This window comes from Megascapheus bottae, chromosome X (assembly GCF_031878675.1).
Source record: "Megascapheus bottae isolate mThoBot1 chromosome X, mThoBot2.hap1, whole genome shotgun sequence".
NCBI lineage: Eukaryota > Metazoa > Chordata > Mammalia > Rodentia > Geomyidae > Megascapheus > Megascapheus bottae.
In genome coordinates this window covers 38,222,898-38,441,153 of record NC_143547.1, presented here as the reverse complement: position 1 = coordinate 38,441,153, position 218,256 = coordinate 38,222,898, and the positions used below count along the sequence as shown (strand labels likewise).

General features: G+C 41.8%; 6 protein-coding genes, 2 non-coding genes and 2 pseudogenes across 14 annotated transcripts; 5 read left to right on the top strand and 5 right to left on the bottom strand.

The window, feature by feature from the left end:
* Positions 1-12,314: 12,314 nt before the first annotated feature.
* Gspt2 (G1 to S phase transition 2) lies at positions 12,315-14,800 on the bottom strand. Its single transcript, XM_090326631.1, has one exon. It carries the CDS (start codon positions 14,583-14,585, stop codon positions 12,696-12,698), a length of 1,890 nt encoding a protein of 629 aa, XP_090182757.1. The 5' UTR covers positions 14,586-14,800; the 3' UTR covers positions 12,315-12,695.
* A 2,190-nt stretch (positions 14,801-16,990) lies between these two features.
* Positions 16,991-80,247, top strand: LOC150040895 (F-box only protein 17-like). The gene is given in 6 exon segments (XM_090327101.1): positions 16,991-17,025; positions 17,395-17,458; positions 18,379-18,472; positions 79,428-79,896; positions 79,898-80,005; positions 80,007-80,247. Coding segments are annotated over 6 exon segments (1,011 nt in total).
* Maged1 (MAGE family member D1) lies at positions 42,654-135,957 on the top strand. Of its 3 annotated transcripts, none has more exons than XM_090326621.1 (13): positions 42,654-42,716; positions 127,971-128,042; positions 128,717-129,439; positions 130,356-131,021; positions 131,137-131,200; positions 131,658-131,737; positions 131,900-131,991; positions 132,207-132,286; positions 132,378-132,420; positions 132,684-132,746; positions 133,301-133,415; positions 135,151-135,536; positions 135,740-135,957. In XM_090326621.1, the coding sequence occupies exons 2-12, from the start codon at positions 127,998-128,000 to the stop codon at positions 135,526-135,528; spliced, it is 2,349 nt and encodes a 782-aa protein (XP_090182747.1). In that variant the 5' UTR covers positions 42,654-42,716; positions 127,971-127,997; the 3' UTR covers positions 135,529-135,536; positions 135,740-135,957. The 3 variants fall into 3 exon arrangements, with proteins under 3 accessions (XP_090182747.1, XP_090182748.1, XP_090182746.1); XM_090326622.1 differs by lacking the exon at positions 42,654-42,716 and adding an exon at positions 108,377-108,399; XM_090326620.1 differs by lacking the exon at positions 42,654-42,716 and adding an exon at positions 127,295-127,456.
* Positions 135,958-162,370: 26,413 nt separating this feature from the next.
* Positions 162,371-163,605, bottom strand: LOC150040893 (acidic leucine-rich nuclear phosphoprotein 32 family member D-like). The gene has a single exon (XM_090326634.1). It carries the CDS (start codon positions 163,493-163,495, stop codon positions 162,710-162,712), a length of 786 nt encoding a protein of 261 aa, XP_090182760.1. The 5' UTR covers positions 163,496-163,605; the 3' UTR covers positions 162,371-162,709.
* Positions 163,606-170,107: 6,502 nt separating this feature from the next.
* LOC150040892 (cAMP-regulated phosphoprotein 19 pseudogene) lies at positions 170,108-170,455 on the bottom strand (annotated as a pseudogene).
* Positions 170,456-202,104: 31,649 nt separating this feature from the next.
* On the bottom strand, positions 202,105-209,210 carry LOC150040890 (melanoma-associated antigen D4-like). Of its 3 annotated transcripts, none has more exons than XM_090326623.1 (13): positions 209,091-209,210; positions 207,885-208,200; positions 206,807-207,613; positions 206,186-206,392; positions 205,996-206,059; positions 205,714-205,793; positions 205,229-205,320; positions 204,529-204,608; positions 204,403-204,445; positions 203,944-204,006; positions 203,198-203,312; positions 202,572-203,002; positions 202,105-202,311 (listed from the first exon to the last, which is right to left on the bottom strand). In XM_090326623.1, exons 2-13 carry the CDS (start codon positions 208,092-208,094, stop codon positions 202,302-202,304), a joined length of 2,202 nt encoding a protein of 733 aa, XP_090182749.1. In that variant the 5' UTR covers positions 208,095-208,200; positions 209,091-209,210; the 3' UTR covers positions 202,105-202,301. The 3 variants fall into 3 exon arrangements, with proteins under 3 accessions (XP_090182749.1, XP_090182750.1, XP_090182751.1); XM_090326624.1 differs by having other exon boundaries at positions 207,885-208,125; XM_090326625.1 differs by lacking the exon at positions 202,105-202,311 and having other exon boundaries at positions 202,568-203,002.
* LOC150040891 (small nucleolar RNA SNORA11) lies at positions 203,529-203,657 on the bottom strand. Its single transcript, XR_016533914.1, has one exon. It is a non-coding gene; the product is annotated as a small nucleolar RNA SNORA11 (small nucleolar RNA).
* A 1,137-nt stretch (positions 209,211-210,347) lies between the features above and the next one.
* Positions 210,348-217,446, top strand: LOC150040888 (melanoma-associated antigen D4-like). Of its 3 annotated transcripts, none has more exons than XM_090326627.1 (13): positions 210,348-210,467; positions 211,434-211,674; positions 211,947-212,753; positions 213,168-213,374; positions 213,501-213,564; positions 213,767-213,846; positions 214,240-214,331; positions 214,952-215,031; positions 215,115-215,157; positions 215,554-215,616; positions 216,248-216,362; positions 216,558-216,988; positions 217,240-217,446. In XM_090326627.1, exons 2-13 carry the CDS (start codon positions 211,465-211,467, stop codon positions 217,247-217,249), a joined length of 2,202 nt encoding a protein of 733 aa, XP_090182753.1. In that variant the 5' UTR covers positions 210,348-210,467; positions 211,434-211,464; the 3' UTR covers positions 217,250-217,446. The 3 variants fall into 3 exon arrangements, with proteins under 3 accessions (XP_090182753.1, XP_090182752.1, XP_090182754.1); XM_090326626.1 differs by having other exon boundaries at positions 211,359-211,674; XM_090326628.1 differs by lacking the exon at positions 217,240-217,446 and having other exon boundaries at positions 211,359-211,674; positions 216,558-216,992.
* Positions 215,903-216,031, top strand: LOC150040889 (small nucleolar RNA SNORA11). The gene has a single exon (XR_016533913.1). It is a non-coding gene; the product is annotated as a small nucleolar RNA SNORA11 (small nucleolar RNA).
* Positions 217,447-217,602: 156 nt separating the features above from the next.
* LOC150040887 (putative PWWP domain-containing DNA repair factor 4) overlaps positions 217,603-218,256 on the top strand; it is a 3,022-nt pseudogene continuing 2,368 nt past the window's right edge.

The window sequence follows — 218,256 nt, the reverse complement described above, 5'->3', positions numbered from 1 at the left end:
TAGATTACAGGCATGAAACACCATGTCTAACTTAGAACTTTCTTTTGTTCTTTCTTTTCTTTCTTTCTTTCTTTCTTTCTTTCTTTCTTTCTTTCTTTCTTGTATTGGGCTTGAGCTCAGGGCCTGAGCACTGTCCTTGGGTTTTTTTTTCCCAAGGCTACAACCCTACAATTTGAGGCACAGCACCACTTCCAGCTTTTTCTATGTATGTGCTATAGAAGAACAGAACCCAGGTCTTTGTGCAGTCTAGGCAAGCATTCTACTATTATGCCAAACTTTCAGCCCCTAGAACACTTTCTTATGGAGCAAGCTCTATTGTTTTTGTGTGTGTGTATTTGTGTGTGTGTGTGTGTGTGTGTGTGTGTGTGTGTGTGTGTGTGTGTGTGTGTATACCTGTCATAGGGCTTGAAATAAGGGCTAGATACTGTGCCTACGCTTTTGTGCTCATGGATGGTGTTCTTGGGCTTTCTCAAGGCCAGTACTCTACCACTTGAGCCACAGCAACACTTCTGGCTTTTTCTGTGTATGTGGTACAGAGGAATCAAACCCAGGGTTACGTGCATGCTAGGCAAGCACTCTACCACTAGGCCACACTCCTCTCCTGATGTGCTACCTCTTAAGCCACAGCATCACTTCTAGCTTTCTGATGGTTAATTGGAGATAAGAGTTTCATGAACTTTCCTGTTCAAACTGCAATCCTCATATCTCAGTCTACTGAGTAGGTAGGATTACAGGTTTGAGTAAATGGCATCTGGAATACTACTGGAATACACACACACACACACACACACACACACACACACACTCATTAGCTTTTTATTTGGTGTAAAATAAAAGTTAAACAAAGCATGATTAAATAATGGTAAATAAAATTTAAAAATAGAAACAGAATAGAAAACAAAGTGTAGGTGAGAAATATTACTTCAAAGGAGAATTTTATTTTCTTTCTTCTTCTGGTCCTGGGGATTGAAGTCAGAGCTTGAGCACTGTCTCTTAATATTTCACACAAGGATGATGTTCTACCACTTGAGATGTAACTCAATCTGCCAACATTTTGCTGGTTAATCAGAGATAAGAGTTTCATAGTATTTCCTGCCTGGCATGCATTTCAACTGTGATCCTCAGATCTCAGTCTCCCAAGTAGCTAGATTTACCATCCTGAGCCACAGGCCCCTGGCTAGCAACTGTAATTTAATTTTTACATTTGTTCTTGTGTTTATACTTTTTTGGTGAGTCATGGGGCTTAAACTAGGTCTGGGCACTGTCCCTGAGCTCTTCAGCTCAAGGCTACTGCCCTACCCTTGAGCCTAGCCCCACTTCCCATTTTCTAGGTGTTAATTGGAGATAAGAGTCTCAGGTCCCTTTGTGGCCTGGCTAGTTTTGAACCTTGATCCTCAGATCTCAGCCTCCTAAGTAGCTAGGATTACAGGCCTGAGCCACCGTGCCTGCCCATCCCCTTGTGTTTATACTCTTTTGTCAGTCCCAGGGCTTGATACGATGTTTAGGATTGCTTCAAAATAATCTACAGATGGGAGCTGGGAATTTGGCTTAGTGGTAGAGTGCTAGCCTAGCATGCACGAAGGCCGAGGTTCAATTCCTCGGTACCACATACATAGAAAAAAGCCAGAAGTGGTGCTGAGGCTCAAGTGGTAGAGCTCTAGCCTTGAGAAAGTCCAAGGACAGTGCTCAGGCCCTGAGCTCAAGCCCAGGAGTGGCAAAAAAGTAAGCTATAGATGAAGAGAAGTTGGGGCTTGGATGCAAAGTGCTTTAGTGTTATCATATGTTAGTGTTTCTAAAAAGCTACCTTCAAATAAATTGCCTATGTAGCTAAAGATTAGAACAAATAGTATTTAAAAAACAGGATAGTATTCATCTCCTCCTCATAAGAACTCTGGAAGAATACTTTTATTAACCCTCAGCTTAATTTTAATTATGTTCTAAAAACTAAGTGCCAATGATTTTATATAGAGATTCCCTTCTTGGATATTTGGTTGTTAAACATGACATTTGAAATATGATGTAAAAATCAATGTTAATAAATTATTTAATAAAATAAATAAACCCACAAAAAAGAATACTTGTATTTACTCATCTGCTCAAAGATGCCTCAAGAACACCATGAACCTGCTTCACCATTTTTAGTGAGTTAACTCTAAGATCTATGTTGTCAAAATATAGTTGTTACAGATTCAGCTATTTCTACCACATTTCAGGTAACACCATCCTCTTCACTCACATTTATCTTAAAAGAAAACAGATAAACCTTGTATAGTGGCTCATACCTGTAATCCTAGCTACTGAGGAGGCTGAGATCTGAGGATCGAAGTTCAAAGTCAGCCTGGGCTCTAAAGACTAAGAGACTTATCTCCAATTAACCACTAGAAAACTGGAAGTAGCACTGTGGCTCAAGGGGTAGGGAGATAGACTTGAGCTGAGGAGCTCAGGGACAGTGTCCAGACCCAGAGTCCAAGCCCCAGGACCGACAAAAACAAAACAAAACAAAAAAACAGGGCTCGGAGTTTGGCCTAGTGGTTATGTGCTTGCCTCACGAGCACAAAGACAGGATTTGATTCCTTGGTACCACATACACAGAAAAAGCCAGAAGTAATACTGTGGCTCAAGTGGTAGAGCTCTACCCTTGAGAAAACCCAAGGACAATGCCTAGGGCCTGGGTTCAAGCCCTAGGATTGGCAAAAAGAAGAAAAAAAGAAAACAGACGGTTTCTTGGTTCATGCCTTTAATCCTAGTTAATCAGAAACCTGATATTTGAGAATAATGGTTCAAAGCCTATCCGGTCAAGACCCCACCTGGGCAGGTGGGAAAGAAAGCCTGTGAGACTCTAATTAAGCACCCAACAAGCCAGAATTGGAGTTGTTGCTCAAGGAATAGAGCACTAGCTTTGAGGAGCATAGCTCAAGGTTAGCACCCAGGCCCTGAGTTCAAACTGCAGGACTGGCACACACACACACACACAAACACACACACACACACACACACACACACACACACACACACACACACCAACTTGCTGCACAGAATCTCCAACACATTGCTTATATGTATTCTTTGCCAGAACAGGGTCACATGTTCATCCCTATCTGTAGACAAGGTTTGAAAAGCTGTCATCTACCAAAGAAGAATGGGAATAATAGCCATAGAGATTTCTTTGAATAACATCTGTTTTTACTCCCATGGGGCAAGGCTGTTGGATCAGCATCAAAATATCTGGTGAGAATCAGGCGAGGTGGCTCCCGCCTGTAATCCTAGCTACTCAGGAAGCTGAGATCTGTGGATCAAAGTTCAAAGCCAGCCCAGGCATAAAAAAACCTGAGACTCATCTCCAAATTAACCTCTAGAAAACAGGAAGTGGGACTCGGCTCAAGGGTAGGGAGGTAGCCTAGAGCTGTAGAGCTCAGGGACAGCGCCCAGGCCAATTTCAAGCCCCGTGATCGATCAATTGATCTATCAATCTATCAATCTGTCTGTCTGTCTGTCTGTCTGTCTATATATCTATATAGTGAGAAAGGACAACCAGAGTTTCTAGGTTCAAAAGCACAAGGATGAGATTGAATATGAACGGAAAGAAATACACTCAAAATAACTGATCCACACACCATGCCTAGGTACTGTTTGTACCTGAAACTTGTTTTGTCCTCAGTCTATCCCTACAAAGCAAATGACTTTATATTGTCTCCACGTCATGTATGAGGGAGCAGGAGCTCTCAGAGGGCCTGGTGCCTTGCACAAGGTTCTGATTGGGGCTCTCCGGGGCAATACTTTTTTCTTTCTACCATGAGTTATAGCCACTTGGGGAGCAGGGAAGGGGAAAGAAATTCACTAATTGCTCAACACAGTGCTACATATATTCCCTGTCATAAGGAAAATATAATTTTTATTTTGACTACTTCTTTGACATTGGGACCTCCTGCCAGAGCTGGCATTCCAATAACAGCCCAGAGCAGAATTGGTCCCTCATGGTAGCTGTCTACTTAGTTACAGGTAGTATTTTCTGTGCCACTCAGTCAGACATTGGTAGATAGTGTGGAATCTAACATTTATATTTGAGAATCTAAAAGGCTTGGCAATCTTTCTGATCCTCAAAGTTGGTTAAAATACTGCTGGTATTTCAGATCTCAATTCTTTGTCATACAGAATGAGTCTGAGGTGTATTCATTCCCTAGCCACCCGTGAGCACAGCTGGTTCTACTAAGAAATTATTTTTTTATGCCACCCATAGAATGCTGGGTCATCTATGGAAACCAACAGTTTTTCTTGAATTGTTAACTTTTTTGTGTGAGGGTCATGGGGCTTGAACTCTGGGCCTGAGCACTGTCCTAGAGCTCTTCAGCTCAAGGCTACTGCCCTGAGCTACAGCCCCACTTCTCCTTTTCCAGTGATTAATTGGAGTTAAGAGTCACACAGTCTTTAGTTCCTGGGCTGGTTTTGAACCTCAATCCTCAGATCTAAGCCTCCAGAGTAGCTAGGATTACAGGCATGAGCCACCATGCCCAGCTTGCATTGTTAACTTTTAAATCATTATGTTTTATTTATAATTAGGGTCTTGGGATATCAACTCTTACCTGTGTTCAGTCACTGTCTTTTAAGATAGAGGCTTCCTTATATTTATATATTTCTTGCCCTTCAAGTACTCTATATTCTTTCCTTCAGTGTGTGAAATTCATGGTTGTGAGTCATCTGCCCTTTCATATTAAGGGGTGAGTTTTTATGAAAGACCATGAATGGAAATGGAGGATTTTGGCATTAGTACCACTCAAGGTCTAAGCCTTTAGATATTTAAAAAATGTAATGAGAGAGGCTGATACCGACCCCAAGAATGTGCAAGACCTCATCTCAGTGGTGCAGTCACTCTTGCAGCAGAGGCTTGATAAGTTTCAGACCATGTTGGACCAGACCTTTGGGAGAATCCATGACATGAGCAGTCGCACTGACGACCTGGAGAAGAACATCCTAATTATTAAACACTGAAACTTTGGTGGTTCCTGAATAAAGTTTAAAAAAGTAATAATTCCTTTTGTTTTTTGTCGGTTGTAGAGCTTGAACTCTGGACTTGGGCACTGTCCCTGAGCTCTTCAACTCAAGGCTACCCTGCCCTACCCCTTGAACCTCAACGCTACTTTCGGTTTTCTAGTGGTTAATTGAAGATGAGTTTCACAGACTGTAATGCCCAGGTTGGCTTTGAACCTCGATCCTCAGATCTCAGCCTCCTGAGTAACTAGGATTATAGGCATGAGCCACCATGCCCAGCAATGAATTTAATTTTACCTACTCATTTACATACAATTTAAAATGTTTAGGCAGTTAATAAAGCTAAATTGATTATTTAGCACCAATTTAAAATGAGTGAAAAATAAATATAATGGAGCTCAAGCATTAACATTTAATCCACGGATTGCCAGGGAAACCTGGAAAGGCCTTTGGGGATAATTCTTGGTCACTTGGCTTGTTACAATATGTCCTTTTCTGTGAATTTATTGATGTAGCAAAAGGTCACTGTTAGATTGCAGTAGAACAAGTCAAAGCAGTCTTGGGAGATCATTAATCTAAGCTTCTGTAGGGCATAGAAGAAGCCTTTTACTCAGTGCTTCAATGCGAAAGAAAAGCTATAATATATCATCTCAAGTGAGAGATGCAGTGACATGATTGTGTACAATAACCTGACTGTGAACAAATATTTGTCTTGTCATGCTAAAAATAAGGCCAGTTTTCAATTCTGTCTGCCTGGACTATTTTTTCTTTTGTACCCATACTGAGGCTTGAACTCAGGATCTCTCACTCTTTCTTAGCTTTTGTTTTCTGATGCTCTACTACTTGAGCCACATCTCTACTTCCAGCTTTCTGCTGTGAAATTAGACATGAGAGTCTCACAGACTTGTTGGATTGAGATGGCATCTGTGATCCTTCTGTGATCCTTATAGCTCAGTCTCCTGAGTAAGATTACAGGTGCTAACACCAGTGCCTGATTACTTGGAATTTCAGAATTCAGCAAGGGCAAAATTATCTTCATTAGAGAATTGATAAGGGCCAGCACATTACCTGTATTTTGCAGTTTCGAGTTGTTTGAATATAAAATAAGGGGCTTTGCTGAAACTCTGTTTTTAGTACTTGAACTGCTTATCAACACTGACTCATAGAAATAAATTATACAATTCTTGTGGTACTAGAAGTTTTAAACTTAGGACCTATGAACTTCCTAGGCAGCTGAAATACCACTGAGTCATGCCTCCAGCTCTATTCTTTCGTTATTCTTAAAACAGGGTCTACCTTCCTCCTGGCATACTCCTAAATCACGATCTTCTAATTCTAGTATTCCTGTAGTTGCTGGAATCACAAGCACACACAACCAACACCACAGGATCTAGCTACTTTTCCATGGAGACAAAGTATAATAGACTTTTCTGTCCAGAGCCAACTTAGCACTTTGATGCTTCCGTAATTATTCTCAAGTGGCTAGGATAATAGACATGAACCACAGGCATTCAGCTTAAATTATAATACAATTTTTATGGGTAAGTGCAGGAAAAAGTACCTCAAGAACTTATACAAATTTCCTATTTAAAAAAAATCGAACACATCTCAGTGCAATCTAGGACTGTGTGGGAGGCTGACATTCAATATTCTATACTATAAAATTGTAAGCTGTACCCTCTGGTATGTATAAGCATTTCTCCGTCTTTTGGTTATTTTGTTGCGTGGCATATTAATTTAGTATGTTTTTCTTTTTCTTCTGCCTTTCCTTTCTTGGCTGGTAGAATATGAACTAGACACTTTGAAAAAAAAAGAAGTCTCTAAATTTTAAGACAAGTTCAGTTTTCCCCATTTCTTGGAAGTGATGAGTGGGGACCTGAAAAGATTGGAATCAAATTCTTCTTCCTCTCAATGGCCATGTACAAGTAGATGTGTTCAAATGCTCAAGCTTTGACAGAATTTCTGTAGTTGTTGGATATTTTAATCGGCATGACATGACATGATAACTAGTAATGTCATTATTTTGCACTCTATCATAGAGAGCTGGTCACTGGTGGCTCAAGCCTGTCATCCTAGCTGCTCAGGAGGCTGAGATCTGAAGATGATGCTTTGAAGCCAACCTCAGGCAAGAAAGTCCAGAGGATTCTTATCTCCAATTGAGTATCCTCCCAAAATAAAAAGGATGGAAGGGGTGCTGTGACTCAAGGGCTAGCCTTGAGCACAAAACCTCAGGGACACAACCATAGCCAAGTTCAAGCCTCAGGACTGGCACCACAATAAATAAATGTTATTTGTGCTGTTAAATATGTTAAGTGAATAAAAAAAAACAAGGCATTGGTAGTTCTTACCTATAATCCTGGATACTCAGGAGGCTGAGATCTGAGCATTGCAGTTCAAAGCCAGGCTGGGCAGGAAAGTCTGTGAGATTCTTATCTCCAATTAACTATTAGAGATGCCACAAATTGTATTGTGGCTCAACGTGGTAGAGCATTGCTCTTGAGCACAAAATCTCATGGCTTGTGCCCAGGCCCTGAGTTCAAGCCCCAGTAATAGGAAAAACACTAAATAATAAAAAAAATATAGGCAGGAAAACACATGCTGGGAATGTGGCTTAGTGGTACAGTGCTTGCCTGGCATGCATGAAGCCATGGGTTCAATTCCTCAGTACCACATAAACAGAAAAATCTGGAAGTGGTAGAATGCTAGCCTTGACCAAAAGAAGTTCAGAGACAGTGCCTGGGCTGAGTTCAAGCCCCCGGACTGGCAAAACAAACAAACACAAACAACAACAACAAAAAAGGAGAGGGGCAGGAGTGTGGCTTAGTGGTAGAGTGCTTGCCTAGCATGCAGAATGCCCTGAGTTCAATTCCTTGGTACTATATATACAATAAAAGCCAAAAGTGGTACTGTTGCTCAAGTGGTAGAGCATTAGCCTTGAGAAAGCCCAAGAACAGTGCTCAGGCCCTGAGTTCAAGCCCCAGGACTGGCAAAAACAACAAGAACAAAAAATGGAGAGTCTCTTCTGAGAGGTTTTATCTTTTCAGAAAAGGAATTATGATCTAGAGAGTAGTATGAGTACTAGAAAATTTTCTCCAGTTCCAAACAAAGATACTTAAAAGAAGCACTATTGTGTGCTAGTCTCTACTTAGCTCAAACTTGCACCTTCTTTCTTAGGTCCTAACTGAAAAATAGTAAAAATTAATCCTTTCCCTTATATGTCCTCAGATTTGTCCCACAGTGAGTAGAGAAATAAAGTAGGAGACTTGGGACAAAAATTGCTAAGAGTTGATGAGTAGAATTACTGAGAAAGCTAGAAGTGGGCAGTTCAAAATGTACTTAACATGCAATCAGATTCTGGGAGTCTACATTTTCTTGACTGCAAGAATTTTAGATGATGTTTTCAAAACAGTTAAGTTAAATTAGTCTGAACTGAAGGCAGTAAGAAACTTCCAAAGGGACACTGCCCTAACTATGCTTTATAAGCGGTTGGATGACTTATAAAATCTGGTATTGTTTGTGAATTGCCATAATATGAAATGTTGAAGAATACCAGATATTAAAAACTGGAGAATCCAGAAAGCTAGAAATAAGTATTATGTGGGCCAGGAGTTTGGCCTAGTGGTAGAGTGCTTGCCTAGCATGCACAAAGACCCAGGCTCGATTCCTCGGTACCACATATATACAAAAAAGCCAGAAGTGGTGCTGATGCTCAATGATAGAGCTCTAGCCTTGAGAAAGTCCAAGAACAGTGTGCAGGCCCTGAGTTCAAGCCCAGGACTGGCAAAAAGAAAGGTATTATGTGATTATTTTTATTATATTTTTGTTTTGAGAAAGAATTTCAGTTTTTAGCCCAGGATAGCCTGGAACTCATGATCTTCTGCCTCAGCAGTCAATTTGCCAATGCTAGGATTTCAAGCATACATCACCATGCTAAGCCTGTATCTATAGTTTTCCAAAACAGAGTCTGGTATTTCAATAACCTGGATTATCTGATTCTCAGTAAATTGCAAATAAAGGGTTTTCAAAATCTAAATATTTTTCTGTGAAGATTGTGTGTGTGCGCACACACCTGCGCGTTCACACACAAATGCCCACATGAGCAAATGAGTATGTGTACCAGTTTTTGACAGGAAATTACCCGAATTGGGTAGGTACTGTTCTGTCCTGCTATGTGTTTTAGCATATCAATAGATGATATACACAATCATACCAACAATAAATTTCCAAAATTACAGAACATTGACACTGATACAGGATCCAAACAACCCTGGCTGCCAGACTCAAAGTAAGCACTAAGTACTCAAGCACTACCCTGTATTTTATACAGAATTCAAAACACAGAACTAACAGAAGGTACTCTTTTTTTTTGCCGGTCCTGGGCTTGGGCTCAGGGCCTGAGCACTGTCCCTGGATTTTCTCAAGGCTAATGCTCTACCACTTGAGCCACAGCACCACTTCTGGCTTTTGTCTATGTATGTGGTACCGAGGAATCAAACCTGGGTGTTCGTGCATGCTAGGCAAGCACTCTACCACTAGGCCAAACTCCCGGCCCAGAAGGCACTCTTATCATTCTTGTCATTGACTTTCATGATTATAGGATTAGATCCATGACAATATGAAACACAACTTTATGGATTAGGTTAGTTTATGCATGTCAAACTAAAAAATCCCTATTTTCCTTATGGATTCCTTGATGATCTGTGATGGGTGGAGCACAGGAAAGCCATGCTATTGATGATCTGACAAGCCCAGAGATTCTCTGTGTTAAGACATCCAGGAGGCACCTGAGAATACAAAGAAAATGACATGCAAAAGTAGACTCTGCATTTTTACTTGAATAGAGACCCAGATTATTATGGCAACAGTCTGTATACCTTACCTGTGCAAACAGCCCATAAGCAGGAAACTTGCCAAAAAAAAGTTTCTTGCTCCAGGAATATTGTTGTGCCTAAGAGAATCTATCTTGCCTCCCAATATGAAGATGTTTACCCTGGGGCACTACTCACTTACCAGGACCAAAAATTTCTTGAGCTATTGAAAGTTACAGGAACCATGTTTGGTGGCTCATGCTTGTAATCCTAGCTATTCAGGAGGCTGAGATCTGAGAATCACGATTCAAAGCCAACCCAGGCACTAAAGTCTGTGAAACTCTTAGAATCTACCCAGGCACTAAAGTCTGTGAAACTCTTAGAATCTATAATTGAAAGTTTCACAAAGTAGTTGTCCAGATGGTCTGGGAGTGTACCCTAGTGGTAGAGTGCTCGCCTAGCATGCATGAAACCCCTAGGTTCAACTCCTTGGTACCAAATACACAGAAAAACCAGAAGTGGTGCTGTAGCTCAAGTGGCAAAGTGCTAACCTTGAGCAAAAGTGTTCAAGGACATTGTCCAGACTCTGAGTTCAAGCCCCAGGGCTGGAAAAAAAAGTTGTCCAGAGAAATATCTACTTGAGTAGTGGCGGTAGGGAAAGTGGGAGAAAAAAAATGGGAGGGGGTACCAATGTTCAACAAGAAATGTACTCATTACCTTATGTATGTAAGTATAACCCCTCTCTACATTACCCTGACAATAAAATTAAATTTAAAAAAAGGAAGAAATGTCTATTGCATGTGTTAAGATGGTGTATAGAGCTGGGTGCTGGTGGCTCTAACCTGTAATCCTAGCTACTGAGGAGGCTGATATCTGAGGTTCATGGTTCAAAGCCAGTCCAAGCACTAAAAATCTGAGAAACTTTTATCTCCTATTAACCACCAGAAAATGGGATGTGGTACTGTGGTTTAAGTGGTTCAGCCTTGAGCTAAAGAGGTCAGGGATAGCACCCAAGCCCAGAGTTCAAGCCCCACAACCGACAAAACAAAAAAAAAGACCTTATTCAACTTATAGTCTGAATTCCACATCTATATAGAATTTGGCCATGTTCAATATTATGAGACCTGATAGAATACAAATAAGATAGCCTAGCCTTTCCATTTCAAATTCAAGCTGGGGAGTAGAGAACTCCTTAACCGACCAGATTTAGATGCAAAAAAAAAAAACAACTGTTGGGAAAAATCCTAACATATTTTTTCAAAACTGAAAATTTTCCTTCAGTATGAACTTACTTTTTTTAAATCCCCATTAAAAAGTTAATGGAGGAGGCTGGGAGTTTGGCCTAGTGGTTAAAGTGCTTGCCTAGCATGCACGAAGACCTGGGTTCGATTCCTTGGTACCACATACATAGAAAAAAGCCAGAAGTGGTGCTGAGGCTCAAGTGGTAGAGCTCTAGCCTTGAGAAAGTCCAAGGACAATGCTCATGCCCTGAGTTCAAGCCCAGGACTGGCCAAAAAAAAATTACATGAATGTAACTGTAAACCCTCTGTAAATCATCCTGACAATAAAATGCTTAAAAAAGGGGGGGAAAAGTTAATGGAGCCCTGGCACAAAAGGACCTGAGACTCTTATCTCCAATTAACCTCTAGAAAACAGGAAGTGGTGCTTGGATCAAAGGTAGGGCGGTAACCTTGAGCTGAAGAACTCAGCAACACCACTCAGGACAAGGTCAAGCCCCAACACCCACACACACACACAGAAAAAGTTAATGGTTGGGCCAGGAGTTTGGCCTATTTGTAGAGTGTTTGCCTAGCATGCACGAAGACTTGGGTTCAATTCTTGGGTACCACATGCGTAGAAAAAGGCAGAAGTGGTGCTGTAGCTCAAGTGCTAGAGCTGTAGCTTTGAAAAAGCCCAAAGACATCACTCAGGCCCTGAGTTTAAGACCCAGGACTGGCAAAAAAAAGGTTAATGGTTATCAGGACACCAGTAAATCACATCTATAAGCCTAGTATTCAGGAAGCTGAGATCTAAGAATCTTAGTTCAAAGCCAGGCTGGGCAGGAAAATGCCATGAGATTCTCATCTTCAATTACCCACCAAAAAGCCGGAAGTGGGGCTGTAGCTCCAGTGGCAGAGCATTAGCTAACCTTGAGTAAAACAGCTCATGCATAACACTCAGACCCTGAGTCCAAGCCCCAGGACCAGCACACACACACACATACACACACAAAAAGTGTGCTAAATTCCTTAAGACCCTTAACTTCTAAATTTTGACATGGAGGTGTGGCTTAAGTGGCAGAGTGCCAGCCTTGACCAAAAAAAGCCAAGCAGAGCATCTTGAGTTCAAGACTCAGTACCGCATGAAAAAGTAAATAGAGGACAAATACTAAATGCATTTCATTAAGAAAGCAGAAAAACTAATGGAGCAGTATTACATAAAAAATTAAACATTATTCAAAAGCATTTCCAATACCAAAGAGTTTCAAATGGAAGTTTATTCATATGTAGTTGTCTTCTTTTAACATGTACAGACACACATACGCACTGACACACTGATTTGATCTTCATGGAACAAGGCATGTCTAGATATCCTAAAGGAAAATGAAAAATTAAAAATATATTAATTTTTCATTATTATAGGCAATTACATCCACATCACTTTCGAAGTATTACTGATCTGTCCAAGAGAGCAGAGTAGTATAGGGGGAAGAAATTTGAGGGTATATTCCAACAGTGACATAATTGAGATCTCAACATGAGAAAGCTGACAAAACATGGATGTTTGCTGTGAAATTTCTCTTTGCAAAATATGGAAAAATGTCTGTTAATGAACAGCAAGTAAGAAGGTGAACTTTTCTGTTAATTCTCAAAGTTTCGTGCAGAGGCATCAAGAAATTGCTTAGTCCTTCTCTGGGATCAGTTTTAGAACCTTTCCAATAGCAATGGTCTTACCCTCATCTCTTAAAGTAAAACGCCCCATCTGAGGAAAATCTTTAAATGTTTCAAGGCAGATAGTTCCTGCTGTCCTTAGACGGGCAATGCACACTTGATCTTGTTTTACAAAGCGGGGGCGTGTCTTACTTTTTTCTCCAGATTTTTTGTCTACCAAAGAGATTAAGGCTGTTATCTCAACTTCCTCGATACAAGTATGAATGTGTAGCACCGCATTATATCCTGGGCATATGATAGATTTGTGCTCAATAATCACTATCTGAACATCAAACGTGCGTCCAGAATGGCAAAGATTACCAGGGTCACAAAGGATGAAGCCTGGAAGAATCTCTTCTTCTTCAATTCCCTTCAGTCTGATTTTGAGGTTTTCACCTGGGGCTACAAAATCAGTTTCAGCATCATCAGAAAGTATTCCAAGAACTTCCACATTGTGCTTGTTTGGCATCATCACCAACTGCTGGCCTTTAAAAATGGATCCCGACTCCAGCTTTCCCAGGACCACAATACCCATATCCTTGTATTTATCCACAATAGGCAGTCTAATTGGTCCATCAATTGACCTGTTGAAGTTTGGCAAATTATCTAAGTAGGGAATAAATGGTAATCCAGTGTACCAAGGGCAGAAATCAGATTGATCTTTAATATTTGCTCCAGTCAGACCGGAGCAGGGCATAAAGTGAATGTCCTTCTTTGGACTGAAGCCAACTTTTTTCAAAAAGGGCACCAGTTTTTCTTTACATTCTTCATATCGCTCATGGCTCCAATTCACTGTGGGATCATCCATCTTATTAATAAGCACTATTAAGTGTTTTACCCCTGCTGTTTTGGCCAACATTGCATGTTCTCTTGTCTGTCCACCTTTTTCAAATCCAGTTTCAAACTCTCCTTTCCTGGCAGAAATGACCAGTACAGCCAAATCAGCTTGAGAAGCACCACCAATCATATTTGGTACAAAACTCTTATGGCCAGGGGCATCTAAAATTGTGAAGTGTTTCTTTTCTGTTTCAAAATAGGCACGACCCACTTCTACGGTTTTACCCTTGTCTCGTTCTTCCTGATTTGTGTCTAAGGCCCAGGACAAATACCAAGTTTCTCGGTTCTTTTCCTTAGCTTCTCTTTCATATTTCTCAAGTGTTCTTTTATCAACCATACCAGTCAAAAACATTATCTGTCCTCCAATGGTTGACTTTCCGGCATCTACATGCCCAATGAACACCACATTTACGTGTTCTTTCTTAGGAGCACCTGAGGGCACGACCAGAGATTTTGATTTGCTCATCTCCTCTTTCTCCTCCATCATTTCCTGGCCACTTTCTTCTGGCGGTCCTGAATCTCCCAAGGAATAACCCCCAGGTTCTGCTTCACTTACTTCTTTCCTGTGCTCCCATGACTCTTCTAGGACCATATCCACCTCTCCATTTTCTACAACAGCTTCTGAAAGTTCCATGCTACCAGCCGAATTAGAACCTTCACACATTATGAGTTCATCTTGGGAAGGTTCCACAGGTGCCCCCCGTCCCAGCCTTTTACCTTGAAGATCTGCCGTGCCGGTGCAGGTTTCCTCATCGCTGGCCGAGCCAGAGTGCGAGGTGGGCGGCTTCTCGGAGCCCCTCAGGAAGGATGGCATGAACTCCGCAGCGTGAACATTAGGCACGAAGGGTTTGGCATTGACATTGAGCCGACTGCTGAAGGCCGAGCTGAGGTGCTCAAGCTGAGCCTCAGCCACAGCAGGGGGCATCCCATCCCCGCTTAGGGCTGGACCCGGGGACTCCATGTCCACCTGGTCCCAGCATTCGGGAGGCGAGTCGCTGCTGCTGCTGCTGCTCCCGGGATCCATGGCTCCTGTGGGCACCTAATGTGTGGCAGGGAGGGAGCAGAGTCAGCGGGCCAGGAGAGCAGAGCGGAGGAGAGGAATGTGCTGGTGGGAGAGAAGCAGAAACTGCCAGGGGCCACTGGGAAGCGAAGCCGCCGAACCTTAGCTGCACCTCCTCCGAGGCGGCTGAGGGGTAATGCTGCTTTCGCAAGTGCGGCAGCAGCGGCAGATATGGCGGCTCAACCCTCGCCTCTTGGATGAGAGCGGATCTCCTCCCCCCCCAACCCCAACCACTTCCGACTCCTCCACCCCCGACCCACTGCTGCTCGTGGATTGACCCCTCACTGCCATCCGTAGACTGGGACTCCATGGTTCTCAGCCAGGAGTTAAATCCAAAAGGCTAGTTTTGTTTTTTCAATGAAGACATCCATTTGTGTTTCAAACGACCTCAGAGAATAATGTAATCTAATGATTAAACACACCTGACTTAACATTGTACCAAAAAAGAGTCAAGTACAAACAACAGCTATTGCAGAAATGGGAGCAAGGCTTAATTATCCAGAAACCAGTCATCAAAGGGGGACATAAGGTGTATGAAACCCACGAAATAAACTGTGCACCGGTGGCTCACACCTGTAATCCTAGCTACACAGGAGGCTGAGATTTGAGGATCATGGTTCAAAGCCAGCCCAAGCAGGAAAGTCTGTGAGAGTATGACTTCCAACTAAACACTAAAAAGCCAGAAGTGGCACTGTGGCTAAAGGCTGTACAGCGCTAGCCTTGAGCAAAAGAGCTAAGCGACAGTCAGAGTCCGAGCCCAGAGTTCAAGTCCCATAACTGACAGAAAAGAAAAGGGAGGGAGGAAGGAAGGCAAACAGAGAGGAAAAAAGAAAGAAAGAAACAGAGAGAGAGAGAGAGAGAGAGAGAGAGAGAGAGAGAGAGAGAGAGAGAGAGAGAGAGAGAGAGAGAGAGAGAGAGAGAGAGAGAAAGAAAGGATAGAAAGTAAAGAAAGGTGAGAAGGATGGAGGGCTGGTGGTTGGGTTGTGGGCCAGCCAGTAGGCAGGCAAGACAAACCTGCAAATTGTATATACTCAGGGCCTAGGTACTGTCCTTGAGCTTTGTCACTACCACTTGAACCAGCTCAATTTCTGGCATTCTTTCGGTGTATAATTTGACACAAGGGTCTTCCAGGTTTGAAGCCTGTGCTGGCTTTGAGCTTCTTGTCCTTATATTTCAGCCCTCTGAGTAACTAGAAATATAGGTATGAGCCATCAGCACCTGACTTATTTAATCCAATGCTGCTTATTTCAGAGCCTGAATCTAAGTACTGTCATTTGAATGCTTGTGTTCTCTCCAACATTCGATTAAAATATAATGTCACATGCAAGAATGTCAAAGAGTTGGATCTGTAAGACATGATTACAGCCAGGTGCTAGGCATGCCTGTAAGCCTAGCTACTCAGGAGGCTAAGATCTGAGGATTGAAGTTTGAAGTCAGATAGGGTTGGTAAAATTCCTGAGACTCTTATCAATTAAACAAAAGCTGGAAGTGGAGCTGAGACTCAAATAATAGAGTACTAGCCTTGAGCACACAAGCTCAGGGAAAGCACTCAGGGCCTGCATTCAATCCCTAGGACCAACACACACACACACACACACACACACACACACACACACGCTTACAAACAGGTGCGTGCATAAACATACAAAGCAATCAGGTTATTTCTGATTCTAGAAATGCTAGAAATATGTTTCTGTTCTCTGTAATTACCTACTTGAAGTATTTTATAGCAGTACTAAAGGACTCTGCCACAAAGTAAATATTGGCAAAAAAGATTTATAATATCCTGGAATTTGCATGGTTTATAATGCACTGTTTGATATCTACCTTTTTTCAGAATGAAACAGGAGAACATGTAGTCTAATAACAGAAAATATGAAAGCTAAAGTTTGGGAGAAAGACACTAGTCACCAAAGAGTGTTTTTTTGTTTGTTTTTTGTTTTTGTGAGTCATGGGGCTTGAACTCTGGGCGTGAGCATTGACCCTGAGCTCTTCAGCTCAATGCTAACACTGTACCACTTAAGCCACAGTGCCACTTCCACCAAAGAATGTTTAATGTGGTCAAGTGCCCCATATTGAGTAAAAAAAATTGTCTGTCTATCCATACATAGAGAGGGAGAGAGACAGAGACAGAGACAGAGAATGAGAGAATGCCAGGAACCAGTGGTTCATACATGTATTACTAGATATTCAGGAGTCTGAGACATAGAGGATCAGGACAAAAAAGTCTGCTAGGCATAATTTCCACTTAGCAAAAAGCCAGATTAGAACAAGACTCAAAATCCAAGAGCCTAGTTGAGTTCCACAATGAAGGGAGCCAATAAAGAAGAATGAGATTTACATTTTCTTCCTCCTGAAATGTAGTCCTCATGGAGATTGGTGCAGAAGATGGCAACATCAATAGGTAAGTGTGTATGTAGCATGCACAAGGCCCTGAGTTGTTCTTCAGAATGGGCAAAAAATAAAACTCCAAAGCCAGACACTTTGGCTCATGCCTATAATCCTATCTACTCAAAAGGCTGAGCTCTCAGGATGAAAATTTGAAGGCAGCTCAGGCAGCAAAGTCCATGAGATTCTTATCTCCAATTAACCAACAAAGAGAAGTAAGGATGTGGCACAAGTGTTAGAGAGCCATTCTTGCACAAAACACGAAGAGGCCAGAACCCAGGCCCCGATTTCAAGCTTCAGTCCTGGCACAAAAGAAAAGATACAACCCAAAACAAATTGTCACAGGATAGAAGTGAAGTTTAGTGAGCTTTCTCTTTAAATATAGGGACTCTCCAGTTAAGGTCCTTCTCTTCGAACACAGAGTAAGAATTTCTGGACAAGTCACGATGGTAAGGAAACTTGGCAGAGCTTTATTGAGTTAGTAAGCAAGCAGGAAAGCAGGCAAACAAACAGACACAAATGGGCATGGGCACAATCTGAGTATGGGTGCTCTCCTGTGCAGGGGAGGCACACTACTCCTTCAGCTGTTGAGGTATTTTTATGATAAAATCCAAGGACTGGGACCAGGAGTGGTAGAGTGCGTGCCTAGCATGCAGGAAGACCCAGGTTCAATTCCTTGGTGCCACATACATAGAAATAGCCGGAAATGGTGCTGTGGCTCAAGTGGTAGAGTCTTGAGAAAGCCCAAAGACGACTTGTGCTCAGGCCCTGAGTTCAAGCCCCAGGACAAAAGAAGAAGAAGAAGAAGAAGAAGAAGAAGAAGAAGAAGAAGAAGAAGAAGAAGAAGAAGAAGAAGAAGAAGAAGAAGAAGAGGAGGAGGAGGAGGAGGAGGAGGAGGAGGAGGAGGAGGAGGAGGAGGAGGAGGAGGAGGAGGAGGAGGAGGAGGAAGATCATGTCCTCTCTCTCTCTCTCTCTTTGGAGCAAAAATAGCACTTTTGTGTTCCTAAATACCATATTTTAAAGTTGTCTTTACCAGGCTTCAGTTTCCTTAGGTTATCCTGTTTCATTTTCCCCTAAAATGACTTTGTTCCCTTAATCTTAAGGAAACTGATGGACAAGCTTTAAGCTTCTCAGAATCCGTGGCAACCATTTCCTATGTCTCATTTTTCCCTAGGCTATCCTGCCCCATTTTTCCCTAAAATGACTTTGGTCCCTTAATCTTAAGGGAAGTGGGTGAGTGAAGATCCATCTTCCATAATTGCTTCAAGATAAACCTTTTGCACTATATGTTACGGAAAGGAAGGGAGTATTAACACCAAAACTGGGTGTTAGCATACTTCTCCAAGCAACTGGATACTGTGTCTTCTAGGTGGTCAATCTGCTTCAGAGTAGTGGCAGCTATATCACATCTAGTGGGAGAAACAGCCAAATTGGCCTTGGGAAGACTCTTAGAATACAGCCAGGTACAGTGGCTTACGCCTGTTATCCTGTAATCCTAGCTATTCAGGAGGCTGAGATCTGAGGATCATGGTTCAAAGCCAGCCGGGGCACTAAAGTCCCAGACACTTTTATTGCCAATTAACCACCAGAAAATGGGAAGTGGGACTGTGGCTCAAGGGTTAGGGTGGTAGCCTTGAGCTGAGCTCAGGGACAATGCCCAGGCCCAGAGTTCAAGTCCCATGATGGAAAGAAAAATAGTATAGACTCCACATCAGGTACAAAATGTACTAGGGTGTAAGAGCCATCAATGGTTGAAGTCTGGGAAGCTAACAAAATATCAAACCTTCCTACTAGACACCCCTGAAATCACTCTAAAAAACTGTAATACCCTAAATCCTGCTACTCTTTTACCCTCCACAAATGAGGAATTGTCTCAATCCTACATAGAGACAATAGATCAGGTTCATTCTAGCAGACCAGATCTAAGAGACTAGCCTTTAGAAAATCCCTATGAGGAATGGCTCACTGATGGAAGCAGCTTTATCTGAGAAGGAAGACTAGCAGCATATGCAGTGGTCACCATTTATTTTTATTTATTTTTTATTGTTTTGTCAGTCTTGGGACTTGAACTCTAGGCTTGGGCATTGTCCCTGAGCTCTTCAGCTCAAGCTTACCCCTTGAGCCACAGCACCACTTTCAGTTCTCTGGTGGTTAATTGGAGATAAGAATCTTACAAACTTTAGTGCCTGGGCTGGCTTTGAACCATGATCCTCAGATTTCATTCTCCTGAGTAGCTAGGACTATGGGTGTAAGCCACTACGCCCGGGTAGCTGTCCACATTTATGTCACCATAAGGAGGTGAGGTTTAGTGAAGCTTCTTTTTAAATGTAGGAACTCTTCACTTAGGGTCTCTGACTTCAATTACAGAATAAGAATTTCTGGCCAGGCACGGTTGCTCATGCCTATAATCCTAGCTACTCAGGAAGCTCAGATCTGAGCATCAAGATTCAAAGCCAGCCCAGGCACAAAAGAACCTGAGACTCTTATCTTCAATTGACCTCTAGCAAATGGAAAGTGGGGCTTGGCTCAAGGGTAGGGTAGTAGGCTTGAGTTGAAGAGCTCACAGACAGATCCCAGGCCCAGGGGTAGGGTGGACAGCGCTCAGGCCGATTTCAAGCTCCATACGCCCCCCCTCCCCCCCAAAAAAAAGAAAAGAAAAAGGAATAAGAATTTCTGGACAAGTGACTATGGTAAGAAAACTTGGCAGAGCTTTATTGAGTAAACAAACAGACAATCAGTGAAATTGACAGGAAGCAGACAAAAGGGCAGGAGCTACTCTTACAGAGCATGGGTGCTCTCATAAAGAAAAGCACACAACTACTTGGCCTGCTGGGGTGTATCTAGGGTAACCAGCAGGGAGTCTGGCTTCAGTATTATGCAAAGATAGGTGCTTTGTCTTTGCTGTAATTTGTTTCCAATTAAGCAAGCATCCTGCCATCAAACAGAAGCTTATTCTTGAGACAAGGAGATACTCTTTTATCTGTATTTTGAGCAGGTAGCTTAAGTTTTCTCAGGAAGGCATTACAGTTGGCTGTTAAGTTGGGTAAAATATACATCCCTCAGGAAGAATGCATTCTGGTTTTGGTTTTTTTTTTTGCCAGTCCTGGGCTTAAGCTCAGGGTCTGAGCCCCATCTGTTGTTTCTTTTTGAAATAAAGATAGAACTTCTAAATACCATATTTTGAGTTGTCTTTACCAGGCCTCAGTTTCCTTATCATGCTTCAAAATGGTAATAATGATGATGATTATGAAAACGCATTTATGAAACAACAAATATGATTCTTTCCTATGCCCATAATAACTCTCTAAAGATAGACTTAATTTTTGGCATTTTAAAATCCTAGATTCTGAAAATTATTAAAAGCCGTACATTGTAAGTGTCCTAAGTAGAAAGGTGCTGCCGACTCATGTCAGTAATCCTAGCTATTCAGAAAGCTGAAATCTGGGAATGAAGCAGGCTCCTGCAGAAAAGTCCACGAGGATCTTATCTACAATTAACAAAGATGCAAGTAAAAGTGTGGCTCCACTGATAGAGCATTAGCCTTGAGAGAAAATGCTAAGCAAAAGTATGAGGCCCAGAGTTTCAAGTCCCAGTATTGGTATAAAAATGTGTTCTATTAAAAACTTTAGGTATGCATGATAATGTATATGCTAGTTAGCTTGCTTTAAGCATTCCAAAATATATACTTATTTCAAAATTTATTGTATACTATACATATAAAAACGTTACTTTTCTTTTTTTTTTGGCAGTCCTGGGGCTTGAACTCAGAGCCTGTGCACTGTACTTGGACATGTTTTGCTCAAGGCTAGTGCTCTGCCACTTGAGGCACAGCACACTTCCAGATTTTTCTGTTTTTTTTTTTTTTTTGCCTGTCCTGGGCTTAGGCTCAGGGCCTGAGCACTGTCCTTGAGTTTTCTCAAGGGTAGCACTCTACCACTTGAGCCACAGCACCACTTCTGGCTTTTTTCTATATATGTAGTATCAAGGAATTGAACCCAGGTCTTTGTGCATGCTAGGCAAGCACTCTACCATTAGGCCACACTCCTGACCCCTGTTTGTTCATTATTTGTCAGTTATGGAACTTGAACTCTGGGCCTGGGCGCTGTCCCTGAGTTCTTCAGCTCAAGGCTACTGCCACAGTGCCAATTCTGAGATAAAGTCCCTGTGCTGGCTTTGAACCTCAATCCTCAGATCTCAGCCTCCTGAGTACCTAGGATTACAGGAGCAAGTCACTTTGCCAAGCTCAAAGATAGGAATCTATTTATTTTTGCCAGTCCTGGGGCTTGAACCCCACAGCACCACTTCTGGCTTTTTCTGTGTATGTGGTACCAAGGAATCAAACCTGGGTCTTTGTGCATGCTAGCCAAACAACTACCACTAGGCCAAACTCCTGCTCCATCCCCCTCGGCTTTTTCTGTACATGAGGAATCGAACCCTGTGTTCATACATGTTAGGCAAGCATTCTACCACTAGGCTATGCTCATGGCCTGAAAAAATCTTTAAAAGCTGGACTTGGTTGTTGTTTCTTGTCATCTCAGCACTCCGAAGATAGGTGCGGGGATATTGCAAATTCAAGGCCAGCTTGGGCTGCATAAGAGGGAAATACTGTCTTAGAACATCAAGGATAATGTAGACATTAAAATTGGAAGTGTCTAGAAGTTGTAATTGCTAGACAATATTTTTTTTGCCAGTTCTGGGCTTGAGCTCAGGGCCTGAGCACTGTCCTTGGACTTTCTCAAGGCTAGAGCTCTACCACTTGAGCCTCAGCACCACTTCCGGCTTTTTTTCTATGTATGTGGTACTGAGGAATCGAACCCGGGTCTTCATGCATGCTAGGCAAGCACTTTAACCACTAGGCCAAACTCCCAGCCCGACAATATGTTTTTTTATATTAGCATTGGGAAAACTTGAAAAAAGGACACGATTATCCTGTTCTGGGCATATAAACTGAAACATATCAGTTGGCTGCCACAGAGAAGAAAAGTGGAATTTCTTAGCAGAAGAAAGCAGCATTTAGCAAATGAAGACTTCTCTGTACAGTGAAAGCATCACCATGTTCTAGAGTAAACTCATCTCCTTAAATTATTCAAGTGAGTGGCTGAGAATTTGGCCTAGTGGTGGAGTGCTTGCCTATCGTATACGAAGTCCCCAGTTCAATTCCTTGGTACCACATATATAGAAAAGTCAGAAATGGTGCTGTGGCTTAAGTGGTAAAGCGCTAGCGTTGAGGAAAGCCCAAAGACAGTGCTCATATCCTGACTTCAAACCCAGGACTGGCAAAAAAAAAATGATCCAAGGGATCTACAAAGTAACCACCAATCTATACTGGTAATACACACTACAGACAACTGTACAGTATGTTCGCTTGCTCATTCATGCAACACTGATTCTAAAGACTTTGCACTGAAATGGCAAGTTGTCTGGAATGAAATGAGAATTCTCCATGCAACTTCCAGTTCACCTCAAAGGCAAGAAACATAGGAATGTGTTCAATACGGCCAATGAGTCAAAATCAGCAAATTACATCAACTGACAGAATGCTCCGAACAAAGTACTCCTTTCTTACAAGAAATAAAGGAGAATGATGTAGAGTTTCACAGAAGATCCACAGACAACCAACTGCAATGTAGGAGATTACAAGGAGTTAGCAAAAATCACCAGTATTTATGTGATCACAGGAGAGTTTTTTCTGTGGATGAATATTGACTATATTAAGTTATATTAATTATTGTTGAAGCGCTGTAATGGCATATAATTGTTATTTGGGTATGCCAGTCCTGGGGTCTGAACTCAGGGTGATACTCAGGGTCTGAGCACTGGCACTGAACTTATACATTCAAGACAAGTGTGCTACCACTTGAGCCACAGCGTCATTTCTGGCTTTTTTCAATAGTTAATTGGAGTTATGAATCTCTTGGAGCTAGGCAAGGTAGTTCATGCCTGCAATCCTAGCTACCAGGAGGCTGAGATCTAGGTATCTTGGTTCAAAGTCAGCCTGGGCACTAAAGTCCATGAGCCTCTTATCTCCAAATAATCAGTAGAAAACAGGAAGTAGTGCTGTGGCTCCAGGGGTAGGGTGGTAGCCTTGAGCTGAAGAGTTTAGGGACAATGCCCATGTTCAAGCCCCACGATCGGGAAAAAAAAAAGAGTCTCATGGAGTTTCTTGACCAAGCTAGCTTCAAAATATAAGCCTCACATCTCACCCTCATGAGTAGAATTACAAGTGTGAGCCACCAATACCAGGCAATATACTTATTTTATTTAACTTTAATTTTTCTTATTAGTGATGGGGCTTGAACTCGGGGCCTGGGCACTTTTTCACTCAAGACTAGTGCTCTACCACTTTTGTCCACATCTCTACTTCTCATTTTCTGGTGGTTGATTGGAGTTGAGCCTCACAGACTTTCCTGCCCGGGTTAGCTTCGAACAGCAATCCTTAAATCTCAGCCTCTTGCTTAGCTAGGATTACAGAAGTGAGCCACGAACACTCAGTCTAATATAGTTATTTTTATTGTTATTTTTAGTTACAGATACATAAGTCAGGTAATGGGTACATTTCTTTTTTTAAACATTTTTTTGAACAGTGTCACCTTTTCCCTAGCTTTCTCACAGGTTTTCCCACGGGACTCCCACCTCCCCCACCCACACACAAAGTTGAGTAGTTCATTTTCAAGGCCTTGACAGAGGTAATTAAGGTAACATGAGGGGCCGGGAGTTTGGCCTAGTGGTTAAAGTGCTTGCCTAGCAAGCACTTTAAGACCCGGGTTCGATTCTCGGTACCACATACATAGGAAAAAAAAAAGCCAGAAGTGGTGCTGAGGCTCAAGTGGTAGAGCTCTAGCCTTGAGAAAGTCCAAGGACAGTGCTCAGGCCCTGAGCTCAAGCCCAGGACTGGCAAAAAAAAAAAAGACGGCCGGGAGTTTGGCCTAGTGGTTAAAGTGCTTGCCTAGCATGCACGAAGACCCAGGTTCGATTCCTTGGTACCACATATATGGAAAAAGCCAGAAGTGGTGCTGAGGCTCAAATGGTAGAGCTCTAGCCTTGAGAAAGTCCACGGACAGTGCTCAGGCCCTGAGCTCAAGCCCAGGACTGGCAAAAAAAAAAGGTAACATGAACCGACAGAGCAGGCGCTAACCCTGTGTGGTTAGTGCCATAATAAAGAGATTGGGATTCAGGAAGACAGAGGAAGGGAATGCATCTCATAATAAGGCAGCAATTGAAGCACCATCTGCAAGTCAAGAAGGGATGCCTCACAGCAAACTAACCAGGCTGCACATTGATCTATGTTCTAACCTTCAGCATTTTGAGTAAACACCTCTTAGTGGACAGAGAAAAGTAAGCCTGTCCCCAGGCGCTGGTAGGTCACTCCTGTAATCCTAGCTACTCAGGAGGCTGAGAGCTGAAGATCATGGTTCAAAGCCAGCCCAGGCACAAAAGTTTGTGAGTCTCTCATCTCCAATTAACTACCAGAAAATGGGAGGTGGTGCTATGGCTCAAGTGGTACAGCACTAGCCTTGAGCTGAAGAGCTCAGGGATAGTGCTCACACCTAGAGTTCAAGCCCCACAACAGACAACAGAAAGATGGAGAGGGGGGCAGGAACTTGGCCTAGTGGTAGAATGCTTGCCTAGCAAGACCCAGGTTCGATTCCTCGATATCATGTACACAGAAAAAGCTGGAAGTGCTGCTGATGCTCAAGTGGTAGATCTCTAGCCTTGAGAAAGCCCAAGGACAGTACTCAGGTCCTGAATTCAAGCCCCAGGACTGGCTAAAAAGGAGAGGAGGGGGAAGAGAGAGGTAGGAAGGAAGGCAGAAAGGAAGGAAAAAGGAGAAAAAGAGAAAAAGAAAGAAAGAAAGAAAGAAAGAAAGAAAGAAAGAAAGAAAGAAAGAAAGAAAGAAAGAAAAAGAAAGGGAGGAAGGAAGGAAGGAAGGAAGAAAGGGAAAGTAAGCCTTTGAAAATCTCCTTTGAGTAGCCCAGCCAGTCTGTAGTATTTTGTTCCGGCATGCTATGTAAATGGATCCTCCACTATTCCTATTGTCCACTCTGCACTTTACCCAGGATACTGAGGACTACAGAAATTCAGTTATAGACTGACACCAGAGCTGAAGACTCTACACTGTATATGGAAAGTGTGAGGCCTGGTGATCTTACCATGTTCAAACATGTTCTCAAGCTGCTTGTGTTGACAGCAGGTCTGATGAATGTCACAAGGAAGGAATTTGATGTGCATGTGTTTTCATAAGCCCTTGCTCAGGTCTTGCCAGAACATCCTGGAAAGTTCCTAGAAAGGCTTTCCTATGCCCAGCAACTCCACCTTATGCCAAAAACAGCATGCCTTTTATGGAGGCAAGTATCTGTTCCTTACTATGTAGACAACTCAGGACCCAGTGAATGCAAGGAAAGTAAGTAGCCTGTCTCTGAGCAACATGTGTTCTCCCCTCTGCACCAAAGCCCTCTATCATGTTTTATATAATGTCATGGCATTCTATCAGTTTTCACCTGTCCCTTGTGTGTATACTTTCAGACACGAATCTAAGAAGGTGTGGATCCTGTCAAGGGAATTCCCCTAGTCTCCTCATTAAATAGATGTAATAAACAGACACAGCTCACCAGCATTTGTAGACTGAGAATGTTTGGTTTTGATTGTGTTTTGAAGGTCATTGGAAAAATGAGAATTTGCACCACGGAAACAATTCAATATTATCAGATTATAATACTTAAATTATTCTCAATATTGAACGTGAATTGTTTTTCACATTTTATGAGATCACTAATGGATTCACTGTAACTCTGTAGACTCATTAATGTATATGCTTCCAACGTGCTCTGACATATAAACTGTAACCTTAACAAACTCTCTAGAAATCAAAGCATAGCAAGGTGATGATCTCAGTCTCCTAAGTATCTAGGATTAAAGATGTGAGCCACCACGCCCAGCTTGTCCCTAAACTGTTTCACTCAAGGCTACCACTCTTTCATTTTGAACCACAGTACCACTTTTGATTTTTGAGTGGCTAATTAGAGATAAAAGTCTCATAGGGACTTTTTTGCCTGGGCTGGTGTTGAAATGCAATCCTCAGATCTTAGCCTCCTGAGTACCTAGGATTGTAGCTATGAGCCACCGGCACACAACTATTTTTTTCTTTTTGATGAATCTGTCTTCTTTACCTTACATATGGTATAGTCAAGTGTTTTTTGTTGTTTTTTTCCCCCCAATCCCAGGGCTTGAGCTCAGAGCCTGAGCATTGTCCTTGGGCTCTACCACTTGAGCTACAGCACCATTTCTGGCTTTTTCGATGTATGTGCTATTGGGGACTCGAACCCAGGTCTTCATGCATGCTAGGCAAGCATTCTACCACTAGGCCAAACGTCCAGCCCCCCAAGTATATGTTTAAGGGTTGTTTGTGGTGAGGGTACAGAACTTGAGGGATAGAAGGGGCAAACAAGCAACAATGGAGCTCACTAGACACTGAAGGAATTGAAATGTCATGAGTGTGTAAAGATCCCTTAGAATAAAAAGCCCCCCACCATGGGGCGAGGAGTTTGGCCTAGTGGTAGAGTGCTTGCCTAGCATGCACGAAGACCTGGGTTCAATTCCTCGGTACCACACACATAGAAAAAAGCTGGAAGTGGTGCTGTGGCTCAAGTAGTAGAACTCTAGTCTTAAGAAAAAGTCCAAGGACAGTGCTCAGGCCCTGAGTTCAAGCACCATGACTGGCAAAAAGAAAAAAAAAGTCCCTTGACCAAGTGGGGAGACTGAGCCAGGAATTTTACCCTGTCCTGGGAACTAAGGAATGCTATACAACTGCAGGGTTTTTGTTTGTTTGTTTGTTTGTTTGTTGTTTTTGTTTTTGTGGGTCATGGGGCTTGAACTGGGCCTGGGCACTGTCCCTGAGCTCTTCAGCTCAAGGCTACCACCTTATCCTGGGCCTGGTCCGTGTCCCTGAACTCTTGAGCTCAAGGCTGCCACCCTTCCCTTGAGCCAAACCCCACTTTCCGTTTTCTAAAGGTTAATTGGAGATCAGAGTCTCCTTTTGTGCCCAGGCTGGCTTTGAACCTTGATCCTCAGATCTCAGCCTCCTGGGTAGCTAGGATTACAGGCCTGAGCCACTCCACACAGGCCTGACTGCAGTTTTTCATTAACTCATCCCCAGACCCTGTTTTGGGAAAAAATGTCCCCTTGACCTCTTATCCAGTTCAAAAGAGCCAATGTTTTGCTGACTAAGGTGTGATTACCACAGTAAAAAGTCCTTTAGTTCAAAAAAGCTGATGTTATCATGTCAATGGAACCCTGCAATTCCGCACCTCTTTGAGGTTTTTACCCTTATAAGCCCAACCTGCATCCCTGTTCAGAGTCACAGTTAGCTCCTGAGTCTGCACTATTTCCTTTGCCCGCGAGCTTCTGCAACACATTAATAAACTTCTTCAAGCCCTAAATTCTCGTTGGTGGGCTCATTCTCAGACCCACAATGGATGGAGAAACAGGAGAGACTGGGTAGAATGAAGGGAAAGAAGACACTGTACAAAAGGAAATGTACTCATTATGTGACTCAAGCAATTTTCATCCCTCCATACATCACCTCAATAATAATAAAGAAAAAAATTTTAAAAAATATTGGAGGGGCCTGGTGTCTATGTTGAGAATTATGCTAGTCATAATCACAAGGAAAAACACTGATGCGTATTTATTGTCATAATTTCTCATAGCAAATGGCTTAGTATAGAGTGCATGCAGAATATGGGCAGAGCTTCTGGGTTCAATCATGAGCACAATGAAGTATAGCTTTAAAAGTTAAAACAAGGAGCCAGGAGTTAGGTCTAGTGGTAGAGTGCTTGTGTAGCATGCATGAAGACCCAGGTTCGGTTCCTCGGTACCACATACATAGAAAAAGCCAGAAGTGGTGCTGTGGTTCAAGTGGTAGAACTCTAGCCTTGAGAAAGCCAAAGAACATTGTTTAGGCTCTGAGTTCAAGCCCTGGGACTAGCAAAAAATGTTTTTGATTATAGAGAAATAGTACAAATCTTTTTAAGTGCTTCAGAGCCAGATTCAGTCATCTCTAGGGTGTCAGGTGCATGTTAATGATTTCAGAGTCCAGACAGAGTGTTGCTGTATTGATAATAGAAGGCAATTAGCCCATGCTATCTCCTGCCTCCATGTATGTATGCAACCAACATCATGCTTTTCTCTTTTTTTCTTTTTTTTTTGCCAGTCCTGGGCTTGAGCTCAGGGCCTGAGCACTGTGCTTGGACTTTCTCAAGACTAGAGCTCTACCACTTGAGCCTCAGCACCACTTCCAGCTTTTTTCTATATATGTGGTACCGAGGAATTGAACCTGGGTCTTCATGCATGCTAGGCAAGCACTTTAACCACTAGGCCAAACTCCCGGCCCATCATCACGCTTTTCATATTATAAAAAATAAACTGTAGATATGTGTGGGCTTTCTATTTGAACTTTGCCTGGCTGTTAATTCCAAATCTGCTTTAAACTCAAATAATGGATGTTCTTCTTTTGTCTTTGGATTTTTCAATTTTATATTTCAATGGAAAATTTCACTACTCTATAATAAACTACCATTTTAGGATGACAGTTTTTTATTCATATTTTCAATATGTTACAAATAATTATTTGGCTGCTGGTTTGGCCTAGTGGAAGAGTGCGTACATAAAACAAAAAAAGACCCAGGTTCAATTCCTAGGTACCACATACATAGAAAAAGCCAAAAGTAGTGCTGTTACTCAAGTGGTAGAGCCTTGAGAAAGCCCAAGGACAGAGTTTGAGCCCAGGACCAGCAAAAAATTATTTTACCACCCAAGTGTAATAGTTCCAATATCAGGATGCTATGTGTACATTTCTGTATTTTGGAAGTGTTTTTCTGTTTTCTTGATATCCCTGGAAATGAATCATCCATCAAAGGTTGAGTTTAGGGAAGGTTGTGGAAAAACAATTATGTTTACCCTCACTAGGATTTAGCTAATTCAATCAATTATTTTTCAGATTAACTTTCTTTTTCTTTTTCTTTTTTTTTTGCCAGTCCTGTGCTTGAGCTCAGGGCCTGAGCACTGTCCTTAGGTTTTCTCAAGGCTAGAATCCTACCACTTGAACCACAGTACCACTTCCAGCATTTTTTGTCTTTGTATGTGTCACCAAGGAATCCAATCCGGGTCTTCTCACATGCTTGGCAAGTACTCTACCTTTAGGCCAAACTCCCAGCTCTTTAGATTACCTTTCTAAGGTTTCTATGTACTTCTGGTTTTCTCTACCTAAGTTGAACCACCCCAGAAGCTCTCATTGAGAATCTGTTTTGTTTGCTGGAAGTCCTGTTTTGGAAGTGCTTTGAACTCAGGCATTAATCATAACAGTACTTGAGAAATGTTCAGAACTGTTTGAGACTTTGTTTTCTTATGAGCTTTTTGGTCTCCTCTCTACAGTTTAAGTGTGGACACATGCCTCTAATGGGACCACACCACACAGGTATTGCTTCTTTGTATGTATTTTTTCCTCAAATATTGATTGTTTTGGAAGGCTAAACTCCATTTCTCCTTTCCCTAGCCCTGTGAGTTTTCTTTTTTGCCAGTTCTGGAGCTTGAACTCAATACCTGAATACCATCATTGGTGCTAGAGCTCTACTACCTGAGCCACAGCATTTTTGGCTTTTCTACATATGTGATACCAAGGAATCAAATCCAGGTCTTCTTACATGCTAGGCAAGCACTCTACCATTAGGCCAAACTCCCAGCCCCATCCTGTGAATATTCCAACCAACAGATGGATGTCTTTCTAGTCTCTACTGGCTGTTTGCCCCACTGAATGACAACTTCTCATGTAGGGCCCATTAGGATCCAGAAAATTATCAGAGGGAAAATGCCTCACAGGACTAATGGATTTTGCCAAAATTCCTCATGTAAATTTACTCAAATTCGAAACCTCTAAATTTCAATTGCAATAAGCTGGGTTATAGGGTACAATGTTTATGACATTGAAAAATACTCTACCACATTTTATCACAGAAAATATACATTTTTAAATGAAAAAATATTGGGGCCGAGAGCGAAGCCTAGTGGTAGAGTGCTCGCCTAGCATGCACAAAGCCCGGGGTTTGATTCCTCAGTACCATATACACAGAAAAAAAAATGGAAATGGTGCTATGGCCCAAGTGGCAAAGCACTAGCCTTGAGCAAAAAGTATCCAAGGATAGGCCCAGGCCCTGAGTTCAAAGTCCAGGACTGGCAAAAAAAAGAAAGAAAAGAAAGAAGAAAGGAAGAAAGAAAGAAAGAAAGAAAGAAAGAAAGAAAGAAAGAAAGAGAAAAAGAAATGCAGTACAGCTGTGTGTGTGGTGAAAAACAGTAAGTAGAATAAAAGTTTATTAACATAATACATAATTATATATTAACATAAATATATAATTAACATAAATACATATGATTGTATATGTGTGATGTGAATTCCAGAAGATTGGCACCCTCTTTGAAGAATTTTAAATGGATCAGCAACAGGCCTGAGTCAATTTCTCTGCATAGATTTTTAACTTTGAATTTTATATCGAGTGTGCATGTATCACTATTTGATTGTTGTGCAGTTTTTGTATGTGTCAGTACTAGGGGTTGAACTCATGGCCTTATACTCTCACTTGGCTTTTGGGCTCAATGCTACCTTTCTACCATAAGAGCCACAGCAATTCTTCCAGCTTTTAATGATTAATTGGAAATAAGACTCATACAGAGTTTTCTGCCTGCACTGATTTTAAACTGTTCATCAGATATCAGCATCCAGAGTAGCTAGGATTATAGATAGGAGTGTGCTACTAGCACCCAGCTTTATTTTGCAAAGTAAAATGTAAAAGAAAGCTGGAAGCTACTCAGGAGGCTGAGATATGAGGATCATGGTTTAAAGCCTGCAAGGGCACTAAAGAGTCTGTGAGACTCGTATCTCCAATTAATCATTAGAAAACCAGAAGTGACACTGTGTCTCAAGGAGTAGGGTAATAGCCATGAGGTGAAGAGGTCAGGGACACTGCCCAGGCCCAGAGTTAAAGTCCTACGACTGACAAAAGAAATGTAAAAGAAAATGATATGGGATACGTTTGTATTGGGGCTGGGATGGCTTTGGGGACATGCATTCTTGACTTTACCAGGTAGATGAAGTGTTATAACAAGTAGCACTTTTTACTATGAAAACAAGGAGTTCCATGTTAAAAGGCGAGTTTGAAACAACAACAAAAACAATCCATTGCTGGGCACTAGTGGCTCTTGCCTATCATCCTATCTACTCAGGAGGCTGAGTTCTGAGGATTTCAGTTCAATCTAGCCTGGGCAGGAAATTCCATGTGACACTTATCTCTAATTAACTACCAGGAAACTGGAAGTGGAACTGTGTAGTCCAAAGTGGATATAGTCATAGCCTTGAGCAAAAAAGCTCAATGATTCTGCCTAGGCCCAGAGTTCAAGCTCCATGACCATCAAAAGCAACAACAACAACAAAACACATTTTACCACGGGGTGGAGGTGAATGAAGCTTAGTGAAGCTTCCCTTTAAATATAGGAACTCTTCATTTATGATCCTTGACTTTCATCCATCACAGAATAAGAATTTCTTGACAAGTCACTACAGTAAGAAAACTTGGCAGAGGTTTATTGAGTAAATAAACATCAGACAAATGGACAAAAACAGATAGAGAAGCACATAGCTCCTTGGTCTGCTGGTGTGTTTATAGGGCAAAGGCAGGGGATCTGGCTTAAATGTTATAAAAAGATAGGTGCTTTGAAAGTTTGATTAGACTTCAGTGAAAATTATCATCCAGAATAGGTTCCTCCCACCCCAAGATTGGGGTTAAATAACTTTACTACAATTAGTATATATGGTGCAAAATTGCATGCAAATAAAGTGTGCCAGCAGTGTGATAATATAAACATATATAAACAAAAACAAAAAAACAAAAAAAGGATAAATGCACAAACTTGCTGCTGCTTAGATCACTGCAGCTTCTTGGGCCCAGTTTCTTTCACTGATTTAAAAACAAAACGGAAAAAAAATTAAAAAGTTGTGCATGAAAAAAAAAGATAGGTGTTTTGTCTTTGCTCTAATCACACCTGGTGTTACTTTGAGTTTCCAAGTAAGAATGTGTCCTGCCATCAAGCAGACTTATCCTTGAGACAAGGAGGAACCCTGTTATCTGTATTTTGGGCTGGTAGCTTGGGTTTTCTCAGGAAGGCATACATTCTGTCAGTGAGCTGTTAAGTTGGGTGAGATATTCATCCCTCAGGAAGAAATGCATTCTGTTGACTCTCTTTGAAGCAAAGATAGCACTTCTAAATACCATGAGTTGCCTTCATGGGCCTCAGTTTCCTTATCTTACTCCATTTGCCCCCAAATGTTCCCTTAATCTTAAGGGAAGTACATGAAGGAATATCTCCTGTACTTGCTATAAACTGATTGTACCTCATTTTCCCTGTTCCATCTGGCTTCACTTTGGCCACAGTAATACTTTTATCCTAACTACTGTTTTTTTTGTTGTTCTTGTTGTTTGATTTTTGTCCGTCTTGGGGCTTGAACTCAGGGCCTGTGCACTGTCCTTGGGCATTCTCAAGTCTAGTAGTCTGCCACTTGAGCCACACTTCTGCTTTTTTCTATGTATGTGGTACCGAGGAATCGAATCTGGGACTTCATGTACTCTACCATTAGGCCAAACTCCTGGCCCCTCAAACTACTGTTACACCCTAAATCTGATATGTATCTAGCCACCAGAAAAATAGAGAAGCCACATTTTGAGAGGTCAACGTTTGGAGTCTTTATTGGAGCATTAGCAATCTACAGGCAGCCAGTTGTTAGAAAGACCTGCAGCCTGGAATAGAGCTTGAACCAAGTTTCTAAAGACTACAGACATTTGTCTGGGTGGAGGCCAAGCCTTGGCAAAGCACACACAAACACAGCACAAGGAGCAGGGCTCCCACAGGGCTAAGTAGCACATTGTATCTGCATATTCCCCCAAACAGTGTTCTGAAACAGTAGAGGTGGTCAAACTGAAGATTCTTATTTTCAATTAACTAGAAAAAGCCAGAAGTGGAAGTGTGATTCATGGTAGATGGCCAGGTGTGAGAGACTAAAGCCTCGGGAGACTGAGTTCAAGCCTGAGTTCTGCCAAAGGTTTTAGGGTTAGAAAATAAGGAAACCCATTGCCCTTTTCTTAATCTGTCTTTATACTTTCTCTTTGAACTTATCATATCAATTCTCTTTGCTATTCAAGGTTGTGTTGGAAAAATAGACCGTAAAATTAACATTATAATGGAACAATCATGTGCAGTTGTGCATGGTGGTACATTCCTATAATCCTAGCCTGAAATCCGAGCCTTCCTGAGTACTGGTCAGGGGGTTGGTCAGATCAAAGCCAGCCTGGGCTATGTAAAGGGAGACACTGTCTTAGAACACCAAAAGACATCATAGAGATTAAAATGAAAGGAATCTAGAAATTGTAATTGCTAGACAATAAGTTTATTGTTTTAGTATTGGGAAAACAGGAAAAAAGTACACAATTATTCTGAACTAAAACATAAATCAGTTGATTGGCAAAGAGAAGACAATGGAAGCTTCTCATCAGAATAATACATCTAGAAAACAGAGAAGGGTCTGTAGAGGGTAATTTTATCATAAACTCCAGCTTTCTGATTACATCTCAATTTTTTCATAATAATCTTGAATATTCTAATCACAATTATTTCACAACTCAAGTCTACTGACTCTAATTTTGGGGTGCTATGTATATTTTGAGTGGGTTATTTTATTCTTTTGACTTGTTTCATCAGGCTTTGTATGGAAAAGTCTCTGTGCTTTGGGTGCTGCTATCTTTACAGAGATTCTCCTTCTCTGCAGGCAAGCTGCTAGTGTAGAAGTTAATGTAACTCAAGCATGTTTCACACTATATTTCTAAGGATTTTATGAACCGCTGAACTTTTCTGTCCAGGTTGTAGTTTCCCAGGAGCTTCTACTGGGTGTCTAAGTTGTTCACTGGAAGCCCTTTTGGGAGAGGGGGGAGTTATGAACTCAACCATAGATGGTGCAACTATCTAAGACTGCTGATAAATCTTTAATAGATTTGTGTCCTGAGTTTCTTGGTCATCCCTCCCCTGTAGTGTTAAGTGTGAAAAAATATCTTAAGACTGAAACCACACCGTATAGGTGTTCTTTCTGCGACCCCCTTTCTTCCTTTCTTTCTTTTTCTTTCTTTCTTTCTTTCTTCTTTCTTTCTTTCTTTCTTTCTTTCTTTCTTTCTTTCTTTCTTTTTTCTTTTCTTTTCTTTTCTTTTTTGCCAGTCCTGAGGCTTGAAATCATGCCCTTGGCACTGCCTTTGGGTTTTCTCAAGGCTAGCACTCCACCATTAAAGCCACTGCACCACTTCTGGCTTTTTCCATGTATGTGCTACTGAGGAATGGAACCCAGGTCTTGGTGCAAGCTAGGCAAGTACTACCACTAGGCCAAATTCCCTGTCTGCATATTGTAATCCTAACTACTCAGGAAACTAGGATGTGAGGACTGTGGTTTGAGGACTGTACTGGAAAGTGTGTGCGGGATTTATCTCCATTTAACCACCAAAAACCCCTAAGTGGAGCTGTGGATCAAGTAGTAGAGTTCAAGGACAGCTCCCAGGCTATGAGTTCAAGCTTCAGAACTGGCACAAAACAAACAAATGCAAAAATAGAAAAGTGAACAATGCTCAACTATGTTTGTTATATGAGTATTTCATAAAACCAGAGTGATTACAAGATAAGCATACTTGTGTATATGTGTGATGTACTTTGTGGATGTTTGGTAGTTTCAACTGAAAAGTTTTGAATGGTTTAGCAAATGGATTGAACAACAAAGCCAAAAGTTGAGCTCTGACTCAAATGATAGAGCTCTAGTCTGTGCAAAAGAAGCTCAGTGATTTGACCCAGGTCCTGAGTTCAAGCTACAGGACCAGCAGGTGTGCATTCACCCCCCCACACACACCTATGCAAAGGACTTTGCTAAAATCAGTTGCTCTTTACACACACACACACACACACACACACACACACACACACACACACACACTCACCTATGCAAAGGACTTTGCTAAAATCAGTACCTTTTTTTTTTAACTTCATCTTTGAAGTTTCTTCTGATTTCTTATGGAATCTTGCTAGTTTCTCTTCTCTGATCCTCTCTGGAAAAGTAGCTAGTTTGTGGTTCATTCTGTTGCTTTCATAGATTTACCACACTGTTTCTAATTCTCTAATTCTTACTGTCAAAAAGTCCATATTTTTGAGATATGCTTTAAGCTAAAATTTACCACATTCTGTTTCAAATAAAGTCAGTTACCCCACTTTTTTCCCAATCCTGGGCCTTGAACTCAAGATATGAGCGCTGTCCTTGGGCTTTCTCAAGGCTAGAACTGTACCACTTGAGCCACAGCACCACTTCCGGCTTTTTCTATGTATGTGGTACCGAGAACTGGGATCTTCGTGCATGCTAGGAAAGCACTCTACCACTTGGACAAACTCCCGGCCCCAATACGCATCTTGTGAACGAAGGCAAATTGCTTCTCAGAGAGGCGCTGCCCACTTGCCTCTTAATTATCATCTAAAAGAGAGAACAATTAAAGCTTTGAGGGACCATTCACTGGGCAGTATTTTTCTGCTCCTTCTCACCAGTAGGAGAGTGTTAACAACTTCACCACAGAAGGATGTTTTGGAAGACAATCACATAACAATCAAACATATCTGTGATTCTGGACTATTTTAATTATTCAGACCTTTCTCGCCTTCTAATCCCAAATGTCTTTGTGACAATTGGCCACCTGCAGACTGCTAGAAACTCCAAAATTCAACATCCCAGAATGTGGCTTCTCCATTTTCTCACACCTGGATTTATATCGGATTTAAGGTACAACATTAATTTTGTAATTGAGTTACCTGGCTTTAACAAAAATGTAAATTTCTTTAGGATTTAGGATTTATTTCTCTCCACTGTTAAATTTGGGACTAAGTATCATAAAATTAAATGTTAAGGTTTTTTAAATCACTGTCAAAGACACTGACCATTCTTTCTAAAACACTCTCATTTGGGAATCAAGAAGTCCTCTGGGGAGGGAAATGGGGACAAAAACATGAGAAGGGGTATCAATGTTTGTGAAATAATGCACCTTCTATCTGGCGAATATAATGTAATCCTACTGTCAATTGCAATAAAAAATAACAAAATAACAAAAATGAAATGAAAACAGAAAAACTCAAAAAAATAAAGTCCTCTGGGGATGACCAAGGAGAAGCTTGATTCACCTAAAGAAGAAGAATCAAGAAAAAAAGCATAGTTTATCTAGCCCTAGGATCAGCATGAATGTGTGGTCCATCCCATCGGATGGGTGTCTATGCTCATTCCAAAAAGTGTTCTTATTTCTTTCTTCTTTTTCTGTTGCAGACTGAAAAATTATGGGATATATAAAATACATTTGAAAAAAAATTAAAAGGAGGATTTTAAAAAGTTAATCTCTTTATTCAATTCAATTTGGTTTCAATATGTCAGTAAAATAAAATTTTATTACAAGTTTGCAATTAGATACATTTTATATATAAAAGGTAATCTGAGATTCCTCAAGTTTGTTAAGTTTGGACTCCCAGTTAAGTGCCAGTCTGCATTTAATGTTCCTGTTCACCCTGTAAGCACCATCCCAGAAAATCACATGGACACAAGTCACAAAGAAGAAAGTAAGATTTAATGCCCACCAACAGGTTGATGTCCCAAGTGATAGAGAAGAGTGAATTGTTCTCAGGAAGGAGGAGGTAACTATAGGGTGTAAGGGGGAGGGGAGGCTGGAGACCAGAGAAGGGACTGGGAGCAAGAAATCTTTGAAATTGCAGCAGGACCCTGGAGATTATCAGCCCGCCAGGGCCACACATCCTATAGCTGGCTTATGTCAGGAAAACATCCTGTATCTGGTGCATAGTTGAGACAATACGTTCTGTAGCCAATGCCAAACATCCTACAGATGTCTTATCACCAGAAAGCATTCTATAGCGGGGCACATAGTGAGGCCCAGGAACCTTGCATCTGGCAGACACTAGATATATCATGTGGCTGGGAATGGCACCTGTACCAGGTGGGAATGGGCAACTGTGCCTAGGCCTAGCCTGTGGATGCCCAAGATGAAGGCTGTCACCCTAAAATGGGACAAATATTCTTACACTCCTTAATTTTAAACCCAAATGGGAAATATTGGCTTGTAAAATAAACTATGTCATTTGAATTCAAAATTTTGTTTTTTTGTTTTTTTGTTTTTTTTGGCCTAGTGGTTAAAGTGCTTGCCTAGCATGCGCGAAGACCCGGGTTCGATTCCTTGGTACCACATACATACAAAAAAAAAGCTAGAAGTGGTACTGAGGCTCAAGTGGTAGAGCTCTAGCCTTGAGAAAGTCCAAGGACAGTGCTCAGGCCCTGAGCTCAAGCCCAGGACTGGCAAAAAAAAAAAAGTTTTTTTTTTTTTTGCTTGGTTGTGGGACTTGAACTCTGGACCTGACACTGTCCCTGAGCTCTTCAGCTCAAGACTACCTACCGTCCTATTCCTTGAGCCATAGCACAAATTCTAGTTTTCTTGTGGTTAACTGGAGATAATAGTCTCATAGACTTTAGTCCCCATGCTGGCTTTGAACCCGGATCCTCAGATCTCAGCCTCCTGAGTAGCTAGGATTTCAGGCATGAGCCACAGCGCCCCACCAAAAGTTTTCTAAGAGTTAAAAAATCTCAGGAAGAATGGCCGGGAGTTTGGCCTATTGATCGAGTGCTTGCGTATCATGCATGAAGATCCAGGTTCGAGTCCTCAGTAACATATACGTAGAATATCAGAAGTGGTGCTGTGGCTCAAGTGGTAGAGCATTAGTCATGAGGAAGAAAGCCCAAGGACAAGGTCAATATACACACTACTGTAAAATCACTATTTCCTGTTTTGTGTCCATCTATTAAAACTGTGTTATTAAATTTGTCGAGTTTTTTTGTTTGTTTGTTTTTTGCCAGTCCCAGGCTTGAGCACTAGGACTTGGACTTTCTTAAGGCTAGAGCTCTACCACTTTAACTATAGCACCACTTCTAGACTTTTTTATGTATGTGGTGCAGAGGAATAGAACCCAGGTTTTCATGCATGCTAGGTAAGCACTCTACCAGGTGGCCAAACTCCTGGCCTGTTTGTCAACTTTTTAATGACATAAAACTTAGGTAACTAAACCAAAGCTCGCTTAAATGTTTGCTTGTATCAAGGTTCTTATATGCCTCTTTCTTAAGGAAGTGAGCTGCCTTGGGATAAAGCACTATCATTTTCCTACACTCTTTGTTGTAATCACAAGGTTTGGCTTGGTAACAATGGTGTCCTAAAGTGCTATATCTAGTTAACAATTAAATATATGACTTTTTAAATCAATTGCTGTTTCAAAACTCTCATTGTGTTTACTCTAGAGTTTTGTTTTTATAGATCTTCTTAACAGTTTCCAGCAGGTCCAGAAAAGGGTAAATTATTCTTACAAGTATTTCAGACAAATATTGGTTCTTAATAAGTTCCAGTTAAGATCATGCTTACAGACTACTTCTAATGACTAACTTATTGCTTTAATTGGAGTAAAGCAGCTTTTGTAAATGACTGATCTGAGAGCAGTGTTCAAAGCCAGTCCAGGCAGAAAAGGTCCCTGTGAGACTGCCATCTCTAATCTGCCAGCAGAGTGCTGAAGAAAGCAGGAGGTGCAGTGCTGGGGCTCTAAGTGGCTGAACGCTAGTTTTGAGCTGGAGAACTGAGGGACAGCACTCAGGCCCTAAGTTCAAGTCCAATGACTGACCAAGGGAAATGCCAATGGTGCATTTATCCCAGTGTAGAAAAGTCAGTCCTGGGACAAAATAAAGGAGTATTCAGAGGCAGTAAAAGGTACTGCTTCCAGGTGCCAGTGGCTCACACCAAGCCAGCCCAGGCATGAGAGCCCCTGAAACTCTTCAATTAACCACCAGAAAACCTGAAGTGATGCTGTGGCTCAAGGGGTAGGGCAGTAGCCTTGAGATGAAGAACTCAGGGACAGTGCACAGGCCCAGAGTTCAAGTCCCATGACCAACCAAAAAAAAAAGGGTACTGCTGAGATAGCAGAGATGGTGTCAGATGCTGGAGTCACTTGACCCTTCAAAATTAATCAGAGCCAGGAGGTCACAGAAAAATAGTTTGTAAGCATCCTTTCTAATGCCCATCCTACCTACTTTGTAATTGGGCAGGAACTTACTCCCTTGTGTAACAGTTATCTCTTATAGTGGGTAGTAAAGAAGCTAAGGTTGTCAAAAGAGGGATAATCTGAAATTAAAACCCTAGACCTGGGGGTGGGAGTTTGGCCTAGTGGTAGAGTGCTTGTCTAGCATGCATGAATACCCAGGTTCGATTCCTCGGCACCACATATGTAGAAAAGCCAGAAGTGGTGCTGTGGCTCAGGTGGTAGAGTGCTAGCCTTGAGGAAAAAGCCAAAGGACAGTGATTAGGCCCTGAGTTTAAGCCCCAGGACTGGCAAAAAACTAAAATAAATCCTGGACCCCTATATCTATAGGCTTAAGACCCTAATTGGTTATAAATATTGATCTGGCACTGGCCACATAAATTCATCTGGTCAGGATAAACATGGGATGTTAGTAAGTCAAAAAACTTCTGGAGTCATTTGGGCTTAATAGATCTCACAGATTCATGTAGAGAGATCTTAATATGTATCTGTACAAACTCTAAATTTGCTTTCTTGTCATTGTAACTAAAAAAGCATAGACCTGAGATCTTGCCCGTTAAAAGCTGTCTGGAGACCTGCATAGGTAGCTGTTAAACATTGTAAGGGTCACCAAAGGTCAGGTTCCCTGGTAAGCTAGGAAAATGCCTTCACAGACTCCAGTGCTAAACAAGCTTCACTGGTCTACAAAAATTGCTATAATCCATTCTGAGCCCAAATTTCTTCATATAAACTTTTTTTTAATTTGCCAGTCCTAGGGCTTGGACTCAGGGCTTGAGTACATTCCTTGGGCATTCCTCAAGGCTAGCGCTCTACCTCTTCATGCATGGACTTCGTGCATGGTAGGCAAGCACTCTACCACTAGCCCATGCTCCTGGCCCCTGGATAAACTTCTACCTAGGTGGAAGGAACCTTATATTGTTCTTCTCAACACATCTGTAAAATTGTCTGACATTTCTACTTGGATAGCTCTTCAATCCTAAATTCCAGGTTTCAGATTCATCTAGACCCACAGACCCACAGGACTGCTATACCTGTGAAGCTCTAAAAGAATTGAGATTTCTGGGTGGGTGGTGGGTGGGGGGAGGATAATGGGTACCAAGACATGTGAAAGGGTATCAATGTATGTGAATTAATGCACCTTCTATCTAGCAAATATCATGTAACACTTTTATTAATTACAATAAAAATATATTAAAAAAGAATTGAGACTTCTGTGCAAGATCAAAGGACTTAAGCCAATGACCTGGATGGTTTAATACAGTTTCAAATTTTAATTGGCATTTCTTCATATTTCTCTATATTTATAAAAGCTTCTGTTGTGGTAAGAAGTTATTCTTTTCTGATTAATATTTCCTGGGGTTAAATGAAAAACTCATTTTTGCAATTTGCCCCAGCATTCTTCAAGTAGCCCAATACTGGGCAAGTGAGCAAAAAGGCCCTCTCTGCTAGGAACAGCAGAATCATATTACAGTAAGTTGGAAAATAGTACTAAAAGACTAGGTTAGATTTGTCTCACTGATTATAAAACTGTAATTGACACAGGATATCCTAGAGAAAATGAGGTATGCTAACTGGCTGCCAGGGATTCAAATATCCAAGTGCCACGTTTAAAGCTTGTCCATCCACTTCCCTTAAAATTAAGGGAACAAAGTCATTTTCAGGGAAATGAACCTGAATAAGCTAGGGAAATGAGGTACAGTCAGCTTACAACAAATACAGGAGATATTCCTTCATATACCTTCCTTAAGATTAAGGGAACAAAAGTCCTTTTAGGGGAAATGAAGCAGGAAATCTTAAGGAAACAGAGGCATGTGAAGGCAACTCAAGATTATGGTATTTAGAAGTGCTATGTTTGCTCCAAAAAGAGACAACAGAATGCATTGCTTGCTGAGGGTTGTACCTATCTTTGCATAACAGTGAAGCCAGACCCCCTGCCTTTACCCTATAAATTCCCCAGCAGCCCAAGAAACTGAGTGCTTCTCTATCTCCCTATACTCATTTAGAGTGTGCCCCTGCCCTTCTGTAAGTCTGCTTTTTCTCTCTTTGCCTGGTTGCCTGTTTGTTTATTTACTCAATAAAGCCCTGCCAACTTTTCTTACCATAGTGACTTGTCCAGAAATTCTTATTCTGCTTTCAAAGTCAAGGACCCTAAGTGAAGAGTTCCTAAACCTTGCCTCAGTGCAGTGATAGTAGGATTTGAAATCAGGTCCTGGGCTTTATCCCTGCGCATCCCGCACCCCCAACCCAAGGCTAGTCAGAACTACATTTCCAGGTTTCTGTGGGTTAATTGTAGATAAGGATCTCACTGAACTTCCATAGGATTATAGCCTGCACCCTGCTAAGATTTTTTTTAAAGATTGAAATAAAAGAGTATGTAAGCAAACTATTGCTCAAGACCACGAAGAGGCAGGCCAGGAGGAGAATAAAGGAGATAATTAGGAGAGCTGTGACACGCGGGAGAGGGAGAGAGAATAGACAGGGATGGCAGTCATGCAGTGGAGGGGGAGGAAGAAAGAGGGGGGAAGAAGGTAGAGAGAGAGGGAGGGAGAGAGGGAGGGAGGGAGGGAGGGAGGGAGGGAGAGAGAGAGAGAGAGAGAGAGAGAGAGAGAGAGAGAGAGAGAGAGAGAGAGAGAGAGAGAGAGAGAGAGAGAGAGAGAGAGAGAGAGAGAGAGAGAGAGCCGTGAAGAAAGTGAGGTCAGGAGAGACCAGGTGAATGGAGCGAGCAGGTGGGAATGTTAGTTATATTCACTCACTTGGGGTCCTCAGCCAGGGCCTTTGTATTTCCCCTGGGGATGCTTGTAACTCAGCCCTGCCCTGCAGCAGATGGACCCACCCCTCCTCCACCCACCCAGTCTCCCCTCCCACCTGACCGTACATTCTGCCTGGCTTCCTTCCCCCTTCCCCATCCACTTCTCCTCCCCCCCACTCTTTCCTCCTATCCCATCCCCCTCTCTCCTAGCTACTGTATTGCACGACTGCCCATCCCTCTCTATGCCCTCTCCCTCTTCCAGGTAACATGCCCCCCCCAATAAATTCCCCTCCTGGACCTCCTCTTTTTTTAATTCAACTTTCTTGTCAGGGTGATGTACAAGAGGGGTTACAGTTATATGCTTAAGGTAGTAAATACATTTCTTCTCAAACATCATTACCCCCTCCTGCGTTTTTTCTCCCGATGGGAGATATTTCTAAGGCTAATTAAGGTTAGGTTGCAAATTGTACATATGTTTGGACTAGATACTGCAGTACCTGAATTGACTACAACTAGAATTCCCTTTCCCAAGCTGTTCACATTGCTAAGCCGTTTTGGATCCGGTAAGGCAACCAATGAGATTAAAGCATCCGCAGATCTGGCCCACGAGGCACAGGAAGTTGTTCGGAGGGTGGGAGCTGCAGAAGCTGAAGCTTCCGCCTAACAAAAGAGCAGTGATCACTGGCCACGCCGCAGTCTCTACTTTCTTCGCCAAGGTGAGTGCAAACAGGGAACAGGTAATTTTCATCAGACAATCTCAGTACACTCCAGGGAGGTTTTCCTTCTTGCCTTAACCTGGGAGTGTACAGGATAAGAATTCGTCGTTGTCTTGTCACACATTTTAAGATGTTCCCGGCGACCATGACTGCGGTCCTTTAGACATGGACGACCATAGACGTGGACGACCACACCCACTCCCCCCTCCTCTTCCCTCCTGCTGTCCTTTTAACCCCTACACGCGTGATTATGCGTCTTCTCTCTTGAGCCTGCATTTTTCCTTTCAGATTGCTCATTCCCTCTTTTCACTGGGCACATTTTTGCCCTGCAGACTTAGCAAGCGCCGTCCACAACTCGTTCTTCCTTCCCCCTCCCTTCTCCAAGCACTAATACTTTACTCCCTAGCTGCTTTCACTCCTCTCCCAGCCAGAGAATCATGCATTTTCTCCCAAAGCTTGAGCAACTTCAAAGCCATGATTATGATTTGTTTTTGTTTGCCTTTTCTTATTTTAATGAACAAAGAAGCTTCTGTAACAGTGAACTAAGAAGGTCATTTTAGGAGCATAGATGTTATAGGGGTTTATCGCATTCGTTACTTTAAACAAAATCCTTTAGCAATCATTGCAACGGTTTCTGCCTTCTAGTTGTTTCATTTCTTTTCTTATGCTGGCCTAGAACCAGATTTCCAAATTTCTGGCATATGCTGGGATGATGGTGGATGGAGGCAGGGAGGGAAGGCAAAGCAAACTGGATTTTCTCCTAATCTGGTTTCTGCTTCAGAGTGTAGAGCCTTTTCCATCCAGCGTAAAATCTTTTCAGGGGAGAAATGTTCTGCTCAAATGGCATCTGATCATAAATGAATTACTTCATATGGGTTAATTTATTGTGTAAATTCTTTTATGGTCGCCTTTAATGCCAGCAAGTATTTTTTCAGATATTTTCAAGTATTTAAATGTTAACTATTGTTCTTATGCTCCATATGTTATCATGTGCTTTACTTTTGAGAGTATGTTTGTGATCACAATTTATTTAATTACCAATTTAGGCTTTAGGGTTTTTCACGCCCAAAGAGGGCTTAATGTTCAAGTTAAATCTGAACTAAGACCTGAAGGACGTGCAGGCATTAGTTATGCAGATATTAATGGGAAAATCAGACATAAATGTGTTATGGTCTTGGCATTTCTTGTTCAGACTGTTTCCTACATTCCTTCTATACTCTAACCCCCTTGTCCTCTAACTGCTGTTCTGTGTGGCATTCATTAAGCATTGTAATCAAGTTAAATTCCTCAGTATTAATTCCTCATTTTCTTTCTCCTGGAGGGCTTCTTACAACCATTTCAATGAAATTCTAGTTTCCAGTCACCTCTCTAAGAACGTTACCTATTCCAATCTCCTTGTCCCATTTGTTGCTGCTGCATTGTATGCTATTCTGTATTTATATATTGGCTTATATTCTTACCGCTGCTGTATGTCTTATCACCGACTGTTCATAAATTTTGTTCATAATTATTTGGTATAGTAAGTAAATTTGAAAATATTTAATGCTTTCTCTAAGAGATAAGCTCTATTTTTTTTGGTTGGTCATGAGGTTTGAACTATGGGCCTGGGTGCTGTCCCTAAGCTCTTCAGCTCAAAGCTACCACTCTACCACTTGAGCCACAACACCACTTCCAAGCTGTAAATGTTTTTAAAAAATCTCTTTTCCTCTACTAGTGTTTGAACTCTGGGCCTTCCACTTGATAGGAAAGCACTGTCCTGTCCCTACTCCATAGATAAGCTTTAAAAAAATCTTAATTTTTAAAAATTATATTAGTTGCTTGAATAATTCCTAGTTATTAACCACTAAAGGCATGATGAATCTTTTGTTACTATTTTATTTTATATTTGCCAGTCTTGGGCTTGAGCTCAGGAACTGAACACTGTCGTTGGACTTTCTCAAGGCTAAAGCTCTACCACTTGAGTCTCAGCATCACTTCCTGCTTTTTTCTAGGTATGTGGTACTGAGAAATCAAACCCTGGTCTTCGTGCATGCTAGGCAAGCACTCTACCACTAGGTCAAACTCCTGGCCCTTTTGTTACTGTTTTTGAGGAGTCTGGGAGGCTAGGTTTGCTATGTAGCCCAGGTTGGCTTCCAATTTGCTTCAAAGTGTAGAATTATATCCACCAATACAACTGGATATGATGACTTTCATTTTTGTTGGTCATGGGGCTTGAACTCTGGGCCTGGGAATTCTCCCTGAGCTCTTCAGCTCAAGGTTAGCACTCTACCACGTGAGCCACAGTGCCTTTTCTGATAGTTAATTGGAGAAAAGAGTCTCACAGACTCAGATCCTCACAGACTGAGATCCTCAGATCTCAGCCTCCTGAGTAGCTAGGATTACAGGCATGAGCCACCAGCACCCAGATGCAAACATTGTTTTAAGTAAAATACCTTGCAGAAATGTGTATATATTCTAAGTGTACTGTTCACTTTAGCTAAATAAACACATTATTGTAAGTAATATAGAGATTAAGAATTGGAACATTCCAGTCAATGATTACACATACCTATTATCCTAGCTACTCATGAGATTAGATATGAAGATTGTGGCTTGGAGTCAACCTAGCAGGAAAGTCCATGAGATTCTTGAAATCAAGAATCTTTTTTCAGTCAAGTGAAAAAATATGTGATAGTGCCTAGGCCCTGAGTTCAAGCTCAAGTAATCCTTCTCTGTGTCTCTCTGTCTCTTTCTCTCTCTCTGTTTCTGTCTCTTACACACAAACATATTTGTACACGCGCGCGCACGCGCGCACACACACACACACACACACACACACACACAGATACAGAAAGAAATGGAACTCAGTCAACATCTGAAAGGCCTTGAGTGTATTCCTAACCTCTTAACAATGTAACTGGGAATTATCCCAGTATGTGCATGAGCCAATACTTGGGATTGAGTTTAGGGCCTGCGCACCATCCCTAAGCCATAGCTCCACTTCCAGATTTTTTGGGGGGTGGGGTGGTTAATTGGAGATAAGAGTCTCACAGGATTTCTTGTGGTGTGCATTATTGTGGTCTCAGATCTTAGCCTTCTGAGTAGCAAAGATTACAGATGTGAGGCACCAGCACCTGAGTAATTTGCCATTGTTTACCTTATAAAAATATGAGCATACTTCTTATAGTCTTTGTTCTTTGACTTAAGAGTTTTTTGGAATTCATGATATTTGGCCTGGTAATAATTCCTTTATTTTCATTATATATAGTATTTCATATCAGTATGCAACAGAATATCCTATTTATTGTAGATGAGCAATATGATTTCCTTTATTTTGATTTTGAAAATTGTACTGTGAAGATTCTTTTGTATGTTGTTTGGTGATAGGTGCTGACTCATAGGCTATGTACATAATTAGGTTAAATCTTGTCAGCTGTTCTTTTTCTGGGTCTGTACTACGTACTAGGGCTGGAACTCAGGAATAATGCTCAATCACTTGAGACACAGGTCCACTTCTGGCTTTGGCTGGTTAATTGGACATAAGAATTTTATGAATTTTACTGTCTGGGCTCAGGACGTGGGTACTGTCTCTGAGCTTATGCTAACATTCTACCACTTGAGCCACAACTCATTTTTCTGGCTTTTTTGGAATAGCTTATTGGAGATAAGAATCTTATGACTTTCCTGATTGAGCTGACTTCCAGTTCTCAACCTCATGAGTAGCTGGGGTTATAGGAGTGAGCCACCAGTGCCCAGCTGTAGGAGCTCTTTTTGTTATTGTTGTTTTCTGAGTCATAGGATTTGAAATCTGGGTCTGGGTGTTGTCCCTGAGCTCTTCAGCTCAAGGCTATGGCTCTGCCACTTTGAGCCACAGTGCCACTAACTGTTTTCTGGTGTTTAATTGGAGATAAGAGTCTCATGGACTTTAGTGTTCCAGCTGACTTTGAACCATGATCCTCAGATATCAGTCTCGTGAGTAGCTAGGTTTACAAGTATGAGCCACCAGCACCTGGACTTGAAATATTACTCAATGATTTTTTATTGAAATTAATAGAAGGGTTACATTATATTCGCTCGATAGACGGTGCATTACTTCACAAACATTGTTACCTTTTCTCATGTTTTTGTACCCATGTCTTTCCTCACACCCCCCATCTTGTTTTACCCCCTTCCCTATCCTATTTCCAATAAACAAATAAACATATATACAATATTGAATGATTTTTTTGCCAGTTCTGGGGCTTGAATTCAGTGGCCTGGGTGCTGTCCCCAAGCTTCTTTTGCTCAAGGCTAGCACTCTACCATTTGAGCAACAGGGCCATTTCCTTGACATTACTTTTTTACACTGTTTCCTACATTCGTTCTGCCCTCCAACCTTCTTGTCCCCTAATTGCTTACTTTTCTGTGTGGCATTCATTAAGCACAATCAACTTAAATTCCATAGCGTATGGCTGAGTATTAATCTTTTATCCATAGGTTTTATGCATACATAGATGTCAAGGATTTTCTTCCATTTTGCTAGTTGTTTCTTGATTCTGATAATTGTTTATTTTGATATGTAGAACTATTTTGGGCCAGTACCAAGCCCTTGTTTGGGCTTTTCTGCTCAAGGTTAGTGCTCTATCACTTGAACCATCACTTGATTAATCACTTGATTAATTGGATATAAGATATCACTGGATTTGTCTGCCAAGGCTGGCTTTGTACATTTAGCCTTGAATCTCAGCCTCCTGTATATCTAGGATTACAGATATGAGCATTGTCTTCCAAGGAAAAAAATAACTTTTTTTTGCCAGTCCGGGGGCATGAACTCAGAGCCTGAACACTGTCCTTGGGCTTTCTCAAGGCTAGAGCTCTCTACCCCTTGAGCCACAGCACCACATCTGGCCTTTTCTGTGTATGTGGTACAAAGGAATTGAACCCGGGTCTCCATGCATGCTAGTCAAGCACTCTACCACTAGGCCAAATGTTTAAATTTTATGCAGCCACGTACATCTATGCCTGCTCTTATTTGCTGAATTATTGGAAAATAATTATGTAGCTATATCTTCTAGGGTTTTTCTTATTTTCTTGCAATAGTTCTAAAATTTCAGATCTTTCTTGCATTAAGGTTTTTGATTCACTTGGAGTTGGTATTTGTACACAGTAAGAGAGATGAGTCTAATTTCAGTCATTGGCATGCAATTAGCCAGTTTTCCAATGCTACTTGTTTGAGACAGTCTTTTTTGTTTTTAGTATATTAGGCTTTTTTTCCTTAAAGTTCAAATGGTTGTAGTTGTGTGGTTTTATTTCTTAGTAGAAGATTCAGTATTTTAATGTTTTTTTAAGGAACAATGTTGACAATTTAACAATTATCAATGCTTAAATAATGGACATTTGTCAGTTTTTAAAACTATCAGTTCTGCCAGGCACTGGTGGCTCAATCCTGTAATCCTAGCTACTCAGGAGTCTAAGATGGAAGGGTTGTGGTTTCAAGCCAGCCCCAGCAGGAAAGACCCTGAGAGTCTTATCTCCATTTAATCACTAAAAGTGTTAGAAGTGAAGTTGTGGCTCAAGTGGTAGAGTCTCTGCCTTCAGTGAAAAAGCTAAGGGAGATTGAGAGGTCCTAAGTTCAAGCCTAGTACCAGTATAAAAATAGATATCTTTTTATAGTAGCTTTGTTAGCTCATTGTACTAACAAGGGATGATTATTGCCTGGGTTGCTTTACTTTTCCTATAATACCCTACATAGCCTTTTCTTTTGCCAGTCTTTGGGCTTGAACTGGGCATATGCAATGTCCTTGTGTTTTCTCAAGGCTACTGCTCTACCACTGAGCCACAGCACCTATTCCATTTTTTTCCATGTATGTGGTACCAGGGAATCTAACCTAGGGCTTGGTGTATGCTAGGCAATCACTCTACCACTAGGCCACACTCTTGGCCCCCTACAGAGTCTTTAAAAGGACTCTCTCTCTATAACTCAAAGCAGCCCTGGGACTTGATGATGTAAGCCGAAGCTGGCCCCAAAGTCACCATCCTCCTGCCTCAGCCTGTCCAGAGCTGGGATTGCAAGCATCCATCACCTTCCTAGCTCTGAACTGATTACTTAGAGAAAGTAAGCCATTAGTCCTAACTCATACTCTAGATTTTTTTTTTGCATTTTTTAATTGTAATTAGTAAAAGGGTTACATGATATTTGCCAGATAGAAGGTGCATTAATTCACATACATTGATACCCTTTCACATGTCTTGGTACCGATTTCCCTCCCCCGCCACACTCCCCTCATACTCTAGATTTGAGTGACTGTTTCCTCAAGATCACATATTTTCTATCCCTTGGCATTTACAGCTAGAAGTTGCCTTAGATTTAGTTTCAGTTATTTTCAAGGAAAATACTTTTCAGGCAGTGCAATGTATTTCTTCTTGCCTTTGTTTTTTTTCCAATCCTGGGCTTGAGCTCAGGGCCTGAGCACTGTCCTTGGATTTTCTCAAGGCCATAGCTCTACCACTTGAGCCTCAGCACCACTTCCAGCTTTTTTTCTATGTATGTGGTACTAAGGAATCAAACCCGGGTCTTTGTGCATGGTAGGCAAGAACTCTACCAACTAGGCCAAATTCCCAGCCCCATCTTGCTCTTGTTTTAGAATTAGGTGTCCTTTCTGTTTGGCTTTTGTATTCTTTTACATATTCTGGTTAGTCCTTGTTGGCTTCCTTGCATTCTGGCATGAGAAATTTTAGTCTCCTCATTTTCTTTCCCTAACTTAGTCCAGGAATTAGCCCCTTTTCAAGGAACTATTTCTTTCCTCAGTGAATATTTGAAAAATGAAATTCAGATGGAAGTGCTCTGGGAATTGTTAGTTTTTAGCCTTTTCATTTGTTTATAACTGGGATTTGAATTTGGGGCCCATGCTTGCTAGGCAGGAATGCTATCACTTGAGTTACCTTTACAGTTTTATCTCCAGTTGTTTGTTTGGATATAGTGTTAATTTTTTGTCTGAGGTAGACTTTGGATGACCATCCTCTCACAAGGCAACCTATATACAAGTATGCACTGCCATATCTGTTTATTGGTTGAGATGAGGTTTTAACTTTTTTTTTTCCCAGATTGGTCTCAGACCACAATCTTCCTGATTTGTCTTCCAAGTTAAGTATATGCCAGCACATCTAGTTTACTCAGCCCGTTTTTCTTCACTTTTCTATGCTACATTTAATACAGTTGAATGATTCCACAACTTTGTCATTGAAAACCAACTAAAAGTAGTCTTCATTTCTTTATTTAACTATGAATTCAGCAAAAATTTATGTAAGACTTATTAATAGGGGAGTAGCTCAAATGGTAGAGCACTTGCCTGGCACAAATGGGGTCCTGTGTTTGATCACTAGTACTGGAAAAATTTACATATAATATACTTCATATACCTAACTGTATTTTTAGTTATTTTATTAAAACTAAAACACATTTAAAATCAGGAGCTGGTTAATCTTGCCTGTAATCCTAGCTACTCAGGAAGCTAAGATCTGAGGATTGTGGTTCAAAGCTAGCTCATGCAGGAAAGTCCATTAGACTCTTATCTCCAGTGTATTTCAAAAAAACTGAAAGTGGAGCTATATTAACTGGTAGAACACTAGTTTTGTGCATAAAAAGCCCAGGGGGCAATGCCCAGGTATTGAATTCAGGGCTCAAGACCAGCACAACCTCTGCTTCCTCACTCCCCCAAAATATTTAAAATAAGGAGTGCTCAAGTTTTAGCTCACTGCTTTTTTTTTACTACTTTGTAATATGTTTTGTAATCTCTGCAAGTATTGAGTGTAAAATATCTCCATGTATTCATAACTCAAAGGCATTCCAGGAATCATGATTTTTCTCTCTCTTCTTTGCTTCCTTTCATTCTTTCCTCTCCTTCTTTCATTTCTCCCTTTCTTTTTCCCCCTTGCTTTCTCTTATTTTCTTTCCTTTTTTCTTTCTCTCTCTTTCCACCTTCCTTCCCTTTCCCTTTATCTCTCTCTCTCTCTCTCTCTCTCTCTCTCTCTCTCTCTCTCTCTCTCTCTCTCTCTCTCTCTCTCATCTGTCTTCCTTTTTGTCGCTGTCTCTCTGTCCGTCTCTCTTTTTTTTGCCAGTCCTGGGCTTGAGCTGAGGGCCTGAGCACTGTCCTTGGACTTTCTCAAGGCTAGAGCTCTATCATTTGAGCCTCATCACCACTTCCGGCATTTTTCTATGTATGTGGTACCAAAGGACTCGAACCCTGGTCTTCGTGCATGCTAGGCAAGCACTCTATCACTAGGCTAAACTCCCAGTCCTCTCTTTCCTCTCTCTGTCCATGTCTCTCTCTTTGTCTCTGTTTCTCTGTCTCTGCCTCTCTTTCTGTCTGTCTGTCTCTGTCTCTCCCTCTCTTTCTGTCTCTCTGTTTCCCTGTCTGTCTCTGTCTCTGTCTCTCTGTCTCTGTCTCTGTCTCTCTATCTCTCTTTCTCTCTCTCTAGTACTGGGGCTTGAACTCAGAGCCTGACACTGTCCATCTGTCCATGAGCTTTATTTGCTCAAGCCAGGCACTCTATAACTAGAGCCAAAGTTTGATTTTTTGCATGGTTAATTGGAGATAAGAATGGGAACAGACTTTTTGCCCAGATTGACTTCAAACCGTGATACTCACATCTCAGACTCTTTTTTTCCCATATATTTTTTATTGTAGTTAATAGAAGGGTTACATTATATTTGCCAGATAGAAGGTACATTACTTCACATACATTGATACCCTTTCTCATGTCTTGGTCCCCATTTCCCTACCCCCACCATAGCCACTCATCTTGTTTTCCTCCCTTCCCTAACAGACTTCATATAACCAAATATACGTATTACAATATATCAGATAACCAGGTGAAATACTGTAACAATATGAGATAACCAAGAGACAGCAAAGGAGATGAGAGATAACATAGTACATTAAGGACAACAATCACTCATTATATGGATTGTGTTTCTATATCCTGGAGGTCCTTTCATTTAGCATCATAATATATGGCCTTATGTATCTAGGTTTTGTTCTATTGTAAATCTCTACTAGGAGAGCCCATGGTTTCTACTGATTATCACAAATGAGGGAAACCGTTGAGCCTATGTTCCTTTGAGTATGGCTTACGTCACTTAATATGATTTTTTTCTAAGGCTTCCATTTCCTTACAAATGGGGCAATGTTGTTCATTCTGAAAGCAGCACAGAATTCCATTGTGTATAAATACCACATCTTATTGATCCACTCATCAACTGAGGGGCATCTGGGTTGGTTCCATATCTTTGCTGTGGTAAATAGTGCTGCAATGAACATCATTGTGCTGGTGGATTTAGTATGTCCTTGTTTCTGGATGATTAGGTAAATGCCAAGTAGTGGAATTGCTGGGTCATAGGGGAGTTTTATGTTTAGTCTTTTGAGGAAATGCCATACTGCTTTCCATAGTGGTTGAACGAGTTTGCACTCCCACCAACAGTGTAGTAGTGATCCCTCCTGGCCACATCCCCTCCAGCATCTATTGTTATTAGATTTTTTGATCCTGGCCATTCTAACTGAAGTGAGGGGGAATCTTAGAGTTGTTTTGATTTGCATTTATTTTATGGCCAGAGTTGTTGAGCATTTCTTCATGTATCTATAGGCCATTCTTATTTCTTCTTCACATTTCAGACTCTTGACTAGCTAAGATTATAGGTATGAGCCACCAGTATCTGGCTGTCTTATTTCTGTACTAGCATTTGGACATTACAATAATACTGTTGGCTTTTACATCATATTGTAATGTTCTCTGTGTTGTGAACCAAACTATCTGAAGCTGTCCATCTAGCATATTGCCTAAAAAGAAAGTTACACACAGGTTTGGGGGTATACCAGTATTGTGGCGTAGCAGGTTAGGTATTTGGGGGTTTCGGATTATGGGAGAATAATTAAACTTAGGACATAACCATATATCTTTGTGGGCAGGAGGTGAAAATATATCAATTAATGAAAAGTGTAGGCAGGTTTATTTGTGTTCTAGAGAACACAAAGGAGATATTCCAGATGGGAAGAATGGCCAGGGGGAAGTGGGATAGTTTGTGCTATGCTTTTTTTTCAGTCTGGAGGCTTGAACTAAGGGTCTGAACACTCTCCTTGGCTTTTTCAAAGCTAGAACTCTATCCCTTAAGCCACAGCACCACTTCTGGCTTTTTCTATGTATGTAATACCAAGGAATCATACCCTGGTCTTTATGCATGCTAGGCAAGCACTCTACCACTAAGCCAAACTCCTCCCATGCTATGCTCTTGTATGGTGGTTTGTTTTCCTAAGGATCCTGTGTTGGAAGACTAATCTGAAGATGATGGGAGTTGGAGGGGCCCGGTGAATAGTGATTAGTCACTGGGGGCACTGCTCTTGAAAGGGAGAGACTAACATTTTTCTTAAGGCTATGTGTGAAATTTAGTTTATAAAACCAGAGTGCTAGCCCTCCTGCTTTCTGGCTTACTGTTTTGCTAGTAATCATTTCTCTCTTAAGTGTCTCACTATGATGCTGCCTGCCTTGTGATGTAGTTAATAGAGTCTTTATAAGTTGCTGAATTTGTATAACCTCTTGATGTTGTATTCTCAGCTTCTATAAATGTGAGCTATGGGCCGGGAGTTTGACCCAGTGGTTAAAGTGCTTGCCTAGCATGCACGAAGACCCGGGTTCGATTCCTCGGTACCACATACATAGAAAAAAGCAGGAAGTGGTGCTGAGGCTCAAGTGGTAGAGCTCTAACCTTGAGAAAGTCCAATGACAGTGCTCAGGCCCTGAGCTGGAGCCCAGGACTGGCAAAAAAAATGTGAGCTATATACTTTTTCTGAGTGGGTGTGTATGCGTGCGTGTGGGCATGCATGATTTATGTGCATGGCATGTGCAAACCAGTACTGGGGCTTGATCTCACAGCCTTATATCTCTCTTAGCTTTTTCACTGAATATTGACATTGACATTTTACCACTTCAGGTAGAGCTCCACTTCAGGCTTTATTTTTCTGACTATTTGGAAATAAGACTCTTATGGTCTTTTTTTTTTTGGTTATGGGTCTTGAACTCTGGGCCTGGGCATTGTCCCTAAGCTCTTCAGCTCAAGACTACCACCCTACTCCTTGAGCCACAGTACCACTTCCAGTTTTCTAGTGATTAATTGAAGAGTCTCATGGACTTTAGAGGCTGGGCTGGCTTTGAACCATGATCTTCAGATCTCAGCCTCTTGAGTAGCTAGGATATGAGATGTGAGCCGCCGTGTCTGGCTCTTATGGTCTTTTTTGCCCAGGCTTCCTTTGAACTTCAGTCCTGAGATCTCAGCTTTCTGAGTAGCCATCAGTGCCTGGCACAATTTTTTTCAATTTATGACATATACAGCCTCTAGTATTTAGTATTACTAGGAGAAAACAATACAATATGTCCTACTATATTTTTGATTATCAGAAGAATATTTACCTAGAGCCCTAGCAGAAAACAATTTGAGTGAACAAAGGAAGAAGTCAGAGAAGGTGAGAAAAGGAAATGTGTACAGGCTTAAAATTAAAATGTCCATGGTAGAAGACCAATAGGGGAGAGATAGATTTATTAGAAGCCTTAGACAGACCATTAATTAATAATTAATGGATAATTAAGATGCTATTTTCCACTGAGGCTGGGATGACATTGATGGAAGGGTACAGTGGTAGTAACAGAAACGTGTGGTGTCCTCAAAATCAAGCTAGGATCTTAGAGAAGGCTTTCTTGAAAGTATCTGTTCACCTGGTAATGGATTAAAATCCTCTTCAAGGGACCAGAGAACATATGGTCATTTAGACTATGTCTAGGACCTGACTAGATGTGTATGCCACCTAGCTTTGAGCTAGAGAAGTATTGAAACAAATGGACTACTGAGAGGCCACTACATGGTCTATAATAAAGCTAGAGAAAGAGTACTAGTGGAGCCAGGTGTGGTGGCTCACGCCTGTAATCCTAGCTATTCAGGAGGCTGAGATCTGAGGATCAAGTTTCAAAGAAGGAGACTTCTTATCTCCAATTAACCTCTAGCAAATGGGAAGTGGGGCTTGGCTCAAGGGTAGGGAGGTATCCTTGAGCTGAAGAGCTCAGGGACAGTGCCCAGGCTGTTTAAGCCTCATGACCCCCCCCAAAAAAAGAGTACAAATGGAAAGGAATAGTTTCATAACTGGCTAAATTGATACTCTTCATAGAAGAGTAGCTTCTTCAGTTTTATCTAGCAGACCATGAAATTTTCATTTTCTACTTACAATATGAAAAAAACATAAGAAAACACTTGGATATTGAAGATACATTTTGTGCCTTGTACCTGAAGATTTTTACAAGTTCTCTTGGTCATGTCAACAACCCTACGAAGTAGGTAAACTGAACTCACAGTGAAGTCACAGCAGTCTGCTAGATGCTGAACTTGGATTCAAATCCAGGTTTCTAGCTTCAGTATTTACAGCAGTTTTATTCTTGTAAGGAAACTTTAAAGTAAAATTATATATTTTTTGTGCTGGTGGTAAGGAGCCTTGTGCTCTCTCTTAGCTTTTTTTTGCTGATGGATGGTGCTCTTACACAGATTAAATACCATTCTTTTTGAATATATGGGCTCTATATCCTTGAGTTCTATACCCACAGATTCAACTACAGAAAGGTTGTATATGAGGGAGAAAACCATCTTTGTACTGAACATGTGCAGACTTTCTCCATTGCAAAATAATAGTTATACCTATTTACAAAGCATGTATATTATGTTAGTATTACACATCATCTAGAACAATTTGAACTACAGATTGGAGGATGTGTGTAGTGATGGGCAAATGAGATGCAAAGGACTTGAACATCTTCAGATTTTATTATCAACAGAAGTCCTGGAGCTAGAGTCTGGGGATGCTGATGGAAAATGTGAGGAGGGGTACTGTGGAAAATCAAAGGAAGAAAAGGGCTTTCAAATTGCAGTGTTCAGGTAGTAAGGAATTCTTTTGCCTGGAGATGCCATTAATAATAGGTATAAGTTAATAGATAAAGAAACAAGTAAGAGATAAATAGTAGGCAAAGTTGTAGAGGACATTTGTTATATTAACAGACTGGAATTTAATAAGGACAGGCTTGAATAGGTGAATGTAGTGAGCTAATTATTATTTTATTTTATTATTCTTTTTGAAAGGTCACTGTTACCTGAAATTGAAAATGGTCATTGACCAAGATAGCATACTCCATATAATACAGTTTCCGAAGGGTGTTTTCAACACTGTTACCTTTGAAAATTCTGACTTTGGTTCTCAAATAAGTCTGTATGTTAGATAATGCCATTACCATTTCAAAAATGAGTAAATCAAATTTTAGAAAAAATTTGGAGTAACATACTTTCATGCTCGGGCTGTCTTTGAACTATGATCCTCAGATCTCAGCCTCTTGAGTAGCTAGGATTATAGGCGTGAGCCACTGGCACCTGGATGATCAAGAGTTTTCTTTTTTGGTGCTGATACTGGTGCTTGAATTCATGTCTTTGTACTTGCTTAGCTATTTTGCTCATCTAGTTCTCTACTAGTTGAGCCACAACTCTACTTCCTGCTTCTTGGTTTTGAATTAGAATAAACCTCAGATTTGACTGCCAGAACTGGTTTTGAATTGCAGTGGTATCAGTTAACAGCACCTGTCTCACATCCAGCTTTCTTATTGTTGGGCATGGGGCTGGAACTCTGGGCAGTGAGCTCTTTAGCTTAAGACAAGGGCTCTACCCTTGAACCACAGCACCACTTGGTATCCAAATTTTATTGACTGGGAATGGGGTCTTCTGAACTTTTTGCCAGAGTTGGATTTGAATTGTGATTCTCCTGTACCTTCTGAGTAGGTAGGATTTTAAAGGTGTGAGCCACCATGCCTGGTTATCTTTTTTTTTTGCCAGTTGTGGGGATTGAACTCAGGGCCAGGGCCCTGTCTCTGAGCTTCTACTCTGCTCAACGCTAATACTCTACCACTTGGGTCACAGCGCCATTTCTGGCTTTTTCTGTGTATGTGGTACTGAGGAATCAAACCCAGGGCTAGGTCCATGCTAGGCAAGCACTCTACCTCTAGGCCATGCTCCTGGCTTTGGTTATCTGTTTTTCAAATGGAATGTTTGTGTAATCCTGGCTAATCTGGTAGCCAACCCAAGCTGGCTTTGAACTTGGGATCCTCCTGCTTCAGCCTCCTGTGTTCTGGGATTACAGTCTATTTAATGTAGACAGTCTATTCAATATAGACCTTTGGATAACATTTTGTCTAGGGAAAAAGATACTGCATTTAAAAAAATGGATTAGAATGAAAAGAAACTATACTTCAAGACCTTAGGGATAATGTTATGGAGATAAAATCATTAACTTGAATGATTGAGTCATTTAGCTAAATATGGAATTGGGGGTTGATTGTAGCGTATTGCTGTGTTTGTTTCCAGCTTGAGTGACTCAGTATATGTGCTGTTTACTGAGTTTAAACCGAGTAGTAGAAATTAATATGGCAGTGGGGTAAGATTCACTTTCAAACATTGTGGGATAATAATAGTGTGTCTGGTTGGCAGTTTAAGTTTGGAGTTAACATCTGAGGTAAAAATAAAAATTGCAGATTTAAAGCTGGTTGCCAGTGGCTTGAGATTTGAGGATTGGGTTTCTATAAAATATAGTTAAAACCATAGAATGAATGAGATTCCTTATAGCAGTATGGTCCTACTGTAAAATAAAGGACATAGATGTACATACATGCTGAGGAAACTTTTTTTTTTATCATTGAGCTGTATCTTCAGTCCCCACATATATGAAATGATTTTAAAATAACCTCTACTTTTGTGTGCTGATACTATAGTTTGATCTCAGGACCTCACGCCTGATTCTTCATGCTTAGCTGGCATACTAAATTTAGCTCTAGTTTATTTTTTTATTTTTATTTTTTGTCAATCATGGGGCTTGAACACTGGGCCTGGGTGCTGTCCCTGGGCTCTTCAGCTCAAAACTACCACTGAGCCACAGTGCCACTTAAAGATCTACTTTATTTTTTATTTATTTTTTGTTGGTAGTGGGGCTTGAACTCTGGGCCTGAGCACTGTCCCTGATGTCTTCAGCTCAAGGCTACTGCTCTACCATGTTGAGCCACAGTGCCACTTCTAGTTTTCTAGTGGTTAATTAACATGAATCTAAGACTTTAGAGCCTGGGCTGGCTTTGAACCCTGATCCTCAGATCTCAGCCTCCTGAGTAGGATTACAGGCATGAGCCACTGGTGCTTAGCATTTTTTAAAAAAATTACATTTTATTGTAAAGGTGATATGGGGGGTTACAGTTGCATAAGTAAGGTAAATGAGTCCACTTTTTTATTGTAATTAATAGAAAGGTTACATTATATTCGTCAGATAAAAGGTGCATTACTTCACATACATTGATGCCCCTTCTTATGTTTTTGTCCCCATTTCCCTAACCCCACCCCTCCCCTCATCTTGTTTTCTTCCTTCCCTATCCTATTTCAAATAAACATATATACAATATACTAGATAACAAGGTAAGATACTGTAACAATATGAGATAACCAAGGGACAACAAAGGAGATGAGAAATAACATAGTACATTAAGAACAACAATCACATATTATATAGCTCTTGCTTCCATATCCTGGAGGTCCTTTCATTTGTCCTTGTCCTGTATGGCCTTATGTATCTAGGTTTTGCCATATTGTAAACCTGCTAGGTGAGTCCAAGGTTTATACTGACTATGACAAATGAGGGAAACCATTAAGCCTGTGTTCCTTTGAGTCTGGCTTACTTCACTTAGTATGATTTTTTTTCCAAGTCCTTCCATTTCCTTACAAATGAGACAATGTCGTTCTTTGTGATGGCAGCATAGAATTCCATTGTGTATAAATACCACATTTTGTTGATCCAACCATCAACTGAGGGGCATCTGGGTTGGTTCCATATCTTTGATATGGTAAATAGTTCTGCAATGAACATCGTTGTTCTAGTGGGTTTAGTATGTTCTTCTTTCTGGACATTTGGGTAAATGCCAAGGAGGGGGGTTGCTGGGTCATACGGGAGCTCTTTTTTTATGAATTGTGTTACCCTCTCCCTCATTTCCACCCACCTCCCGCCCAGCTCCACTTTTTGCTAGTGATGGGGAATCCAAAATACTTTTTTGCTCAGGCTAGGTAGAAACTTTGATCTTCCAGGTCTTAGCCTACCCAGTATTATAGACATGAGCCACTGGAACTTAGATTAAGTGCCTCTCTCTCTCTCTCTCTCTCCTCTCTCTCTCTCTCTCTCTCTCTCTCTCTCTCTCCCTCCCTCCCTCCCTCCCTCCCTCCCTCCCTCCCTCCCCTCCTTCCCTCCCTCTCTCTCTCTCTCTCTCTCTCTCTCTCTCTCTCTCTCTCTCTCTCTCATCTCTCTCTCTCTCTCTCTCTCTCTCTCTTCTCTCTCTCTCGTCTGTCTTTGTGCTTGAACTCAGCCTGAGTGCTGTTCCTGAGCTCTTCAGCTCAAGGCTACTGCCCTACCCCTGGGTCTGGGCATTGCCCTGAGTTCTTCAGCTCAAGGCTACCAACCTACCCTTGAGCCATTTCCCATTTTCTGGGGGTTAAGTGGAGATAAGTGTCTCAGGTCCTTTTGTGCCCAGGCTGGCTTTGAACCTTTATCCTCAGATCTCAGCCTCCTGAGATCTGGATTACAGACAGGTGTGAGCCACTGCGCCCAGCTCCTTTTTTCTTTTAGAATAAATTTATATGTAAAAAATTATATATGTGTATGTGTGTATATGTGTTAGTATCACATGCTCATTTTCTGCTATTTGCTAATATCTTACATAACCAATATACATTTATCAACTATTGAAAGAGTGTTGGTACATTATTTTAATACAAAGTCCATATTTGTTATATTTTCTTTCTTTTTTTCCTAGTCCTGGGGCTTGAACTCAGAGCCTAGGCACTCTCCCTGTGGTTCTTTTGCTTAAGCCTAGCACTCCTACCATTTGAGCCACAACTCTATTTCCAGCAGTTTCTGCTTATGTGGTACTGAGGAATTGAACCCACGTCTTCATACATGCTAGGCAGGCACTCTACCACTAAACCACATTCCCAGCCCTTTCTTAGGTTTTTTTTTTGTATTCTAGCAATATCACATTTTACGTATTCATTATATCTCCTATTCTTTTGTTTATGACAGTTTCTTAGACTTTTCTCATTTTTGATCATCTCAACAATCATGAGGAGTATTGTTTAGGTGTTTTGTAAAAATATTCCTCAGTTTAAGCTTATCTGTTTTTTTTTTGCCATCCCAGTGCTTGAACTCAGGGCTTGCACACTGTCCTTGGGCTTTCCTCAAGGCTAGCTCTCTACTACTTGAACCACAGCACCACTTCCAGCTTTTCTATGTGTGGGTCTTCCTGCATGCTAGGCAAGCACTCTACTACTAGGCCAAACTCCCGGCCAAGTTCACTCTTTTTTTTTTTGCCAGTCCTGAACTCAGAGCCTGGGCACTGTCCTTGGATACATTTTGCTCAAGGCTAGCATTCTGCCACTTGAGCCACAGTGCCACTTCTAGCTTTTTTTTTTGAGTATGTGGTACTGAGGAATTGAACCCAGGGTTTTGTGCATGTTAGGCAAGCACTGTACCACTAGGCTATGCTCCCAACCCCGATTTTTTTCTTTGCCAGTCGTGGGGCTTGAACTCAGGACCTGAGTACTGTCCTTGGATTATTCCTTAAGGCTAGTGCTCTACCACTTGAGCCACAGCACCATTTCTGGCTTTTCTATGTATGTGGTACCGAGTAATGAAACCAGGATTTTCATGCATGCTAGGCAAGCACTCTACCATTAGGCCAAACTCCTGACCCCTTTTCTGATATTTTTAACCTGCTTGGATTAGAGCATGGGCTTTTTAAGAGGACTTGCACAAGATACAGTGCCAGTCAAGTCATTAAAATGTTAGATATAGTGTATTCATGTATGGAATACTGTGGTGAGCCCCCTTCCTTTTTTATTTTTTGTCAGTCATGGGGCTTGAACTCTGGGCCCCTGTCCTTGATTTCTTCAGCTCAGGGCTAGTGATCTACCACTTTGAGCCACAGTGCCACTTCTGGTTTTCTGGTGCTTAATTGCCTTCACTGGCATTGAACCCTGATCCTCAGAGCACAGCCTCCTGAGTAGCTAGAATTACAGGCATGAGCTATCAGCACTGGGGGGATTGCCCTCTTCCTGTTTTGTGTCAGTCCTGACATCTGAATTCTGGGCTTGGGTGGTATCTCTGAGCTTTTTTGCTCATGACTAGCATTAGAGCACTTGAACCACAGCTTCCTTTCTGGCTTCTTTTTGATGATTAATTGGAGATAACCAAGTGTCTCATGGTCTTTTTTCCCTAGTTGACTTCAGACCTTGATCTTCAGATCTCAGCCTCTTAAGTGGCTGGTATTACAGGTATGAGCCACCAGCACCCAGCTGAAACTCTTTTCGTGCAATTAATATACACTAAAAATCAGTGACAGTAATGGAGAGGGATGGCTACTACAGGGAGGGGTGCATGGTGAATGAAGAGAGTGCAATCTAACGTGTGTGTGTGTGTGTGTGTGTTTGTGTGTTTGTGTGATTGTACTAGGACTTGATCATGTGATCTCAGGGCCTGCGCCTTGTCCTTTTTTTTTTTTTTGTTCAGGGCTGGCACTGCAACTCTACTTCTAGCATTCCAGTCGTTAGTTGGAGATGAGTTTCACTGACTTTTTTGCCCAAGCTGGCTTTGAACCTCAGTCTTCAGAACTCAGTCTCCTGAGTAGCTATGATTGTAAGTGTTGAGACATTGGTAACCAGTTCTTGAAATTGTCTTTAAAAGGGGAGAGGAGAAGCGGACACTGTTGGCTCATGCTTATAGTTCTAGTTAGTTGGGAAGCTGAGATTTGAGGGTCAAGGTTTGATGTTAGCAGGGACAGGAAAGTCCATTAGACTCATCTCCAGTTAACCACTAAAACTCCAGAAATGGTATAGCTCTGTCCTTGAACACAAAAGCTCAGGGACAGTGCCTAGGCACTAAGTTCAAGCCCCAGGACTGTAACAAAAAAGGGGTCAGGGGGCTGGGAGTTTGGCCTACTGGTAGAGTGTCTGGCATGCATGAAGACCTGGCTTCGATTCCTCAGTACCATATACATAGAAAAAAGCCAGAAGTGATGGTGCTGTGGTTCAAGTGGTAGAGTTCTAGTCTTGGGAAAACCCAAGGACATTGCTCAGACTCTGAGCCTAAGCCCAGGACTGGCAAAAAGGTGGGGAGGTGGGTATCAGGGTAATTAGGAGGAGTAATAAAAGGTGATGAATTTTTTTAAAGTACATGTTATGTATGTATGGTAATATCACATTGAAATCTCCTTGGACAACTAATATATACTAAAAAGGAAGACAACTATATGCTGTGTGCTGGTTGCTTATACCTATAATCTTTGCTACACAGAGGTCTGTGATCCAGAGCTTTGTGATTTGAAGCAAACTCAAAGTTTGCTAGATGCCATCTCCAAAATAACAACAACAAAAGCTGTGCTGGAGAATGCTCAACAAGCATGAAGAGACCCTAAGCTCAAGTTAAATACTGATATCAAAAAACGAGAATATGTGGGTCGGGAGCGTGGCCTATTAGGTAGAGTGCATGCCTCAAAGCCCTGGGTTCTATCCTAGGTACCACATACACAGAAAAAAAAAGCTGGAAGTGGTGCTGTGGCTGAAGTAGTATAAAGCTCAGGCCCTGGCTGTAAGCCCCAGGACTAACCAAAAAAAAAAAAAAGAGCGAGAATTGTTTTTATATTTATTCCCAAAATGCCTTTGTGGTTGCCGTGTGTGTGTGTGTGTGTGTGTGTGTGTGTGTGTGTGTGTGTGTGTGTGTGTGAGAATTTACTATCTGGAGTCTTTTTCAGCTTTAAGAGGTTTTTTAAAAGTATTTCTTGCAGGGTACATCTGATAGCAAGCAGTTCTTCCAAGTTTTGTTTACCTGGGAATATTTTAAAAAATTTTTCTGTTAGTATTTTTTTTTTGTCTATCATGGGACATGAACTCTGGGCCTGAGCATTGTCCCTGAGCTCTTCAGCTCAAGGCTGCAGCCCCATTCCTCGAGTCACATGCCGCTTGTGGTTTTCTGGTGGTTAATTGGGGATAAGAGTCTTGGGGACTTTAGTGCATGGGCTGGCTTTGAACCTAGATCCTCAGGTCTGAGCCTCCTGAGTAGCTAGGATTACAGCTGTGAGTCACTGTGCCTGGCATAATTCTTCTTTTTAATTGAGATCTAGTGCATGTAAAATAAAGCTTGATATTAAATATTTTAAATATCTTGTACAAAAGGGGAGCTTCAATTCAACAAATTAGTTTAAGTAAAATGTATTTTCACTAATGTCTGTTCATTTTCCTCTTCCATCTTTCCCATTCCCACCCATACCCTTAAAAAACTTGACATTTTAAGGTATAAAAATACAGTGGTTTTTAGTATATTTACAGTTATGCCACTATCATCTCTATTTGATTCCTTGATAATTTCTCATTACCCTCTAAAAATATATCATACTCATTAGTATTTAATCTGCCTTCACTGTTGTGTCAGCTGTAGATAACCACTGATGTGTACTTTCTCAGAATGTGCCTGTCTGGACATTTTTTAAATGGAGTCTTGCTGCTGTATGTGGCTTTCTGACCCTGACTTCTTCCATTTTGCATAAGAGTTCCAACTATTTATGTTGTAGCTATATCCTTTTTATGACTGAATGATATTCGATGGTATGAATATATATCTGTTTGATCTGTTCATTAGAAAATTGATGAAGAGATCTGCTAATTATGAATACTGTTCTGTAAACTTTGAGAATACTTTTGTGAGTAATCTCTTTTTCTTATTTATCTGGGGCATATACGTAGGTATGGCATTACTGTTGTTGTTGTTGTTATTATTATTATTATTATTATTATTATTATTATTACTACCATTCCTGGGGCTTTGAACTCAGGGTCTTGAGCTCATTTAATTTTATTCAAGGCTCCATGACTCGAATCACCTTCAGTTAGGCTGGTTAATCAGAGATAAGCCAGAGACAAACCAGAATCCTTAGGACTTCGCTTTCTGAGTAGCTAGAATTACAGGCATGAGCCACTGGCACCTGTCTTGTTAACTGTACTGTGATTTTCTATATCATTGGAACTATGTCCCCCCCACTCCTGTATTAAATTTAAATATCTGCCAGACTGTTTTTAATGTGGCTGTATCATTTTTACGTTAACACCAGAAATGTGTGATTGTATAAAAAAGAATGTAACTTAGGGCCAGTAGTGTGGCCTACTGGTGGAATGCTTGCCTAGCATGTAGGAAGCCCTGGGTTCAATTCCTCAGTACCACGTAGACAGAAAAAGCTGGAAGTGGTGCTGTGCTTGCCGGGGCCAGCCGGCAGCAAACCAGGGTTCGCAGATTGGGGTTCCTGAAATAGGGGGCAAGGACTAGGAAAAAATAGAAGAGAGACAGACACACCGGGTCCAGGCTGTCTGCAGTCCAGGTAAAGACTGCTCTGTTTATTTTCCACTCCAGCTTCTTCCCTTCTTGAGACCCAGGGAACTTCCAGGTGTTACATTCATATGGTAAATCTCAGGTCATTTAAACAGAATAAGGCCAGAAAACAATAAGACAATAAAGCCATTGTCTGATGCAAATCAAGGTACAGTTTGATTCCACTCTGGCTCCCAACAGTGCTGTGGCTAAATAGTAGAGCACTAGCCTTGAGAAACCCAAGTTCAGTGCTCAGGCCCTGAGTTCATGCTCCAGGACTGGCAAAAAATAATAATTTGATTTCTAGCCTATTTTAAACTTAATTTTTTAGTCTTTAACTTTTGTCCTATGTCTAAGCAAGCTGATAAGAAATTGTGGCTTGGAAGTGAAAGACCCCAAGTCAGAATCATAGGACTGCCATTCTAAGTTTTAGCTCATGCTTATAACCAGGTGTTTTGCTAACTAAGGAATTGGAGCCTGCAGGCCATAAAACTACTCCTTGACAATTGAATGAGAACTTCCCAGTCAGTTCCCCCAGCTTGGGAAGCTCCCTAATCCTTATCTTATCTCATTCAACCACCTGATGGGTGTAAACCTGAGATTTAGCCTATTCCCGTATTTTGATTGTTACTTAGCTTACTTTTGTATTCTTTGGCTATTACCAAGTTCCAGGTAAGATCATGCTTGGAAACTATTTCTATGTTGACCAGGAGGTCATAGAATAGTCTGTAAGCATGTCTTGCTAATGCCCGTGCCTTTCATAACTGGGCAAAAACTTGTGTAAAGCCTAAACCTACCCTTTTCCCTTAGTAGTAAAAATGGATTGCAGCAAGAGCCCCTCACCCTCCAAAGCAAGAGCTCACATCTTGCTGAATACCAAGGATTGTTTCCTCATACCAGGGGCCAGAGATGTGCAACTTAGCACGAACACTATCTAAATGGTGATTGGTCAAATTGTATGGTTTGTTCTAAAATTATTGGCTGCCTGCGTGCAGACCTTGTTGTAATGCTTTAAACTTATTGGCTAAAGAAGCGCGGGCTCTGCTGTAACAGAGTGTGTGGACCTATAAAAAACCAGCCCCAGGACAGTTCGGGGCTCTCAGCCACTGACCCGAACCTTGCGGATCTCGAGGTCATGTGTACCTGGGAGCCCGAGCATGCCCGAATAAAACCCTCTTGCTCATTGCATCCAGTGGTCCGTGTGTGCGTCCTTGGGTGCGGGTCTCCGCGGCTCTTTCAGACGTGCTTGCCTTTAGTGAAAAAGTCAAGCAAGATCATGAAGCCCTGAGTTCAAGCCTTAGTACCAGAACAACACCCCCCACATAAAAAGGAAGGAAGGAAAGAAGGAAAAAAATAAATGTGGGTGGCTTATTTCTCCTTTGAATCTGAGAGAAGATTCAGATCATGCCAGTGCCTTCCTGTATGAGGGAATCCTCACCTTGGCTTCAACCTTTAATCATAGTCAACTTCTTTTCTTGCTGTTTTTGGCCTGATAAGGAGGCTTGCCTTACTTTACCTTCTGGAAAAGCCTTTTTTGGGGTGCAGGCCCTGGGGTTTGAACTCAAGACCTTGTGCATTCATTTGGCTGTTTCTCAAGGCTGGCACTCTACCACTTGAGCCACATTTCTACTTCCAAGCATCCTGTTTTGTGTGTGAGGTGTTGATAGCCTAAACACAGGGAATCAAATTTTGTATGGATCCTTTATTTGCAGAATGCCCAAAACAATTTCTTTTTTTTTCTTTTCCTTATTTTTGTTGGTCCTTGGGCTTTCTCAAGGCCAGAGCTCTACCACTTGAGCCACAGCACCACTTCTAGCTTTTAGTCTATGTATATGGTACCGAGGAATCGAACCCAGGTCTTCATGCATGCTAGGCAAGTACTCTACCACTAGGCCAAACTCCAAGCCCCAGTCTCTTACAATTTCTTAGGAGTGTTTTGTATTTGTTATATTGGTGCCAGTCCTGGGGCTTGAACTCAAGGCTTAGTTGCTATCCCTGAGCTTCTGCTCCAGGCTAGCACTCTACCACTTAAACAACAGCTCCACTTCTGACTTTTTTGAGTAGTTTATTGAAAATTTGCTTATTGAAAATGAGCATCTCATGGACTTTCCTGGCTGGACTGGCTTGGAACCCTGACCTTCAGATCTCAGCCTCCTGAATGACTAGGATTCAGTTGTGAGCCATCATATTTTTGTTGTTACTGTGGAAGTTATGTACAGAGGTAATGAGTACATTTCTTTTTGAACCATGTCATTAGGGGAGTTCTTAGATATAAAAAGTGGATACATGGGTATGTTTCATCTTTTCTTTTTGGTCAGTCATGGGGCTTGAACTCTGGGCTTGTGTGCTGTCCCTGAGCTCCTCAGCTCAAGGCTACCCCTTGAGCCACAGCACTTCTTGTAGTTTTCTAGTAGTTAATTGGAGATAAGAGTCTCACAGACTTCAGTGCTCGGCTGGCTTTGAACCACAATCCTCAGATCTCAGACTCCTGAGTAGTGAAGATTACAGGCATGAGCCACCACACCCAGCCTCATCTTAACTAGCAGAACTATTGCCTTGCCCGAATATCTCACATTTTTAACATTGTTGTCTTCAAATAGCCCATGGGCTATTTGATATTGACCAAGGCATCCATTTCATTTAGAGCACAAATTAAGGAAGGCCTTCAACAGAATGTTTATCTTCTGTATAAACTTTACACTGTAAACCTTAGAAAATATCATAATGACTTTATTATGCATATTCCAATTAAATGAAACATTGAATCTCAATCACTCATTAAACAGATATCAGGCTGGGCACTGGTGGCTCATGTCTGTAATCCTATCTACTAGCATCAGATGTCAATTTTAGTAAAATATTTTGAAACTATTTTTAAATATATAAAAGAATTTTTTTGCCAGATGCATTTGTGTATAGATATCCAATTGGCTCAACAGCATATGTGGAAAAGGCTATTTTTTCTCAACTGGGTGGTCTTGGCAACCTTGTCAAAAATCAGTTGGCTATGAATGTCAGTTTATTTCTATACTCTCTATTCATCAACCTGTATGTCTTAAATTATTCTTAGTAATTATATAGTAAGTTTTTATACTGGAAGTGTAATTCCACCTTTGTTTTATATTTTCATAAATATTTGGCCACTCTATTCCTTCCATTTCAATATGAACTTTAGAGTCACCTTGTCTGTTTAAAAAAATAGGAATTACAGTGAACCTAGAAATAAGATTGAAAACATTGCCATTTTAACACTAACACATTTTTTAATTTTTCCACAGTTTTTAAGCCTTATAAATTTCAGCAATGTATTCTAGTTTTCAATGTTTAAATCTTTCATCTCCTTAACTAAACTCTCCCTCACTCTCTCCCTCTTTCCTTCCTTCCTCTCTCTCTTTTGTTCTCTCTCTCTCTTCCTTTCTTTCTCTATACTAAGGCTTCAACTCAGGACCTCAAGGTCTTGCTCAGTTTTTTATGCTTATGACTGGAGCTCTACCACTTGAGACATGCTTTTTTTGCCAGTCCTAGGGCTTAAACTCAGGGCCTGAGCTCTGTCCTTGGGCTTTCTCAAGGCTAGAGATCTACCTAGCACTTGAGCCACAGCACCACTTCTGGCTTTTTCTATGTATGTGGTACCGAGGAATTTAACCTGGGTCTTCATTCATGCTAGGCAAGCACTGTACCACTAGGCCAAACTCCCGGCCTGAGATATGCCTTTTTGCTAGTTAATTATAGATAAGAGTCTTCTAGATTTGTTTCCCTTCAGGTTAGCTTCAAACTGAGATTCTCATATTTCATCTTGTACACACAAGGATTATAGGTAAGAGCTGACTGCTGGCAACTAAATTAATTGTGTGTATGTGTGTGTGTGTGTGTGTCCGTCCGTCCATCCGTGTGTCCATCTTTCCACCTGTGTCTGTGTGCGTGTCCGTGTCCTGGTACTAAGGCCTTGAGCTCTGGCCTCATGGTGACTTTCCAGCCTATGCTTGATCGTATGTTAGCCTCCTGTGTAGCTAAGATTAGGGGTGTGACAGTGGTGCTTTAAATTTATTCTTTATTTGGTATTATAAATAGACTTACGTTCTTAATTTTGTTTCAGCTTGCTTATTCTATAAAGTTAGAAATACAATTAGTTTTTGTTTATTAATCTTGTAACCTGCAACTTTGCTGCATATGTTTATTGGTTCTGGAAGCAAGCACTCTTTCTACTACGTCAAACTCCCGCCCCTGATTCTATAATTTTTAATGGACTAAGAATTTTTACACTTAAGGTCATAACCACCTGAAAATATAGTTATATACTTGCTTCTTTAGAAACTCAATGCCTTTCATTGTCTTTTCCAGAGACAATAGACTTTGTCTTTTTACTGATCATAGGAGGAAAGCTTTCATTTGTTAACCATTATGTATGATGTTGTATGTGGGTTTTGCATAGATGTCCCTTACCAGTTTAAAGAAGTTTCCATTTACTTGTAGATTGTTAGATAGTTTTTGTTGCCATTGCAGTGATCCACTGAGTGATACCACAGGCCTCAAGCAGGTGGTCTCATAAAGTAATTTTGGAAGCAGAAGCATTCTTTTATCTTTTATCTTCTATTTTTGCCAGTCGTGGGGCTTGAACTCAGGGCCTGAGCACTCTCTTTGGGCTTTTCTCAAGGCTAACACTCTGGCACTTGGGCCACAGCACCACTTCCAGCTTTTTCTATGTATGTGGCACCGAGGAATCGAACCCGGGTATTCGTACATGCTAGGAGAGCACAACCACTAGGCCCAACTCTGGGCTCCTGATGAAAATTTTGTAAGAAAAAATTGAGAAATTTAATATACATATAATAAGTGAAGATTCATTAGTAATCAAAGCACTACCCACAATGAAAATCCAAGGTCTACATGGCTTCATTGCTGAATCTTACCAAACATTTAAGAAAAATTAAGTCTTCATATATTCTTTAAAAAGGTGAAAGATAGGCCGGGGGTTTGGCCTAGTGGTAAGAGTGTTTGCCTAGCATGCAGGTTTACAACAGGTTTTTATTGTGATGATCCATACATGCATCTAATTGCATATATTATACTTTGATTATATTTACTCTTCGTATTATTTTTTGTGTGTGCTTCTTATAGGGCATGAACTTGGACTAGGTGCTGTCTTTGAACCTTGTGCTCAAGTCTAGTACAGTACCACTTGAATCATAGCTCCACTTCTGTCTTTTTGCAGATAATCATCTCATCACTTTCCTGCCCATGCTGGCTTCAAATCCAAATCTTCAGATCTCAGCCTCCTGAGTATCTAGGATTACAAACATAAGCCACTGGTGCCCAGTGTATTACTTTTTTCCCCTTTATTGAGACTGAGCAATTACATGCATAATCATGTCTATATTCACACTGATAAGGATTGTAATTCTGATTTATATTACTTTTTTATCTTCTCTCATGACATTGCTTTTATAGTTTTTTTCTGTTTTATTTTTTTAAATTATTTTCCCCTTGGCTTTGTACTTGCTAAGCAGGTGCTCTGCCACTTGAACCTTGCCCTGTACCCTTTTTTAAAATAGATTTCTTTTTAATAGATTTTTATGCCATTTTTTTGCCAGTCCTGGGCTTGAGCTCAGGGCCTGAGCACTGTCCTTGGACTTTCTCAAGGCTAGAGCTCTACCACTTGAGCCTCAGCACCATTCCGGCTTTTTCTTTTGTATGTATGTGGTACCGAGGAATCGAACCCAGGCCTTTGTGCATGCTAGGCAAGCACTCTACCATTAGGCCAAATTCCTGGCCCTCTTTATACCATTTTTATGCATATCTATAATGTACTTTAGTTGCATTCACCCTCTATTTAATCTTCTCCTTCCCCTTACCTCTTACTTACTGGTTTCCTCCCTCAAATAATTCTCACTTCATATTCATGTGAAACAAACACACAGATGGAATAAGAGAGAATACACTGAATATAAACACACATGTATATATGTATGTATATATATATTTGTTTTACTAAGTCTGATTTATTTTTGCTTAATATGATTATCTTCATTTCCATCTATTTTTCTGCAAATGATGTAATTTCCTTGTTTAGGTTGAATAAGACTACATTGTATATGGCACCTGGCTGGAAACTGTATATTATAAATGTTTGTTTTGCGTTGGGAGTTTAGCGTAATGGTAGAGTGCTTGCCTAGCAAGTATGAAGACCCAGGTTTGATTTCTCGGTACCATATGCATAGAAAAAGCTGGAAGTGGTGGTATGGCTCAGGTGGTAGAGCACTAGCCTTAAGGAAGACCCAAGGACAGTGCTTAGGCTCTGAGTTCAAGCCCCAGGAGTAGCAAAAAAATTGTTAGTTTTCATACCACAGACCAACAAACAATATAGTAAATGAGGAAAAACTAAAACCAGTTCCCCTAAAATCAGGAACAAGGCAAGGATGTCGACTCAGTCCAGTCCTTTTCAATATAGTTTCTGGAATCTTTAGCCAGAGCAAAGGACAAGAAAAGTACATTAAAGGGATCCACATAGGGAAAGAAGACTTCAAACTACCCCTATTTGCAGATGACATGATCTTATACCTGGAGGACCCAAAAAACTTCTTCCAAACTCCTAGAACTACTAGACCACTTTGGCAAAGTAGTAAGATACAAAATTAACCCAGGAGTTTAGTCTAGTGGTAGAGTGCTTTCCTCACATGCACAAGGACCCAGGTTCAATTCCTCGGTACCACATACATAGAAAAGAGCTGATAGTTGTGCTGTGGCTCAGGTGGTAGAGCTCTGACCTTGAGAAACGTCCAAGGACAGTGCTCAGGCCTTGAGTTCAAGTCCCAAGACTAGCAAAAAAATAAGCCTTTCTGTATGCCAACTCTGTACAAGCAGAGAGGGAAATTGTGAAAACAACCCCATTTGCAATAGCTTCAAAAAAAAGGAATTAACCTAATCAAAGATGTAAAGGATTTATTTGTTGATAACTGTAAAAATCTAAAGAAAGAAATAAAAAAGATGCAGGGCATGGTGGCTCATGCCTGTAATCCTAGCTACTCAGGAAGCTGAGATCTGAGGATTGCGGTTCAAAGCCAGCCCGGATAGATAGAATCAATATCATGAAAATGGCCATAGTGACAAAAATGATAGACAAATTCAATGTAATCCCCATCAAAATCCCAATGATATTCTTTACTGAAATAGAGAAAATTCATATGGAATAACAGAAAAACTAAAGCAATTATAGGCAAAAGAAGCAATGTTGGTGGTATCACAATACCATATTTTTAAGTTCTGCTATTGGAACATAATAACACAAAGTTTGGTATTGGCATAAAAGTAGACCCAAAGATCAATGGAGCTGAATAGATAACCCAAAAAATAAAACTACATACTTACAGTAATCTGCTATTTGACAAAGGAGCCAAAAACATACAGTGGAACGGACAGCCTCTTCATCTATTGGTGCTGGGAAAACTGGGCAGCCACACGCAGAAAACTAAAAGTGGATTCCTGCTTGTCACCATGAATTAATATCAACCCCAAATGGATTAAAGACCTCAACATCAGACTTGAGAGTCTAACACTACTTAGAGACAGAGTAGGAATGACAGAACTTATAGGCACAAGCTGGGAATGTTGGCTCACGTCTATAATCATAGCTACTCAGGAGCCTGAGATATGAAGATCCAGGTTTAAAGCCAGTCAGGGCACTAAAGTCCTTGAGACTCTTATCTCCAGTTAACCACTAGAAAACTGGAAGAGTGGGGCTGTGGCTCCAGGGGTAGCCTTGAGCTGAAGAGCTCACGGACAGCGCCCAGGCCCAGAGTTCAAGCCCCACACTGACAAAAAAAAAACACAAACAAAACCAACAACTTACAGACACAGGCAGGAACTTCTCAAATGGGACTGCATTAAAATAGAAAGTTTTTGCACAGCTAAAGACATAGCTAAATTAGGAAGACAACCAACCAATTGGGAAAGGATATTTATCAGCAATACATCAAAGGCCTTATATCTAATATATAGAAGAAAGTAATCAAGAAACTAATCTCTCCCAAATCTAATAAACCACAAAATGGGCAAGGGAGCTAAAGAGAGACTTCTCAGAAGCAGAAGTAGACATGGCAAAACAGAATACATGAAGAAATGCTCATTACCCCTGGATGTAATGGAAATGAAAATAAAAACAACCCTCAGTGGCTGGGAGTTTGGCCTAGTGGCAGAGTGCTTGCTGAGCATGCATGAAGACCCGGGTTTGATTCCTCGGTACCACATACATAGAAAAAAAGCCAAAAGTGGTGCTGAGGCTCAAGTGGTAAAGTTCTAGCCATGAGAAAATCCAAGGACAGTGCTCAGGCCCTAAGCTCAAGCCCAGGACTGGCAAAAAAACCAAAAAACCAAAAAAACAAAAACAAAAAAACAAACCCTCAGATACCACCTTACCCCAGATAGATTGGCCAATATTCTGAATTCAGATAAGAACAAATGCTGATGGGTTGTGGAGAAAAAAGAAGCCTATTGCACTGCTGGTGGGAATGCAAACTTAATATAACCAGTCTGGAAAACAGTCGGGAGGTACCTCAAAAATCTAAACATAGCAGAGCGAGGTGGGCTCACTCCTGTAATCCTAGTTGCTCTGGAGGCTGAGATCTGAGAATCAAGGTCCAAAGCCAGCCTGGGCACAAAAAGGACCCGACTCTTATCTCCAATAACCGCTAGAAAACTGGAAGTGGGGCTTGGTTCAAAGGTGGGATCGTAGCCTTGAGCTGTAGAGCTCAGGGACAGCGCCCAAGCGGAGTTTAAGCCCCATGACCCCCCCCCCCCCAAATCTAAGCATAGACATTCCATATTATCCAGCCATACCATTCCTAGTCATCTACCATGAGCAACATGAACCAGGATATGACAAGGATACCTGCACATCCGTGTTCACTGCTGCATTATTCACAAGACCCAAGAATTTGAAGCAACCCAGATGCCCCACAACAGATGAATGGATCAGAAAAAATGTGGGCTGGAAAAAAATGTGGGCTGAGAGTTTGGCCTTGTGGTACAGTGCTTGCCTAGCATGCACGAAGACCTGGGTTCGATTCCTTGGTACCACATACACAGAAAAAGCCAGAAGTGGTGCTGTGGTTCAAGTGATAGAACTCCAGCATTAAGAAAGCCAAAGGACAGTTCTCAGGCCTTGAGTTCAAGCCCCAGGACTGTAGGGAAAAAAAAGAAAAAATTCCTATACAATGGAATTTTTTCCATTAGTTGTAACCCCTTATTAATAGCATTTAACTTGGCTATTAAACTATTAACATATAACAAAAATGCTACAATATTACATTCATGGGATAAATGTATTCCGGTAAGGAATAATAACCCATTCACAATTTACTAGGGGCTCAATTTAGCTCATTATATTGTTAACAATATGCCTAGTTTACTCACATGAAATTTAAAAAAACACTCAAGAATTAACATAAAACACCTTGTGCTGTTTATGTACACTATAACTCATAGCATGAGCAATAAGAATTGCCAAAATTAACACCTAAGCCCGAATCTAGAGTAGCTATCATTGTATCAGACTTACAGAATGTGTGCCAGTCTATTTTATTTGCATGTTTTCCCATGCTGGAGCCCTGGAAATTCAGTCTTAATCTTGGGTGTGTAGCCAGACATGGCAGACTCCACATCTTATCATTGTTCCATCGTGATCTTTAAACCAAAATCAGGCCATTGAATTCTTGAATCATCTCATCCTACTGATGTACCAGAATACAAGTTACAGAAGATATGTCTAGCAAAATTTTATCTTTGAGTTTAGTTGTGACCCCTGACAGCTTGCTTGATGACCCAGACTAATACTCTAGATGTTTCCTCTCAGAGAAAATGCATCCTTAGTTGTGATAAGCCTAATATAAACCTAATACAATTCTCCAAAGTTAAATAAATTCTACAACAATTGTATAGGTTTGGAGACACAACTTCAACCTAACCCCCTCAACCATCAAATAACCCCAAGCATGATTATATAGGAAACTTTGCTTAGTCAACACTTTCAAATGTAATTGTCTAACCCAGGCCGCCCAACTTTCTCACTAATCATGACTGCTTCCACTAGACTTCCTGGTTGAAACAAATATTCCCTGATCACCAACACTTCTGTTCTTCAGCCTGATACTCAGGAGGTTATTGGCAGCCAAAGAATCATTTAGAGCCTCACATGGCTCTAAAAAAAGAAAAAAATGTGGTATTCCTATACAATTTTTATGTGACCGTTAGGATAAAATAGTGGCATTTGCAAGGAAATGGCTAGAACTAGACCAAGTCATGTTGAGTGAGGTAAGCCAAAATCATAGAGACGCATGACCTATTTGCATATGCAAATGCTAGATTTAAATTGCAATGAGATATGACAAAGTATGCAGCATACTAGATACCCATACACAGTGAAACCAAACGTCCTAGGAGAAAAGCAACAAGTTTTAATATCCAAGCACCTCTTCCTATGTCTATAAACTAATATACTTACTGAGAAGAATTCCAATGATAAGGAAACAAAGTACCTTTTCTTAATTTGTCTTACTGTTTTCCCATGACTCTATATTCCTGACTTCATATATGGTGTATACACGTGCACATCTAAGGGAAGGTAGGGAGGGCACAGAATAAGTGGAAAACGGGAGAAAATGTACAGCAGAGGGCCTCATCAGCTGCTCTGGACATTGATGAAAGTGAACAAAGCAACTCATGGACAAAAGGGAAGAAATGTATTTATTGCCTGATGTATGTAAAGGTAACTCGGCTGTATATCAACTCTGAAACTAAAATAAAAAAATTTAGATGAGGAGCTTGAAACAAACAAACAAAAAAGTTAACTCCTGGGTAAGTGCTGGTGGCTACTCAGTAGGCTTAAATCTAAGGACTCTGGTTCCAAGCCAGCCCAGGCAGGAAGGTCTGCGAGGCTCTTCTAATCAACCACCTAAAAACCAGAAGTGGAGTGGTGGCTAAAAGTGATGGAGCAGTAGCCTTAAGCATAAAAGCTGAGGGATGGCACCCAGGCCATGAGTTCAAGTCCCATGACAAAAAAATTTAACACCTAAATCAAAGGATTTGAAGAGGGACTTTGAAAAGTAATAATCAATATTTTTTTATGTTTGCAATAAATCTATTCCATTTTCTTAAATGCTCTCACTACTTTAGTCAATCATCCAAAAAATTCTCAAAGTAAAACCCTTATTGTCCATAGGCACAATCCATTTGATCTTGGATAGCAATTTCAAACAAGGCATACCTAGAAATAGACTTTTTTAGAAAGAAATATTGGTGAACCTAGGTGACTCATTCTGGGTTCACACTGTTTTTGAAGAAAGAACATCCAAATTTTTCTAACTCCAAGAAATGGCGATTTTTGTTTTACTTTTGTAGGATTTTTCCCCCTTTTGTCCCTGTTTTTGATTTCCAGGCGTTTTTGTCTCGTATGCACATTTATCTGATTTGGGGAGGAGAAGGGGAAGCACTGAAATGGTGGGACAAATGATGAACTAATTCAACAGTAAAACTATGTTGAAAATGAACTATAGCACTTGTTGAGGAAGGGAGTATGGAGGGAAAAACACTGGGAGAAAATGAGGGAGGGGTGACACTTTTAAAAGAAATGTACTCAATAGCTGACTTATGTAACCCTGTAACCCTTCTGTATGTCATCTTTACAATACATTTTTTGTTTGTTTATTTATGTATTTGCCATTCCTGAGTCTTGAACTCAGGACCTGGGCACTGTCCTTGAGTTTTCTCAGGTCTAGCCCTCTACCACTTGAGCTACAGCATCACTTCTGGCTTTTTCTGGTACTGAGGAACCAAATCCATGGCTTTGTGCAAGCTAGGCAAGCACTTTATCACTAAGCTACACTCACAGCCCCTAATTTTTTTAAGTGTTCTGGGCACTGGTGATTCATGCTTCTGATATTTTCTACACAGGAGACTAGGATGTCAGTGTCACAGTTCAAAGCTGGCCTAGGCAGCAGAAAGCCTATGAGACTCTTATCTCTAGTTCACCATTGAAAAGCCAGAAGTGGAACTGTGACTCAGGTGGCAGAGTACTAACTTTGAGCAAAGAGCTCAGGTAGAGTACTCTGAGTTCAAACCTCAGGACTGGCACCAAGAAAAAGTTTCCTGAGATTGTTATTTGTTTTTTTCATAGTGGGTTTTGTTTACTGGCCTTTTGTTTGGATGCTTTTTTTTTTTCGAGTCCTGGGGCTTGAACTCAGGGACTGGGCACTGTCCTTGGACACTTTTTGCTCAAGGCTAGCAATCTGCCACTTGAGCCATAGTGCCATTTCCAGCTTTTTCTGTGTCTGCTGTTCCGGGGAATCGAACCCAGGGCTTCATGCATGCTAGGGGAGCATGCTACCACTAGGCTAAGCTCCCGACCCTGTTTGAATGTTTTTTTTTTTTTATGGAACTAATTCTATAGTCTCTATTCTTTGTATGTTGGACACTGAAGTCCAACTTAGCTTAGTGTCAGCTAGTGACTAGGCATAGGCTCTCTTAAATGTCTGAGACCAATAAATATGCTAAACTTCCCCAAGGAAAACTGTACATGTTAGAGCAAGTATATAATACTAAAGCCAGGAAATTTATAGCTGTGCCTTAACCTTCACTTCCTGATTGCAAAAGGTCAGTTTGAAGCCTTCTTAAGGCTTCGAAGCCCCAGTTGGCTTTGTACCTCAGTGCACAGATCTCAACCTCCTGAATAGCTTGGATTACAGGCATGAGCTGCGATATTTTTTCTTTTGTCCTGGTTATGGGGTTTGAATTCAGGGCTCTGTCCCTTATTTATTGCTTTTTTTCTGGTTAGTTTGAGATAAGAGTTTCTGTGATTTGTCTGGCCTTGTTGGCTTCAACCTCAATCTTCAGATCTGAGCCTCCTAAGTAGGATTACATGCTTGATGAATTGGTAGGTGATTTTGAGATACTTCTTTTTTTCCAGTCTTGGGACTTGGACTCTGGGCCTGGGTGCTGTTCTTGAGCTTCTTTTGCTCAAGGCTAGTGTTCTTACCACTTTAAGCCACAGGGTGGCTTCTGGTGGTTAACTGGAGATAAGAGTCTGACAGATTTTCCTGCCTGGGCTGGCATTGAACAGTGATCCTCAGATCTCAGCCTCCGGAGTAGATAGGATTACAGGTGTGAACGTGTGAACCATCGGCACCTGGCTTAAGGTGCTATTTATATGAGAGGTAAGGAGTGTCTCAATATTAGTTTTATTCTGCATATGGATTGTAGTTGTTTCATCATCATTTTTCCTTTCTCTATTGAATTTCCTTTCTGCCTATATGCAAATATCAATTGACTAAGTGAACAACCTGACTTAAAAAATACACTAACAAATCTCTCACCAAAGAAAATATACAGCCTACTGCAGTGGCTCACACCTGTAATCCTAGCTAATCTGAAGATCTCAGTTCAAAGCCAGCCAAGGCATTAAAGACCGTGACACTCTTACCTCCAATTAACTACTAGAAAACCGAAGGTGGCAAGTGATGCTGTGGCTCAAGGTGTAGGGCAGTAGCCTTGAGCTGAAGAGCTCAGGGACAGTGCCCAGGCCCAGAGTTCAAGACTCATGACTGGCAAAATACACACACACACACACACACACACACACACACAAATGACAAACATCTGAAAAAATGTTTGTTATTGGGGACTTGCCAATTAAAACCATGAAGTATATCATTATAATACATTTGTTAGAAGATCCAAATTCCAAAATGCCAACAGCACTGTATACTGTCAGGAATGTAGAATATTACTTACTCTCGTTCATTGCTGGTAGTAATATAAAATGGTTTAGCTACTTAAACAGTCTGGTGGTTTCTTAACTGAATACTTGCTTATTATATGAACAAACAGTTGTACTTCTTGGTGTTTGCCTAACTGTTTTGAAAACATATGTACATAAGACTGTATATGGAAACATTTATAGCAGCTTTATCTGTCTGCTAATGTGTAAGCAATCAAAATGTTCTTTATTATAAAAAGTAGGTAAATGAAATGATAGTAGATTGACAATGTAACTTAAGGCAAGAGTAAATATATGAAATTATCAAGCCATGAAGGCAAATACCATGTTTAAATGCATATTAGTTAAAAGGCTATATATACTTTTATGCCAACTAGAAAGACAAAACTACGGGGACAGTAAAATTGGGGGATAGGGATGAATAGGCAGAACACTATATTTTTTTTTGCCAATCGTGGGGCTTGAACTCAGGGTGTGGGCACTGTCAGACACTTTTTGCTCAAGGCTAGTGCTCTGCCACATGAGCCACAGTGCCACTTCTGGCTTTTTCTGTGTATATGGTTCTGGGAAATCGAACCTAGAGCACACTACCACTTGGCCATGCTCCCAGCCCCCAGAAGGCTGTCTTTTTTTAAAATCTATTTTTATTGTCAAGGTGATGTAAGATGACTTACAGTTACATAGTAGTGAGTATATTTCTTGTCAAAAGTTGTAAAGTTCATTTCTAACATACTCTTGTTAGTATCACTTGAAGTATCACCCTTTGTCTTTTGTCTCTCCATTTTGTTGTTCTCCTCCCCTAATTCAGATAAACATACACAACACACAGGGTACCAAAATCCCCCAAAGAGGGGGAAAAAAGAATAAAAGAAATAACTTAGCATAGTGCATTAAAAACAACCTACAAAGAAAAACTTCTTGTCTCTAAGACATGGAAACAGATTTTTCTACTCTATCTATACAATACTGATGGATTCATGTCATTATATCTTTGCACAAAGCTACAGAAGGTAAAGCACCAAGAATGAATTCCCGTGTAAACTATAAATTTGGAGTGAGAATTACGTGACTTAGGAGGTTAATGAATTATAACACATGTTTCTTTCTGATGGGGGATGGATAGCAAGTGAGGCTTGATATACATTGGGCACAGCATATGTGGGAAATCTCTACCTTCTACTCTGTTTCTGCACTGAAAAATAAGGTTTATTAACAATGATCAACTGAAAAAATAATACTTTTCTCTCTTATTCTGTAAACCCTCTGGCAATAACAAATGGTTTTTGCCATCCTGCAGCCTCTGTCCCCCGTGTCATCCTGCAGTTGCCAAGCCCCTGGGAAAGGCCCCAGATACACAGAGTACCCCATCCTGGATCTTGGTTTTCCTTGGGGCCTGTGCCAGGACTGGGGAGCCCTGCAGTTGCTCCCCAGATTATCGTAGGGGAAAGAATCTGAGCCTGCATCACCTCTGAGCAGGCCTCCAGAACCTGGGCGGCTGGGCAGTGGGTGCCAGGCTCTCGAGGCGGCAGCGGCCATCCATGCAATCGGAAATGGCCCTGGCCTCATTGCCCCAGGAACTGCTGGTGCAGGTACTGAGCTATGTGCCACCGCTTGCCTTAGTGACACGCTGTGGCCTGGTGTGCTGGGCCTGGCGTGATGTGGTAGACGGACCCTCTGTGTGGTTGCTGCAGCTTGCTCGAGATCGCAGCACCGAGGGCCGCACATTCTACGACCTGGCCCAGCGCTGCCTACCCCACGGCAAGGATAAGGAGTTCCCACTCTGCGTCCTGGCGTGCTTCTGCCTGCATGCACCACTGGGCCGCAACCTCATCTTCAACACATGTGGCGAGCAGGGCTTCAGAGGCTGGGAGGTGGAGCATGATGGGAATGGCTGGGCTGTGGAAAAGAACCTGACACTGGTACCAGGGGCTCCTTTTCAGACCTGCTGTGACTTCTTTTGAATGGTGCTTCAAGAAGCAGATTGTGGATCTAGTGATGGAAGGTGTATGGCAGGAGCTGCTGGACAGCGCTCAGATGGAGATCTGCGTGGCTGACTGGTGGGGCGCCCAAGAGAACTGCGGCTGCATCTACCGGCTTCGTGTCCGCTTCCTGGACATGTACAAAAATGAAGTGTTCAAATTTTCGGCCTCACCAAATCCGGTCCTTGTGTAGACTGAGAGGAGCTACAGGCAGGTCTCCCATGTTTTCACCAACTTCAGCAGGGGCATCCGCTATGTGTCTTTTGAGCAGTATGGGAGAGACACACACTCCTGGGTGGGACACTATGGTACCCTAATAACCCATTCTAGCGTGAGGGTTAGAATTCGCTTGTCTTGGTCAATTCTGACTTGGCCTTCCGAGACACACTGCCCCCTGCTGGGCATCGTCAGAATCAAGCATGACTTTACAGCCCAGAATATGACACTTTTTTTTCATATATTTTTTATTGTAATTAATAGAAGGGTTACATCATATTCGCCATATAGAAGGTGCATTAATTCACATACATTGATACCCTTTCTCATGTCTTAATCCACTGCTGCTTCAGCATGGTGACCCTGCTGTCATTACATGACAACCAAGCTGTGTGTAGCTTTTTCCACTGCCCAGGAGGGGGAGGGAAAGTCATAAGCATTTCTTTAGTTCCTGGGCTTGGAACTTGTTTCCTAGGTATAAGTGGGTAGACTGAGGCAACAAACTAAGGCTAGCTAGGAATGGTGATGCATGTCCTGTAGTCCCAGCATTTGAAGCTGAGGTAGCAGAATCTAGACCTTTGAGACTAATGTGGGGTTATGTTGTGGGAAGTCTATGGGATTTAACTGTGGGTAATATCTGTGCTCACTGGCCAGGAGTTCCTTCCCCTTGGCCAGATTGGCACAGTTTCTCATCCGAATTTTCCAGAGGCCAACTTCTCCTTAACCTCTTGCCAAAGAAAGCACTCCTTTGGCCTGTATTTTACCATCCCAAAGGAAGACATGCTGTGAAGGGAAGCTCTCCTAATTCCTGTCCAGCTGGGCATAGCCAAGAAACTAGCTCAATACTATTGGTGCTAAATTTTTAAAAATGGCTTTATTTTATTTTAATTATTATTTTTTTGTCAGTCGTAGGTCTTGAACTCCGGGCATGGGCGCTGTCTCTAAGCTCTTTAGCTCAAGGCTACTGCTCTATCCCTTGAGCCACAGCGCCATTTCCAGTTTTTTGGTGGTTAACCAGAAATAAGAGTCTCATGGACTTCTGTGCTCAGGCTGGTTTTGAACTCGATCCTCAGAACTCAGGCTCCTGAGTACCTAGGATTACAGGAATGAGCCACTGGCACCCGGCTAGCTATATATTCTTAAAAATATCAATTGAGATGGGGTACTAGTGGCTCATGCATATAATCCTAGCTACTCAGGAGACTGATATCAGAGAATTGAGGTGGGAAATTAGTGCAGGAAAACCTATGAGACTGATTTCCAATTTACCCAAAACAAAACAAAAATAGATATGTGGCTCAAGGTAGATAGATAACTAGCCTTGAGTGAGAAGTGAAGGAACAGCTGGTGTGGTAGCTCACACCTGTAATCCTAGCTTCTCAGGAGGCTGAGATCTGAGGATCGTGGTTGAAAGCCAGTCCGGGCACCAAAGACTGAGAGATTTAAAAACAATCAGGAAGTGGGGCTATGGCACAAGGGGTAGGGTGATAGCCCTGAGTTGAAGAGCTCAGGGACAACACCCATGCCCAGTGTTCAAGCCCTATGATCCACACACAAAAAAAGAAAAAGATAAAAGTGAAGGGACAGCACACAGTAATTGCACTCATGCCCCAGTACTAGCTCAAAACATCAGTTGGTTATATTTGGTCTATTTTCTTGTAGTTTGTCTATTTTGTTGGCTACTTATTCTCTTTTAATGTATGTGCCATCCTGATCCTACAGTAGTGTATTTAATTCAGATTACATGAATTCTTTTTCTTCTTCTTTAGAATTATGATAGTTCTTCCAGGTTGAATAACTATGACCTTTTCACATATATTTCAGTTGGCATAATTCTGAATTGGATTATGTGGAGATTTTTACTTCCTTTTATACTTTTTTGTGTTTATCCTATTTTTTACAACACATTTTTATTATTTGCTATTCATTAGCTTACATGCGTTAAGCAGAGGACAACACCTGTTTTTTAATTTGAAGTCTACTATTATACTATTTCCTGTGGAGTCTAGATAACTTTCAATGAACTATTCCCAGTTCTTCCCATGTGTCCCCTTCAGCATTGTTGTCATCCATTTCAGTTATTTATATGCTATAATCACTTAGTAGATTATAGTACTACTTTATACAATTACCTCTTAGATTAAGAATTTTTAAAACTGTAAAGTTTTATATTGCTTGGATTTCTATTTATTTAGTTACTGTGCTGGTCTTGGGTCTTGAACACAGATCGTAGGTGTTATCCCCTAGCTTTTTGGCTTAAGGCCAATGCTCTACCACTTGAGCCTCATCTCTTCTTCTGGCTTTTTGACAGTTATTGGCAATAAGACTCTCATGGATTTTTTTTCTTGCCCAGGCTAACTTTGAACTGTGAGCTTCAGATCTGAGCTACCTGAGTAGCTAAGATTGCAGACATGAGATTTCTTTCTTTCTTTTTTTTTTTTTATCAGTTGTGGGGCTTGAAGTCTGGGTGTGGGTGCTGTCCTTGGACACATTTTGCTCAAGGCTAGCACTCTACCCCTGGACCACAGCTCTACTTCCAGTTTTCTGGTGGTTAATTCAAGATAAGAGTCTCATGTTCTTTAGTGCCCAGGCTGGCTTTGAACCATGATCCTTAGATCTCAGCCTCCTGAGTAGCTGGGATTACAGGTGTGAGTCACTGGCAACTGGCTTCCTAACATGCTTTTAAGAATATTCTTGGGTGGGGGAGGAGGGAAGGTAGGAGAAAATGAGGGAAGGGGTAACACTTTAAAAAAGTAATGTGTTCATTACCTTACTTATGTAACTGTAACCCCTATGTACATCACCTTTACAATAAAAAAGAATATTCTTAAATCTAAGCACAAGTCAAGAGGTCAAGAATTATTACCATTTGGTCTGTGTGTCTGTGTATATGTGTATTTGTGCCAGTCCTGGGGCTTGAACTCAGGGACTGGGTGCTCTCCCAAATCATTTATGTTCAAGGCTACTGCTCTCCCACTGGAGATACAGCACCACTTCTGGCTTTTTTTCTGAGGTGTATATTGGAACTAAGTCTCCTAGATGTTTCTGCTTAGGCTGGATTCAAACCACAATCCTCATATTTCAACCTCCTGAGTAGATAGGATTACAGATGTGAGCTACCAGCACACAGCTGCATAGAACTTTTATTACATTTTATCACCTACATTTTAGAATAGAAATGAACAAAATATCATTCAGAAGATAAGCTATTCATAACAAAATACATGTCAAACAACTTTATTATTAGACTAGAATTGCTTTGCTATATACTTTCTATATTATGTACATCTTTTGGTATATCTATATGCACATGCGTATAAATATTTTTTTGCCAATCCTGGGGGCTGGAATTCAGGGCCTGAGCACTGTCCTTGAGCTATCTTAAGACTAGTGCACTACTACTTGGGCCACTGCACCACTTCTGTCTTTTAGTGTGGTAATGAGGAATTGAACCCAGGTCCTCGTGCTTGCTATGCAAGCACTCTACCACTAGGCCACACTCCTGGCCCACAAATACTTTATTTGCCAGTCCTGGTGCTTTAACTCAGGCCCGAGCATTGTCTTTGGGCTTTCCCAAGGTCAGAGCTCTACCACTTGAGCCACAGTGCTACTTTTGGCTTTTTCTATGTGTTTGGTACCAAGGAATTAAACCCAGTTCTTTGTGCATGCTAGGCAGGCACTCTACCACTAGGCAGACTTCCTGGCCCCCACAAATAATTTATAAGACATACATGTCTATACTAGTGACTTGCACATAATCATGGAAATTTTACAGTAGTCAACTTTATAATTTTAATAACTGCACACAAATTTGTGTTCACCAACTAAAAACATCAATATGGTTCCATTTCCCCTACTTCTTAAATGTCATGTGAATTAATGATTATTTAAAAATAGTAAAATTTCCTATATTGCTAACCAACATTTTTTTAAGAACAGAGCTCATAATATTTGTTTTGCAGTTTTAGGAAAAGATATGCAATTTAATTCTTATTTTTAACTTTTTTTGGCTATACCAGGGCTTGAACTCAGGGCGTCAAGCCTTCATTTGGCTTTTCCACTTAAGGCTGACACACTTATCATTTAAGCCACACCTCTACTTCTGATGCTTTTTCCAGGTTAATTGAAGATAGAGATCACAGACTTTTCTGCCTGCATTGGCTTCAAACTGCAGTCCTCTGACCTCAGCCTCATGAGCAGTTAGGCCCGAGTTACCAACACATAACTACTTTAACTTTTGATTGTTAAAGCATATCCATTTTTATCAGTTGAGTACAATTATATGATGATGCTGCAGTTGTTGAAAGGTATGTTTTTTCCTCTTTTATTGTATTTTATTGTAGGGGTGATGTATAGAGGGGTTACAGTTATACTCATCAGGTAGATCCAAAGCTATGTATGTATGTTTTTTTCAATTTTATTTATTTTATTTTTTATTGTCAGTTGTGGAGCTTGAAGTCTGGGCCTGGGCACTGTCTCTGAGCTCTAGAAGGCTAGCATTCTACCAATTTGAACCATAGCTCCACTTCTGTTTTTCTGATGGTTAATTGGAGATAAGAGTCTGACAGACTTCAGTACCCAGATTGACTCTGAACCGTGATTCTTAGATCTCAGGCTCCTAAGTAGCTAGGATTACAGGCATAAGCCACTGGCACCTGGCTGAAAGATACGTTAACAAACCCAAGTCAATCGTTTACCGAGTGCCCTTTGAAAGATGTAAACCATGAAGTTATTCTTCCTAATAAATACATTATAAGTAACCTAATGGTTGGAATAAAGAACTTCAGGTGAGTCCATCTCACTAGCACATGTAGTCATAGTTTCCCATTCTCAAGCAACTTGGAGAATCTATGGCCATACAGGCAGGAGATATCATCACCTCACCTTGCTACTACTTTTTGTGTGCTAGTACTGGAACTTGAACTTAGTGCCTGGGCACTGTCCTTTTGCTTTTCCACTCAAGGCTCATAGTCAACCACCTAGCACACCTGCACTTCTGACTTTTTGGAAGTTGATTGTTGATGAGTTGCCTGGACTTTCTTGCTGTCTGGCTTTGAGTCTAGTTCCTAAAATCTCAGCCTCCTGAATAGCTAGGATTACAGATGTGAGCTGTCAGTGCTTGGCTGTTATCACTTTTTATGGCAGCCATTGCATTATTTCTTTTATATCAATAAAGTTTTATTTCTAGAACTATGCAGTATAGATAGATTCTAGAACTAGATTATAGGTTTTTAATCTACATAAGGGAAACAACTTGTTTGAACATAGCTCACCTACTAGATTCACTGGCACTGTGAAAGTAATTATGTTATCTATGAGTATTAGAACTTGGAGAACATAAGCAATTGAGGATTTATTGGAGCCAGGATCCAGTGGCACCTAGCTACTCCGGAGGTCATATCTGAGAATTGCAATTCAAAGCCTGCTCTGCAAGGGAAGTCCATGAGAATTTTATCTCCAATTAATCATAAAAAACCTGGGAGTGGAGCTGTTCAACAAGTGATAGAGCAACATCCTTAAGCAAAAAAAGCTAAGAGATAGTGGGCAGGCCCTGAGTTCAAGCCTAAGTATGGGCACACACAACACACACACACACACACACACACACACACACACACACACACACACACACAGATTGATTTGAGACATTTGCCTTAATTATGATACATAGCAAGAGGTGGCTTATGAATTAGAAACTGAATTTTTTTCCCATTTTTTAAATTGTCAAGGTGATGTACAGAGGGGTTACAGTTACATTTGTAAAGTAGTAAGTACATTACTTCTTTTTTTTTTGCCAGTTATGGGCTTGAGCTCAGGGCCTGAGCACTGTCCTTGGACTTTCTCAAGGTCAGAGCTCTGCCACTTGAGTCTCAGCACCACTTCAGGCTTTTTTCTATGTATGTGGTACCGAGGAATCGAACCCAGGTCTTCATGCATGCTAGGCAAGCACTTTAACCACTAGGCCAAACTCCCGGCCCCAGTACATTACTTCTTGAACTTCGTGTGTGTGTGTGTGTGTGTGTGTGTGTGTATTAGTTGTGGGACTTGAACTCTGGTCCTGGGCGCTGTCCCTGAGCTCTTTAGCTCAAGGCTCAAGGATAGTGCTCTACCTCTTGAGGCATTCTGGTGGTTAATTGGAGATAAGAGTCTCACTGAGTGGGCTGGGGGTTTGGCCTAGTGGTATAGTGCTTACCTAGCATGCATGAAGATGAAGACTTGGGTTTGATTCCTTGGCACCACATATATATATAGAAAAAGCCAGAAATGGTGCTGTGGCTCAAGTGGTAGAGCTAGCTCTAGCCTTGAGAAAGCCCAAGGACAGTGCTTAGGGCCTGATTTCAAGGCCCAGGAGTGGCAAAAAAAAAAAAAAAGTGTTTCATCGACTTTAGTGCCTGGGCTGGCTTTAAACCATTATCATCACATCTCAGGCTCCTGAGTAGCTAGGATTATAGGTGTGAGCCACCAGCACCTGGCTCCCCCTTTCCATGTTTTTCTCTCACTTTTCCTCCCCCATCCCTCCCCAGTTGTAAAATTCATTTCCAACATGTTGTCTTGTGAATATCTCAGTAACATTGGTCCTCCTTTTTTTCCTTTATCTCCGCATCTTGTTTTCTTCTTCCCTTCTCTAATTAAGATAAACAAATAAATGCTTATATAATGCATCACTTACCAAAGTCAGATACAGTAACAATGGGATAAACCATAAGGAAAAATGAAAACAAAAGAGAAAATAAATAACTTCACATAGTACATTTTAAACAACCACCAAAAAGATAAAACTCTTGTTTCCATATTCTGGAGTTCAAGAAACTGAATTTGTTTGGGGGGGGGGCTTGAACTCGGCCTGAGCTCTGTCCCTGAGCTCTTCAGCTCAAGGCTACCACCCTACCCCTGGGTCTGGGGGTTTTCCCTTAGCTCTTCAGCTCAAGGTTTCTGCCCTACTTACATTTTCTAGAGGTTAGTTGGAGATAAGAGTCTCAGGTCCTTTTGTGCCCGGGCTAGCTTTGAACCTTGATCCTCAGATCTCAGCCTCCTGAGTAGCTAGGAGTACAGGCGTGAGCAACCATGCCCAATGAATTCTTAAAATTATAAATTATTAAGATGCACAGATATGTATGGAGATCAACACAGTAAACACTTTTTTCATCTGTTGCCTAGATAAAACAGTGTAGATGAAGCTCCTATATGATTCTCCCCACTCATCACAACCTAATTCTTTTTTTTAATTGTATTTTATTGTTGAGGTAAATAGAGACCAACACAGTAAACACTGTTTCATCTATTGCATAGATAAAACAGTGTTTCTCCCCACTCATCACAACCTAATTTTTTAAAAATGTACTTTATTGTTTATATTCATCAGGTAGTGGGTACATTACTTTTTGAACATTGATACCCCTTCTCATGTTTTTGTCCTCCTTTCCCTCCCCCACCCCCTTCCAATCATCTCGTTTTTCTCCTCTATTTCAAATAAACATACATACAATATATCAAGTAACAAAGTCAGATACATTAACAACATTCAATAATCCATAAGCAGATAAAGAGAAAAGAAATAACTTCACATAGCACATTCAGAACATCACAAAGATGTTTCCACATCCTAGAGTTAATTTCACTATGTAACATTCTATGTAGCCATATGTATATAGCTTTTGAACTATTGAAATCCTTTGCTAGGAGAATCTTAGATGTATACTAATTATTACAAATGAGGAAAAACATGGAGCCTATGTTCCTTTGGGTCTCGCTTACTTCACTTAATGTGATTTTTTTCCCAAGTCTTTCCATTTCCTTATGAATGGGAGTTATCATTCTTTCTTATGGCATCATAGAATTCCATTGTGTATAAATATCACATCTTTTTGTTTTTGCTAGGACTGGGCCTTGAACTCAGGGCCTCAACATTGTCCTTGGGCTTCCCTCAAGGCTAGCACTCTACCACTTGAGCCACAGCACCACTTCCCACTTTTTCTATGTATGTGGTACTGAGGAATCGAACCTGGGTCTTCATGCATGCTAGGCAAGCACTCTACCACTAGGCCAAACTCCTAGCACTAATACCACATCTTGATCCATTTATCTACTGAGGGGCATCTGGGTTGGTTCCATATCTTTGCTATGGTAAATAGTGCTGCAATGAGTATTGTTGTCCTAGTACCTTTAGTATGCCCTTGTTTGTGGACATTTGGGTAAATGCCAAGGAATGGGATTGTTGGGTTATAGTGGAACTCTTGTGTTTAGTTTTTGAGGAATTGCCCTACTGATTTCCAGAGTGACAACATAATTCTTTTTTTTTTTCGCTTGTGGGACTTGAACTCTGGGCCTGGGCATCTTTAGCTCAAGGCTAGCTCTCTACCACTTGAGCCAGAGTGCCACTTCCAGTTTCTTGGTGGTTAATTGGAAATAATAGTCTCACAGACTTTTGTACCTGGGCTGGCTTTGAACCATGACCCTCAGATTTCAGCCTCCTGAGTAGCTAGGATTACAGGCATGAGCCACTGCATTCAGCTCACAGCATAATTCTTTATCACATGAAATTAAAAACCTCTCAAATTTAACAGTTGTCAAATGTTTGGCATCATGGATGTGGATATCTAAGCCTAATTTACTGCCTCCTTGTGTGTGTGGGGGGGGGCAGTCTGTGAGCTTTTTTACTCAAGGCTAGTACTCTGCCACTTGAGCTGCAGCTGCAGCTCCACTTCTGCTGTTTGGGGTAGCTAATTGGAGATATTGATTGTTCTATACATTCCTGCCCAGGCTAGATTAAAACCTCAAGCCTTAGATCTCAGCCTCTCGAATAGCTGGAATTAAAGGCATGAGCCACCCACATGGCCCCTCTTTTTTTGTCAGTTGTGGGGCTTGAACTTGGCTTTGCACTGTCCCTGAGCTCTTTAGCTCAAGTCTACCACCCTGCCCCTTGAGCCACAGTGTCACTCCTGGTTTTCTAGTGGTGAATTGGAGATAAGAATCTCAATTTCTTTAGTGTCCAGGCTGGCTTTGAACCTCAATCCTCAGACCTCAACCTCCTGAATAGCTAGGATTACAGGTGTGAGCCACTGCGCCCAGCTCCTCTTTTCTTTTTTCTTTTCCAGTTGTGGGGCTTGAACTCAGGGCCTGAGCACTGTCCTTGGATTTTTGTCAAGGCTTGAGCCACTTGAGTTACAGCACCACTTCCAGGTTTTTTCTATGTAGGTGGTACCGAGGAATCGAACCGTGGCCTTTCTGCATGCTAGGCAAACCCTCTATCACTAGGCCAAATTCCTGGCCCCTCTTTTTTTGTAATTAAGAAGCATTGCTACTGTGGAGAAAAGTTTCTCTTTTTATCATTGATATGTGGAAGTTATTTTCATGTTTTGAAATTCTTTGTTAGCATTTCAAATCTCTGCTCTTTGAAGACTGTCTTTTTACTTTGATAATTTCTTCTAGTTGATTAAAAAAATGTGACTGCTTTTTGTCCAAGAAAAATTTCTCTTACCCTTTTGGTCATAAAACGCTCACCTAAATCCTCAAAAATGCATAAAGTTTAATTTTTACTCTTGGGCCTTCTGTTTATTTTTTATTGTAGTACAAGTTATTTTCTTGTAATATCTTGGCTGGTTTTGGTATCAGGGTCATGATGCCCTGAGGATAAGTTGGAAGTATTGGCTGTTTTTAAGTTTTGTGGAAAAGTTCATGCAGAATTGTTCCTTCCTTAAATGCTGGTAGAATTAGCCAGTGAAGTCTTCTTAGTCTTACCTGCTGGGGACAAAACTCTAGCTCTTATGAATGCAGTATTGAGCCAGGCCCTTGAGATATACCAATTATGTTAGATGCCAACAGACTATGTGTTCTTAAAGCAGTAACTTCTGGCCATATGATTTTTTTTCTTTTTCTTTTTTTCAGTGTGTGTCTGGGGGTTGGTGGTATTCAGGTATTAGGGTTTGAATTCAGGTTGCTGCATCCTCACTCAGCTTTCCTCTCACCTCATAACTTATGCTCTACCACTTGAGCATCTTCACTTCCAGCTTTTTGTTGGTTAATTGGTGATAAATATTCCTGATTTGGCTGTTTGGGCTGATTTTGAACCACGATCCTCAGATCTTGGTCTCCTGAGTAGCTAGGATTATAGGCACAAACTACAGGTTCTCCAGGCCTTATGAAGATTTAAAAAAAATTTTTTGGCCAGTCCTGGGCCTTGATCTCAGGGCCTGGGCACTGTCCTTGAGCTTTCACAAGGCTAGAGCTCCACCACTTGAGCCATAGCACCATTTCTAGCTTTTTTCTATGTATGTGGTCCCGAGGAATTGAACCCGGGTCTTAGTGCATGCTAGGCAAGCATTCTACCACTAGGCCAAACTCCTGGCTCTTATGAAGATTTTATAAATGTCTTTTTTGGAATTCCATTTTCTCAGGGAAGGACTTTAGTACAATTTTTTGTCCCTCTTTCCCTCCCCCAACACCTTAAAAATGTTTGTTGTAAATCAAACACTTAACTTTTGTTGGTACTCCCTCAGATGTGATCCAGAGTGTGGTTTCTGACTCTGTCTCTGTTCTCAAAGGTTTTTTTTTTTTTTGCGAGTCCTGGGGCTTGAACTCAGGATCTCGGCAATGTCCTTGAGTTTTCTCACAGCTAGTGCTCTACCACTTGAATCATACCACCACTTCTGGCTTTTTCTGTATATGTGGTACCAGGGAATCAAACCCAGGCCTTTGTGCATAATAGGCGAGCAATCTACCACTAGGCTACACTCTAGGCCCACACCAGTGTTTTTTCTATGGATGTTTGAATAATGACCACCAAAAGATGTCCATGTTTTCATACCCACCATTTGTTAATGTCTATGTTGCATGGGACTTGCAGAGGAGATTATTTTGAGAGGAGAATGCATTCTGTAGTTTGTTCAAGTGGGCTCAGTACAATTACAATGGTCCTTATAAGATGGAGACAGGAAATTGAAAGTTATAGTGGGATCTGAAACTGATAGAGATATGAGAGAGGGCCTATGATTTTCTGAAAGAACCGTAAGCCAAACAATGACAAGAGAGTTTAGATGGTGAAATAGCTTCTTTCTTAGAGCAACCAGCAGAAAAGAATCCTGATAACATTTTAATTTTAAACCAAGAAGGAGATATTTTAGACTTCTTACCTCCAGATAATAAATTGATAACTAGGTTGCGGTAATTTGTTACTGGAGCAGTAAAAAAAAATCCCATTTTGATTCTTGAAAAATGTCTTGCTGCTCTAACGAATACCTCAGTATTTTGGCTGATTTTTAATTGGTAATTAGAGAGGATGATGAAAGTTGAGAAGTAGGATAGAAAAATCCTATATAACTGTTTTCCTTTGTGTGTGTGTGTGTGTGTGTGTGTGTGTGTGTGTGTGTGTGTGTGCATGCCAGTACTGGGGCTTGGTCTCAGGTCCTCACACTTAACTTATTCTGTACCACTTGAGGAAGATCTCCATTTGCCTGGTTAATTGGAGATAAGGGTCTCTGAAATTTGCCCAGTGTGACTACTGAATCTTAATTCTCAGATCTCAGCCAGCTTAGATGTCAGCCTCCTGAGAAACTAGGAATATAAATGTGAGCCACAGCCATCCTATTAAGCAAGCCTAGATAGTTGTATTTTTTTGTTTTTTTTTTTCTTTGCCAGTCTTGGGGTTTGAACTCACAGCCTGGGCACTGTCCTTGGGCTTTCCTCAAGGCTAGGGCTCTACCACTTGAGCCTCAGCACAACTTCTGGCTTTTCTATGTTTGTGGTACCGAGAAATCAAACCTGGGTCTTCATGCATGCTGGCATGCATCTACCACTAGGCCAGACTCCTGGCCCTAGGTAGTGGGTTTTTGTAAGTATTAATTTCTCTTTTTGTTATTATAGAGGCAATTACATGTGTCAAGAAATGAGTACATTTCCTTTCCTACAATGTCTTCTGTTCCCTCATTCTCTCTCCCAGTCCCTCCCTCCCACCTCCATCCATGAGTTGTATTGTTCCCTTTAATCATTGTCCTTTGAGCTCCACTGCTGCACTTTTCCACCCTTATCCCTCAAGTTTTGCATCTTTCCCCACTCTCCCCCAACCTTTCTGAAGATGTACATTCAAATACATTATACATAGATGAAGAAAATAATATCATCAAAGTTAAAAACCCAGGTCCGTCTGGGTGTGTGGCCTAGTGGTAGAGTGCTTGTCTAGCATACATGAAGCCCTGAGTTTGATTTCCCATACCACATACACAGAAAAGGCCAGAACTGGTGCTATGGCTCAAGTGGTAGTGCTTTTAGCGTTGAAAAAAACCCCAAGGACAGTGCTTAGCCCCTGAGTTCAAGCCCCAGAACTGACAATAAAATAAAATAAAATAAAAAAGAAAAAACAAAAGATAAGGAAAAAGAAGACAAGTCTCTTTCTGTATCTTGGAATTTGTTTCAAGATATTATTATTTTATTATATTATTATATTATATTATTTTATATAAAGATAAAGAAGCCTAGATAGTTTCAATAGATTGTTAGAGGACAGAAGCAATTATTGACTGTAAGAACTTAGAAGTGATGAGCGTGACAGAAATGAACTTACATCATTTTGACAAAAAATGTAGGTGTTAAAAACGGCTATCTGTTATTGGAGGTATAGCTCCAGTATTAGAGTGCTAGCTATGATCCAGAAAACTGAGTTCAAACCCTGGTATAAAGAAAAAAAAATGACAGTTGTCTGCAAGGCAGAAATATGTGAACATTCAAAGAATTTCTAATGAGAGCCAAATGAAAAATGAAGAATATGTTATTTGAACCTGGAGAAAACATCTTTGTTATATAGTGGCAGACTGCATTGCTGAAATTGGGTAAGCAAAAAATGTAATTTGGTGGCAGCCTTGAGCAAAAATTGTCCAAGGACAGGGCCTAGGCCCTGAGTTCAAGCCTCATGACGGAAAAATGAAGTGTAATTACTGAGCTTCAATATGTAGCTGAGGAGCTTTATAAGGAAAGAACTAAGGAATATAACTGGTTTCTTCTTCATCCTCATAGTAAAATATGACAAGAATGAAAGACGGATGATTAATCAAAATCAACCTGGACTTGATGTTTTGAGACATTCTCCGCCTATCCAGACCTTGAGAGCTGTTAAGTTAGAATATTGACTGTCAGGGAAGTATACTCTGCAGTAAAAGCCTACTTTCAGATTGTTCCACCTTCTATTAGAGTCTTGGAAGGAGCAAAAAGTTCAGAGTACTCAATCACGCAGAGGTATTGTGAAGAGACTAGGAATGTTTCTCAAAATTACTTGTAGGCATCATAGTAGAAGTTATGAATAAGTATAAGATTATCCAGGAAAGTTGTTGGACCCTTGTCTAATAAATTCCCAAGCTGAGACCCTCAAGATCTTCTGGAAAGCTTTACTTGCTAGCATAAACACTACCAGCTTAGAGTGGAAAGGAGAAAGGATGAAATAAAGAATTATTAGATTTTTTAAAATTCTGGAGTCAATAAGACAGGCTAATAAAATTATCCACCAGAAAATATTTGCTGCTTTTCATGAAAAAGAAGATATCTAAAGGAGAAAATGGGTTTTGATGCAGGAAGTGGTTCCTTATTCAACAGAGAACCAAGCTTTCAAAGCTAGTGAAGTTTGCCTGATTGCATTTTTAAATTGCTTGGAACTCATGACCTTTTATTTTTCCTTTCCTTTTTTCCCGTATGTGACTGAAAATAAAAGTATCCTCTGCCAGCCCATTGTTGCTTTTAAGGAGCAGATAATTTGTTTTCTAGTTTCACAGGTTCATAGATGGAAAAGTGGATTATATACATCTATACCTACTTCAGATTCTTTTTCCTTTCCTTTTCTTTCCTTCCTTCTTTTTCTTTGGTCAGTGGGTTTGAACTCTGGAACTGGGTCCTGTCCCTGTGCTCTTCAGCTCAAGGTTAGCACTCTACCACTTTGAGCCACAAAGGTACTTGTGAAGATAAAAGCCACATTTATACATTTATTTTGGAGGGAGGGAGGGAGGGAAAGAAGGAGGAGAAGAGAGAGAGAGAGAGAGAGAGAGAGAGAGAGAGAGAGAGAGAGAGAGAGAGAGAGAGAGAGAGAGAGAGAGAGAGGAGAGAGAGGAGAGAGAGAGAGAGAGGGAAAGCGAGAGAGAAAGCGAGAGAGAGCACAAACCGACACTAAGGCTTAATGTCAGGTGCTGATCCTAAGGCTAATTATTTATTATTATTAGCAGAACTGGGGCTTGAACTCAGGGCCAGAGCACTGTCCTTGAGCTTTCTCAAGGCTAGTGCTCTACCACTTGAGCCACAGCACCACTTACAGCTTTTACTGGGTCTGTGGTACCAAGGAATCAAATCCAGGGCTTCACACATGCTAGGCATGCACCCTACCTCTAGACTACACTCCTGGCCCCTATGCTGGTTAATTAGAGATGAGTCCTTTTTCATATATTTTTTATTGTAGTTAATAGATATTCAACAGATAGAAGGTGCATTACTTCACATACATTGATACCCTTTCTCATGTCTTGGTACCCATTTCCCACCCCCACCCCAACCCCTCATCTAGTTTTCCTCCCTTCCCTATCTGACTTCAAATAATCAAATATGCATATATATAATATATCAGATAACCAGGTGAAATATTGTAACAGTATGAGATAACTAAGGGACAGCAAAAGAGATGAGAGATAACAGTACATTAAGGACAGCAATCACTCATTATATGGCTTTTGCTTCTATATCCTGGAGGTCCTTTCATTTAGCGTTATTCTATATGGCCTTATATATCTAGGTTTTGTTCTAATGTAGATCTCTGCTATGAGAGCCCAAGGTAGAGATGAGACTTACGGAGTTTTCTGTGCAGGTTGGCTTTGAACCATGAACCTTAGATTTTAGTCTCCTGCGTAGGATTACAAGTGTGAGCCACCAGCACCTGGCTTATTTAAGCAATTCTTTTTTTTTTTACTATGTTGTCATCCTGATATTTTACTATGCTGTATTCCTCCTGAAACACATTTGTAGTGGCAATAGACAAATCTGTGATTTGCTTAGAATTTATTTTTATACATGAATTGATCTCGAATCTTAATTATTCTGAATGATTAATCAAGTGGCGTAGGACTATTAATTATTCCCATTTTCTATTTTTTTAATTTTTGGATCAGTCGTGGGGCTTGGGCACTATTCTTAAGCTCAAGGCTGCAGCTTTTCTCCTTGAGCCACAGCACCACTCCTTTTTCTATAATTTTATAGTGCCACCTACTTCATGTGCAAAGTACTAACTAATGTATTTGTCTGTTCCTAGGCTATTCTGTCTTTGTGTCTGTATGGATAGTGTTAATATATATATATATAAATATATATATTAACATTTAATGGGAAACAACTCATTCTTTACTGCCTTTTCTCAAGAGTATGATTCTTTATTTCGTATGGAAATTTTTTAAAATTTCATTTTATTGTCAGAGTGAGTGATGTATAAAGGAATTACAGATACATTTGTAAGGTAGTGGGTGCATTACTTCTTGAACATTGTTACTGCTTCCCGTGTTTCTCTCCCACTTTCCCTACCCTGAAACCCCTCCCCAGTTGTAAAGTTCATTTCCAACATGTTGTCTTGTGAATATCGCTGTTACATTGGTTCACCCTTTGTCCTTTGTCTCCTCATCTTGTTTTCCCCCATCCCTTTCCTAATTCAAATAAACAAACAAGTGTATATACAGTACATCATTTAACAAAGTCAGATACAGCAACTACAGGGAATAAACAGTAAGGGGAAAAAACCCACAAAAAAAGTAAAGAAATAACTTCATACAGTATGTTAAAAACAACCACCACAAAGGTAAACCTCTTTTTCCATATCCTGGAGTTCATTTCCCATAGCATCATCCTATATGGCCAAATGCACATAGATTTTGAGCTTTTGTGCTCCCCTGCTAGGAAAATCCTGGACATATACTAATTATTACAAATGAGGGAAACTGGAGCCTACGCTTCTTTGGTTCTGGCTTACTTCACTTAATATGATTTTTTCCAAGTCTTTCCATTTCCTTACAAATGGGGTGATGTCATTCTTTCTAATGGCAGCATAAATTATATTGTGTATAAATACCACATTTTCTTGATCTATTCGTCTACGGAGAGGCATCTGGGGTGTTTCCATATCTTTGTATGGTAAATAATGCTACAGTGAACATGTTTGTGCTGTAGGTTTAATATGCCATTGTTTATGGTCACTTGGGAAAATGCCCAGGAGTGGAATTGCTGGGACATAGTGGAGCTCTATGTTTAGTCTTTTGAGAAACCAATATACTGCTTTCCAGAGTGGTTGAACGATTTTACACTTCCACATCTGAGACAGCATCTGTGTTTATTAGATTTATTTCTTTTCTCTTATTTCTGCCAGTCCTGAGGCTTAAACTCAGAGCCTGAGCAATGTCCTTGGGCTTTCTCAACGCTAGAGATCTACCACTTGAGCCACGGCCAGCTTTTTCTATCGAACCCAGGTCTTTGTGCTTGCTAGGCAAGCACTCCACCACTAGGCCAAATTCCTGGCCCTTATTAGATTTTTTTTGTAATGAAAATGGCCATTCTAACTGGGGTGAGGTGGAATCTTAAAGTTTTTTGATTTGCATTTGTTTACCTTTTTTTTTTTTACTTTGCCAGTCCTAGGGCTTGAACCCCAGGCCTGAGCACTGTCCGTAGGCTTTCTCAAGGCTAGCACTCTGCCGCTTGAGCCACAGTATCACTTCCAGCATTTTGTATCTATGTAGTACTGAGTGAGGAATTGAGCCAGGGTCTTCATGCATGCAACACAAGCACTACACAACTAGGCCAAACTCCTGGCCCCTTGATTTGCATGTCTTTCATGGCCAGAGATGTCCATTATTTCTTCATGGGTGTATTGGCCATTCTTATTTCCTTTTCAGAGAAGTCTTTCTTTTAAGTTTTTTTTTGTTTTTGTTTTTGTTTTTGTTGGTCATGGGACTTGAAATCTGGGTCTAGGTGCTGTCCTTGAGCCCTTCAGTTCAACGTTACCACCCTACCCCTTTGAGCAACAGCACAACTTCCTGTTTTCTAGTGGTTAATTGGAGATAAGAGTCTTATGTTCTTTAGTGCCCGGGCTGGATTTGAACCACAATCCTCAGATCTTAGCCTCCTGAGTAGCTAGGACTACAGGCATGAGCCACCACCCCTGGCTCTTTAAGTCTTTAGCCCACCTCTTAATGGGATAGTTGTTTCTTTCAGGTTTTTTTTTTTTGGTCAACTGTTCGGCTTGAAATCTGGTTCTGGGCACTGTCCCTGAGCCCTTCAGCTCAAGGCTAGCGCTCTACCACTTGATCCACAGCTCCACTCCTCATCGTCTGGTGGTTAATGGGAGAGAAGATTCTCAGGGACTTTCATGCCCAGGCTGGCTTTGAACCTCAATACTCAGATCTCAGGCTCCTAAATAGCTAAAATTACAGGCATGAGCCACTGATGCCTGGCTGAGGATTTGCTTTTGAGATATTTAATTTTTTGAGATATAGTTGAGATATGAGGTCCTTGTCTGTTGTATGGCTAGTGAAGATCTCCGACTCTGTGGGCTTTCTATTTAACTTGCTAGCTATGATCTTTGCCATACAGAAGCTCTGCAGTTTAATGCAGTTCAGTTTGTCCAAAATTCCTTTAATTTGCTGTGTTTCTGGACTCTTAAGAAAGTTTCAACCTGTGCCAAGGAGCCTTAGTGTATCTATTACTTCCTGTAAAATTTTCAGGAAATCTGCTTTTACCTCAAGGTCTTTAATCCATTTGGAATTGATTCAGGTGCAGGGTGACATGTAAGGATTCAACTTTAGTTTTCTATGGGTGTTTAACCAATTCTGCCAACACCATTTGTTGAAGAGGCTGTCTTTCATCCATCATATTTTTGGTTCCCTTATCAATAATTAGATAGCCATAGGACTGCAGGTTAATTTCTGGGTCTCCAGTTCTATTCCATTGGTCCTCAGGCCTGTTCTTGTGCCCCTACTAAGCTGTTTTTATTACTGTAGCTTTGTAATAGAGTTTGAAATTTGGCATTGATATTCCTCCAGCGCTGCTCTTTCTGTTAAGGATTGTTTTTGCTATGTGGGGTATTTTATTATTCCACATCATTGTTGGATTGCTTCCTCTATTTCATTAAAGAATGACGTTGGGTTATTGATTGATATTGCATTGAATTTGTAGATAGCCTTTGGCAATATTGCCATTTTCATGATATTAATTCTATGGGAATTTTAAGATCACTTTACTTTGAACCTTAAGGTCTATAAGAAGTATTAAGAGTCAATTGGAACTTCATTTTACTTATTGATTATTTGCAGATAGAAATAACATCTTTACAAAAATGGCAGTCTGTCGAGTGGTGGTGGCTCACACCTGTAACTTAGCTCCTCAGGAGGCTGAGATCGGAGTATCAAGGTTCAAAACTAGCCTGGACAAAAAAGTCCGTGAGACTTTTATCTCCAATTAACCACCAGAAAACTGCAGGTGGCGCTGTGGCTTAAGTGGTAGAGTGCTAGCTTTGGATTGAATAGTTCAGGGACAGCACCCAGGCTCAGAGTTCCCAGGATTGGCCAGCAGAGTTTCCAAGACCAACGGACAGGGAGTGGTGGGAAGAATGACAATCTTCTATTCTTCTTTTATCTAGGTATTTTAGTGAGTTAAAGAAAAGTTTTTAGTTTCTCTGTAAAGATCTCCCACACATATCGTTAGAGATATTTTTTTGTGTTTTTAATGTGCTCAAGGTTACATTGTGTTACTGTTTTTCACTGACCTGTAAGAACATTTGATTCTCCTCTGTTTTAAAAATCTATTCTCCAGGCTGGGAGTTGAGCCTAGTTGTAGAGTGTGGCCTAGCATGAACAAAGACCCAGGTTTGATTCCTCAGTATCATATACATGGAAAAAAGTTAGAAGTGGTGCTGGTGCTGTGGCTCAGGTGGTAGAGCTCTAGCCTTGAGAAAACCCAAGGACAGTGCTCAGGCCCTGAGTTCAAGCCCAGGACTGGCAAAAAAATAAATAATAAAAATCCATTCATCTTGATTACCTCTCTATGTCCAATCATTTCTTTATGGATTTTGCCAAGGTTTTAGAAACCTTGATGTTAAATATACTTAAAATACACAAATCTTAACTGGTCAATGAATTATTACAGATTGTTTTTAGTGTACTAATGTAATTTAAGCAGCTTCTTCCTCCAGTTCTTTATGCATTCCAAATTTAATATTTTTCAGTATGATTTTTTTCCTGAAATAACTTCACTTAAGCATGTCAGAGGCTACAAGCTCTAATTATCTGCATTTGAAGTATTGATATTTTTGAATTTGCCAAAGAAATCTTTTGAAGTTTTCAAAGGTCATTTCCTTGCCTTTATTTGGAAATGCTAACAGAAGTTCATAAAAGGGTACTGATTTCAATTAATGCACTACAGCCCAGTATTTGGACAGTCCCAATTACCTTGCTTTATTTGCCATAATACATCTTAGTTTTAATCTATTTCAAGATATAGTGCTGATAAATGCAACTATATTTCCAAATATATTGGATTCCTGTTGCGATACTCTCCCTAGGTGTAACTGGAGACCTAGGACAGAGGTCCAGCTCTGGGAATTCCAACATATCAGGTATATCCATTGGCTCCAATATCTCAATTAAAGACCTGAATAGTAGTGAGGGGCAAAAAGATACTGGTTCATGTGCAGTGGAAGAGGAGTATAACAATTTCACTCCAGGCCGGGAGTTTGGCCTAGTGGTAGAGTGCTTGCCTAGCATGCGTGAAGACCTGGGTTCGATTCCTTGGTACCACATGCATAGAAGAAAGCTGGAAGTGGTACTGAGTCTCAAGTGATAGAGCTCTAACCTTGAGAAAATCGAAGGACAGTGCCCAGGCCTTGAGCTAAAGCCCAAGACTGGCAAAAAAAAAGAATTTCACTCCATCCATGGAGTACAAACATAAATTTAGTTGTAGACAGAGGAAGAATTGTGGCAAGTTTAAGAAAGAATACATAATTAAACAGTTCTGATTAATGGTGGTAAAGGTGTTCCTTTCCTGCATCTTTGTCTCAGGATTTATCAGGTGGGGTTTTGTCAGAATAAGAAAGTCATTGGGGTACTGGTGGCTCATGTTTATAACTCTAGCTACTCATGAGGCTGAGATCTGAGGATCTCTGTTCAAAGCCAGTCCTTACAGACTTAGCCAAGAGACTATCTCTAATTAACCAGCAAAAAGCCCAAAGTACAGATGTGGCCCAATTGCCAGCCTAGATCCAAAAGTGCAAGCGAGAGAGAGGGAGGTCCTCTCAAGCTTCACTAATCGCACCAAAAATAAAAACAAAAAGATGAGTTAGGCACGATGGCTCTAGCTACTCAGGAGGTTGAGATCTGAGGATTGCGGTTCAAAGCCAGCCTGGGCACTAAAGTCTGTGAGACTCTTATCTTCAATTAAACACTGGAAAATGGGAAGTGGGGCTCTTGCTCAAGGGGTGGAGTGGTAGCCTTGACTGAAGAGCTCAGGGACAATGCCCAGGCCCAGAGTTCAATCCTTACAACCAACAAAAAAAAAGAATTGTATACGTGTGTGCATTTATATATCCATATATATGCACATATTTGCATGTGTATACATATACACATACATTTGTAATTATATATGGATATATAAAATTATGTATGTATTTTAGGTCTGGCTTTCACATATGAGTGAAGATATAAGATATCTCCAGTTGTATCTTTTTTTCTGTAAATGTCATGATTTCATTTTTTCCTCTTTTTTTTTTGGTCATTCCTGGGGCTTGAATTGTAGACCTGGATGTTCTCCCTGAGCTCTTCAGCTCAAGTCTACTGCTCTACCACCTGAGCCACAGCGCCACTTCTTGATTTCATTTTTTTATGATTTCATTATTTTATGACTATGTAATATCTCATAGTATGCTTATATTGTTTGGTACTGTGGCTAATTCTATCATGAACAGTGCCACAATAAACATAGTTATGCAGGTATTTTCTAGTATATTTTCTTTCCTTTATATATGCGCCAAGTGGTATTATGGCATTATAAGGAAGGTATATTTTCAGTCTTTTGTTCCTGTTGTTGTTGATTATGGAGCTTGAGTTCAGGGCCCAGGCTCTGTCCTTGAGCTCTTTTTTCAACATTTTGAGCCATAGCTCCATTTCTGATTTTGGGGTGGAGATAAGATTCTCATATCCTTTCCTGCCCAGGAACCTTAGATCTCAGTAGCTGGAATTACAGGTATGAACTACTTGGTGCCCAGTCAGTTTCACTGGAGTGAGATTAAATGATTAACACATTAGTGATTTTGATTTACATTTCCTTTATGGCTAAGGATGTTGAACTTTTTATGGATGTATTAGCCATTTGGATTTTTTGTGAGTACTGTCTGTTCAGTTACCTGCTCTTTTATTTATTGGATTATTTGTTCTCTTATTGTTTAATCTTTGAGTTCTTTGTATATTCTAGATATTAATCCTTTACCCGTTGAATATCTACCAAAGATTTTTTTTCCCCATGTCATGTTTGTTTCTTGGTTCTGGTGATTGTTCTTTTGTTGCACATTTGAGGTAGTCCTATTTGTGAATTCTTGCTCCAATATTCTGGGCATCTCAAGTTCTATTCAGAAAAAGTTACTTGTACCTATACTTTCCAGAATTTATCCTATGTTTTCTGTAGTTAAGGTTTCAGGTCTTACTTTGAGCTCTTTATTCAAGTGGAGTTTATTTTTACAGGCCAAGAGGTAGAGATACAGGGGATAGGAGCATGGCATAGTGGTAGAGTCCTGGCCTAGCATTCATGAAACCCTGAGTTCAATTCCTCAGTGCCAAATACACATAAAAAGCCAGAAGTAGCCCTGTGGCTCAAGTGACAGAGCACTAGCCTTGAGCAAAAAGTGTCCAAGGACAATGCACAGGCCCTGAGTTCAAGCCTCAGGACTGGCAAAAAAAAAGAGATAGAGATACAGTTTTAGTTTCCTGCAGGTAAATTGATAGGCATTGTTCACACCGTCATTTCGTGAAGAGATGGTTTTGCCTCCTTTGTCAGAAATCAGTTGGTATTATTCCAGGATCTTCTGTATTTTTTCCATTAATCCTCAAGTTTGTTTTTGTGCTGGTACAAAATTGCTTATGTTACTATGGCTCTGTAATATTATTTGGAGTCTGGTCTTGTGATACCTTCACTGGTGCTCTTTTTTTTTTGTCTGGGGTTGACTTGTTGTTTGGATCTTTTGTGCCTCCATATGAATTTTTAAAATTTATTTCTCTAAATTTTGAGGTATTATATTGGAGATTTAATAGACATTCTATTGAATCTGTAGATTGCTTCTAGGATATGGTCATTTCCATGATAAAAATTTTGTTAATCCATGAGTATGGGAGTTCTTTCCATCTTTTGATGTCTTTTAAAATTTCTTTCTTTGGGGTTTTATAGTTTTCTTTGTGGAGGTCTTTTATGGCCTTGGTTTACTATGTAAGTATTTATTGTTTTTATGGCCTATTGTAAATGGAATTTGCTTTCCTGATTTCTATCTCAACCTGTTCATTGTTGGATACAGAAAAGCTACTGATTTTTGAGGATTGATTGTATGTTCTTCTGCCTTTCCAAATGTATTTCCTCTTCATGGGTCATTCTACGTAGTTTAAAAATTGTGTTCAAGTACTTTTATAAAGGAATTTTAGTTCAGCAAATCAGTTTGTAAGTACAAAGCTCCTTGATTGGTGTCATTCCTTCCACTGTTTTCCCCATCTTTCCCAACCTCATATATATCCTCGCTACATGGTTCTGTTTTCACATATGTACATTGTATGTACTGACTGTCTTTGACTACTTTTTTCTTTACTGTTGTCTTCCCTTAACTGTTGTGAAGTGGCCTTCTTTGTCTCTTCTGACTGATTTTAGCTTGAAGTCTTATTTTAAAAAAGTATGGTTATTCTTATCTGATTTGTGATTATTTTATTTATTTATTTTCACTTTTTTGCCTGTCCTTGGCTTGAGCTCAGGGCCTGAGCACTGTCCTTGGACTTTCTCAAGGCTAGAGCTCTACTACTTGAGCATCAGCACCATTTCAGGCTTTTTTCTATGTATGTGGTACCGAGGAATTGAACCTGGGTCTTCGTGCATGCTAGGCAAGCACTCTACCACTAGGCCAAACTTCTGGCCGATTTGTGATTATTTGCTAGGATTTGCAGGTGGTCTTTGGTTTTTGGCAAGACCAGTCATTCCACTGGTCAGAGCTTTTGGAATACTTATTTAGCTAGTCTAGTAGTAGGAAGGAGATAGAGAGGATAATCCTCTTTTGTTTTAATCCAAATTGCATTGATGGTAGACTAAAACAAAGTAACTCTACACACTGCTGTAGATAACATGCAGAATTTCCTACCACTTGGATCTTAGAAAAGTGCCTTTTATTCATTTTTCCTTTGTTCTTCCACAATATTTTTGTTCAGCTAGGACTGACTAAGATAAAACTCCCACAAGATTATGAATAACAGAACTATCTTAGAAGTAAGCGGGGAGGAAATACACAAAATTTTCATAAGACAACACTGTAGTTGTTATGTAGAAGATGATTATTTGGTCTTTCCAAACACAGGACAGAGGAATAAGCTATATTGTACAATTTTCTAAGATAATAGTCTGGAATGAGAGTGAAAAGGTGCTCCATCATATTGATGAGAAATATGATAGATGTGAGGCAGGTTAGATCAGGGAAATGTGTCATGGAAAGCAATAGAAATTCAGAGGTGCTGTATTAATGAATAGCTTTAAAAGCACATAAGCACTATTTTATTTGCTTTATGCCTTACAATCTCTCATAAGCTGCAACATTTACTTATTTCTCACCTTATCTAAAAGCTCAGTTCATTAAATGTTCTAGGACTGAGTCAGGAAATCTTATGAAAAGACACTGAATCTGCAAAAATTACTCTGTTGGGCATAAAATGTGCTTGAAAAGTGTATTTATTCACTTATTTATCACAAAGATGGACCATCTGTTCTGAAGGAAATGTGTGGCAGCATCCATCACTTGTTTGAGGGAGAGCCCAGGCATCAGTAAGCTAGCCAGCATTGAAATCTCTAGGTACAGTTGATTAAAAAACAAGTGACATCAATAATTTTGGAATGTACTGTGTATCAGAACAAAAGGGAGCCAAACTCTAGTCTACTTTTCTATTTATATCCATGATGTTATAGCACCTGTTACCAGATGTGTCCAAACCCATGTCTAGATTGTGAACTATCTTTGTTTTGTTTGCTGACAATCTTTTCATGCCTCTATTTGTCCTCAAATTCTTATTTGTGGCATAGTAATGCCCTTTGTATATATACTCCTCGGAGTATGGCTATTGATCAGGAATCAAGTTTACCAGATCCAGGATATAATAACAGTACACGCTTCTTATTAAGGGTCCTCTTGAGTCCTTGGCTTGGCTTGCCAAAATACGGCACGAGATTGCGGTTCCTGGTTGAGTAGTAGGGAAAACAAGTTCTTGCCTCATCAGAGAAAGAATTTACAGAGCAGACACAGAGGACACTAAAGCAGGAATAGATTTATTAATGTGAAACAAAGTTAAGGCAAAGAAAAATTGCACCTTGCATATGGGAAGGTGGGCAAGGAATCTCCAAGAGGAGTCTGCACTGAGATTCCTAAGACCTCGTTTGTTTTTTTTTTTAATTAGGGTCTATAGACATGGGGGTGGTCTATCATGGAAATCTGGAATGTGTGTGTGTGTGTGTGTGTGTGTGTGTGTGTGTGTGTGTGTGTGTGTATTTTTTTCTACATGTTGGGCAGTGGGGTTGGATGGAATAGGGGTTGAAAGTAACTGGGAATATTATTTTCTGCAGGCTTCAGGAGTTATGTCACAAGTTATCCTGTTACTATCAGCTGCCCAGAAAGTGATGCATTATCAATATCCATGCCATTATTGTATGGCCTTCAGATTACCTAAGTCCCTACCTAGTCCCTATATCAACTGTAGCACACAGGCCTTCTCTAAACTTCTTCCATTGTCTCCTTTTGTTTATTTATATATTTTTATTACACTTAGTTAAACAAAGGAGTTTAACTTGAACATATTAATCTGTACAGTGCATCTTGATGAATGTTACCCTTTCTATCATTCATTCTCCTCCATCTCTTCCAACCCTACTCACACCCCCTTAAGTTACCTGGTTACATTTTCACATTTATAAATTGAAATTTATGACTTTATCTACTATGCTTCTCTCCTGTCTCCAGTCCTCTCTGACAAAACTTGTTTTAGCTTCCTGTTGTTTCTCTTGTAAGTTAGTTGCTCAAAGAATTATGCTACAGGAATCCTTCCCTGTGTGTAACATACTTTAGTCAAACTGTATATTTATGCATTATGCCCTTGTATGTTTTCATATATGCTTGTAATTTAGATCAGATTTCCATGTTCTGAGCTTGACTTAAATTTTTCCAGCAAGTGACATATTATTCTTGAAGAATATGAAGAATCCTGGGATTTCCTCGGGTCTACCACTTTACCATGTGAACCACAGTATCACTTCTGGCTTTTTCTGTGTATGTGGTACCAAGGAATTGAACCCAGAGCTTGATACATGCTAGGCAAACGCTCTACCACTAGGCCATGCTCCCAGCCCCCTATTTGTTTATTTTTTGCACCAGTCTTAGGGCTAGAACTCAGGGCCTTGGTGTTGTTCCTAATTTTTTTGTGTTCAAGCATGGCATTCTAACAGTTAAGACAGCTCTACTTCTAGCTTTTTGGTGATTAGAGACTAGTCTCACAAACTTTGCTGTCTGGGCTGGTTTTGAACAATGATCCTCAGAGTTTAGCCTCCTGAATAGCTCAGATTACAGGTATGAACCATTGATACCTGACTTTTAACACCTTTTAAGATTATTTGAAAGAATTATGAAACAAAATAGTTTCTATCCCTCTGCAGCTATGCCGCTCCGGAGGAGAAGATACCAAACTTCTGTATCTAAGGTTAATTTTGTTGCTTGGAAAGATTTATATTTGTAAAACTAGGCTTTGGAGTTTATCAGCTTGTTTTTGTTTTTGTTTTTTGCTAGATGTGGTGCTTAAAATTAGGGCCTGAGCACTGTCCTTGGGCTTTCTCAAGGCTAGAGCTCTACCACTGGAGCCACAGCAGCATTTGTAGCTTTTTCTATGTATGTGGTACTGAGAAATCGAATTCCAGTCTTCGTACATGCTAGGCAAGCACTCTACAACTATGCCAAACTCCCAGCCCCATCAGCTTGTTTTAAAGAAAGGACAAGCCCAAGCCCAGTGATGCTGGCAAAAAAATGGAGAAGGGGAAAGAATGAAATTCTGTATTTTTTACCTTGCAAAGTTGCACTTGGGAGATCATAATCCTTTTTTGGTGAATGGGAGCCTTTTGAGTCATTTGTTCTCTTTTCTGTAGTTTCTAGCCTTTTGTCTTTTCCTGCTGAACTCGTGATAATTTTCTGTGATTTGTCTTTTAGTATTCATGCATTCTCTTACTGTACTATTTAAAGCAGTCCTTGAACTTGTAATGCTGTATTTTGCCCCTGGATATTTGATATCAACCATTTGTTATGGTTTAGTGCTTTGCTTCAACATATCTTCAAATTCATTTATTTAGATGAAATGTAGTTATCTTAAGTTATCTTACAATTTTCCATTTGATAAGACCAGTGTTTAAAATCTCTGTGTGGGCTGTGGGTTGTTTTTTTTTTGTGCTAGTCCCAGGGCTTGAACTCAGGCCTGAGAACTGTCTGTGGGTTTTCTCAAGGCTAGCACTTTGAGCTAAAGAGTCCAGGGACAGAGCCCAAGCCCCACGACCTACCAAAAAAATTGTTTCCAGCCTGAGAATTTGTCCCAGTATTCTAGCAGGCATTTATCAGAAAAAGGAAACTCATCAACTCTTTACATTTTAGATTTAGGTTAGGTTTAAGCTGAGAAATTCCCGTTACCTTTATAGATTTTTTTATCTTTTATATTATAGAGGAAATACTCAAGTTTATGTAGCAAGTAAGTGATAATATTGGCATTTGAATTCAATTCTGGGTAATTATTTTGTTTCTGGGTTTTAGGATGTCTTTCAGGAAACAGTTAAGTGGTTCATGTACTTACTTGTACTTGGATTTCATCCTATTGTTGGAACATAGATTTCCCTACTTTTTTTCCCCACGAGGTTCCTATTCCGTTTCTAACTTACTTTGACAAATAAAGACCCTGTTTTACCACTTTGCCTTTGGAATTGAATTTAGGGCCATTTGGTACCCTCACTCAGACCATAAAACTTTATTTTCTTTTCAACTGCAGGATTTTCTACCCAAAAAGACCAAAATGTATTTCAAACTGAATTTGAGAGGCACTAAAAACCAACAGATTCTCTGCGAAGCAAGAAGTAAGAAGGATGATATAGGTAGGGGTTAGATAAAAAGCTTAATTATAAGGAATTAGGATAGTTCAGTAATTCGGTGAGTATCCACAAGTTATATCAAATGCAGAAGCCAGGTGCAGGAGCCAAGAAAACTTGAGTTGAGTCTTAGTTCCCTAACTTATCAATTAAAATGTTGGGCAATCATCTTTAAAATTGGGATCAAACTAAAGATGGTGATTTGGATTCACACATTAATCCAAGCTAATTGGTAGAAGGAGTGAGGTTCTGGTTCTTGTTCTGCCTGGACAAAACTGGAGAAATCAAGCAAGACATCCATCTTTTTTTGCCAATCCTGGAGCTTGAGTTCAAAGCCTGGGCACTGTCCTTAGGCTTACTCAATGCTAGTGCTCTATCATTTGAGCCACAATACCACTTTCAGCATTTTCTGTGTATGTGGTACTGAGAAATCAAACCCAGGGCTTCATGCATGGTAGCCAGGCACTCTACCAGTAGGCCAGGCTCCTGGCCCTAAGTTACAGATTTTTTTTTTGCCAGTCCTGGGCTTGGGCTTAGTGCCTGAGCACTGTCCCTGGGTTTTCTCAAGGCTAGAGCTCTACCACTTGAGCCACAGTACCATTTCTGGCTTTTTTCTATGTATAACAACAAACATATAAACAAAAGGGTACAAAATAGAACTGTGTAAACCTAGGCATTTTAAGGAAGAGTGAGGAAAAGCTGAGAATGAACCAGAAGAGAAATGGGAAGGGAACTAAGATGAATTCTGGATGTACCCTCTTGTGGTAATTCAAGCATTTCCCAGAATAAGTTTCCCCTCTTTTATCTTCTGTTTCCAGGACCCTACTTTGGAATCCTTCTACCTACCAATTGCAAAAGAGGTAAAAACAAACAAATAAACAACCACCCCTGGTGTTATTGAGGGGCTGAATTCCTTTCCATGTTTTATTATGCCACAAACCAGTCAATCTCAGTTCTCATCATATCCTATTTGCATATATTTATAATTAATATATATATGGTTTTTGTAACAATATTCCGTTGTAGTAAGGCCTATGGATAGCTTGAAAACTATAACAAGGAGGTGTGGTTCAAGTGGTAGGCTGTCAGCCTTGAACAGAAAAAACTAAGCAAAAGCTCCTGTCCCTGAATTCAAAGCCTTCATACAAAAAAATGAAGATGATCTGTACTTAATTTTACCTCTTTCTACCTCCAGGCTGTTTCCACACATTTTTGTATAATTTCTATAGAAGGAACTTAGTCAATTCTTTTTTTTCACCTCAAATTCTAAATAATATAGCTGTACAATTATTTCTTGAGTTAATTATTTCATGCATTAGATGTTGCTTTTTATGGTAGATGAAGCTTTAAAATCTTACTTTTTTCTCCCACTTCCCTTTTTCTTTCAAAAATTGTTATTTTGACTTTTGCTTAATGATAATATGTATACTGTGTGATGGTGCAAACATTTGGCTCAGTTGGGGGTAATAATTAAACTGATTATTTCTCTCATGTATTTGTATAATTTCTGCATTTAGTTATTTTCTTTCATCTACATATTTAACTATTTGTATATCAATGTCCATTAGACTTATGTCTATTTTTTTCCATTTTTTTTGCCAGTCCTGAGACTTGAACTCAGGGCCTGGGCACTTGTCCTTTGGACACTTTTTGCTCAAAGGCTGCGCTCTGCCACTTGAGCCACAGCACCACTTCCAGCTTTTTCTGTGTATGTGGTACTGAGGAATCGAAACCTGGGCTTTGTTCATGCTAGGCAAGCACTCTACCAGTAGGCCATGCTCCTAGCCATGTCTATTTTCGTAATTTTGCTATATGTCCAAATAAATAATATTATCTATTAAAAAATCTACTTTGTAAAAATCCTTTTTTCTAGAATTTTCTGTCCTGATCCAATATGGACTATGTTACCTCCTGAGACTGGAAATTTTTTTCTTTTTCATTGTAAAAAATGTTTAATGTCATCTGAATATTTAGAATAAGATGTAATATTGAGACCTTTATAAAGTGTAGATACTGCTTGTATTTAAAAAGTTTTTTTTATACTGCTTACATTTTTAAAAATAACAAAATGTGGCATGTTATTAAATCTGTAACAAAATGACTCCCAAAACAAATATGAACAAATCTGATGTATGTGTTCTCCTTAATATTCTGAAGTTTCCTCAAAATGTGGACATTTGCATCTCTGCTGCCCTGATCACTTTGCAGATAGATTGTTTATATGTTCTTGTATATGAGCATTGAGTTATTTTAGTTTTTCTTTTATAATTTCCCAAGTTCCTAAAACAGAGGTTTTCATGTATTATTGATTTCTGTGATGTTTGTTTGTTATAGGCCTTTAGTTGTTGAATTAAGTGTGTGTGTGTGTGTGTGTGTGTGTGTGTGTACTGGGGTTTAGACTCAGGGCCTTACTCTCACTTGGCTTTTCATTCAAGGCTGGTGTTCTACCACTTGAACCACAGCTCCACTTTTGGTTTTTGGATGGTTAATTGGAAATGAGTCTATTGGAGTTTCTTGCCCAGGACTGGCTTTGAACTGAGATCCTTGGATCTCAGCCTCATGAGTAGCTAGGATTACAGGCATGAGCCACCATCATACAGCCAGGATTTCATATATATATATATATATATATATATATATATATATATATATATATATATATATATGTGGTGGGACATGGGGCTTCTGGGCGCTGTTCCTGAGCTCTTCAGCTCAAAGATACCACTCCACCCCTTGAGCCACAGGCCCACTTCCTGTTTTCTAGTGATTAATTGGTGATAAGAGTCTCATGTTCTTTAGTGCCCAGGCTGACTTTGAACCAAGATCCTTAGATCTGAGCCTCCTGAGTAGCTAGGATTACAGGTGTGAGCCACCAGTGCCCAGCTCTAGGATTTCCTGTTTTAAGGATGAGTAGTGTCCCATTATGTGTATATAGATGAGGTTTTTTTAATTTGTAAATCCATTTGCCTGCCAACAAATTGTTTACATTTCTTGGCTATTGTGGATACTGCTGCAATGAAAAAAAATTATGTATTTGTTCATGATAATGATTTTATATCCTTTAGATCCATATATTGGGTTATACGATCATTCTATTTTCAGTTGTTTGAAGAACTTCCAGGTGGCTCTTGCCTGTGATCCTAGTTACTTAACAGTGTAATGATTTCTCATTGTGCTTTTTTTGTCAGTCCTGGGGATTGAACTCAGGGCCTGGACACTGTTCCTGAGCTTTCTCAAGGCTAGTGCTCTACCACTTGTGCCACAGTACCACTTGTAGCTTTTTGTACGTGTATGTGGTACCAAGGAATAAATCCTAGGGCTTCATGCATGCTAGGCAAGTACTCTACACTAGGCCACACTCCTGGCCCCTCATCGTGCTTTCAAAGTACAGTTTTTTTGATAACTGGCGATTTTGAGCACCTTTGCACATACCAGTTGACTATTTTCCTGTGCTCCTTGCATAGTTGTCTGTTCAGATCCTTTGGTCAATTTTTGTTGTGTCAGTTTGGGGCTTGAACTCACAGACAGGGTGTTGTTCCTGAGTGTGTGTGTGTGTGTGTGTGTGTGTGTGTGTGTGTGTGTGTGTGTGTGTGTGTGCGTGTTGTATAGTTGTCTGTCTGTTCAGATCCTTTGCCCAATTTTTGTTGTGCCAGTTCTGGGATTTGGACTCAGGGCCTGAACATTATCCCTGAAATTCTTTGGTCAAGAATAGCATTCTACCACTTGAGCCATAGCACTACTTCCAGATTTTTTCTCAGTAGTTTATTGAAGAATCTCTCAGCATTTCCTTCTGGGCTGGCTTCAAACTGCAATCCTCAGATCTTAGCCTCCTATCTAGTAGTATAGGCCTGAGCCACCAGCATGTCTTGCCCTTGGGCTTTTTTTTCCCTGGTTAATTAGAGGTAAGAGTCTCATGGACTTTCCTGCATGGGCTGGCTTTGAACTGCTATCTTCAGATCTCAGCCTTCTGAGCAGGATGACAGTCATGAGCAATATCACTCAGCTTTTAATTTAAGTCTGAGACTGGCACTCAAACTCAGTACCTGCTGCTTTTGCTCATTGGCTAGCACTCTACCAAGTGGCTTTTAATTTTTAACACACATATACATGTACTTATTGCATTGAATTGTATGACTTTCATTTTGGATATTAGACTTCTATTAGATAAGAACTTATAAATATTTCCTTCTACTCTGTCAGGTGCTTTTCATGTTAATTTTTTTCCTTTGCTATACTGAACTATAGAATTTGTTGTTATTTTACTTGTTTATTTTTGCTTTCTCCTTCTTTTTGTGTCTATCAGTACTGGGGCTTGAACTCAAGTCTTGAGAGCTGTCCCTTAGCTTTTTTGTTCAAACTAGCACTCTATCATGTGAGTCATAGCCCTACTTTCAGCTTTTTGGTTGTTAATTGGAGATAAGAGTCTTACAGACTTTCCTGCCTAGGATGGATTTGAACCATGATTCTCAGAACCTCAGCCTCCTGAGTAGCTACAATTACAGGCATGACCCACTGGTGCCCATCTACTTTTGCTTTAATTGCCTGTGTTTTCATTGCTAAATAGTCATTGTCAAACTCAGTGTCAAAGTCTTTCCTCAGTGCTTTATTCTAGGAGTTCTACGGTTTCAGGACTTAAATATGAGTCTATAATTTTAATTGATTTCATGTATAAGGATCTAATTTCATATTTTGCGCATAGATACCCCACTTTTTTAACCAAATCCTGGGGCTTGAACTCAAGATATGAGCACTGTCCTTGGGCTTTCTCAAGGCTAGAACTCTTCCACTTGACCCACAGCACCACTTCCAGCTTTTTTCTATATATGTGGTACTGAGGAATCAAACCCTGGTCTTCGTGCATGCTAGGCAAGCACTCTACCACTAGGCCAAACTTCCAGCCTTACCCCATGTTTTCTAATATCATTTGTTATCAAGATGGTCCTTTTTCTTTTGTGCATTCTTGGTATCCTTTTTGTGGTGCTGCATTGATTGATACCCATCATTGAAGATTAATTCACTATATGCCCATGAGCTTATTTTTGGATACTCAGTTCCACTACATTGGTTTTGGGGTCTTAGTTTATACCAGGACCAAACTGTTTATTGCTGAATTTTTTATTGCAGAATTTGACGTCAAGAAGTATAATGGCTTCAAGTTTGTTCTTCTTGGTCAGAATTGCTTTAGATTTGGGGCATCAATTAAAATTTCATTTCACTTCTAATCACTCTTTTGCTTTTGAAGCCACTGCTTGTGTCTTCTATATGAATTTTAGAATTTTCTTTTCTATTTCTGTGAAAAATAACATTTAAGTTAGTTTGCAGAGCATGTAGATTACTTTGAGTAGCATGGTCATTTTGCTTATTTTTTCCAGCTTATGAACAGATGACACTTTTGTTTCATTTTGTCTTTATCAGTATTTTATAGTTTCAATGTACAGGTCCTTTACGTCCCTTGAAACTTATTAAGTAGAAAAATAAATAGAAGAAAATATCCCTGAGGTAAAAAAGCACTGTCTAAATATTTCAGACAAAATTGATTCCCTGGCTGATTCATTTATTTATTTACTCATCCATTCATTACTTTATATGTCCTGCACATTAATAGAAAAGAATTTCCTCTGTAATTTACATAAGCATTACCCTTTTATCAGTTCTATTTTCCTTTAAGTCTTACTTACCTACTTATATTCAGATGTGGTATTGTCCTCTTAATGTCTTGTACTTTATAATGCTTTTTTTTGTCGGTTGTGGGGCTTGAATTAAGGGTCTGAGCTCTTCAGCTCAAGACTAGTGCTCTACCACTTGAACCACAGTGCCACTTCTGGGTTTCTGGTGGTTAATTAGAGATAAGAGTCTCATGGATTTTCGTTCCTGGGCTGGCTTTTCACCGTGATCCTCAGATCTCAGCCTCCTGAGTAGCTAGGATTACAGATGTGATCTATCATCGTCTGGCTAGAGTGCTTTTTTTAAAAAAAAAAATTAAATCCGTGTTTGACATGTACCTTGTACTTTGTTTTCTGTTTAGTAATTCAGGGTATATCAGTTATATCATTCTTCATTTTATTGTTTAATCGGTATTCTTTAATACTTTGTGTACCATGACATATACTGGAAGGGAATATTTCAAAGTGACCTCTAGAGTACCAGCTGTGTGTAGGTATAAAAGATATTCTTATGCTGACCTTGATACTCATGCTACTTTCTTCCTAGAGAACAGGTGTTATTTCTTTATGACACTGATTGTCCTAAGATAAAACTGAAAATTCTAGGATTTTTCATTTTAGGTCAGATTATACTCTGAAATATTATTCTTTAACTGAAAGCATATAACATTATATGTAACTTTATAAAAAGACCTCAAAAACCAGCAATGAGCTATTTAGCAGAAAATGGCAAAAAAGAAGGTGGTGTAAATTCCCATATAATTTGTTGTTAACAAGAGTATCCTTCCTATTTCCACATAAATTTTAATTTTCTTTTCATTATATTTTTATTATTATTGTTATTGTTATTATGTAGTTGTACAATTCCATATGTCAGGTTATGAGTACAATGCATCTTGATCAATGCCAGCCAGCCCTTCCATCGTTTTCTATTTTCCCACTACCCAATCCTACCCTCAAATTATGTAGATCAGTTTTTACATAATGTACAATAAATATAATGACTGCATTTGCTCATGCTTCCTCCCTCCTTTTGTGTATCCTGCTTATTTTTTTTGTCAGAAATGGGACTTGAATTCAGGTTCTGGGTGCTGTCCCTGAGCTCTTTTGCTCAAGACTAACACTCTTCCACTTTGAGGCACAGCTCTACTTCCAGTTTTCTGGTGGTTAATTGGAAGTAAGAATCTCCTGCCTGGACTGGTTTTGAACTGTGATCCTCAGATTTCAGCTTCCTGAGAAGCAAGGGTTAGAGGTGTGATCAACCTTCTAATATTCTTTTCAAAGCTGGGTTTGTTTGTTTTGTTGGTCTTGGGGCTTTAACTCAGAGCCTGGGTGCTGTCTCTGAACCTCTTTGTGCTCAAAGCTCAAAGCGTTCTACCATTTGAGTCATAGTGCCACTTCCAGATCTTTCTGAATAGTTTATTTGAGATAAGAGTCTTAGGAACTTTTCTTCCTGGTCTGGCTTCAAATTGCAATCCTCAGATCTCAGCCTCCTGAGTAGCTAGGATAACAGATAACAGATGTGAGCCACTGGCACCTGGCTTTTAAAATGGTTTTTTTTGTTGTTGTTGTTTTGTTTTGTTTTGTTTTTAATGCCTTAAGAAATAACTCACTGAGCTAAGTGTCAATGACTCATACCTGTAATCTTCAAAACTCAGGAGGCTGAGAGCCAAGGAACTCACTTTGAAGTCAGCCTGGGAAGGAAAACCTCTGAGACTCTTATCTCCAATTAACTAATAAAAAGCCAGAAGTAGAGGTGTGACTCAGGTGGTAGAGTGCGAGCCAAGAGTGAAAAAGCTAAAGTACAGTGCCCACAGCCATAAATTCAAGCCTCAGTACTTATGCAGAAGATAATTTATATTCAATTGTTCTCTAACAGAGCTTTCATAAAATCTGAATATTTAAATCTTTCTATATAAAGTTTTGGTACCAACACTAGCATGTCCAAAGAATGTAAATCATATTAGCCTTCTCTCTGCCATTCACTTACTGAATTAAGGTAGCAGTACCTCTTTAGAATTTGAATCTTTAGTCTCAGGGAACCATTAGTTCTAAGGATATTGGCAATCCAATTTTCTTGTTTAGGCCTGATTCTATAACCAGTATTTATCTTAAGTGCTAATAAAAAATATACTCCATTTAGAAATCCATTTGTGCTAAAATGTGGATAGCTGGAAGTGGCACTGTGGCTCAAGGGATAGGGCGGTAGACTTGAGCTGAAGAGCTCAAAGATAATGCCCAGGCCCAGAGTTCAGGGCCCAGGAATGACAAAAAACAAAAACAACAACAAAACAAAGCAAAATAAGTACAGTTCATGGGCTAGGAATTTGGCCTAGTGGTAGATTGCTTGTTTAGCATGCATGAAGACCCAGATTTGATTCCTGGGTAACACATACATAGAAAAAGCCAGAAGTGGTGCTGTGGCTCAAGTAGTAGAGCCCTAGCATTGAGAAAGCCCAAGGATAGTGCTCAAGCCCCGAGTTCAAGCCCCAGGACTGGCAAAAAATATGGGTAGTACTTTCTCTAACAAAGAGTTCATATGACTATGTTGGCTTATGTGTGAAACTTGTAAGCACTCATTTTCTCTGAGTAAGTTCAGAATCAATTGAAGTAGAAAGATAATGAGAGTCAAATAAATGAAGATTAAATATGATCTTACTGATGAAGGTGACTAGAGAAAATGATTTTAGTATGTACTTCACAAAACTGGAACATAAAATATAGTAGATTTGCTCACTCATAAGCAATTCTTTTTTTTTGTCAGTTGTGGGACTTGAATTGTAGATTTGGGCATTGTCCCTGAGCTCTTCAGCTCAAGGCTACCACCCTACCCCTTGAGCCACAGCACCACTTCTGTTTTTCTGGTAGTTAATTGGAGATTCACGGACTTTAGTGCCTGGGCTGGCTTTGAACCACAATTTTCAGAGCTCAGCCTCCTGAGTAGCTAGAATTACAGGCGTAAGCCACTGCACTCACAAGCAATTCTGAAAACAAAGAAACAAAAACTGTAAGGCTTTAACCAAAAGTGAGTTCATCATTGTATGGCCAGTCAGAATATAGAATTTCCTTAAGCATATAGGCTTCTGGGAGGAAAGCAGAGGGCAAGAATCTAAGACAAGCTTACTCAACTGTTGATTCTAAACATACTTGTCATATAACTCATTCCTCATCCCGTGGAGAGAAAATCAGAAGTGCTCGTCTATTTGAATTTCTTCCACTTGGAAATATAAGTAAGATTAAGTTTTCTCTGTAATACAGCTCAGTGATATATTCAGTATTGTCATTTGTTTGGACTGACTACCTCTTAAGGACCAAAAAATAACCACAATTTTACTAAAACAAAAATGATATTTTAGGAATACTTAAGAACTGTACAAATAGCTCAACTTCAAAGTATCGGGTTAATGACATACCAGTAGCATATTAAAATCTCCCAAACAAGGAAGGGAATGTGGCTTTGTGGTAGAGTGCCTAGCATACATGAAGCCCTGAGTTTGATTACTTAGTACTACATACACAGAAAAAGCCAGAAGTGGTATTGGTGCTCAGGTGGTATTGTGCCAGCCTTGAGCAAAAGAAGCTCAGGGACACCCTAAGCCCTGAATTCATCAAGCCCCAGGAGTGGCAAACAAACAAACAAAAACTCCAGCGAATGGTATAATAAAGAATGAGGAAATGCCTTTTGAATGCCAGTGTACCAAAAGGAATTTATTCATAAATATCTAGCAAGTGAGAACAGTAAACACTGTACTGCGTGTGTGCATCCATGTGTGTACACATATGTGCACACACACACACAACAGAACTGTGTCTTGAATTTGGTGCCTCATACTCTCACTTGACTTTTTTACTCAAGGTTAGCACTCTTCCACTTTAGCCATACCTCCACAGATTTTTGCTGGTTAATTGGAGATGAGTCTCATGGACTTTTCTGCTCAGGCCAGAATATAGTACATTTTGAGAAGCATATGTTCCTTCACTTAACTCTTGCTAGAATTCTACAATGAGGTTTCAAGAGAGAAATTTGCTATAACTTGTTTCATGTAAGGTCAACACAACAATAACCTATATGGCATGGTAGAAGGTCATTAAGAAGGTGGGAGAAGGAGATTAAGGGAATTCCAGAGAAGAGAAGAGAAGAGAAGAGAAGAGAAGAGAAGAGAAGAGAAGAGAAGAGAAGAGAAGAGAAGAGAAGAGAAAAGAGGGAATTAGAATGTCATTTTATTGGATGGGTGATCATGGAGAATGTCAGGACAATGAAGAGTGAATGTATGTTGGCAAGTATGTGTGATGATGGAAATAAGAACAATATGAGTAATGGTAGAAACACTGGAAATCCCTGGGCTAATGAAGGCAGGGACAAAGGGAATGAAAGTCACATGGAGAGCTAAGAATGATAGTGACAGTTATCATAGTGTATATGGTAATATGAATGACAAGAATTGTTTATGTCCCTGCTTAACGTTGTATATGCAGTAAAGGGAAAGTAGTGATTATGTGGGGAAAAGACAGAATGATAGTGGGACGCTGGGATGACTATGTGTGAAAATGTGCATAGAACATTTTGAATAATGGGATTACAGAGGGGATAATGTACTCTGATAGTGGAAGGTAGAGACGTGATAGAACTGACAGATGTGTGTGTAATGCTAAGGAAAATGGGAAGTGTGTCCATGAAAACAGAATAACACACTGAGCATGATTAAGATCGCAGTGAATGAAAAGGTATGCTAATTTTGAATGAGTGAATAGGTCTGGCCATTGTAATTTTCTTTTAGTTAGATGTCAAGCATTATCAATTTTATTTTTTAGCATAAAATGTTGCTAGTGTGTGTGTGTGTGTATGTGTGTTAAGATGTTTTAGTATTCCTATAAATCTTCTTGACCTTTGGAGGTACACATATCTACAGTAGATATTTTCAAGTCTTTTATTTCACTACTAGCATTTGAACAAAGGAGTTTACACTTGCAAGGCACATATTGTACTACTTTGACCCATGCCCTGCCAGCATTTTTTGCTTTAGTTATTATTTTCATAAAAACTTTAGATTTATGCCCAGGCCAGCTGGATGATATTCTCCCTATCTATGCTTCCTACACACTTGGGATGACAGGCTCTTACCACTGTTCCCAGCTTTTTGTTGGTTATCTTGGCTGGCCTGGAACTGATATCTTTGATATATCTACCTCTGAAATAGAATTAGAGGCATCAGTCACCACACCCAGCCCAAAGTTTTGCCTTTAAGAATTTGTTATGCAATCTTGGTGCCACTAGTTCATGCCTGTTATCCTAGCTCCTCAGGAGGATCAGATCTGAGAACTCAGTTTAAAACAAGTCCAGTCAGGAAAGTCTGTGTTATTCTTTTTGGTTTTTCTTTTTTTTGGTCAGTTGTAGGACTTGAACTCTGGGCCTGGATGCTGTTCCTGAGCTCTTCAGCTCAAGGCTAGTACTCTAACATTTGAGCCACAGCACCACTTCCCCATGTTACTCTTATCTCCACTAAACACCCAAAATAAAAAAGCTGAAATATGGTTCAAAAAGTAGAGCACTAGACCTTAACAAAAAAGCGTCTAGGCCCTGATTTCAATCTCCAGGACCAGCATATTTGTTAGGCAGGACCACGCAAGAAATAAACTGAAAACTTGTAGCCACAACTGCAGAAGCCAGGCCCGTATGAATATCCCATGCCACATGAATTAAGAATTATTTTGTTGTAGTTGGTGGGAACTAGCGTAGACCCCATACCTGTTTGAATTTCTAGTACTTGTTTTTATTCCCTTGAATCTTTTTTTTTCCAAAGAAGCATCTTTTATTATTCATATTTTAAAACTGATTATAATTATTCATTTTCTTTTTTAATCTAAAGAAGTGAATGTTCTTAAGTTAGAGATGTAATGTCCCATTAACTTTATCTGATTTTAACCTGAAAATGTCCTTATTTTAGGAAGTCCCTGAAGAAAAGAAAACCATGATTCTCTTTATCTTCTGGACAGTTATTTGTAAACCATTATTTTCATATTGTCTGGTGCATAACAGGATCATTCTTTTTTGGGGGATCATCCCTTACAATAAAGCCTTGATAACCATTTTCTACATAACATGAAAAAGCATAATTTTCATTTGTTAAAAATAAATTCAAAGGTTTAATTCCTATGACTTTGGGAGTTCTGCAGATCAACTCATCATGAAATTCAAGTAACCTGTAACCTAATCTGTTTTATTGGTGTTTCATATCAGAGTCTGTTGAAGAAGCATCAAAGGATATTTGTGAGTTTGACTGCTAGTGGATATATATTTTTTTGAATCTTTTAGGAGGTTCTTTCTCCAGTTTTTGGTAATTTCCTTTTATAAATTTACTGATCCGTACTCGCTGGCAGTCCTTCAAAGACCTCCAGAGTTCTCCCTTTGATTTTTATTTTGCCACTGCTGGGGCTTGAACTCAGGGCCTTGGCACTATTCTTGGGCTTTCTCACGGTTAACATTCTACCAGTTGAGCCACAGCACCACTTCTGGCTTTTTCTATGTATGTGGTACCAAGGAATCGAACCCAGGTCTTCATGCATACTAGGCAAGCACTCTACTACTAGGCCAAACTTCTTTCTCTTTTGTGACACTAAGTTCTGTGAACTTTAGCAACCTTGGACTTCCTGTCTTCCATATCTGTCACCTTTGTTTGAAGGGCTCCATGTTTTCAGCATCTGTCAGGGATCACTATTTTTCATTGATTGGTGTCTAATGTCCTGAAAAATACTTTTTCATATTTTTGTCCAATTTGTGGGGAAGAGCAGTACAACACTGGAGTTTAATCTCAAGGCCTTATGTTATCCCTTGGCTTTTCCCACTCATGGCTATCACTTGAACCACCTCCGCTTCCTCCCTCTGTTTTCTTTTTAAGGTTTTCTGTTCCTTTTACACTTTTTTTTTACCTTCTCTGCTGCCAAGTATTAGATATAAAGTAATAGTTGTGTTCATGACAGTTGCTTTTGTTGTTGCTATCTCATGAGTTCCTCCCAAGAACAAGAAATTCATTCAAAATTGGGGATTGGAGGAAGAATTTGGGCTGCATATGTAGCCACATAATCTAAGGGTAACTTAAGGTCAAACTCCTATCTTGGGAAACTTCCAAGTAGAAAAACAAGTTATGTAGTCTTATTTTTGCCAAGCTGGCCTCTGCAATCTTGTTGATATCTTCCTCCAAAGTTGTTGGCATCACAGACATAAGCTGCTTTGATTGCCTGAATAATTGCATTTTAATAACATATCATAAGGAAATAAGAGAGGATTTGTAGAGATATTTGTGTGGGGGGGAGTTGCACAATGAAAATGAACAAAAATAACTTGAAATATTTTTGTCAAGTAGATAAATGTCTATGATGGAATATCATACAGAGTAGGCTTTATGTCATGCAAAATGTTCTGTCAGAATAATTATGATAGAATATTGTGCAAAAGTCTCAGAAAAGCCAGGTGCCAGTGGCTCCTACCTTAAATCCTAACTACTCAGGAGGCTAAGATCTGAGGATCATGGTTTGAAACCAGCCCTGGTAGGAAAGTTTGTGAGACTCTGGTTTCCAATTAATCCCAGAAAAACCTGGAAATGGGGCTGTGGCTAACATGGTACAGTCTTAGTTTTGAGCAAAAGGAGTGCCAGATAATACCCAGGCCCAGAGCTCAGGACCCAGGACTGGCAAAAAAAATTCAGATGATGTTTATTAGTTGTACTTATCCAAATGCAAATGCATATATGATGATTGGGTGGGAATAGACCATTCTTTCAGCATGTTTCAGGTCAACTTTATTTCATAATCTGAAATCTGGAAATGTCCACCATAAGCTGAATTCTATGAGGATTTTTCTGAGTCTAACTCCATATTGTTAAAATTATCCATGAGTTCCCAGCTAGGTAAGTTTTCTATTAATAGTGAATATGAAAAACATATGGTGCTAAATTATGTTTGAATTATCTGAGGCCACTGCAATACGCCAAGAGATTTTTTTTCCAGTGCAAATCAGAGGGGCTTCATGTTACAAATTGCTATGAACTCATAAAGTTTTTATGCAATTATATAGCAAATAAACATCCTTACAATGTCCACATTCCATGTGGTTCAACTTGGAGACTTCCTCTCCTTTTTTCTTTTTTCTTTTTTATAGCTCCCTCCCTCTCCCTCTCCCTCTCTCCCTTGTTCTCTTTCTTGTGCATGTACTGGGGCTTTAACTCAGGGCCTGGGAACTGATCCTTTTTTTTTTCATTCTACCATTTGAGTCACAGCTCCACTTCCAGGTTTTGGTGGTTAAATGGAGATAAGAGTCTCATAGACTTTTCTGCCTGGGTTGACTTCAAACTACAATCCTCAGATTTCAGGCTCCTAAGTTAGATTACAGGCACGAGCAACCAGCTGTTTGACCCTTTGTCTCTTTTGATAATCTTTGCTCATTAACGGTATGTGCATTTGCTGAGATATAACAATTTAAGTTGGGTAATAACTGTTGAAACTCTCGTACAAATAATTTCTTCTTTTATGTAGTCTCAAATTTCTGCCCCATATAATTTCTTTCTCCTTAAGAAAATCTGAAGCCGGGCACGGTGGCTCATGCCTGTCATCCTAGCTACTCAGGAGGCTGAGATCTGAGGATCTAGGTTCAAAGTCAGCCTGAATGTGAGATTCTTATCTCCAATTAACCTCCAATGGGAAAATGGGAAGTGGGGCTGTGGCTCAAGGGTAGGGTGGCAGCCTAGAGCTGAAGAGCTCAGGGACAATGCCAGGCCCAGAGTTCAAGCCCCATTACCCACAAAAAAAAGACAAAAAAGGAAAATCTTAGCCTGCTTTTAATTCTAGCCACTCTAGAGGCTGAGATCTGAGGATTGATGTTCAAAACCAGCCTGGGCACAAAAGTCCTTGATACTCTCATCTCTAATTAACCACCAGAAAACTGGACGTGGCACTGTGGCTCAATGTGGTAGAGTGCTAGCCTTGAGCTAGACAGCTTAGGGACAGTGCCTAGGCACAGAGTTCAAGCCCCACAACCAACAAAAAGAAAATCTGAAAGTGAAAATATGGCAAAAGAGGTAGAGCTCAATTCTTTAGGGATAAAGGTAAACAAAAGTATATGTCCCTGAGTTCAAGCCCCATCACTGATATACAAAATATAATATTCTTGTAAGGTATTCTATGGGTAATGCATTAACTGTTTTGTTCACCAGAAAAAGTCAATATTCCTCTTTCAGTATCTCCCTCCCGACTTATGGGTACTGCAGCTTACGCTTGAGGCCAAGGCCTTTAACTTTATAACCACAGACTCTGTGGAAAGCATTATATATAGTATCCCTTGCCTCCTTCCCTTTAGGGTGTGCTGGTTCAATTGGTTGAGGAGTGGACACACACCAAGTGGAATCTCATAATTAGTTCCCTAATCTCCATGCAGTGCAAGAATATAGAAAGGGCTCTTGATTAGAGGTACCCACCAGGCCACAGCCATAAGGGGCAAGACTCTTGCTGAGTCATCCCCTCCGCCCATGAACATGAATTTGCTGAGTCATTTTCTGCCCCCCTGCCCTGCATGTTGCCAAGTCAGGCTCTTTCCCCACTTCACCTGCAAACTTGTATCTACTGAGACTTCCTTCTCCCCTCCCCTTCCTAATGTTATGTTTTACCTACGGGGAAGGCCTAACTTTCTCAAAAAGACTATATAAAGAGGATGAAAGTCAAGAAATCAAGAGAAAACAGCATATTCAACAAAAGGTTGATAAATCAAATATATAAATGCTTGGGTCAAAATTTTAATTTATTTTTGTTACACACGAAAATAGTTACACACAAGGGTACCAATCCAATGTCACATCAAAGCAACCTTCTAAAAAAGCAATGTGGGGCCAGATGTTTGGCCTAGTGCTAGAGTGCTTTCCTACCATATGTGAAGACTCCTGTTGGATTCCTCAGTACCACATACACAGAAAAGCTGAAGTAGTGCTGTGGCTTGAGTGGTAGAGCATTAGCCTTGAGAAAGCCCAAGGATAGTGCTCAGGCCCTGAGTTCAATCCCCAGTACTGGCAAAAATACAAAATAAAAATAAATAAAAAAGCAATGTGGCTGGGAAGGTGGCTTAATGTTAGAGTGCTTGCCTAGCATGCATGAAACTCTAGGTAGAGTGCTAGCCTTGAGAAAATCCCAAGGACAGTGCTCAGACCCTGAGTTCAAGCCTCATGACTAGCAAAAAATAAAATGTATGTACAGACACATGTGCGCACACACACACACACAGCATACCACACATACAAAGTTTATAGCCACTTGACTCATAATAGCTACTAATTGGAAGAAATCTTGAAATACATCTAGCCAGTCCCCAATTTTGTTGATGTTATTGTTGATGGTGTTGTTGTTTTTGTTGTTTGTGCTGGTCTTGGGGCTTGAAGTCAGACCTAGGTACTGACCCCTGAGCTTTTGTGCTCAAGGCTAATGTTGTAATGTTGTATCACTTGAGCCACAGCTCCACTTCTGGTTTTTACTGGTTAGTCGGAGATAAGAGTCCCATGAATTTTTGTGACTGGGCTAGCTTTGAACCATGATCCTCCTATCTTAGCCTTCCTAGTGGCTTGGATTACAGGTATTGAGTAAACAGCCACAGGCTCAGCCACAAAATTTATTGTTGATTTTATTGTTTTGATTTTCTATTTCTTGGAGTTCCACATTAAAGTGTTTAATAAGACTGTTTACGACTCCCCCCAAAATGATAGAATAAAGATAAAACAATCTCCTTCCTAAAATAGATACACGATTTGTACACGATTTTGAATTCTGATGTTTTCATTATTTTATAAAAATGTTTTTTTCCACACTACTTATCTGAAATATAAATTAAAATTACCAGAAAATGACAAAAATACACATTCAATTAGCAAAAAAGGGAAAAGTCTGTTACAAGATACTAAGAAGGTATATTTACTCTTACTCTTGGGTGTGTGCTGACATTGAAATAAATATTAAAAAGCATTGGGGAAGCTGGGCACCACTGGCTAAGTATTGTCTGTGGGGAATGCTTGAATACATTATGGTACACACCTATCATAGAATATTATGCACCGATTCAAAAGAATGAATTGTTTTAAAAAAGTAGGTTGTTGTTAAAGAATACAAACCAGATGCATAAAAGCTTATAGAATATGATCTTAGTTATTGCAAAATAATAAAACTATGACCTTTGGGATATGGAAGTATAAACACAGGGTTAATGCATATCTGACAGGTAGAGTAGAAGTGAAAGAATAAGTAGCAAGCAAAATACTGTAATTTAAAATACGTAATTTAAAATATATCAATATTTGCTATAAGTGCTATATAAAAGGTACATGAGCTGGGCACAGTGGCTCACACCTGTAATCCTAGCTGCTCAGGAGGCTGAGATCTACGAATATAGGTTCAAAGCCAGCCAGGGCACAAAAGAACCTGAGACTCTTATCTCTAATTAACCTCTAGGAAGTGGGGCTTGGCTCGAGGGTAGAGTGGTAGCCTTGAGCTGAAGAGCTTAGGGATAGCTCCTAGGCCCAATTTCAAGCACCATGACCTCCTCCCCCCCCAAAAAAAAAGGTACATTGGGCCGTGAGTTTGGCCTAGTGGTAGAGTGCTTGCTTAGCATGAATGAAGACCCCCAGGGTCCGATTCCTTAGTACCACATACATAGAAAAAAAAGCCAGAAGTGTTGCTGAGGTTCAGGTGGTAGAGTTCTAGCTTTGAGGAATTCCGAGGACAGTGCTCAGGCCCTGAGCTCAAGCCCAGGACTGGCCAAAAAAGGGGGGGTACATGAATCCGGGCACTAGTGGCTCATGCCTGAAATCCTAGCTACTAGTAGGATGCTGAGATCTTAGGATCAAAGTTTAAAGCCAGTCCGAGCACTCTTATCTCTAACCACCAGAAAACCAGAAGTGGCATTATGGCTCATCCTGGTAGAGCAATAACCTTGAGCTGAAGAGCTCAGGGACAGTGCCCAGGCCCAGAGTTCAAGCCCCATGACTGACCAAAAAAAAGAGGTACATGAGATTAGCATTCATCATAAAGTAGTGAGATTTAGAATGATGTTTACTTAATTTCTAAAATATTTTTGATAGTGTTTGAATTTTTAGTGATCTATGTGCATTATTTCCACAACAAATATTCGTGTGATGAAGTAAATTTATCAAAGCAAAACTGTTTCCTGGATTTATTTTAGTAATAGGTTTGACACATGACTAATGTACTGATTAAAGATTATTAAATGTATAAAATTTGCTAGATCTTGCTCTACGTGCTGAGGATATAACATGAATGAAACAGACAACAATACATCAGCTGAAAAACCTTATAGTCTGATGTGGGGAGAAGGCATAACAAGAAGGGATGGTGGAAAGGAGAATCAGTTTGGTACCTCTAGGCAATTGGAGAAGTGAGGTAGTTGATTAGATCACAGATCTAGAATTTATGGGATAAGTTATGACCTGAGGTGCTGATGTAGAAGCTGATAGCATATGAGATGCATTTTAGACCTCCTTTCCTGAGTCTGATCACGTCCTACTGCAGACACTTTACAGAGGAAGTGCTGAGGAAAAACAGGCAGCTGACAGGGGTAGGTTGCTATGCAACAGATGAGGAAAGTCATCCAGCCAGGCAGAATTGATGTTGGCCTTTGGGGACCAAATGCTGCAGTCCTTCCTACCATTATCTTCCTTTCATATTCAGGCTCCTGGAAGGAGCTTATGGCAGAATTAATAGGCCATCCACAGAGTTCTGCCTTGGATTTTGGAGCGTTATCAGTTTAGTTTGAGTCACCTTACATCTGTATATCATTTTCTTCCATGGTGAGTTTGTCCAGTCATCCCAGAAGCACAGCAACCTGTGTCTTTCCTTGGGCAGGACTCACTTGCCGTGTTTGCCATTTTGTATATTGAGAAAAGAGGCTCAGAGAAGTTGAGTGACCCAAGGAGGCTCACAAAGTCAGATACAGGCAGCCAGTACACAGTCGTTGGAATTCTCAAGTCCAGCCCAGTTTCTCCCTGCAGGGCAGGCACATAAGCATCTGACTGTCCTGTCAGGCTGAGCAGGCACAAGGAAGGCCTGGGGGACAGTGTGACAGCATTACTCATAGAAAGATGCCTGTGGGTGGGAGCACAGAATGGATTCCAAAGAGCAAGGTCTACCTGGCTGGATCCCCACAGAACTCAGAACATGAGTTTAGACTCCATAGAACCTAAATAAATTTATTTCACTTGGTGCAGGTGTTGCGGTGGGGGAGGTTTCATGAGCTTTGCAGTCAGGAAAACACAGACCCAAAATTTGCCTTGTCTGGCTAATGCACTGCCTGTGTCTCAGTTTCTAGGTGTTTTAAAATGGGGGTGCTGGCACCCACTCCCCAGGGCTGTTGGGAAAGGGAAGCACAGACCCTACTGTGAAGTACAAGCTGTGCCTTTCCTTCCCCCACATTTCCTAAAGTATTTCCATGTCTGGAGCTGGAAAAAAAATAGAGCAAGAAATAATCTACTGTTCTTTTTAGTCTGGCAGCTAGAGGGGAGAGGGTAACATGGAGTCTTGTGAGGTATTGCTACTTTAACTCCACTCTGGCTTTTTCGGTCTTTTTATTTCCTGTGTCACGAAGTAGGTCAACTGCACAGACGTCAAACACTTGTTGCAATCAGGCACCCCCTATATTGATACCTCAGTTGAGACCTAACCGGTGCTAGGCAACAGGGTGGATAGATGAGAGGACCTGACTGGAAGGGCTCTGCATAGGGGAGGGGGGAGGGACAGAATAGAGACGCAATGCGGAATAGGTAGGGGGGCCCTTTGAGGGGCTAAGGGGTGGAACCTAGAGCCCTAGGCTCCTCTGTCAGGGAGGCGTGCACAGAAAGAGGAGGAACCTTTTCAACCAGTGGAGTTGGTTGGTTGTGAGCGGTGTATTGGCAAAGAAGCAAGCCGGTGGGAGGGTGAGGAGGGGTGGTTGTTCCTCCATGCACACATGCGCACAGTGGTCTCCTGGAAGAAGCTTTTGTTGGGAAAAGGGGCGGGGCTTTTATTTGGTCAGTTAGGCCTTGCGCATGCGCGTCTTGTCCTCAGGCGGTGGGTGGTATATTAGTCAAAGAGGCGGGGTCGTCGCTGCCGCGCTGGCATTTTCTCCTGGGTTGGGAGACAGTGAGGTGCTGGGAGCCAAACTCCGCAATCCAGATCCTGAGGAGTGAAGAAGGCAGACGCTGAGGGGGTTGGGGTTGGGGCCATGGAAGGCAAGGTGAGATTATCCCCCCGACAGGGCATCTTTCCCCATCGTAGTGCGGCCCCCCCCTCCATTTTTAATTTCCAGTTCCATTACCTCTCGATTCAGAGACCCCTTCCGCTGCCTGAAACCCGTCTCCCCGCCCCCCAATCCTTCCTGATTTGAAACACTCATTCCTTATGAGAACTCAGCTCACAGAACCCTTCTAGGTTTTTTGATAATATCTATTTTAAATGTCCGTTGAAATTGGCATATTCGAATGCCACCCTAACCTCACCCCCACCCACGCTTCTTTCTGCTTTCTAAATCGCTATGTGAAGACCTTCCCGGCCAGCTTGTGGAGATTCGGAATCTCCATCGGGAAATCCATTTACTTTTCCCGCCCCATTCTGGCTGGTTCTTGAAACCCAGCACCTCGTTTCTCTCCTCAGCTTCCCACCAGACCACACCCCCCTATCCGGCCCCTTGTATCTATCTCTGCCTTCCTCAGTGTAATGCCTCGCCTCTCTTTGATCACCCCACCCCCTAGGCTCCGCTCTTGCCTGAGACGGGAGCCATGGCTCAGAACACGGACTGTGGCGCGGGCCTTCTCGGCATCCAGGTGAGCTCCTTTCCTTACCCCGCCATTTCTCAAGCGGGAGAGCCTCCCTCTTAGGGCTTCTTCACTTTCCCAATTGCCAGAGTCCAGTTTGTCCTTTCGTGCCTAGAGTCCATTGGCTCTCTTTTTTCCAGCATTTAGGGGAGGGGGAGGGGCATCCCTTTTCTGCTGTTAGTCCCTGCTCAGAGAAAGGGGAGACCCTGTTAGGTAAGGCAATTTGCCCAGAGACTGTCTGTTTGCAAGGAACCTTTTTTTCCCCCCATTCCTGATGCATGCCAAGCAGTCTGTCGCCCCTGCCCCCATCCTCCCACCTTTCTCCTGCATTTTTCACCCTTTGCGATCCCGCTTAGCCTCAACTCCTAGCGCCGCCTCACATACTGAGTTCCTACTGCTAACCTCGTGGGCCCTCCTCAGTGCCCCACCCCACTCCACGCTGCCTCCTCAAGCGGCTCCACCCCTCTCCCCCTCCCCCACATTTACCACTATTTGTGCTGGCCCCACCTCCTCCTCCCTTTGACCCTGGTCTGCCCCCTAGATCTCTATCTCAGGCTGGCCTGTTTGTACACTGTCTGCCTCCTGCTGAGCTTTCCAGCTATGCTCGGCCACCCCTTTTCTGCCTTTTGAGGCCTGGATATTTAGTTGGGTTTTTTTTTCCTCTCTCTCTCCTGTATTTTCAGGCTGAGGCCTCTGTAGAAGACAGCGCCTTGCTTATGCAGACCTTGATGGAGGCCATCCACATCTCAGAGGCTCCACCTACTAACCAGGCCGCAGCAGTTGCTAGCGACCAGACTGCTAGTCCCCAGAATTTACAGCCTCAAACTGCCAATGCAGTGGATGATACTGAGGTTTCAGTAGCAGCCGCTAGGCCTAAGACACCTTTTAGAGGCCAGAATGATACCACAAAAGGCCCAAATGGTGTTTATGATTTCTCTCAGACACATAATGCCAAGGAGATGCCCAATGGCCAGCCTAAGGCATCTGTTAAGTACCACAATGCCACTCTAAGGGGCCCAAATGCTGCCTATGAGTTTGCCCATGCGGGAAACACCGGTGAATTGCCCACTAGCAAGTCTGAGATGGCCGTTAAGGCACAGAAAGCCACTACTAATTTGGGCCCAAATGCCAACTACAATTTCTCTCCATCTCCTAAGGCCAGTGAGATAGCTAACAACCAGCCTAAGACGGCCTTCAAGGTGTGGAATGATACTACTAAGGTTCCTACAGCTGATAGCCAGAACCAGAACATAAATGAGGCCAAAATGGCCACTTGCCAGAGTGACATAGAGACCAACTTAGGTATATATGAACCTGATGGTGCAGCTGCACAGACATCAGTGGATGGCTCCCAGGCTCAGAATCTGGAGTCTCGTACTATAATTCGTGGCAAGAGAACCCGCAAGGTGAGATCTCTGCTAATGTTATCCTTCTTTGAGGTTTCTTTTAAACAAAAATACATGTAAATATAATTATTCAACTGGTTTGTAGTAGATATTGAGTTAAATGTTTTCTTTTGTCCACAAATTGATGAACAGTTAATACAGAGACACAGATATATACTACCTGTGTATAATTCTGCTTATATTCAGATAGCAGCCATTGTGTGTTAGGACTCAAGCTAGGTGCACTCATACAGGTTTCTTCATTAGATCTGTAATTACAGGTACCTCCTTACTAGGGACTATAATCTGAGGGTTTTTGTTGTCTATTTTTGGTGATACTGCTGTTGGAACTTGGGGCCTTGTGCTTGCTGTGTACTGTACTAAGGAATTAGGCCCCCTACCCCTTTTTAGTTTAGGTGTTTTTTTTTTAGGGATAGCTTTGAATTAGGATACTCCTACCTTCAACTCCTCTGCGCTGAGATTTCAGGTGTAAATGACACTATACCGGGCTTGTTTTGAGGATAGGGTCTCAGTAACTTTATTTTTTGCTATGGCTGGCCTCAAACCACAATCCTGTCTTCTACCTTCTGAGTAGTAGTTGGGGTTTAAGGTATGGACCACTACATCCAAACTCCTAGTTTCAGTTATACAGAAAAAGAAGCTTAAGTGTAAGCAAGGTGAAATACCTAAATGATTCATTCAGGGCTACACAAACAAAGTAATGGTAGGCATAAGAAGAGGAAAAGCAACCTTTGATTGCTCTCTCTTTGGGTTGGAGAGGAAATCCCTTCCTTTTAGACTGTAAAAGGTAGGTCTAGAATTCAAGGTGGACCAGTGTCTAGTGGGCCCTGCTATCGATGTTGGTGAGTGTTTAGAGGTAGATACAGGAAGGGCACAGGAACAATTAGTAACCTCAGAATTATTTTTGATGATGCAGATTAATAACTTGAATGTGGAAGAGAGCACTGGGGATCAGAGACGGCCTCCACTGTCTGGAGGAACATGGAGATCTCCACCTGTTCCAGTGACCACTCAAAACGCACCTGGTGCACCCCCTCATGTGCTCTGGCAGACTCCACTGGCTTGGCAGAATCCATCTGGCTGGCAAAACCAGACAGCTAGGCAGACCCCACCAGCACGTCAGAACCCTGTGGCTAGGCAGACCCCAACAGCCTGGCAGAATCCAGTTGCTTGGCAGAATCCAGTAATCTGGCCAAGCCCTGTGATCTGGCAGAATCCAGTGATCTGGCCAAATCCTATTGTCTGGCCTGGTCCAGTTGTCTGGCCAAACCCTGTAGCCTGGCAGAATCCTCCTGGATGGCAGACTCCATCAGGATGGCAGACACCAGCTAGCTGGCAGGGCCCTCCCGATTGGCAGGGCCCTCCTGATTGGCCACTACCACCTGATTGGCCACTTCCACCTGATTGGTCACTTCCCACTGACTGGCCAATTCCACCTGACTGGATAACTCCCGATTGGCCAATTCCACCTGACTGGCAGAACCTGCGACCCTCACCTAACCTTCGACCCTCCCCCAACTCTCGTGCCTCTCAGAATCTGGGTGCCCCACAACCCCGAGATGTGGCCCTTCTTCAGGAAAGAGTAAGAGCTGTCCCTCCACTTTTTACTTTCCTCCTTTTTATATTATGGTTGTTCTTTCATTTATAATTAGCCAAGTTTTCTGCAAATACAATTCTCTTTCTTTTTCTCTTCCAAGGCAAATAAGTTGGTCAAGTACCTGATGCTTAAAGACTACACTAAGGTACCCATCAAACGCTCAGGTAGGCATCCAAGGCCCCTTCCATGTATTTTAACGACATTCCTTTGCTTTTGCTTATGTGTCCCTTCCTTTTTTGTGTGTGCTAGTACTAGTGCTTGAATTCAGGACCTGATCACTGTCCCTTGAGAGTTTTTACTTAAGGTTGGTAATCTTCCACTGGAGCCACACCTCCAATTCCAACTTTGGCTGTAAATTGAAGATAAGATTCTCATGAACTTTCTCCTTCCCTAGGCTGCCTTTCAACTGTGATCCTCAGATCTCAGCCTCTTGAATAGCTGGGATTGTAGGCATGAGCTGCCCGTGCCTGGTACCTTTAGTCCCTGTCCTTTCCATTCCATACATAGGTGGTTCCTTTTTTACATCTTGGAGTATCCTGAGTATGCTATACTCAGCAGGCTTGGCAAAGGGACTACTGCTTTGTTCCTCTGGCTCATTCAAGTTGCCCCCTTCTCCTACAGAAATGCTGAGGGACATCATCCGAGAATACACTGATGTTTATCCAGAAATCATTGAACGTGCTTGCTTTGTCTTGGAGAAGGTAAGAATGCAGCCCTGAAAGAGTGGAATAATGGAAAAAATCTTGATTTCAAAGATTTCATGGGATTCCTACTGGGTGTTTAGGGCAAGTTTCACAGGGACTGCCTGTGGGTATCTTATGACAAGTTTTGTAATCTCATCCTCTGTTTTCTTACCCCTGTAGAAATTTGGGATTCAACTGAAGGAAATTGACAAAGAAGAACACCTGTATATTCTAATCAGTACCCCTGAATCCCTTGCTGGCATACTGGGAACGTAAGATGGGAAAGGAGGTGGAAAGGAAAATGATCTTTCTCAGAAACTTTTTCTAAGAGTTTCAAATTATTAGGTTTAGGGTTGAATAGGATGTCAGGGGTAAAGCTGAGGTATAATTTTCCCCTATCTCAGAGTATTGAAGAAGCTAGTTGGGTATGCCGAGGTGTGTTCGTGCAAATGCCTACTGAAAACATATTCTTTTTATACTTCTTTAGGACCAAAGACACACCCAAGCTGGGCCTCCTCTTAGTGATTCTGGGCATCATCTTTATGAATGGCAACCGTGCCAGTGAAGGTGAGTGGCTGGACTTGTAGTAGGGGGTTGGTCACAAACTGATTTCCAAGCTCATTCTGTATGCCCTTTCTCCTCTTGCCTCCTACTGCAGCGGTTCTTTGGGAGGCACTACGCAAGATGGGACTGCGTCCAGGGTATGATTGGGCACTCATCTCTTGGTGTTTGAATCATATTTTGGCAACAGAGGATGGTCACAGAATTACATTAACCTGGTTGTCTGGTGAGGAGGGGTGTTTGGGGAGGTTCAGAGCCCAAGGATGTGATCTGGGTAGATAGAGAAACAGTTCTGAATTTTTCTTCTTTTCATATTTCTGACTCAGTGCTTGGAAAGCTCTTTGCCTTTAGGTAAAGTCATAGTCTGATTATATTTTTCTTTTTTTAAAAAAAAAACTATCAGGGTGAGACATCCCCTTCTTGGAGACCTGAGAAAACTTCTTACTTATGAATTTGTAAAGCAGAAGTAAGTAATATAATGTATGAGGGCCATTTTCTTTCTTTCTTTTTTTCTTTCTTTCTTTCACAGTGTTACTGTATATATGTTCACAAAGAAACTAGTCTGTACTCATTCCTTATTGAGTATATTTCTTAAGGTTGGAAATTTCTGCCATATAGTTGTCTTATAAGTGAAACTTGTCCACGGTCTTTAAGATAGACATTCTCAAGGCTATATCAGTTAGATTTGTTTGTGCAGCAGTGTAATGATTACAATAGGCCTATCCATGGCTCAACAGGATTACAAGAACATGGAGCTAGAAATTTGGCATATGAAGTAAGATTGATGTTTGTTTTTGTTTTTTTTTCTGTGACTCTATATACTTATTTAGCTGTGCATGATTGCATACTGACACAGGAATACAAAGATCCAATTATTAAATGCTCTTAAATTGTGTTTGGGAATGAATATAGTGTAAGAGAGTTTTATTTGAAATAAATATTGAACTCTTGAGTTTCTTACGTATTGGTATGCTTTTATTCTGCCTGGGTAGGTTGACACAGACTTTCTCACTCTTTCAGATACCTGGACTATAGACGAGTGCCCAACAGCAACCCTCCTGAGTATGAGTTCCTCTGGGGTCTCCGTTCCTACCATGAGACTAGCAAGATGAAAGTGTTGCGATTCATTGCAGAGGTAATAGAAGAACTGCTCTAGAATTGATAGGTTAAGGGACATATCCATGGCTCGGATGATAGGTTAAGTTAAAGGATAAAGTATATCCATGGTCCAGAGCAAGAATGATGATATATATCCTAGGTATATTGCTATTGCTGTGTGAACAATAATGAAATAAGGTCCTTGATATGTTGATGGTTAATGTATATTAAATTTTTTTAAGTTTTTTTTTTTAATTTCTGGGCATTGGTGGCTCACTCATATAATCCTAGATACTCAGGAGGCTGAGGTCTGAGAATTGAGGTTCAAAGCCAGTCCAGGCAGGAAAGTTCATAAAACTCTTAGCTCCAGTTAACTACCAACCTCTGCCTCCCCTGAAGTGGAATTGTAGCTGAAGTCATAGAGTAAAAAGCTCAGGGACAGCATCAAGGCCCTAAGTTCAGGTCCTAGAACTGGCATCTTTTTTGGGTATTTTTGCTAAATGATCTCAATGTGGACTCCTAAAAAGTAACATTCAAGCTGGGTGGCACTGGTGACTCACAATTGTAATACCAAGATCTTAAAATCATGGTTCAAAGCCAGTCCAGGATACATTTTTTTGGTCAGGGCTTGAACTCATGGCCTGAGCACTGTCCTTGGGCTTTCAAAAGGCCTAACACTCTACCACTTGAGCCACAGCACCACTTTTGGCTTTTTTAAAAAAAATATATGTGGTACCAAGGAATTGAACCTGGGTCTTTGTACGTGCTAGGCAAGTACTCTTACCAATAGACCAAATTCCAGGGCCCCAGGAGACTCTTATCTCCCATTAACCACCAGAAAAGAGGAAGTGGTGCTGTGGCTCAAAGTAGCAGAGTGCTAGCTTTGAGCTAAAGAGCTCCCAGACCCAGAGTTCAAGTCCCACAACTGACAAAAAGAAGTTACACTCATGGAAAAACAGAATGATCCTTGCCAGCGCCAAGGATAGGATGGGGCATGAGAGGAGGCTGGTTAAAGTGTATGAAATTTCAGTTAGAGAGGATAAATAGTTTCTTCAGATTAAATGCCATATTTTGAAAACCAAATTTTTCTCCTAAGCTTTATTACAGTATAATTGGCAAATATATATATATGTATATATATATATTATATATGGGCCACATGATTTTATTTTTATTTGTATTAACTGTTCTTTTCACTTAGTTTTAACTGATTACTAAAAATTGTGTATATTTGTGGGGTTCATTGTTGTGTTTGATGATATATGTATATTGTATAATAACCCATTACTTCATATGTTTACCTTTTTCAATTATTAACATTTAAAACCAATTATCTGCAACTTTCAAATATGTAATACATAATTACTAACTATAGTCATCATTGTATACCATAGGTCTATAGGACTTATCTAACTCAATCTATCTGAAATTTCATATCCTTTAAATAATACCTTTCTGATGCTTGCTCACTTCACTCTAGGTCTTGGCAAATCACCATTCTACTTTACTTAGGAAATTGGCTTTTTGGAATTTTACCAATAGGAGATCACATAGTAGTATTTGTCTTTCTGTAGCTGGCTTGTTTAGCATAGTGTCCTTTAGATTTATCCATATTGTCAACAAATGCCTGGATTTTGTTACTTTTAAAGGCCAAGTAATATTCCATTTTGTTGTGTGTGTGTATATATATATATATTGGAAGACATTTAAGATTGTATGTTGTGGCTATATTATAAATTGAGTTTTATTTTGTTTTGTATTTCTCATCTCAGGTTCAGAAAAGAGATCCTCGTGACTGGACTGCACAATTCATGGAGGCTGCAGATGAGGCTTTGGATGCTTTAGATGCTGCAGCAGCTGAGGCTGAGGCCCGGGCTGAAGCAAGAAACCGAATGGGGATTGGAGATGAGGCTGTGTCTGGTCCCTGGAGCTGGGATGACATTGAATTTGAGCTGCTGACCTGGGATGAAGAAGGAGATTTTGGAGATCCCTGGTCCAGAATCCCATTCACCTTCTGGGCTAGATACCACCAGAATGCCCGCTCCAGATTTCCTCAGACCTTCACTGGTCCTATTATTGGTCCTGGTGGTACAGCCAGTGCCAACTTTGCTGCCAACTTTGGTGCCATTGGTTTTTTCTGGGTCGAGTAATATATTGGGTAAGCATATCTATTTGGATTGGACAATTGAGGTTCTTGGGAACAGAGATAATAGGTTTGATGAGGTCAAATTTGTATGCATAAAACTAGGAATCATAAGAAACCCATGGTGGGGAGATGAGGGAAATAGGAGCAATATTTGGTGCCATGCTTCTCCTATTTAATGCATATCATTGATATTTTTAAACCTTTTTCTTTCTTAGGTTCATGGATGCTGTTCGTCAGTTGGAATAGTTTTTCCCCAAGTGAGGCTGAAGCCTCAGATTCCTTCTAAACTTATCTATCTAGAGAGCCACGTCCTGTTGATGGAAAGTGGCATGCAAGATAAATTCATTTGCTGTTCCTGTCTGTTGCTTTGTTTTTTTTCTTGTGTGCTGTCAAGTTTTGGTATCAGAAATAAACGTTGAAATTGCAAAGTGAATTTGATGTGCTTTGTGTTGTTTTCTATATTTAGGAAGATAACAGTACCTTTCATGGGAAAAGACACTAGCTCTAAGCTAAGCGCAGATGAGCTTTCAAGATAATAGAAATATGTATTTATATGGCTAATAAATTAGGAATCAAACAACAGAGGGATCAATGAACAAAGGTGTTAATGAGACCCAATAACTAATATTTAGTAAATTCCATATAAGCAACTCGTGTGAGATATGCTGGGGGCATTGATTCAATTTCAAACATTAGAAATGGGATACTGAAGAAAAGTGAGACTGTTAATAGACAATTAGATTTAAGAAGGAAGGGGAAGTTAGAACATACAGGTGATGACAAGATCCAGAGTGGGGCGAGAAAAGTCAGTGGATTCTGATTCAGGGGTGCTAGTTACTCTGTCTGTGGGAAATGAAGGAAATCGAGGATGGGGGCAAGAGCAGAAATTAAGAAAAATTGATGACAGGTACTTAAGTTCCTATGAGAATACCCTTATAGCCACATTGTTTGTAAAGGGATGAACTCCTATGCATGACTCTTGAATGTCTAGAAATCAGTCCAATAACCTATCCCTTTAGGAAACCCTTAGAAACCCTTACCCCTCAAATCTAGTTTCATTACAGAGGCTATAGATTTGTTTTTCAGTTTCTGTGTGGTGTGTGTGCAGGCATGCACTTATGCAAGCGCTGATTAATGAGGCTTGAACTTGGGTCCTGGGAACTGTCCTTTGGTGTCTTCACTCAAGGCTAGTGGTCTTACCACTTGAGCCACAGCTTTATTTGTACCTTTTTGCTGATTTTCTGTAGATAAGAATCTCACGAAAAATTCGTGGCAAGGCTGACTTTGAACTCAGTCTTCAGATTTCAGCCTCCTAAATAGCTAGGATTACAGGTGTGAGTCTGTCCCTCCCTTCCTTCCCTCCCTCCCATGTCTGCCTTTTCTTTTTTTAAATTCTCCTCTTTCACAGAACTGGGCCTTGAACTTGGCCTCTGTCTAGCTTGCTAGGCAGGTAGTTGCTGTTTCAGCCCTAGAAATAGGTTTTTATGGACAGTGAAGAAAGCCTCAGTGGCCTTTTCTCCAATCATGGAGAAAAAAAAGTCTTTGTTGCTTAAGAGAATAAAGATAAAAACCAGAAGTTTTCATGCAGAGTAAGAAAGTTTCTAGCTGTGTGTGACCTTGAGCAAGGCTCTGGCTTGAGCTAAGAGTTTAGGTTAGAAGCAAAGATGTCCCACTAAGGATGGTATTGGGTCCTTAATCATAACTTCCTCAGGAATTTAAGTAGTATGTGGATATGTGGAAAGAGGCAAGAAGGAGCTCCTGGAATAGAATAAAGCAAGAGCAAAGTCAGTCTGACCTCTTAGAGCAGGTCTGGTAATAAGCAATGACAATGTCCAGGGCTTCCATGGGTTCCCAGGTAATTCCCACATTCTGAGAAGAGAGGTCTCAGAATTCATGGCAAGGAGATAGCAGTGTAGGTCCTCAGTCCCTTCCTTGTCTCCTGCTTTTGTTGGTAGTTTCACATATTTTAGGCCGGCCCAGGTTCTGACCCTCTTTTTCAGGCCTCTGGGAATCTTAATCTAGGGCCTTTGGATCAGGGATTGTTCCTGTCCAGTGCCTACAATGCTTTAGATCTGGGCTATGACTTCTGCATTTCTGGATTCTTGTTGTTCCTCCAGGATCTTTGGGTCTAGGTTGGATTTCTGTGAGGAAAGTTGCACTCACCATGTTTTGTGCCCACAGCTAGTTCTGCTACAGAACCCTTTTCTTCCTTTGGCTTCTCCCCAGTGTGCATTCACAGCCTCTGTATTCAGGTGGATGGACTTCACTTTACAGCTTCAGAAAAGAAAAGCGTATGTGTTCATAAGTCCTTGAGGTAAACGCAGGTTTTCCTGAGGTATCATTCCCTATGCCCCTGCACCACATCCGTCCCAGCTCCATTGTTCTGTAGGAAGAAGAATTTAGATCATCCCCATGTGTGAGGAAGACCTTCCCACCTCCACTCCTAATATTCCCTTTGAGTTCTCTGAGTTTCAGTTGCTCATTTGTACACAGGTAGAAGATGATGTCCATGTTCTTACCCAACTCTTGCGAGCAAAAGGCAACAATCTAATATAAATAATGTAATAGAATTCACATGAATCCTCCATCTCATGCCAGTTACCTAAACTGTACAAGAGTCCTAGGCCACTGCTCTTTGCATTCAAGCACAGGTAGTTTGTTTAGAGGGTAATGTGATTTTAACAACACCAGATTGTGAAAATCATTAGGGAGGCTGGGGAATGTGAGGAAAAAGGATGCGTCATTAAGTCCTGGGTCTGAGAAAAGCAGCCCTGGAACTAAGCCCCTTAGGCTCTTTCTTTTACTGTAGGCTTCAGTAGGCCATTCCATCCTGTTCACACCCCAGATTAGATTTGATTCTGTTTACAAAATTCTGGTGTGGTTTTTTTTTCCCAAAGTGATAGAAAGTAAAATAAAGACCTTTATATACTTAATCAATGTTGATAGTTTTATTTCTGTTATTATGCTGGATTTCTGGTAAGTCAATGACTTTTTAACTTATTGTCAAAATACAATAAAGAATGTGTGTGAGCACATGCATGTGTGTATATGTAGTATGTGGAGGAGGGGAAGAAGAGATACTCCTGTATGGGCCTGTCCTAGTCAGGTGTAATTTAGAGACGATTGTACTCTTTTTGACATGAGATGTTTGAAGACTGAGGGGATTTGATGTATGGAAGTTTGCTTTTCCTAGGTTTGAAGATGGATGAAGAAACGTGTTAAACAAGATGAGTGATTTATGACCTAAGTGAGGTCTCCAGGTCATAGTCAGCAAAGAAACTTAAACTTTGAGATGCAGGGACAGGGATTATACTAACAATCTGAGATTAGAACTAGATTATTTTTTGCCCAGAGGCTCCAGAAAGGATTGTAGCTCTACTGACTTTTTGGTTTCAGTCTTGTCTACACAGAGAAAACCAGCCAAGCCAAGTCTACATTTAAGACATACACTAATTAGGAAATTTTAAAGAAAGGATAGTGCTCTATCTACTATCTGGTCATTTTTATGCATTAATAGAAAACAAGTAAGTAGTTTGACTATCATATTTAAATAGAATAAGCCAGATGATTTCCCTTGAGATTGCCAAGAGGCAAGCATGCAATCTACTCTTAATCAATTACATGCTCTTCTTTTGGATTTTGAAACGTAGGTAATTAACACAAGAGTAAAAAATAGTTTATATGATTTGATTCCCAGGACAACATATTCATCAAACTGGCCATGCCTTTGTGTTTCTAACCTATTCTGAAGTTTCTTTCTCCAGATTTCCTCCAGTTCCATGAGCCTCTGAAATCTTTCTAATGAATTTACATTGGTAAGAAAAAGAATCCTACATTCCAATTTTACCCTTTCCTTTTTTGTGACTTTGTGTGTCATGAAGGCATAGATTTAGGACTGAGGGCCCAAAGGAAACCCGAAGAATAAATGTAGTTTGGGACTAAAATGATGAAAAACTTCAATGACAGGCTGGGCCATTAACTATGCATTTGCTGTCTATTTTTTCTATTTACTCTGTTGATGATTCTTCTCTATTCAATTACCATGCTTATCATATGGATATAACTTTATTTCTATCATTTTATGGGTTATAACCCAAATCATAAACTCCACAAATCATTATTTAAAAAAAATCAAATGGTGGGCTGGGAGCGTGGCTTAGTAGTAGAGTGCTTGTCTTCCATGTATGAAGCCCTGGGCTTGATTCTTCAGTACCACATACACACAGAAAAAAGCTGGAAATTGTGCTATGGCTCAAGTGACAGTGTGCTAGCCCTGAGGAAAGCCCAAGGGCAGTGGTCAGGCCCTGAGTTCAAGCCCCAGGACTGGCAAAAAAAAAAGAAAAAATCAAATGGTAACCACTCTGTACCAAACCTTAAGAATAAACATATTTATAAAAAATAAAAACCATTTTGTTTTAGCCAGCAAAGAATTTTATCAAACATTTTGTAATTTAGGAAACAATCCTTTTTCCTTTCTAATTTTTAAATGTTGGATTAATATATATGAAATGTACATAATGGTAGGTTTCAGTGTGATATTTCTACACATGATAAAGCATGCACTGCTTAAATCCAGCCTCTCTATATCCATCCTACCACACATACCTTTCCAACATTCCCCCTCATACCTATACTTCTGGCTTTTGGTGATTAAATGGAGGTATGTGTCTCATGGACTTTACTACCTGGAAAAGTTTTGAACTGTGATCCTCAGATTTCAGCTTTCAGAATAGTTAGGATTACAGGTGTGAGCTAGCAGTGCCCATCTCCATCTTCGACATTTGCAGGTTTCTGCTCAGCAATGGTCATGTAGACATCTGGTTATGCAACCCATCTCTAGTATTACTTTATTTTGTACTATAATCCTATACCTAAGAAACTACTTACTTTCCCGTTTCACAGTCCCTGGCAATTACCATTGTATTGTCTATATTTATAAATGTGTCTCTTCTAGATACTCCATATAAGTTTTTTTGTAATATATGTTTTTCTGTAACTGTTTTATTTCAGTTAAATCCCTGGCTACATTCATGATGCCAAATGACAGGATTTGCTGTTGTGTCTTTTGTTTACTTTTATTCATGTTGGATATTTTTGTTGTGGGTTTATATGATTTTGTTATATACTATTCCATTGTTTTCAAGTTGGAATAATACTGCACTTTATGTACATGCAATATTTTGAGTTAATGTTTCTTCATAATACATGTTACAAATCCAGTTTCATTTGTGTATGGATATCCCATTTTCCCAAAATTATTTCTTTCCCTACTGAGCAATTTTAGCAGTTTTGTCAAAGATCATTTAACCACAGGGTTTATCTTAAGCTCTGCTATTTCACTGGTGTATGTGTTTATTTGGAGACCCATGACCTTGTGCATGCTACGCAAACACACAAACACTGAACTACATCCTCAGCCCTTAGATTCTTTTTCAAGCGGTTTTTCAGTGTACTGTAGTTTAGGCTTGTCTTGTAGTCCTCCTGCTCCTGCTTTCAGAATGCTAAGATTTACAGGGGTTTACCACAATTCCTAGTACCACACTGCTTTATAATAAAAGTATAATTATGTATCCAAACTGCTGAGGCATTTGCAGATAAAATATGTCAAATGCCTTTACTAAAACAGTAAAAAGAAATTCCCTTTGATGTTTTGGAAAATAAACATGATCATTCATTTTTTGTTTTATTTAGATTGTGAAATTATCATCATCTTTGCATTTTAAAATTTAGCTTTATCATGTATATGTAGGTTTAATTTCTTATTTTTTAGGAATTTATATTTTTTCTTATTTTATTATCATCATTTAATTGTACAAGGGGGTTCATTTTGACCTTTCCATATATGGATATAATGTAACCTTGATTAACCTAATCTCTGTTTTTTTCACATGTACTAAAGTATTTTGATCATCTCTACCCTTCACTGTTCACTTCATTTCTTATTTTTGTTGTAATATTTAGTGCTAGCTGGGCACAGTGGCTTACACCTTCAATCCTAGCTACTTACGAGGCTGAGATATGAGGATCATGGTTCAAAGCAAGCCTGGGCACTAAAGTCTGAGCCTATTATCTCCAATTAACCACTAGGAAACTGGCTCAAAGGGTACAACAATAGCTTTGAGCTGAAGAGCTCAGGAACAAAGCTGTTCAAGCCCTATGACCAACAAAAAACAAAAATATTTAGTGTTCCTCTCATCATTGTTTTATTTTATCACAATATGTCACATTTTTATTTCAGTTTCATTCAGTTAAATGTTTCTAAGCTTTTCTTTGAACTGTCTCGTTTTTATCTATGTATTATATAGAAGTATATTTTTTATATTTCCTAACCTGCATATAATTTCTTCTGTTTTCCTCTTGCTGATCACTGATTTCCTTTCTTTAATAGCTACAGAACACACTGTGTGATGTTATGATGTTGAGGCTTGCCACCCAGGTATAGTTTATCCTGTTGAATATTCCACGGGTATTTGAAAAAAACAACAACAACAACATGCTTTTTGATGCTAAGTGAAGTGCTCTCTCTGTATATCTGTATCTAAATATAGAGACAGACATACATAGACCTATTTATACATCAACCTATTTATCTTTTATCTATATTATTTCAAATTGATTATTCACGTTATTTTCCCTCTTCTTACAGATGTGTTGTTTAGTAGTTCTGTCTATTGCTGAGAATGTATTGCTAAGGTCCTTTAGTGTGATTTTTGATTTGTCCCTGTACAGTAGCTTCAACCAAGGGTCCTGTACTCTTGTTCGGCTTTTTCACTCAAGGCTGGCATTCTATCACTTGAGCCATACCTCTGCTTCTGGCTTTTTGCTGGTTAATTGTATAGAAGATTCTTATGAACTATTCTTCCCAGGCTGACTTCAAACTAGAATCCTCATATTTCAGCTTCCTGAGTAGCTAGGATTGCAAGTATGAGCCACCAGTGCCTTGCTAACCACCATTCTGTTATATCAGGGTTTCCTCCCCCCCCATATATTTTGAGGCTTTGTTTGATGCATATATACATAGAATTATGCGCATTTTACTTCCTGGTGATGAATCCTTTATCACTATATAGTGTTAATCTTTTTTTTTCTTTTGCTAGTCATGGGGCTTGAACTCAGGGCCTGAGCACTGTCCTTGGGCTTTCCTCAAGGCTAGCACTCTATCACATCAGCCAAAACCCCACTTCCAGCTTTTTCTATGTATGTGGCTATGTCGTACTGAGGAATCGAACCTGGGTCTTCATGTATGCTAGGCAAGCACTCTACCACTAGGCCGAACTCCTGGCCCCTGTCTTTAGACACTTTTTGCTGTAGGCTAGCACTCTGCCTCTTGCCACAGCACTGCCTCTGGCTTTTTTTGTGTGTGTATGGTACCGAGAAATCAATCCTAGTGCTTTGTGCATGCTAGGCAAGTACTCTACTAGGCCACACTCCCAGCCTATAGTGTTACTCTTATTAGCAAGTAATTTCCTTTGCTTTTAACTCTGTTTCATGTAATAATGTTAATACTCCTGCTTTCTTTTTCTTAACATTTGCATTATATACTATTTTCCAGCCTTTATTTTTACCCTGTGTATCTTTGTATTTGAAATAAATTTCCTTTTTTTGCTTTATTTTTTTGCTTTTTAATAATTTTAAAATATGTTTAATTATATTTATATAATAATTTAATATCTATTTTAATATATGTAGGATAAATTATACTACAGTGGGGCATACATGCAGATTAATATACATATCACTTAAATTATCCATTTTCTGTACATGTTTATGAAGCATAGCTAAAAGGTACTTTAGTAAAAATTTCAAACACAATAGAAGATTTGTAAGTATAGTTCTTACGTTGTACCTTAGATTTTAGATTTGTTTTAAATATCTTCTATTTTGAATCATTCGACTTACATCTTCAAATTTCCTTGCCCATTCATGTCCCCTTTATTCTCTATACCTTTATATTTGACTTTTACATGTTTCATCCATAAGTAAATAAGGTAGCTTTCTTTATTTCCTTCATCTGAGTTATTTACTTTAGTATGATATCATGTTGTAGCAAGTGGAAAGCTCTCCTTTTTTAAAGCAGATCAATTTTCCATTAAATGGATATGTACACACACACATGCACACGCACACACACACGCGCGCGCGTGCAGGCACACACACACACACACACACATACACCATACGTTAACCATTTGTCTATTGAAAAAATTTTGATTGGTTTCTGTGTCTTGGCTAATATGAAAAATGTAACAAGAAGCCTAGTGGTGCAGAAATCTAAAGGAGATAATTTCATATCCCTTGGGTAGATGCCAGAAAACATATTGCATATTTCTTTAGGAACTTTACTATCCTTTTCCATAATGACTGTATCAATATATGTTCCTATAAAGAGTATACAAGCTTTTCTTTTCTCTACATCTTCTCCAATATTTGCTAACTCATGTCTGTTTAAAAGTAATTGCTAGTCTTAGTTGTGATGTGGATTAGACTCTCATTGTGGGTTGGACTTGTATTTCCTTGATGATTAATGCTGTTGAGCATTTTTCATTTAGCTGATGACTATTGTGTATAAACTAATTTTGCTCAATTTTTTTGAAAGATTTTTTTTCTAGTCCTGGGGCTTGAACTCAGGGCCTAGGCACTGTCCTTGGACAGTTTTTGCTCTAGGCTAGCACTCTGCCATTTGAGCCACAGCGCCACTTGTGGCTTTTTCTGTGTATTTGGTTCCAGGGAATCGAACCCAAGGCATTGTTCATGATAGGCGAACACGCAACCACTAGGCCATGTTCCTGGCCCAGTTTTTGAAAGATCTTATTAACACTAATTTTCATATCATATTTCAAATGTCATGTTTAACAAACAGGTATTCAAGAAAGGAATCTATATGCAATCACTGATTTTTCTCAATTTTTAATCAAATTTGTTTTTCTACCATTGATTATATAAATTCTACGTAAATTTTTTGTATATTAAACCCCTCTCCAGGTATATAGTTTACATTTTTCTATTTTTTATTAAAGAATTTATTAATATTGATTTTTACATCATATTTCAAATGACGTATTTAACAAACAAGTATTCAAGAAGGGAATCTCTATATACAATCACTGGCACTTAGATTTTAGAACATAATTAAAATTAGGCTGAGGGTTTGTATGTCATAGATGTATATTAATCTATGTAATAAAATAAATTTTTATGTCTATGTAGTTGTGTTTATATTTCCAGTACCATGTCCATAGCATTGGGTATGCAAATATTGAGTTCTCTCTCTTGTACTGTTTGGATCTAATAGCCACATATTAAGGATACCATACGCCTTTTGTTCCTTTGGTTTTGACTTGTCTCACTCAACATGATTCACTCTAAATTCATCCACTTCCCTGCAAATGCCATTATTTTATCTTGTCTGGCTATGTATAATTCCAGTGTATATATATACCACATTTTCTGTATCCATTCATATGCAGCAGTGGATCTGGATTGTTTCCATCGCCTGGCTATTGTGAATAGTGCAGAGATGAACATAGCTATCATATCCTGGGTTATGGTGTTCAGGATAGATGGCCAAGAGTGGTACGGCGGGATCTTAGGGAAGGTCAATTTTCAGTTCTTTAAGAAACCTCCACACTGCTTTCCAGGGTGGCTGAACTAGTTTACAATCCTACCAGCAGTGCAGTATGGTTCCTCTTTCTCCACAATCCCACCACCATCTGTGATTGTCTAAGTTCAAAATCTTGGCCATTCTTGTTGGGGTAAAGTAGTATCTTAGGGTTGTTTTTATTTGCATTTCCTTTATGACCATGGATGATGAACATCTTCTCATATGTTTTTCTGCCATTTTAATCTCTTCTTTTGATAAGTCTCTCTTTAGTTCCCTTGTCCATTTACTGAATGGTTTATTGGGTTTGGGGGTGGGATTAGTTTCTTGAGTTCCCTGTAGATACTGGATATTAAGCATTTTTCTGATGTATTATTGGTCAATATCTTTTCCCAGTTGGTTGGCTGTCTCTCTGCTTTGTGGCTATGCTTTTATCTGTACAGAAACTTTTTATTTTTAGGTAGTCCCATTTATCGAGTCTCTCTCCACTCTGTTGTGACCCTGGGATTCTGTACAGGAATCCTTTGCCTGTGCCTATGAGTTCCAGGGTCTCTCCAACTCTATCGTGCAGTAGTTTCATGGTTTCCGTTCTGACACTGAGGTATTTGAACCATTTTGAGTTAATGCTTGTGCATAGAGAAAGGCTAGGGTCAATTTTGCGTTTTCTGCATGTGGCTGCCCAGTTTTGCCAGCACCAATAATTGAATAGGCTGTGTTTTTTCCACTGTATATTTTTGGCTCCTTTGTCAAATACAAGTTGACTATAGGTATGTGGTTCTATTTCTGGATCTTCTTTTCTGTTCCATTGATCTTCTGGTCTATTTTTGTGTCAATACCATGCTGTTTTTGTTTTTATAGCTCTATTGTAGAGTTTGGGGTCTGGTATTGTAATACCACCTGCATTGCTCTTTTTGCCTAGAATTGTTTTGGCTATTCTAGGTCTTTTCTTGTTCCAAATGAACCTTTGGATTGTATCTTCTATTTCAGTAATGAATGTCTTTGGGATTTTGATGGAGATCGCATTGAATTTGTATATCAATTTTGGCAGTATAGCCATTTTCACTATGTTGGTTCTCTCTACCCATGAGCATGGGATGTCTTTCCATTTCCTGGTGTTCTATTTAATTTCTTTCGTTAGGCTTTTATAGTTTTCATTAAATAATTCCTTTAGGGCCGGGAGTTTAGCCTAGTGGTGGAGTGCTTGCCTAGCATGCACGAAGACCCGGGTTCAATTCCTTGGTACCACATACTTAGAAAAAGCCAGAAGTGGTGCTAAGGCTCAAGTGGTAGAGCTCTAGCCTTGAGAAAAATCCAAGGACAGTGCTCAGGCCCTGGGCTTAAGCCCAGGATTGGCAAATAATAATAATAATAATAATAATAATAATTCCTTTACATCTTTGGTTAAGTTAATTCCCAAGTATTTTATTCTTTTGTGGGCTATTGCAAATGGGATCATTTTCTTGGTTTGGCCTTCTGTTTGTGTATTGTTAGCATACAAGGCTACTGACTTTTGCAGGTTAATTCTGCATCCTGCCACTTAGCTAAAGTGGTTTATTAATGCTAGGAGTTTGGGAGTGGAACTTATTGGGTCTCTCAGATAGAGGATCATGTCATCTGCGAATAGGGATAGTTTAATTTCTTCTTGCCCTATATGGATTCCTTTGATGTCCTTTTCTTGCCTTATTGCTCTGGCTAAGGGTTCCAGCACTATATTGAAGAGAAGTGGAGAGAGTGGGGATCCCTGTCTAGTTCCTGATTTTAAGGTAAATGGTTCCAGTCTTTCACCATTTTGTATAATACTGGCCGTAGGTTTGTCATATATGGCTTTAATTATTTTAAGGAATGTACCTATTTTTCCTATTTTTTCTAGTGCTTTCAACATGAATGGATATTGTATTTTGTCAAATGCCTTCTCCGCATCCAGAGAATTTATCATATGATTCTTATCCTTAGCTGTATTGATACAATGTATTGCATTGATTGACTTGCGAATGTTAAACCAGCCCTGCATCTGTGGAATGAAGCCTACTTGATCGTAGTGTATAATTTTTTAAATTTGTTTCTGGATTCTGTTGGCTAGTATTTTATTGTAGTTTACATTTTTTCCAAATCTATAAGATATCTTTTCATTTTGTTAGAATATTGACATGGTAAGATGATCTAGTGCTAGACTTTGACACATTACCCTCTTTATTGTTGCTGTTATTTTCTCTGTCCTATTACTAGGAGTCAGCTGATGGTTAAATGACAAGGTACAAAGAGATAAGATACCTTGCTTTGTTTTTGTGCCTAAGCTTGTGTTTCAACCTAGCAAGGCCTGAGGGTTCTGCCTTGAGGGACACGGAACTGACTGAGAGACTGAATGACAAACAAGTTTGTTGCACGTATGTCTCTTTTAAGCAAGCCTTTGGAGAAAACAAAATGATCAGACTGACCAGCAGGGGTGGTGAAACTTTTTGTATGCCAAGAGCCATTTGGATATTTATAGCATCATTCATGGAACACACTAAATTATCCATACTGGCAGGCAGGCTGTCAGCAGCTGATGAAATGTGAGAAGCATATTTATCTGTCCTGTAATGTACCAAAGGATGTTGAGGTCCTTATAAGGCCTCGGGGCCACACACTCCCCACCACTGAGTGAAGCCTGAACTCAGGGCGTGGGCACTGTCCTGGAGCTTCTGTTCTCAAGGTCATCGCTGTATCACTTGAGCCACAGCTCCACTTCTAGCTTTTGGGGGTAGTTAATTGGAGATAGTCTTAGACTTTACTGCCTGGGCTGACTTGAAACTGTGATCCTTAGATCTCAGCCTCCTGGGTAGCCAGGATGGAAGGATTTAGCCAATATCACCTGGCTATCATTTTCAGAATGTCTATGCCCTTCTACCTTCTCTAGGATATGATGATATACACTAAGGGTAATGGCAAGCTGAGTGGAAAGGTTAAAGGGAGATTGACTGAATGTTAATGGTTTGAACCCTTTACTTTTTCCTGGGTTGTTTTTTACACATCATACAGTGAGACATCATATGGTTTCTGAGTTTAATCTGTACTTGTAGTAAGTAAGTTATACTCATTTAAATAATATTTTATGTGTTAGTAGTTTGACTTTGACATTTACGGATTCCAAACTGATAAATACAGGCCAGAGAAAATTGCTGGTTTCTGTCATTTCTCAGTTGTCTTAGAATTGATAACGACTCCCACATACCTAATTATTAACTTGCCATCCACACAGTGTTATTTTAAATTCATCTCTTATACTTTTCTTGAAATAGAGAACATGTATCACGCTTCCTTTTTATTGTGAAATGACTTTCAGCTCTCAGTAAGTGTGTATTTGAAATTTTGTTCTATGACACTACTATCATTTTTGCTTGCAGAAAAATTGTGTGCTTACAGGTTCATGTCTACTGCTAATATACGCATAGTCAACTAGAATCAATAAATTTCTCTTTGGATATCTACTTCCAAATATATCTCCATATGAACAGGTAGACTGCTTTATAGTCTCTATTATCAATCCTCCACTGTTACCATGTGACAGTATAGCACTAGAAAATTAATTCTCTATTACCATAGGCTCTAAGTAAAGCTGCATTCCTCTTCTGTCCAAAAATAAATCCACTTCTGAATTCAAGCCCCTACCACATGGTGCCATCACTCAAATTGAGCCCCACTGTAATGGTCATATGCTAAGTATTCCCTTATATATGTTCAAGAAAGCAGAGTGTAAAAGCCTCACAACATAGCTAAGATTGGTGCAGCCAAATTATTTCAGAATATGAGATATTTTTCCATTTTAGTTCATCTGAATACTGAAAACCTTGGTTAAAAACATTAATACCATCCTGTTTTCAAAAATAACTACCTCGGGCCAGGAATTTGGCCTAGTGGTAGAGTGCTTGCCTAGTATGCACGAAGACCCGGGTTCGATTCCTTGGTACCACATACGTAGCAAAAAGCCAGAAATGGTGCTGTGGCTCAAGTGGTTGAGCCCTAGCCTTGAGAAAAAAAAATCCAGAGACAGTGCTCAGGCCCTGAGCCCAAGTCCAGGACTGGTAAAAAAATAACTACCTCATAGTGAATTATAACACCACATATAACTTGAAAAACATATAACATCAGGATGTAGTTTTGTTCCAAGATTTCCATGTTCAGTAGTCATAGCTATTAATATTTATTTGTGCTGAGGGTATAACACTTTCATGACTCCAATATGTAAGTTTAGTTGATTTATTTTTTATCTAATGATTTAAAACACCAGCATGAATAGTTTGCTATTAGTGAGAATGAAATAACATCCTTACATTCCAGAAGAGAGTGTGGACACTTCATCACGAAATAGTAAAAAGAAATTCCCGGGGCCGGGAGTTTGGCCTAGTGGTTAAAGTGCTTGCCTAGCATGCATGAAGACCCGGGTTCGATTCCTCGGTACCACATACATAGAAAAAAAAGCTGGAAGTGGTGCTGAGGCTCAAGTGGTAGAGCTCTAGCCTTGAGAAAGTCCAAGGACAGTGCTCAGGCCCTGAGCTCAAACCCAGGACTGGCAAAAAAAAAAAAAGAAATTCCCAACAGAAGCATGTTAGCAATGAAAAGTACTGAAGTTTATGCTACTGAATCCATTCCATATAATGCTATCAGTATTATTTTTGTAAAAATTCATTTTCATTAAAATTATTTCAACAGTCACCTACTGGATAAATAAATCTCATTGCCATATTAGCATATTATTTTTTTCTATGTTTTGAGCACATCCCCAATCTATTTCTCTTCTTATTCTTCTGTGATTCATCATGCAAACCACTTTAACACACACACACACACACCCCTACAACACAAAACTCTCATTTTTCTAAGTGACATATGCATTCTCCCCTTAAGGTAGTGGGCCCTCTCTAATACGTGCCAGAGTTGCTGAATCTTCCTTGTAGATGTTTAGATTTGTTGCTTGTCGGTCCTAAATTTTCAGTGCTCTTTGATTATTCATCCTCAAACCTAGGAGAAATGATGGTGTTAGCCTTAGGTTAGAAAGGTTACCCTCTGACTAAGTACTACTCTTCTTGGTAGGGCTGGTAGCTGAACAGTGGAACTCTCACTCGTTTTCCTATATAGGCCATCTTCAGAAACATTGTATCTCTGGCTTTTAAATATTCTCAAATTGAGAAAACTAGATGAATCTCAACAGTACAATCGTGGAGGAGTTTATCAAGAGCTCCCCGAGCTGAATGGCAGCTCCCAAGCTTATCGTTCTGTTCTATTGTATATTTCTGTTGCAACAGAAGCTGGAGCTAGCAAGAAGTTCTGTTGTTATTGCTGTTTTTTTTTAGTCTTTTGTGTTTCTCAAGGGCTTCTCAATTTATGGGTGGTGGTGGGGTAAATACCCTAAGTCAAAATGCCAAACAGGTAAAATCTGTAGGAATCTGTGTAATGGGTGTGTTGGGATGAGTGTTACCTTCCTTATCCTTTTCTTCCCCCACCTTCCTTAAAAATAGCTACTTTCCTATCTCTTAGTTGGATGATAGCAGAGATGCCAAGGCTTGCTCAGGGATACTAGATGTCCTCACTTTTTGATTGCCTATTGTTCTGTCCCTGGAAACTAGTAGTGTTTGGTTGTCTCAGTTCCAGGGCTAAGAAAGATGAAAACAGAAAGTGACTTTAGGTTTAGCAATAAAGAGCTAGAACTGAATTTTTACACAATTCCCATATGACACTGTGCTTTCTTTTTCTTCAATAGCTGTCAAGTACAAAGTAGAAAACATAACCATAAATACTTTATTATATGTTTTGATGCATATATAATGCGTACAACAATTTTCATGACAAATGAAGGCTGAGAAATCTAATCACGAAGAGAATAGCATTAAAAGCAATTCTAAGTTTTTCAGACCCAATAGAATCCAAAGGAACACTTTTATCTACACAGAAGGAAAAAAAACAGAAAACGTATTAAGTGTAAAATATTACCTTTAATTTTTGCATAATATTAAATAAGGGAACTTATGAAAGTGGCTGCTTTGGAGCGAGAGGGGATGTTGAAATAAAATATATGACCACAATTACACAGTCGTGAGAAATGAATAATTTTATGTATTCTATTCCATTGTTAATGTATTACTGTTTTTCTGTGAAATGATAAATATCTACGGTTGTAAATGGAAATAAGCTAATTCATATATGCATTACATCATTTATTAGTAATATTGACTAACCACTGAAAGTACAGTTTTAGCTAAAAATTAAACAGGTATTAAAATAAAATACTGAAATGTTTGTTACCAAATAAGATAGGGATATAGAAAATAGGAGTAATAAGTGGAAAAAATAACAAACAATAGATTTAAACTCAAATACATAAAACATGAAATAAATACTGCAGTAGAAAGACAGCAACTCTTAGGGAAAAAAGGAAGACAAAAGTACTTGCTGACAAAAGAATTGGATTTGAATATAGAGGCTCAAGTAGGTTGAAGATAAAACAATAGAAAGGAAAATTATAAACCTAGTAATATCAGGCAAGGTAGACTTTAAGAAGAACCATAACATGATAAAAGTGAGAAATTTTATGAAGATAGTAGATTAATAAATAATAATGTTGGAGTTGTAGATGTGGCTCAGTTGGTAGGGCTCTAGCCAATGAGCAAAAGAAGCAGGTACTGAGTTTGAGTCCCAGTCTTAGACCTAAAAAAAGAAAAGAAACAATGTTAAATACACACACACACACACACACACACACACACACACAGCTTCAAAATTTAGTAAAGAAGTCAGTCATGGTGCACATCTGTAATCCAAGAACTTGAGAAGTGGAGACAGGCTAACGAGCTCCAGGCTAGCCTGTGTTGCACAGTAAGATTCTGTCTCACAGACAAACATAAAACTCAGGACAGGGGGCTAGGAGTTTGGCCTAGTGGTAGTGTGCTTGCCTATCATGCAGGAAAACCCAGGTTTGATTCCTCAGTACCACATACATAGAAAAAAGCCAGAAATGGTGCTGAGGCTCAAGTGGTAGAGCTCTAGCCTTGAGAAAGTCCAAGGACAGTGTTCAGGCCCTTAGTTCAAGCTCCAGGACTGGCAAAATAAAACCACTCAGGACATAAATGCAGACAAGTCTAGCTAGAGGAAGAAAGAGACACAAGTGCCATTATAATTATTTTCTTTAAACTGCTTTAGCTATTAGTAGAATGCAGCAAAAGAAAACTGTAAGAATTTCAACTATTTTGATGTCATCTATTAATCAACAGTATTTTATAGAATTTTATACCTAAAAACTGAAGAATTGATATTGTTTTTAAGGACACATGGAATTTGCACTGAGATAGACTACAATATGGGGAATTAAATATGTTTATAAATAATCAAAGTCTGCAGCATTCTGTAATATTTCTTTTGCCACAATAAAATTATATTAAACTTAGTAAACATTAAATATCTAGAAATACCTATCAATCCAGCTCAAATACTTCTTTTTGTTGTCAGTCATGGAACTTGAACTCTGGGCATTGTCTCTGAGCTCTTCAACTCAAGGTTACCATCCTACCCCTTGAGCCCCAGTGCCACTTCTGTTTTCTGGTGATGAATTGGAGATAATAGTCTCATAGACTTTATTGCCTGGGCTGGCTTTGAACCGTAGTCCTCTGATCTCAGCCTCCCTAGGATTACGGGCATGAGCCGCCGCTCCAACTTAAATACTTTCAGATGAAACAACATATTCCTAAACAAAACATTAAAGCTGGAATGATAAGGAAATATGAATATCTTTAAATATATAGTATACAATCAGCATATCAAAATATGTTGGACACAGCTAAGACAGTGTACAAAGAAATTTATAGCTTTAAATACTTGTATTGAAAAACACAGTCTTAAAAGCAAGTTACCTAAATTCCTATCTTCAGAAGCTAGCTTAGGAACACACATTGAATACAAGTAGAAGAATAGATAACTGGATTGCCTGGTGGGTGTGTTTGTACTGTCATAGTATTGGTAAACAGAGAGAAGACAATGTTGAATACTATAGTTTTTCTTGTTCTGGCAGAATTTATTAGTGGGCAGGCCAACTCATACATCTTTAGATATATGCTATTGGAAAGCCACCAACTGCAGGTCAGTATAGCTGAGGGAACAAAATTTTCAAGTGTCTTTCAATACTTAGGAAAGGTACACGAATAAGGCATTACTGTAGTTGCAACCTATTGTCCTTAGTCTCTTGACTATGAGGTAAGCAAGGAATTAAGTCAATAATAGAGTAAGATTTGACAATTTAGATGGCTGAGTAAAGAATTGCTTGTCCTTTTCTCTCTTTTTATAACCAACTACATCATGGAGGAGAAAATAAATGATTAAAAGGAAGGACAAAGGGAAGGAATGTACCGTCCTTGACTTTACTTCCTCTTATAAACTGTGGCTAAAGTAACAGTTTGTTCTAGCATGATCTGGATTAGGAAAACAGATCTAATATTGTAGAAAGTCCAAAAATAAAAGGTAACTTGAACTGATTCATAAACATAAATTTGAGATCATTCCAGTAACAATATCATTAGCAAATTAGGGAAACTAATGAATCTGCAACATTGTAAAGGGAGTAATTTCAACTTTAGTATATATAGAGTTGCTACTGAAGAAAGTAAAATCACTTTATGTTTGTATTCTAAGGAGGCGAGGGTCCTTAATAAAATCACTATAATTAACATGTGACTATCTCAGCTGTTACTTTTTTCTGTCCCCATTCTTTTGCTTGTTGCTAAGTTTACCATTTCTTTTCTCTGTATTTAGTCCTTTATTTTCTCAATTATCTTTCATAATCTCTTCTATTCCTGGCTTCTTCCACTCTTAAATTATATTCATTTTTCATGTCCTACCCTTTCCTAACTTTCCTCTTGTGTTTTATTCCTATCCCCTTTCAGGTGAACTCTTTAAAGCTCACCGTAAAATATATATATTAAACAGGGCTGGGATCGTGGCCTAGTAGTAGAGTGCTTGCCTAGCATGCATGAAGCCCCAGGTTCAATTCCTCAGTAACACATACACAGAATAAGGCAGGAAGTGGTGTTGTGACTCAAGTAGTAGAGTGCTAACCTTGAGAAAAACCCAAGGACATTGCTCAGGCCCTGAGTTCAAGCCCCAGGACTGGCACACACACACACACATATATATATATATATATATATATACACATATATGCATATGCATATGCATATACATATACATATACATCAATTCTTGTCACCTTTGGGAGTAGATTATGGTTCTAAATTATAATTTTCCTAAGGAAATATGCAGAAACCAGTATTGTCCTAAGCAAACCGCGATGGTTCCAGGAGCTGTAATTATGCACCATTTTATTTATTTATTTTAGAATTTTAATTTATTGCAAAAATACAGCTAAAATATTTTATATGTGTTTATATCTCACATTTCCTTGAACATTTTCGTCCATTATAGAGCATATGGTCAAGATGGGCAGGGAAGTTTAATATGATAAAATGACATTCTGTAGGATGCTTAAGAGTTAGGGAGGTGAGAGCTGGTAATCATGTTACTGAAAAAACAAAAACAAAAAGAATACAGAGGCTCCACTGTGAGCAATTAGGGAAGCTAAATTTATCTGGAGAAGAAGTAGCAAAGTGGTTCAAGTGGTAGATCATCAACCTTGAGCAGAAAAACCAAGTGAAAGCAGGAGGTTCTGAGTTCAAGTCTCCATATTGGCACAGAACATGTGGATAAGGAGAAACAATGGAATGGGCTGAGATTGCAGATGGGGGGACTGGTTAGTGAGGATTTAGATCAAGCCAAGAAGTTAAAAAGGGGTTTCCAGATTTTCTGCAAATGGCAAACAGGTAGCTTTCTGTTTATATTGAAAGGACAATGCTAGATTGTTTGCAACAAAGCTGCATTTGATAAGTAGAGATGTTTTATTTAGAAATACATATTACAAGTGAACAAACCATCAATCATTTCTGAAGATGCTTATATTCATAAATTGCAATAACTAAGAAAACATTGATTTCTCTTTTTTAGAATCCATTTACGAATTTTAGCAGCCAGCTCAAAAGTTACATGTTTTACATTTTTACTCTGTGAAACTACATATAGCATAAAATTGAGCATTTCAACCATTTTAGGTATACAACTTAGTGGCATTAAGTACACCCACATTGTTTTGCAATATACTATCCATCTCCAGGACTTTAAAAATCCATGTCAAATTTAAACCTGTATTTACTAAACAATTTCCAAATCCTGTAGCAATGACCCATCTAGTTTTGGTGTCTAAGTTATTACTTCTCTGGAACTATCCATTAAATGGAATAATCTTTTTTGTAACTGATGTTTTGTATTCTTTCATTTTGCACAGTGGTCTAGGTTTATCCATGTTGGGGCACGTGTTAGAACAGAGCCCAGCTACTTAGATAATACCTATCTAAGTAATTATCTTGTCAGCTTGAGGTGTCTAGAAAGTAAGAACTACAGTACCATCAACCTTACAGAGGTATGTGAGCAACTGCTAGCTCATAGTAAGTTCTTAAGAAATGTATTCTACCTTTATTGGGGTATTCTATGACCTGGCTTCAAGGGTCTCTTTCAAGATCTCCTGTCCTGCTCATCAAGTGTTCTCAAACCGTCAAACATCAAACACGTGGTGGTTGCTCAATGGATATTTGTGGCATAAATGCATATATACAACCTATCTGTTCCAGGAGCGTCAGATGACAAACTCTCTGAGATGTGACAAGGAGAAAAATAACATTAATGAAGGACCAAAGTGACTTCAATTCCAATAGTTTCAGTGTGGTATACAAACCAGTGGAAATGAATTTTCATATCAGGATGAAATGGGAAGCAACATTGGTATTCCACCATCTTGGCAACCATGGGAACATTGATTGTTATTGGTGAAATATGTCGCCCAAATTTACTTCTTCCTGGACATAACTTTCTCAAAGGGACTCAAGAAGTGTCCATTTCTGACTAGTGTGTTTGGATGAGACAGCCCAATATTACCTTACCCAAAACAGTGAGTTCCATATTCTGCAGCCTCAACTAGGTCAACATAAAATAGGCCTGAGCTTTACTTCATCTGAAACTCTGCACTAAGCCAGGATTTCTAGCCATGACATCACTGAGATCTTGAGCTGGTTAGTACTTTGTTGTTGGTGTTGTCCTGTGCACTTTTGTATATCTGTACAACATCTCTGGTCTCTACTCACTAGATGCCACTAGCATCCCCTCTCCTCCAGTTATAAAAAGAGAAAAGGCCTGTTGACTTTGCCAGATACTCCTGGATTGGATGAAGCAGATGAAACTTTCCCCACAAGCTACTAAGTTGAGCCCTTCAATTGAGCCTACCCAGGTGTGACCATCTCATGGGCTTGTAGAAGCCAGAATGGAACAGACTTGAGTGTTGTTTGCCAAGCACAGCTGCATATGCTTCTGCACCTTCAATCCAGGGACTCTGATGCCTGCAGGATGTTGCTGGTCATTTGTCAATGGGGAATGTAGGGAGAGATGTGAAAACAAGAATGATGTCAGGGTCTTTTTCCCTTACCACTCCTGTCAGGTGGCCTGTTATGAGTTCTGCATCTGTTTCTCCATTGACCCTCTCTGGCAAGGTGTGATGTTCCATTTCTATCCAGTGTTATCAGTCCTAGGATAGTACAGGTCTTGGTGTATTCCCTACACAGAAAATATTCATTCTTGAGGCCGTGAGTTTGGCTTTGTGGTAGAGTGTTTGCCTAGCAGTCACGAAGATGTGGGTTCAATTTATCGATACCACATAAAAAGCTGGAAGTGGTGCTGTGGCTCAAGTGGCAGAGCTCTAGCATTGAGAAAGCACAAGGACAGTGCTCAGGCCCTGAGTTCAAGCCCGATGACTAACAAAAAATTTTGTTCCTTCTGAAGAATATTAATAGTATTGGAAAGAAGTAATGGAGATGAAAATTGGAAAGAAGAATGGAGATGAAAAAGTAGACCAGATCTTTGTCCAAGATGATGCTTGACTTTGATTTAATTGTAATGGGCAAGTAATGGAATATTTAAGTAGGGAGTAGCATGCTCTGATTTACATTTTAATTCTACTTGGTAGAAAACTGATGCAGTAGGAAATGTATTGAAAACAGGGATTTCACATTGTCAGTATCCTAGGGAGAATAATGGACTAAGCAACAATGATCAAAAGTAAAAGTTGCTGGTATTCATTTGAAGTAGAACATTCAGAATTTGGTGATGACTCGAGTATGGGAAAGAAAATGAAGGAAAGAGAACACTGACAACTCATCAATTACTGTATTAATTAAAATATATTTTGCTGGAATTCTATGCTGCTGTAAGAAAGAATGACATTGCCCCATTTGTAAGGAAATAGAAAGACTTAGAAAAAATCATATTAAGTGAAGCAAGCCAGACTCAAAGGAACATAGGCTCCATGGTTTCCCTCATTTGTCATAATCAGTAGAAACCTTGGGCTTTCCTAGCAGAGATTTACAATAGAACAAAACCTAGATACATAAGGCCATATAGGATGACGCTAAATGAAAGGACCTCAAGGTTATAGAAACAAAAGCCATATAATGAATGATTGTTGTCCTTAATGTAATATGTTAATGCACCTTCTATCTGGTGAATATAATATAACCCTTCTATTAATTACAATAAAATATATGAAAAAATATATTTTGCTGGTACTTGCTTAGCTGAAGAAATCAAATACATGCTTGTGACAAGGTAATATTTTTAAAAAGGTCAGTTTAAAATATTGTTTTTCAGCTGAATGCCAGTGACTTAAACCTATAATTGTAGCCACCCAGAAGGAGAAAATATGAAGGTCATGGTTCAAAGCCAGTCTGAGCAACAAAGCCTATGAGACATGTATCGCCATTTAACCACCAAAAAGCCAGAAGTCAAACTATAGCTTAAGTGGTAGAGTATCAGAACTGAATGAACAGACTAAGGAAGAGTATGAAGCCTGGAGTTCAGTTGACACTCATAAACAAAAATAATGTGCTGGCAGAACTGGTTAAGCACCTGCAGAAAACTAAAGATGGATCCTTCTTTGTCACCTTGCACTAGAATTAACTCCAAATGGATCAAAGACCTGGAGGTAAAAGCTGACACACTGAAAACTCTACAGGAAGGAATAGGAGATACACTAGGCCTCCTTGGCACAGGTCGAAACTTTCTTAATAAGGACCAAGAATCACAACAAATCAGAGAAAGGCTGGATAAGTGGGACTGCATTAAACTGCAGAGCTTTTGTATGGCAAAGGACATAGCTAGTAAACTAATCAGGAAGCCTACAGAGTGGGAGAAGATCTTCACCAACCAAACAACGGACAAAGGCCTCATATCTAAAATATATCAACAACTCAAAAAATTGAATCACTCCAAAACTAACCTCCAAAGTAACATCCATCCCATTAAAAAATGGGCCAAAGACTTAAAGAGAGTCTTCTCTGAAGAAGAAACAAAAATGGCCTATAGACACATGAAGAAATGCTCAACATCTCTGGTCATAGAAGAAATGCAAATCAAAACAACTCTAAGATTCCACCTCACTCCAGCTAGAATGGCCAGGATCAGGAAAACGAATGACAACAGATGCTGGAGGGGATGTAGCCAGGAGGGATCACTACTACACTGTTGGTGGGAGTGCAAACTCGTTCAACCACTATGGAAAGCAGTGTGGCAGTGCCTCAAAAGACTAAACATAGAACTCCCCTATAACCCAGCAATTCCACTACTTGGCATTTACCCAACCACCCAGAAACAAGGACATACTAAATCCACTAGCACAACAATGTTCATTGCAGCACTATTCACCATAGCAAAGATATGGAACCAACCTAGATGTCCCTCAGTTGATGAGTGGATCAACAAGTTGTGGTATTTGTACACAATGGAATTCTATGCTGCTGTCAGAAAGAATGACATCGCCCCATTTGTTAGGAAATGGAAAGACTTAGAAAAAATCATATTAAGTGAAGTAAGCCAGACTCAAAGGAACAGGCTCAATGGTTTCCCTCATTCGTCAGAATCAGTAGAAACCTTGGGCTCTACTAGCAGAGATTTGCAATAGAGCAAAATCTTGATACATAAGGATATATAATGTGAAGCTAATTGAAAGGACCTCCAGGATAGTGAAACAAAAGCCATATAATGTATGATTGTTGTCCTTAATGTACTATGTTGTCTCTCATCTCCTTTGCTGTCCCTTGGTTATCTCATATTGGTATAGTATCTCACTTTGTTATCTGATATATTGAATTTATTTGTATTTGGATATTTGAAATTTGATAGGGAAGGGGGGAAAACCAAGACGGGTGGGGGGTGTGGGGGGGAGGGAAATGGGTACCAAGACATGTGAAAGGGTATCAATGTATGTGAATTAATGCACCTTCTATCTGGCAAATATCATGTAACCCTTTTACTAATTACAATAAAAAAAGAAAAAAAATAATGGTAAACAAAAAAATAAACAAATTTTGGAGCACTGAGAGATATCTAATTGGAGAAGTGAGGTAATTGATTAGATCACAGATCTAGAATTCCTGGGATAAGTTATGACCTGAGGTGCTGATGTAGAAGCTGATAGCATATGAGATGCATTTTAGACCTCCTTTCCTGAGTCTGATCACGTCCTACTGCAGACACTTTACAGAGGAAGTGCTGAGGAAAAACAGGCAGCTGACAGGGGTAGGTTGCTATGCAACAGATGAGGAAAGTCATCCAGCCAGGCAGAATTGATGTTGGCCTTTGGGGACCAAATGCTGCAGTCCTTCCTACCATTATCTTCCTTTCATATTCAGGCTCCTGGAAGGAGCTGATGGCAGAATTAATAGGCCATCCACAGAGTTCTGCCTTGGATTTTGGAGCGTTATCAACTTAGTTTGACTGAGTCACCTTACATCTGTATATCATTTTCTTCCATGGTGAGTTTGTCCAGTCATCCCAGAAGCACAGCAACCTGTGTCTTTCCTTGGGCAGGACTCACTTGCCGTGTTTGCCATTTTGTATATTGAGAAAAGAGGCTCAGAGAAGTTGAGTGACCCAAGGAGGCTCACAAAGTCAGATACAGGCAGCCAGTACACAGTCGTTGGAATTCTCAAGTCCAGCCCAGTTTCTCCCTGCAGGGCAGGCACATAAGCATCTGACTGTCCTGTCAGGCTGAGCAGGCACAAGGAAGGCCTGGGGGACAATGTGATAGCATTACTCATAGAAAGATGCCTGTGGGTGGGAGCACAGAGTGTGTGTGTGTCTATGCATGTGTGCTGGTACCAGTTTGAATTATGGGCCTTGCACTTTTCTTTGGATATATATATATATATATATATATATATATATTCAGGTTAATGTATAGAGGGGTTATACTTACATTCTACAGCTAGTAGGTGCATTATTTCTCACATTGATACTCCCTATCGTGTTTTTGTCCCCATTTTCCTCACCCCAGCCACTCCCAATCATCTTGTTTTCCCCCCTTCCCAACCCTATTTCAAATAAACAAACATATATACAATATACCAGGTAAAAAATCAGATACAGCAACAATATGAGATTAACCAAAGGGCAACAAAAGAGAAGAGATAACATAGTGCATTAAGAACAACAATCACACAAGATAAAGCTCTTTGTTGTTTCCATATCCTAGAGTTCCTTTCATTTAGTCTCATCTTATATGTCCTTATGTACCTAGGTTTTGAGCTATTATAATACTCTGCTAGGAAAGTCCTAGATTGTACTAATTATTACAAATGAGGGAAACCTTGAGCCTATGTTCCTTTGGGTCTGGCTTACGTCACTCAATATGATTTTTTCCAAGTCTTTCCATTTCCTTACAAGTGGGGCGATGTCGTTCTTTCAGATGGCAGCATAGAATTCAATTGTGTATAAGTACCACATCTTTTTGATCCAATCATCTACTGAGGGGCATCTGGGTTGGTTCTGCATCTTAGATATGGTGAATAGTGCTGCAATGAACACTGTTCCACTAGTGACTTTACTATGCCCTCATTTCTGGACATTTGAGTAAATGCCAAGGAGTGGAACTGCTGGGTCCTATGGGAGCTCTCTGTTTAGTCTTTTTGGCTTTTCTAAAGGCTAGTGCTGTAACACTCGAGTCACATTTTCACTTTCTGGCTTACTGGTTAATTGGAGATAAGAATCTGATTTGTCTGCCCAGGCTGTCTCCAAGCACGGACGCTCAGCTTTGATACTCATAAGTAGATGAGATTACTGTTGTGTGCCACCAAAGCCTGGGAAACAGTTCTTTCTTATACCAGTTCTTTCTTATACACCAGTTTGGTATTTATTTGGATCAAGTGTAAAATTATTTACTATCACAGAATATATGTTTCAGATATAATAAAAAGATAATTGATTATGAAACAGTGTATTATAAGAAAATACTGCTTTCTTCTAAACACAAATGTCAAGAAGAAAATATTTCTTAAGTCTTTTAATTATAAAATTATCTATGAGTAGTGGAATTATAGCTGGCTTTAACTTCTTATCTAAAATGTTATCTGAATGGCTACTTATATAATGTACTGGTAATTCTATGATCAAATATCACATATTCTTAAAATGGGGAATATAAAACCAAGCTTTTTTCTATGCCCATGCAACTAATACTATGTTTGCTGAATTTATTTATATTTTATTTTATTTTATTGCCAGTACTGAAGCTTGAACTCAATGCCAAATGCTATCACTGCTCTTGACCTCTTGAGACACAGTTCTAGTTCCACCTCTCACTTTTTGTTTGTTAGTTGCAAATGACAGTATTATGAACATTTTGGCCCAGGATGGTTTGGACAGCAATACCCAGATCTCAACCTTGTGAGTACTTAGGAATATTGGCATGAGGCACCAGTTCCTGGCCTATTATTATTTGTAAGTTATCTCAGATGGGGCACTGTTGGTTCACTGTTATAAACCTAGCTACTCACGAGGACTACAATTCAAAGCCAGTTTGAGCAGGACAGGATATGAGACTTTTACTCATCTTCAATGAAGTACTGAAAATCCAGAAGTGGAGCTATGGTTCAAGCCTTGAGGAAAAACAAAACAAAAACCCAGGAAGTCCCCAGAACTTAGTGCACAGCCTAGGCCTGACATACACACAAAAAAGTTACATCGTATTCTGAAACCATATACTGACATTTTATACACTTTAATAAGTTCAGAGCTGATTGTTTTTATTTTCTTTCTTTTTTTAAGATTTTATTTACAAAGCTTTTTTTGTTGTTGTTGTTGTTGTACAGAAAGTAAAAATGCTGTTACAATGTTGGTGTAACTGGCAGCCGAAGAGGGCTGACTCACCAATCACAGCTATCCACACTACAGCAAGAGTCTTAACACGAAAACCTAACAACGCTTACAATTTTGTTGGGGCCAAGTTCCAAAGCTCGGTGGATTACCAAGAGGGACTAGAAGAGGAAGGTGGAATGTCTCAGGAACTATTCTTTGGCTCTTTGGGTGGGTGGGTGTCCTGGGGTTTGTATCACAGCTACCTTTTTTAACAGCTACCAAATCCATGAGCAGTCCAACCAATACTGAACAGTTCTGGTTTTGCAGGTTATTCAGGGTCTTAATCATCTTCTCCTTCATCATCTGTCTCTCTCTTCCTCTTTTCACCTTTCCCACTGTCTTCCTCATCTTCACCTTCATCCTCATCGTCATCCTCATCTTCTTCATCTTCATCCACTTCTCCATCATGTCCAAATTCTTCTTCCTCACCGCTGACTTCATCTTCATCTTCTTCCCCTTCTATATCTTCATCTTCATCCTCGTCCTCTTCTTCATCAAAGTCTTCCTCCTCACCATCTTCATCCTCCTCATCCTCCTCATCTTCTCCTTCTTCATCCTCCTCTTCTTCATCCACACCATCTACTTCTGCATCTGAGTCTGGGGCTTCCCGGTCATCTCTGTCATAGCCATCCAGGTAGGTCAGCTGGGGCAGAAGCTTAAAGACACTCTCTCTGTAGTCATTCAGGTTAGTGACCTCACAGTTAAACAGATCCAGGCTTTTCAGACAGTCTAACTTTTTCAATGGTTTCAAGGTGCTGATATCTTTCAGTTTATTTCCACTTAAGTTTAGATGTGTAAGATTTGGAAGTTTTTCTGCTAACATATCCAGACCTCCCATGATTCTATTTTCACTGAGCTCAAGCTTTTTCAATTTAGGTAGCTTGGGAAGATTTGAAACTGCAATCAAGTTTACATTTATTAAACTGAGGAACTCTAAGTTCACAAATTCATCTGTTAGGCCTTCAATTTTTCCATCATTTGATTTACAATTGTCCAAGACAAGTTCTCGAACCGCGGCCGGGGTCTGGTTCCGCAGCTCCAGGTGGATCCTCCTCTTCATGTCCATGTTCCCTCGTCCCCCCTCTTCAAACTTAACTTTCCGCGGCGGGGGCGCAGGGGGGAGAGGCGTCCCGGCCTGCGCAGCGAGGGCCGTCGGAAGGGGGGGGTCTGCGGACGGCGGCGGCTGCGGCGGCGGCGGGCAGCGCGTTCCCAGGCGGCGGGCGGCGTGCAGGAAGCGCGGAGCCTCGGGAGCCAAGTTACTCGCGGGAGCGGAGAGAAACCATGGAGGGAAAAGGGGGCTGGAGCGCAGCGCTGGCCTCACTACCGCCGCCCCCGGCCGCGGCCCCGCACTGCCTGTTTTTATTTTCAATAACAAGAACTGATCGTTTTATTTACTACCATTTCTCTTCCTTGTGGTAAAAGGGCCTCTTGAAAAATAAGCCAGTGCTCTACTACTGAGCTACATTTCAGCTCTTCTTCCTTTCTTTTTTTAATTAAGAATTTATTAACATTGATTTTTTACATCATATTTTAAATGACAAGTTTAACAAATAAGTGTTCAAGGAGGGAATCTCTATTTACAATCACTGGGACTTAGTATTTAGAATCTTCTTCCTTTCTTATAACATCCTTAACTTGCAGAAGAATGTTGAAAGCAATGTTGGTAGTTTGTGCACTTGCCTTGTTGCATATTTGAATGAATGTGCACTTACTCCAATGATTGTATTAGAGATGAGCAAGAGAATCACTTGTAATTTCACCAGGACATATTTTCAATGTATTTATTAAGAGTGGTAGGTTTTACTACAGGATTGTAATTCTGCTCTTGTTGTTGTGAGAAGGGCTAGAAGAAGAACACATGCACTTATAATGTGAACTTTTCCTCTTGTCTCATTTTCTTTCTTTCCTGCATGACAAAAATTCACATTTAGACCTGGTGGCACAAGGCCTGCTTCTGTGAGGGGACCTATTTTTATAGGAACTACTTTCTATTTCCTCTTTTCCGTGGGAGGATGGGGCCCTGACATCTTCTGACAGCTTTTTTGTGTTAGTTGTGGGGACTGAACTCTGGGCCTGGGCACTGTCCCTGTACTCTTCAGCTCAAGACTATTGCTCTACCATTTGAGGTACAGTGCCATTTCCACTTTTCTGATGGTTAATTGGAGATGCAAGTCTCAGACTTTTGTGCATGGGCTGGCTTTGAACCATGATCCTCAGATCTCAGCCTCCTGAGTAGCTAGGATTACAGGCAAGAGCCATCAGTGCCCAGCCTGACAGCATTTTGTTCATATATTTTTTTAGTAATTAATAGAAGGGTTTCATGATAATCGCCAGATAGATGGTGCATTAATTCCCATACATTGATACCCTTTCACATGTCTTGGTCCCCATTTCCCTCCCCCACACCCCCAGCCCTCATCTTGTTTTCCCCCATTCCCTATCCAATTTCAATTTTTTTTTGGCAGTCTTGGGGACTGAACTCAGGGTCTGAGCACTGTCCTCGGACTTTCTCAAGGCTAGAGCTCTACTACTTGAGCCTCAGAACCACTTCCGGCTTTTTTCTCTATATGTGTTGCCAAGGCATCGAACCCAGGTCTTCATGCATGCTAGGCACGCACTCTACCAGTAGGCCAAACTCCCTGCCCCCCTGACAGCTTTTTAAAACTAGTTCTTCTTTGAACTTCCTTCAGTTTTAGTTTTTTTTTTTTAATTTTTGAGCCTGGGGGTCACAGTTCATGTTCCTTAATTTTTTTTCCCCCTGTGGGTACACCAGTAGCTCATGCCTAAAATCTTAGCTACTCAAGAGTCTAACATCTGAGGATAGCAATTCCAAGCCAGTATGCACAGGAAAGTGTTTGAGACTCTTCTCTCCATCTAGCTAACCTAAAAACCAGAAGAAGAGATGTCACTCAAATGGTAGAGCTCTAGCTTTGAGAAGAAAAGATCATGGATAACACCCAGAGGAGTTCAAGCCCCGGAACTGGCATACACAATATATCCCACCACTACCAACTTTGTTTCTAATCTGGGTCTTGATGGCTCATGTCTGTAATACTATATTCTCAGGAGACTGAGATCTGAGGACTGAGGTTTGATGCTTTCCTGCGTAGTAGTCTGTGAGACTCTTATGTCCAATTAATCACCAAAAACTAAAAGTAGAGATGCAGTTTCAGTGATAAAATACCAGGCTTCATTGAAAAGGCTTAGGAGTTATTCCCAGGCCTTGAGTTCAATCCCCAGTACTGACACACACACACACACACACACACACACACACACACACACACACACATCTTTTAAATTAACTTCAGAGTTATGGGCAGTTTTCTTGGGTTATCAACAGCAAATCATGTACATTGCTTTTGAAGATTTTTTTTTCCTCTGCTGTATTATGCAATACACAGTAGTAATGGTTTGTCTTACAACATATTTTCACATCACAGTCAATTATTTCCTCAGGGCAATGAGACAAAACTACATCACATCCACACCTCTTTTAATTTATATTTGGACATCTTCAAAAGAAAGTGCACTAAGACTTTCATTTGCTGAGTGTGACACAAAAGCCAATGGAAAGCCAAGTACAGGTGGTGCATGCCTGTAATCCTACCTATTCAAGAGGCTAAGATCTGAAGATTGAGCTTCAAAGCCAGTCCAGACAGGAAAAAGGCACGAGAAACTAATTTCCAATTAAGTAGTAAACATCAGAAATGGAGTTGTGGTTCAGGTGGTAGAATGCTAGCCTTGAGCACAGAAGCTAATGTATAGTTCCCCAGGCTCACGTACTTGCATGCAAGCCGCCCCCCCCTCGCATCTGAAGAGCATGCATTTGTGTTGTGCTGCCACCTTCTGGTTTTCAGATATTAGTAACTGTCCTCATTTCCTACATATTAAGTCCATTTTCTTTTCTGTTCAACAAAGCTTGCCATGATTTTTAAAAATCAAAAAAAATTAGGTAGATCCATTTATTTTTTGATATTTCACATGTATAACAAATTTCAGCATCAGCATCAACTGCCAAAGCTGTATACATGTTTAACCAAACAAAAGGATGGGGGAAGGCTTCTAGGCCTTTTCAACACAGGCCAAAACAGGCAAAACAATGGTTGAAGTGCAGGAAGATTTGAGGGAGCAATATTAAATAAATTAAGATGTTTTCTTGCAACTACTGTTTAGTTGGCAAACAACAAAGCACAAACATATAATGGCCATTATGGTTTCCAACAAGAAAACTCTGAAGGCTGTCACTAGTAAGACAGTATCCAAATGTGGTGTTACCTGTAGACCTGTAGGGAAGAAGCAGGGTAGGCTGGCAGTGTATGCTGAGTTTGAGGTGGAACAGTGGCTCCCACATTCAGTTATCCTGATCTGAAAAATGTTTTGGAAATATTACAACATCCCAAACTATGGCATATTAGAAAAGGATATTAAGGACCAATAACTTCATCAGCCACTTACTACATGCCAACAGTGGTCTATAGGAGTACACAGGGATTTGGTGAAAAGAAAATGAAATGGGGAAGAAACCTGCGTGAATGTTTTGATAAGCTGCTTTGGTAACCACTTGGAGTTCTTTCCAGACTACCATCACCAGACAACAGTTTTAAAGCACAGTTGAAGACATAATACAGTTCGGTTTTGATAAGACTCTTTCCAGGGATACAAGTCGGATTGAGTAAAAAATATCAGTAACTATTCAGAGGTATATTTGTGTTACAGCAAGTAAAAAACAACTAACTGGAACTGTTGAAGTAACAGACCGAGGCCTTATTTAATGAGCAATGTCTTGAATAGTCCTAAGACATATATTTAGGTCAGCAGCACAAAATAACTGAATAATTTGTAGACTACAAATACATTCCTTCCAATTCATCAAATTCCAACTTTCCAAGAACTGTAATTTAATGGATAATGCTCATCCTATCTAAATCTCCACCAAAATGATGCTTCAAAAGTGCCTAAGAATGTCAATGAACAATACGTCAAACTGAAAACGCCCATCTCCAGCATCAATAATGGAGGCTAAGCAATGACACTCTAAAATCCTTAACAGGTCTTTCCTAATAGAAAATCTTGAGATTTTTTTAAGCACTGTGACTGTATAGAAGGCAGGTTGGCTTAATGAGGAAATTTACTTTTAATAGAGACAACCAACAGTCTTTGATTTGGGGCACTTACTCTTTTCACAGACCCTTAGTCAGCATAGAGGTAGATTAATTAACATTGCATTTTTCAAATTAACTCAAGCAGATGTCAAGTCACTAGTCATAACTATGGGAGTCCTCTAATGGTCAGAAATAACATGGTTTCTCTGATAAACCTTTGATGCAAAAAATTAAAAAATGAACTCAACTTAAAGGTAATAGGAATTCTACCTTGGAAGGTAAAACCAAAACAAAACAAAACAAAAACCCTCTTAAATTGATCCTATAGTGGGTTATACATTATATGGCAGAACAATCTTCTTCCTCTTTTATTACACATATATTTATAATTAAACCATCAAAGTTCAAATGAGCACAGTACTGTTCTAGAGCTGGCTAGAACAGGACAACGAGATATTGAACTTAGGGTACTTAGCTCAATGCACTATCTACTGTTGTGTGGGATCACTAGAAGGCAGCTTATACAAATGGGAGGATCCAAGGAAGACGCCTGGATCCCAAATGGGAGGTGGGGGTGGGGCTTGTACAAGTCAAAGCAAAGAGAAAAGCACTTAATCACCCAGGCTTCCCACCCGTATTATCAAGCTACAGCACTGAACCTGGGAGAAGAGTGCTGATTGAACTTGTCCCAACAAATTCTGGTTCAATAGTCACTAGAGAAGCCACAAATAAAAGCGAATTGGTAGTTTATTAAAATGATATAAAAAGAAGCAATCGTCAAAATGCTTTGATATGAATGAGTTTTATCTATCATGTCACATGTCTAATTCTCTTAGAATGCTTCTGACAATTTCCTGGGCAACTTCCCAACTATACTTTCTTGTAAAGTTCCTCTAGGACTGAGGCTATAGCTCAACAAGTAATAGAGTGCTTTCCTAGCAAGTAGAAGGTACTGAACTTACTGTCAAGTATTAGCAATGTGGGATTAAGAGTGGTTAACTGAGAAGTTAGAAATAAAACATCATTATTGTTATAAAACAGTGTCCACTTATGATTTCGTATAAACTAAACAGCCTAACACTAAGAGTAAACAGAAGGGGGTGAGGGATGTGAAGTGGTGTACTATGTAAGCCCTTTTAGTGTCCCCAAAGTTGAAAGTGGAGGTAACAAGCTTATGTTAAAAAGTTTATATAAATTATATGAATTGTAGTTTTCAGAATGATATATTTTGCACAGGACAAAAGATATACCTAAGCAACATACCATATTTGCCCAAGGTCACTGAAAGTCATGGATTTTTTTATATTTTTTTTATTGTAATTAGTAAAAGGGTTACATGATATTTGCCAGATAGAAGGTGCATTAATTCACATACATTGATACTCTTTCACATGTCTTGGTACCCGTTTCCCTCCCCCCCACACCCCCCACCCGTCTTGGTTTTCCCCCCTTCCCTATCAAATTTCAAATATCCAAATACAAATAAATTCAATATATCAGATAACAAAGTGAGATACTATACCAATATGAGATAACCAAGGGACAGCAAAGGAGATGAGAGACAACATAGTACATTAAGGACAACAATCATTCATTATATGGTTTTAGTCATGGATATTTTTAACAAATGAAAAAAGCTTGGTTCTATGGCAGACCAAGCCAAGATTTCAGTTTGGTATTCTATAAGCCCCAAATTGTAAACTATTCTTATTATATAAAAGCTGTAAGGACATACACTTGGTGGGGTTTTGGGTTTTTTTTTAAGGAACTCTTGTGCTTCTGGTTGGCACATTATGTACTTTCTAATATGTGAAATTAACACAGACATTTGTGAAAGGTTGTGCAAAATATTGTATTTACAAAAATGACACGAAAGTGAATGCAACCGTCACTGCACATGCGCGCTTCATTCACATCTTCCACAATGAAAGGGTTGTAACACCACAAAACCAGGGACAGGATTCACCAACAGCTACTAAGCACTGAAGCCACAAAAGTTACATGGGAATGGACAAATATTGTCCAAGGGAGAGTCTACTGTGAACGCTGAGATAGGTTGAAGGCCATTCAAGTGTAAGCATAGTTATTCTAATCTTTTGGGGCCCCATCAACTTGTGTTTGAGTTATATGACTTTTCTTCCAACTTGTGGTCTTAAACTTCCATTTTACAATATCCAGGAGGAAAATACAAAAGAAATCAACGCAAAAGAGGTCATATTAAACAGGAGTTAGTGTATGAAGTGATAATTAAGATGAAGAAAGAAAGCCAGAACATTAAAATAGTACAACTTGCTTTGTTGGAACCAGTCCCACATTAGAAGTTAGATAATATATACAATTATTTTCAAGTAGATTACATATGTTGCTCTAACATGTCCTTTTCATCAGTGCACTCTTAAGCTAATCAAAACCTCTACACAGGAATAGTCCCTTACAATAGCAGCACACACTACTGCTGCCTGCAAAGCTGTCAGTATCAAGACTTAGTGAATGAAAGGAAACAGAATTGGATAAGTAACATATTGAGGAGAAAGAATGGGAATCAGAAGATTCATGCAGTTCAGCTCTTTTCATCAGCCAGCCAGCTTGCTAGTGACGGGATGGTTTCCGCTGAGGAAGGCCCTGTGGAGTGGGAATGTGGTCCCCAGTGACCTCTGTCTTGTCCCGGGTTGCCTTGGGCAGTTGTTTGTTTTTCATCTTTCCTTTAACCATGTTGTAATCTCCAGAATCAAAATATTTTCACCCTCTGCAATCGTTTCCTTAAAAAATCTGAACCTCCAGGCTTTTGTCCCAGGTGAGGATATCTTGATTTTTATTTTGCTTCTTCAGCTTTCTCTGGACTAGTCACTTTATCTTCTATTTCCTTCTGCTCCTCCGCCGAGGCCGCCTCAGAGACTTCCATGGACATGATGCTCCCTCTGTAGATGAGACACCAGGAGAAATGCGATTACCGGGTGGCGTAGGGCGCCCACCTTCCAGCCCACATCCCACTCAGCATCCCAGCACCCTGGCCGCTGCATTGTGACGAAACCCACCCCAAGGCGCAAGCGGCCACAGCAAGGACCCTCCGCGCCCCTCACCAACCTAACCCAGTCAGCTTGCTATAATTTTAACCTGTCATTACAAGGTCACTGTAAACACCCAAAGAGCAGTGGGGCCCAGGGTCGATAGCAAAAGGCAAGGCAGAAGTCCAATGAAGGGAAAGAGATTGAAGTCGGTGGCACTGCCTGAGAGAAGGGCTCTGTCACTGAAAGCTGTTTTCTTTCATTCAAGGAGAGATGAGCTCTCAGTGTCGTTGTACCCAAACTGCCTACAGGCTTTGATTGGTTTCCAGTTAGGTATTAGTATCAATGTCTCCACATGATAGTCTGGTACTTTTGTGGGAGGAGTACCCCTGGGATTTCTACACCCACAGGCTGTCCTCTCTGTTCAACTTGACTTGTCTTATTTTACTGCTTAAATGATTATTTTTCTTGCTTTGCATTGTTCTGATCTATTTCCTCTTTCTTTTTGGTGCTAGTATTGAGGGTTGAACTCAAGGGCCTGCACTCTTACCCTTTTCCCCTCTTGCCTAGATATTTTATTTTTACATCTAAAGATAACTTTACGTAGTTGTAAAAAAGAGTTGTCATTAAAAATGGTTCATGCCCACAATATATCTTGATCAATGTGGCCATTTTCAGCTTCCTCAACCACCTCACCCCACCCAATTCTTCACTCCTTAACTTTTTCACTCAAGGCCAGCACTTACCATTTAACCCATAGCCCTCCTCGAGCTTTCTGCAGGTTAATTGTAGATAAAAGCTTTTTAGATTTCCTGCCATAGGCTAGCTTTGAACTATGATCTTCAGGTCTCAGCTTTCTGAGTAGCTAGTATTACAGGCATGAGTCACTGGTGGCCAGCTTTATTTTTTCATTAAAAGCATTTATTTGTTCTGGTCCAAGGGCTTAAACTCAGGGTCTTGGCCCTGCCCCTGATCATTTTGTTTTTGTCCATAGTTAGTGCTCTACCACTTGAGCCACAGATTCATTTTCAGCCCTTTTGTTTTTAAAGTTTACTTTTTGGTTCTGAAATGGAGACAAGAATCTCATGGACTCTTCTTCCCTGGGCTGATTTTGAACCATGATCCTCAGATCTCAGACTCCTTAGTAGCTAGGTCTACAGACATGAGTCACTGGCATTGGGCTTCAAATTTTTTTTTATTTGTTTTCAGCCATTGTAGGCAGAAAAGTCTGTGTGACTCTTACCTCCAGCTGACCAATAAAAGCCACAACTGGAGCTATGCACCAGCCTTGAGGGAAAAAGCTAAGCAAGAACCCTAGCCTCTGAGTTTAATCCTGGGTATATGACAGAAGAAAGTGGTTATGTGACTAGAACTCAGGGCCTTGTTCTCATAGGGCACAAGCTCTACCACTACAACCATATTCCCAGCCCTTTATATTTGAGCTTATTTTCAGACAGAGTCAAGGAGCTATTTATCAGATAGTTTCATGATTTTAGCCTACAATGGCCTAGACACTGGTTCTCCTCCTTATGACTCTCAGAGAGTCTGAACTACAGGCACACACCACCATATCCAGTAGGCTGAGTTGGGGATCTTGATTTTTTCCTTTTTTGTGGCTTATTGAGCTTGAACTTGGCCTGGGTGCTGTCCCTGAACACTTCAGCTCAAGGCTATGGCCCTACCCTTGAGCCAAGCCCCACTTCCCACTTTCTAGAGGTGAATTAGAGATAAGGAGCTCAGATACTTTTGTGCCCAGGCTGGACCTGAACACTGATCCCTGAACCTTGATCCTCAGATCTCAGCCTCCAGAGTAGCTAGGATTACAGTTGGGAGCCACCATGCCTGGCTATCTTGCTAACTTTTTATCAGAAGTTGGCTTTGAACTAAAATCCTGTTATCACCATCTCCAAAGTAGCTGACATTACAGATGTATAATATTCTGCCCAGCCTTAAATAGTAAATTTTCTTGAAGCTCTTGAAACTAGCATGAAAATATTATTTGTAATGTACTTCTGTAATAGAAGCAATGTTTTTCAGTTTAGATGTTTTTTAGTTATTACTGTTGAATATGAAGGATTTTGCTCCTAAGTATAAAAATGAATCTCTGATTTTCCTCTTGGAGCTAATTCCTTAAAGTGGATTAATTGACATATCGTTATATGAACATTTCTAAGCTTTCTTGAATATATTTTTCTGTAGAATGGCTGTAACAATTGTGATGCTACTATTATGTATGAAGAACACCTTACTCCAATCTTACCAACAGCATCTACTATTCTCTTTAAATTTTCTTCCAATCCTGTATTTAATGATAGGAGATTTAATAATATTTTATTTAAAATGTTTATCCTTTTGGACTTTTAGAAGCAATCCATACTCAGCCTAGGAAATTGAAAAGAAAATACATGAGAGATTGAATAACAAAATTAAAGTATACATGTATATAAGCATAATGTATACTTTGTATATGTATATAATACATATGTATATATAATAGCCCAAAACTTTTTGAGGCATAGATTAAAATTAATCTTTCAAATGTGTTCATACTAGACAAATATACATCAGTGAGAAGCCATATTCCCAGCACCACTGGGTATTATTATTCTTAGTGTCTTTATTTCTTCAAGAAATGTACCGACGGGTTAGTTATATAAACCAGAAAAAGTGTATATTCTTTTTGAAAAATGTCACCCCTTAACTCCAATTTTTCAGACCCATCCCCACCCACAAGTTGTATAGTTCATTCTCAGTATAGTATCTAGTGAATACCACTGCTGCATACGTTCACCCCTATTCTGCCATTTTTGTATTCCTTTCCATCCCGAAGGAATAAACAGATGAAAGCAAAGGAAAGGAAAACAAAAGCAACAACAATGTAGAGAGACATCTTCTTTGTATTTTCTGGAGTTACTTTCTTCCATTCTTCCTCTTCTTTCTTCCTTTCTTCCTTCCTTTCTTTCTTTCTTTCTTTCTTTCTTTCTTTCTTTCTTTCTTTCTTTCTTTCTTTCTTGCTTGCTTGCTTGCTTGCTTGCTTGCTTGCTTGCTTGCTTGCTTGATCACTTGATCGCTCGCTTGATCGCTTGCTTGCTTGCTTGCTTGCTTGCTTGCTTACTTTTATGCCACACCTGGGTCTTGAACTCAGGGCTTGGTCACTGTCCTTGCACACATTTTGCTCAAGGCTAATGCTGTGCCACTTCCAGATTTTTCAGAGTTATGTGGTACTGAGGAATCCCACCCAGGGCTTCATGTATGCTAGGTGGGCACTCTACCACTACACTATGCTCGTGGCCCCTCTGGAATTCATTTCAATAAGTATTATTTCATATAACCACATATCAGATGCACATCGTGTTGTAATGCTCCTCTCCTCAGAATATCCTCCTTAGGTCTCTCAGTGTGGGAATGCCTAGAGTCCTGTCTAATCAATCATGCGAATATATATATATATATACACATCCACTGTATTTACTTGTACATTTATTGATAGCACAAATGAGGGAAACAATGCAAACTCTGCTTCTCTTTGTCTGGCTTACTTTGCTTAATATAATTTTGTTTAAGTCTTTCCATTCCCTGACAAATGGTACAATATTGTTCTTTTCTTTTTAACCAGTCCTGGTGCATGAACTCAGTGCCTGTGCACAGTCCTTGGGTTTTCTCAAGGCTAGAGCTCTGCCACTTCAGCCACAGCACCATTTCCACCTTCTTCTATGTAGGTGGTACTGAGAAATTGAACCCAGGTCTTCGTGCATGCTAGGCAAGCACTTTACCACTAGGCCAAACTCCTGGCCAACAATATCATTGTTTCTAATGGATTGTTTTCTGTGTACACTTTGGAACTGAACCCTCATTCATACAAGAACTTGCCACTAAGTTACTCACCCAAATCACAACTTTTTCCCCTTTTGGCTTCTTTCCCTTGTTATTGATTTTTTTGCCAGTCCTAAGGCTTGAACTCAGGTCTATGAATATGGTAGCAAGGAATTGAACACTGACCTTGGTGCATGCTAGACAAGCATTCTCTCCACTAAGCCGACCTCCACACCCTTCTTGGAATTTATTTTTAAGATGTCACTTTGTGTGCACAAAATGGCCCTGAACTCAGGCTTTTCTCCTGTAACAACATTGACAGGGTGTTATTATTATTTTTCGAGGTAAACATGTCTGTCTTTTTTATTTTAACTGAGCTTGAGATTGCCTTTTTTATGCCAGATACATACTTACCATTGAACCAAATACTCAGTTATTTTGCTTGGTTTATGACACAGTGTTTCACTGAGCAGCCAGGCTAGACTTGAACTGGGATTCATCCTATCTTGGCCTCCCAACTACCAAGACTAGAAGGGTGGAACACAAAATCTGAGATTGTTTGTTTTAGTATAGTTGGAATGGAAGGAAATTTTGGGCTTGTAGCACAGGTAATTTGTGTTTGTGTGTGCATGTGTGTATGAGGGTGTGTGCACGTGCATAGGTGGTGGGGGGTTGGGAATTGAACCCATCATCAGGCCACATTCATACCACAAATGGGATATTTTTCTCCTTGGGAGGGGAGAACTGAACTTGAGTTCTCCTTAATGCTAGACAACTCACCATTGAGTCACTTGTCTAACCCATCTATTTGTTTTGTATTCTGAATTGTGTTCTAATTAAGGAGTGCAGGTTGATTTTGAGCTCAAGATCCTCCTGTCTTGGCTTAGTAAGTAAAAGGATTAAAGTCCTGCACTACCCAGCCCAGCCCTGGAATTACTTTTGGCAGACACAGAATGGGTATCTCAGCCTTCTTCCTGTAAGACAATTGATCATTAGGCTTTGTGTATATAGCACAGACTGGACTGGAAATAATGATGACTTCGCCTCATCCTACTGAGCAGCCCGGAGATTAATGGCCTAGGAACCAAGCCTTCATTTATTTGTGTGTTTTATTTATTTATGCCTCTCCTGGTTCTGGTGCCTCAATTCAGAGTCTGGCCATTGTCCCTTAGATTTGTTACTCAGGCCTGGTTCTTTTTTTTCTTCCCCTGAAGTATAACAATCTGTATTTATATTACAAAGACAGACTGATACAGCACAAACCCTGATCTGTGGACAGGAGGGAAGGGTGGTCACCCTGCAGCTTATGTCTAATAACACACAAAGCTCCATTTGGCCCCAGTCTGGAACTTTCCCTACTACCCTAATTAGGGGTCTGGGGGAACTTGCTGGTCTGGAGTGGAAACCCAGGTAGTGCTAATGGAGCCAGGGGTCGGGGTCTGGCAGGGTAGCTGATCCCAAGAGAGGCAAGAGATGATTGGGAACAGGTGAGGCAATTATTTGGTTCAGGGCTTCCTCCATCCAGGGTCACAAGCTCAAGCCCATGACATTGAGGTGGGATCACAGCTCTTCCCTCTTCCACCCACATTTCCTGTGTGGAAACAAAGCCACCTGCAGAGCCTCCTCTTGCTCTGACCATGTTGCATAATTGATGACCAGCTTGTACAAATGGGAGATGGAGAAGGATGGATATGGATCTCTTTGCCCCAGCTCCCACAGCCACACATCATCTGCCATGCCTCTGCTGGCAGCAGACAGGATAAGCAGAGTGGAGCCTGGGTGGCTTGTGAGGCCAACCCTGCAGTCCTTGTGGGACCATGGCCTTTCTTTATTTTCTTTCTTTCTTTCATTCTAATTCTGCCTCTTCTTTTTTCTTTTTGGTTTATTTTAAGAAAGGGGGGGGGGTTGTGAGAGCTGGGATTTTGGCCTAGTGGTAGAATGCTTTCCTAGCATTCATGAAGACTTTGGTTCAATTCCTTGGTACCACATACACAGAATAAGCTAGAAGTGATGCTGTGACTCATGTGCTAGAGCACTAGAATTGAGAAAGCACAAGGGCAATACCCAGGCCCTGAGTTCAAGCCCCAAGACTGGCAGAACAATGAAGGAAAGAAGGAAAAAGGAAAGAAAAAAGAAAGAAAGAAGACAGGGAGGGAGGGAGGGAGGAAGGGAGGGAGGAATGGAAGGAAGGAGGGAGGGAAGGAGCTAGGGAAGGAGGGAGGAAGGAAGAGGAAGGTGGGAGAGATTCAAGTCTGAGGACACAGTATACCCAACTCCTGCAAGCATCCCAGCCTGTGCCAAGAGGAGAAGCCATATTTCCTATACACACAAGACAAAGCCATCTGGGCTGTGGAAGGTGAGAGGGTGATGGGAAGTGGAAGTAGGAGAGCAAGGCATAGGCTGAGGGCTAGCACTTGACACTTGAAGGCCAAACCTCACATGATGTATGCTTGCTGATGTTCCCATATTTGTGTGAGTGTGTGCATGTGGGAGTGAGCCTAGGGAGTATATGCGTGTGTGGGGTGTGTCTCTGTGTGTGTGTGTGTGTGTGTGTGTGTGTGTGTGTGTGTGTGTGTGTGTGATGGTCATAAACAGAAAAGAAACTGCCCAGCTTGGCATAGGGTGATCTGGATAGTCCCTGGGAACACAGCTCAGGGCTAGTACCCTACCATTCCTGTCAACAACTCCACTTACAGCATTTTGGTGGTTTATTGGGAAAAAAGAGTCTAAGAGATTTTCTTCCTTGGCTGGCATTGTACCATAATTCCCAGATCTCTGCCTCCTAAGTAACTAAGTAAGGATTACAGGCCTGAGCTACCAGTGCCTGGCTGACTTTCATTTTTGGACTGGAAATTGTTCAAAACTGTTGTGCATAATAGTCCACTTTTTTGTTTAGTATTTTAAATGGTTTTGTTATTTTGAGACAGGGTATTGCTATGTGGACCGAGTTGGCTTTGAACTTGGAATACTCTTTCCTCATCTTCCCTAATATGTCTTAATATTGTGGATTATGCACAGCTACACCTATTTTGTGTTTGTTTGCTTTCTGTGACAGCTGACTCTGTTTTAACTGAAAATTGCTATGACGCCTCAAGTGGCCATAGGTCTTCCTGTCTCTGCCTTCTGAAGGGAAAGATTACTGTTTTTTGTTTGTTTTTCTTTTGCTTTTTATGTAGGATTACAGACCTGAGCTACTGGGGCTGGGCAGGTATTCTTTTTTAGGTATATTGAAGGTCTTGAGTTTGCAAATATGTAATCTTCTATGGATTACTGTTTTCAATCTATATTTTTGTTTTACTTCACTTTATTTGAACTGAAACCTCTTCTTTTTTCAGTCCTGGGTTTGAAAACTCAGAGCCTGAGCACTGTTTTGGGGCTTCCTAAAGGCTAGAGCTATACCACTTGAGCCACAGCACCACTCCCTAATTTTTCTATGTGTGTGGTACCAAGGAATCGAACCCAGCTCTTTGTGCATGCTAGATAAGCACTCTAGCACAAGGCCCCAAGTCTCAAACTGAAACATTAACAACCTAGGTCAAACAGCCCATGAGAACCTGTGAGACAGAGATCTTGAAGTTTAACAGACAGAGCTACACCAAACACCTTGACAGCTTTGTGCCATCTCTGTGACTTTTAGCTTGCCTGTTTTATGTCCCTCCTCATTGTCCTTTATAAACCAACAAAAGCAAGAACTCTACTTTTGTTAATCTCATTCAATCCCATTACAAAACAGAGATTAGCTCAATGGAACAACAATCCCGGCCCCCTCTGTCTCTCTCTCAAACACGCATATGCTTTGAATGGGATAATCCTAGCAAGGCCCCAAGGCCCTGAGTTGAAGCCCCAGTGCTTACAACAATATCATCAACAACAACTTGGTGCACTTACCTCCATCTTGTCAGAGTTCAAATTGTAGGAATGATGGGTGTAAAAGGCTCATTGCAAGCACCCTGAATCCAGGCTTGACTAGAGCCTGAGCCACACCCTAGGATCTTGTAAAACAAAGAGTTAGCAGGAGAAATCCTGGAGAAGTGGCTGTGGTCAGGGAGGAACCTAGATGAAGGAAAGCTGAGAATTTACAGCTGCAACTGCATGTCAGGCGATGAAGGGCTAGGTGACTTCCCCGTTCCTGGCTAGCACAAGCCCCAATAAGTAAGATTCACTACAGAAGCAATGCCAAACCCATGGATATCCTATCCAGACTCATGATGCTCAGGGTAGATGTCTGGGAGTTGTATGGCTGGGGTGTCAGCAAGGTCTACCAGACTCTTAGCTTACATTCCCACCAGCAGTGCAGTAGGGTTCCTCGTTCTCCACATCCCCACCAGCATTTGTTTTTGTCTGAATTCAGAATATTGGCCATTCTGACCGAGGCAAGGTGGTATCTCAAGGTTGTGTTTCTTTCCAATTCCTTTAGAGCCAGGGATGATGAGTGTTTTCACATGTGTTTCTTTTGCCATTTTTACCTCTTCTTCAGAGACGCCTCTCATTAGTTCCCATGCAGATTTAGTGATTACTTTATTAGATTGGGGGCGGGGTGTTAGATATCGCATTCTCTGTACATAAAGGATATTAGGATTTTGTCTGATGTATTACTGGTAAATCTTTTTTTTCCAATTGGTTGGTGGTCTTTCTAGTTTAGTAGCTATGTGTTTAACTGTGCAGAAACTTTTCAATTTCATGTAGTCACATTTGTCAGGTCTCTCTCCAATCTATTGTGCCCTAGGACTCTTCAGGAAGTTTCTGCACGTGCCTGTGAGTTCTACTGTCTCTCCTACTCTGTTGTGCAGTATTTTCAGAGTTTCAGGACTGATGTTGAGGTGTTTAATCCATTTTGAGTTGATGTTAGTGCATGGTGACAGGCTGGGATCCACTTTCAGTTTTCTGCATGTGGCTGTACACTTTTCCCAGGGCCAAGAAAAGTGCAGCTTACTAGGGATTCATATGGACCTTAATTATGATACATAGTAACAGCTAGTTAATGCTGCATTGGAGCTTAAAGATTTAGACCAAAAATATGACTAAATTTTTAAATTATTCCAATAAAAACATACAATGATTGATCGACATGGATGCTTGCAAAAATGTATGTATCAGGAATTAAGGGTTGAGCAAGAGAGATAGATGCAAAGTATGAGTGAGAGAGTGGTTCTGATTGTTAAGTAAAAGGAGACGATAAATGGAAATGGGCGGTATGAACAGAAGGGAAATCATCTATTTCAAGATCATTTCCAGCACTTTCTGTGTATGTGGTACAAAGGAATTTTGATTCTAGGGCTCCGTGGATGCTGTGCAAACACTCTGCCACTATGCTACACTCCCAGCACAACCAGGTTCTGAACGTTATTTTTTAAAATTCAATAAAGTCAGATCAAATGTCAAAACAATTCAAACCCAGCAATGACAAAATCAGATTGACCTTGGAACAAAGTCATGTGTTTTCAGTTGTGTCCTTAAGACTGAGTGTTATCATCCAGTAGGTGGCACTATGAATTTGATTCTGGGGTGGTCTGTTAGTGCTTGCTTCTCTTAGCTTATGGTGTAGAGGTTTGGAGATCTGATTACAACTTCCTGTGAACATTTCTGTCATCTAAGCCTTCAGTCCTCAGACACACATTTGACCGTAAGCATTTTCCTAATGGAATGAACTCAGGAAACACCTCTGTGGCTCAAGATGGAGAGCCCGAACTTTGAGGAACAGTGACAAGAGAGAGCATAAGATGCCGAGTTTAAGCACAAATGGTCACACACACACACACACACACACACACACACACACACACACACACACACACACACACACACACACACACACACACACGGGATGTCCACAGTGGATTGCACCCTCTTGTTGTCTGTGTTTCCCAGTAGGGGGCTCCAGTCTTCACTAGGGTTGAATCATGTCTCCCAGCAAACTGAAGGACCTGCACTGGTGCTAGTCTCTGAGGGACTGGGGTGAATAAGGCGGGAATGGTCCTCTTAGAAGTTGGGGATCAAGTTGGGAGTGCCTATTCGACTCACTAGGCTGCAGGACTCTCACAGGCATCAAACTCTTCCTGCTTTATAGTGCCTGGCTGCGTTGCTGTCAGCTCTGCAGCCACTGGCTTCCCAGATGCAGGTGTCTCAGACTCTGGTGGCCATTCTACCTGGCATTCTGCAGGCATTGTATTCTTTTATACCTTTTTTATCTTCCTCAGTTTGAGGAGAAGCTCTACAATTCAAGTAATTTTACTTAAGTTATTCACTGTGGTATAGTCAACCTCTAAATAGTGCCTGGTACCGTATAGGACATCAATAAACATTTCTTTAATGGAACTGGACAAATTACATTGCATGCAGAATCGATGTGGTGATGGCCATCTCTCTGAACAACAAGATCCATAATTTCTCAGGGATCTTGTGGCACTATGCTATCACCTCTGGAGTAGATGTTTCTGCCTGTCCTAGGGAAGATGAAAGGCACTATCCTATAGAAATCTACGTGGTATGAGTGGATCTTGAGCTGGCCACCGTAAATGCCTTGAGGACACCCATGGGATCAAATACAGAGGATTCGATGAATGACATGATAAGGAGCATCGCCTGAGAAAAAAATCTAAGTTGGGTAGCAGCTATTGTTTGAGTGTGTCTTTAGTAATACGTGAAAGAGGGACAATTTCTATAAGAGCACAGTAAGTCACAATTATATATTAATAGCTGTTATTATTAACACTCAGATCTACTCATCACACCAAGATTAAGAACAAAGACAGAATAAAACAAAAGGTCAGAGAAAGCTGAGATGGTGAATTGCCGATAGCCATTCTTCCTTTCTTAGCCCCACAGACATGTAAAAGGTACAAGATTGAAAGAAAGTCTAATTTAATCTGGGCATGGTGGCTCATGCCTGTAAATCCAGCTTCTCAGATTGCTGAGATCTGAGGATCGGGGTTCAAAGCCAGCCAGGAGTTGATTCTTTGACAGTACCCAGGCCATGAGTTGCTAGTACCCAGGACTAGCAAAAATAATCGAGCATAGGTAGAATAGTTCACAAGACTCCATTTCCAAGGTAACCAGCAAAACAAAAAGCAGTAGCTCTCCACATATAGTGGAGGAAGCAAGCAAGAGGAGTGAGCTTCAACCCTGAGTTCAAACCTTAGTACCTTAAAAATAAGTACAAATTACAAAAAAACAGAACTATCATATGCTGCAGCTCATAGCAGAAATGTGGTCCCCTGAATTTAAAGATAATTAACAAATGATGAAAGTAGGGTCTTGGACAAAAGGAAGTAAAGGTTTATTCACTTAGCCACACTAAATGAGGACCATATGCACTGCTATCTCAAGAAAATGGTATAATCCTTGTCTTGGCTAGGGGTCAGAGGAGGAATTACTTTAAAGAAATCACTAAAAAAATGTGAGCTTCCAAATGCATATGCTGAGGGCTAACTTTGGCCTGGACCATAGCCTCGGTCCATTTATATTCTGACATAAAGTCTTTGGCCTCTGGATCTGTATCCCTTGCTCGTCAAGCCCACGATTGGCAGGCAAGATGAGGAGAATATAGGGCAGGTGTAAGTACATTCTTAAGTACCCTCACAAAGAAAACCAAACCAAATAATAAATGAGCAATGGGCTAAAGATGTATAGATAGACCCTCAGAAGAAGAAAAAGTGGACAGACATGCATGAAGAGATGTTGGACATCTCTGCTATAAAAGAAGTGCGGATCAAAACAACATTGAGATTCCTCCTCACCCCAGTTAGAACAGTCCATATCCAGCTGTTATATAGGAAACATGGAAGTCAGAAAACAAAATATGAGATCTAATCACTGACTTTTGTAAGGCAGGAATAGAAAAACTGCAATACTGTCTCAATAGAGGAGCAATAAATCATCCAAAAAAGAAAGATTTTTAAACCATTCCATTTACAATAGTGCTAAAGTAGAAAAAGACACATGAAGAAATGCTCAACATCTCTGGTCATAAAAGAAATGCAAATCAAAGCCACTCTAAGATTCCACCACACTCCAGTTAGAATGGCCAGGATCAGGAAAACGAATAACAATAGATGCTGGAGGGGATGTGGCCAGGAGGGATCCCTACTACACTGTTGGTGGGAGTGCAAACTCGTTCAACCACTATGGAAAGCAATATGGCAATGCCTCAAAAGGCTAAACATAGAGCTCCCCTATGACCCAGCAATTCCACTACTTGGCATTTACCCAACCATCCAGAAACTAGGGCATACTAAATCCACTACCACAACAATGTTCATTGCAGCATTATTCACCATAGCAAAAATATGGAACCAACCTAGATGTCCCTCAGTTGATGAATGGATCAACAAGCTGTGGTATTTGTACACAATGGAATTCTATGCTGCTCTCAGAAAAAACGACTTCGCCCCATGTGTTAGGAAATGGAAAGTCTTAGAAAAATCATATTAAGTGAAGTAAGCCAGACTCAAAGGAAATCAGGCTCAATGGTTTCCCTCATTTGTCATAATCAGTAGAAACCTTGGGCTCTACTAGCAGAGATCTGCAATAGAGCAAAACCTTGATACATAAGGCCATATAGTATGAAGCTAATTGAAAAGACCTCCAGGATATTGAAACAAAAGCCATACAATGAATGATTGTTGTCCTTAATGTACTATGTTATCTCTCATTTCTTTTGCTGTCCCTTGGTTATCTCATATTGTTACAGTATCTCACTTTATTATCTGATATATTGGGTTTATTTGTATTTGGTTATTTGAAATTGGTTGGGGAAGGGGAGAAAATCAGACAGGGGGGGTGGAGGGGAAGGTAATGGGGACCAAGTCATGTGAAAGGGTATCAATATATGTGAATTAATGCACCTTCTATCTGGCAAATATCATGCAACCCTTTTATTAATTACAATAAAAAAGAAAAAAAGACATAAATGTGTCAGAATGTACAGCATACTTGTGCACTGAAAAGTGTAAAACATTGTTGAAGTTAAAGAAAGTGGATTTAAATAAGTCCAAGGTCATCGCTTATGCATTGATGGCAAAACTGTACACAGTTAAAATGGTAATGCTCCCCCTATAGATGTATATAAACAAAGTAATCCCTAACAGCATTTACAACAGGTAATTTTATCCACTCGACAAGATGATGTAAAAATTCTCTTGCGGGGCCTTGAGTTAGCCTATTGGTAGAGTGCCTGCCTAGCATGCACAAGGACCTGGGTTCAATTCCTTGGTACCACATACATAGAAAAAAGCCAGAAGTGGTGCTGAGGCTCAAGTGGTAGAGCTCTAGCCTTGTGCAAGTCCAAGTACAGTGCTCAGGCCCTGAGTTCATGGCCCAGGACTGGCAAAAAAAAATTCTCTTGCGGATGTTCAAGGGACTCAGAACAGAATTCAAGCCTCACGACCGACGAGGAAAAAAAAATACAGTGTGTTTTGCTTCCAATAGGTTTTTGTTGTTGTTTTGTTTTGTTTTGTTTATTTGTGCGTCATGGGGTTTGAACTCTGGGCCTGGGCACTATCCCTGAGCTCTTGAGCTCAAATCTACCGCCCTACCCCTGGAGCCACAGGCCTACTTCTCCTTTCCTAGTGATTAATTGGAGATAAGAGTCTCATCGTGTTTAGTGCCAGGGCTGGCTTTGAACCGAGAGCCTCAGATTTCAGCCTCCTGAGTAGCTAAGATTACAGGCGTGAGCTACCGTGCCGTGCTGGCCCTTAATCCGGTTATAAAAAATGCCAACCAAAAAAAGCCCAGGTCCAGATGGTTTCACTGCGGAATTCTACAAGACATTTAAAGATGAAATAACACCTATACTCTTGAAACCCTTCCGAGAAATAGAAACAGAAGGAGCAATACCAAACTCATTTTATGAAGCTAATATTACTCTCATCCCCAAACCAGGGAAAGACCCAACAAAAAAAGAAAACTACAGACCTATCTCTCTAATGAACACAGATGCAAAACTCCTCAATAAAATATTAGCCAACAGAACCCAGAAACAAATTTAAAAAATCATACACTATGATCAAGTGGGCTTCATCCCACAAATGCAAGGCTGGTTTAACATTCGCAAATCAATCAGTGTAATACATCATATCAATAGAGTTAAGGATAAGAATCACATGATAATTTCTCTGGATGCGGAGAAGGCATTTGACAAAATACAACATCCATTCCTGTTGAAAGCACTAGAAAAAATAGGAATAAGAGGTACATTCCTCAAAATAGTGAAAGGCATATATGAAAAACCTACAGCCAGTATTATACTAAGTGGTGAAAGACTGGAACCATTCACCTTAAAATCAGGAACTAGACAGGGATGCCCACTCTCTCCACTTCTGTCCAATATAGTGCTGGAACCCTTAGCCAGAGCAATAAGACAAGAAAAGGACATCAAAGGGATCCACATAGGGAAAGAAGAAATTAAACTATCCCTATTCGCAGACGACATGATCCTCTACTTGAGTGACCCAACAAACTCCACTCCCAAACTACTAGAATTAATAAACCACTTTAGCAAAGTGGCAGGATACAAAATCAACCTTCAGAAGTCAGTAGCCTTCTTGTACACCAACAATACACAAACAGAAGGCCAAATCAAGAATATGATCCCATTCGTAATAGCCTCCAAAAGAATAAAATACTTAGGAATATACTTAACCAAAGAAGTAAAGGAATTATTCAATGAAAATTATAAAAGCCTAATGAAAGAAACTAAAGAGGACACTAGGAAATGGAAAGACATCCCATGCTCATGGCTAGGGAGAATCAACATAGTGAAAATGGCTATACTGCCAAAACTGATATACAAATTCAATGCAATCCCCATCAAAATCCCAAAGACATTCTTTATGGAAATTGAAGATATAATCCAAAGATTCATATGGAACAAGAAAAGACCTAGAATAGCCAAAACAATTCTAGGCAAAAAGAGCAATGCTGGTGGTATTACAATACCAGACTTCAAACTCTACTATAGAGCCATAGTAACAAAAACTGCTTGGTACTGGCACAAAAACAGACCAGAAGATCAGTGGAACAGAATAGAAGACCCAGAGATAGAACCATATACCTACAGGCAACTTGTATTTGACAAAGGAGCCAAAGATATACAATGGAACAAACACAGTCTATTCAATTATTGGTGCTGGCAAAACTGGGCAGCCCATGCAGAAAACTAAAAATCGACCCTAGCCTTTCACCATGCACAAGCATTAACTCAAAGTGGATCAAAGACCTCGACGTCAGACCGGAAACCGTGAAATTGCTACATGATAATGTAGGAAAGACACTGGAACTCATAGGCACAGGCAACAGATTCCTGTACAGAATCCCAGGGTCACAACAGATTGGAGAGAGACTTGATAAATGGGACTACCTAAAAATAAAAAGTTTCTGTACAGATAAAAACACAGTTGCAAAAGTAGAGAGACAGCCAACCAACTGGGAAAAGATATTCACCAACAATATATCTGACAAATGCTTGATATCCAGTATCTACAGGGAACTGAAGAAACTAATCCCCCCAAAACCCTATAAACCATTCACTAAATCGGCAAGGGAACTAAAGAGAGACCTATCAGAAGAAGAGATTAAACTGGCAGAAAAACATATGAGAAAATGTTCATCATCTATGGTCATAAAGGAAATGCAAATAAAAACAACCCTAAGATACCACCTTACCCCAACAAGAATGGCCAAGATTTTGAACTCAGACAATGACAATTGCTGGTGGGGTTGTGGAGAAAAAGCAACCCTACTGCACTGCTGGTGGGATTGTAAACTAGTTCAGCCACTCTGGAAAGCAGTGTGGAGGTTCCTTAAAGAACTGAAAATAGACCTTCCCCATGATCCCGCCATACCACTTCTGGGCATCTATCCTGAAGAGCATGACCCAGGATATTATAAAGACACCTGCTCAGCTATGTTTATCTCTGCACTATTCACAAGAGCCAGGCGATGGAAACAATCCAGATGCCCTACTGCAGATGAATGGATACAGAAAATGTGTATATACACAATGGAATTCTACACAGCCAACAGACAAGATAAAATAATGGCATTCGCATGGAAGTGGATGAATCTAGAGCGAATCATGCTGAGTGAGACAAGTCAAGACCTAAGGAACGAAAGGCTCATGGTATTCTTAATATGTGGTTATTAAACCCAAAGTGTACAAGAGAGAGGACTCAGTAACTGCATACCCAAAGCTATGGACATGGTAATGGAAATACAAACATAACTATACAGACAAAAAAACCTATGACTCTATAATCATAATGTTTTATTTCATAAATTGATATGTTTCTATGACATACAAACCGTTAGCCTAATTTCGATTAAGTTCTAAATACTAAGTCCCTGAGAATGTAATTAGAGATTCCCTCCTTGAACAATTGTTTGTTAAACTTGTCATTTAAAATATGATGTAAACATAAGCCATATAATTAATGATTGTTGTTCTTAAGGTACGATGTTATCTCTCATCACTTCTACTGTCCCTTGGTTATCTCATATTGTTACACTATCTCACTTTGTTACCTGATATATCAGATATATTTGTATTTGGTTATCTGAAATTGGATACGGAACGGGGGAAAACAAGATGAGGGGTGGGGGAGGGGGAAAGGGAAATGGGGACCAAGACATGTGAAAGGGTATCAATGTATGGGAATTAATGCACCATTTATCTGGCAAATATCATGTAACTCTTCTATTAATTACAATAAAACATGTTAAAAATTATATTATTAAATAGCTGTAGTTGTACAAAAGACTCACAATTCCATAAGTCAACTTATGAGGACAACGCTTCTTGACAAATGTCAGCATTTGAACATTCTCCTCCACTTTCCAAGTCTCATCCCTACCCACAAGTTAGAGAGTTCATTTTTTACAGAGTGTATGTCCTATACCATGATTGTATTTGCTCACCCTTCCACCCTCCACTCTTGTCAGCCTTATTACTTGCCCCCACAAATAATCCCATAATTTCCTTCGTGGTATACATTCATTTGGATAAGCAATACTTTCCTGGTTCACAAGAGTCAAGCCTCTGGATTCTTCCCCTGTGTATATCCTTCTTTAATGATTGAGCCCTGTATATGTTTTCATGCCTACTGGAAGTTATGGACGACCTTCCACATGATTGAAAACGTGCCATTTGTTTCTCTGTCTTACATCACTTAATAGGATCTGTTCTATGTCCATTTGTTTCCCTGTAAAAGGATATTATTTTTTAAAAATACATGTTTTAGTTTACAGGAGTTCTTGCCAGTCTTGGGGCTTGAACTCAGGGCCTGAGCACTGTCCTTGCATTTTCTCAAGGCTAGAGCTCTACCACTTGAGCCACAGGACCACTTCCTGCTTTTTCTATGTATATAGTACTGAGGAATCAAACTAGGGTCTTCCTGCATGCTAGAAAAGCAACTACGACTAGGCCAAATTCCCAGACCCTAATTAATAGTACTAAAACTATGTTATTAACTTTATTTATGTAAAGAGGTTCCAATTCAACGTGCATGACAGCACATGGAATCTTGGTCAACGTCAACCCTTCTGGGGTTCTCAATCTCTTCCGGTAGAAAAGCTTAAGCAGGGCCAGGAGTTTGGCCTAGTATTGGTAGAGTGCTTGCCTAACATGCACGAAGACCCAGGTTTGATTCCACAGTACCACATACATAGAAAAAAGACAGAAGTGGTGCTGTGGCTCCAGTGGGAGAGCTGTAGCTTTGAGAAAACCCTAGGACAGAATTAAGGCCCTGGACTCAAGCCCAGGACTGATACAAACAAAAACCTTATGCCCAGGGTCTCATTTGTGCTTGCTTTGCTTTGTCTGCCGGTACCAGACCACTTGAACCATCACTCCAGCCCAACTTTGCTGGATATTTCAGAGCTAAAATATCCTGACCCTTCTGCCAGGAAGACTTTCAGCCACAGTTCCCTCAATCTCAGCCTTTTCAGGATGAGTAGTCCTCTACAGTGACAAAACCAGATTTTAGAGATTACTGTGTGTCGCTCAGAATTTGAGGTGGGTATGTTAGTTTCTGTGAGAATGCTGTATGTTCAGGAACAGATGAAGCTGTGATATCACCCATTGTTAAGATAAAAAAAAAAGCAATCTTTACCATGAAGAAGGTTAGTGGAGGACTCTTTCTCTGTTAGAGGAATAGGCAAATACTAGTCCTATAGACCGAGAAGAAATGCTTTGGATAAGGAGTCAATCAAAATAGAATAAACCCTGAAAGCCACAAAACAATTCTTTTTGTGAAAATCAAAATATAAGTGATTCTCCACAGACAGCATGAACATTCATTTGCATAAATCAGTTTTACCCATTTTGGTCCAAATTATATTTCTGCACGATCCTTTTTTCCTGTTCGTTTAGGTCTTGTGAGCCATGTTTGGGGGTGGGGGAAAGGCTTAAGGAACACAGCAGTGAAGGCAAACATTGCATTTCTGCATCAAGATTTCTTTGGTCCTTCTTTCAGGAAAGCATTCTGGTCAATACAGAGAAGACTATATTTTAAATATGTTTATTTGGTTATTGCAAATAGGGAAGGGAAGGGGAGAAACAAGGTCATTGGAAGGAGTGGGGGAGGGAAATTGGAAGAAAAACATGAGAAGGGTATCAATGTTCAAGAAGTAATGTGCCCATCACCCAATGAATCTAACTGTACATCACCCCGATAATAAAATACAATTTGTTAATTTAAAAAAATGAGAGTAATGGCAATCAAAAGAAATAAGTACAGGGGGCAGCAGACATTTGGATTTGGACTATTCTCAAAGAGCTTAAGACATAGCCGGATACCAGTGGCTCCCGCCTGTAGTCCTAGCTACTAAGGATGCTGATATCTGAGGATTGAGGTTCAAAGGTAGCCTGGGCACAAATATCTGTGAGATACTTCTCTCCAATTAGCCACCAGAAAACTAGAAGTAGCACTGTGACTCAAGTGGTAGAGCACCAGCCTTGAGCTGAAGAGGTCAGGGACAGCGCCTAGGCCCAGACTTCAAGCCCCACAACCTACCAAGAAAAGAAAAGAAATGAGTGTGAGACATAGAAGAACCTCTGTCAGGCAGATATTCAGAAGTGTATGAAAGTCACTGCAGAGCACATGCCTCACTGAGGTCCTGGGTATGAAGAACAAAATATAAACTTCCACAGCTCCTTTCAGTGTAGGCTGTTCCTCAGGATGTGGCGTGCTTTACTCAGGTACAGGGAAGGTGCAGGTCTGGATCCAAGAGGTTGGGTCTGGGACAAAGGGAATGATGGTCAGGAAATGGGAATGGGGCTACCAATGACTCTGTTGGCCTTTGTAAAAAAGTCACAGGGTAGCGCTTGTCATGGTCTGCATAGCTCTTTGCATGAGACAGCTTTCTTGGAACGAGACATGAAGTAGAGAGGCAGAGGTTGTCATCTGTTCAGGACAACGGGAGAAGGGATGAGGTCACAAATCAGTTGGTGTGTTTTCAACAAAACAACTCTAGCATAAACTTCATTCCTCACAGTCTCTCTAAGCCCAGGATAACAGGAGTGGGAAACAGGCTGGACCCACTTTTGGCTCTTGGCCAAAGACTTTCAGGCCACAGAGGAGAGGACAAGTGGTCTCTCCTGTGTGACTTTTCTAGGGAAGGGCTGTAGAGCATCCCTAGGGGCAAACTTTCTCAAACAAGCATGAGACTTCATTTAGTGTCCTAAAATTCAAGCTACTGCCGGGTGCCAGTGGCTCATGCCTGTAATCCTAGTTCCTCAGAAGGCTGAGATCTGAGGATCAATGTTCCAAGCCAGCCCAGGCACTAAAGTCCCTGACAATTTCATCTCCATTTAAACACCAGAAAAAATGGAAGTAGCAATGTGGCTCAAGTGGTAGAGGGAAGCCTTGAGCTGAAGAGCTTAGGGACTGTGCTGAGGCCCAGAGTTCATGTCCCATGACCGATAAAAACCCAAAAGGAAAAAGAAAAAACGAAAACTGAAACTACTAGGGAAAAAAGAAACTTGCAAAATGACAGGAACTACAGGGTGAGGGAAATGAGAGTTATTGATCATAGCAAGAATCCTGGATGCCACAGACATGGCTTGGATGAAATAGAGGCTTGTTGGACACATGCTTTTGCTCTGTGTGCCTGTCATTCCACTATTACCAAGAATTGGGGGAAGGAGGACAATTGAGTAGAATTAAATAGAGTATCTACTCCTGAATAGGGACCTGTGTTCCTCACAGGAACACAGAGCACACATATTTCTCTCCATTTCCCATTTCCCATTGTTTCATCCCTTCTTTAGACCATTAGCCCTGGTTGCCATGGAAACTGGAGCAGAGTGAATGATGTATTCATTGGATGTTGGGATAAAGGCAGAGCTGGTTCTTGAAACAAAGGCCTGTGGGAGCCAGATTTTTTACCAACATATTGAAATCCAAACAACTTTTCATTTACAGAGAGAGAGAGAGAGAGAGAGAGAGAGAGAGAGAGAGAGAGAGAGAGAGAGAGAGAGAGAGAGAAACATGGAGAGAAACACAGACAGCAAGAAACACAGAGAGAGAGCTCCCTTTCATAGGCACCAGAGTCATGCTAGTCTTTTGAGTGCATCCCATTAGCTGACTGCTCCATCCCTCCTGCTCCCACCCAGTATTCTTCTGGGCCAAACTCTGCTGTGGCTGTGAAAGGGGGGGAAATTATGTGGAATCAATGCAGTTAGTGGGCATGAAGAAGGGTGCTGTTCCCTTAAGCTTGCCTGTTGGAAGCAAGAAGGCAGAGCAAGGAAAGACTGGTTGTAAAGGTTGTCCTGGATGGACAAAGCCATAAGGTGTGGAAGGGTCCTTTTCGATCTGGAAACCCTAAGATCACATATGCACCAGAACAAGGAAGAAACATGCATCTCCCTTACTTGTGATTTCTCTATCTTGCACCTCTCAGATGGCCCCTGTGAGAAGCCTCAGGCTGGATCTAGGGTACGAGTCTCCCATTTTAGAGAGTCAGGAAGGACTCCGCAAACCTAGATGACCATTCCTCCTCACCCTTTCACCCTCAATGTTTCCTTTACCCTGTGTGTGTTCTTAATCTATATTTATTTATGACACATTGGACAAGGACATCCCTCCCTTAGTTGCTCCCTCATCCATTTCCTCTTAATCTCTTGCCACTCTCTTCTCTTCCTAACTCATTTCCGTATCCATTGCAACCCCTCCTTTTTCTTCTTCATTCCCATCCTCTGCATTGTCTTTCAGCTTGTACTTCTGTTTGTCCCAATTTTTACTGAGTCTTCAATCTTTCATTTGTATCCACTGTCCTGCCACACCCAACCACTGTTTCTCCTCCTCCTCCTCCAATCCATTCTACTCCTCCTCCTCCTCCACCTTCTCCTCCTCCTCCTCCTCCTCCTCATCATCATCATCATTACCATCATCATTCTCCTCCTCCTCCTCCTCCTCCTCCTCCTCCTCCTCTTCTGCCTCTTCCTCCTCCTCCTCCTCCTCTTCTTCCCCTTTGCCTGGTCTGCTTCCTCCTCTTCCTCTGTCTCCACCTGCTTCTCCTCGTATTTCTACTGTTTCTTCCTGTTACCTTTCTTCACCTTTCCCTACCCAGCTACCCAGAGTCAAAAGCAACATATTCTTATCTTAGTGCAGATAACTCTAAACAAAAGCCCTAGATATTCAGAAGGGTGAGGTCCAAGGGTTGAGATTTGTAGGCAGAAAAATCTGTGAGAGCCTTAATTTCAATTAGTAAGTGAAAAGCCAACAGCAGAGATGTGGCCAAAGTGGTAAAACTTTTGAGTGGTAAGCCTTGAGAGAAAAAAATCAAAGCACCATAGCCAAACCCTGAGTTCTAGCCTTAGTACCTGCTCAGCAAAACTATCTCATTCCTTCAGTGAGAGGCTGGTCTACTAGGGGCTGTGATTTTTTTTTCCCACCAGGTAGAGCAATAACCATAAAAATCAATTACAAGTATAATTGATCCAATTCAAAGTAAGAACACTCTACACAGCTTAGGAGAAGGGAAGTTATGAGAGAGAATAAAAGAAGACATACTATTCATTGTCATCCTAGTTCTGACAGTTTCGTGGACATTGTGTGGTCCCCAGCATCTGCTGGTTTCCTTCATGTAACGGCCCCATTTGTGGCTGCAGGCCTTCTGTCCTCTTTCCATCGTTTTCAGTGTGATGGATTCGCATCTATGGGCTCTGCTCCCCACACTCCCACTAGCCCAGGTGTGCATATGGGGTTCAGAAGGATGTTCTCTTCTGTAACCTGTCTAATAAACCAAAACACTGTGAGAAACACGGACCAGACAATAGACATAAAATACTCATAGGCCTGATGACTGATTTCTGACTGGTTGAGGTTACGTGATGGATATAAGTGCAAAAGTCTGGTCTTGAATGCCCTCTCACTGGGGGGGGGGGACCTATAGTCTCCTGTTGAGAGTATGATTTTTTACCACAAATGCAGATTCATTGTATTTAGACAAGTGACTGAGGCACCAAACTTCCTTCTCTACTCCCTATAGCTTGGCAAACTCTTTTCTCCCAGCTCCGGCAGTGTGAGGGTAGGATTACCCTGGTAAGAGTTCATGAAGCTTCTTCTTTTTCACTTATCACCTTGTTTATGGTTTCCTCTTGTTTAGCTATGGCTTCCTCCCTTATCTCTTTCTTTATATTTTCACATTTTTCGTTAATGATGTTTATCAATTGCATTTGTATAGCACTTGGAAGACTCTCCTCTAGGTTTGCCAGTGACTGTTCCATTGTCTGTTTACATTGGGTGGGGGATGTTGTTTCTTGATTTGACATTTTTCTTGAGCTTCTTGTTCTGCCCATTTGAAAATGGGAGCAAGATTAATACTAAACACGATTATAGTTTTTCAGATATAACCAACCTAGACCTCTGTAGCTGGCAGACACTAGATGTTCACAATTTTGATTGGTGTTATCACTCTTTCTTTTTGTGCACTTACAGACCAGTCTAATACAACCACTGTTAAGCGGTTGCTGTCCTTCGCTGTCCCTTGGGTATCTCATATTGTTACAGTACCTCACTTTGTTATCTGATATATTGAATTTATTTGTATTTGATTATTTGAAATTTGATAGGGAAGGGGGGGAAACCAAGATGGGGGGGCGGTGGGGGGAGGGTAAAGGGTACCAAGACATGTGAAACGGTATCAATGTATGTGAATTAATGCACCTTCTATATGGCAAATATCATGTAACCCTTTTATTAATTACAATAAAAAAAGAGTTCATGAAGCAACCGATTTGCAAACATGGATTTTCATGCTCACTTGAAGGCATATTCCTGTAGCCAAACCAAACACAGGGATTTCAGAGAATGTCTGAAGGGATCTTTAAGTCCTAGTCTTTCCAGAAACTCAGCGTTCAAATGGCTGACCTCTTGCCTCTTCCCACAGATGCAGGTTTTTGCTTTGGGGGTAATCTAATCTTTTCAGGAGGAGATCATACTATTGGCAGGCAGATGCTCCCAGGTTGACATTCTTGGTCAGTTTCTGGCCATTTCTATTTATCATGTGAAGTTTCCATTGAGCCATGGGTTGTGTAGGAAATGCATATCCAAATGTAAAAGCATATGGAGCATTTTTCTTTTGCCGGTAGTGGGGCTTGAACTCAGGGCCTGAGCACTGTCCTTGGGCTTTCCTCAAGACTAGATCTCTACCACTTGAGCCACAGCACCACTTGCAGCTTTTTTCTATGGATGTGGTTCCAATGACTCGAATCTGGGTCTTCGTGCATGCTAGGCAAGCACTGCACCACTAGCCTGAACTCCCAGCCCCATATGGAGCATTTTAAATAACTTTTTGCTGGTCCTGAGGTTTGCATTCAGGGACTTGGATTCTTTTGCTCAAGTCTAGCACTCAACCACTTGAGTCTTGCTTACTATTTCCTTTTGGGAATATTTCATTGGAGATGAGAGTCTCAAGGCCTCTAATTTGGACTCCGAGCCAGGGCTATCTCTGGCACTTGGGCTTGAGCCTGGGCTTGAGCTCAGGGCCTGAGCACTGTCTTTGGACTTTCTCAAGAACAGAACTCTACCACTTGAGCCTCAGCACCACTTCCGGCCTTTTTCTATGAATGCGGTACTGAGGAATCGAACCCGGGTCTTCATGTATGCTAGGCAAGCACTCTCCCACTAGGCCAAACTCCCGGCCACCTCCTTTAGTTTTAACTTGTTGTCTTCATCCCAGTTTTATCATAGATGCACATTTTTTCCTGAATTGTGTTATATGAGACTTTACTGCCTTTTTCCTAGTTAGGCTACTGAAGCATTTGGCTGTTAGTGTGTTTCTTTTCTCTTCCTATTTTTCTGTTCTATATGGTGTGAGTATTTATTTGGTATTCTGTAAGCTTTTATTATTATTCTGTTTGAATGGCTTTGTAATTTCATTAAACATTTCCTGTTTGACAATGGTTTGTTCAGAAGGAAACTTCTTTTCTTAATAACACAAAAAGGGTAACTAATATTTCTTTCCTCATCTTATATGATTGCTCTGGAGCCCTATGATCAGTGGAAAGAGCAAGTGGAGACCTCTTTTGTCTTCTTTCTGTCACCGAGGGAAATAATCTGCACATTTACCACTGACTTTGATGTTGTCAGCATGTTTTGCACATACGGAGTGTAATGGTTTTGAAGCAACATCCTTGTAGTCCTAGGTTGTTGACTGTTCTTAATGTCAAATAGCACTTAAATTTTCAGGTGTTTCTACTGAGATGATTGTATAGATCTTGTGCTTCATTTGTTTGTGTAAGGCATGATATTAATTGATATAAAATCAATTAATGTAGGGGCTGGGATTTTGGCCTAGTGGTAGAGTGCTTGCCTAGCATGCATGAAGACCTGGGTCCCATTCCTTGGTACCACAAATATAGAAAAGGCCAGAAGTGTTGCTGTGGCTCAAGTAGTAGAGCTCTAACTTTCAGAAAGCCCAAGGACTCTGCTCAGGCCCTGACTTCAAGCTGCAGGACTGGCAAAAAAAAATCACTTAATGCAAAAAAAAAAAAAGGCCCAACCATTTCATTGCATTCCACACATAAACTTCACTTGGCACAAGATTTCCATGAACTCCATTTTGCAGGTGTTCGTTGTATGCTTGGTTAATTTTTATTTGTTAACTTTTGGTATTGATATTGGCACTTAAAAATCAACCTGTTTAACTAACATTTTGATCCTAGCTATCACTTGAGCCATGTCTCCAGCCCTATTTGAATTCTGGTTAATTGAAGAGAGATGCTTTTGAACCTTTCTACCTGGGCTGGCTTCAAATCATCATACCCCAGTTTCAGTCTGCTGAGATTTTGTGATTATAGGCATGAGTCTATAGCTCTGGACTTTGAAAGGGTTTGGTTCATGATTTTTACATCAACATTCTTTCAGGATATTCGTTTTCTTCTCTTTGAGGTCTCTCTAGGTAACTAGCTATCAGGATAATGCTATCTTCTTAAAATGAATTCAAAGTGTTCCCTCAGTACGCGTTTTAGAAGACAATGAGGAGGATTGGTGTAAATTGCAAATGGATTTTTCTCAAGCGATGTGATTCCAGCTTCAGTCTCCTACAAGTTATTGGTTAGTTTGGGTTCACTATTTCTGCACGAGTCAGTCTTGGTAGGTTGTATGTTTCTCAGAATGTCCTCATTTCTTTCAGGTTGTCTAATTTGTGGACATAGCCAGTGCACTGATGTTCCTGGTAGGTAGTCTCTACTCATCTTTTATTTCAGAAGCATCAGTGGTGACATATGATATTTTATTCGGAACTGAGTTATATTAGTCTTCTCTACCTTCTTCCTAGTTAGTTGGCTAGTAAGGTGTTTCTTTTCCAAAGAAGGCCGCACTTTGCTTCAAATGATTTGGGGGTATGGGGAGGTGTGGGAGAAGGTAATTGGAGTTTAACCTTGGGGCTTTACATTTGCTCTACCAACTGAGTCAGAAAGCACCACCCATTAGTTATTCAGGAGCCTGAGATTTGTGATTCACAATTTAAAACCCCTGAGTCTCCACACACACACACACTTGAGCCAAAGTGGGGCTATGGCTCAAGAGGTAGGGCACTAGCAGTGAACAAGAAAATCCCTTAGGGCTGGGTACCAATTGTAAAACTAGATACTCAGGAGGCTGAGATCTGAGGAACACAGTTCCAGGCAGCCCAGGCAAGGAAGTCTGTGAGACTCTTAACTCCATTAGACTAATCAGAAAAGGCTGGAAATGGTGCTTGTGGCACAAGTGGTAGAAAGACAGCCTTGAGCACGAAGAGGCTCAATGAGAGAGCCCAAGGCTCAGATTCAAGCTCCATTACCCACAAAAACAAACAAACAAAAAAAAACCAAAAGTAAAAAGAAAAGAGAAAAAGAAAAGAAAGTCTATTAGGCATGGTGCACATGTCCTGAATTCACAGCATTCACACCCACTCACAAACACACACACACACACACACACACACACACACGCACGCACGCACGCACGCACGCACACACCCCCCCCCACACACACTCACCTGCACACCCCGTACCCCTCCACACACATAATGGCTCCAGTCATTCTCACTTGAGATATTTTTCAGAGAAAGTCTTGCAGTTTTACCCAGTCCTCAGCCCAAGATCCTTCTAGCTTTGTGCTCCCTCCTGACAATCTCTGCCTCATTTCATCTCCCCTGTTACCTCTGTTACCACTGTCAGGCACTCTAGTACTCCCTGGAATCTGACAGGGAATGGGAACTCTGTCAGTCTTGGCTACTTCCAGCTGGTATGGGGTGTAGACCTAGGCCAGGAATCTCTCATCCTTGCTCTTTGTGGATGGTGACAGCTGGGACAGCTGAGACTCACAAATCCTCCATGATCCAGGGGGCCAAGCAGAAGGGGAACATTCTTTGTAGACCATAATGAGTGGTAGCAAGGATTAAGGAGGGGAAGAGTCATGCTGTGGAAACAGATAGCAACAGGTGGGCACCAGTGAGACACAGAGGTAAATATAGCAACAGAGTATGTTCTCCCATAGGTATTGTAACCAGGAGAAACAGTAAAGCATTCATGTTTCCTTTTACCACATACATGATCCCCAAGGACCAAGAAGACAGAAAACTCCTAATTTCATAGCAGAATCAGACACAACTGTGATCTGGGCTCAACTATATAGGCTGCATTGTCTAGAATAGGAGCAAGAAGTTATTCAAAATCAGGGTACATGTGCCCTCTTATGCTAGAGTTAGGATGCCTAGTGTCACCCTGATTTGAAGTGCAGACATTGCCTTTACCTCAGAGTTTAGTAGTACAAGCCCTCAAACTGTATCACTTGTAATTTAGCCCAGAGCTCGGAGAAGAAACAATTTGATTATTAAAGAGGAGGATCATCTATGTTTCTCCAAGAGCAATAAAAATATCAGGTAACACTGGGGCTCTGGTGTCACACCTGTAATCCTAGGCAATCAGGGGGCTGAGATGGAAGGATCAGGCAGTTAAGGCAGTAAAGCATAGTGAAACCCTTTTTTCCTATTGAGCAAAAAGCTGGAGCTCCAGTGGTAGACAATCTGATTTGAATGAAAAAGCCAAGATGAGGCGCTTTAATCCAATGAAGCCCTAAATGTCAAGAGATCGTGTGTGTGTGTGTGTGTGTGTGTGTGTGTGTGTGTGTGTGTGAAAGAGAGCGGGGGAAGGGAGAGAGAGGGGGGGGTGGGACAAAGAGAGAGAGACACAGAGAGAGGGGGGAAGCATGAGGGGAGAGAGAAAGAAAGACAAAGATGAAGCCAAGCAAAGGTGCAGATTTCTGTCCACCTAAAAGGTAGAAAGGTATGAACCTTAAACTAAAATGAGGTTTTTGATGAGAAATCATTTTTTTTTCGCCAGTCCTGGGCTTGAGCTCAGGGCCTGAGCACTGTCCTTGGATTTTCTCAAGGCTAGAGCTCTACCACTTGAGCGTCAGCACCACTTCCAGCTTTTTTCTATGTATGTGGTACCGAGGACTCGAACCCGGGTCTTCATGCATGCTAGGCAAGCACTTTAACCACTAGGCCAAACTCCCGGCCCGAGAAATCATTTTTTAAATAACGATTTTCTGTTCTAAATTTCCCTTTGAATCTAGCTCTCTTTGCATCTGGCAAGCTGTGGCATATTATGCTTTTGCTTTTATTGGCCTCATGATAATATTTGGTTTATGACCCAGTGGATATTTTTAATTTCAACCATTTTGTTAACTTTGCAATTATCCTCCTGGATTCGGGTTCTGGCTACATTCTGCTGTAGTCAGAAAAGATACTTTGTATGATTTGTATTTCTCTTACATTTCTTCAGATCCTAAATATGAATCTAAAAATTCTAAAGTTAAGGTCTTGTGCAAGGAAATGCTGGTGGCTCAGTGAATGTTCTGAGGTCCAGAACACTCACTTACTTTTATAACTCAGAAGTAGTAACCATGTGCAAAATACTCTCCGAGCATATTTCCTCAGATTTATGAGTTCTGTTCTTTGTCATTAAAAAAATGAAATGACAAACTAAGGACCCAGCAAGAATATCTGTAACTTATCCACAGGAGAAAGGAAAGGTACGTGAAATATATAGGGGCCTCATCTTTCATTTTGAAGGAGAAAAACCAATACTAATTGGGCTGGCCATTTGAATATGTGTGTTAGAAAACGTAGGCGATGGCCAGTGGAAGAGGCTGAGCCCAGATCACTCATAGGCCAGTGGCAGAGCTGGGCCAGAGAACTCAAGAAAGTCATGTCCTTTCTCTGCTCTCATTTTACCACGCCATTCAAGAGGGGAGACAGGACCCCAGAGCACCAGTGAGAGTGCAATAGGATTTGGGGCCTGCAACCTGGGGATCAGGAGGACTGGTGTCAGGGGAGTGAGGAGCCGGAAGGTGTGTCACCGCTATGACGCTGTGAGCCCATCCAAGGTAACGACAGATTGCAAGAGGCAAAGCAAGTCTTGCCTGCTAGGTTTCAGTCCTTGTGCTGCTAGTTTCTGGCTGTGTGACTTTAGACCAGTGACATCCTTCTGGGAGCTACAGGCTCATCATCCACGCACCCACACAATGGGTCTGATCAGCCCCTCCTCCCAGGATGCTGCTAGATGGCAACAAAGCTCCCAGTGGAATTGAGCATGGATATTCAGAACAACCTTCTGAATAATCATCAATAAGTGGAAGCCAGTGACTGACCCCACTAAGGTTTGTCCATGAGTTGAGGTCAGGCAGAGCAGGGAAACAATCCCGGCTGCCACTGCCACACACGGTACCTACCTACAAGGGCCATGCAAACCTCAAGCATGAGCGTATGAGAAATGCGAGCCTTTGTGGTGGGGTGCCTGTGGAACGCCTTGACTAGAAGGTGAGACATGGTCTAGTCTTGAGGGTAAGTGAGGAGTCAAGGTCGCCAAGTGCCCTGCCTGAGCTTCGTGACACCGCTGAATGGGTGTGGGGTTCCCTTGGTTTCCCAGTTGCCACACAAAACCACAGGTCCTCGAGATCCACGTATGAAAATCGTCTCAGGGTATTGGGCAAAAAGGACAGTCTCACAAGGCAAATGCTTCTGCAAAGATGTATTTTAGTATAACAGAGTTGAACCCTTCTTGCTCTTCATGCGGGAAATGAGAGTTAAAGACTCAAAATGGCAGTTGTTACCCCCCTGTCTTTTACTCTTTCCGAGGTAGTGGAACATAGATGGTCACATCTAGCAATCGGCAATCCTTGGGCAATGGATGTGGGTACCCAAGACTGGTGTTTCTATGCTGTTCTAAAATGTGGAGATATCTTGGGGCCTACCCAAAACATAGGGCCCACAGGTGAGCTATTTTGTCTCATTTGCTCAGATAAGGGGCTCATTGTACTGTCTCTCCATGTACAGAGAGACAGAGAGTTACTAGGGTTTTTTTTTTTTAACCATTTCAAAGGAGAGGATAGTGTTAGCTAGTACCTTTTAGGTCAGACAGTCCTGGCAACTTAGCATTTAAAGGCAGGGACGCTAAGGGCTTCCTGGCAGCAGCTTATGAGTCTAGCCCTTTTAATATGTACTCAAAAGATTATAATTTCCCTATCTTCTCACCTTTCTCCCCTGCCACACTCCCATGGGATCCACAGTCAGTTTGCCTTTCCCAAGGCAATCCTATTCCTGCTCTCAGCCAGTCAGGCTGCTCCCTTTCTCTTGGCCCAGCCAGCACTAAGCTCCATCCCATACACAGGTATGGTTTGGGCCACTGGTGGAATCCACCCTGGGAAGAGTAGGTAGGTATCCCATGCATCCACCAACCAGCTTGGAGCTGCCTGCGGTATTACTCTATGGATCTGACACCATTTGGAGTCCTGAGTACTTTCTGTCAAATAAGAAAACATGAAGTGGGGGCACAGTCAAAGTTTGCCAGAAGGGAAGACACCAAGAGAAACTGAGGAAAAGCCTTAGGTACTTATAGCCTACCACTCCCCAGTTCCACACCTAATGACAGAAAAGGCCTACTGAGAACATGCCTACTCTTCTCAGCTATGTCCCAGCAGGTCCCAGCCACATTGTGTGAAACTCACCACCTTGAGTGATCTTCCTATCTCACATGATCTCAATCATTGAAAGAGAAGAGGATTCCATTTCTATGACAGTGTATGAGAGTGTGTGTGTGTGTGTGTGTGTGTGTGTGTGTGTGTGTGTGTGTGTAACTCTGACACTGGGTTTTGTAAGAATCTCAGAATGTCAGTGGACTACTGGAGAGCAGAAAAGAGTTGGACACCTATCACCCAAGCCTGTAAGAAAACCAGGGTCAGGACAGACACCGGTGGCTCAAGCCTCTAATCCCAGCTATTCAGGAGGATGACACTGGTAGAGCCCTAGCCTTGGGCTGAAGAGCTTGGGGACAGAGCCCAGGCCTAGAATTCAAGCCCCATGACCAGTGCCACCACCACTGCCAACAACAACAATAACAAAATAGGGTCAGACCTCGGGTGTGTGACCTCTGCAGTCCCACACTCAAACTGACTTCCACTCCACTTTAATGCTCTCCTGTCAGTACCTTGAAATTCTTAATCACTATTAAGCAGACAGACCCAAGGGCTCATTTTCCACTGGGCTGCACCATTCATGTACCTGCACTAAGTCAGGATTAGAGTGTAGCTGAAATACAAACCAGGCTCTTCTCTTCTGGGCGTTAGCTGCTTGAAGAAGGGGAGGCAGAAACAGGGAGCCTGACACTGCTCACTGCCTCTGTCCCGGGTGTGTGGGGCTCTGTGAAAACTGACTTTGGCTGCAACTGAGCTCTTACTTCTAGGTCACCCTGTCTCTTCCCTCGCTGCCTTGCACCTGGAGGGTTTTCAGTCCCCACGCCCACTACCTACATCTGGCCTCACACCTCAGGGGAGCAACTTCTGGGGAAGGGTGACAAATCTCCTAACAGGCTTCTACTCCTTCCCAGGCAATGAATGAACAGGCAGTCTAGGTGGCATACGCATGGTTTTCAACATGTCCTCCTCAGTGGGAAGGACAGGACACCACCCCTTCCCCTTTCCTCTCTTGCCAACCTGCTGGCTCTCCTGGACAACCCTTAGAGGCATCACGTACCCACGTGCAGGGGCAGAGTCTCTGAATTCAATGCTTCCACACTCAGATGGAACCTCCAACAGCTCCCAGCATCCTACCATGTACCTGTGGGCATTTTCTGTGGATGTGGGGCTCACTGGGTCTTATTTGAACTGCAGAAGTCTCGTGGGTACCGGCCCAGTGTTGGGGCAGCTTTTTGGTGTTGGTGTAGGCGTCTCATCACCACAGCCATGCAGGTAAAGGAGGGAATAGCCGCATTAACTTTGCAACTTTAATGTAGCACTGATACCAAAAGTCAAACACACAAGAAACAACACATGAGGAAAGCAGGAAGGGTGAGGGAAACTTCATCTCCTATGGTCTCTCCAAGTCATGGGGTGAAGTGCCTGGAGTGCCAGGTGACAGGGAGTCTGAGGAGGCAATCTGGCTGGGTGAGGATGATGGCTGCAATTCCTCAACGCTGTCTAGAGCACCAAGAACAATGGAGAGAAAGTGGCTCAAACGCACAGCAAGCAAGCAAGGAGGGACGCGAAACACACACACACACACACACACACACACACACACACACATACACACACACACACACACACCAGTGTTTCCCCACTAGCACTGCTACCCACTCCAGGCCCCCCCTCCCGGTCCCCACTACCCCCCCTCCTGCAGCAGTCCCACACCATTCACTGTCCTCCTGCAGGGCGGCATTCCCATTTAAAAATCTTACTGGACCCAAGAGAAGAAGCTGGCACCAGCTCTGGCAGCATTTCTGGTCCGGATGGTGGAGCTGGTGCTAGGGCCATCCAGGACGCTAGTACTGGCCCCAACATTGGTGCCGCTGCTGACACCAGCTCTCCATGTGGCTCTCCTGTTGGCACGGGTGGTATTCAGAATGTACTGATGGTACCTGGCCCAGAAAGCAAAGGGGATCCGGGCCCAGGCGTCACCAAAATCCCCATCCTCATCCCAGGTCAGCAGCTCGGCTTGGATGTCGTCCCAGCTCCACCGCCCAATCAGAGCTTCATTCCCGATGTTCATCTGAGCCCTCATCTGGGCCCTGGCATGTTCCTCAGCCATATCCGCATCCATCGTCCTGAAAGCATCGTCCACAGCCTCCAAGAAATGAGTCTTCCACTCCCGGGGATCTCGGTTCTGGTGCTGAGGTGGGAAACAGCACCCTTAATGACAGGACATCTCACACTCCGGAAGCACTTGCTGCCTGCTCGCTGCCTATGGTGCCCTGCACTCCCGGTCACCATGGCAACAGCAAACAGAACTAGGATCTGGCCTCAAGTGTTCAGCGCCAGAGCATGCCATTCTGGCACCTGACACCTAACAGAGGCTCTCTAGTACCTGGGCAATGAATCTCAGGACTCTCATCTTGCTGGTCTCATGGCAGGCTCGCAAGCCCCAGGTAAACTCATACTCCAGTGTGTTGCTGTTAGGAATCTTCTTGTATTCCAGGTACCTGAGGGTGAAAGGAAAATAGCCCTTGCCGCCAACCAAACAGACCTGTTGTTGACCTGTTGGGCCCCTCCTCCACCCTAGTGCTGCAACTCAGACCACCCAGGGGGCCAGCCCTGCCCCAAAGCCCCCGAATCGCTCAGGACACCATGGCCTCCAACAGGGAGGCCTCCACAGCCTTATGCCAGCCCGGGGTCCAAGTGGAGTTGCAGAGGGGGAGACTTGTAGGGTGCCTGCTCACAGAGAGGGCACAGATGTCGTGTCCCTCATCACACCGGCCCCAGATTCCTGTTGGGTGCGTTGTAAACAGCGGAGCCATTCTCCAGGCTCCCTGCTCTGAGCACACCCCACTGCCTGGATTCTGACAGAGGTCTGGACTGGAAAAAGGGATCATGAGCCTTCCTGTGCACTCTGGCATGACCCGACAAATGCACACGCACGAAAATGAAACCACACACACACACACACACACACACACACACACGTATAGACAGCCCCCCCATGTCCCTCACATCCCCTAGTCATACCTGTAGCAGAGGGAAGCCTCTCTGTAGTTTACCAAAGCTATCAAGGATAGCTTTCTCTGATCTCCGACCAGTACCGAGGAACACAGAAAAATGGGACGAGGTACTTACTTCTGCTTCACAAAGTCATCTGTGATGAGCTTCCGGAGATCGCCGAGGAATGGGTGCCTCACCCTGAGGGCAAACAAAGAAATTCACAACTAGTAATGGACAGAAGCACTCCCTGGTATGGTGGTGAACTTCCCTACCCACAGACCACCCTCTTAGAGGACCAGACACATAGCCGAGGCCAGATGACTGGTAGTCTGGGATGCCCTATAGAAAGGGCCTGGCGGACACCTCCCACCTCTTGTTGTCTCCCTGACATTTCCACGGGGGACCGAGATCTGAGTGGGGCTGAAAGTTCCCCGACCAACAGCTAACATCATCCATCCTGGTGAGGCCCTCTGCTCTCCACCTGGACCAAGGTGTTCTACTTTCCTGCATCAGACCCCAGGCTACTTGCAGTACTTCGGGCTTCCTCTACCAGAAGGCAGCCCTGAGGGGCAAGGAGCAGAGAGCCGGTCATACCCAGGGCGAAGTCCCATCTTGCGGAGTGCTTCCCACAGGACAGCTGTAGGGGAAGATGGGGTACAGGGGTTTAGCACACAAAGGTGAGACCATGACCAATCCCCTAATTTGAGGGTTGGCGCTCACCCTCACTGGCACGGTTGCCATTCATGAAGATGATGCCTAGAATCACCAGGAGGAGACCCAGCCGGGGAGTGTCCTTGGTCCTGAGGGTAGACGAAGAGGGAAGCTGTCCAGAGGCCATTTCTTCCACGCTGCAGCCTACTCAATAACTAGCTTCTCCCAGATTTCCCAGCAACAGGGGAAATATTCCTAGCCACACATGGGGTTGGCTTCCCGATGGCAGACAATTAATTCACATCCCGAGAGCCTGAGCTTTGATCACCTCATCTAGAACAAGGGTATGCCCATATTGCCTCTCCAGGGTTCCGAAGGGGACAGGGTGAGGCCATGGCCGGGGGGGGGGGGTAGGAGCAGACAGAAGCTACAAAGCCCACAGCTGGACGTCCAGCGGCAGATGCCCACCTTATTGACACCGTCTGCCTCCATATCTGTGCTCAACAGGCATCTCCTGGGCTCCCACCCTGCCAAGCCTGGACCATGTGCATGGAAGCAAGAATCAAGCCTCTCTTTTCCCACAAGTTGAGGGGAGGCAGAGGAGAAATCCCTACAACAGTGGAACCCCAACAAGCTGCCTTTCATCCAGCTGACCCTGCATGCCACGCGCTGAGAAGGAGAGCTCTCCCGGGCTCTCCAGAGCTGTGTTCCTGTCTCTGGGAGGATGGGGTACTTCCAGAGAAACCACTGCCCTCTCCTGTTTCCTTACTTTCCCAGGAGGCGAGCAGAAGAATCCCGTGTGCACACAAGAATGTACAGGTGCTCCTCCTTGTCGATTTCCTTCAGGTGTATCCCAAACTTCTACATGGCCAGAAAAGAGTGAGATGAAGCCAGGCACCAGACATTGTGCAGTCACAATGTTTCTTCAGCACAGGAGTTCACAGGGGTGCACAAAGGTGGGAGAAGACAGGGCTCTGAGGGCTGCTTGAGGGAGCCCTGGCACAGGTAGACAACCAGCCCCAGCTCAGGAGCTGGCAGAGGGACGCTGGGAGAGCAGGAAAAGAAGGCAGCAGGGAAGGGGCTTGTGACACCCCGCTGCTTCAGTGAGAGCTAAAGTGGACTAGGGCTGTGGGAGGAGGCTTCTGCAGAAAGCACAACACCAAATGGGCCTGGGGGTGCCGAGGGGGGAGGGGAAGGGAGAGAAAAGCTGTCCCGCTGCCCTTGTGGCACATAGCCTCCCATCCTCTCACCCACCTTTTCCAGAGTGTAGGTGGCTCGTTCAATGACCTCAGGAAAATGCTCATCATATTCACGGATGACGTCCTTTAGCATATCTAAGGAAGGGAAGGTTTGGGAAAGGCACCTGAGTCGAGTGGGGGCCCAGACCTGCAGCACGTGGGCCAGTTGTGCTGAAGACAGCCTTTCAGAATCCCACTCTGCAGAAGTGGAGGAACCCACCGTGGCCAGAGGACGATGGTGTCTATGCAGAATAATGCCCGCAGAGTCTGGGATGGCAGAGGGGCACAGGCTGCCTACCTGAGCGCTTAATGGGGATCTTCTTGTAGTCCTTAATCATCAGGTATTTTACCAACTTATTTGCCTGGACAAGAAGGAACACAAGGGTGGGTTGAGTTTGGGGGAAGTTGTTGTCAGGACATGGGTAACCGCCACAGAGGCTGGCCCACGGGAGCAGGCAGAGGGAGAGGGTGAAGGGCGGACTTCTTACCCTCTCTTGCAGAAGAGTCACATTGCGAGGGGGCAGGCATAGCACGTGCCTTGAGGGGACCTGGGACCGAGAGCCCACGGGGGGCCCGGGAACCAACTGAGCCTGTGCTGTCAGTGGGGGCTGCAGCACCCTCCAGTCTGGCGGGGTCACGGGGGGTTCTCTCTCCTCCTCCTCACTGCTCTCGTATTCGTCATCCAGGTGCTTAGACTGGAAAGAGAGCGGGGTGGGGGGGTGGGAGGAGAGAGAAAACAGATCTCCAGACTCTCCTTGCAGTAACACTCAGCACCCAATTTATCCAAAGCAGGCACTTGGTAGTGTAACAGCAGTACAAGCAGTGGCTGGCATGAGCCCACCAGGTGCCAGATTGGGAGCCAACACCTCTCCCACCAGCCCAAGGACAGAGACTTCAGAACCAAAACACACTCAGGAAAGGTACGCTGGAGATACATAGGCATAGGCATGCTGAGAGGGGAGGAGGGAAGGGAAGGGGGTGAGGGAAGGTGACCTGAAGGGTGGACAGGGGCAAGGAGATGAAGAATAAGTGGAGAGGAGGAGAGAAGGGGTTAGGATGCAGGAAAGAAGAGGAGCCCGAGAGCAGCACAGGTGGTTGGGATGTTTCACCTTCTTCGTCCTCTTGCCTCCCATCCTGGCCCAGGGCTCAGTGCCCTGTTGAGCAGTGGCAGCTGCCCCCTCAGGCTCAAGGGTGCTTGTGGCCATCTTGGACTTGGCAGCAGCTGGTGCTGTGACATTCGGAGGCTCCACCCAACGAGTCTTGGCCAGAGCCTTCCCAGACTTGGTAGTCTTGGGCTGAGAGGCTTCCCCCTCCCTGGCAGATGGGGCAGGTGTGGCCTGAGGCACACCCAAGGCAGTACTGGAGCCCCCTGTGGTGGCCTCTGGGACTGAGGCTGGTCTCTTGGGGCATGGGAAGGCCATGCCACTGACACCTGCTGGCTGAGTGAAGTCAAAGTCATCATTCTGGTCCAGGAAGGCTGTCTGGGGCGGGGTAGCATCCATCTCCTTGGCTCTTGGAGCCGGAGAGGAAGCACGAGCTGTACTAGGGCCCTCGGCAGCAGCCTCCTGCGCTGGGGAGGGTGCAGGAGACTGCGTGGAGCTTGCCAGAGCCTCCTCACTGGCAGCTAAGGGTTGGGAGGTCTGTGGGGAAGCCAGGGTGGGCTCAGGAGCAGCCTGCTGAGCCTCAGCACCTGTCTCGGACTGGGTATCCAGCAAGTGGTTAGCGACCACCTGAGTGAAGGCCCTGCGGGCAGCTCGTGCAGCAGCCCGCGAAGCTCGGTTGGAGGCAGCAGAGCGGGCTATGTTCTCCTGTCGGGCTCGGGTCTCTGCCTCACTGGACAGGGTGTCTGGATCCAGCTGCAATGCCTCCACCAGGGTCTGAGCCAGTACAGGGTTCTCCAGCTCCCACGGCTCGTTCTGCAAATCCAGAAGGCAGGGAGGGGAGGGAAGAAAAAAAAATACACGCTGGCATCCTGGGTGAGCTGGGCGGCCCAGTTCCCCCCCCCCCTCTCCCGTCCCCCAGCAGCAGTCAGTCCTGGCCTCCCTCAAGACCTTCCAGAAACCCCTCCTCTGAGTCGGACACCTGGTCATACCTTCTGAACTCAGCCAGCCCTCCCGTCATTCACCTCCCCTCCACAAGCCACTGGGTCCAGTCCAGGGCCAGCAGGGACCTGGGGAGAGGCCTCACCGATAAGATGCGAAAACCTGAACCCAAGGTATCAAAGGCTCTGAGGAGGTGGATGTCAAAGCTGGTGAGGGTTCCATAGCCACCAAAGGCTCCAAATTCTTCATAGTCGTTTCCCCCAGCCATCTCCTCCGCTCGGCCTCGGCTGCCACCCTCATCCATGTCTTCCACATTGGCATTTCCTGGCTGCACCCTGTATCTTCCCTCAGCCATGCTGTGGGTCCCAAGGAGGAGTGAGCTCGGCCTGTGAGGGAGGGTGAGGCAGCTGCAGGGGTGGGGAGGGGGGGCGGATGCAGGCGCAGGCTGGATCTCTCCCGGGCTGAGAGAAGACAGCAGTCATCAGGTTACCAAGGCAATACTAAGCAGCATCAGAGCAGGGGCTAATGGGATGCTTGGGGTGGGGGTTGGCGGCGGCCATGATGGGGTGCACTGTCAGGGGCAGAGCCGGTGCTGTGCTGAGGGATAGAGGAGCTCTCTGGGGAGACACTGCGCTGAGAGGGAACCAGGGCATTTGGATGGGTGGGCTCCCTATCAGTGCTTAGAGTAGAAGAGCTGATGTAATGGAGGGCTGGGTTCGCTAAGGGGATGCCTTAAGACAGGGGGAAACAAAGGGCTACAATTTAAGGGCCTGAGCACCAGACGACTGACACCAAAGGGGAGCAGATGGGAGAGCCAGTGAACAGGGACAGGAGAGAAAAGCTTTGTGAAAAGGAATCCCAAGGACTGGGTGGCCAGGTCCGGGCGGATCATGGGGGTGGGGATTCAGCCCATTCCACCTGGACTCGGGGTTGGACTGGGGCATCTGGGATGGATGGGACGGGGCCCGTGGACCTAGGCAAGGCTCCAAGTTGGAACCCTGGAGAGCTCAAGTCCAAGGACCGAGTCTGAAAACAGACAAGCGCTCTGTTCTTTCGGAGTAATCTAGGAGCGAGCGGTGGAGGTGGGGGCCTCGGGTCCAAAGAAGCTCAGCTGAGCACATTCGGGTCTGCTCGGGATCCTGGGCTCCAGTTGCCACTCCGGCTCAGATCTGGGTGTCTGGGTGTGATGGTCATAGGGGCGGCGGTGGAGGAGACTTTGGGTCTCATGGGGTCCAGGTTCTGAGGGAACCCGCTTTGTTCACACACCGAGGGACCGGGAATCGGGGGGGGGGGCGTAGCGCATCGCGTTTCAAGCGCCCTGGCTGCATCGGGTCTGGAGCTGGGTCCTTACCTTCTCTGGGGGCTCCAATGGCGTCAGACCTCAGCACCAGGAACCAAGCAGCTGCGCCCTCGCACACTGCAGCTGCCAGCACAGCAGCTCAGACCACCCCGCCCCTTGGCTTAGCGAACCTCTCTCCCTCCCCCACGCTCACCCCCACCCCCTGCGCCGCACAAATTACTCCACCCCAACCCAGCAGCCCGGATCCTGCGCATGCGCGGACCCCCTCCAGCCCGCCAGCTTTCTCAACAAAAGCCCTTTCCTCTAGGTCTCCAGTGCGCATGCGATTTTGCCGGAGGGTGGAATGTCAGGGCGATGGCAACAGCTTTCACCCTCCTTCTCTGACTGCAAGCATGCAAGCTATGCAAGTTAGCTCAACCCGTTCAATGATTTATCCTCCCCCTCCCACTCTGCTATTACTCAACATGCTTCAGTTTCTGCTCTTCCACCCAAGCTCCTTCAGGCTCATCTTGGATGTTCTATGCCCCATTTCTGCAACAGCACCCCTTAGGCCACAGTAATAAAGTCCCTAGCAGGTCTGCAACTGTGAAAATCATAACTCTGTGGTGCCCAGAATATGGACAATATCATAGACTATCCACTACCCACTTTAGGTCCCCCAACCCAATGGGGACATCTTGGAGCATAGACAAAATTCACCAACAACACTGGACTTAACTGAAAATGAAAAATTTGGATCTGGTCTTCTTAACTGTCAAGCCCACACATGTTTAGCTGGAGACAGAGGGCGCAAATATTTAATTTTCTGTCCCCACAAGCGTCTGCTACAAACATCCAGTAGGCACAAGAATTTGCGCATATTGGCTGCAAACGTTGCTCTTACTGTTTTCCTTGTTTTTCACACTAAAACATCGGATTCATTGAAGTTGAATACTCTAAGAGACAGATCATGCATCCTGACATATGATGCATAGGTACTCCAGCGCAGAAGAGGGGAGAGGAACTCACTCTATTCGCAGTTACGAATATCCTGGCCCAAGTTTTGGCTTTTCACGTTACTACTCCATTTAGAAGAGGACAGATGAAAGAAATGTGGCAGGGAAGAAGTGTCCCCACCCACAAGCTGTTGCTGACATTCCACCCTCCGGCAAAATCGCATGCGCACTGGAGACCTAGAGGAAAGGGCTTTTGTTGAGAAAGCTGGCGGGCTGGAGGGGGTCCGCGCATGCGCAGGATCCGGGCTGCTGGGTTGGGGTGGAGTAATTTGTGCGGCGCAGGGGGTGGGGGTGAGCGTGGGGGAGGGAGAGAGGTTCGCTAAGCCAAGGGGCGGGGTGGTCTGAGCTGCTGTGCTGGCAGCTGCAGTGTGCGAGGGCGCAGCTGCTTGGTTCCTGGTGCTGAGGTCTGACGCCATTGGAGCCCCCAGAGAAGGTAAGGACCCAGCTCCAGACCCGATGCAGCCAGGGCGCTTGAAACGCGATGCGCTACGCCCCCCCCCCCCGATTCCCGGTCCCTCGGTGTGTGAACAAAGCGGGTTCCCTCAGAACCTGGACCCCATGAGACCCAAAGTCTCCTCCACCGCCGCCCCTATGACCATCACACCCAGACACCCAGATCTGAGCCGGAGTGGCAACTGGAGCCCAGGATCCCGAGCAGACCCGAATGTGCTCAGCTGAGCTTCTTTGGACCCGAGGCCCCCACCTCCACCGCTCGCTCCTAGATTACTCCGAAAGAACAGAGCGCTTGTCTGTTTTCAGACTCGGTCCTTGGACTTGAGCTCTCCAGGGTTCCAACTTGGAGCCTTGCCTAGGTCCACGGGCCCCGTCCCATCCATCCCAGATGCCCCAGTCCAACCCCGAGTCCAGGTGGAATGGGCTGAATCCCCACCCCCATGATCCGCCCGGACCTGGCCACCCAGTCCTTGGGATTCCTTTTCACAAAGCTTTTCTCTCCTGTCCCTGTTCACTGGCTCTCCCATCTGCTCCCCTTTGGTGTCAGTCGTCTGGTGCTCAGGCCCTTAAATTGTAGCCCTTTGTTTCCCCCTGTCTTAAGGCATCCCCTTAGCGAACCCAGCCCTCCATTACATCAGCTCTTCTACTCTAAGCACTGATAGGGAGCCCACCCATCCAAATGCCCTGGTTCCCTCTCAGCGCAGTGTCTCCCCAGAGAGCTCCTCTATCCCTCAGCACAGCACCGGCTCTGCCCCTGACAGTGCACCCCATCATGGCCGCCGCCAACCCCCACCCCAAGCATCCCATTAGCCCCTGCTCTGATGCTGCTTAGTATTGCCTTGGTAACCTGATGACTGCTGTCTTCTCTCAGCCCGGGAGAGATCCAGCCTGCGCCTGCATCCGCCCCCCCTCCCCACCCCTGCAGCTGCCTCACCCTCCCTCACAGGCCGAGCTCACTCCTCCTTGGGACCCACAGCATGGCTGAGGGAAGATACAGGGTGCAGCCAGGAAATGCCAATGTGGAAGACATGGATGAGGGTGGCAGCCGAGGCCGAGCGGAGGAGATGGCTGGGGGAAACGACTATGAAGAATTTGGAGCCTTTGGTGGCTATGGAACCCTCACCAGCTTTGACATCCACCTCCTCAGAGCCTTTGATACCTTGGGTTCAGGTTTTCGCATCTTATCGGTGAGGCCTCTCCCCAGGTCCCTGCTGGCCCTGGACTGGACCCAGTGGCTTGTGGAGGGGAGGTGAATGACGGGAGGGCTGGCTGAGTTCAGAAGGTATGACCAGGTGTCCGACTCAGAGGAGGGGTTTCTGGAAGGTCTTGAGGGAGGCCAGGACTGACTGCTGCTGGGGGACGGGAGAGGGGGGGGGGGGAACTGGGCCGCCCAGCTCACCCAGGATGCCAGCGTGTATTTTTTTTTCTTCCCTCCCCTCCCTGCCTTCTGGATTTGCAGAACGAGCCGTGGGAGCTGGAGAACCCTGTACTGGCTCAGACCCTGGTGGAGGCATTGCAGCTGGATCCAGACACCCTGTCCAGTGAGGCAGAGACCCGAGCCCGACAGGAGAACATAGCCCGCTCTGCTGCCTCCAACCGAGCTTCGCGGGCTGCTGCACGAGCTGCCCGCAGGGCCTTCACTCAGGTGGTCGCTAACCACTTGCTGGATACCCAGTCCGAGACAGGTGCTGAGGCTCAGCAGGCTGCTCCTGAGCCCACCCTGGCTTCCCCACAGACCTCCCAACCCTTAGCTGCCAGTGAGGAGGCTCTGGCAAGCTCCACGCAGTCTCCTGCACCCTCCCCAGCGCAGGAGGCTGCTGCCGAGGGCCCTAGTACAGCTCGTGCTTCCTCTCCGGCTCCAAGAGCCAAGGAGATGGATGCTACCCCGCCCCAGACAGCCTTCCTGGACCAGAATGATGACTTTGACTTCACTCAGCCAGCAGGTGTCAGTGGCATGGCCTTCCCATGCCCCAAGAGACCAGCCTCAGTCCCAGAGGCCACCACAGGGGGCTCCAGTACTGCCTTGGGTGTGCCTCAGGCCACACCTGCCCCATCTGCCAGGGAGGGGGAAGCCTCTCAGCCCAAGACTACCAAGTCTGGGAAGGCTCTGGCCAAGACTCGTTGGGTGGAGCCTCCGAATGTCACAGCACCAGCTGCTGCCAAGTCCAAGATGGCCACAAGCACCCTTGAGCCTGAGGGGGCAGCTGCCACTGCTCAACAGGGCACTGAGCCCTGGGCCAGGATGGGAGGCAAGAGGACGAAGAAGGTGAAACATCCCAACCACCTGTGCTGCTCTCGGGCTCCTCTTCTTTCCTGCATCCTAACCCCTTCTCTCCTCCTCTCCACTTATTCTTCATCTCCTTGCCCCTGTCCACCCTTCAGGTCACCTTCCCTCACCCCCTTCCCTTCCCTCCTCCCCTCTCAGCATGCCTATGCCTATGTATCTCCAGCGTACCTTTCCTGAGTGTGTTTTGGTTCTGAAGTCTCTGTCCTTGGGCTGGTGGGAGAGGTGTTGGCTCCCAATCTGGCACCTGGTGGGCTCATGCCAGCCACTGCTTGTACTGCTGTTACACTACCAAGTGCCTGCTTTGGATAAATTGGGTGCTGAGTGTTACTGCAAGGAGAGTCTGGAGATCTGTTTTCTCTCTCCTCCCACCCCCCCACCCCGCTCTCTTTCCAGTCTAAGCACCTGGATGACGAATACGAGAGCAGTGAGGAGGAGGAGAGAGAACCCCCCGTGACCCCGCCAGACTGGAGGGTGCTGCAGCCCCCACTGACAGCACAGGCTCAGTTGGTTCCCGGGCCCCCCGTGGGCTCTCGGTCCCAGGTCCCCTCAAGGCACGTGCTATGCCTGCCCCCTCGCAATGTGACTCTTCTGCAAGAGAGGGTAAGAAGTCCGCCCTTCACCCTCTCCCTCTGCCTGCTCCCGTGGGCCAGCCTCTGTGGCGGTTACCCATGTCCTGACAACAACTTCCCCCAAACTCAACCCACCCTTGTGTTCCTTCTTGTCCAGGCAAATAAGTTGGTAAAATACCTGATGATTAAGGACTACAAGAAGATCCCCATTAAGCGCTCAGGTAGGCAGCCTGTGCCCCTCTGCCATCCCAGACTCTGCGGGCATTATTCTGCATAGACACCATCGTCCTCTGGCCACGGTGGGTTCCTCCACTTCTGCAGAGTGGGATTCTGAAAGGCTGTCTTCAGCACAACTGGCCCACGTGCTGCAGGTCTGGGCCCCCACTCGACTCAGGTGCCTTTCCCAAACCTTCCCTTCCTTAGATATGCTAAAGGACGTCATCCGTGAATATGATGAGCATTTTCCTGAGGTCATTGAACGAGCCACCTACACTCTGGAAAAGGTGGGTGAGAGGATGGGAGGCTATGTGCCACAAGGGCAGCGGGACAGCTTTTCTCTCCCTTCCCCTCCCCCCTCGGCACCCCCAGGCCCATTTGGTGTTGTGCTTTCTGCAGAAGCCTCCTCCCACAGCCCTAGTCCACTTTAGCTCTCACTGAAGCAGCGGGGTGTCACAAGCCCCTTCCCTGCTGCCTTCTTTTCCTGCTCTCCCAGCGTCCCTCTGCCAGCTCCTGAGCTGGGGCTGGTTGTCTACCTGTGCCAGGGCTCCCTCAAGCAGCCCTCAGAGCCCTGTCTTCTCCCACCTTTGTGCACCCCTGTGAACTCCTGTGCTGAAGAAACATTGTGACTGCACAATGTCTGGTGCCTGGCTTCATCTCACTCTTTTCTGGCCATGTAGAAGTTTGGGATACACCTGAAGGAAATCGACAAGGAGGAGCACCTGTACATTCTTGTGTGCACACGGGATTCTTCTGCTCGCCTCCTGGGAAAGTAAGGAAACAGGAGAGGGCAGTGGTTTCTCTGGAAGTACCCCATCCTCCCAGAGACAGGAACACAGCTCTGGAGAGCCCGGGAGAGCTCTCCTTCTCAGCGCGTGGCATGCAGGGTCAGCTGGATGAAAGGCAGCTTGTTGGGGTTCCACTGTTGTAGGGATTTCTCCTCTGCCTCCCCTCAACTTGTGGGAAAAGAGAGGCTTGATTCTTGCTTCCATGCACATGGTCCAGGCTTGGCAGGGTGGGAGCCCAGGAGATGCCTGTTGAGCACAGATATGGAGGCAGACGGTGTCAATAAGGTGGGCATCTGCCGCTGGACGTCCAGCTGTGGGCTTTGTAGCTTCTGTCTGCTCCTACCCCCCCCCCCCGGCCATGGCCTCACCCTGTCCCCTTCGGAACCCTGGAGAGGCAATATGGGCATACCCTTGTTCTAGATGAGGTGATCAAAGCTCAGGCTCTCGGGATGTGAATTAATTGTCTGCCATCGGGAAGCCAACCCCATGTGTGGCTAGGAATATTTCCCCTGTTGCTGGGAAATCTGGGAGAAGCTAGTTATTGAGTAGGCTGCAGCGTGGAAGAAATGGCCTCTGGACAGCTTCCCTCTTCGTCTACCCTCAGGACCAAGGACACTCCCCGGCTGGGTCTCCTCCTGGTGATTCTAGGCATCATCTTCATGAATGGCAACCGTGCCAGTGAGGGTGAGCGCCAACCCTCAAATTAGGGGATTGGTCATGGTCTCACCTTTGTGTGCTAAACCCCTGTACCCCATCTTCCCCTACAGCTGTCCTGTGGGAAGCACTCCGCAAGATGGGACTTCGCCCTGGGTATGACCGGCTCTCTGCTCCTTGCCCCTCAGGGCTGCCTTCTGGTAGAGGAAGCCCGAAGTACTGCAAGTAGCCTGGGGTCTGATGCAGGAAAGTAGAACACCTTGGTCCAGGTGGAGAGCAGAGGGCCTCACCAGGATGGATGATGTTAGCTGTTGGTCGGGGAACTTTCAGCCCCACTCAGATCTCGGTCCCCCGTGGAAATGTCAGGGAGACAACAAGAGGTGGGAGGTGTCCGCCAGGCCCTTTCTATAGGGCATCCCAGACTACCAGTCATCTGGCCTCGGCTATGTGTCTGGTCCTCTAAGAGGGTGGTCTGTGGGTAGGGAAGTTCACCACCATACCAGGGAGTGCTTCTGTCCATTACTAGTTGTGAATTTCTTTGTTTGCCCTCAGGGTGAGGCACCCATTCCTCGGCGATCTCCGGAAGCTCATCACAGATGACTTTGTGAAGCAGAAGTAAGTACCTCGTCCCATTTTTCTGTGTTCCTCGGTACTGGTCGGAGATCAGAGAAAGCTATCCTTGATAGCTTTGGTAAACTACAGAGAGGCTTCCCTCTGCTACAGGTATGACTAGGGGATGTGAGGGACATGGGGGGGCTGTCTATACGTGTGTGTGTGTGTGTGTGTGTGTGTGTGTGTGGTTTCATTTTCGTGCGTGTGCATTTGTCGGGTCATGCCAGAGTGCACAGGAAGGCTCATGATCCCTTTTTCCAGTCCAGACCTCTGTCAGAATCCAGGCAGTGGGGTGTGCTCAGAGCAGGGAGCCTGGAGAATGGCTCCGCTGTTTACAACGCACCCAACAGGAATCTGGGGCCGGTGTGATGAGGGACACGACATCTGTGCCCTCTCTGTGAGCAGGCACCCTACAAGTCTCCCCCTCTGCAACTCCACTTGGACCCCGGGCTGGCATAAGGCTGTGGAGGCCTCCCTGTTGGAGGCCATGGTGTCCTGAGCGATTCGGGGGCTTTGGGGCAGGGCTGGCCCCCTGGGTGGTCTGAGTTGCAGCACTAGGGTGGAGGAGGGGCCCAACAGGTCAACAACAGGTCTGTTTGGTTGGCGGCAAGGGCTATTTTCCTTTCACCCTCAGGTACCTGGAATACAAGAAGATTCCTAACAGCAACACACTGGAGTATGAGTTTACCTGGGGCTTGCGAGCCTGCCATGAGACCAGCAAGATGAGAGTCCTGAGATTCATTGCCCAGGTACTAGAGAGCCTCTGTTAGGTGTCAGGTGCCAGAATGGCATGCTCTGGCGCTGAACACTTGAGGCCAGATCCTAGTTCTGTTTGCTGTTGCCATGGTGACCGGGAGTGCAGGGCACCATAGGCAGCGAGCAGGCAGCAAGTGCTTCCGGAGTGTGAGATGTCCTGTCATTAAGGGTGCTGTTTCCCACCTCAGCACCAGAACCGAGATCCCCGGGAGTGGAAGACTCATTTCTTGGAGGCTGTGGACGATGCTTTCAGGACGATGGATGCGGATATGGCTGAGGAACATGCCAGGGCCCAGATGAGGGCTCAGATGAACATCGGGAATGAAGCTCTGATTGGGCGGTGGAGCTGGGACGACATCCAAGCCGAGCTGCTGACCTGGGATGAGGATGGGGATTTTGGTGACGCCTGGGCCCGGATCCCCTTTGCTTTCTGGGCCAGGTACCATCAGTACATTCTGAATACCACCCGTGCCAACAGGAGAGCCACATGGAGAGCTGGTGTCAGCAGCGGCACCAATGTTGGGGCCAGTACTAGCGTCCTGGATGGCCCTAGCACCAGCTCCACCATCCGGACCAGAAATGCTGCCAGAGCTGGTGCCAGCTTCTTCTCTTGGGTCCAGTAAGATTTTTAAATGGGAATGCCGCCCTGCAGGAGGACAGTGAATGGTGTGGGACTGCTGCAGGAGGGGGGGTAGTGGGGACCGGGAGGGGGGGCCTGGAGTGGGTAGCAGTGCTAGTGGGGAAACACTGGTGTGTGTGTGTGTGTGTGTATGTGTGTGTGTGTGTGTGTGTGTGTGTGTTTTCGCGTCCCTCCTTGCTTGCTTGCTGTGCGTTTGAGCCACTTTCTCTCCATTGTTCTTGGTGCTCTAGACAGCGTTGAGGAATTGCAGCCATCATCCTCACCCAGCCAGATTGCCTCCTCAGACTCCCTGTCACCTGGCACTCCAGGCACTTCACCCCATGACTTGGAGAGACCATAGGAGATGAAGTTTCCCTCACCCTTCCTGCTTTCCTCATGTGTTGTTTCTTGTGTGTTTGACTTTTGGTATCAGTGCTACATTAAAGTTGCAAAGTTAATGCGGCTATTCCCTCCTTTACCTGCATGGCTGTGGTGATGAGACGCCTACACCAACACCAAAAAGCTGCCCCAACACTGGGCCGGTACCCACGAGACTTCTGCAGTTCAAATAAGACCCAGTGAGCCCCACATCCACAGAAAATGCCCACAGGTACATGGTAGGATGCTGGGAGCTGTTGGAGGTTCCATCTGAGTGTGGAAGCATTGAATTCAGAGACTCTGCCCCTGCACGTGGGTACGTGATGCCTCATAAGGGTTGTCCAGGAGAGCCAGCAGGTTGGCAAGAGAGGAAAGGGGAAGGGGTGGTGTCCTGTCCTTCCCACTGAGGAGGACATGTTGAAAACCATGCGTATGCCACCTAGACTGCCTGTTCATTCATTGCCTGGGAAGGAGTAGAAGCCTGTTAGGAGATTTGTCACCCTTCCCCAGAAGTTGCTCCCCTGAGGTGTGAGGCCAGATGTAGGTAGTGGGCGTGGGGACTGAAAACCCTCCAGGTGCAAGGCAGCGAGGGAAGAGACAGGGTGACCTAGAAGTAAGAGCTCAGTTGCAGCCAAAGTCAGTTTTCACAGAGCCCCACACACCCGGGACAGAGGCAGTGAGCAGTGTCAGGCTCCCTGTTTCTGCCTCCCCTTCTTCAAGCAGCTAACGCCCAGAAGAGAAGAGCCTGGTTTGTATTTCAGCTACACTCTAATCCTGACTTAGTGCAGGTACATGAATGGTGCAGCCCAGTGGAAAATGAGCCCTTGGGTCTGTCTGCTTAATAGTGATTAAGAATTTCAAGGTACTGACAGGAGAGCATTAAAGTGGAG

Bases quoted from the DNA above. Each gene is read 5' to 3' on its own strand.
- Gspt2 (XM_090326631.1), bottom strand. From the start codon at position 14,585: ATGGATCCCGGGAGCAGCAGCAGCAGCAGCGACTCGCCTCCCGAATGC.
- LOC150040893 (XM_090326634.1), bottom strand. From the start codon at position 163,495: ATGGACATGAAGAGGAGGATCCACCTGGAGCTGCGGAACCAGACCCCG.
- LOC150040890 (XM_090326623.1), bottom strand. From the start codon at position 208,094: ATGGCTGAGGGAAGATACAGGGTGCAGCCAGGAAATGCCAATGTGGAA. The intron at 207,614-207,884 runs GTGAGGCCTCTC...CTGGATTTGCAG, and splicing joins CAGGTTTTCGCATCTTATCG to AACGAGCCGTGGGAGCTGGA. The intron at 203,003-203,197 runs GTACTAGAGAGC...TTCCCACCTCAG, and splicing joins TCCTGAGATTCATTGCCCAG to CACCAGAACCGAGATCCCCG.
- Maged1 (XM_090326620.1), top strand. The intron at 128,043-128,716 runs GTGAGCTCCTTT...CTGTATTTTCAG, and splicing joins CGGGCCTTCTCGGCATCCAG to GCTGAGGCCTCTGTAGAAGA. The intron at 129,440-130,355 runs GTGAGATCTCTG...TTGATGATGCAG, and splicing joins GTGGCAAGAGAACCCGCAAG to ATTAATAACTTGAATGTGGA.
- LOC150040888 (XM_090326627.1), top strand. From the start codon at position 211,465: ATGGCTGAGGGAAGATACAGGGTGCAGCCAGGAAATGCCAATGTGGAA. The intron at 213,565-213,766 runs GTAGGCAGCCTG...TCCCTTCCTTAG, and splicing joins GATCCCCATTAAGCGCTCAG to ATATGCTAAAGGACGTCATC. The intron at 213,847-214,239 runs GTGGGTGAGAGG...CTGGCCATGTAG, and splicing joins CCACCTACACTCTGGAAAAG to AAGTTTGGGATACACCTGAA.